We start from the raw sequence: 220,973 nt of genomic DNA on the forward strand, positions 1-220,973 counted from the left end.
TGAATACATTGTGGACGCATTGTGAATTGTGGGTATGAGTGAAACCTGGCTTTCAGAAACAACGTACTAACTGGTGCTACATGTAAAGGGTGCAGTACTTAGGCAGGAGATAAAATCAGGACTTCAAATGGTAACAATTTGTCATGTAGCAGTGAGTTCGAAGTTATCTGCTGTGGAAATGAAATACATGATGGCATGTTGTTACAGACCTAGTGAATCAGTTGCTAGTCCTGAAATGCACTGCCAATTCAACATGATGGGTATCAAACAAGTAATCATCATAATGAGGGCCTAATTATCTGAAGATTGATTGGGTGGCAGTGAAATCTTATGAGAAAAATGAATTCAAGATCAAGGAGTGTTAGACCTGATGTGTGGTAGAGGGAGTGGAATTGGAAGAATAAATAATTGTGGAATGGATGGACAATCTTATTATAAGTAAGCTAGAAGAGTTACAAATATTGTACAGAAAGCTATGCAATTCAGAAGAATAATTATTGAATGTGAACAACAGATGCAGAATTGCCCTTAACAAAATGGACACTCATTAGCTAAACAATTAACATCTGGTATATGTCACTTGGAGAGCTACCTCTATACTGAGTGAAGAAACCAAGCTGTATTAGGTACAAGAGAATAAACTGACCAGAGGGCAATAGAGGCTCATGGTGTATCAGAACATATGTAAGGGTGTTCAGCTGAACTGACTTTCCTTCCTGACTGTATGATTTGAGTCTCAATGCAGGGGAAGATTCCACAAGAGCAGAAACAACGTGTGATAATTCCAGTGCACAAGGGTGGTACAAAAACTGATGTAATTGAGTTATCAATATCTGGGAGTGGTGGTGAGATTTTGTAAAAGTTCATAAGAGCGCACATGTAGAGATGGGTTGACAGAGAATCTATACTTTGCAATGCACACCATGAGATTTTTTACGCAAAAGTTATGTTAAAGTAACTTGGTTGCTTTTGACAAGATATAGCATGGAAGATGGTTATATAAGTTGGAGGATATGGGATTGGATTATAAACTGTTAGCTTAAGAGGATGACTGACTGACAGATATCAAAAAGTAGTGAATAGCAGGTGTGAGTCTGCAAGATTTAAGGTGACTAGTGGTGTACCTAAGGGATGTCCTTGGTCCATTGTTATTCAACATTTACATTAAAAACTGGGAAGTATTTAGATATATATAGGAGAGACAGCTATTTGTTGATAATACAAGAGAGAGAGAAGGTAATTAGAGATGCAGCTGACAGACAGAATAATTTAAACAGGTTCAAACTGTGGCCATGTGGAAATGGCTGTCATTTCAATGTTAGTAAATGTCAAGTATGTACTTTGGTGCAATGAGATATCCAATGGCATATCATATTGGCAGAATTATGCTAGAAGAAACTGATCATGATTTTGGATTTTTAGTAGATATAAAGCTGAATTTCATGGGTCATATAGCAAAGCTTGCAAATACCACTCAGAGGATAATTGCAATACTGAAACGAAGGCCTCAACATGACCTCACCTGGGCTATTTATTGTGTGCATGGTTTCCTAAATTTCTAAGGAATTTTTCATTTTATGAAAGGTGGGGAGAAGAGACAAATAGAGCATCCATAGAAGTTGAGAAGGAATGCAGTCAAGAAAGGGATAAGATCTATCATTTAAGCTCTCATAGAGCTTAAATGGTAGCTTTGGAGGTGGTGAGTGCAGGTAGTATGAATGAATTTAAGAAGGTATGACAGCTGATTTGGTGATATGTGGCCTCCCTCAATGCATGCCTGATCACATTGAAGTGTCAAATAATATATAAAAATGCCTTAGATAATAGCTTAGAGAGTTGCATCATTTGCCTGTGAATTCCAGGTGACAGGCAGAAGCAATCTGTGACAAAAATGCTTCCCAGTAAAATGTAGTAATTATTAGCGTCATACATTTGTATTTACACTTAAATCTTCTTCTTGGCTTTGCATGTTAGGCAATTGTTTGCGGTAATGTTTTCAAGGGTTTAAAGTCTTCTGCCCATCTTCTCCTGGGGGTCTTCTTGTTTATCGGTGTCCCTTTGGTTTATATTTCCAGGCAATATTTGGCCATCTGTCCTCATTCATTCTTTCTTTGTGGTTTTTCCATTTCTTTCTATAGTTTGTGATATCTTCTGTTATGCTAATTATGGATAACTGTTTTCTTATTTCTTCATTTCTTATCTTGTCTATTCTTTTATAGCCTATGAGCGGTCTTAGGAACTTAGTTTCTACAGCTTCCAGTTGTCTTTTATCTTGTTCTGCTCTGGTCCATGTTTCACTGCCATATTTAGGCAATTGTTTTTATAACAAGGTGACGGCTGAACTGGATAAGGGAAATGGGTTTACAGTGATACTGCTGGACCTGGCAAAGGCATTTGACAGGATACCACATGGAATACTAATCCGTAAACTACAACATATGGGAATTGATATAGGGTTGGTGAGGTGGATAGGTGGTTGGTTGATGGAGAGATATCAAAGAGTAGTTTATTCAGGAGTAGAGTCCAAAAGACGGCCTGTGACTAGTGTTGTGCCGCAGGGTTCTGTTCTTGGACCACTGCTGTTTAATCTGTTCATTAACGATATAGGGAAGGATCTAAGTGGAACAATTCATTTGTTCGCTGATGATGCAAAGTTGGGTAGGGCAATAGTGAATGTAGAAGATGTCAAAGTCTTGCAGGATGACTTAGATAGATTGGAGTTCTAGGCTAAGGAGAATGGATGTCAATTTAATGTGACAAAATGTAAGGTTATGCATTTTGGGGTGAAAAGATTAGCAGCAATATACCACATTGGTGGAACTGTACTCCAAGAGATTGATGAGGCCAGGGACTTGGGAGTGTTGGTGGATAGGGAGATGAAGTTTAGGGGGCACACTGCAAAAGTAGCTAAATCAGCTCATCAACTCACTTGGTTGTTGAAAAATACCTTGACGAGCAGAGACAAGCAAGTTATTGTACCTCTGTACCGAACCTTGATAAGACCTCATCTCGACTACTGTGCCCAGATTTGGTCACCTCGGTTCCTTCTTGATGGGGAGGAGGTGGAGAGGATCCAGAGGCGAGTGACTAAGATGATAACAGGTCTATGGAATGAACCATATGAGAACAGGTTGAAGATTTGTGGGTTGCAGAAACTAGTTGATAGGCGGAGGAGGGGAGATATGATTGAGACATTCAAATTGCTAAAGGGATTCTATAGGATTAATTCAGAGGATATTTTTGAGATCAGGACTGGTGGTGGGAGAACTAGGGGACATCTATGGAAGCTGGGCAAGAGTGTGGTTAGCAGGGGTGTTAGAGCTGGGTTCTTTACTTTTAGAGTGGTAAATGAGTGGAATAAGCTGCCAGAGTCTGTTGTGGGTGCTATGACGGTGAACAAGTTCAAGACAAGGTATGATAGATACTGTGAGAATGTAATCGCATAGTTGTGTGGACATGATGTTTAGGGCCTCCCTCGATGAGTCTAAGGACTCCTGGAGTCGCCCGAAATAATAATAATAATAATAATAATATTTCAGAATTAGTTTGGCTATTATTTTTAATAGTTTTATTTGGGTTGTTCTAGACATCTGTTTGTTGAAGTATCTGTTTGAAGTTCCATCGACTGCTAGGAATTTTTGCTTTTTACGAGGGTTGTTTGATAAGTCCATGCAAAAATGAAGTAAACATAATTTTTTGGGAGCAAACATTTTTTATTTTTCAAAATGGTCTCCTTTGTGGTCATCTGTCCTCAAAGTTTGCAATGCACACCATGAGATTTTTTATGCAAAACTTATGTCAAAGTAACTTGGTTGCTTTTGACAAGATATAGCACGGAAGGTGGTTATATAAGTTGGAGGATATGGGATTGGATTATAAACTGTTAGCTTAAGAGGACGACTGACAGATATCAAAAAGTAGTGAATAGCAGGTGTGAGTCTGCAAGATTTCAGGTGACTAGTGGTGTACCTAAGGGATGTCCTTTGGTCCATTGGACTCTGATAATTGTTTTGCCCTTTTCCAAGAAGTCTATGAAGATTATGCCACAAGTATCCCGTCCATATAGTATGATTTGTCCAACTTTTCAAAACAGGCAGTTGTTTCGGCAATCACCTCGGGTTTGATGAAACTCTTTCCTGACATGAAAAAAAATGGCTGTTTGGAAACAGATAGTAGTCCGAGGGAGCCAAATCTGGACAGTAGGGGGGGGGGGATGGAAGGACTTCGTAGCGTAAATCGAAAATTTTGTGGTCACAATTGTAGAAGAGTGAATGAGTGCACTGTCATGGTGAAAAAGAATCTTCTTTTTCGCCAAGTGTGGTCATTTTTCTTTTATTTCATTATTTAAATGATCCCGTAAAGACGCATAATACACCCTAGTAATTGTTTTGCCCTTTTCCAAGAAGTCTATGAAGATTATGCCACGAGTATCCCAGAAGACGGTGGCCATAACCTTCCTGCTGAAGGAACGGTTTTCACTTTCTTTGGTGCAGATTCCCCTCTTGCACCCCATTGTTTTGACTGTTCCTTGGTCTCAGGCTGATAGTGATGAATCCAAGTTTCATCCACTGTTATGAAACAATGCAAAAATTTCTCTGGATTCCGTTGAAACAACTTCAAGCTGTCCTTGCAACAGTTCACAAGTTGATGCTTTTGATCCAGGTGAGCAAATGCTGAACCCATCTTGCGGATAGTTTTCTCATATTTCTCATATGTAAATGTTCATGTAAAATATTATGTACACAGTCATTTGAGGTGCCCACAGCCTTAGCAACTTCACTCTTCTATCATCCGACACCATATCATGGATTTTTTCAATAATTTCGGGAGTAGTGACCACAACAGGGCGTCCAGAAATGTTCAGAGTCACTTGTGCTCATATGGCCACTTCGAAAGTTATTAAACCACCTATAAACTGTTGTAATCAAAGGTGCAGACTCACCATAATGTTTATCAAGCTTAGCTTTGATTTCCTGAGCCGTTTTGCCTTTCAAAAGGCATGTTTATTTAATCACTACACAAAATTCTTTCTCATCCATTTTTCACAAATCACAGTACTTGATTGATTCAAATGAACACCAAACACAGAGAAATAGATGTGACTGAAACTTAGTGTGTGATCCTCCAACAGTTGCGAGCAACCTAAAAATAACCTCAATACGTTCTGGTGGCACCTTCTCTTAGACTTTGCACGGACTTGTCAAACAGCCCTCGTATATGCAATGTCGATTTCTCCATTGGGGCTTATGTAATTTCCTAGACATTTAAATTTGTTCAATTGTTCTATTACTTTGTTTATATCTTTTAATTTCTTTACCTTGAAATGCTATTGATTTCGTTTTATTTATTGAGATTTTCACGTCACACTGTTCTATTGTTTTGTTCAATACATGTAGATTTTTCTGTATTTCGTCTTCATTTTCAGGAAAAATAACTTGATCGTCAGCATACAAAAGGCTGGTTAATTCTTTATTTCCTATGAATTTGTTTTTCCTCCACTCTCTTGAAATTTTTTTCCAGATATTGAAAAGTATTGGTGATAATCCACTTTCTTGAATGAGACCTCTACTGGTTTTAATGTTTTTGGGTGTTTCATTATTAATTTTAATATAGTTTTTTCGAGATATTGAAAAGTATTGGTGATAATCCACTTTCTTGAATGAGACCTCTATTGGTTTTAATGTTTTTGGGTGTTTCATTATTAATTTTAATATAGCTTTCTTCCACTATATTTGCTATTGCTTTTGTGGTTTGAGGTGGAGCTTTCAATTCATACAGTACATATTGATTAATTTTGTTCTGTTGATTTGATTGTATGCTTCTCATAATCCAGGAAGGCCAAAAATGTTGGCAGGTTAAATTCTATTCTTTTTTCTATAATTTGTTTGAGTGTAAATGTGGGATCTGTGCAGGATCTTCCTTTCCTAAAGCCACATTGTCCTTCTCCAGTAATTTTCATGGCCCATAGTGTTAATTTACTTTTAATTATATCCAGATATATTTTATAGCATGTATTTAATAAGGATATTCCTCTGTAGTTTTGTCCGCACTGTTAGCCTAGTGGCTTTGCGCTTCGCAACCATATGACTGGGGAAGGAGTGTCCCAGGTTCGATTCCTGTCGAAGACGTGAGGAACTTGAGGATCTTCCTCAGGCATAGCCAAGTTAGCCGGTCTTGGGCACGGAGAGTAGGGTTGTTTTCCGCCAGTTTATCTGGCATTTTTCATCCCGCAAGCAGGCAAACCGGCCCCCGTGAACATACGCTTCTACAGCCAAAAATATATTCCCCCGCAGCAGCAGACTAGGCAACAGGTCAGCTGGGAGTGGTATGAACAAGAAGTCGCATCTAAGTAACACGCGGACCCTGCATAGGAAGCGGGAATAACATGTAGAGAAAGAAGAAGATTCCTCTGTAGTTTATACAATCTTTTCTGTTTCCTTTTTTGAATATGTTTGACTATTGCTGTCTTCCATTCTTGTGGGATGTTTTCTTCTTCCCATATTCTGTTTAGGAATTTAATTAATCGTAATTGAAATGATTTAGAGCTGTATTTGTATAGTTTTGAATTTATTCCATCTTCTCCTGTAGTTTTTCTATTTTTTAGTTTTTCCAATATTTTCTTTAGATCATTTAACTGTACTGGTTCTTCATTTGTTTCGTGACTCATTACTTGTTTTATTTCAATTTGATTATTGTTTAGAAGCTGGGTGTCGTGATTAGTCTATTCTTTTGTGGAGGGGCCTTCTAATTGTAGATTATCCTTTATTTCTTGAGTCAATTTTTTAATGATTTTATAGCTCTTTAGCTGAGGTCCATTTATGTCATGCTCTAATCTTGATACAAATTTTTCCCAGTCCTGTCTTCTGATTTTCCTAGTTTCTCTTCTTTTTGCTCTGATTCTTTCATATTCCATTTCATTTTCTATGGTTCTGTTGTTTAACCATTTAAGGTAAATCTTTTTTTCTTTCTTATTAAATATTCTATTTCTGGGTTCCAGGTTCTGTGTCCTATCCTTTTTCTTTGCAGTTTTGTTCCTATGGCTTCATATGCTGCTTTTTTTACTATTTGTTTAATGTTTTGCCATTCATTTTCTATATCTATATCTTCATTTATTTTCTTTGTATGATTTGTCTTTTTTGATATAGTTCTCTGATTCTCTCTGAAATTGCTCCAGCTTTTGTTTTTGTGTTGTTTCTATTTCTCTGGTTTGGGATCTTAATAGTACTGATTAATAAATAATGGTCTGAATCAATATTACATCCTCTGTATTATACTCTGCAATTTTTTACCATCTTCTTTAGTTTTTCACCCACTATTATATAGTCAATGATGCTTTTATATCCTCTGGCTTTCCATGTATATTTATGTATATCTTTATGTTTAAAGAAGCTACTGGTGATTTTCAATAAACTATTATAGGCCACAAATTCCCCGAGTTCTCTTCCACTGTTATTTTCTCCTTGATTACCTATTAAATCTTTAAATGTATTTGATCCAATTCTAGCATTGAAATAGCCTGCAATGATAATGCTTTGCAGTAAAATCTAGTAATTATTAGCATCATACATTCATATCTGCACTTAAATGTAACAGTTAAATTACACATGCAGTTGTTCATTATCCACATATTGTAAACAAGTTGTAGAAAGTCATCTGAATAGTATGAGGTATACTCAAAAATTTCTGGATGGCCTACTGCAGTTAGCACAACCTTCCTACACTACATGGAACTACAACAAAATCTTAGCTTAAATGTCCTCAACAAATGAATCTACAAAACCCCAGCATCAAGTTCTGCTAAGAACTGTCACAATACACCTTTGAGATGTTAGCACTAGCTCACTGTTTGCTCTCTGAAAGCAACACTTGATTGGTTTTTTCAGTTTCAGAAGCAAAGTGATGGTGATTGTTGAGGCTGCACTGATGAGCAAAATGGAACAATCAAGGAAGTGTTCTCTAAAAATAAACACATCACTAACTGTGTCAATTAGCTGATTGGGGAATCTTGTTTGAATGTATGCTAAAATATTTTGGCCAAGATCTAAACTGGTAGTGCTCACTCTGCTTTGTCCATTACCTATTTCTTCCACTTAAGCAAGGTGGCACTTGATAATTGTAGCTATGCTAAGAATTATATTTAAATGTCACTTCAAAAATGGAAGCATTTTTAATCATAAATCCAGTTATCAGTTTCAAAATATGGTAGTTATATTTGTAAAGCACAATTTTGCCCCCTTTAAAATTTGATATAAAGGGGGAGAAAATCAAAAGTAATGAACAAAGATGTTTCCAAAATACAATTGCAAGTTCTGTATACTCGCTAAATATGCAGTCTTCTATGATGAGTCTGAATTCCATGGAGATGCTTGAGGAATAACTGGTGAAAAACATGGACAATTTAGAATTAGTGTGTGACTAAGCAGTTTTTCAGGTGGTCATAACTACATCATCTGCATTTAAGTAAAACTCTGGCAATCAGATTGGGATAAAGTGTGGAAGTTGATGGTGCATGCACAGATTTTGAATCTGTGTGGTGCGAAGTTGAAATAAACAGGTTAGTATATCTGATAGGATGCTGTTATAGGCCAGGGAATGCAGAGAATACTGATTGTGAAATGTTTAGGCAAATTAGTTGGGGATGTAAAAAGAAGATGATCCTGATGGGAGACTTTAATTACAGGAATATAGACTTGGAAGGAGGAGATAGTGTATGGGAACAGGGAGAGCGAGTTTGTGGAATTTCTGAGAGATAAGTATCTTAAGCAGCACGTGACTGAAACAACTAGAGACTTTAATGTTTTGGATTTGGTGACAGCTTCACAAGATGTAGTTATTAATGAGGTGTTGATACTGCCGCCAGTTGGCGAGAGTGATCATGAGGTACTTGTTTGGGAAGTGATGAAACAAGAAAAAGGTCACTGCCAAAAATGGATGCAGGTGATTATAGGAAGCTCTGTAATCAGTTAGCATCAGTACGTTGGGTAGATAAGCTGAGTGGAAAAGATGCTGAAAATGCACGAAAACTCATAAGGCAGTATCTGACAAAAGCAACGTATGACTGCATACCGAGTGGGAGTGAAATGAACGAACAGTGAAATCAAGCAAGCTATGCTGGAAAAGGAAATGTTATGGAGGAGGTACAAGACAGTTGGTGGTGATCAGAGCCATGAAGAGTATAAGGTGCAGGCCAGAAAGGTGATGAGCATGAGAGGAGATTGGCTGGTCAGGCCAAGGTGAACTCTAGTGAACTTTTCCACTATGTGGAAAGTAAGAAGAATAATAATTATGACAGACTAACATTGGTGGATTGTCATCGCAGCCGACTAACAGCTGCAAAAGATATAGTGGAATTATTGAACAAGCACTTTATCAGTGTTCATACTGGTACAATATATATAAGAGAGGTAAGTATTAGGAGAAATGGAAGTGAAAGAAACAGAGGTGTATCAGATGTTGGTTGAGTTAGATATGAATAAGGCTGTGGGAATGGATGACATGTATGCTTAAGGAATATGCATGACAGTTGGTTATGCCCTTGACCTGGCTATTTATTGAAAGTCTTGCTGTGGGTAAGGTTCCTAAGGAGTGGAAAGAGGGCAAAATAGTACCACTCCACAAGCATGGTTCTAAGACAGAAGTCTCCAACTATAGGGCCAATCTGTATAACTGCATTTGTGGTCAGTCAATCTCTCCAAGGTGTTGGAGAGATTGATAAGGAATAGAATACAGAATTGGGTTGACGGACATGGCATTCTTTATGAAGGTCAGCATGGATTTGTAAAGAGTAGGTCCTGTTTCAGTAATTTATTTGCATTTTATGATAAGATGAAGAGTGTGTTATATAAGGAAGAATCATATACAGTAATATTCTTAGATTTTGCAAAAGCGTTTGATATCAAAGATGTGTTTGATAAGTTGGTACAAGCGGCAGGGGATGGGAACGATACCAGCAGGTTGTGTATGATGGAGCAGTGTCTCAAAAAAGAAGTGTGACCAGTTTGTAAATGATATATCATGTGGACTGACATCAGTTATTGGCTGATGATGCAAAGTTGGGAAGAATTATAAGTAGCACTGCTGATGTTGAATCCCTTCAGGAAGATTTCAGTAGACTTTTTACTTGGACAAAAGAGTGGGGTTATAGTTTAAATATCAATAAGCGCAAAGTGTTGCAGTTTGGAGTGCAGAAATATAAGGCTATGTACATATTGTTGGTGCCATACTGCAGGGAGTGATGGTTGACAGTAGACTGAAGTTTAGAGGGCATATTGCTAGAGTTGCAAAGGTTGCACGTCGTAGTGCTGCTATGATATAATAAGAAGTACTCTAACATGCAAGGATAAGGAAGTGGTTGTACCACTGGTCAAACCACACTTGGACTATTGTGCTCAGATTTGGTCACCTGGTTTTCAATGTGATGTGGAGACATTGGAGAGGATCCAGAGACGAGTGACTAAGACAATATCAGGAGTTTGGAATGCTGGCTATGGAGAGAGGTTGAAGAGATATGGATTGCAGAATTTTGTGGATAGGAGGAAGAGAGGTGTTTAAGTTAGTGAGAGGATTTTTATTAGATTAATCCAAAGGAGATTATAAAAAGAGTAGAAGGTGAGAGGGGAAGAACCAGAGGTCATCTGTGGAAGTTATGTAAAAGTGTGGTGAAGGCTGGAAGAGTAGATTTTTTACATGGAGAATTGTCAGTGAATGGAATGCATTACTAGAATGTGTGTTGTTAATGCAAGGAGTGTTAAGGACTTTAAGATTCTATATGATATATATGTTGTCAGTTGAATGAACCTCCCATGATGAGTCTGTAATAATAATAATAATACAAGGGATACAACTTACAGCACCAGCTTGAAATTTATTCCAAGAAATACAGCACAGACTATTTACAAATTTTCTGTAACTTCACAGAACTGGTGAATAACTGAAATAGATTATTTCTCAACTAGAATATAAACATCAAGAACATATATTTTAAATGTGAATTATATATATAAAAAAAATTTAATATGCAATTGTAATTTCCAAACTTAATTTATCAGATTTTTGTTTCTGAACTGGCAATACACATAGCTGTTAACAGCATTGTTGTTATCCTTTATATTTTATTTTAATTTTTTTTTTAAAAAGTAAAACATTTTAATATAATAACAAAACTCACAATGTGCATTAAAAGCTTATATTTCTTAGCATAAATAATAGGTATCTTAAGGAATGTTCATTCTTCTTAATATATTTACACATGCAATATTTTTAATTATGTACACTCATGGACCACTTTTCTTGACTGTTTTCCAGATTTGAAAAACAAGGTATGAATGGTGAATAAAAGTTCTTTTCATCAAGAAAAGTTTATGTACAATGTTAGTTCTCAAAATATACAGACTTGCTTGTTAGCCATCAATAATATATTTCATTTTAAACTTTTTAGGAGAATTTACACATACTACTTGAAATTATGCTTTTACTTTCTGTTTAAGCCATTTCAAATACTATTTTATGAAAATATTTTAAGTAAAATGAGGTTATGATTAACCTGACCTGATAGTCCATGTTTTAAATTTAGCGATTCTTCTCAGATGCTAGATAGGACAAACTACCTGCAGTTATTCAAGTTTGAATTACTGCAGGTATTATTATTAATGAACACCTCACTTAAGTGAGTTGTTAATTAGTAATAACCAAGTTTTGTATTGGTGTGCCATACCACCACCTTTATTAACACACAAATGTGGTATCATTTTAATTTCTAAATTTTCCTGCTGTCGATGAATGCATACTGGCACCTATTGTTTTACAAGACAAGTGCTGGTAATAACTGTCACTTTTTACTGAGTAAAGCACTGCAAGCCTAAGAAAAACAGAACATATGGATTTTAAAGTAGTGCAATACCAAGGCATCTTAGGCCGAAATTCAAATAAGCTTGGATCTGGCACAACAGCAATCTGCAAAAATTCACCTAAGGAAAAGTAGTCCATGAATTGGTCATTGCTGAAATATAAAATTATAGATTAACTCAATTTTGAAACCTCATAATACCAATTACTGATTCTCATAGTTCGTTAGTAAAGCACTATAAGTCTAATAAAAACAATATATAGACTTAAATAGCATGATACCAAGGCAATTAAACATAAGTCATATGCTTCATTTGTTATCATTCAGTTCTGAAAGATGATAGAAGAAACAGGTTGCTTACTCAGCTATAAAATGTTTTTTTTTTTTTTTTGAGTGAGTGAAAATAAATTATTTACCACTAAAGCTACTTTTACAAAACAAGGAAATAACTCCTTCCCCCAATACTGCATTCAGAGTACACATTTTCTTGGATTTTTTATTCAGCAACACAACAAAAACATAACTGAACATACTGCATATATTTTAAATTATTAATAACATCTGTATTTGCTGCAGCAAATAAAACAATTAAAAAATTTGACAAAATATTTTAATGTCATGCCCAGAAGTTCACAGCATTACTTTTAGGCTAATACTAGATAACATTTGAATATTAAAATATGCGTGATACCCATACTTATCTACACTGAAATGAGCATGATTCTTTCTAACTTGTGTTAAGCAATTCCTTACTTGATCTGAGCTCTTTATACTTCAGTGTCATTTGATGCTGCACAGTGAATATTTTCTTTATGTGCAATCAGTACGAACTTAAACAAAAAAATTGGTACAAATAAATATCACTGTAATCTGATCCACTCGATATAGGTTTACTTTATATTTTCAGTTTGACTAGTTAGAAATTAGCATATTTTTTTATCATCCATTTATTATTCTGATGGAAGATTAAAAAAAAAAAAGATGCTGTTTTGATTGTGATTAGATTTTGGAAAAAATAATTAAAATGAACTTATTTGCATAACCTGGTTACCATTTATAATACAGTAAAAAAGAATAATTAATAAGGGAAATACATGTACTATTATTTTTCTGGATTTTGCAAAGCATTTCCCAGGTGACATATGATTTCATATCTAAGTCACAACATAATAGGTTTAGATATCATGTTAGCAGATTGAATTGGCTGTCAGATAAATACCAGGAAGAGGAAGATTATAAGTTAGAAAACTTACACTCAGTGTAAACTTTTCGAGGATAATGGTGGTAGAGTATAATAAAGTTTAAACAATGCTTTGAGAGTATGCTCTAATAGTGGAAATTCTGTCCATCCTCCCACTTCTGAAGGAAGTGGGAGGATGGACAGAAATTTATTTAAAGTTCATTGGCTAACAGAGACAAGGAATGGAGTGGTTCCATCATGTAAGGATCTGCTCTGACAACATCTGGACCCAATCACCATGATTTGGAGGATGAAAAAAAAGTTGAAGGACAAAGGTGATATTAAGAACTGTGGAATGTTGACTATGAAGATAGATTTATAGCGTGTAATCTGCAGCATTCAATACACAGAAGGTGAATATGACTGAAACATTTAAGCTGTTGAGAGAAATTAGATGGATAAATATCTTTTCAAATGATATTTGTCCATCTAGGACTCTCACTGGAAGTTGCACAAAATGCATTGTCTGACAGGATGGCAAGAGAGTGAAGAAAATAAATAAGTTTAAAGAGACCCTAAATGTATCTTAACACAGGAATAATGGTAGAGATGGATTAATACAGGGGATGCCCTAAACTTAACTGCCTGCCTTGATATTTTTTCTCTGCAAGAAATATTGTTCAACTGACATACACTCTCACTGGGTCATGTTTTGCGACCATTTTGTATTTTGTAAAATGCTGAGGCATTCTATTTAACAATATTATTATTTCAGGCAACTCCAAGGAGTCGACAGACTCATCGAGAGAGGCCCTAACATCATGTTAAGAACAACTATTCGACATTCATATAGTATCTATCATACCTTGCCTTGAACTCATTCACAGTCATAGCACCCACAACAGACTCTGGCAGCTTATTCCACTCATTCACCACTCTCCAAGTAAAAAAACCTAGCTCTAACACCCTTGCCCAGCTTCCATGTATGGCCCCTAGTCCTCCCACCACCAGCCCTATTCTCAAAAATATCTTCTGAATTAATCTTATAGAAACTCTTCAGTAATTTGAATGTCTCAATCATATCACCCCTTTTCTGCTTATCAACAAATTTTTGCAACCCACAAATCTTCAACCTGTTCTCATAGGGTTCATTCCATAGACCTGCTGTCATCTTGGTCACTCGTCTCTGGATCTTCTCCAACTCCTCCCCATCAAGAAGAAACCCTGGCGCCCATATCTGGGTACAGTAGTCTAGATGGGGTCTTATCAAGGCTAAATATATATATTAACAATATAAACTATAGTGTGACCTCAACTTGCAGTATGCATGAGTCATATCCAGAAGTTTGCACAATCATATCTTTGTTTTCATGAACATGGAATTTTGGTTCCCAGTGTAGTATAAAGGAATTTAAAAAAAAAAAAAAAAAAAAGAGGATACTCTGCTTGCTACAGAAACAGACTGTCTGAAAGAAAAGCCTCTGCACAAAAAACAGTTGTAGTCATACTTTATCTCTTAAGTCTTTTTGAGCTGGTCTTTTGCCTCTTCATGGTCATTTGGTTTAAAATTTGTCTTCACACTATGCTGTAATGTTAAAATGAATTCACAGCTGCAAATAGTCTTAGTTTTAATATATATTGCATACATGCTTCCAAATGAAAGACAGCATATTATTATTAACTATAATCTGTTTTTTCAAATTTCCTTGCTCACAGTGGGCTAAAACTTTATGCTGTTTAGACAAAACGTTATCACACTATAAACATGAATTTATTATCAGTAGCAATATTAGAATTCTTCAAATCTTATATTACTCACACCTTCACAATACTTCCAATCAAGTCAATATTACAGAAAATGTCTTTAGTTTTCAGGTTTAAACCAAAAATTTAAAAGTAAGTAGGAATGTATTTTACACAGCTGTATATGAGAGGATTACAAGCAGAAATAATGGCAAATGATGGTTTCTGGATATCAGAATAGGATTTGTTGAAATTAACAGGAGTTCTGTTTTAACTTTAAGAAATTGCAAATGTATACAAAGAAAATGTTAATCTAGACAAAGAGAGCACTGCATATTTTCTCTACATAACTAATTATTTCCAGAGTATAAACACAATTTTCATATTCAAGGACATCAGCCCTACTAGTACATCTACAACCATTTGTAATTTGAGCCACAGAAAATATTTAAGTATTGTTGTAGACAATGTTCTGCTGACCAGGCTACTATCATTTCTCCTCTTTTTATTCAATTTGTGTAAAATGTAGACTGCTGATTGATATTTGATTTTTTTTTTTTTTTGTGCAGCTGATCAAGAAACATACCAACAGATTACTTACTTTTTGCTTTAGCTTCTTGCCCACAAACAGGTAAAGGGGAAAGTACATATTGTAGGATTGATATATGATAAAAGTTTGATCTTGTTTTTGTTGTCAATAGCAGTTATTTTAAAAACTATGTATATGTAAATTCAAGATGCCAAGAAATTATATTCTTGGTTTCATCCTTTATCTAAGTGTAAGCAAACAAAGTTTGCACATGAAATGACTTCACGACTGGGCTACTTGTGTATAGAGGCTGATGACTTCACATCAATTGCCTTAGTATCATATAATGCAGTGTACATCCTTATGGACATGTATAATGCTATGCATTACTGGAAGGGCCACTACCCAGACCAGTTTCAACCTTTATATTGAGGTCTCATCAGTGGGAGCCAGACCCAGCCAAAGAACTCCAATTTCTTAAAAGCATCTTTTACAAAATGGCTATAATGAACACACCGTCTTGAGACTTTTTATCAGGCAATGCATTCAGTGAACCTCCAGTGATTAAAAAAAAAAAAGTCAAAGGATTACTCTTTCGTATATTAACCTTATTTACTAAATTATAAAATAAGAAGAGTACTTACTCCTTTCATCAGGATAAGTTCACTACTTCGATCTGTTAAACCCAAACACAGTCCTCTGAAATATCCAGGAATTTATCCAGTGCGATGTTGCTGCAGGATGCCATATTATTGACACACAGCATCAAGGAGCATATTAAAATTATAGAATACTACAGAATTGAAGCCACAGCTCTTTTCACCTGTAGTATCATCAACTGCACACATAGCTTGACAGAAAGACACAAAGTTCTGTACCATGAATCCAAACTTTTACAATCTTTGGAAGTATTATCAGATCCTGTACACCTGAATGCCAAGCCTAGCATTAATTGAGAAGGTTTTCTAGCTATGGCCAGTCAAGAAAACAAACAAACAAGAGTATGTCAACATGCACAATGAATTCACAACACAATTTAAATCATCAGAATCCTATATAATTCCATGTTTGTTGTCACCATGCCAATTTTTTACTGTTTGTCTATTAATTCCTTCAACACACCTGAAAAACTGTTAAATTTTTAACAGTTTCCTATAAACTGGCATGGCAAAAAGCTGATCTGATTGTCATGAATATATTCATATTTCAGCTATGAATTTTCTGTTCCTATTGTAATGCAAGGTGTTAGAGTAGTTATACAGCCCTACTGCAAAAAAGAGCACAGGTCTTTGGAACTGATGATGCTGTTGCCTGATGTGCAAACATTTACTGCACTCAGGTTAAGTTTTGATGAAAACACTAAAACATACTGAGATACAAAATAACACATTTTATATTAGATTTCTATACTTATATATATTTATATATAAATGGGAAGTTAAAATAGATATAATTATCTAATATGTCTGTTTATATTCCTGATATATCTCCACCACTGGATCCTACCACTAAATATTACATTACCTCTTATTTGACTACATGAAGACCACAGGCAAAATTTAGACTTAAAATGCCTTATAATCCCTTAATTATTTTATCTAACAACCAACCTTTTATTTTGGTCCAAACAATTAGTGCAATCTAATACATGAAACTTTTTAATGTTCTAAGAACTGAACTCTGTGGGAAGGTATCTCGAAGCTTATCTAAGAATGCCAAGAATATTTATAACAGCTTTTTATCTTAAGATGAGTTAGTGAGTCTCATGCAGTGGTGGTAAGGTTTCCCCCCACTGCAACAAAATCACCCAGAAAAATACAGGCAGCCCATGGAAATAAAATCAAATGCTCTAGGTAGCAACAATGTAAATTGTTGCTGGCTTTAAGAAAGTTAATATATTACCAAGAATACTCGCCTTAATTTAAATCAAAAATACATGTTTCACTGCTTTTTTTTTTTTTTTTTTTTTCCTGTAACAGCATCATTAGGGGTGAACCAGCAATCAATGGAAAGAACACAATGTTCTGTTCCACTGAGAATAATATAAGATTTTTGAACTAAAATAGTAGCTTAAATGTGATTTATCTAGCACATATGCAGTTCACTGTTTTGAACAGCTTACAGGTTGTTCACATAGTAGAGATCTAATACACTGTAAGATCTGATAAGCAATTCACAAGCACTGAGACCCTTGTTTCATTTCAGACTGCTATGCAAGTGAACTACTTTGTGTACTACTTCAAGATGTCTAGTGAACTAGACATCTTGAAGCAGAAAGACAAGGGTAATTTTCAAGATACACCATCAAGATCATGGATTTTGGCAGACACATGACAGTAAGTACAACTTATTTCTTCATTTGTGACAAAGCAGTCTTCATTCTTGAATTTCAGAACTTTTTTTTTGTCTGACCTATGTACAACTTGCAAAAAAAAAAAACAGCAAATTGTATAGATGCCAGCTACTGTCAACAACAAACCATGATGTTGGAACAGTATTCCTGGTGTCTGTATATTGGCTGTGTTTATAATTATAATATTATAATTACTCCAATATGAGAGCCAAGTTTATTTAGATATAACAGGCCTCTGGGGTGAAATATAATATTGAACTATTAAAATTATGTTGCTATAGTGATAACATTATTTTGAATAATGAGTTATCTTCCTGCTGATGAATGAGAAACAGTCCCTCCTTTATAAGAAATTCTGTATGTGTTTTGGCATCGTTCTTTAAATGACTGCTCTATTTCTAATGAAAATGATAGTGCAAATGAAAACAATTAATATTTTAGCATTTATCCATTTTCATTTAAGTCTGTTTTCATAGTTTTGAATAAGACATTGGGAAATTGCATGATGACTATTGATCTGAAATCAATTGCTTCTGCATACAAGTAGCTAAATTAGGAAAATATTTCATAAGCAAATTTTTGTCTGAGTGCACTTCATCATATAAAGAAGAAAAAAAAAGAATATAATTTCAAGTATAATTTACTATCCTTCTTGGTACAAAAAACTTGCTACAACTTTAGCAATGAGTCAGCTTATACATCCACTATCATTTTCCAGCAGAGCTATATATATACATAAGACTAAATGCACACTACTGTTTTCTATTGAAAACAGACTTAGAAAAGAAGTTGGATAAACATCTACAACCATTAGTGTTTGAAGAATGATATTCTGAATTTTACTATTAAATCATATATATTATTAAATCATATATATTAAGCTAACTTTTTACATGTGAAGGAGTGCATATAAGAATTAAGAATAAAAAAAAAATTAGTAGAGTGCAAAAAATGTTTGAAATCCTTATTTTTTTTCATTATCAATCCTATAGTGTTATGGAGAAAGTAAGAATATGATGTACTCCTACTTTCCCCACATGACACAATGGGAGGGAGTAGGAATATGATGTGTTTCTTGAACAGCTTAGGTAGTAACTGAGGAGGAAGAGAAGATGGTTGTTTGACTAACTACAATAAAGCTTTCATAAAGCAAAATAACTTAAAAATTTGCTTTAATAACCATTTTCATTATCTTGCATTTTAAATTAAATAAAACATCAAAGAACCTCATTAGCATCTTAGTTGTGATATGGTAAGGTATTAACAAATGAGTATGAAATCTTAAGATACCGAGAATATAAATAAAATAATAAAACATGATTTTATTATATACACATTAGTGCACCAGTGAACACCAATATATAAATACACACATATATCACAATATATATTAATATATATATACAAAAAAAAAAAGTCTGTACATAATACTAAAGAAATACCATGTAATTATAATTTATATGAAAACTAGAAGTTTGCTTGATGATGCATGGGTTCCTATTGTTATAATTAAAATTTAATATTACAGTATTTCATAGTTCATTTCAGTTTAATAACAAGCTTAGTTAAACCTGTATTAGAATAGTCTGGAAAGAAAACAAACTTAATTTTAGAAAACTAGGACAAAAAATTTGCCATAATTCATTTCCCAGCAAAACCAACAAATAATTTAAACTATGAAACAGAAAAATATTACTTTAATTTTAAAAATAACATGATTATGGATAGTTGTAAATATTTTTATAAATATATACATGGATAGAAGACTCAAGTATATATATCTTTGCATGATTATAACAGTTTATTATGTATGTATGTGTGTATATTTTTTTATTTTTTGACTAAAAGCTCATGCAATTATAATCAGTGAATTATACATTTGTCTGACACTACATTTTCTCCATTCGGCACAGCAAAATTTCAAGATGCTCAAGTTATCTGTATTAAATCTCTTCTTTATATACAAAACTCACTTATGCTGAAATATTTTAACTATATTTATTGAAAAGCCATGCTATCAACATTATCAAAAACATAGTGCACATTTTGCTTAATTCCTCAAATTCTACTGTATATCATAATCCAGTAAGCCTGTTTTCTGAAGCCTAGATACATATATCATGGAAATCAGAAAATGGTCAACTGAAAATACCAAAGATAGAAGCTTGTCACAGAAATAATTTACCAATAATTATTAAATCAAATTTCAACTGCAGAACAAAAGTCCAGTCAACTTTATATGTGTATGGGTACATAGTAAAATCATATGCAATTTCTAATACTATTTACTAATGGGTATTTTGTTTAATGAGTCATTTATGCATGTATATATTTCATTTCAGATGATTTTGATTGTTATATCACAGCTAGATACAAATTGATATATTAGCCCCCATTTATGATTAAAAATGAAAAGTCTGAAGTCGTGAAATATGCTGGAATGCAGAAGAGTGACAAACATCAAATAACACTATAGTATACACCTTAACGCATTTACAGATAAAGCTCATGATGCATAGCACCATTCAAGGAAAGAGTTAACAAAGATCAGGAGCATCTTGGAAAGTTTTCTTAATGCGTAACAAAATGTTGGTGTGCCACTGATCTAAACGAGAAATGGAATCATAATCCTTAACTGCATCTGTGAAGCCATCGACATCCTGTTCTTCTAATTTTTCTACAAGTTTCTAGGGAAGAATAATTTTCACAAGAAAAGGTACAGTATTAATGAAATATTAAAATAACTAATATACACAGCTAACAAGCTATTTCTATCTGTATAGAAAGTGTGGCAAAAAAACAGTAATGTGGATGCATTAAAAAAAAAAGTATCACACCAGAGAAGCATAATATGTGACCCTAGCATTCCAACAACACAAACTAATTTTAAGTTGCTTGTTTGGTTCATCTATCACCATTAGAAACGAGAGAAGGAAATAACAGATCAACAACAAGTTTGTCCTGAGCACAAATATTTTGTGCTCAGGACAAACTTGATTCTTTATCAGAGATGATTCTTTAAGTGGATAACCCAAAACAACCAGCAGTGCATGCTAGTGAGTTAAATGCAAATCAGTGAGATCAGTAATTACCATAAACATAGTTAAGAAAAGAATGTGGGTGTTTTGTTCCACATTGTTTTAGGTGATGAGAAAACAGACTACTGAATGTTGACAAATTTATTCATGTAGCTGATAATGAGCCCAGTTTCTTACACAGCATCATTATTGGACGAGAGAGCTGGTGCAGTTTAATCTTTGAATACAGTACATATGATCCTCAGATGAAGTGCAAAATGGCAACCACAAAGCACACAAGATATCGCATATCAAACCATGCTGATCACATTCTTCAACCATAAAGAACTGTTACAAAGCAATTACCACTTAGAGGTAGTGAAATGTTTGTTGGCAGGAATCAAGTGCATCAAGCCAAATCCAGAACAGTCTGGCTGGCTACTATGTATAAAATGTATCTGCTCACAAAGCAATTAATATGCAGATATTTCTAACCCAAAAGCAGGTTGTTGCACAACTACTCGTCTTACTTCCTTGACTTCATCAGAATTTTTTCTACTTCTTGAGGTGAAACTAACTGAAAAGGACATAAATTTTGTAGCATTTGTGATAAAAGAACTAAACTCATCTATTTTGATGGTATTTAAGTTTTTCCCAAGCTTGTATGAATGTTATAATTAACATATTCAGTCCCTTAGAAGTTATTTTGAGGAATATGTATATGAAACTTTTGCCACCATCAATAATAATGTTCAAGGAAAAGAAACAGTAGCTATAGAATTATAATAAATATGAGAATAATCTTGAATGGCAAGTAATATCAAGTAGAGTGAGGAGGGTACAAAAGTCAATACAATTTTTTTGCAACTCCATCCGGTGATGTCAAGTATATTTATGGGAAGGGCTATGGTAGAATTGGGTGTTGGAAATGAATAGATTATGTTTGCAGAATTCAAGTAATTTTTCTCCTCTGTTCCGAATTTGCCCATGACACCTTTCATATCTGGTGAGGAGTTGAAATTTCCCATGACTATTAAGATATCTTTTTTTTTATTAGTTTTGTTTATAAGGTCTTGTAGTTTGAGATAGGAGACATCTATTTCTTCATCATGTGAATGGTCTGGTACATAGATTTGGATTATTTTTATGTATATCCCCTCTTCCTTAGCTTTCATTCTTGGTCTGTGTGGCTCAATGGCTGTGATGGAATTTATAAGGGTATTTTTTTACTAGCACGCCAACTCCTTCGATGTGGACATTGTCTCTTCCCGAGTAGAACAATCTTCCACTTTCTAAGTTCATAGCTCCTTCTCTTGGCCAATGTGTTTCTGCAAGACCAATTATATCCCATTTGATTTTTTCCAATTCCTTTTCCATTAGATCCAGCTTTCCTGTCTTATAAAGCATTCTTATATTGAGAGTTAGGAGGTAAAAACACTTTTTGGCTGACCACATTGCATATTTCCCAACTGCTTCCTGTACTCGAGAGGCAGTCACATCAGCTGCCCTGGACGTGGTGGCATTTTCTCTATTTGGATCCTCCAAGTTCATTTATATACAGAGTCTGTCAAAAAAAATGTATACACATTTCAGCAAAAGAAAAACCAGTATAAAAATTGTAATACTAAATTTACAGACATCAAGGGACGAATACAAGTTTTGACTTCTACAATTACGCGAGGTGCTCAAACGTTACCATCAGCGTCTAGACACATTATTATGGCGAACTACTGCTTGGACAACATTGGCCAGTGGGATTGCTGTGATGCCAGTTTCTTTCTGAAGGGTCACCCAGTCTAGCTGGTTTTCTACAATACACTACATCCTTCAGAGTTCCCCCAGAGGTAGAAATCCAAGGGTGTTAAATCAGAAGAATGTGGGGAAAGGGGATTCAAAATTGTTGGCCTGGTTGGCCGAGCGGTTAGCGTATCTGCTCTCCAGCCAAAAGGCCGCGGGTTCGAATGTTTGTGATTGTCTGTGAAAATACTAATGGTGGTGGGCAGTAGATGCCGTTGGAGTAGATGGTCGAGACAGAGAGCTGTAGAGTAGGTGCCCACCCTCGATGAGTCTTTGGACTCCCTGGAGGGATCAATAATTAATAATAATAATAAAATGGTCTTGCATTCCTCAAACAACTATCGTGCCTTGGCCATTTTGTTTGACTGTCCTACGAGTCATGTGTTGAGGCTAGCATTCATGTGAGTAATGACATCTTTTGAAAGAACATCATACTGCACATTGCTACCATAATTTCATCCAACTTCGAAAAAAGCCCATAGATGACATCTGTTCAAGTGTGTATACAGTTTTTTTTAATGGACACTGTATTTATATAAATGAACTTGGATTTATATCTAAGTTTTCTAAATCTGGAAAAGGCATATGCCAAGAAAAAGCTGTTCAAAATGCTTTTAATTATATGGCTTAAATGGGACATTATATCAAGCAATACATATTCTATATCTGATCTGTATTCAGCAGTTTGAATTGAAAGAGGTACAGGAAGATGGTTTGATGTTAAATCAGGTGTGAGACAGCGGTCTCCATTGCTGTTCATCATTTATATGGATAACATTATGAAGGGAAGTAGAATTAAATCTGATATCGAAATTGGAGATGTTAATTTCAGCTGTTTATGCAGATGATGTCATACTCTTAAATAAATCCAGTGCAGATCTCCAGAATTCTCTAAATAGAATAACAAATTTGGAATGAAAATCATCAAGAACACAGACTTCAACTGCATCATACAGGAGAATCTATAAAATAAGTACAACATTTCAGTTATTTAGGCATAACTTTTAGTGAAGATTGCAAATCAAATCTGGAAAGAAATACATCAGAATTAGCAAAGCTGAGATAGGTAGGAAGTCATCTGAATAACAGAGAAATTAGAACTCTAAACTAGCTATATGTAAGACAGTGTTCAAACAAATTTTAACATGTAGATCTGAGACCTGGGTTAGAACTAAAACACTTGTTCAAAATGGAGATCAAACAAATGGCAAAATCATATTAAAAAAAAGAGCATATTAGTACAGAACATGACGTTACCATTCATACGTGAGCAGAGCTATTCTCAGGTGATATTGTCACTTAAACAGAATGGGAGAGAGAAAAGGTTAGCAAAACTAGGTTTTTATGGTTCTAGGAAAAAGACCCAGAGGAAAACCAAAATCTAGGTGGACTGATACAGTAGGATGTCTTAGAAGACAAAAATAAAATATAAAATCTGATAATATTAGAGTCATGACAGATATTAATTTGGAGAAAAATTTTCAATAGGAAATAGTAATGATGTAACATTTACATGCAGTAGAGGGTGCAAAGCAGGATTTAATGATTTGTATGAAAATACTTTTTCTATCTATATCTTTTTAATTTCAATTCTATCTTGTTACTTTTTTTTTTTGCCACAGTGTGGATTATAAAAAAAAGTTTTTATCTTTGCTGTTTGAGATGGATATGATGCTTATATTATAAACAAGCAGAATGCTGCATTTAGCATTCTGACTGTTTGTGATGGTAATATTGGCAAAGCGGCATGTTGCCAACTATGCTTTTTGTGGCAGACCACATAACTATATCAATACACTGCAAACCCTAATTCTTAGAAATAATTTTATTAAAATGTTAAGCATGCGAAGAGTGAGCAACTAATTTTGATAGTCTTAAGACAACTTAAGACTATCAAACTAATAACTAAAGCAATGAATCATGTTTTATAATATAAGCATCATTTGAGCAGTATCTAATCCTATGATGTTACTATTGTAACATCATAGTATTAGATGGATGACAAGGGAGGAAAAAAAAAAAGAAAAAGGTACGTGAAATTGTGAAAAGGATTAACCCCCCAACCGGCCATGACATCTATAGACACCCAGCTAAATCTGGATACGATTCTGTAGTAACACCTATTGAATAATATGGATAAGAAGTGCAATTTGGTCTCGCTAGCGCAGTTAGCCTAGTGGCTGTGTGCTTCGCAAGCATATGCCTGGGGAAGGAGTGTCCTAGGCTTGATTCCTGTTGGTGATGTGAGGAGCTGAAGGATCTTCCTCAGCCATAGCCAAGTTAGCCAGTCTTGGCCGTGGACAGTAGGGTTTTCCCCCAGTTTAACCTGGGGTTTTTTATCCCGCAAAGCAGGCAAACTGGCCTTGAGAACTCAACACTACAGGACATAGGATACACCAGGACGTAGGGCTAACCACATTATCCTGTGAACGGTTTGAGGTCTGATGATTAATAAACCCTCGACATCGCAAGATAAAAGTGGGTAAAAAGGAAGATGAGATTTCATCCACCTCAGCAGGTAGGAAGGTTAAAGCTCTCAAAACAGAAGTATTAAATCACCAACTCTTTGCTTGCAAGCTATAGAGGCAACCAAGCTTCCTAAACCGTGGTGGGTTTCACGTGACATGTCCCATTATTACATATCCAGTTGCATAATTAATGAATGAACAAGGCTTGGCTAACAATGCATTTCAGTAGAATTTAGCCAACCAAAATATATTCTGTATTTGCTTAAAACAACACTTACTTTGTCAACTGAAATTTCATCCAGTTAATCCAGGTCTTCTCTTTTATATGAAATATTCTGAACATGATTGTGGAAAACTATTCTTCAAATTTTTGATCTACAAGCATGGTCTGAAAATTTATCAGCCTAACAATGAAAAAACGAATTTATAATTTCACAATTATTTTTATTTTTCAACATAATCTCCCTCAAGACTAATACATTTATTCCAGTGATGCTCCAGTACCATTATCCCGTCCCTGTAGTGGTTCTCAGTAACATCTGCAAAATACCCCTCTACAATCATCTCTTGATTCGTAGAAAAATACTGACCAGCGATGAAGGGTTTTAGTTTTGGAAAGAGATAGAAGTCAGAGGGAGCCAAATCTGGGGAATTGGGCAGATCCCTTGATTTTTCCATTGCCAAAACACCTTTGTGGGCAGGTGCATTGTCCTGATGAAAGATGATTTTTTTTTCTTCTGCAAACCAGGTCTTTTCTCACAATTTTTTTTTTTTTTGTCTAGTCTGTTAAAAGATTGGAATAATATTCCCCAGTTATTGTTTTACCCTTTTCAAGATGATTAATGAACAAAAAAGACTTTAGCATCCCAAAACACTGATGCCATGACCTTTCTGCTGATGGAACGACTTTGTCTTCTTTGGTGCTGAACAACCGGCTTCTGTCCACTGTTTGGATTCTGGTGTGTAATGGTGAATTCAAGTCTCATCCAGAGTAATAAATGGATGCACAAAATCAGTTTTATTCTTGTTAAAACACTCCAAGCTGTTCAGAGATTTTCATGCAAGTGCATTTTTGATCTGCTGTGCAGCACCCATCTTGTGCAAAGCTTTTTCATTTGTAATTCCTCATGCAAAATATATCCTACACATTCTTTTATAGTCTGTAGTCTCAGCCTATAGTCTGTATACCTAATGATAGTCTCAGCAAGTTCACGCACTTTGACTCGCTGGTCATCCAATACCATATCGTGGTATTGGATGATCGCGTTACACTTTTTGGACGTCCTTCACATGGATCATCTTCAAGGCTGGTACGACCACATTTAAACTCTGCAGCCCATTTCTTAATTGTCGAAAACGAACTAGAAGAGTGCCCATAAACTTTTATGAACTTTGAATGAATATCTTTTGACATTAAATCTTCTTTTACCAAGAATTTTATAACTGCACAATACTCAATTTTATCCATTTGAGGGATACAGACAACACTTTGCTTCAGACAGCTGTATAAAACAAAACTACTTGATAGAATGACTTGCAATTTCACATGGATGCTTATGACAGATGTAACAACTTAGAAAAAAAAAAACCTTGCCGATAGTGTTGCCATCTATGGTCGAGGCCGAGAACTTTTCAGACCACCCTCGTAGTTAAGATATTTTGATTGTATTTTCTACTTGGTCACAGTCTCCAACACAATCCAATTTACTATAGAAAAATAAAATAATAGACACTTTCATTGTATAAAGAAAATCAACTTTTCAGGCAGATACGCTGTCAGAAATGTTCCCATCATCCCTACTCACAACAATATGGTTCTACAAAAAAAAACAACAGCTAATAGAGCTATCAATATGTTCTCACTCGATATCCTTCAGCTGAATTCTAACTATATTTACCTGTTTCTTATCTAATGTTATAATTTCAAGAGAATTAAAAAAAATACTTAATCCTCCCTCCGGCCCAAAATCCTAACATAAAGATTTCAATAGGGGCACCTTGAATTAGAAGTTTAAAGAAATATAATTTCTGTTGCTTTCAAACTCCATATCAAGCTGGTTTCTTATCTACTTTCCAAAAGAAAAAATTTCCTCATACCGGCAAGTTGCCCTATTATGAGCAGACCTGCTAATATCCACCCATAATAGATTTACCAATGGCTATATAAAAGAAATACACCTGCCATCACATCATGAATGGTCAGATCTATCAAGATCATGCCACAGAGAGGGACAGGAAACACCCAGCAGTATGAATGAAACTTTTTTTTTTTTTTTTTACAGGAAACTACAATTATTAGACCTCCCCCTGAACAACTACAGTTTTCACAACTAGTATTCATAAACAGTTTTTCTATTTTCATTTTGTGTTGCCTGTGTAGTATACAGTTTTTCTGTATACTGCACTGCACTGTACTGTACTGTATGACAGATGAAATATTGGAACATAAATCAGAATTTAGTCTTTTCAAATAGCATTGCTGAAGTGAATGTTGTTATTTATTATACATAATAAACTATCCATATATTATTAATATATAATATAATACAGGGCTCCAAAGATACCACTTAAATCTACTGTTCAAAAAGAAAAATTTTACTCACCCATAGTATGAATTGTGGACAAATTTTGTGTGTTATGTTGTTAATTATGAACTATTTCATATCACTCACTCACACACAGAGAGAGAATCTTTTAATAGAATTTAAAACAGCCAAATTCAAATTATATGCAATAATTTGAATTTGGCTTTAATTTGGAAGATCTGACACTACTCCATTTTTTTTTGTCTCCCAGAATGTTACATGCTGCTTCTGTTCCACTGCCTGCAAACCAATTACTAGTCTTCCATGACAACAAGAACTTGTTTATTTCATCTCATCTATCAAAGTACACTGCATCTGAGCTTTGGAGAAGAATTATGTAAACAAATATATCCTCCAATTTTTATCTGTGCACCTTGCATAATGGATGCAGTATCTGTAGACATACCTAGAAGAAGACTCAATACTGGACTCTGATTTCCTTAACTAATTTTGGTTTAATGACAAATTTTTTCATGTCATTTTGATACTGTTTTACTACTGGGCTTATGAAGTTTGGTAAATGATTTATTGAATTTGGCTTTATAATATGTCGTATTAAAGAGGTGCTTTCGGTGTTCAGGAAATCCATCTTTCTTTGGAAAGATAGATTCTATGTCATAGCTTTTTTTTTTCTTTTTTTTTTTAATTGTGAAAACTGAAGGCCTCAAAAATCTTGCAGCAATTTGAAGTTTCTGTCAACAGTCCCAGGACACCTCCAAGGACTCATCACGGGATGGCTCTCCATTCTATTTTGTTCCCCAACCAACAACAATATTTGGTGTCTCTAAACTGCATATGTTCTCATGCCAATTTGCCTGTATGCAGGAGAAAAAAAACCAGCTATTTCCATATGAGATCAGATAACTCACCTTCAATTGAAAAAAGCTCATACAAAGATTCCTCTCATCATGACGAAAATGGAACTCAGGTCTTTTCCAATCAAAAGGTGCAATACTCTGTTTTTCTTCTAATTGCACTATGTAGGCACTTACATTTTTATACATTACAGAATGCAAGTTCATTTTCATAGCACAACCACTTGAATTCCTTCAGCCACCTGTCTTGAAACACTTGATTGTTTTTAGTTGACAACACAACAGAATTCTTTTCTCTAGTGGTTTTAATATTTTCTCATCACCTTCAGTTTTGCACTTCACAAAACTAAAAAAAAGTGCAGTCTGTATTTCCTTTCATTTATTGTCCCTAATGGAGGGTGAATTTATATACCTTATCCATAAAAATAACTGAATAGGAACAAAAAAAAAGTTTGCAAAAACAACAGAAAATGGTCAACACTAGCAAAAGCAGCAGACTAACTTTTCATGAGGTAATCTAAACAATGTGATTCAGTTCTCTGGCTCATCTTTGTAAGATAGTTGCAGTTTTTAAATAACAATATTAAAAAGCCTTTTCATCATGCATGCTCACATATATAATTATGCTATGGTAATTCATGTTGTGAATTGTGAACGTAAGCTTATGCCAATACTACATTACAATGGTTAAAGAAGATTTTTGGGGAATTACACCTGCCAGTGAAATAAATGAAAATTGTCTTGTTAAATAAAATTTTAAGGGTATCTGATTTTTTATAAAAAATTATGACTTGCAAGTTGCTATTATTATCCAGGGAGTCAGGGAGGCCACAAAGGACTACATTAGTTGTCATACTTGTTCTTGAATTCATTCATACTATTTGCACACACACAACATCCAATGGCAATCCATTCCAATCACATACTCATCTATGAGAGAGAAATCTAGTTCTCATTCCTTTTTGATGGCATTCTTTCTCTACTTCCAAGGAGAATGTGTCGTCCTTTCCCCACCCTCCATAGAATGAAAAATCCTGTATGACCCTTTCAGAAAATTTTAAGTCTCCATCATATCATCCCCTCTTTCTCCTGTTTGCTAGTGTCTGCAGTCTACAAATTCTCAATCTGTCTTCATAATCAGTATTCCACAATCCTGATATCATTTTAATACTCTCCTTTGCACTCTCTAATGTATCAGAATCACTGTGGAAACCAGGAGACCTGACCTGTGCACAACAATCCAAGTGAGGTCTTATCATGGCCTTGCAAAGAGGCAAAATGACTTCCTTATCCTTAAATAAAGATTTGTTTCAGCATTGCAGTTATCCTCTAAGTTGTATTTGCAATCTTTGTTATATGGCCCTTGAACTTCAACTTCCTATCTACTAAAGCCTCAGCCTGATCACTTTCTTCTAGCATAATCCCACCAAGATGATATTGGATATCTAATCAGCTGTATGTTGCTTGTCAAATCCTTCCCAATGTGATTAATGTACAGATTGAATAACAATGGACCAAGCACTGATCCTTGTGGTACACCACTGGTTACTTTAAATCTTGCAGATTCACATTCCCCATATATCACTTTTTGATATCTCTCAGTTAGTCAACCTCTTATCCATGGCAGTCCATATTCTCCAGTTTATGCAAGTCTTCCATGCTGCATTCTGTCAAAAGCCTTAGCAAAATCCAAAAGAATCCAACTATAATTGGATACATCAGTCTTTGCAACACCCTTATGCAATGGGATAACTGTGGAATCGTCCCTATTCTGAGACTCATATTATAGCCTGGTCAAAGGAATGCGAGTTGACCTGATATCCCATCAGTCTCTTTTACTAAATTCTGCTTCGGTTGGTGCAACAGCTCTAGTAACTCTTCCTCATACATAAGTTTCTTCATTCAATGAAGAGGGTGCAGTGAGTGCAATGTTGCATACATCCATGAAAGGTTGCTCAACCTATAGTACACTAGTACCATGGATTGGCAAGAAGGAACTTGTTCACATTTATCTTGAAAAGCTGTGGATTGTATTGCTTCGAAAACACATAAGATGGCATCAGTGGAAGGGATGAACGAAGAGGAGGAGAAATTTGTTCTGTGAGTTTGGAGTCACCCTGAAACCCTGTCTGGCACTAATCAAATCTAATGCTCTGATCTTGAGTTCCTTCTGTCACATGCTGCTTGATGAAGTTGTCTTGCAACAGCTCAATAAATTCAGTTTCATTCTTCTTATGAGATTTTACTGCTATCCAATCAATGGATAATTGAAGTCCCCTTTATGATTACTCGTTTTTACCCATCTTTATTTAATGATACATACATTTCCTTTGCCATTAGCAACCGATCCAGTATCTAAGAATACTCTACTATGTATTTAGTCTTGTTAGATTCCACCTAACACCAGATGATCTCAAACTCACTGCTACATGAAAAACTAACTAGTATTAGTCATAGATCTCAACACTCACTGGATTAAATTCATCCAATATAATTAGCAGCACATCCCATCCTCTCCTATCCTTACTAGAAATACTGCATCATTTACTTATTATTTTTATGGCTATTTAGCCTATTTTTATTTAGGAGTTCCCCTTTTTTATAATGTCATTGGCTTTTTATTCAAAATTTTAGGGCATTACTGATGTTTTATATAGACAGATATATGAAGAATATATAGGAGGAAAAATTCAGACATACCTTTGTAGGATGTTGCTGGCTGTCTTCTTATTCAGCAGCATCCTGGCGTGTGGCAATATACATTCATCTGCTATTAAAGGAAGTATGATTGAAAGGGAAGGGAGGGGTTGGAGAAATGTGGGAATGAACTTTTTGAAAAACCCAGGTTTTTTTTTTTTTTTTTTTATTATTAAAGGTGGGCAGAGAATACTTTGGGAGGGAGGTGAAAATAGAAATTTTTTGAGGAAGGGGAAGGATATGATGGGATAACATCAGGGGTGGGAGATGTTTTGAGTGTGTCATCTTTGGAGCTTGGGGGAAGTGGAGGCTATGTTATTTTTACTTAGAGGAGTAACATGGGAATTTTCCTAGAAATAATACCTATGTATCATTTACACTCGATACCAGTTAGTGTGTCTGCCTCTGATAACCTGGTCTTACTACTAATGCCTACAATCTGAGGTCCCAATCTCTACTCCTTTGTTTCTAATATTTCTAGCATTTGTGTACATACATATACGTTAGCTGCATGCTTTTTTGTATACTCTTGTCTGCAGTCTTTGAGACAGTTGGACAACCTGCAGATTTCCATTTTTATCTAGTGCCTTACTTATGCAGGTGTCTTTGCACATGATTGATAGGTCTGAAGCAGATGAACACAAAATCAAAATTATCATTATTATGATAATTCCCATCATTAACAAAGCTACATAATATTGTCATTCTTACACACAAATTCTCACCATCCTTCCCCATCATAATTTAGTCTCTCTGACTCTGTGTTAGGCCTCCTACCAATTAATAATGTTTCGACTCCTGATACCAAATGCATTCAAGTGTAGCCTGTCTCTCTTATACAAATCCATTCTTCCCTCAAACTCACTACACACATTAAAAAACTCTCATCATTCCTTGTTCACACAGCCTACACATTGAATCAGTGCCATCATAGCCTTCCTTCTTAATCATATCTAGGTACTATACTTAGGATTTTCACTTTCTTACTTGCTCTTTCACTTTTGCTTCTTCCAACAACCCTTTCACATTCTCTTTCTCATACACTGAACTTATGACTACTTAAGTAATTCATACCAACTAGAATTAAGATCTGTTTATCAGTTGCATGTGCATATATTTAATTTTTTCTATGGGAAAACTTGAAGTTAACCTGCTCATCAATGGCATGTTTTTCCTTTTACAATCAACATCACCAGTAGGTGATGTTGATTGTAAAACAAACGCACTGTAAAACGTTGATTTTTGTTACAAACTTACCTAATTCTGTGCTTCATTTTCTTATCCTCCCTATGTTCCTATAATGCCACTCAACTTTCTGCCATTCCCACATCATCTGTCTAATAATCTGCTTTACCTTCCGATTTTGGAGGTTAAATTATATTTCATATTATTTTCTGTTTCTTATGCATTTTTGGCACCATTTTACAGTGTATTTATTATTGAAATATATCAATAAAAATACATTATAAGAACACTAAATACTTTAAGAACATGAAAATCTATAATAATATACTATGAAATACTAATTTTCTAAGAAAGAAAACCACAATAAAACAGATAAAAATCGCTAATTTTATACAAGTACTAAATGCTTTGAACCCAATCGTCAATTAATCTGTGGATGCAGCATATTTTTTATTTTTAAGAGGCTTTATTTTATAACAGAAGGTAAGAGATAAGTAGTGCTACCTATTTTTGATAGATTGGAATTATTTCACATTTATGATCACTTTTTTTTTGCAAACTACCTTTTGGCAGGAACAATTTACAAAAGAATTAACTGAGAAAAAACTCTTCATTAACATCCATGATCAAATAACGCATAGTAAATGAGATGTTTTAAAATGGGGAGGGGGGGGATGTAAATTACTTGCAAGGAAAACAAGTCAATGCATTTAGAACAATGAAAATTCACATGCCACTTCTCTCTGATGACTCACCCATGGTGAAGAGATTTCTCGAGTCTAATAATATACAATAAGAAATGGTTTTATATTTATATAATAATATACAAATGGCTTCTGTTCTCTAGTTTTGCAGACCAAGCCGGCAGGGATGCTGAGGTATTGCCATTAGCAATGACTATCACAGATTGTCCACTTCCCTACCAGAATGCCTCCTGAGAACCTCTCCAATCTGCCAACACACTCGATCTCTTCTTAACAAGCTTCCCTTCCAAATATACTGTAGAAGTCAGTTCTCCTGTTGGTTACTCAGACCAACCTCAAAAATCTCCTTTACCATGGAAACTTTTATCTAACAGTTCCCAGTCTCTCATCCTTTGGCACTACAAGAATGTCAAATGAGATGACCTCTACCCCTCCTTCCCATGATCTGACTGCTGCTTTAATTCTCATGATCCAAGCACCTGCTCAGCCTGAATAACAGAAATCAAGGCCTTCATTCCTCATTCCACCCAGAATCCCCCAACCGCATTCAACTCAAAAAAAAGTGTGCCAACACAGTACCAGAAAAAAACTGCATACCATGAGTGCTCAAGACCAAAACTCCAGTTTCTCACTCTGCCTATATCGTAGCATGCAACAGCTGTAAAAGAGCTTTGGTCCCTTGCCAAGGTCATTGGGGTGTAACTTTTGTCCATCATGGGATGATCCATGTTTCCTCCACTTTCACATCCAGATGGTACCCTAACTACTTCATCCAAAGATAGGGCTAACTTACTAGCATCACTCTTCTCCAATTCCTGCATATTGATGACCAGAGAAATACCCCCCACCCACACAGTACTCACTCCATGTCATGCAAAATCTTCTGCCAGAAAGAAATTTGAAGAATCTTCTTAATAACTTGAACACAAATAATGCATCTGATGTTGATGACTCGCATCTCAAATCCTGTATCACCTCTACTGGCTACTACTCTACATTATGGAAAGAGGTTCACATCCAGTCCATTTCAAATCCAAAGAAAGGGGATAAAAGTCAGCCAATAAACTACTGCCCAATTACTTTCATTTCTGATCTTTCTAAAACTATGGAGAAGTTCATCAACATCCAACTTCTGCACCATCTGGAGACCCACCAACTAATCAGTGACCAACAATACAGATATTGCTACTCTTGAGCCACAGCTGATCACAGCCTTCACTGCCCATCTCTGGACTCAAGCAATGGAAAAATTTAGGGAAATTCACGTAGTTGCTCTCAACACCTCAAAAGCATTTGATCAGCTTTGACACAGGGACCTACCTCTAACTGAATTGCCAATTTTCTCACTGGTCAATCATTATGAGTCATGGTGGATGGTGTCCTTTCCTCAGATTTCTCCACCAATGCTGGAGTTTCACAGTAAACTCCATTCTTTCTTTTCATTTAACTTCAATACCTCATAACTCAGTCTTATCTGATATCTTGCAAGAAAGAGCTCACATCTCTTATTCCTAACCTTCAATGATCAGATCTCTCTCCTGAGATATGTTTATGCCTTTTATGGCATAAATATATCTCAACCATAGCTTCTGCAGCTGCCAAAATACTCTTGTGTACTTTTCTGCTCAAGACACTACTTCACACTTTTACAGCTGCTAATGCTATACAAATCCTAAATCTGCCTAACCATGGTGCTCACACCAAAACCCTCTCTAAGATTGCTGGATGCTATCTAAAGGAGAGCTCTGGATAGTTAATAATCCCTCTCCCAGACACATTCAGTTTCTGCCTTATTTCTATTTTATTTTACAGATACTTCGGTGGATAATACTCACTGAATTGCATGATCATTACTCCACTTTCCTCCAAAATTATAAGAACAAGAGCTGTTACTCACCAGCACCCATTTACAGTCCAGCTTGAAACTTGTTGAACCAACTTCTCTGCCTCTTCTTTCATGCCATATATTTCTGTTCTGTATAAAAGTCTTTTCTAAAGAATACAACCTTCGGCTGTTCATAAAAAAATGTGAACAGATTCCTCCTTTCTTATCTTCTTCTCCACAAGTGACACTGATATTGCAACCTTTTGTATGTGGGTCAAATATATAAAACGTATACGAAAAAAATTACTGCAAACCCAAAAAAAAAAAAAAAACTATCTTGTTAACAATTAAGCATTCATGGGATTTCCATCCTCAAAGGTTGTAAACCCATAGTACACTGGTATGGTGGATGGGCTAAGTTTTATTTTAATTATTATTTACATAATCTAGATAATCTGCTAGAGACCAAACATCAAACTCTTTTTTTTTTGCAAGCCTTGTTTATGTGTATATGTCTATTTTTCAGATACTTCCATGGATAATACTCACTGAATTGCATGATCATTACTCCACTTTCCTCCAAAATTATAAGAACAAGAGCTGTTACTCACCAGCACCCATTTACAGTCCAGCTTGAAACTTGTTGAACCAACTTCTCTGCCTCTTCTTTCATGCCATATATTTCTGTTCTGTATAAAAGTCTTTTCTAAAGAATACAACCTTCGGCTGTTCATAAAAAAATGTGAACAGATTCCTCCTTTCTTATCCTCTTCTCCACAAGTGACACTGATATTGCAACCTTTTGTATGTGGGTCAAATATATAAAACGTATACGAAAAAAATTACTGCAAACCCAAAAAAAAAAAAAAAACTATCTTGTTAACAATTAAGCATTCATGGGATTTCCATCCTCAAAGGTTGTAAACCCATAGTACACTGGTATGGTGGATGGGCTAAGTTTTATTTTAATTATTATTTACATAATCTAGATAATCTGCTAGAGACCAAACATCAAACTCTTTTTTTTTTGCAAGCCTTGTTTATGTGTATATGTCTATTTTTCAGATACTTCCATGGATAATACTCACTGAATTGCACTATCACTACTCCACTTTCCTCCAAAATTATAAGAACAAGAGCTGCTGCTAACCAGTACCCATTTACAGTCCAGCTTGAAACTTGTCAAACCAACTTCTCTGCCTCTTCTTTCATGCCACCAATAAGCAGGACAGTGAAATTCATCTCCCATCTAAAGTCATTCATATACTTCCATGCCCATGGCATAATTCAAACCTATAACCTGGTTAGAAAGCAGGTATGCTGACCACTCCGCCCACCAAGTGAGCAAAAAAAAAGGGCATATTAGTAGCCAATCAATTTATGCTGCAGGAGCCCAGTACACCTGGATATATGAATGCTGCAATTGTTGTATAAAGTAAGGCAATTTTTTAATATGCATCTCATATATTCAGTTCCCCTCCCCCCTATTATTTTTCTATACTGAATTTAAGTCTGGCCACTCTCGATATTTATCTCAATTATACTAAATTTCCCACTGTGATTTGCACGTACCGTACTGCAATGTCATTAATAAATACAAATAATCCTTGTATTTATAATTGTAATTTTTTTCCTGTAGTGCACAAATTAACACAGAATATCATTATTTGCATTCCACTGATGACAACCAACCCTGATTTGTAACTCTCACCACTAAACACACCTCAAATTCTTCAAAATTCATAGTCATTATTATTGTAAAATCAGTGGATTTTGAAGGAAGAAAAAAAGGGCAAATCTAGTAACAAAAATTACTAAAATAGCAAGCTGTGCACATTTTGTGCTTCACAAACATGAGGTTGTAAACCCATGTTATTTCAATTATAAAACCTATTTGGAAGAATTGTATGCTCTGCAGTAAATAATTTTAGCCAAGGATTATTTCTGAATACATACATGAGCCAAATTAATTTTGAAAACAATTACCTCCACAGTTCCTCTTGATATTAAACACATGCCTAGAAAGAAAACTGATACATAAAAAAATGACTACAAATAAACATGCTCCAATTATAAAGGCTGCATTCAAGCATAGCTATTTTTAATCTGATGCTTCAAAGTACACCTTTTTAGCCCCACACAACTATGTGCAGTAAAATAATTTGTCAAACATTTTGTGAGCATAAAGAGAACTATCATTAAATATGAGGAGCAATACAAAAGTAATGTCTCATATTTTTTTGTCTGTTTTGATTCAAGTGCAGCAGAAAGCTTCATATGTTATTGAGTGGAAGTAGTAGTCTTTCCTAAAGTGTGTGCAATTGGTTACATGAGTGCAGCACACAAGTAGTTCAATATGGCAAAGTCATCGTACTGATGTTGTGGGACAAAGATGGAGTCTTGCTTGTGGACTATTTGAAGAGATGCACCAGAATGGTTTGTGGAGACATTGTAGAAATTGGAAAATACATCTATAGCGACCAGAAACAAGAATGTGTTTTCCTTCTCCATGACAATGCGCTCTTGGAAGAATGCTCTCTGGAGACAACAAGGAGAGCAGATAAAATAAGCTATTTGAGCAAATAAGCTATTTGCTCCTACACTGAAGCAAAGATAAAGGCTGATGGGGTCAGCATACAGCATCTCACTCAACAATGGCAAAAGTATATAAAGAATAATCAAGACTTCATTGTGAAATATAAAGGATTAAATCCATATAAAAGACGTGTTAATCCATTATTAAATAAATTATATTTTCTGAGAAAAAAGACAGTCTTTGTATTGCCACTGTATATGACATTTATATTAATCACAAACATTATTTATATTTATCTTACATCAGAAAAATCCTTCGTGTCACAAGGAATCTTTGTAAGGGCTTTTAAACTTAAGGTATAGCTGGTTTCATAACACAGGTGGCAGGGCTTTTTGCCAACAGCCAAAGCTTGATTAATGCACCAACCTCAACAAGTTTTTGAGGAGGGAAAGAATGAGTAGGCTTCATAAGCTGGGAAAGATAATTTTTATTGCACTCAAAAGTTGTTTTTAACTACAAAATTCATACAAATTTGACATGCTGATAAACCTTAACTTGAAGTTGGGTTTTTCAATCTTTTGACTGACTAAAATTAATCTAGTATAAACTATAAAAACAATTTGATACTTTTTCTTTTACTTCTATAAGAATGCTGGTATTATAAATTCTATATTTCATATAAAATAAAATGTTAAAATGGATAAATGAAATATATGAAGAAGAAACAAGTGAGAAATAATTATCATATTTTTCTACATTTCTCATTGATGAATATACCTTCAATTTTTCACTTGGAAAACTTTTTTCTTCTTTTATTATCATATTCACTTGGTATACACTCTCAAAAGGAACATCAGATGTTATGATGGCCTACCACCACATTTCATGACTAGTTTTTATTATTACTGACACCTCCAGAGAGTCCAAAGACTCATCAAGGGAGGGCAACTACTCTACAACTCTGTCTCCACCCAATTCTACTGCCCACCACCACTAGTATTTTCACAGACAACCACAAACATCCATGCCCATGGTGAGATTCGAACCTGCAGCCTTTTGGCTGGAGAGCAGATACGCCAGCCACTCGACCAACCAGTTGTTGTGACTAATTTCATAACTTTCTTCCAGATTGGTCTATTATTTGTCAGTTCATGGATTTTATCAGTTGTTACATTTGATCTTCTGAAGTGATTGTAACTACATCAACTTACCTATATCTAAATCTTTCTCCCTCTACTGAGTGGTTTTCTTGTCATTTTTGCTTCCCATTTTAATTTTTCAACTTCCATAGTGGTTCAAGTGACACATCAAATGTCACTGGTACCTCATCCATATTTCTTATTTGTGATTATTGACATACTAATGAAAGCCCTAACTTTATTTTCATATTTATCCAGCATACATAGGTTATTTCTTTTCATAAACCTATAGTACCATGATGTCAAACCTGTAAATTCAACAATACTTCTGTCCAGTTAAAGGGAGATGGTAAATCCTGTTTTATTTTATAGCCGGGTACGAAACTCGGATTGAAATCCATCGAATCCATAGAGTTTCATGCCAAAAAAAAACTATCGGCGAGCTCAAGTGTACATAATCACTTGAGTAGTACGACACCGGGGCAACTCCATTAAAATAAAATAAAATGGAATTTACCATCTCCCTTTAACTTATGTCGCCGGTAAAAATAGCCTTTTGGCTTATTATTGTAGTAATACTTCTGTCTGTTGCCATTCGTTTTGATTGGCAAATAATTTTTGTAGCTATTGAAACACTAGATTTTCTGTTGTCTAATACCAATATTTTAATTCTTCCTCAAATTCTGGCCATTTTACAATTCCTTCAAGAGATTTTTTTTCAGTTGGCAGTGGCCCAAAATCCTATGCTGCTGCTCTATTACCATTTTCCTTTGCATATACAATGCTGTCAAGTTTGAAAGCAATATTATAGCAATATCTATGCTGCTTTTGAGCTATGGGTTAATAATAAAAATAATCTTGAACACTAGAATATCACTAATTCTATAGCACTTGAAAGACCATTGAACACGTGACTTGTCAATTGTTGTTTTGAAACTGGACTCATTAAGTTCCATTTCACTATACAGAACATATCCATTGTCTTCTTTAATTAGTTATAGCTATTTATATTTTAAATTTCTTATATATATATATTTAACTCAAAATCAAGTATGACAAACGGGACAGAGTAGAAGCATGAAATAACAAATTTTGACTGATCAAAATTCTGACTAAAATTTCAACCTTCAGTGTATATAAATAATTAATATAAATAAATAATACAAATTGCTATAACTAATTAAAGAAGACAATGGATAATGTTCTGTATAGTGAAATGGAACTTAATGAGTCCAGTTTCAAAACAACAATTGACATATAAGCTGCACCTGGGTTTTGAGACAAATTTTTACAAAAAAAAAAAGTGTCTTATATGCCAGCAAATACAGTACTTCAACTTACAAATTCTTGAATAACATTGACAGTGGCAAGCTTTTTTTTTTTTGGATATTTGTTTTAAATATGGTTTTACATTATAAACATGTTTTTCTGATGGGAGGAGTAATCTCCATTCTTGTGCTGTGTCTGCCAGTGATGATGAATACTAGTGATTTTAAGAAATATAGTTCTTCATGATAGATAATTAAGTTATTTAATTTATGCAAGAGTGAATTAAAAAGAATATGATTTCAGGTGTTATTTGTTTCCAAGTGAATTTCGTCCTCATTTTTTTTTTTTTTTTAAAGTATATTTTAATATTAAATGAACTAAAAATAAAATTTAAAACTATCAGCTGGCAGGTAAGCATCAATTTCAGATCCTAAAATAAGTTAAATTATCTGAAATAAATTAATTTCAGACTGGATCATTCTGCTACTATTAGAATTGAAGAACATCAAGATTATATAGAAGATTCTGAAGATTAAGGCCTTGCTTCTTGTGCCATCGACACCAAACACAGAGGTTCACTGGAACTAGACCAAGATGCTACACTACAGCAGGTTCAAATCTGGTTGTCTATTTTTTGAATTGTGTGAAGCCCTATGCCACCATCCTAATCTTAATCAGAAAGACTGTATGCCTATTTCAAAGTTCTCAGAAATGATTGTTGTTCATTTTTGATATTTTTATAATTAATTTTAAAAAAATGTCAATTCCCATGTCTCTGAACTCTAATAGCGTTTCTTCTTACAGGACAGCTGAGACCAAGACATATGATATTATAGGCATGCTGTATGACCTGTTCTTGTATTTAGAATTTAAATATTATGTTTTTCTGTCTTCTTCCTGAACAAAGCTCATGACATATTGAGCAAAATATATAGGAGTAATAAATTACGTTTTGTTTTCTCTTACATGTGGGAAGCCTTTATTCAAAAAATATAGTATATAAATACACTGCTTGACAAAATTAGAAAAACACTTAGAAAATGTAGTGCAAAACTTGTGCAGTTTATGAAAAGCAAGACAAAATTTGGTATGGTGGTGTACAACAGGTATAAGAATTACCAAAAAAAAGGTCACATATCAGTATGGTGCATGGATCCCCCTCTAATGGCTGAACAGGCCTGAGTGGTGAACCACACTTAATATAAGGGTTTCTATAAGATTCTGTATCAACAAATCCTTTCTTCTACCAGAGTAGACTTTAGTTTACCAAGCAACTGTGGAGGTAGTTGTTGGCATACCATACATGTTCAATTGAATTTAAGTCTGGTGATAGTGCTAGCCAGTACAGACACTGGGTATTTTTGTTTCAAGATACCCCCCCCCACACACACACACCACTTGAATGCTATGGGCAGTGGAGTGGCATGCGTGAAAAGAAAATGTGGGCCAACTGCACCCCTACAAAACTGCATATAATAGAGATGCCACAACTGCACCATAGTATCAAGAACAGATCCTTCAAACCCTATTAAAAAATATGAATTGAGTGGAGGGGGAGTGCTAGTAATGGATCATTATTCCACTCCCACAAGAACATTTCCTCCACTGTGTCTCTTACTCCAGATCAAATATGTGTTTGTAGATTCTAGATGTTATTTGTCAGGACTGCAAGTCACATGCTCATGGCACCAATTTCTCATTAACCACTACCTTCTTTGTATATAAACCATTTAAAATGAACCTTCTTAACACAGTCTGATTGGAAACGTTTTCACCTGTGGCTGCAGCAACCTTAAGAGATAATTGGTGACAGAATATCGCAGGGTTCATTCTTGCCATTACAACCAGGTAGTGGTTTGTTCTGGTTGAAGTAGCCCTTGAGTAATCTCAGTCAGCTCTTTGTGTAATGTTCCTGTCTCCTGAAACTGCATCCATCTACAGTGCCAAAATGAATGACACTTCGCGACACATTAAGCCAACATCTCAAATATATGACTTACCATTCAGAAGGTAATGGAGATGGCTAACTCACTGAGCAAACAAAATCAGGAATGAAATGATGTGGTTGCAACCCATTTTTATATATATACATATAGGCATGAGTAATTCGTATTATGAGTGAACCTGTTGAGTGGTAGACTAATTTCTATTGGATATTTGAAATATGCATGCAAAAATGAATTATATCAAATATTTGACCAGCGGCAGCTAGTGACAATAGAAACAGATGGGGCCAGGGGCCAAAAACAACTTAATTTTTTTATATTTATATAGTGGGTTCTATTATTGATTTATAGTTATTATTTCTATTACAATAATGTTTAGTCAGAATCCACTGACTAAACAATGCATCGAGCTATTAATTTTTTAAAATTGTTAGAACATAACATATATGGGCTCAACGTATTAATAACATGAAAACTCAAAAGATTTGCAGTTGCGGGCATAGCTCAACGGACTAGAGCATAAAAAAAAAAAAAAAAAAAAAAGCTCAACGGACTAGAGCAGTGAACCAGAAATCCAAAAATGCTGGTTCGACTCCAGCTGGCCGCCCTGCAAAATGTTTTCATTTTTCAAGTGTTAACACAAAAAAGTTATCATTTCTATTATTTATTTTATAAATCAATGCTGAAACTTCCGAGATACGTTTTTCCAATAAACTATCGATTTTGTTCATAGTTAAAATGTATTGTTTTATGGACGTAATAAAAATTTAAACTTTAAAGTAAATGATAGGCAATTTGGAATTTAGCCGACCAAATTGTAATTCTTATTGGCTTAAACCAAATTACAAAATGATGGTACAAAATTTCATGCAGGCTGGGGCATTGCCCGGTTAAACAAGGCCCCCGGCAAAAAGTCAGCTACTGGAACAAATCTGAAAAAACCGTCCAACTCAACATCACCAGAGTTAAAGATCGGTACTATCAACATAAGAAGCCTGAATGGCAAAGAAATGGAGCTAGCTGAGGAATTAGATAAGTACCAGATCGACATAATAGGGCTGAGTGAAACAAAAAAGACAAAAACTGGTGAGATCTTTCTGAGCAATAAATACAAAATGTTATATTCAGGCAATGACAATCAAGGAAAAAAAGCAGTAGCCATTGTATTCAACACTAAATACGAGGCTAATATTCTTGAATGGCATGCAGTCTCAAGTAGAGTGATGTGGGCAAATATCAGAATGGGGAACTGGACAATGAGACTTATTTGTGCCTATGGTCCCACAGAAGGTTCTACTAAGGTAGAAATGGAGGAATTTTTTTGAGGATTTAGATCTGACACAATGAAAAAGGAAAAGCTGGTCCTTGTTGGGGATTTAAATAGCAGAGTGGGAAATGATTGTCAGACATACTAAAATATATTGGGAAAATTTGGAGAAAAGAGCAAATGGCAAATATCTGTTGGATTTCTGCTCAGGACATGGACTGGTTATTACTAATACCATGTTCCAACATAAAAATGTGCACAAATTCACATGGAGAGAAGAGGCAAGAAATAAGAAAAGTCTCATTGACTATGTTATTGTTGATAGTGATGTTTTCTCCCTTGTGCAGGACACCAGAGTGTACAGAGGATTTGAAATCGGAAGTGATCACTATTTAGTCTTGAGCAGGATTGAATTTCATATTGAAAAGAATAACATGTAAGCAAGTTTTAAAGCGAATAAAAGTTGAGCAGCTCTCTAATGTGAACTGTAGACTAAAATACACAAAGATTATCGAAGAAAAAATGAATGAGTTTGAGAACAGGAACCAAACTTCAGAGATTCAATGGCAAGCCTTAAAGAAAACCCAGAGGAAGACCAAGATATAGGTGGATTGATACGGTACAAAGTGCCTTAGACGACAGAAATATAAGATGTGATAATATTAGGGGTCTTGACAAGTAACAGACTGATCTGGAGTATAATTGTAGATAGAAAGTTAGTAATGATGTAAATTTTTCATGTAGTACTATCATATCCTGTACACCCCTTGAGGGTACATGGCAGGAATTTGATGATGATGAAATAAATGATAACAAAAAACAACAATAATTAAACAGACTAAAAACAATAAAACAGATCAACAACTTAGTACAGCCAGAGACCATACTAAGTCGCATTATACAATATTGCCACAAAATACTACAGTAATTTTTTTTATTAAATAATAAAACATGTTGGAAATAGATCAAAAAATAATAATTACAAGAAACATACTTTTTAAAATTACAATTATTGGGCTAGTTATACAAATATAGGTGGGGCCTGGCCCCTATAGACGAGCTGCCCCTGTATTTGACACTAAAAATAAAATATTAATGAAAAACATTTTGTTCTGTTAATTATGTCAAGCAGTGTATATTATTATTATTTCTATATTCATTAACAGAGTTCACAGTCAAAAAGTAAAAAGAAACAACATAATGAAATCTTTGACTAGCAAAGGAGTCTAATTTGGGTCTTATCCAAAGGCCTAGGAATAGATAGACTAGATATGACTGTAAAATGTAGATGTTCATAAGAGTACCATTTTCTGGAGTTGAGATAGTGTTACATCTGGGAGGCCCAGCTTTTCCAGATGCTTTATAAGTACTTTTGGTATTGCTCCTAACACTCCTGATAATAGTGCTAGCCAGTACAGACACTGGGTGTCTTTGTTTCAAGATACCTCCCCCTAACACTTGAATGCTATGGGCAGTGGAGTGGCATGCATGAAAAGAAAATGTGGGCCAACTGCACCCCTACCAAATTGCATATAAGAGAGATATCATAACTGCACCATAAACTGGAACTGTAGTTGCTTTTTTTTTCAAAGTCGCTGAATTTCAATCTCTAGATGTCTATACTTGGTCAGTTTTTTATCCACTTTTTTCTTCTATTTTACTATCCCCCTGGTATTGCCACATGTTGTTCAACTACAGTAACATCTGGCATGTTACTGTAGTTGTAGTCCCATAATATCTTTGCATTTTCAACAACTTTTTCAACTGTGTGTTCCCAAGGGGTTTTGCTACTCAACCCTGCCTTTGTTTATATAGTTTATATGAACAACCTTGCTGCAAGAACTAATTTGATGTCCACTGTCTCTTCTTTATCTCTGCATACTCAGCAAATGTTATTGTTACTGATCTTTTTGATCTTCACCCTGATTGCATTCGTTTGTAGTGATTGTTCTTGAGCAGCAGGTATTAGACATTCTGTCTGATACCTGCCAATATATATGCCATTGGACATCTAAACACATCTGTACATAACTTTACATTTATCAATATTGAGTTAACAGCCATTTTCACATGAACACAATTCCAGCCTATTTAAATTATTCTGCAAATGCTGCATGTCAGATACATTCTGATTACCCTGCCTATCTTAACATCATCAGCAAACAGCTCTCTCCCTTCTTAAATCCTTCCCAGTGTTTATTGTAAAGATTGAATAACAATGGACCAAGGCCTGATCCCTGTGGTACACCATTGGTTTGGTCACTTTAAATCTTGCAGAATAACATCCCTTATACAACTCTTTCTGATGTCAGTCAGTCATCCTTTTATACAAACTAGTAGTTTATAATCCAGTCCCATATCCTCCAAGTTATGCTACAGTCTTCCATACTGAATCCTGTCAACAGCTTCAGGAAATCTAAACACAAGAAACTACTGAAACATGACCTTCTCTTAGTAAACCCATGCTGTTCTTTGCAAAGTATAGATTCTCTGGCAATTGATTTCTGTATTCGATCTCTTACCAACTTTCCAGAGGTGTCTTTTTATCACTTTTGTGCAGTGAGATTATCATACATTCTTTCCACTCCTGTGGAATCATCCCCTCAAATTATACAGCAAAGTTAAGGAAACAGCCAATTCAGCTGAATCTGCATATCATTTGCATTAATTAGAAAAATAAATCAGAGAAGGACTACTTCTGGAGTCCACCACAACACTATAATAACCCCCAAACTTAACCAAATCTGGCTGTAATCACATTGACAAAAATCTGGGAGACCAACGTTTTGAAACCTTCAGCAAGTATCCATCAACCCTACCCATAGAGGGCATCAGTTAGGATTGCAGGAGCATGTGTCTTTTACAATTAGCCTGTGTTTGCCTTCCTACTAGTGTACATGCATGCAGGTGTTCAATATATCTCTAAGTACCCATAGGACTATGCATATATCATAGTGCATATGATGCATCTTGACTTGACGTCCAGTCATTTCCTTCTGTGAACCTATGATGATTCTGGTTTAACCTAATAATTCTGCTTATGGAGATCCTCTCATGGATATTATTACAGCAATAATAAAGCTGTGAAGTTTGGAAGTCTGATTCGTTTTTTTCACGATCCTTCTTAAGTTTGAAAATCACATACATACTTCAAGAACAGGAAGTATAAGGGGGTGGGGGGGAAGCTAAATATATTTTTTAACTAGAATTACTATGTAATTTGAAAAGTGCATTAATTTTGTTGCAAACATATTTTATAAAACAATTATCAAATTATAAAAAATTATATAAAATTATCAAACCATTCATTCCATTCTCTTTACCTGTAATAACTTCCATTCCCTAGAATCCTGTAAAGAAGGGCATAGTTCTTCATATTTCTTTAAAGCATGCTAAAACAGAGAAAGAAAATATCCTTTTTATTAGCTATTTGTAAATGCACTTAAACAAGTATAAATATTGCATCAGTGTAAAGAATAAAGATACATTAATACTATTAGAACCAAGTCATAAGAGCTAACCTCTCTATGACTGAGTTCTGCCAAAAAACTGAAATTTAGTATGACGTAATGCTATCATCACAGAGCTCTCTATATAAAAAAGAATAAATACAGACAGAGCACAGTGAAAGGGGGGAGGTGGCAGACTACTTCTGGAGACATGTCATAGTAAAGAAAAGAGATATAGACAAAAGAGGACAGCGTAAAACAAGTAGCTTAATTGCAGGCATAAACTTCTTCTGTGGCTAATTGGTTCAAAAGACATATTTCGGTCATTACACCACATTTTTTATTATTCACTTATACAATATATTGAAATAATAGTTCCCAACAAGTTTCGTAAATCGTAGGATTTACATCTTCAGGGGTAAATAGCATAACTTAAAGTTTAAACAAGAGAAATTAATAAATACAAATCATAACCATCTGGCTATTCATAAACTCAAATAACAGAATGCAGATATAAAACGTTATTGACGTTGAACAATACTGGATGATGTCGCGTGTTCTTGTTCATATAGTCCGAGCTCAGATTGAGGTAGATTTTTTTATTAGAGCTGACCACAGCTCTGATGGAGAATTAAACCTTGATTTTTATTGCATTGGGTTGGGTTTTTTAGCATATTAGCAGCTTCTTTAAATTTTCTTATGTAGCTGTTGTTTTCTATGTATGACATCGTCGTTTTTTGCCAGCAGAGTACATACTGTCCAGTGGAAGTGGTATGGAAAGCAAGATCCGTTTTTTGTTCTCTTTTGTATTGTACATCTTTTTGATGTTCAGCCATGCGTATTTCTTCAGATCTTCCTGTCTGTCCTACGTAGCAAATCCCGCAAGAGCAATAGATTTTGTAGACTCCTGGTTTTTTTAAGAGGATTATGAAGTGGTTTTGGTGGATCTTGTATAAACAATACTTTTTTCACCTATCAAGACAGAATCTGGGAACAAAAAGGACTGGCCATGGGTTCATCATTATCACCGGTATTAGCAAACCTATTTATGGAAAAATTTGAAAACAACGCTTTTAAGAATTACCATAAAAAAACAAAAATATGGCTACGCTATGTAGACGATATTTTCATCACATGGAATGGAACAACAGATGAACTTATCAATTTTAAAGATTATCTCAACAATTTGCAGAACACCATAAAATTCACTTTAGAATAAGAAGAAAATAGAAAACTTCCTTTTCTAGATATTCTATTAGAAGTTAATGAAGAAAATAAACTTTCTTTCTCAGTATATATCTTTATATATATAACGTTATATATCTGCATTCTGTTATTTGAGTTTTATGAATAGCCAGACGGTTATGATTTGTATTTATTAATTTCTCTTGTTTTAACTTTAAGTTATACTATTTACCCCTGAAGATGTAAATCCTACGATTTACGAAACTTGTTGGGAACTATTATTTCAGTATATTGTATAACTGAATAATAAAAAATGTGGTGTAATCACCGAAATATATCTTTTAAAGTAGCTTAATGTAAAAGGAGGATGATAGACTAACCACATCCTTCCAGTATTCCTCAATAACAGTTGAAAACTTAAACCTGATTGAAGACAACACAAAAAGATTGTATAACAACAGAGGAGGAAAGTCCGAGAAGACTATTTTAGTGAATAATTCTTATGTCCAGAAGTGGTTGATGTAAACAAAACTTAATTACCTTTTTCTTTCATGTTTTAAATTAAAAATGCCAAAAAATCATTTTCTTATTTAATCCTTTATCCAAGTGTGAGCAAACAAAGTTCATGACTGAAGCATCTTCACAACTACATTACTTATATATTCAGGCTAATGACTTCATATCAATTGCATTATGGACAGGGCTGCTTTAAACTAGTTTAAACCTTTACTGAGATCTCATGCCAGACCCACAAAGAATGCAGAAATCATATATTATACATACAAAAGTAGCGAAGAGGTTTATCATCTTGTTGAAATTCTCTGAATTAGAGATAAATGGAGAAAATTTTTTCACTTGGTTACAAATTAAATTAATATTTCCAAGAAATTATATTTTGTTTAATACTTTATCCAAGTGAAAATAAAGTCTATATGTGAAGTATCTTCATGACTAGGCTACTTGTGTAATCATGTTACACTTTCACGCTCATCTGGAGCAATAGAATAATTATATCTTCTTCTCCGTAACCCTTTTTATAGCCACTTCTGACTATAGGTGTCTATCAATTCTCTCCATCTGTTTTTTATCCTTTCATATTGTTTAATTTCATGCTTGTTGGTGCCAAAGAGTTCCAAATGTTTTTCTTATATCATCTTACCATCTTCTTTCAGGTCTTCCAGCTGATCTTTTACCTTCATATGGCCACCACTCTCGTAAAACTTTTGTCCATCTATTATCCTTGAGTCTTACAATGTGTCCTGTCCATTTTTTCGAAGTATGTTTTCTCCAATATCTAAAAATTTTGTTTTAGCTCTTATTTCTTCAATTTTGATTTTATCTCTGAGTCTTATGTTTAGCAGACATCTTTCCATTCTTCTTTCTGTTTTTTGCATGTTATATGTTATTTCCTTTTTGATTGGCCAGGTTTCTGCTCTGTATGTCATAAGAAGCAATACACGTTGGTTGAACAGTCTTGCTCTGCTCTCAGTTTTATTTTGCTGTTTAAAAATCTCTTCAATTTTCCAAAAGCTGCCCGTCCCATTCTTCTTTTCACTTCTTTCATAACTCCTTGTTTCTTCATTGTTAACAATTTTCCTATATATACATACTCATCTACTATTTCAATTTCTTTACTGTTTACCTTAATGTTGTCTTTCATCATATCCTTTTCGGTTTTCTCAGAATTAATGTCTAATCCAATTTCTAGTGATTTGGTTATTAGATCTTTATCATTTCTTTTAAATCTTTCATATCATTTGCAATAATAAGAATATCATCAGCAAATCTTAGGTTATTAATTCCATTAATATTGACTCCTTTATTGGGCCATTCTAAATTACACATCATATGTGCCAGTGTTAATGTGAAGAGTTTGGGAGAAATGGTCCTTGATTTATGTGAAATTTTTTGCTTATTTCATTAAGATTGATATTAGATGTATTTCCATAATATATTTTATTATGTTGAAATAAAATACATTGAAGACAACATTATCTAAATCACTGAAGATAACAGGATCTAAATCAGCCACTTAAGTACAATTTTTAGTGATGATGATAAATCAGGTATGGAAATAGACAACAGAATTAGCAAAGTTGAGATGGCTGGATGATGATTTATAGTGTTTTATGGTGCAAGGATAGCAAAGATCATACTGTACCATATCCAAGGTAAAACAATCACAAACATCCATGACTGTAGCAGGATTCAAACCTGTAACCTGTTGGTTGGAGAGCAGATACACTAACCACTCAGCCAACCAGGCTGGAAGGGGGTGGGGATGATAGGAAGGTCACCTGAATAAATTTGTATGGAATAAGAGAGAAATCATGTTCAAAGTAATGATCTAAGAGTTCTGAGAAAGAATCGGAAAGTGAACAGATGACATCAATAGCAGAATCATTAAAAAAGGAGGATACTAATTTCAGGTATTGTCACTTAAACAGAATAAGTAAAGAAAGTTGGCAAAGTTAGTTTTTTTTTTTTTTTTTTGCCAGGATGGCAATCAAGGCAGTTGATACAGTATGAAATGCCTTAAAAGACTAATAACATTGTAGTGTTATAGGTCTTGTGACGTTTTGCGTGTGGGGTCATCATAAAAAATAAAAAAAAATAAAAATAAGACATTAATTTTGTAAAAAATTGTCATAATATATCGTGGTGTAGAGGATATCATACTATAATGATATCCTCTACACCACCTGAGGGTACACTTCAGGAACTTCATGATGAAGTCTGTAAAGGAAAGACAGGATTGAATCATATAAGGTGTAAGGGGATCTTACAGCACAGACAAGAGATTTTACAGTTCATGACAGGTTGGGAGACAGGGATCTGGGTTCTCACGGTGTGTAATGTATGTGTGAAATGGGCTATCTAGCAAATATTGAGTTCATCTGCACAGAATGTTTTCAAAGAAAGATATAGGTATTTAGACATTGTGCAACCTGCATGAGGGACTCCCTTCCTCGGCATCCTTGATTACCCAAAGGAGCCTGCAAAATATTAATAATATATTAAAAAAATAACACTCCATGGAATCTCGCAATATGGAATAAAACCCACTTTTGTTTTCTGGCATTCTAATAAGATTCTCTAGCACTTAAAGTACACAGTCACACTAATTGAGAAAGAATACAAAGCCCCATAAGCATGCACTTAAACTTGATTTAACCTGGAGGTTTAAATTAAATTGGACATCAAATTAAATAGACAACTCTGAAAATCTAGTAGTATTAATAACAATGGTAAACGAAGATAACTTTCTGTATAAGGTCATAAAATAAAGGTATACAACGACACTTAACTTTGTACATTTATGAAGTAATTACTAATGCATGCAAATATAAAACAATTTACCTGTGCATTTAGCAAATCCACACATAAATGACAGAGAGCAGCACAAAAGTAATATTCCTTGGCACTGTATTTCATTAAGGGACTTGCTAGTGATGATTCTCCTACCTAAAAATGAAATTGTAAAATATATTCAGATTGCATCAAAATTTTCCTGCTAAATAAATTATAACAACACTACAAGGAGTAACACATTTGTGATATAACAGATACTCCAAAATGTTATAACTACAGTACTTAAAATTCTACTTCAAACTAGTAAATTCAGGAATGGGAAACTCAGTAGAGTATGACGATTGTCAACTCCAATATTAGTTTTACTTTCAAACCTCACCCCTCATTATTCTTGTTTGCCTTTACTATGAAGAAAATTGACAATTTACATATGTTAAAATCAATTCTTGTAGCATCATAATTTGCATAGTGGAACAAAGATTAAATTAAAAAATCAATCCTTTTGATTTTCTTAGCATTTCCTTTTTGTTTCATGGTGTTCTGTTCTCTTGCAACTTGGTGTTTTGGTTCCAATTTCCTTTCTAAAGAAAATACTTCATTTGTAATTTTATATATATATACATCCTCCTTAATGGTATCTCCACTCCACCTTGACGTGATCAGGAGGCTTGCATGCACCAATGACTTCAAGAGCTATGCCAGCAGTAGCTAAGCTACTGGTAGGGCCTCCCTAGCTGGACAGGCTGAAAGGTAGGGGCAAGACTAAGAGAGATACTCTGGTCCTCCAGGTTGGGGAATTTTGCGTAAGGTTGATTACCTTACCAAGTAAAAAAATTTCTACAACTCAGACACATGAACTGGAAAATTCATCAGACCAAAACAATGGTAAATGACCAAGTAAGGATAAAGGTAACCGACTAGGAATCTCGGACATTTTAAAAGCAGCCACATGGAATGTACAAAGCATAACGACAAAGGAATGAGAATTAGTAAAACAACTGAAAACTAAAAATATTAATATAGCCATGATAACAGAAACAAAATAGAAACTAAAAGGAACAAAAGATATACATGGTTTTACTATGCTATATAGTGGAGTGGACCAATATATCGGACTTCTAGTGGTTTTGCCATCTTAATCGATAATAAATGGAAAAATAGAATATGGAAGTACAATTTTGTAAATAATTGGATTATAACAGTTAAATTAAAAACAAATAGAAGCTATTTAAATATCATAGGAGTATATGCACCTGAAGAAGGTAGGAAAGATGATTCCGAACAATTTTATGAGGAACTACAAAAACAGTTAAATAAATGTAATAAAAATGACTATATATCAATAGCAGGAGATCATAATGCAAGAGCTGGAAATAATCCAATCCCGAATATGTTAGGAAAATTTATGAGGAACTACAAAAACAGTTAAATAAATGTAATAAAAATGACTATATATCAATAGCAGGAGATCATAATGCAAGAGCTGGAAATAATCCAATCCCAAATATGTTAGGAAAATATAGAGAAATTTGTGTGATTAACAATGGTCAAGAACTTATTAGACTTCTGTACTTTAATTAATTTTAAAATAGCCAATACTTTTTTCAAAAAAAGAATATAAATAAATATACTTGGAAAGGCAGAGGAACAAGATCTATAACTGATTATATCATTACTAATCATAAACTGGCTCCAGGAGTGAGAGATTTATATGTTTACAGAGGAAGTGAAATTTTTTCGGATCATTGCCTAGTAGTCTCTAAAACAGAAATACTAGCAAAATGGAATGAGGAAGTAAATAAGAAAAAACAAAAATAGAACATGTATACAAAGTATATCTATTACAAGAAAAAAGCATTAAAATGCTATATCAATCATGATTAACAGATTACCTAAAAGAATCCCAAATCAGAAGAATGGAATACTTTAATAAAAGATCATCCAAAAAGCAGCCTCTGAAGTACTTAGAAAGAAAAAGAAAATTAAAAGTCTGGAACACAGATATAGAAAATGCAATAAAAGAAAAACAAATAGCATACAAATCACTCCTTCAAAAACAAACAACGGAAACATAAGAAATATACAAAAACAAAAGAAATATAGATAAAACCAGAAAGCTCACCAAGATTCTTGGGACAGATTTATTAATAAAATAGGAGAAAACATACATGGAAGACAAGACATAGCCTACAAAATATTAAGGAACTTAAACAATGAAGGAGGAGATACAGCACAAATGAACATCTTCTTTTCAGCCATTTTCTGTCCACTGCTGGACGAAGGCCTCCTCCAGTTCTTTCCACCTTTCTGTTCTTGGCAATGGTTGACCAACTTTCCCCAATAAACTCTGACAGTTCATCACTCCACCTTCTTTTAGGACATCCTCGGCTTCGTTTCCCCTCTTTAGGAATCCAGTTCATAAGTATGGTGGTCCATCGCTCATCTTCTCTTCTGGATAATTGTCCGGCTCATTTCCATTTTAGTCGCTTGTGGTGAAGAGTGATGTCCGTGATGCAAGTCTGGCTTCTTATCCAGGTGTTTCGTTCTTATCTTTTAATGTGATGCCTAGCATCAACCTCTCCATTTTTCTTTGAGTTGTTGTTAATTTATAGAAATATGGAGGATAATATTTACACCACAGATTCTTAAAATTAATAAATAACTGTTGCAGGAAATATTAGGTTCCATCAGATTAGTTAAAAGCTAAGGTTATATCTATATTTAAGAAAGGAGACAGAGATGATTGTGGAAATTTCAGAGGAATAAGTTTATTAAATACAGGTTACAAAATTTACAGTAAAATCTTGAATAAAAGACTTAGAAATATTGCAAACAAACTACTCTCAGAAGAACAAATGGCTTCAGACATGGAAGATCATGTATAGACAATATCCTGTGTGAAAACAAATTATTGAAAAAAAAAAGACAAATTTAATTTAGAGACTCATATGGACTTTATAGATTATGAGAAAGCTTTTGATAAAATATACAGAGAAAAACCTATGGAATATGATGACAAAACAAGGATATTTATTACACGTGGTACAAGCCATACAAAGTTTATATAAAGATACAAAAAGACAGAGTTAGGTAATAAATTAACAGAAGACATTGAAATAAATCAGGGTATCAGACAGGGATGTAGCTTATCTCCAACTCTATTCAATATACACATACATTAATCAGATTATTAAAATATGGAAACGCCAATAAAACAAGATATCCAGTTAATCACAAGAACTGTTATCAATACAATGCTTTATGCAGATGATCATATATTACAAGACAATGAAGGTGACCTTCAAAAATCAGTTTATGAATTAAACAAAATAAGCCAACAATACAACTTAAAAATCTCACAAAAGAAAACAAAAGCCATGGCATTTAAAGGTTGAGATCATGTTAGATCAAAAATAAAACAGATGACACACTTCAATTATTTAGGCTGTATAATAACATATCTAAAAGATAAAGATATAGATGAAAAAATAAAGAAATTTCAGAAAATCTGTGGAACAATTAAAAGGATACTGAATAAAAAAACAAGACAAGAAACTAAAATTTTACAAAGCAATGTTCACTCCCACTATCATATAGGTTCAGAAACATGAACTGTTAAAAAGAAATATGAAAGTAAAATACAAGCTGCAGAGATAAGATTTTTAAGATCAATTAAAGAATTAAAACAGAATGGGCAAGAAAAGATTAGCCAAACAAGTGTTCTCTGCCAGGTTGGCAGGAAAATGACCAACAGGAAGACCAAGATATACGTGGATTGACACGGTACAAAGTGTCTTAGACGATAGAAATATAAGATCTGATAATGTTGGAGTCTTGACAAGTAACAGACTGATTTGGAGGAAAATTGTAGATAGGAAGTTAGTAATAATGTAAATTTTTCATGTAGTGCTATCATATCTTATACACCCCTTGAGGATACATGGCAGGAATTTGATGATGATAAAAGGATGCAACAAAATTTGACCATATAATATTACGTAACACCTCCAAGGAGTCCAAAGACTCATTGAGGGAGGACACCCACTATACAACTCTGCCTCCACCACTCAATCCACCAAACCACATCATCTACACCGACGCCACTCACTGCCCACCACCACCACTATTATTTTCACAGACAATCAAAAACATCCACGCCCATGGCAGGACTTGAACCCGCAGCTTCTTTGGCTGGAGAGCAACATGCTAACCACTTGGCCAAGCACACCAGGCCGTATGTATTGTATGCAAAAATTAAATTCTTTACATACAGTAAAATCTACATCAGCAAAAATTATAAAAAAAATCCACACAATTAAATACATTAATCCTATGAATTTTCTTAAATTTTTGGTCAGCTCACTCAATTTTTTGCTATGACATACTGTAGAAGAATGTGAAGCTTCAGTCTAAATAAAAACATCCTAACCCACCCATGATTACTAATGTACTCTAGGTTTACATTTCATAGGGTGGGTGTCACATAAAAAAATTAAACAAAGATGTCCACTCCTTCCAACAATTGTTAATAGGCCCAATCACAATGCTTATTTTTACAGAAGAGAATCAAATAATTATTGTAAATTATAGTTGATTAAAAAAACTCTCTTATTTTAATCCTTCACCCAAGCATGTGGAAACAGAAGTATTTCAACACAACTAGGCTTGTATAGAGGCTGTTGACTTTCTGAGAAATTGCCTCAGTGTTTCATAATACATATTCTTTCAGATATGTATATCTGAAAGAATATACATATCTTTCAGTATATCTGAAATACTGAAAGATTTTCAGTATTTCAGATAATATAAATACTGAAAATATTTATATTTTCTATGTAATATACATATTGCATATGTATATTATGTAATATGTATATAATTACATAATATACATATGTATATTATATGTATATTAAAAATTTCTATGGATTATAACAATTCTTTCTCTCATGGTTGCATGGTGGTCTGCATCGATTGTGTAGAATTTATGGACACAAAAAAACACGTGTTAGAGCAATTATTTTACTTACATAAAAAAAAAATAACACTCAACATTTTGACCTCTATATCAAGGTCACCGTCATCATTATCAGGAATACATATATATGAACAAAACACAAGCTATGTAAGTAAGCTAAAGTATAACTGCTTTATTAAATGTTTACACTGATCTGACCTCTGGTGAATGAAAAAGAGAGGAAAAGTTAAAAAAAATAAATGAAATAAGTTCTGAAGAATAAAACAGCAATAAGAAAACAACAAACCTAGACGCCATGCCTAGAGGAGCAGCCCATCACAAACCAGTGAGGAGTAACCAACCACCAACGTGCATTGGCCATGTTATCAACATATCCAGTTGCAACCTCAATAATGGAGAACTCTCACTTCTGTAAAAAGGCTTGAACTACACCATCACACCAAGGTCAGTCAATAAATTAGACTGCATCCACCACATTGAAAGAGGTCTAAAATTTGCCCATGTCAGGCTGCTTAGAAGAGTAGCCAGCATACTGAGATCTATCGAGACTCATCCTCTGACTTAAATCTGATTTAAAAATAGACTTAAATATAGATGTATGGATCTGTATAATGTTCCATTTACCCCATATAATTGTAGTTTTGAGACGTGTTTCTCTGGGTGCCTTGTCATGTGTCTTTTTCCAGATCTACAAATCTTAAGTACAGATTCTTTTCATATTGCCATGATTTCTCAATTATTTATCCTAAAGAGAAAATCTGATCTTGACAGCCTCTATTTACAGGCTGTCAAGATGTTTACTGCAAAGTTTATTTCGAGTGACAGGTAAAAGAAGTTCAGTGATTTCAAATAGTTAGAACTGACAGATAAACTAATTGTTAAATAATTAATACATTAGTAAAGATTAATACATTAATAATTTCTTACTAGTAAGAAAGTACTAATACATTAATAATTAAATTATTTAATTATCAATGTATTAATATTTTCCTCCAGACAAACCCATAACTCTCTCTCTGGATGCTGGGTTGCAAGGGAGGATGCAAAGAATACAAAGTAGAACAGTTGAAGATATTAGTTATTACAGGAGTTGATTTGGACACCACAGCAGAATGAATCGGATACTGACATGGCTGCAGAAGGAATATGCAAAAGAGAGTGAGAGAGAGATTGCAATTGCTAACTTTCCTTATAATTCTTGATAATCTTTATATATTGAAGAGAATAAATTCCAGTTTTTTTCTCTTACTGTGTTCTTTCTCCATCTCCCAAAACAGCTAAATGCTTATTAACATTCTTTTCGCTCCTGCACATGCTCAGAAATACAGTAGAGCAACTTTTTGCTCCAGTCTACCAGAAAAATTTCTGGTTAAAGTTCTGTGCTAAAAATGATGATAAACTTCTTTTCATAGTGCAAGAAAGTTATTATTTTTAAATATCTAGAAACAAGCAGAATTAATAAGGGTTCTTCATTTCAATCTTTTATGCACTGCAATAAGTTCATTTAATCATTTTGTCAATGTGAATTACAACAACGGATTTGGCTTCTCTCCTAAGTGACAATATAACACATTTTTCCAACAATGTTTGTCTAGATAAAATCATTTCAAAATTTGGCAGCTCATACAAAATTGTAATTACACTAATGTCAAACTAAATAAATATGTTTTATATCTAAGCGAGCTGATAAACTTTAGCAGCCCAAGACAAAAATAACATCCCAAAATGTCTTGCTTGGTATGTTGCAAGTAATATACCTACTTTACGAATACTGCAACAATCAAGACACTATTGAAAGGAGTAGAATATGTACATTAATCATACCCAATGGGGAAAATAACCAACCTGAAGGTGATAACAAAAGGTGTTGGGATGAGTAGTATGTAAGTTCATCACATATAAAAAGGGGGAAGATAACAGAGCTGGAAGGTCACATCTTATGTAATTCATTAAAGTTAGAGAAAATATTTTCCTTTGCGTCTCTTAGTGCCAGTGTCAAGTCAATTTATTATTTCTTTAGTCTAACTTATTATAACATAGGTATCTCTACAGAGTTTAGACTCATTGTGGGAGATCCAAACAATCTGCAAAATATTTATCTCCTTAAACTCACTCACTCATTGACTGGCAAAACACTCACAACAGGCTCTGGCAATACATTCCATTTATTACCAACTCTCCAAGCATAAAATCTGGTCCTCACACTCTTGCTAACCTAACTCTTACTCAATTTCCAGGGATGAACCCACTTTGTTCTACCTCCTCTAGCCAAACGCTAAAATATTTCCTCCACATCAATCCTATAACATCTTTAATAACTTAAATGTTATTGTTCCCCTCTTTTCTGCATCGTAATCAACATGCAACCTACAAACCATCAGTCTACTGACATATGGAACATTCCACAGACCACTCACTATCTTGGTTATTCACCTCTGGATCTTCTCTGTAACTTCCCATCCCCAAGAAAGCCAGGTGACCAAACCTGAGCACAATGATTCAAATGAGGCCATATCAAGGTCTAATAAAGAGGAATGATAACTTATTTATTTTTGATTGTTAGTGGATTCTTCAATAACCATGAAATCATATGAGCTAACTTGGTCACCTTAGCCTTCTCCCCCCTCTCCCCAATCCTCTGCTTCAACCATTTCCATCAATGTGGGTACACGGCTTGTAATCTTTTCATCCCAAAACACATAACTTTACACTTTTTCACATTAATATGGAACCCATTATCTTTTGCCCAAGCTGTCAGTCTATTTAAATCATCCTGCAATTTAATATTACACTACCCAATTTCAGAAACACCCACAAACAAACTGAATATTTCTCTTCAAATCATTTCTTATATCATTGATGCACAAATTAAGTAGCACATTACTACTTGCCTGCTTTTTCCCGGATTCTCCTCCTCCTCCATATGAAACAAGTGTTTCAACACTTAACTAGAGGGGGCCAGAACAAGGGGTCATTCCCGGAAGTTGAATAAAGGCGTTGTTAGTAGGGGTGCGAGGACTAGATTTTTTGCTTGTGAATGAGCGGAATGGGTTGCCAGCGTCTTTGTCTGTTAACGGGTTCAAGGAGAGGTATGATAGATTGTGTGATAGTTTGTCTCCCCATGATGAGTCATCGGCCCACACAGAGGCACTCATGCAATAATAATAATATACTACTCTCTGGTATGCATCCATCAGACAACCTCATATCCTAATCACCAGTTTCATATCTATCCCTATTGGTTCCAGCTTGTGGTATTCTGTCAAATAAGGTTACAAAACTTTAGAATCATCACCATTCAGTCATCACTATTCTAAAAAGTTAGTATATTACCGAGGCATGACCTACCCCACAGAATACCCGCACACACACACACAAAGATTATCATATTTGTTATCTACCCACTCCTGAATTCTATATTTGACCAACTTTTCCAGTTCTTTAACCACAACTCCTAAGATACTGCATCGTCTATAATTTGCTACCACAGTCTTGATGCTTCCTTCCACTCCTCTGGACTTTTACCAGAGCTGAGAACAACCTAGTAAGACAATGCCAATTCATTTGCACATTTTTGTAATATAGAAGCTGCTAGCCTAGCTAATCCCACAGCTACATAAGTTATTGAGGTTCTACAATATCCTAAGTACTTCCAATTCATCAACTTCTATTCTCACATCAGTATCCTTTTATTAACAAAGATTATCATATTTGTTATCTACCCACTCCTGAATTCTATCTTTTCTGATTCTTTAATCACCACTCCTAAGATACTGAATTGTCTAGAATTTGCTACCACAGTCTTGGTGCCTCCTTTATGCAGTCAAACCATTTTGTCTCCTTCCACTCCTTTGGACTTTTACCAGAGCTGAGATACAAGTTAAACAACATAGTAAGACAATGCCAATTCCTTTGCACATTTTTGTAATATACAAGCTGCTAGCCCAGCTAATCCCACAGCCATATTTGAATTATTGAGGTTCTACAATATCCTAAGTACTTCCAATTCATCAACTTCTATTCTCACATCAGTATCCTCAAATTTGGATAACAGAACCTTGAAAAGTGGGCACTCAGTAATAATATGCTTTATTCCTAGCATAAGCATTTCTCAATGCAGCAAAAGATTTGTACAAAGTGGATTAAAAAAAAATATTTACATTTTATGAGACTTACTTGTTCATAGATAGAAATAGCTTTTTCATACTGTTCTAACTGGGCAGCATACTTTGCCACACTCAGCATACATTTGTTAGCAGAACTAAAAAAGAAAGAGAAAATGAAATACAAATGTAAAGTATTCTTAAAGATAAATAGAATTTAACACAGTGGAAAAACTTTTCATAACATGCACCTCATTAGTGCTATTTGAAATTAGAATAACTAGGTTTTACTGCTATTAATACAGTTTAGATTCTTTACATTTTTTTCTACCTGCTAGCAGCTTTATCAAGGTAAAATACATAAATACACTGAAAAATTAATCTATATACAAATGTTGTATACCAACTATTGATAATGGAACTATGAATAATTTCTGTTCACATATCACTATATATCATATCTATCTATCATTTGTTTCCTCCTTATGTTGCATACCAATTCTTGTTGGAATAGCTGAGACCCGAGGATATCATTAGGAATTTTGCTACTTTATGCAAAATTAAGCTTTGATTCTTGTTTATGGTTCCACACAAGTGAATAACCCCACTTAATCCTTTGAAATGAAATGCCAAGAAATCCTCTTTGAAAAAAAAAGGGAAAAAAAAAACATTAACTGGTTGGTTAATGTTGGATTTCTCCCCTCGACTCTCTCTATATGAGCAATATTCTGCTACAGTATACTCAATTTCATTACTTCAGCCAGTTCTGTCAATAAGCCATACAGTAATTTCAGAATATTCTATAAAGATTAACCTTCCCCTTTTCAAAAAACATTTTTGAAAAGGGGAAGGATCGTTTGGAGATTTCAGAATGATTTACAAGTTCTCATCTGGTTTGTAAGTAATTTCACATTGTTATTTTAAACCAAGAGGCAATTAAAGTGAAAATACAACCACATTATGATAGTGATAAAATTCTTGTTTTTAGCATATGTTTAAACTTTGTGAATTTTCTGTATATAAATGGTTTTTTTAGGATTAAGATTAACCATTAAAATGAATTGATTTTATTATATAATCATATCAAGTTCTTTTCTCTTTTTTGTTGTCGCTCAAAATGAATAATTGGAGATTTCAGAATGATTTACAAGTTCTCATCTGGTTTATAAGTAATTTCACATTGTTATTTTAAACCAAGAGGCAATTAAAGTGAAAATACAACCACGTTATGGTAGGGATAAAATTCTTGTTTTTAGCATATGTTCAAACTTTTAGGATTTTCTGTATATAAATGGTTTTTTTTAGGATTAAGATTAACCATTAAAATGAATTGATTTTATTATATAATCATATCAAGTTCTTTTCTCTTTTTTTGTTGTCGCTCAAAATGAATAATGCTAATTTTTTGCAGGGATAATGGAATAGAAGTTTTAAGTAAATATTTTTATAACTGATCAATATTTTTTAAGAACTGGGATGGAGGAAGAAACAAAGAGAGCAGCTGTATGAGTAAACTTCAGACAGAAGTATACAACTTCCTTGGTTTTTGTTAGTCATAGCATCTGAAATGATAATTGTTGTTGTTCTCAATACTGACAGCAAACTGATCATTTGGTGGTGTGTGTTGAGGAACAGAAGAAAATGATATAGCTTTTGTTCACTATATTTTGAAACAGTGAAAGTATCATCAACGTAGCTCCACCAAGAATGGACTAAAATACAGATGACTGTTCATTTTCTCCAAAAAATGTTTACAATGGGTGGAGATGATAAAAGTCCATTTAAAGCATATTGTTGGTTGTATGCTCTCTTCATTAGATTGTTCTTGTTGTTATTTGGGATTACGATCAAGGCAACTAAGGCTATGAGTCCAGTATCATGTCTGTTAAATGCACATGTTGTTCTGGCTGGTTTGCCTGTTGTGTGAGGCAAAAAACCCAAGTTTCCAGGACTTTACAAGATCGATGAAGACAATGTAAAATTGTCTTCATTCAAATATGTTCAGTGAAAAGATTTTCAGTGTGGCTAGCTTCTTTCACCAAAACATTGCCATATAAAGATATATCTAGACCACCTATGGCATCATTTCCCAAACTTTACATAGTTGTGTAACATTTTTCAGTATAACATGTGGTATACATACTACATATAACATATTAGGTGTATGCAGTTTGCTGAATTAAATAAGACTTGTAACTGTTTACTCTCACTATAGCAAACTTACAGGACCATAACAATAGTATGTTATAGAGGATTATTGTGCTTAGATTTGAAGGGGATAAATTAACCTTGAGGAGAGTGCAGAGGCTGATAACAAAAATGATATCAGGACATACAAATGTTAGTTATGAACTGAGGGCATATAAACTACAGAATTTGGTAGATAGAAAGCTAAATGGTGATGTGACTGAGATGTTTAGACTGCTGAGGGAAAGTTACAAGATTTTATCCCAACCATGAGAACAAGAGGAAGGAGCATGGACAAGGGGCCATCCCTGGAAGCAGTAAGCAAGAGGATGAGTAGTGGCTTTTTTGCATGGAGGATAGTTGGATTATGAAATGCATTGCCTGATAGAGTAGTGAGAGCATGAATAGTGAAGGAGTTTAAGGAGTGGTATCATAGACTTTATATTGTCTAAGATGGGCCCCTCTCATGATGTCTTGTGATTCCATGTAGTTTCAGAATAATAATAGTTTTGCTATAGTTGAATGGTGTTTACTATAGCGAACATCAACAATACAAACTAAAAGAAATTCACTTTCACTATTTAATCAATCATTCCATCTTATTTACTATGCATTTTTTTAATTTAAAAATTAATGTATTTCTTACTTAAAAATTTATATTTCTGTACTTCTCTTTAGTAAGAAAAACCAAAGATGAGAAGCTAGATTTACACTTATATGTAATTTCTTAATGCAAAAGGAATCTGCCTGCTTCCCAGTTACTTGTGAAAGTTCAATTAATGAATCCATTTCTGACATACTCCTTCAAACATTGCCCCCAAATGATGAATGACCATGCAGTCTTGACTTGGGAGACTGTAAAACATGAAGAATATTCTATCAAGAAAGGGTATTTGTAAAACTACAAGGCAGGTAATTATGACATGCTTAGGAAGCAGCTCAAATCTATACCATAGCATAAAACACTGCAGGGTAAGGATTTTAGTAGTGCATGGGATATAATTAAGGGTCATTTATAGGAAGCAGTATTAAATTGTATATCTAAGGTAAGGAGAGTTAATCAGATAGGATTTAGATGGATGAATAATATCATTAAGCATGAGCTGCAGAAGAAAAAAAATGCTGTAGAGGGTATATAAAGAGAAAGGTAACCAGCAAACACATGAACAGTACAAGGCTTAGGCAAGAAAGGCGACCAGCATGGCAAGGAAGGCAAAATTGGCTTATGAGAAGAATCTAGTCAAGCAGGCCAAAGGAAATCCCAGAGTTCTTTCATTATGTGGCAAATAAAAGGGAAAATTACTATGGAAGATTAATCTTAATGAATGTTGATTAGGTGACAGAAGCAAATAAAATAGTTGAGTTAATGAGTGACAACTTTGAAAAATATCATCATAATAAGGTTACTGCTTTAACCGTTTGTGATAAACACTAATGTGGGAAATAGAGGTGAATGAATTGGAGGCTCTCAGGATATTGCAGAATCTCAATGTAAATAGAGCTGTAGGATTAGATTAGATATCAGCTAGGGTTTTGCATGAATCTGCAAAGGAACTAGGAATGCCTTTGACTAGGCTGTTTAATTTAAGTCTCAGCTCTCATAGAGTTCCAAGGGAGTGGAAAGAGGACAAAATAGTTCCTTTGCATAAAGGAGGTTCTAAGACTGCATTAGCAAATTATAGACCAAAGAGTATCTCAGGCATGGTGGTAAAAGTACTAAAAAAATTGGTAATAAAGGGAATACAAGAATGGGTAGATAAAAATATGATACTGTATGAGGGTAAACATGGCTTGGTGAAGGGTCAGTCACACGTCAGTAATTTACTAACTTTCTATAAGAGAGTAATGGCTGAGTTGGATGGAGGAAATGGCTATGCGATGATTTTGCTGGATTTTTCATAGCCATTTGACAGAATACCACATGGAACTCTTATGTAAAATGGAACAAATGGGGATGAATATGATACCAATAAGAGAGAGGATGGCCACTGGAAAGATATCAAAAAGTGGAATACGAAAACAGGTGACTAGCGGTCTGCCACAAAGTTCAGTGCTGGGACCATTGCTGTTTAATTTGTACATAAATGATATACGAAATAAACTGAAAGGAAATATTCAGTTGTTTGCTGATGATGCCAAATTAGGTAGAGTAATAGTTAATCAAGGCAATGTGGAGAGCTTCCATGATGATTACTTAAATAGGCTGTCAGTATGGGCAAAAGATAATGGTGTCAGTTTAATGTCGAGGAATGTAAAGTTATGCATTTTGGAATAAAGAGATTACAAGCCATGTATCATACTGATGGCACTGTACTCAAGGAAATAAATGAATCTAGAGATTTAGGGGTGGTGGTGGTAGACAGAGAGTTAAAGTTTATAGGACATATTGCTAAGGTAGCCCATAAGATTACTTGGCTATTGAAGAATACATTAACAAGTAGATAAGGAAGTTGTTATTCCTCTTTATAAGGCCTTTATATGCCCATATCTGGATTACTGTGCTCAAGTCTGGTCCCCTGGGTTGTCTTAGGGCTGAGGAAGTGGTGGAGAGGATTCAGAGGTGAATGACAAAGATGGTGAGTGGCCTGTGGAATGTACTTATGAAGATAGATTGAAGGTGCGTGGATTGCAGAAGCTGATTGATAGGAGATAATAGAGGGGATATGATAGAAACATTTAAGTTACTTAAAGGGTTTCATAGGATAGATGTAGGAGAAATGTTTCAGCACTTGGCTAGAAGGACCAGAACAAGGGGGTCATCCCTGGAAGTTGAATAAAGGTGTGTTCAGTAGGGGTGTGAGGACTAGATGTTTTGCTTGGAGAGTGGTGAATAAGTGGAGTGGGTTGCCAGAGTTAGTTGTGAGTTCTTTGTCTGTTAATGGGTTTAAAGAGAGATATATTGTGTGAATAGATTGGGTCTCCCACGTTGAGTCTTCAGACTCCATGCAAGTGCTTGTATAATAATAATCTTATTAAGCATGCCTTTGCCAATTGTTACTATTTTAAGTTGAGTAACTGATAACATTTCTTTTGTTTCATTAATATTCTTTTCTTCCTTTGATAAAAATAGATTAGGTGTATCTATTAAATCACTTCTTTCAGAGTCAGAAATTTTTCTGGTGTAAACACTGTTTTATCTTGGATGATATTTCATTAGTTTGTCTTGTTACTGTTCATTGCAAAACGCTTGTTTCCACTGCAGCTAGAATACTGTTGTTTCTCTTGTGATGTAGTATATGTGTTCACTAAATCAGAAGTGATCACTAAATTACAGTCACTTCCAATTTAATCCAAAAAATAATCCTATAAAATATCATGGAAAGCTAAAAAAAATTTGGCACATGTGTACTTTACAAACATCAGGCTTGCCATTTAACCTCCCAAACGGCCAGGATGTCTATAGACGTCCAGCTAAATCTGGATATGATTCAGCCCACCTGTTTAAAGAACCGGGATAAGAAGTGCAATTCGACCGTCATGTCCATTAGAAGGTGTGATAAACCCTCACGCTGAAGAGAATGATTAACCGATTATCTACGTTCGCTCACACTCTCAGTTGCCTATAACAAGAAACGCACATCCTTGTTCTATGCTGGGTAACTGGATTTTAGTTATATAGGATAGACTAAAAATAGAGAAATTATTTATATTTTTGTTTTCTCTTTTTATTGTACAATACAATTTTAATGTCTGGACAAAATAAAGGTCTTGCATAATTTCTTCACTTAAACATTGCCTTACCTTGGAGAACCAATTTCATTTTTAATTTTTTTTGCGCTAATTTTTTTCTAATCGCTTACAGACAAAACATTTTTCTTTGTTCTCGAAGAAATTAATTCATGATAATTATTTGAAATATTCTTTTAAAAAAAGAAAAGAAAACCGGCTGCCGACATTCCAGATTATATGATTTCTATTTTTGTACAAAACCATCGAAATCAAATAATACTTCACAGATTTCTTTTATGACACGCTGGAGCAACTTTGCTTTATACAGAATAACATGAAATTCTTTAATCATATCACTACATTTTTTCTTTATATTATATATATAGTAATCTACTGTTCTTTGTATTTTCACTTTCTTGGTTTCCCTGTATAATTGGTCATTACAAAATGAAATTAACAGTTATTATTTAAATTTATATGTAGATATTTTCTGCATAATTCAGATATTTTATTCTCCAATTTTTAAAGTAAGCGATACATTTGCTTATTTTTATCATTCAAAATATGCATATCAAATGCATCAAATGTGAAATTTCATTTCCTTTCACAATAGAATTGAACTTTATTTCGCCTCTGATAGTTTAACCCCCCCCCCCCCGCCGTTGCATCACTATTACACGCCCTAAAACTGTTATGAAACATAGGTACAGTGTTTTTATTTAATTCATTATTTTTCTCTAGTAATTGTTCCACATAACTTTAATTTTTCAATACTGAAACTATGTGGTGATTATTATAAATTAGCAAATTATAAATCAGAAAATATACATATTATTTCCTGATTATTATAAATCAGGAAATTGTGTGATATTCGGTAACAGGCAAAATTAATATTTAAAATCACTGTCATCCTTCAAATGCAATATCAGAATAAAGAAAGTGGAAAACCAAACAAGAAATTTCTGCCTGTAAAATATTCAGATATTGCTTGAGGATCTTTAGTGTGCTGCACGTTCTATTGTTCTGTTTCTCAGTGGGCGGTTAGTAATCTCCGTTAGCTTAAAGCTGGGCAGAAAGGAATAATCAGTAAGTATACCCAAGACACAATTCATTTACGAGATGGCAAGCAGCAACAGCAGTAGCAGTGACACTCAGGGTAAGAAAAGAAAACTTCGTGGGATGCAGAATAGTTGGAGCCTTCGCATTTCGAGCAGCTCTTGTTCTACCGATGAGGAGAGAAATCTTTCTAGCTCTGAAGATAGTGATTTTGCTTGTACTTTAGATATGTCTTTGTGCAGAAAATGGGTGATCGCCATTGAACGTCCACCAGCTTGTCCATGGTTTCCCTTCATAGGTAAGCCAGGAATTACTGAAGACTTTGACTCCAGCAACATTTAAGCTCTTTCCGTCTATTTTTAGATGATGATATTCTTTCCTTCATAGTGGAACAGACTAACCTTTATGCTTGCCAACAACATCAGCAAGTTGAGTACAGTCCGCATTCTCGCAGTAAACTTTGGAGCCCAATAGATATCAACATGCTCCTTACATTTATAGCACTCTTGATTGTATAAGGTATCGTGAAAAAGCCCGCTCTCGAAATGTATTGGTCTACAGACTGGATTCTGAACACGGCAATGTTTCATGATGTTATGACTGAAAAACAATTCAGTCTCATCATGAAGTATTTGCATTTTCAGAATAACGAGGAATACGATCAGGCAACACATCTTTGCCCAGTCCTCAACAAAATTTATGACTTTCTGATGAAAATCCGTCAGAAAGGTAGTTCACTCTACATTCCTGAGAGAGACTTGAGTATCGATGAAAGCCTTATGCCATTCAAAGGTAGACTGAAATGTAAGCAGTATATTCCCAAAAAGAAAGCAAAGTATGGAGTAAAATTTTTTATGCTTTGCGAATCGGAAAGTGGATATCTTTGGGATTTCAAACCTTATACGGGAAAGCAAACTGTAATCGAGCATGATAAATATTTGGATCTCCCCTTGTCGATGCGTGCAGTAATGCAGTTACTAGACTCTTTACTGGGGAAAGGTTACTGCATTACAATGGATAATTACTACATGTGTCCTGAACTCGCTGATTTGCTTTTACAGCATCGTTATGGTACTGTAAATGCAAAAAGGCGAGACATGCCTCCAGATCTGGCTTCAGGAAAGCTATCGAAGGGGGAAATCCGAGCTTATCAGCAAGGGAAAGTCTTTGCACTACGTTGGAAAGACAAAAAAGATGTTTTTCTGCTGTCTTCCCTGCACAATCCATTAACGGAATCCGTGGAGAAGCATAGTTTGAAGAAAGAAAAACCCATTGCTGTGTGTGTGCCTACAACGACACTATGGGTGGAGTCAACAGGTGCGATCAGCAGCTATCATTCTACTCTGTAATGAGGAAACAGCAACAGCATAAAAAATATTACAAAAAAGTGTTTGGACATATATTGGATTTTGTTATTTGGAACAGTTTCCTCCTGCACAAGAAAAAATGCTTGTCTACCATAACATATCTAGAATACAGAATAGAAATTGCGAAAGCATTGCTGTATGCACATGCGCCTTCATCAGCAAGCAGAAAAACAGGCAATCCTGCCAGACATCTGAGGTTGAACGCTGCTAACTCCAACCATTATCCTGAAAATCTACCACCAACGGCTAATAAAAAAAAAAAAAACCTGCACGCAAATGTTATGTATGTAATAAAAAAAAATATCAGAAAGGAAACAAAAATCTGGTGCCCTGAGTGTAAAACTGCTTTGTGTGTTTACCCTTGCTTCAAGGTGTTCCACATTGTTCAAGAATTTTAAATTCTGAACAGTATGAAATAAAAAATGTTTATTTTCAGGGCCATCAAAACAGTCCTTTTCAGGACTACAAATACTGATAGAGGGATACCTGAATGTACTGTTTCCTTTTCATCTTGAATCACTACTAAAATATCATTGAATATAAATTTTTGATACCAAAAAGACTCACAACCGGAAACTGAGTAATGCAATTTAGCATTTTAACATTTTTTTTTTATTTTGTCTTTATGATCATTTCTAAAACTAAAATGTGATGATCCATATAATGCTATTTGGCTAGAAACGAAAGCAAAAGGACATTTATTTCAATAAATATTATTTAAAAATATAAATATTTGACATAATATTTTCAAAGCAAACATTTGAAAATGCTGAAATTCAAAAAAAATTGTTTCTATATTATAAGTAAAGTGAAAGAACAATCAGTGCAACTCTTCCGGTGCACTGATTTGTAGAATAAAATACACCAAATTTACTATCACTAAATAGATTCATTGCAAAGGCTGATTGATCGGTGGTTATTTCAGGATTGAATTTTTCGCATATATGAAATTCGTTTTTTCAATTTTTGGGAAGAGACACAATAAATCATTTTAGAGGCAAAAAAGGTCAAATAACTTAGGACAGTAAATGAAATTCTAAGCAACACAATAGATGTAAAGACAGGGGACACAAAGGTCACTCAGCAACAGTTAATCCACTAATGGCTATAGAATAGCCGTAACGAGGTTAACGGTGGAGGAAGGTAATGGCATGATAAAAGGCAGAATGCCGATGAAGTTTTGATCCATGAAAAAAGCTAGGGAGAGCTGACTATTTCATCCACACCAGCCAGTTGGGAGGTTAAAAAGGTTGCCCACTCAGGCTTAAGAGTATCAAGACTAACATTTTAAAAATATTTATATTCAAACTGTTTAGCCATAAAAGTTGAAAGTTAATATTTCCAAATATTTTATAAAATATTAACACAAATGACAAAACTTGTTTATAATTAACTACAGTGGGTGTCTGCTTGGTTTGATTAATTGAGACAAAAAAAAATGTCACAGTTAATAAATTTCATGATCTGTCAATAATGGAGATCAATTTTTTTTTCTTTTATTCCACAAAAATTATCTAAATTTTTGCTATTATGTTATTGATGGTGTTTTAATAAATCTGTACCAAAAAAAAAAAAAAAAAGTGTTTATAACCTTTCTTTGATTCTCGTAGACAGGCTTATGAATTTCTAAATAACTTAGGGAATTGAAACAACGTAGATCCGAATATAAATTAAATTATATTTTAATAGATATTCCCAATATTTCGGCAATGTCACATTGCCATTTTCTAAAGGAACTTACAAAAAGGCAGGTGCACATAGGCAAAAACAATACGGTAACTGAGAATGAAGATTTGAAGCTATCGTTCTCCTAGAAGTCCTGATGGTGCCCTCTGGAGGGCTAAGTAGGCGTTCTTGGCCGTTGGGCTGAAGGTCTGCTGATGTATGCCTCCCAAATTTGGGGCAGTCGCATACAAGCAAATTTGTTGAGGTTTGGAGAGTTTCTTAGGGCAGAGGCTGATTCCATAAATAATCTTTCGAATTTATATTTGCTCCGGTGTATTACTGTTGCTTTCTTCCACTGTATTCTGTGGCGAGTATCCAGAGCATGGTCTGCAAGACCAGAATGGCTATACTTGTAAAACCGGATGTAGTCCTTGTGTTCAGAAATTCTGATATTCGCTGTCCTGCCTGTTTGGCCAAAGTACGACAGTTTACAACTGCAAGGGACCTGGTAGGGGAAGTGGTTGGTCTTTGGTAGAGCGGATAAGGGATGCCAATTTTCTGTAAGGCCTGTAACGGGAGGTGAGGTCAGGTTTTTTTAGAATTTTGGTAATTTTTTCTGAGATGCCTCGGATGTAGGGAATGGTGATGGATTTAGAGTAATCTTTTTTGTGGAGGGGGGCTGTGGTTTGTAGGTTTTAATATTTTTTGGTGGGGGGGGGGTAGCCATTGGCTGAGAAAGTGTTGAGGATGTGATTTAGTTCAGTGTTAAGGGCTATGTCGTTAGAACAGATTAGTTTAGCCCTGTTGTATAGTGTTTTTACCACTCCATATTGTTGTGGGGGGGGGGATTGTTGGTGGATGTATCTGCCTGTATGGGTGGGTTTTCTGTAAACTGAGAAAACCAAAGTTCCATCAGGCTGGCAGGTGACTAGTGTGTCTAGGAAAGGGAGGCAGTTGTTTTCCTCTTTTTCCAGGGTGAACTTGATTCTGGCGTGTTGGTTGTTTAAGTGTGTAAGGAAGGAGAGGAGTGTTTCAGAGCCATGTGGCCAAATAGCAAACACATCATCAACGTAGCGAAGCCATATGGTTGGTTTTTGCGGGGCAGAGGCTAAGGCTTTCTCCTCAAAGGTCTCCATAAAGAAATTGGCCAAGGGTGGTGAGAGTGGTGAGCCCATGGCTGTCCCCTCTATTTGTTTGTAGAATTTTCCCTGCCAAACGAAATAGCCTGAGTTCATTGTGAACTGAAATAGGGCTGAGATATCGGGAGAAAATTTAGCTTGGATTAGCTCTAAAGTTTCCTTGAGTGGGACATTTGTGAATAAGGAGGTGACGTCGAAGCTGACCATTATGTCAGTATGTTGGAGTGTAAGGTTTTCTATGTGCTGGCTTTGAAGTGGGCTGAGTTTTTTATGTGTGATGGTGTGTTGCCAGTATAGTGTGTGAGCTCTTTGGCCAAATGTTTAGCTAATTTGTATGTGGGGGAATCAATGCCATCACTATGGGACGTAATGGCACATTTTCTTTATGTATTTTTGGGAGTCCGTAAATACGGGGGGGTATAGAGTTAAACGGTTTTAATCTGTTGGTAACTTCTACAGGCCAAGAAGTGACTTTCTTAAGGAGCCTGTGAAGTTTTCTAATTTGTGAGTTGGTGGGATTGTAATTGATAGGGAGGTAAGTAGCCCGATCTAATAGAAGAGCATTCAGCTTACCTTTGTAGTCCTTTTGGTTAAGTACTACAGTTGCATTTCCTTTATCCGCTTTGTGATAACTAATTCTTTATTATTTCTCAATTCTTGTAGGGCTTTAAATTCCTTGTTGGATATATTGGTTTTGGGTGGTTTTGCTATGGAAAGGACACAAGCTACATCCAGTCTTACACTGTTGGCAATTTGATGTGGAAGGTGGCAGATTCCTCTTTCAATCTGGATCATAATATCCTCAACTTGGTATTTTTCTGGGAGCAATGGCGAAGTTGTGGCCACGTGAAAGCACGTTGAGAGCTTCAGGCTTCAGGGTGACTGAAGAAAGGTTGATTACGGTGTTGGTAGCAACTTTTGGATTGACGGTAGAATTCTTTTTTAATTTATCGAATTTCTTCATCTGTCGGCCTCGTATCTTTTCAAACTCTTTGTCTGCAGCGGTACACGAGATGTCATGTAAAATTGACCACAGTTCTTGATTCAAAGTGCACGAAAGTTCATCTTCGAGGGTACGAATAGCTTCGTTAATTTCGGCTAAGCCTAACCGCGTGGCGGTGATTTGTTCGCGAAGTAACGCATATCTAGCGCGGTTGTATATACGGAGCGCTTTTTGCGACACAATCCCTTGCAGTTGTAAACTGTCGTACTTTGGCCAAACAGCGAATATCAGAATTTCTGAACACAAGGACTACATCCGGTTTTACAAGTATAGCCATTCTGGTCTTGCAGACCATGCTCTGGATACTCGCCACAGAATACGGTGGAAGAAAGCAACAATAATACACCGGAGCAAACATAAATTCGAAAGATTATTTATGGAATCAGCCTCTGCCCCAAGAAACTCTCCAAACCTCAACAAATTTGGTTGTATGCGACTGCCCCAAATTTGGGAGGCATACATCAGCAGACCTTCAGCCCAACGGCCAAGAACGCCTACTTAGCCCTCCAGAGGGCACCATCGGGACTTCTAGGAGAATGATAGCTTCAAATCTTCATTCTCAGTTACTGTATTGTTTTTGCCTGTGTGCACCTGCCTTTTTGTAAGTTCCTTTAGAAAATGGCAATGTGACATTGCCGAAATATCGGGAATATCTATTAAAATATAATTTAATTTATATTCAGATCTACGTTGTTTCAATTCCCTAAGTTATTTAGAAAAGAAAAAAAAAACTTTCTTTGAAGAAGATATGTTAAACAAATGTAAATTACAATAAAAAAAAAAAAGAAAAATTTACCTCAAAACTCCAAATAATTAACACTAAAACACAACATTAATTCAGGGAAAAGAAGGAGTAACTATAGTATTCAACACTAAACATGATTCTAATCATGAATGGCTGGCAATATCAAGTAGAGTGATGGGGCAAATATCAGAATGGGAAACTGGACAATGAGACTTATTTGTGCCTATGGTCACACAGAAGGTTCAACTAAGAAGGAAGTGGTGGAATTTTTTGAGGCTTGAGAAAAAGCAACTGACACAATGAAAAAGGAAAAGTTTGTCCTTGTTGGGGCTCTAAATAGCAGAGTAGGAAATGATTCTCAGACATACAAAAATATTTTGGGAACATTTGGAGAAAAGAGCAAAGCTAATAATAATGGCAAACAGCTGTCAGATTTTTGCTCAAAACATGGAGTGGTTATTACTAACACAATGTTCCAACATAAAAATGTGCATAAATTCACATGGAGAGAAGAGACAAGGAATAAGAAAGTCTCACTGACTATGTTATTGTTGATGGGAATGTTTTCTCGCTGGTGCAGAACACTAGAGTGTACTGAGGATTTGAAATTGGAAGATGATCATTTATTCTTCAGCAGGATAAAATTGAATTTCACATTGAAAAGAAGAACAGGTAAGAAAGTTTTAAAGCAAATAAAAGTTTAGCAGTTCTCAGGTGTTAATTGTAGACTAAATTACACAAACATTATTCAAGAAAAAATGAAAGGGTTTGAGAACAGGAACCAAACCCTTGGGGATTCAGTGAGAGGCATGTGGTGAGGTTGTCTACAAGGATAGAAAAATCAGAACTCCATGATGAACACAGAAAGTTAGAGATTGTAAAGGAAAAGAAGAATGTATATAGAAAGTTCCTAGTGAATAAGTTAGCTTGTGCTCTTAGAGAATACAGAGACAAATGTAAGAAAGCTAAACACTGTGTAAAACTAGCTAAACAAAAGTCATGGGAAGACTTTGGGAAAGAACATAGAAAAACCCTGAAATGTGGAAAGGCAGCAGGAGTAGATGATATTCAACAAAGTATGGAGGTATAAAGGTTTTGCAGTGACTGCACTGCAGAAGGCCTGGACAGGGGACGAAGTCCAGATGATTGGAGTAGATCTCTCACAGTACTCATATACAAAAAGGGAAATAAAACTGAATGTGAGAATAACAGAAGTATTTCCCTACTGAGTGTTCCTGGTAAGATTTTTGCGCAAGTATACTCGAGAAATGGTTGAGAAGGATTATAGAAGGGAAGCTTGGGAAAGAACAAGCTGGATTCAGGCCAAATAGAGGCTGTCAGGATCAGATCTTCACTTTAAGAAAAACAGTTGAGAAATCATGGGAATATAATAAAGATCTTGTAGACCTGCAAAATGCATATGACATGGTACCAAAAGAAAAGATATTCAAAGTGCTACAGTTATATGGTGTCAGTGGAGCATTATATTAAGCAATACTTAGCCTTTGTGTTGTAAGTCAGCAGTTAGAATTGAAGGAAGTACAGGAAGATGGTTTGATATTAAATCTGGTGTCAGACTAGGATGTACATTATCCCCTCTGTTATTTATTATCTATATGGATCACATTATGAAGGAAAGTGGTATTAAACCTGATATCAAAATTGGAGATGTTAATCTCAGCTCTTTACTTTATACAGATGATGTCATACTTTTAAATAAATCCACTACAAGTCTGCATTATTCCTGACTAAATTGAATAACTGTCGTAATAAAAATTTGGTATGAAAATAGCAATAACAAGACAAAGACAATGAAAATAGGCAGAAACATTGAAAATATCAACTGCATTGTGAATGGAGAACATACTGAACAAGTAAAACATTGCAGCTAATTGGTCACAATTTTTAGTGAAGATGGTAAATTAAATATGGAAATAGACAACAGAATCAACAAAGCTGGTATGGTAGGCAGTCAACTGAATAAATTTATATGGAATAAGAGAGAAATTAGCCAAATTATGGATATGAGAGCTGGGTCAGAATTAAAACACTTGACCAAAGACTAGAGACTGCAGAGATGAGAGTCCTGAGAAAGATTAGAGGGGTGAACAGATGGCATCAGTGGCAATATTATATTAAAAATGAGGATATTAGGAAAGAACTTAATATTGTTAGCATCCAGGAATGTGTTAGCAGAGCTAATCTCAGGTGGTATGGTCACTTAAACAGAATGGGTGAGGAAAGATTAGCAAAACAAGTGTTGTCTGCCAGGTTGGTAGGAAAATGACACAGAGAAAGACCAAGATATAGATGGATTGATACAGTAAAAATTGCGTTAGACGACAGAAATATAAGATCTGATAATGTTGGAGTCTTGACAGATAACATATTGATTTGGAGGAAAATTGGTCATAAGAAGTTAATTATTACTAACTATTATAATAACAAAATTAACTCACATAAATTATTCTTTATTTGTAGAATTTTCACCTGAGTATCATAGGCATCATAAGTACAAGGTTAATTAAACAATAACTGTTATATTCACGAAGCGCCACCTAAGTAGCTAAGGTTAAATTTTCTAAATTTATTTATTTATTTTTAATTATTAAATAATTATTTAATTATTATAATAAAATTTATATATATATATGTGTTAATATATATATAAATATTTTTATAAAGAATTGAATGACTAGAACAGAGATTTAAGTAAAAAGGTTTTAATATAAAATAACGACTAGTTTCGGCTTAACAACCTTCATCAGGTGAGATTATAAAAGAAAGAAAAAACACTAAAACACTGAAGCTTAAATAAACTATGAACATCATAGAGAGTCTCTATACATGATTGACACTAAATTGTTGCGGTTGTATTTAAAGCTGTTCTTTTGTTAGTTGTATTGTTGGGAAAGTGCATGCTAGTAGCATCTTGTGAACGCCAGTACATGATTACAGCTGAATGACAATCTGGGAGGTCGTAGCTCAAGTTATTGTTTAGATGAACAGGATTGAAGATGATTTCTCTAGATTCCACGATTTTTCTCTCTAGTTCATCATTGCAACGGAAGGTGTTAGTAGATTTTTCCCAGCAGACTTTGGTTTTCATCATTAGGATTAGCCGAGAAAAGGATACGACTAGATAATGCGCTGGCTCGCTGTCTCTTGTAAGTAATGTCCCTCATGTGTTCCTCCATACGCAATTTGACAGATTTGTCTGTCTGTCCAAAATAAGGAATATCACAATCACACAATATTTTATATACACCAGGGTATTTGAGTTGATGATGACAAGGTTTCGAGTGGCTTATTAAGAAACGGATCTTTGGAAGTGGAGTGAATAAGGTTCTGATATTGTATTTTCTTAGAACTTTTGCTAATTTATGTGAAATGGTACTTATGTAAGGAATAGATATATTGCCTTTGAATCTATTTGTTTCTTCTGAGTGATGTCTAGGAGGATTAAGAAGGAATTTTTCAATGATTCTCTTGGAATATCCATTAACTTCGAAAGAAGTTTTCAGATGGTTTATTTCTGTAAGAAGCTCATTTGGGTCATCCAGAAGAGAACGGGCTCTATGTCCCAAGGTGGAAATTATTCCAAGTTTATAAGCAGGGAAGTGATGGAACTGACTATGCAGATATCTGTTGGTATGTGTGAGCTTTCTATATATCGATATTTTGAGTTTACCAGAAGAGCGAGTCAGTTTGACATCAAGAAAAGGCAAGGAATTATCCGTTTCAAGCTCAGCAGTAAACTTAATACTTTGATGTCGGCTATTGAGATGTTCGAGGAAAACCATAAGGGAATCGTGTCCGTGGCTCCATATAACGAAGACATCATCTACATAGTGTTTCCAAACTTTAGGTGTTAAAATAAAGAAAGAGATAGCTTTGGTTTCAAAATCCTCTAAGTAAATATTTGCAAGTACAGTGGATAAAGGATTATCCATAGCCAGTCCATGATTTTGTTTGTATATATTATCTTGAAATTTGAAGTAACCGGACCTGATGCAATGTGTAAGTAAGGCTAACATTTTTTTGGATAACTTGTCCTTGAGTAATGTTAGGACTTCATCTGTTGGAACATTAGTGAACAAAGAAATTATGTCCAAGCTAGCCATGATGTCATCTTCATTAACTGTAATATCCTTGATGTATGTAACAAATTCTGTAGTGTTCTTGATAAAGGATGGTGACTTGCCTGAAAAACTTTTTAGGTATTTGGCAAGATATTTTGAAAGGTTGTATCGGAGAACTGATACCTTCAACAATTGGGTGTAACAGGGTGTTCTCTTTATGGATTTTAGGAACACCATATATGCGAGGAATTAACGGATGGAGAGAGCGTAGAGATAAGCAAACGTTTCAGGATAATTCAGTTTGTTGTTTTTAATAAGTTGTTTGTATGATTTTGAAGTTCACGAGTTGGATCTATCTCAAGTATTGAGTAGGTATCATTATGTAGTAATTCAAGCATTTTATTCTGGTAATCTTCAGAGTTGAGGATGACTGTTACATTGCCTTTATCTGCAGGAAGGATTATTATATCTCTGTTGTTTTTTAAACTTTTTCTCAGATGAAGTCCTAACATTACTCAAGGACAAGTTATCCAAAAAAATGTTAGCCTTGCTTACACATTGCATCAGGTCCTGTTACTTCAAATTTCAAGATAATATATACAAACAAAATCATGGACTGGAGCCATGGACATGATTCCCTTATGGTTTTCCTCGAACATCTCAATAGCCAATAATCAAAGTATTAAGTTTACTGCTGAGCTTGAAACAAATAATTCCTTGCCTTTTCTTGATGTCAAACTGACTTGCTCTTCTGGTAAACTCAAAATATCGATATATAGAAAGCTCACACGTACTAACAGATATCTGCATAGTCAGTCACATCACTTCCCTCCTCATAAACTTGGAACAATTTCCACCTTGGGACATAGAGCCCGTTCTCTTCTGGATGACCCAAATGAACTTCTTACAGAAATAAACTATCTGAAAACTTCTTTCGAAGTTAATGGATATTCCAAGAGAATCATTGAAAAATTCCTTCTTAATTCTCCTAGACATCACTCAGAAGAAACAAATAGATTCAAAAGGCAATATATCTATTCCTTACATAAGTACCATTTCACATAAATTAGCAAAAGTTCTAAGAAAATACAATATCAGAACGTTATTCACTCCACTTCCAAAGATCCGTTTCTTAATAAGCCACCCGAAACCTTGTCATCATCAACTCAAATACCCTGGTGTATATAAAATATTGTGTGATTGTGATATTCCTTATTTTGGACAGACAGACAAATCTGTTGAACTGCGTATGGAAGAACACATGAGGGATATTACTTACAAGAGACAGCGAGCTAGCGCATTATCTAGTCATATCCTTTTCTCGGCTAATCCTAATGATGAAAACTAAAGTCACAAAGTCTGCTGGGAAAAATCTACTAACATCTTCTGTTGCAATGATGAACTAGAGAGAAAAATCGTGGAATCTAGAGAAATCATCTTCAATCCTGTTCATCTAAATAATAACTTAAGCTACGACCTCTCAGATTGTCATTCAGCTGTAATCATGTACTGGCGTTCACGAGATGCTACTAGCATGCACTTTCCCAACAATACAACTAATGAAAGAACAGATTTAAATACAACTGCAACGATTTAGTGTCAATCATGTATAGAGACTCTCTATGATGTTCATAGTTTATTTAAGCTGCAGTGTTTTTTCTTTCTATAATCTCACCTGATGAAAGCTGTTAAGCCGAAACTAGCCGTGTTTTTATATTAAACCTTTTTACTTAAATCTCGGTTCTAGTCATTCAATTCTTTATAAAAATGTGTATGTTAACCAAGTTAATGATCATTCTTTCATATATAATTATATATATATATGTGTATACAATTATATGTTAGGAAAGATTTGCTGGTTTATAAAGTACTATCTCCCACAAGGGGGAAAGACATACACCATCGGATGTGTTTAGGTTAGGGGAGTGAAGTAATGTTTCACATCTTTCTTTGTATTGCCGTTCCATTAGGAACTGGCTTTTGTGAATGACTTTTGTCTTCTTCCACTTAACTCTATGTCTGGTGTTGATGGCATGTTCTGCAATTCCAGACTGTTCGGGTTCAAGGTACTGGATATACGACTGGTGTTCTTCTAACCGTACCTGAGATCTTCCTGTTTGTCCGAAATATGATAATCCACACGAGCAGGGAATCTGGTAGACACCTGGATAGCTGAGATGTGGGAGCTTGTCCTTTGGAGATATTAGGAATGTGGAGATTTTTCTGATGGGTCGTAAAGATAACACAGATATTTAGTGGTTTTAGCACCTTAGCTATGCGTTCACTAACCCCGTGTACATAGGGGATAGGTATACGTGTAGGTTCTTCTGTACTTGAAGAGGATGCTGGAGCACGACCACTTAAAACTCTTTTTATGAAGGACTTCTTATAGCCATTGGATATGAAGGAGAAATTAATATACTGTAATTCTTTTTGTAAAAGTTCTTCTGAAGAACAAAAGGAGTTGGCTCTATGAACTAGTGTTTTTATAGTACCTACCTTTTGGCTGGGATGGTGATGTGATTCAGCGTGGATGTACTGGCCTGTACGAGTCTCTTTCCTATAGACTGTGAATTGTAGATAACCATCTGGTTGGCGAAGAATCAAGAGGTCTAGAAAGGCTAACTGCTTATTTACTTCTGCTTGTAGGGTGAACTGGATCCTTGGATGAAGTGCATTAATTTTTGAGAGAAACTGTTGTAGTTCTTCTGAGGTGCCCTTCCATATGGCAAAAATGTCATCCAAATGTCATCTGAACCAAATGTTAGTCAGTAATGGGTAATCCAATATCTCCTGCTATTGCCAACTACTTCATGGAGCATTTCGAATATATATATATATATATATACGATATATATATATATATATATATATATATATATATAAATAAATTATTTTAATTATAATGAATAATTAAATAATTAAATTTAAATAATTAAAAATAAATAATAATAATTAAATAAATTAAGGAAATTTAACATGTTCACTGCCAACTACGAGTATACTCGTAGTTGGTAAACCAGCTACACAAGCCAGCTACGAGTATACTCGTATGATGCTTACCGCCGGCAACGAGATTACCGTACTGACCTTGAAGAAGTGAAAATGCTTGGCTTGTGGAGCTAGCATCAAAACTGTGTATTCTCATAGATGGTTTATGCTCTGCACAAGCCAACTACGAATATACTCGTATGATGCTTTCCGCCGGCAACGAGATTACCATACTGACCTTGAAGAAGTGAAATTGCTCAGCGTACGGGAACAGACTATGCTGAAGTAGCATGGCAGCGAATGTGTTAACCTTAACTACTTAGGTGGCGCTTTGTGAATATAGTAGTTATTGTTTAATTAGCCTTGTACCTGTACTGATGATGCCTGTGATAGTCAGGTGAAAATTCTACGAATAAAGAATAATTTATGTGAGTTAATTCCGTTATTATAATAGTTAGTAATATGTCTACTCACGGTATTTACTTACTGAAAGTTAGTTATGCAAGTTCTTCATGTAGTACTATCAAAATATCGTGTACACCCCCTGAAGGTATGTGTCAGGAATTTGATGATGTTAACATTAATTGTACTAATAAAAACACTTGAAAATTGTTACAAAAAAAAAAAAAAAAAAGATAAGCATGGAAACCACTCATATTCACTTTTTTTTTTTTGTTGTTACTTCACACAACTAAGCAAACAATTCACTAATACATAAAATCATAGCGAATCACTATAATCAGCAAGTTTGCTTTTAATAATAAAAATCATTTATCCCACAATGTGCATATCTGTATACTCGTGACTTCCACCTGTTGACGTATAATCAAAGAACATTTTCTTGTATCTCTTTTTCACTATGGTGCACGTGTCCACATGATACATCTTACTATTTGCCATAAGATGAAACACAAACTGAAGATTGTTCTTCCTTTCTGAGTAACTTTGGAAAAAAACAAACTTAACTAATAAAAGTAGAGGCAAAATTTGTGCGTTTGTTAGAAATACACTGAGGGTTGAGTGGACATTCTATTTACTATCTGTTTTATGAAGTGACATCTTGCAGATTCAAAACTTGACTTCCAAGTACCCACTAGTTGCTAAAAGCTGGTATGTAATTTCACTTCATTGGGAAAAATAAATAAATAAATAAACTCAGAAAATCAGTCATGTAGATGTGACTAAGATATTTTATGTATTCCAAAAGAAAATTCATGGTAATATAGACATCACGGTATTTGAACATGCTATATTACTTTGACATTCAGATTAATGTTTCATTAATTCTTTGGGAAATATAAGGACTCCAATTCTTATATGAAACATTCATGAATACTAATAATTTCAATAACAATCATGTTTTACTTCATATTTTTAGTATTCCAATTTACATATTTAATATTTTCATTTTTCCAATAAATATTCCTAGTTCTAATAATAGTTTGACCTAATAATAGTGTACCCAGAAATGACACAGTGAATCTACTTATAAATCTTTTCTAAATGGACACTGTATTCTATTCAACCACTGCATGGAAAACACTTTTTTCATATTTCAAGACAAATATTGGGAACAAAAAAAAGGACTTGCCATGGATTCTTCCCTTTCTCCAGCTCTAGCCAGCCTGTTTATGGAAAATTTCAAAACTAATTCATTAAAAACTTATCAGAAGAAACCAAAAGTTTGGTTAGGTTACATCAATGATATTTTCGTCATTTGGTCGGGAACGGTGGATGAGCTAACTGCTTTCAAAGATAATCTGAACAACTTGCATCCCAATATGAAATTCGCTATTGAACTAGAACAGCACAAAAAATTACCTATCCTTGTGAAAGTAAATCAAGAAGAAAAAAGGTTACCATATACAGAAAAAAAGCCACAATGGGAAGATTTTTAAATAACTCTTCACAGCACCATCCACTGCAAAAGACAGGCATAATTAAAACTTTATGAGACATAGCATACAATATATCAAGCATGCCAATTAAAAAGAACGAAGAACTGCACTATCCGAAACAGAACCTCGCACTTAATGGTTTCGAACCAAAGCTGATCAGAAAAATTCTTAATACATCTCCTTCAACTCTCTCACTTAAACAAGATTTCAAGAATGCAATCAAGCTGCCTTACATCAAAAATTTCAGTGACAAAGTGGCTGCATTGCTCCACAAGTACAACATAAAAGTGGCCTTGTTGAAAGTTTATTTTTCACTTGGTTAGAGTATAATAAATTTAGTTTAATCCTTTATCCAAGTGTGAGCAAACAAAGTTTGCACCTGAAAGTATCTTCAGGACTGGGGTAAGGTGGTACAACACCAGGACACTCCTTGCAAAGGTGGAGCAAGCTACCAATATCCTATCTCAGTATCTCCAATAATGCAAAACACATCTCCTTGCGGATATGTCTAATGTTATGCATTAAGGGAAAGGCCACAACCCAGACTAGTTTCGACCTTTATTGAGGTCTCTTCAGTGGGAGCCAGGCCCAAGTGGAGATATCGGGCAGAAGCATTAGCAGGTCATCTCTACCTATAGGAGTTGTCAAATGGTGTGCCACCCATTTTTAATAAATTACTCTGGATTTAGAGAAAGATGTTGAAAGTTTATTTTTCACTTGGTTAGAGTATAATAAATTTAGTTTAATCCTTTATCCAAGTGTGAGCAAACAAAGTTTGCACCTGAAAGTATCTTCAGGACTTGGGCCTGGCTCCCACTGAAGAGACCTCAATAAAGGTCGAAACTAGTCTGGGTTGTGGCCTTTCCCTTAATGCATAACATTAGACATATCCACAAGATGTGTTTTGCATTATGGGAGATACTGAGATAAGATGTTGGTAGCTTCCTCCACCTTTGCAAGGAGTGTCTTGGTGTTGTACCACCTTACCCCAGTCCTGAAGATACTTTCAGGTGCAAACTTTGTTTGCTCTCACTTATAAAAGTGGCCTTTTTTACCTTTACAAAAAATATCAACATTCCTACATCCACCAAAACCTCCACATCACCCCCATGAAAAACAAGGCATCCATGAGATTCATTGCTCTTGTGACATTTGTTATGTAGGCCAGACAGAAAGGTCAGGAGAGATCTGCATGTCTGAACACTTAAAAGATGTCAAAAAAAGAAGCGAGCATAAATCAGGCCTGGCATTCCACACAACCACTACTGGCCATCAAGTACTCTGGCAACAAACAAAAATGTCATATATTGATAGTAACTGTTTCACAACAAGAAAATTTAAGGAAGCCTCATAAATGCTTAGAATCACTACACAATGCAATAAAAATCAAGGCATAATTTTACATCAAGTATGGTCTGCTCTCATCAAAAATTTAACTGCAATGGACCAAGGATATAGCATACATGATATGATACACGCATAAACCATGGTGTGCCACCCTTTTTTAATAAATTACTCTGGATTTAGAGAAAGATGTTGAAAGTTTATTTTTCACTTGGTTAGAGTATAATAAATTTAGTTTAATCCTTTATCCAAGTGTGAGCAAACAAAGTTTGCACCTGAAAGTATCTTCAGGACTTGGGCCTGGCTCCCACTGAAGAGACCTCAATAAAGGTCGAAACTAGTCTGGGTTGTGGCCTTTCCCTTAATGCATAACATTAGACATATCCACAAGGAGATGTGTTTTGCATTATGGGAGATACTGAGATAAGATGTTGGTAGCTTCCTCCACCTTTGCAAGGAGCATGATAGCAACAACTAGAAATGTTCCGACATGCATACAGTAATGAATTTATCAAAAACATCTAATATGTGTAATTAATTGTTAGGCTTTTGTGGTGTAAAACTTTTATGTATCACTATCCCTGATGATGTAAGTCTTACAATGCACGAAACTTGTTGGGTTTTAATTGTTTATTTTTAATAAATTCCTTATATTACAATGTGGTCTCAATACTGAAAACTTCCTACAGAACTGCTTAACACAGAAACCCATGTACAACAGAAAGGTGATTACAATCTCATGAGCAGTATAAAGCATAGGTCAGACCAGAGGTATAGCCTGTAAGATGAAGAAGGCAAAATCAGAATAAGAGAAAAAAATTGCTGAGTGAGATAATTTCATTAAAAAAGGAAGCAGTTTGAAAACAAGAACCAAACCCTGGAGTCTCATCAGCAAACTGAAGAAAACATGGATTCATCTAGAGAGGCATGGGGTGAAGTTGTACTCAGGGATAAAAAATAAGAATGCCATGGCAGACACAGAAAATTAAAGAAATAATCCTGGAAAACAGAAAACATACTAAAAGCTTCTTGCAAATAAGTAATCCAAACTAAAATTAATTGTGCTCTAAGATATGCAAAACTTTTTTGTGTTAATGTTATGAGATTCAGCCACAGGATATTGCCCATGGTTGCATTTCTTTACTCTTTTCAGACGATTGTTTGAGAGCCTCAGGAAAATAAGTCAAGTATGGGTTGTTTAAAATATCACTATTCTTGACATACAGCCAATATTATTGTTAAAAAAGTGTATATAATGCAATAAAAATGGTGAATGTAAAAAGCAACTTAATAATATATGGTGCTTACAGGATCCTAAGGTCCATGATCTATCTGGATTGGCTTTTGTAACCATAATTTTAGGATAAAGTGGTTAGCCTTATACCTAAATATATATTTTTATGTATAAGTACATGTTCTCTTTTCTCATCTTACTTTACCTTCCATATTTTATTTTGTTTCTGTTGCATGCTTGCATTAATATCCCATTATCCCATGTGTGTGAAGCCTGAATGGTCTGTTATGTCCCAAGTTATTTGGCTTCTTTGAAACCTAATTAATGCTCTGAGGGTGTATTATATAATACACTACACAGATATTACTATCTGTGTAGTGTATTATCGCTATTATTAGAGCTCTTATGACCAGTCTGTTTTGCAAGATGAAAATATCAAGTTTCTGGGAAGGAGAACCTTGTCACCTCTGTATGAAATTAGCTTACCCTGAACTGAAAAGCCCTGATGAAGTTTATTTGCATCCTAGGCAGGATCTGAACCTAGTTCTCTCCACCTAGAGATACAAAACTAAGAAATAAAAAATTTTAAAAAATTATAAGTTTTAATAAGTTAGAGAATTTATCTGAATACAGATAAATATTCTGAAGTTCTTGAGATGTATCAAATTTAGAACTTTGTATTCAAGAAATACAAGTTATAATCCTAATTCTGATATCATGTTAGCATGACATCCACTTTCCAACCAACAGGCTGTGGATTGAAATCCACATTTATGATTGCATTTAAGGTAGGAGATGAATTTCATCATCCAGTGTGAAACTACTAACCCACTTACTGGAAGCCTAAAATAGGACCTTCAGTAAATGGAAGTCCCACTTACTAAAGCTTGAAGATATTCAATGTTTGGTCTCCAGATCAAGGTTTCTAGATTATGCAAAAATACAAAAAATATATACATAAAATTAATGAGAAAAAACAAAACTCATCCACCCCCTGTAAATGAAGCCAGAAGGTGTGACTCCTTGCATATGGAAATATGACCTGCATAACTTCAACCTTGTATCACTTCTGGCCAGCGATGAGACTACAATAAAGGTCAAAACTGGTCTTTAATATCCTATCATGTGCTTTGCATGATAGGATATTAAAGCAACTGATGAGAAGTCATTAACCTCCATATACAAGTAGCCCAAGCATGAAGTCACTGCACACACACAAATTTTGTTTGCTTACACTTGGATAAAGGATTAAACCTAGAATACGATGGTGGTCTGAAAAGTTCTCGGCCTAACAATGAAAAAACAAATTCATAATTTCAGAATTATTTTTATATTTCAACATAATCTCCCTTATGACTAATACATTTATTCCAGCGACGCTCTGGCGCCATTATCCCATCCCTATAGTGGTTCTCAGTAAGATCTGCAAAATACCCTTCTACAGTTGTAATCACCTTTTGATTCTAAGAAAAACACTGACCAGCGAGGAAGGATTTTAGTTTTGGGAAGAGACAGAAGTCAGAGGGAGCCAAATCTGGGGAATAGGACGAATGTTCCAACAATTCATAGTGCAGATCCCTTAATTTTCCCATTGCCAAAACACCTTTGTGGGCAGGTGCATTATCCTGATGAAAGATGATTTTTTTTCTTCTGCAAACCGGGTCTTTTCTCATGAATTTTTTTGTCTAGTCTAGTTAAAAGATCAGAATAATATTCCCCAGTTATTGTTTTGCCTTTTTCAAGATAATTAATAAACAAAATGCCTTTAGCATCCCAAAAAAACCGATGCTATGACCTTTCCTGCTGATGGAACGAACTTTGTCTTCTTTGGCACTGAACAACCGGCTTCTGTCCACTGTTTTGACTGCTGTTTGGATTCTGATGTGTAATGGTGAATCCGAGTCTCATCCATAGTAATAAATCGATGCACAAAATCAGTTTTATTCTTGTTAAAACGCTCCAAGCACTGTTCAGAGATTTTCATGCAAGTGCGTTTCTGATCTGCTGTGAACAAGTGCAGCACCCATCTTGCACAAAGCTTTTTCATATGCAATTCTTCATGCAAAATATATCCTACACATTCTTTTGAAATGCCTCTAGTCTCAGCAATTTCACGCACTTTGACTCGCCGGTCATCCAATACCATATTGTGCACTTGATCAATGATTTCTGGTGTTGTTACACTTTTTGGACGTCCTTCACCTGGATCATCTTCAAGGTTGGTATGGCCAAGTTTAAACTCAGCAGCCCATTTCTTTCTTAACCTCCCAACCGGCCGGTGTGGATTAAATATTCAACTCTTCCTAGCTTTTTTCATGGATCAAAACTTCCTCGGCATTCTACCTTTTATCATGCCATTACCTTCCTCCGCCGTTAATCTCGTTACGGCTATTCTATAGCATTAGTGGATTAACTGTTGCTGAGTGACCTTTGGCTCCCCTCCCCCTGTCTTTACGTCTGTTGTGTTGCTTAGAATGTCATTTACTGTCCTAAGTTAGTTGACCTTTCTTGCCTCTAAAATGATTTATTGTGTCTCTTCCCAAAAATTGAAACCAATTTCACATATGCGAAAAAAAAATCAATCCTGAAATGCCCACTGATCAGCTTTTGCAATGAATCTATTTACTGATAGTGAATTTGGTTTATTTTATTCTACAAATCAGTGCACCGGAAGAGATGCACTGATTGTTCTTTCACTTTACGTATAATAATTGAATAATTTTTTTTCGAATTTTAAAATTTTCAAATGTTTGCTTTGAAAATATTATGTCAAATATTTATATTTTTAAATAATATTTATTGAAATAAATATGTCCTTTTTCTTTCGTTTCTAGCGAAATAGCATTATATGGATCATCACATTTCAGATTTAGAAACGATTTTTTGTTATTCATAAAGACAAAAAAAAAATGTTAAAATGCTAAATTGCCTTACTCGGTTTCCGATTGTGTCTTTTTGGTATCAAAAATTTATATCCAATGATATTTTAGCAGTGATTCTTCCCCTTCGTCATTTATTTATTTATTTGTATTATGCATATTACGATAATATCTAGTGCATAACTTCGTAGATATGTTGAAAATATAATGTGAAAAATATCATATACGGAATGATTCAACATTTTTGCTCATTTTGAAGATTTTCTAATGCTTTCCCCCACTCCTTATTCTCTCCTGGAACTGAATTGCATACCTACTCTAAATTTCTATACAGGTTTGAAAGCTTTTCTAGACAGCATTCAAAATCAATTACTTCATTTTACCATTTTGACAAAATATATACGGCAATCAGATTGTATCGTGAAGCTTTTAAATCTGTTGTATTTATTTGCAATCTAAAACCAGCTGTTCTACTGCCCGCTGAAATTATGTGAAATTTTAGAAATGATATGCTATATTTTCACCATGCAAAATTGTTTATATGCATACCACACAAAAGAAAGTTCAGTAGTATTATTTGTGTTTGTTTTTCTTTTAAAAAAATCTAAATATTACTTCTTCTGCCGCTGGAAGCTATTTCTGAAATAATCTACGTCTTATAAATACTTGGTAATTCTACAAATCAGTGCACCGGAAGAGTTGCACTGATTGATCTTTCACTTTACGTATAATAATTGAATATTTTTTTTTTCGAATTTCAGAATTTTCAAATGTTTGCTTTGAAAATATTATGTCAAATATTTATATTTTTAAACAATATTTATTGAAATAAATATGTCCCTTTTCTTTCGTTTCTAGCGAAATAGCATTATATGGATCATCTCATTTCAGTTTTAGAAACCATTTTTTGTTATTCATAAAGACAAAAAAAAAAAAAATGTTAAATTGCTACATTGCATTACTCGGTTTCCGATTGTGTGTCTTTTTGGTATCAAAAATTTATATCCAATGATATTTTAGCAGTGATTCTTCGCCTTCGTCATTTATTTATTTATTTATTTGTATTATGCATATTACGATAATATCTAGTGCACATCCTCGTAGATATGTTGAAAATATAATGGGAAAAATATCATATACGGAATGATTCAAAATTCTTTTTCATTTTGAAGATTTTCTAATGCTTCCCCCCCCCTCCTTATCCTCTCCTAGAACTCACAGGTTTGAAAGCTTTTCTAGACAGCATTCAAAATCAATTACTTCATTTTACCATTTTGACAAAAGATATATGGCAATCAGATTGTATTGTGAAACTTCTAATTCTGTTCTATTTATTTGCAATGTAAAACCAGCTGTTCTACTGCCCGCTGAAATTATGTGAAATTTTAGAAATAATATGCTATATTTTCACCATGCAAAATTGTTTATATGCATACCACACAAAAGAAAGTTCGGTAGTATTATTTTTGTTTGTTTTTCTTTAAAAAAATCTAAATATTACTTCTGCTGCTGGAAGCTATTTCTGAAGTAATCTACGTCTTATAAATACTTGGTATATATCCTCTTAGCTGGAGGAAAAGCTGAAGGCTTATTGCTCTCAATGCTATTGAGAAAGAAAGGGGAGAACACTAAAGTCGCACTAAATTGCCTCAAGCTGTAGTGCAGAATACACCAAGAATGTCTTGTTTTCTTTTCGATTGTTGATTACCGATATCCTAACAGAAATGCTGACATTTCGTTTACATGCTTATACATTATTTATGCCAAAATAATTTCTTAATTTATAATAATCAATTTCACTTTTATTATCAAAAAATTATAGATTATTTCATACAATTATCTTGAAAAAGAGGATTTGAATTATTTTAAAAGAAAAGGTGCATATGCGTTTCATAATCTTCTTTTTTTTTGGGGGGGGGGGAGTATATACCTAATCAATCTGCGGATATTTCAGATAATTTATTTCATAAATCGTTCGTAAGACAACTGTTACAAACGTAAATCACTTGGGGAACATACCCATTCGTTTTAGTGTAAAATAGTAGCAAAGGTTCAGTTACTTTAGATATCTAATCTAGAAGAAAATGTTATGTCTGCTGAGATTAGTATCTTACGTGAATATTTTTTCTGACATGATTTCTCTATTCGTTATAATGTAACCAATTTCCAGATTTTTTCCCTCCTACAGACTTCATGTTTATGCAGTGATTTCTTCTTTGTACTACAAGAAAAAAAATCAGATAATAGGAGAAAAATATGTAGTATTTTCTTTTCCACTGGCTGAATTTACAATGTTCTTTCTTTGTGTTTTGAAGAGAAAGTGCAAATGACTTTTTTCTTACTATTTTTGCCATTATAACATCTCATATAATTATAAGAGTGACATTTTACTGTTTTTCTCCCACACGAGAAACAGAAATAAGGTAGTAATAATATTGTTGATTCTGCCAAACTCCATTGTAGCAGAAATTTTTATTACAAAACTTTGTAATATATATATATATATATATATATATATATATCAAACAAGAAATTTGGAACCCATATCACATCAATGTTGAGTGTTGGCAAGGTGAAAATGTTCCCGTTAATATTTATATATTTCATTTATTAACTAGGGGGCTATATCCCCCCTGTGTTCCGGTATGGTAGGCCAGTTCTCCTTCAATTGTGATAACTCGAAAGGGGGTCCCGCCCCTGAATTTTGAAGACTCGACACTCACGGTAGCCCCTGACTTTCAAAACGTTTCGAAAAACATGACATAAAAAGGCTTATCATTTTATATATATATATATATATATATATATTAGGGTAACCAAGTTATTTTATAAACTTGGTTATTTTTACCAAGTTTATAAAATAACGACTTTCCCTCGCAGCTAAGCTCAGATTTCTCCCTTCGATAGCTTTCCTGAAGCCAGATCTGGAGGCATATCTCGCCTTTCCAGTTATTTTGAAATTTATAACCAAGTTTATAAAATAACTTGGTTATCCTAATATACAATATCCCCAAGTTTAAAAAAAAAAAAAATTATTACATCTATCTATCTATATATCTATATATATATATAGGGTAGATTTTATTTCATTATTTTTTATTGTTTTGGTGAAATACTTTACCTGGAATACTCTTTCCAGTTCCTCTTATATTTTATTCCTTTGAAAATATCATTCTGTGTCATAAAAAGAACTTAAAAATTAGCCTTCAAGATGAAAAAAGAAACAGTACATTCGGGTATCCCTCTATCAATATTTGTAGTCCTGAAAAGGACTGTTTTGATGGCCTTGAAAACTAACATTCTTTATTTCATACTGTTCAGAATTTAAAATTCTTGAACAGTGTGGAACATCTTGAAGCAAGGGTAAACACACAAAGCAGTTTTACACTCAGGGCACCAGATTTTTGTTTCCTTTCTGATATTTTTTTTATTACATACATAGCATTTGCGTGCAGGTTTTTTTTTATTAGCCGTTGGTGGTAGATTTTCCGGATAATGGTTGGAGTTAGCAGCGTTCAACCTCAGATGTCTGGCAGGATTTCCTGTTTTTCTGCTTGCTGAAGAAGGCGTATGTGCATGCAGCAATGCTTTCGCAATTTCTATTCTGTATTCTAGATATGTTATGGTAGACAAACATTTTTTCTTGTGCAGGAGGAAACTGTTCCAAATAACAAAATCTAATAGATGTCCAAACACTTTTTTGTAATATTTTTTATGCTGTTTCCTCATTACAGAGTAGAATGATAGCTGCTGATCGCACCTGTCGACTCCACCCATAGTGTCGTTGTATGCACACACAGCAATAGGTTTTTCTTTCTTCAAACCATGCTTCTCCACGGATTCCGTTGATGGATTGTGCAGGGAAAACAGCAGAAAAACATCTCTTTTGTCTTTCCAACGTAGTGCAAAGACTTTCCCTCGCTGATAAGCTCGGATTTCCCCCTTCGATAGCTTTCCTGGAGCCAGATCTGGAGGCATATCTCGCCTTTTTGCATTTACAGTACCATAACTATCTGTACGATGCTGTAAAAGCAAATCAGCGAGTTCAGGACACATATAATAATTATCCATTATAATGCAGTAACCTTTCCCCAGTAAAGGGTCTAGTAACTGCATTACTGCACGCATCGACAAGGGGAGATCCGAATATTTATCATGCTCGATTACAGTTTGCTTTCCCGTATAAGGTTTGAAATCCCAAAGATATCCACTTTCGGATTCGCAAAGCATAAAAAATTTTACTCCATACTTCGCTTTCTTTTTGGGAATATACTGCTTACATTTCAGTCTACCTTTGAATGGCATAAGGCTTTCATCGATACTCAAGTCTCTCTCAGGAATGTAGAGTGATCTACATTTCTGACGGATTTTCATCAGAAAATCATAAATTTTGTTGAGGACTGGGCAAGGATGTGTTGCCTGATCGTATTCCTCGTTATTCTGAAAATGCAAATACTTCATGATGAGACTGAACTGTTTTTCAGTCATAACATCACGAAACATTGGCGTGTTCAGAATCCAGTCTGTAGACCAATACATTTCGAGAGCGGGCTTTTTCACGATACCTTGCACAATCAAGAGTGCTATAAATGTAAGGAGCATGTTGATATCTATTGGGCTCCAAAGTTTACTGCGAGAATGCGGACTGTACTCAACTTGCTGATGTTGTTGGCAAGCATAAAGGTTAGTCTGTTCCACTATGAAGGAAAGAATATCATCGTCTAAAAATAGACGGAAAGAACTTAAAATATTACTGGAGTCAAAGTCTTCAGTAATTCCTGGCTTACCTATGAAGGGAAACCGTGGACAAGCTGGTGTACGTTCAGTGGCGATCACCCATTTTCTGCACGAAGACATATCTAAAGTACAGGCAGAATCGCTATCTTCAGAGCTAGAAAGATTTCTCTCCTCATCAGTAGAACAAGAGCTGCTCGAAAGGCGAAGGCTCCAACTTTTCTGCATCCCACGAAGTTTTCTTTTCTTACCATGAGTGTCACTGCTACTGCTGCTGCTGCTTGCCATCTTGTAAATGAATTGTGTCTTGAATATACTTACTAATTATTCTTTTCTGCCCAGTAGTTCCTTTCTGCCCAGCTCAAAGCTAATGGAGATTACTAACCCCCCAGTGAGAAACAGAACAATAGAACATGCAGCACACTAAAGAGCCTCAAGCAATATCTGAATATTTTACAGGCAGAAATTTCTTGTTTGGTTTTTCACTTTATTCTGATAATGCATTTGAAGGATGACAGTGCTTTCAAATATTAATTTACCTATATCCGAATATCACATAATTTCCTGATTTATAATAATGAGGAAATAATATGTATATTTTCTGATTTATAATTTGCTAATTTATAATAATCACCACATAGTTTCAGTATTGAAAAATTAAAGTTATGTGGAACAATTACTAGAGAAAAATAACGAATTAAATAAAAACTGTACCTATGTTTCATAACAGTTTTCGGGTGCGTGATAGTGATACAACGGGTGGGGGGGAAGTTAAACTATCAGAGGCGAAATAAAGTTCAATTCTATTGTGAAAGGAAGTGAAATTTCACATTTGATCTACATATTTTGAATGATAAAAATAAGCAAATATATCACTTACTTTAAAAATTGGAGAATAAAATATCTGAATTATGCAGAAAATATTAATCATAACTGTTAATTGCATTTTGTAATGACCAATTCTACAAGGAAACCAAGATTGTGTACAAAGAACAATAAATTACTATACAACATGAAGAAAAAATTTAGGGTTATGATTAAACAATTTCATGTTATTCTCTATAAAGCAAAGTTGCTCCAGCATGTCCTAAAGAAAATCTGTGAAGTATTATTCGCTTTCGATGGTTTAGTGCAAAAATAAAAATAATATAAACTGGAACGTCGGCAGCCGGTTTTATTTTCTTTTTTTTATTAAAGAATATTTCAAATAATTATCGTGAATTAATTTCTTCGAGAACAAAGAAAAATCATTTGACTAGTAAGCGATTAGAAAAAAATTAGCGCAAAAAAATTAAAAAATTAAATTGGTTCTCCAAGGTAAGGCAATATTTAAGTGAAGAAATTATGCAAGATCTTTATTTTGCCCAGACATTAAAATTGTATTGTAGAATAAAAGGAGAAAACAAAAATATAAATAATTTCTCTATTTTATTCTATCCTATATAACTAAAATCCAGTTATACAGCATGGAAAAAGGAAGTGCGTTTGTTGTTATAGGCAACTGCAGCTACGAACGCGAGATAATCCGATTAACCGTTCTCTTCAGCGTGAGGGATTATCACACTTTCTAATGGACATGACAGTCAAATTGCACTTCTTATCCAGGTTCTTTCAACAGGTGGGCTGAATCTTATCCAGATTTAGTTGGACGTCTATAGACGTCCTAGCCGGTAGGAAGGTTAATCGTCAAAAATGAAGGAGAAGAGTGCCCATAAACTTTTATGAACTTTGAATGAATTTCTTTTGGTGTTAAACCTTTTTTTACAAAGAATTTTATAACTGCATGATACTCAATTTTACTCGTTTCAAGGAATACAGACAACACTTTTGCTTCAGACAGCTGTATAAAACATGAAATTGATAGAATGACTTGCAATTTCATATTGATGCTTATGACAGTTGTACACCAACTTAGAAAAAAAATCTTGCCGATAGTGTTGCCATCCATGGTTGAGGCCAAGAAATTTTCAGACCACCCTTGTATAATTTCTTGGCATCTTTAATTTATAGTTTAACGAAGTGAAAAAACATTTAACATGCTTATTTATCAACCATTAAAGAAATATTCAGGAAACAGAAAACAATGGGGTAGAGTGAGTCAGATGATACAAAATAGTATCACTGAGAAATAACTATAAGGTTTCTCTCAATTAATCAGTCTGGTTCAACTTATTGGATGCCTCATGAATGACAGTGATTGATCTAAATTCTGACATAGACCACTTTCATTCTACATCCAAGATGTCAAGCTATTTTTTTTTTTTTAAACAATGTTGCAGACGAAGAAAACTGCCTTCATTCTGTCAAAAAAACAGCAACTGCAATGGCTAAACAGAAATGAATTTGGTCAAAAAACTTAGAATCTAAAAATCACTTCTATCTAGGTCACCCTGATTTAGCCAAATGATTGATCATATGTAAAAACATAATTACCTGTTTGATTCTTCTCCTCTAAAGTAATCAGCAGCTTGCTCATAATGTGTCATTGCCTAAAAATGCAAATATAAGCCAAATCAGCAGTAAAAATGTGCATATTAATATATTTGAAAAATAAACTTTTTACATAAATTCTGTAAAATATTTTAAATATCATTAATGAAATAAAGCATTGAGTAAAAATAACCTTTCATATGAATATGAAGCATACATAATGCACAAATTGCACAATACCCTGTGTTTAAATGCTAAGGTATTAAAATTTTAAATGTTAAATACTAGCCAGTCAAATACAGGTCACAGAAGCAGTATGAACATTAAATTAATAATAATTAAGGAGCATGAGTCGATCCCTCAAGAAGTATGTCATCCAGATGGGGTGCAATGTGAATAGCCATATTGTCAATGTTATGGAACAGGAAATGAAAGCAAGTTTTTTATCCCCAGGACCAGAGCATAGTACTGAAGTCAATTAAACTGCTTGCAGAAGAATAACTGTTTATTTGGTTAATAAACAAAGACCATAAAAACATAATGACTTATATTGCATAATGTTTTTAAATAATTTTATTAAGTATCAAAGCAATAGCTATTGAAATTCTGAAAACGTTTTGAATAACCTTAGTAGTTTTAAGCTTTCACAAAAGTGAAAGACCTGTGAATAAGACACATCTGACTAGTTCCAAAAAGTTCAAATCTGTCAACATTATTCTCACCACCAATAGCTCATCTGAAATGGTTACCCTTAATCAGTCCTGAGACAATGCAACTATTCATGTGTTCCTTCCCATATGATTTTTTTCAAGAGTGATAAAACTTGGAGTACAATAATAGATCTTTCAGTGTCAATATGTCTATTAAATAACCATGATTCTTGACTATATATAATTTGCAAGCTTTTGAGCAAACAATTTTAACTGCCTTACTCTGCAAAAGATGACAAATAATTATTTCATGGTAGAAAAGCATTTATGAATGGATATATCGGTTGCTGGATGGGAAGAACATCGACAGTGCATGGGCAGCATTTAAAAAATATTTAAATGATGCAATATTAGAATGTGTCACGAGAGTTCAAAGAATAAATCGGGTACAAGTCAAATGGATGTGTAATCTTATAAAACTAAAAGTCTGAGTATGAAAAGAAAACTGGCTTTGCAAGATAAAGACAACACCAAAGAATTCTATCATTATGCTGCAAGTAAAAGAAAGAATGAATATGAAAGAATAACTCTACTCAATGCAGATGATTTGAGGGTGACAGATGCAGAAGAGGTTGTTCGAATAACGAGTGCCCATTTTGCTAAAAGAACCTGGTGTATGAAACATTGAGCTCACTGGATGAAGAAACTAAGGTGTATGAGGAGGAGGTATTATAGTTGTTGCACAAACTCAATAAGAATTCAGTAATCAGACAGATAGGATATCAGCACGGATGCTAAAAAAAAAAAAGTGTGCTGCTAAACTGGCTATTCCTTAAACCTGATTATATAATCTGAACATCAGAACAGTAAAGATTTCCTCAGGAGTGGTGAAGATTCTGGAAATATTGCTTAGGACATATTCAGAAATGGATTGACAGTGAATCTCTACATTGCAATAAACAGCATTGGTTTACTAAAGGGAAGGTTATGTTTCAGCAACTTGCTCACATTCTATAATAATGTTACAAATGAGCTAGACAAATAGAATAAATACACCATGATACTTCTGGATTTTGCAAAGGCTTTTGACAGAATACAGAATGGAAGACTTGTATAAACTGGAGAATATGGGATTGGATTTTAAACTCTTAGCATGGATAAGAGGATGGCTGACTGACATATATCAAAAAGTTGAATGTGGGGGATGTGAGTCTGCAAGATTTAACCACTGGTGTACCACAAGGATCTGTCTTTGGTCCACTGTTATTCAATCTGTGCATTAATGAGATTGGGAAGGATTTAACATGCAACTGTTTGCTGATGATGCAAAGATAGGTAGGTAGGGTAATCAGGAATGCAGTTGATATGCAGTACTTGTAGAATGATTTGAATAGCCTGGAATTACGGACATGGGAAGTTGAATGTCAGTTCAATGTCTGTAAATGTTAAACATTAAACTTCTAGTTTAATCCCACCATATTATATTGATGGGATTAAACTAAAAGAAGCTGATCAGGCTATTGTTTGTGAAGAGTTAGTAAATAGGAAGTTGAAGTGCAGAGTTGCAAATACAACTCAAAAGATAATTGCAATGGTGAAACAAACTTAGACATGTAAAGAATAGAATGTCATTTGCCTCTTTACAATGCTTTAATAAGATCCTCCTCACTTGGACACGTGCAGGTCTGGTCTTCTGGTTTCCGTTGTGATTCTGATACAGTGGAGAGAGTGCAAAAGAGTTAAAAATGATATGGAATACTGATTATGATGACAGATTGAGAATTTATAAACTACAGATACCTGCAAACAGGAGAAAGAGGGGTGATATGATCGAGAATTACAAACTTCTGAAAGGATCATATAGGATTTCAGTTGATGGAATTTTTTATTTTATGGAGGGTAGGTAAAGGATGAGAGAGAGAGAGAGAGCATCCTAGGAATCCGAGAATGAAAGCTGCCAAGAATTGGGTGAGATCTAGATTTTTCTCTCATAGAGTGGTGCGTGATTGGAATGGACTGCCACTGGATGTGTGTGCAAGCAGTGTGAATGAATTCAAAAATAAGTATGACACCTGGTGCACGTGGTATGTGGCCGCTCTCGATGAGTCCCTGACTCCCTGGAAGTCTCTCTCTTAATAATATTATATAACATGTACTACTCACTTATCTTGTTCGTGCCCTGTAGCACATAAAGTGGATGATCCATCTTTTCCTATTAATCCTGTATTTTGGAAATATTCTGCCTCTCACAACCAACCATCTTTCTTTCTTTTCCTGGTTTAATTCTTTGCCTAGTTAGTTTAATTTAGGCCTTACGTTTTTTTTCTCAACCATTCATTCTCAGTATGCATGGTTATTTCCATACGTCTTATTTCAGAAGCAGTACTCTTTTTTGCTGTGCTGTTTATATAACTCATCATCTGTTGCATAGTATGGCCAAAATATTTATTATATATAATATTTCACACAAACACTATTTGGCTTCTTATTTCTTCATCAATTTCCACATCTCTGATTCATATAACAATTGCCATTAAATATTTTTATTTTGACCTATTTATCATTATCATTTTCCTGATAGGTAACCCCAAGAGGTGTTCAGGTTACTATGACAGCACTACATGATTAACTTTCTTCTTCCTTTTCCCCTCTTTTACCTTGCGGTGTCGAGGTTTTTTTTATTCATTTAACTGCAACCATACACAAGGATAATGTAGTTAGCTCTATGCCTCCCGGTGTATTCTATGTCTGTAGACGCATTGAGTTCAAGGCCAGTTTGCCTGCTTGCAGAATGAAAAATCCTAGATAAACTGGGGAGAAAAACCCTGCACTCCACACTCAAGACTGGTTAACTTGGTTATGTCTGAGAAAGATCCTAAGCTCCTCATGTCAGCGATGAGAATCGAACCCAGGAGACTCCTTTCCCAGGCATATGGTTGCGAAGTGCATCACCACTCGCACTGATTAAGTTTACATTATTATTAATATCTCATCAACTTTCCCTCCAAATGAGTCTATCACTTCTGAGAACACCAATATTGTTATATCTAACATGTCATGCTTTTAAGGCACTTCTGACTGAATCAATGCACCAAGACCTTGGTCTTGCTCTGGGTCTCATTCCTGCCATCTTGGCATCAACCACTTGTTTTGCTAACTTTTCCTCATCCATTCTATTTAAGTGGCCATACCACTTTAAATTAGCTCTGCTAACACATTCTTGAATAATAATATGTCACGTTCCTTTCTAATATCTTCATTTTTAATATGATTCTACCAATGATGCCATTGGTTCACTCTCCTAATTTTTCTCAGAAACCTATATCTGTGGTCTCTAGCCTTTGGTCAAGTGTTTTATTTCTAACCCAGCTCTCAGATCCATAAGTTAAAATGGGTTTGAACACTGTCTTGTATATACCTTTAGTGTTCTGACTCATTTCTATCTTATTCCATATAAATTTATTCAGTTCCTATTTGACTTCCTATTATACTGGCTTTGTTAATCTTTTGTCTGTTTCCATATTTAATTTACCATCTTCACTAAAAATTGTGCCCAAGTAGTTGAAATGTTTTACTTGTTCTGTAGGTCCTCCATTCACGATGCAGTTGATATTTTCAATTTTTCTGCCTATTTTCATTGTCTTTGTCTTGTTATTGCTGATTTTCATACCAAATTTATTATAACAGTTATTCAATTTAGTCAGGGAATAATGCAGACTTGTAGTGGATTTATTTAAAAGTATAACATCATCTGCATAAAGTAAAGAGCTGAGATTAACATCTCCAATTTTGATATCTGGTTTAATACTGCTTTCCTCCATAATGCGATCCATATAGATAATGAATAACAGAGGGGGATAATGTACATACTTGCATGACACCAGTTTTCACATCAAACCATTTTCCAGTACTTCCTTCAATTCTAACTGCTGACTTACAACTCAAATAAAGACAAAGTATTGCTTGCCCATTGATCATGTGAGTGTAGTTTTGAATAGCATTTCTCTTGGCACCTTGTCATATGCATTTTGCAGGTCTACCTTAAATACAAATCTTTATTATATTCCTATGATTTCTCAACAATTTTTCTTAAAGTGAAAATCTGATCCTGACAGCCTCTATTTGGCCTGAATCCAGCTTATTCTTTCACCAAGCTTCCCTTCTATAATCTTTGTCAACCATATCTCACTTGCATAAATCTTACCAGGAACACTCAGTAGGGAAATACTTCTGTAATTCTCACATTCAGTTTTATTACCCTTTTTGTATATGGGTACTGTAAGAGATCTACTCCAATCATCTGGAATTCTTCCCTCTGTCCAGGCCTTCTAAACAGTGCAGTGCCGCCACTGTAACACTTTTATACCTCCATACTTGAGCATTTCTGGTCAAATATCATCTACTCTTGCTGCCTTTCCACATTTCAGGGTTTTGATGGCAAGTATGAATATGTATTCCTGATTGCATGCCTGTTCAGTGTTTTTTACCACTGTGTTGCCACTGATTGTTTCATTGAGCCATTCATTGAAGTAATTACTCCATACATCAAGGATATCTTTTTCTCTAGTTTTCATGTCACCTTTATCATCTCTAATTCCTTTTACAGCACTCTTTCCTTTATTTCTAAACTTTTTCAACAGCCTTCAGAATATTTTGCCACCTTCCTAATATTCATTTTCCATGTTCTTGCCAAAGTTTTCCCATGACTTTTGTTTAGTTAATTTTACACAGTGTTTAGCTTTCTTACATTTGTCTCTGTATTCTCTAAGAGCACAAGCTGACTTATTTGCTAGGAACTTTCTATATGCTTTCTTCTTTTCCTTCACTGCCTCTAACTTCCTGTGTTCACCATGGAGTTCTGATTTTTCTATCCTTGTAGACAACCTCACACCATGCCTCTCTGGATGAATTAATCAATGTTTTCTTCAGGGCTTGCCACTGAATCCGCAAGGTTTGGTTCCTGTTCTCAAACACTTTCATTTTTTCTTGAATAATGTTTGTGTAATTTAGTCTACAGTTACATCTGAGAGCTGCTCAACTTTTATATGCTTTAAATCTTTCTTACATGTTCTTCTTTTCAACGTGAAATTCAATTTTATCCTGCTCAAGAATAAATGGTGATCACTTCCAATTTCAAATTCTCTCTCTCTACACTCGTGTTCTGCACCAGCGAGAAAACATTAATATCAACAATAACATAGTCAATGAGATTTTTCTTATTCCTTGCCTTATTTCTTATTTATGCACATTTTTATGTTGGAACACTGTGTTAGTAATAACCAGTCCATGTCCTAAGCAAAAATTCGACAGAATTTTTGTTCAGGACATGGACTTTTTGCTCTTTTCTCCAAATTTTCTCATGGCACACAAAAATATTTTTGTATGTCTGACAATCATTTCCCACTCTGCTATTTAGATCCCCAACAAGGACCAACTTTTCCTTTTGCACTGTGTCAGTTGCTTTTTCTCAAGCCTCAAAAAAAATTCCACCACTTCCATCTTAGTTGAACCTTCTGTGGGACCATAAGCACAAATAAGTCTCATTGTCCAATTCCCCATTCTGATATTTGCCCACATCACTCTACTTGATATTGCCTGCCATTCAAGATTAGCCTCATATTTAATGTTGAATACTATAGCTATTCCTTCTTTTCCCTGATTGTTATTGCCTGATTATAAGATTTTGCATTTATTGCTTAGAAAGATCTCACCAGTTTTTATCTTATTTTGTTTCAGTCACCTCTGTTATGTCGATCTGGTACTTATCCAATTCCTCAGCCAGCTCTATTTCTTTGCCATTCATTCAGGCTTTTTATATTGATAGTACCGATCTTGAACTCTGGTGATGTTGAGTTGGAGTGTGTTTCAGGATTTGTTCCAGTAGCTGACTTTTTGCTATTCGCCCCGGTTCACTGGCGAAAACAACGGGGGCCCTTGCTTAACCGGGCAATGCCCCAACCAGTATGAAATTCTGTCATGTTGTACTATTGTTATATTTGTGGTTTAAGCCAATAAGAATACAATTTGGTCAGCTTAATCCCAAATTGCCAGCCTATCCTCATTTGTTCAGTATCCAAGATACCTAACAGAGTGCACCACAATTATGGACATTAGGTCAGAAGCCCTGGTCAGTTCTCTGCATTCCTTTAAAGGCTATGTGGAGGTCTCCTCTCAGTTATACAGCTTTGACCCTTAAGTATCCCGAGTAGATTTTTTACATGGAGAATTGTCAGTGAATGGAATTGACTGACATTGCTACAATATGTTGTTAATGCAGGGAGTGTTAAGAATTTTAAGATATGTTGTCAGTTGAATGCACCTCCATGATGAGTCTGCCAACTCCATGGAGGAGTAATAATAATATGAAGAAAGATTGTTTTGTGAACTGCAACTCAGAGTCAAAAATTGAATAGGTTGAAATATGGGGATATTTTCTCAGGGAACACATACTAAGGAACATAATTTTCGAAGTTTATTCGAGTGGTTGACTTCTCTCAGTAAAGATTTGCTCTGGTTATATTTGGAAAACATTTTATTGAAGAGAAATCAACTGCTCGAATAAACTTCTGGAAAGTATTGTAGTAGACAAGGATTCAGAATTAGTTTAACGTAATTGTCATTCCTTGTCATCTATGCTTAGGTACAATAGTTTTTATTGGAAATGGTTTTATGTACTCAGATGCAATAGCTTTACTTACCATTAATTTCTTACTTTTTTATATACTGTTAATGGTCATAAATGACCATCAGAAGCATTTTGCACTTACCGATTCTGTTTGTGTTCAAGGCAACAGTGCTAAATAAGCTATGCTTCTTTGTATCAGATTTTATACTAATTCAAGATATTCTGACTGCAAGATACAGAGATTGTCTAAGATCCACATACAAAATATACTAATGCACCCAACTGAGAATGAACTGATTTACCCACCAACCTACAAAGTATCGATAAAGAGCGCTTTGATATTGAGAGAGAGACTGTTGTTCAAAATCAGAATACCGGTCTTCTTGAACAAAGTTTATTTAGAAGAAAGAAAAATGGCACTATAACCTAAGTTTAATTAGATAAAATTGAAAGAAATAGTTGATAATTTTCATGCTAATAACATGTATTTCAACAAATGATTTCAATTATTTGCTTCCTTTACTCATCAATGGTATTTTTTTTTTCTTTACAGATTAAAAAAAAAATCATATTACAGTATGACAGTTTATCTCATTCTGTCCTGCCATTAACAACAACATATAATTATATGATAAAAGGTCTAGATATATGAAAATATAGCACATACATTTAGTTTTATATGCCTGTCTGCCTACAGTTACCCATGGAAGGAGCCATGCATCTACCAGCTATAAGCATGAATTAGTTCATTTATGAATTCTCTGAATGTGAATGACTATAACACCTCACAATGGAAGTGTGTATACGAATGTAGTGCATTTTTTTTTTTTAATTACTCCATCACATTCTGAGTGGTTAAATTCTGAACTTCAAAATAAAATAAAAACATATGAAATAGAGTACAACTCAAACTTTCAAACAGATTCATATCTCAGGATATCACATTCACATCTTATCTTTGAAATTAAACCATTAACTCATTAAATCCATTAAGAGACTAAGCTCTCACAAATCTTATAACCAAAATAATAATCTTTAATTGACAAATAACACAGATATATACAAGCGAATTAACTAAGTGCCAGTGTTCTTTAAGAAAAGTGCTTTAACGTATATAACTTCCTTTCACTCATATAAACCAAACAGTTATTATCCTATACAGAAAAGAAAAAAAAACTTCTGGAATCCAGTCTCTTGCTTCCTAAAACATTAATTCCTTCTTGAATTCAGACAAAAGAAAGACTAACAGAGAAACTGCTCTCTGTACAACAGTAATACAAGTCAGTCAAACTCTTCTTGCCCTCTTAAAATCACAGAACACTGAAGAAAACATTGTTTTCATCCAAACCAGTTGAAAACTTCGTTCACTTTCTATATGAAGCAACAAAAAACTCCACTGAATAACTAAAAACATATCAACAGTTTCTTCTCTTTAAAATGAATTAACTTTATATGTATATGAAAGCTTCAACATACGAATTCCCGATGATTAAAGTAGAGCTCTCATAGTACCCATATATAAAAAGGGAAATAAAACTGAATGTGAGAATTACAGAGGCATTTCCCTACTGAGTGTTCCTGGCAAGATTTATGCAAGCATACTTGAGAAAAGGTTGAGAAGAATTGTGGAAGAACAAGCTGGATTCAGGCCAAATAGAGGCTGTCAGGATCAGATCTTCACTTTATGAGAAATAGTTGAGAAATCATGGGAATATAACAAAGATCTGTATTTAAGTTTTGTCGATCTGGAAAAGGCATATGACAAGGTGCCAAGAGAGAAGCTATTCAATACGCTACAGTTATATGGTGTCAATAGGACATTATATCAAGCAATACTTAGTCTTTATTTGAAATGTAAGTTGGCAGTTAGAATTGAAGGAAGTACAGGAAGATGGTTTAATGTTAAATCTGGTGTGAGACAAGGATGTACATTATCCCCTCTGTTATTCATTATCTATATGGATCACATTATGAAGGAAAGTGGTATTAAAAATGATATCAGAATTGGAGATCTTAATGTTGTCAGCTCTTTGGTTTATGCGGACAATGTTATACTTCTAAATAAATCTGCTACAAGTCTGCAAAATTCCCTGATTAAATTGAATAACTGTTGTAATAGATATGGTATGAAGGTCAGCAATAAAAAGACAAAGACAATGAAAATAGGTGGAATCGTTGAAAATGTCAACTGCTTTGTGAACGGAGAACCTGTGGAACAAGTAAAACATTTCAGCTACTTGGGCATGATTTTTAGTGAAGATGGTAAATTAAATATGGAAATAGACAACAGAATCAACAAAGCTGGTATGGTAGGAAGTCAACTGAATAAATTTATATGGAATAAGAAAGAAATTAATCAGAACACTAAATTAGCTGTATACTAGACAGTGTTCAAACCAGTTTTAATTTATGGATCTGAGAGCTGGGTCAGAAGTAAAACACTTGACCAAAGACTAGAGACTGCAGATATGAGAGTCCTGAGAAAGATTAGAGGCATGAACAGATGACATAAATGGCAATACCATATTAAAAACGAGGATATTAGGAAAGAACTTGACATTGTCAGCATCCAGGAATGCGTTAGTAGAGCTAATCTCAGGTGGAATGGTCACTTAAACAGAATGGGTGAGGAAAGATTAGCAAAACAAGTGTTCTCTGCCAGGTTGGCAGGAAAACGACCTAGAGAAAGACTAAGATATAGGTGGATTGATACTGCACAAAGTGCCTTAGACGATAGAAATATAAGATCTGATGTTGGAGTCTTGACAAGTAACAGACTGATTTGGAGGAAAATTGTAAATAGGAAGTTAATGATGTAAATTTTTCATGTAGTACTATCATATCCTCTACACCCCTTGAAGGTACATGCCAGGAATTTGATGATGATGATGAGCTTCAAGATACTTCATTGCATAAAATCACTTAAAACCATATCAGCAGTTTATCACTTTAGAACAACTTTGTTCTGAAGTGATAAACTGTTGATATAATTTTCAGAAACTTTCTATATGAAAGCTTCTGAAGAAATAATTAAAGCATATCAACTTTTTTCAAATCACTTATCAGATTGAGAATCCTAAATAAAATAAAACTTACTGGGCATTTCTTTATGAAATGGAGTGAAATAAAATTTTTTTCAGCTTTGCATTTTTTTTCAATTTTTTTCAGCAGTCCTAGCTCACCTCCTCGTGGTGCACCCTGGATAACGCTAAACAGCTAGAGCGACTTGGCAATCAGACTATCTTCTCGATCTCCTGGTTACAGCACACATGAACTCAAACACACGAATTAACTCTCTTAAGGGCAAGATGACTAGGAATGTTGGACCTGTTGTCAAAATTTGTCAAATTAACATTGAGGGTATATGTAGAGCAAAATGTGAATACCTCTCAAAGATTTTATATGACAACAATGTCGATGTTGTTCTTATTCAAGAGACTCACTGCAAGGATGAGGATCAGCTCCACCACGGACTGAATTCCTGGTTACGTTATCATTGGAGCCACTTACCATCAGGCACATCGCCTTGCCACCTATGTACGTAGTACCCTAGAAAATTCCCACCTCATTACAACCAGAATTGTTGGCGGCGTGCATCTGATAACAACTATGATAGGGAACATAACCATTACCAACGTGTATAAACCCCCTGCCTTCTTGTGGCCCCACAAGTTCTACCAGTGCACAACCACCCTGCGATGCATATAGGTGACTTTAACAGCCACCACACTATGGAAATATGCTTCCAACAATGAATGCAGAGAGACATTCACTGAATGGACAGAAATTCACAACATGCACCTAATTTTCGATGCAAAAAATAGATCTTCCTTCAGGTCAGCAGCTTGGAACAGGGAGTACAACCCCGACCTTTGCTTTGTCACTCAAGACAACAATGGACAACCATTAACTACATCGAGAAGAGTTCTCTCCAGCTTTCCCCGAAGCCAACATAGACCAATTATATTAGAGGTAGGTCTGCAGGTACCCCTTGTCAGATCCATCCACCGTCCCTGCTGGAACTTCCAGAAAGCCGACTGGGATACATTTGCTGCCTGTCTTGACAAATATGTCCGTTGGATCCCTCCAACAAACAGTAATTACAAGAGATTCATGAGAGCTGTCTTAGCTGTAGGTAAAAACACCACGCCAAGAGGCTTTTGGAAGGAGTATATCCCTGGATGGGACGATGATAGTAATAAATTGCATCAAGAATGTCTAGAGTGTGGCGATCCTGACATTGCAGAACTCATTCACAGCCTTGACACCAGCCGACAGAAGAAATGGACTGAAACAGTAGAAAAGCATGGAGCCTTCTAAGAAAACTAGGTAGTGGTACCCTGACTGCACGAGAACAATCTGCTATTTCTCCTAACCAATATGCATCACATATTGTCAACATGTCAAGATATACCACCAAGGATAAACAACACACTCTTCAAATAAAAAGAGAACTTACATATTTGAAAAATAACAGACCATCAGACACTCTATATTCACGACCCTTCACTCTTGAAGATATTAACACTGCTCTAATGGATATGAAACCAAGCAAGGCTCCAGGTTTTGATGGAATTCATCCTGATTTTCTGTTGAAAAGGCCAAAAAGCTCGACAGTGGTTGGCTTGCGTTTTCTCTGACATCCTCCAGACTGGTAGACTTCCAAAAGAGTTTAAGAGGACAAAAATAATCCCCATCTTAAAACCAAAAAAACCCAACAACAAACCAGGAAACTACCAACCAATCGCCCTGCTTAGCACCTGTTATAAGCTCCTAGAAAGGCTCATCCTTAATAGAATTGTCCCTAAGATAATAGAACAAGTTCCAGTGGAACAGGCTAGATTCAGACATAAGCTGCTGTGATCAGGTTCTGTCACTCACCACACACATATAGAGGCAGGCTACCAACAATGCTGGAAAACAGCAGTAGCTTTTGTAGATCTTACTGCAGCTTATGATACAGCCTGGAGGCATGGCACAGTCTGCAAGTTGCTCCGTGCAGTCCCATGCAGAACACTAGCAAAACTAATCAATAACATGCTAAGCAACCGCCTGTTCCAAGTGTGTATGGACGAGAACAAAAGTAAACAAAGAACACTGCATAATGGACTACCCCAAGGGTCAGTTTTGGCTCCCCTCTTTTTTAACTTATACATTGCAGATTTGCCTAATACAGCCTCCAAGAAGTTTTGCTACGCTGATGACATTGCTCTAGCCACCAGACACACCAATTTTACTACAATGGAAGATACACTAACAAATGACCTTGCAATAATAGATGAATACTTCAGCAAATGGAGATTATGCCCAAATCCTAGCAAAACAGAAGTTTCATGCCTCCACCTGAACAATAAACAGGCTAACAAAGAACTCATGGTCTACTTCAACCACAAACTGCTACGCTACAACAGATTCCCAAAATATCTGGGCGTCACTCTGGATAGAACACTATCTTTTAAGCCACATCTCATTAACACAGCATCCAAGCTAAAAACAAAAAACAATATACTGCAAAAACTATGTGGAACAACTTGGGGTGCCTCAGTAACAACACTTCGCTGCACTGCTCTTGGCCTCATTTACTTTACAGCTGAATACTGCTCACCAGTGCCCATGTGTATTTGGTTGATGCCCAGCTTAACACCACTATGCACCTTATTTCTGGAACTGTAAAATCAACCCCAACCTACTGGCTCCCAGTGCTAAGCAACATCCCGCCTCCACACATCCACAGATCCAACTTTCTTCTACATGAATACAGCAAAATCATGGAAATCCAAATTCTTCCAATCCATGAAGACATCCCACCCCTAGAAATAAACAGGCTAAAGTCAAGGCACCCTCCAATCTTAACAGCAAAAAACTTGCAGAGACAAGTTCAACATGAAGGAGAAGTGGAAAGAGCCCTGGTGTAAAACACTTCAACAGGGATCTTCCGGGTTTTGACCTACCTCGGAAAACTTGGTCTGTCCTTAACCGAATCTGCACCAATCATGGCAGATGTGCAGACCACCTTTACAAATGGGGGGCATGATTGCCTCACCCAGGTACGACTGTGGATCACCCCACCAGACAATTAATCATATTACAGCGGAATGTGTCCAACGTGCATACAGTGGAAACCTGTCAGACTTCATCCATGCTACACCAAGTGCAGTTGACTGGATAATCAACCTAGACATTCAGTTGTAGCCTACTCTTGATTCTTGAGTGTCTCTTTTATGACTGTATTATGTCTTATTATTGTACATATGTCTATTACTATATCCATATATATTAAGGATTAATGTAATGTAACTTTTCATGTGTGAGCCATACATTAAATAATAAATAAATAAAATAATTTTTCAGCTTTAACTGAAATAATGACAACAAAAACTTAATTGTCCTCCATTTCCTTATCTTTTAATACAAGGATATTCTCTTTCTAATGCTTCTAAATTATGTTCCATTTTCTATATTGAAGATACAATTTCCACAGTGTTTCTCTTGCTGTGTTTTTTCCTTCTTCCTGAACAGCTGAATGCCTAGCAATATTCAAAATGTTCTTTTCAGTTCTGTGCATGCTCAGAAATATACAGTAGCTAAACTTCTGCTCTAGTCCAACATTATAAGCTGCCTTTACTGTTTTCAGTGCTGTGATTGAAATGACAATAGAGTTCTTTTCATAGTGCAAGAAAGTTACCTAACTATAATTTCATAATTAAACAGTTAGAATTTATAACAGTTCTTCATTTTACAATTTTTTACATTGTAAAATGAAGAACTTACAGAGGTAAGTTCATTTAATTATTCATGCAGCATATATTACAGCAGTAACTTTGGCCTTTTTTTAAGTGTCTATATAATTCGTAAACAGTGTTTATCTAGATACAGCACAAACATTTCAACACTTGACAGCTAATACAAAATTATAATTAACTTCTAACAACTAAATAAATAAATTTATTTCACTTCTATGCAAAACTTCAGTAGCCAAAGATAATATTGAAAAATGTCTTGCTTACAACATACAAAAAATAAACATACGTTTAACTAACAATTTTTGTAACTTCTTAACCTTAATTCAACTTTCATATTTTGAATTTGTGGGATATCTGAATTTTAATACAGATATCCTACAGAAGTAACTGGTTGCTCATACTTCTCATCTGGGTAGCTCAATTCTATTATAAACAGACATTCATGTTTTGGTTAATGACTACATACATCATAGATGGTAGGAAATTTAAAGCATTGGGCAACAATGGATCTCTTGAGGTATTTGATGGACCCAAACTAGGGAAGAAGCCTGGAAATCATCCTGAAACACTGCTGTGAGGTTTTTGAGCAAAATCAAAGCAGAAAAATTATAAAGTGATCAACGTATAAGAAATTACCATGAGATGGGAACCAGAATGTCACTGAAGATTCACTTCCTTCATTTTCATTTGGACTTTCTGAAAAATCTAGTGAGTGATCAGCAGGATGAATGGTTCTGCCGTTCATCCTGCTGATCATAGTAAATGAGCTATATTCCAGGGAAAATATAATATCAGCATGATGATAAACATAGTTTTGGTTTCTTCAAAGAGATGTCTTAAATAGTGCTTACAAGAGGAAACAAAGTGCTTAAAGTAATTTATGAATTTAAATATTTTTCCTTATTGAAAATATAGTAAAATAAGCAACTATTTGAATTTTTGCTACTTATGTCCATTTTACCAAATATTTTTTGACCTAATTGAAAATTTTGATTTTATTTTTATAAATTTTATTGATGAACCAAGAGTTAGTGAAACTCGTGGTTTGGTATACTTGTAGCAGAAAAAGTTCCATTTTAAAAGTCTGTACCCTAAAATACATAGATTCCACTTGTTTTGACCACAGTTACATCCTTATTAACCAGTGCTATACTTCAAAATACATATTTTGAAATATAAGCACTAGTTAATAAGTTGAAAGTATGCAGAGTGGCTGGTGAGTGAAATACATTGCCTGACATTGTGTTGAATGCAAATACATTGAATGAGTTTAAAGCACGGTTTGATGGGCTGTGTAATAGTGTGTGCCTCCCACGATGAGTCTTTTGACTCCATGGAGATAAGGTAATAATAATCATTATTTATAAATAGATAAAATAAATAATAATTAGAAAAAAAAAATCTTACTTTCTCAATATCAGCAACTTCATTTTCATAGATTTCAGCAATGGTCATATGATGTTTAGCAGCAATGGTAAACCGACCCTGGAAAACAAATTTGAAGTAATTTCCACAACTAAATTTTTGTATTTCAGATAATTATATTTACATCACTTACACTAAAATGCAACTAACTGCAGTGCATATTTCAAGGTTTCCTTGTTCTTTTATTATTATATGCCAGCAAAGGTTGGTTGATTGGTAGAGCCTCTGCTACTAATGGCTTAAGCAAGTTTGAGCGCGATTAGTAGTTGGACGGGGATCAATCGTTCAATGCTGTTCGCACACTCCCTCGATGAGTCTTTGGACTCCCTGGAGGTGTCACATAATAATAATAATAATAATAATATTTAGTATACATTATTAAGCAAAAATACCACTAAGTACATCATATAAAGTTGCCCTGTAAATCTGCTCCAAAATGGGCCAGATTTATATTATACTATACAAGATACTTGATAAGGAAAGATCGATGGAAAACAATAAAGAAAACTTGGTATTTCTTGTCAAGTATATTGTGTACTTTTGATGGGCTGAATGGAATAATTCCTCACTAATACAAATACTAAATTTTAAACTATTTTTATCAGGCATATAGCCCTTTGTAATATGACTTAATTGTAACATGTGGTTACCTTATAATTTTTTTTATTCTCTTTGAAGAATTATACTTGGCTAGTCGCATTCAAAACATGCATTACAAAATAAATAACTACTATGCATTGGAATTTATTTACATGCATGGAAGTGATATATAAAATCATAACACATATCTATAAAATTAACATAAATATATAAATTAGAAGAATGAGATAACAAATCAGCATCCAATGAATCCAGTGTACATTACCAAATTCAAAACCTTCAATAAAACTATTATAAAAAATTATATAGAAATATATAGAATTATTATAAAAAATTACAATTAAAACATACAGCCTTTAGGATATTATGCACTTAATTTGGAGTGCCCTTACATAAACAGATATGTAAGTAGAGAATTATAGGATTCTAAACAATATTTACAATCCTATAACTCATTCATGCCAACCCATGTAGTTCATTAAGTTGCAACAGTTCAGCAAAAAAAAAAACACCAATGGACAAAAACAGATTCTTCATAGATAATCCACATCGAATCTAAAAAATACTGCCTTTTTCCAGAAAGATGTTTCTGAAAAGAGATATTTTTCATGTAGATTAAAACATAATATGATCACTAAATTTTGACCTATTACCTCACCACTGAGGTTCAATTTCTTTCAATTATTAAAGATCCAGTATACTATGTCAGTTCTTTTACTATGAGTTAGAAACTAACAGAGACAGGACCAATGGGCAGTCTAGTGGTTGAATCTTCTTATCCAGGATTTGGCATTTGCCAATTCTGGCTACACTGGTCTTTCTTGCTTTTTCTATTTCTTTCTCTATTCCTTGATCTTTACATTTATGTTGTAAATACCCAGCTCTCTTGTAATGTCTTCATTTTTTATATGGTCTAATCTCGTGCAATATTTAATTTTTCTTAAAAATCTTATTTCTGCTGCCTGTATTTTACTTTGACGTTTCTTTTTGACGGTTCATATTTCTGAACCATATAATAAAGTGAGAGTGGCAATTACTTTGTAAAATTTAAGTTGGGTTTCTCATGTTGTTTCTTTTATTCAGTCCTTTTAATTGTACTTTTTTTTTTAATTTGATTTTCTGAAATTTGTTGATGCAATCTAAATAAACTGTATCACCTGTTCTATTATTTTATCTTTATGCCTATTTTTGATCTAATATGATCTCAACCTTTAAATGCCATGACTTCTGTTTTCTTTTGTGAAACTTTTAAATTATATTGTTCATCATCATCAAATTCCTGCATGTACCCTCAACAGGATATGATAGTACTACATGAAAAATTTACATCGTTACTTACTTCCTATCTACAATTTTCCTCCAAATCAGTCTGTTACTTGTCAAGACTACAACATTATCAAATCTTATATTTCTATCATCTAAGGCACATTTTACCATATCAATCCACCTATATCTTGGTCTTCCTCTAGGTCATTTTTCCTGCCAACCTGACAGAGAATGCTTGTTTTCTAATCTTTCCTCACCCATTCTGTTTAAGTGATCATACCAGCTGAGATTAGCTCTGCTAACGCATTCCTGGATGATATTCTTGTTTTTAATATGATATTGCCATTGATGCCATCTGTTCACGCCTCTAATCTTTCTCAGGACTCTCATATCTTTAGTCTCTAGTCTTTGGTCAAGTGTTTTACTCCTGACCCAGCTCCATAAGTTAAAACTGCTTTGAACACTGTCCTGTATACAGCTAATTTAGTGTTGCGACTAATTTCTCTCTTATTCCATATGAACTTATTCAATTGACTTCCTACCATACCAGCTTTGCTGATTCTGTTGTCTATTTCTATATTTAATTTACCATCTTCACTTAAAATCGTGCCTAAGTAGCTGAAAAATGTTTTACTTGTTCCACAGGTTCTCCATTCACAACACAGTTGACATTTTCTATGACTCTGCCTATTTTCATTGTGTTTGTCTTTTAATTGCTGACCTTCATACCATATCTATTACAACAGTTATTACTTCCTTCAATTCTAACTGGTCAAATATCTATTCCTGCTGCCTTTCCACATTTCAAACCTTTGATGGCTTTTTTTCTACTTCAAGTATGGATATGTATTCCTGACTGCATGACAGCACAGTTTTACAACTGTGCTGTCATCACTGCTTGTTTCATTTAGCAGTTTTTCAAAGTAATTACTCTATACTTCAAGGATATCTTTTTCTCCCATTTTCATGTCACCTTTATCATCTCTAACTCCTTTTACAGCACTCTTTCCTCCTTTCCTAAGCTTCTTCAACAACCTCCAGAATATTTTGCCACCTTCTTGATATTTATTTTCTATGTTCTTGCCAAAGTCCTCCTATGACTTTTGCATATCTAATTTTACACAGCATTTAGCTTTCTTACATTTGTCTCTGTATTCTCTAAGAGCAGAAGCTGACTTATTTGCCAGGAACTTCTGATATGCTTTCTTCTTTTGCTTCACTGCCTCTTTAACTTCGTGTGTCCACCATGGAGTTCTCATTTTTCTATCCTTGCAGACAACCTCACCACATGCCTCTCTGGCTGAATCAATCAGGGTTTTCTTCAAGGCTTGCCACTGAATCTCCAAGGTTTGGTTCTTGTTCTCAAACTCTTTAATTTTTTCTTCAATAATCTTTGTATATTTTAGTCTACAATTCGCATCTGAGAGCTGCTCAACTTTTATTCGCCTTAAAACTTTCTTATATGTTATTCTTTTCAATATGAAATTCAATTTTATCCTGCTCAAGACTAAATAGTGATCATTTCCAATTTCAAATCCTCTGTACACTCTGGTGTCCTGCACCAGGGAGAAAACATCACTATCAACAATAACATAGTCAATGAGACTTTTCTTATTTCTTGCCTCTTCTCTCCATGTGAATTTGTGCACATTTTTATGTTGGAACATGATGTTAGTAATAACCAGCACATGTCCTGAGCAGAAATCCAAAAGATATTTGCCACTATTATTAGCTTTGCTCTTTTCTCCAAATTTTCCCAAAATATTTTTGTATGTCTGACAATCATTTCCTACTCTGCTATTTAGATCCCCAACAAGGACCAACTTTTCCTTTTTCATTGTGTCAGTTGCTTTTTCTAAAGCCTCAAAAAATTCCTCCACTTCTACCTTAGTAGAACCTTCCGTGGGACCATAGGCACAAATAAGTCTCATTGTTCAGTTCCCCATTCTCCTATTTGCCCACATTACTCTACTTGAGACTGCCTGCCATTCAAGAATATTAGCTTCATATTTTGTGTTGAATACTATGGCTACTCCTGCTTTTCCTTGATTGTCATTGCCTGAATATAACATTTTGTATTTATTACTCAGAAAGATCTCACCAATTTTTGTCTTTTTTGTTTCAATCACACCTATATTATGTCGATCTGGTACTTATCTAATTCCTCGGCTAGCTCCATTTCTTTGCCATTCCGGCTTCTTATGTTGATAGTACCGATCTTTAACTCTGGTGATGTTGAGTTGGGGTGTTTTCAGATGTGTCTGTGGTGGTTGAGCCACCACAGAGTGGATGCGCTGTTCCTACACAAACCACAAATGCTCAACTGGATTGATGTCTGGGGATTTGGAGGCTAGGGCAATATCTGGAAGCCTTCTGCACATTCTGCGAGCCATTTTCGCACAATCAGGGCAATGTAGCATGGTGCATTATCCTGCTGAAAGAAGGCACAACCAGAGGGGAAACCATTGCCATGAATGGATGTACCTGGTCTACAATGATATTCAGGCAGGTGGGACATTATAGTTTCCTGCACATGAATGACTGAATCCAGGGTTTCCCAGCAGAACACTACCTCCATTCCCACGGTGCATCCTGGTGCCAACACTTTTCCAAGTAAACAACACACACACACCTATCTGGCTGTCCACATGGTGCAACAGGAAACGAGATTCATTGCACAGACAATCTTCTTCCACTCATGCCAAGTCCAGTTTTGATGCTTTGTGCCCATCTGAGATGCTTTCAATAGTGAATCGAGGTTAACATGGGTACTTGGATGGGCCTGTGGCTACGTAGCCCCATTTTCAGCAGGGCTCTATGTACTGTGTGTTGTGATACATTATACCCATCACCAGCATTCAACTGTTGCGTTCATATATCTCTGATATTGATATATCGAGGCAATTTATTTAACTTTATCCTTTCCTACTTCAGCCACTATATCAAATTCTATCGCATGTACCTCTTTGTTAAGTAGGTTGTGCCATTGTTATGTGATCTTCATTAACATTAATCTTATGTCTCGCTTCTCTTATACCTTTTCTTATGCAATTTAACCTTTTAAGGGCCACCAGAAATTACCTGTTCCCCAAATTCCATGAGTTATCCTGGTCACTCAGGCAAAATTTATTTTTTATCTGCGCCAGCCTGGGCCTTAAGGTTAGAGACAAACTCAGCCTTTAGGGTAATCATAGAATATCAGGTGCCACTAATAATGCTAATTGAATTCTTAGAAGCCTTGGGTTCTCTGGCTTATTTTATTTTATTTGTTTGCAGTCGTGCCCTACTACTTTTAATTGGGGTATTCCTGCACACACACACACACACACACGATCACAGGTTCGAAGTTTTATGAAGGGTCAGGGTCAGTCATCATGATCAGAAACACATGTAAGGAATCAAAATATTTATTAAACTTCTACCATTCATTCACTCTCACTCTTAAAACCATTATGCATTGACTTCAAAATGTTAGCAAATTCATTAACTCGACATATAATACATTCTTAATTACAGCTCAACTGGACATTAAGGCATTTTAGCACATTTATAATCTCTCTCGGATTAATTACGACAGAATCTCTATTTAACTGAAAGTTCTTAAAGTTCATTTCATAAGCATAGTCATTTACATAAATCTTAGTTTTTCACTCTTTCTTCAATTTTTACAAATTTTAGGTTGCATTCTCTTAACACTGTTAGTCAATTCTCAAAAGGGGCTAGAACAAGTGAGAGTACTTATCTATTCTTTATCGGTTTTCTTCCATCCTTCCTTCTTTGTTTCGATTCTGGTTGTCTCGATCTTATCACCACGTGGGTTACACGTGCTCGCCTGAGCTGGGTGCTGTCTCTCTGCTAAGGTTTTACGTCGATGACCTGCTCATTATGGCCCACGGTTGATCTTGCCAAAATCTGCTGCGGTGTCATGCGGGATCCTATTGTAAGTCAGCCCTCAAAAATGAGAGCTGAACTGCGATGAACTCTTGGAGCAGACGAAGAGAAATCCAGGAACAAGAAAAAACGGGGGTGATTTACTTCCGTGTTGCAAGTTTTATTCGCTCCCCTAGAGCGCCACCTTCCAAGTTTAAATTTCTCTTATCGTCTCACCCATTGGTCTCAGGCTGGGTGACTTCACTGATCAACATACGGGACTTCTTGTTTCCGGGAACGTATGCGTCATGATGTCTTCTTAGATGTGATGCCCACGAGTGCTTACGCTACTCTTATAGTATCAGGGCGATCTTTGCCATATGTTGCTGAATAATACGCATTCTTTCATTTATAATATTTCACTAATGATTTCTTTCATATCTGCCCATTTTTCTGACTTACATTCATGCTAGACATATAGATACATTAATTTAAATTCACATAATTCACATTTATCAATCAAGATGTTGTTACAAAAAAAAAACATAGTTACACTGCGCTAAAAGATAAGCATGCATATATATTTTTTGTTAATTGTTAGATTCTGGAATGGTGACGTCATGTAAAATTTGAAGTCGCCTATTTCAGATCTAACACAACTTACCGGCAAGTTGTGCCACAGTGATCCTTCTGTTGGCTCATACCATCTGAGACAGCCTTCACTGACCTGGAGCATCGATGAGTCATGGTCAGCCCACATCTCGCCAGTAGTTTTGGTTTTTCCCTCCATGGACTATTTTCTGAAGGTACTCATCATGGCTGACCGTGAGCACTCCCACAAGCCTTACAGTCTTAGAAATACTCGGACCTAATCATCTGGCCATCACAATTTGGCCTTTGTCAAACTTGCTTAAATCTGCTGCCTTTCCAATCTGATAAATGGGAATTTTGGACTATTCTTCCTGCAGGCATGTAATGAGGGCCTGGACTGTTGTAGGCAAATGTCACTTGACCTCACATGATGCTCCAGTTCATCCCACAGATGTTCAATAGGGTTGAGACCAGTCAAGTGTGGTGATGTTCATGTCCACAAACCACACAGTTACAGCAGCAGTACTTTTAAAGTTTTGTATTTATACCATCTAATTCAGTTGATTTTCTATTTTTTGATATCTTTATTGCTTCTTTTAGTTCTTCCAATCTAAGTGGTTCTATAACAGTAATAAAGTGATTTCTTCATTGTTATTTTCTATTAATAAATTTCAGTCATACTACAAATTCTTATAATGTTCTATCCATTGTTTTTCTTGTATTATGTTGATTTGTGCTTTATCTCTTTCTTAGTTGTTTAAGTTCCTTAATATTTTATAGGCTATGTTTTGATTAACACGTTCATTGCCAAGCTGAAAATTGGAATTTTGTGTGGTGGCCACATTTTTTTTTACTTGATAGCGACGTCCACGCGATAACGCGTGATCGACCACCGGCGAGACCTTGCATCACGCGATATCGCATGCTTGGCAGTGAACATGTGAGTGAATCTATCCAAAGAATCTTTGTGAGCTTTCTTTACTATGGTTTTAGCTATATTTCTTTTGTTTTTATATTTCTTCTGTTTCCTTTGTTTTTGAAGTAATAATCTGCATGCTACTTGTTTTTCTTTCATTGCATTTTCTATATCTGTGTTACAAATCTTTGATCGTCTGCAGTGCATGTTCCATTATTTTTTAATAAGAGGATTTTCATGAAGTGGGCCCATTTTTGGCATATCTTCAGGAATGAATCCGTAATGATTTTTCTCTTTTATCTATTTAAAGAAGACAACTAGCAAGTAATATCTTTCAGGAATGTAGTAGTTCCGAGAAGGCAGGATTGACATCCTTGTCACTGTCCCGACACTTTCTTTACAATTTTCTTCTCAGTATAAGAGGGTTTAGCAGATGTTGTTGCTATTGTTGTGTTATACTGCCTCTTTGCATCCTGTTATGTGATACATTGCTCTGTTTTCAACTTTTGTAACTTCTTTTCATCCTTCTACCTTTGTATGCTTGGAAGTATGCTGAGTAGTATCCCTTACAGAGCATTTGGTGTTTTGCTCTTAGTCTTTATTCTCATGTTCTTTACAGCCACAGATGGCAGTTTGAGAATAACCATATTTCTGACATTTAAAGTACTCTGGGGGGGGGGGGATATAGAGCCACTATGGACAGTTGAGAAATCTTGCTTTGACAGATGTTAGTGGTTTTTGTTTGTTGAAGGCAAGGATGATATTTCTGGTGTGAACTAGATGCCCATCCCTATCAGGATTCTTCTTATGGCTGTCATTCCTTGGTCGTTGAGTTCAGAACATATGTCTTCATTGAAAACATCAAAGAGGTCACACTAGGATATACACCTCTGTTTGAAGTTTTTGTGAAAAAGAAGTAGAGGTAACCATAATCAGTATTCTCCCTGAAAGATGTTGCATAGACCAATTTTTCTGATTTTGCTACTGTAGCTGCTTCAAAATAAGGATATCTCCTGAATGCAGTTTCTTTACAGATTTTGGTGATTCTGCCCACCCTTTTGGATGAAGAGGGGGTGACATTTATCCAACTAGATGTTCACCTGTTGAGTGCATGATTAAAAACAGTGGTGTATTTATAACAGCTTATAATGTTCTTTGTTTCTTACTTTGACTCTGTTGAAGATATAATGTGGTTTCTGAACTTTGAGGGAAGTGTTCATTCTCAGGAGTTTAGTTCAGTGACAGATCTTCGCACCCACCCACTACGGAGCCACAAATGGATGGCTACTCTCTGCCAAGCAATGGCTGTGCTCAAGAGTGAAAAGCTAAGGCTATCCCCAGACACTAGACAAGCACCACAGAAAGCCTCAGCTCTGTCCACAGACCATGGGAAAAGAAACTTTATGCAACTCTCTCAAACCTTGCAGTCAAGCCCACTAGCTAATGATCCTGCTTAGGCCATCCAGGACTGCCTGTCTTGCCAAAGCAGACGCCAAAATAGTGTAAGACTACAAGGATCCTCTTTCTGGATATCCATGGATCACACCACATGGTAAACATGACAGCAAAACATTGGATCCCAGTGATAGTAGTCTGGAAGGCAGGATAATAATAAAGACTCACGACAAGTAGAGTGAAGAGTATGTGAGGAAAAGCTAGAAAAAGAATCAGAACAAAAAGGGCCGGTACCAACACATGGAGGTAAGTGCAAAGAGAACAAGTTAGTTCTGCTAATAAAAAGAGGTGCCAAGAAAGATGTAGCAAATTATAGACTGATCAGTATCTCAGAATGGGCAGTTAGGTATTGGAAGAGTTGGTTAAGGACAGAATTCAAAAATGGGTTAATAGAAATGTGATGCCCTATGGGGGGGGGGGGCAGCATGGCCATATGCAGAGTTGATCTTTCTTTAGTAATTTATTCACTTTCTATAATAAGTTACGGCCAAGTTGGATAAAAACAATGGCTACACCAAGATAGTCCTTGAAATGATACAGCATAGAAATTTACTATGTTATGAAAATAGTGCCAACGAGGAAATGAATATGAAGCTGGTGTCAAAGATTTCGACAGAGTTAACAGACATCAAGGAATAGTATATGTTAAGGAGAATGCAGGTTAACAGTGTGGTTTGTACATGGGAATAACTTGATGGAGAATAACCAGTTGTCTGTTTGATTATGCTAAACTTAGGATCCTGCAGGATGATTTAAATAGAGTAATGCAGTAAGTAATAAGATAATTGTTTCATTTATGTGGCCATTAATGGACTAGTGATGCACAATATATATATAGCCTCTCCAAGTGAAGTCAATCTCCAGCTCCTTGGTATTTTTTTTCATATGTTGCTCCTACCCATAAAAGGTTGTAATCCTATAGTACATTATACTGTGGGTAGGCTTAGGATATTTTTTATTTTATAACTTTTTTTTTGTTTGTTTTTGTCTTTTAATTTATTTTTTTTTACGTAATCCAGAAACCCTGCTCTGAAGATTAAACATGGAATTTTTTCAAGTCACTTCAAGCCTCTGGGTAAGTGGTCTCACACAGGACAATGAAATTCATTTCCCATCTAACACAATCACAAACATCCATGACCAATTAGGATTTGAATCTACAGCATGGTGATTGGAGAGCAGATATACTAACTACTCAAGTCAATCAGGCTGGTACAGTTAGTTTCCATAAATGGAACTGTGGCAAGTCAAGTGCTGTCACCTTATAAGTATATCTTCCCTAGGTGGAGGAAATGCCAACTAGATCTTCAGGTGTTGTGAGTTTCATTGCCCAGTAAAACACCACCACTCCCTATATACTAAAGCACAACGTAGCTGCCATGTTACATCTTCAGAGTACCATGCTTAGTTTCTGTATCCCCCCTTCTACTCACAGGTAGTAAAGGTGATGGCCTTGCTGGATATACTCAATGTGTTATTATTAATAAATCAGAAAGGGAGCACCTCCTCCATTTGAGGATACAACTGTAGTGAAGCATTTTCTGTCAGCTGCTAGATAATACATGAGACCAAATCTAATAGCACCAAATGCAGATGCATCCAAATTATCTGGTGAATAATACTAAAGCAGCTTACTCGGCCAGGTTGTGCCTAAAAGACATTCTGTGTACAGCAGCTGCGTGGGGCCTAGGGCCCTGTGTGGGGTTATGTGCAGGAAAAGCTCATTTAACACGATTAATTAATCCATCAATTAATGTGCACTAAGTGAAATTGATTCAAGCGAATACAATAAACAATAGGAATTATAATTGATCCATCAGTTAACGTAAATTTTTTTAAAAAATTATAAGCTATATTTTAGAGGATAAAATCATCAAAGTTAATAATAACCAACTGCTTAAATTTTTATTTAATGTCTGAACATTTGATTGAGCTACTTTTTCTCAAAAAAATTAAGTAAAGATGTTTGAATAGGGCTGGACTTTTTCATCATCATCTTCTTCAATACAACTCGATTTTTAAAATGAGCTGTACCGTTGATTGAAGATTGTAACCAAAAAATAATACCTCTTAGTACAAGGAATATTCAGGCAAAAGCTCTGAATATTTTTACATAATTGAAAGAGACATTCTTTTTTGGTTGCAATCCTCAATCCACAGTGATAGAAGACAATCCATCTCAATCATTAAATTACTTCTATTTCGGGTAATCTGCATGTTTATAGAAAGAGTAGCAACTTTTCCTTGTTCTTTGTATTCTTTGCTCTTATTTAATATAGTCTGAACTGCAGACTCGCTGTATCCCAGATCTCGCACAATCATTGTATTACTAGCACCACTTTCATATCTCTTAATGGCTTCCAGCTTTTCCTTTAACATAATTACTTTTCCCTCGCTTTTTTATCACTGTCACTTTCTTTACCAGTTCTCTTTTCCATATCAGGGGTTGAATTGCCAGCCTGGTTGGCCAAGTGGTTAGCGCATCCGCTCTCCAGCAGAAAGGCTGCAGGTTCGAATCCCGCTGTGGGCATGGATGTTTGTGATTGTCTGTGAAAATACTAGCAGTGGGTGGTAGATGGCATTGGTGTAGATGATGATGGTAGTTGCAATTCGTTGTAGTCGGTGGATTGAGTGGTGGAGTTGTAGAGTAGATGCTTCCCTCAATGAGTTTTTGGACTACCTGGAGGTGTCATGTAATAATAATAATAATATAATAAAGCCTTATAGGTATCTAAAAGCAAAATGAAGGAAAAGTGATTGAGCAAGAGGACAGCGTTTGCATGTGCAATGATAGTTTTGGTCAACTGCTGAGTGTCATGGCCACTCACTGCAGATTGGCAACAAAAAATTTCGCATAATATAAAAAAAAAATGAGTTAACTGATTAATCACCAGCTTAAAGCAGAAAATAGTATCATTTCACTCAATTGCACTAACTGATTATCGCGCATATCGAATTCATGTTAAGCAAGGTTTTCCTGCACACAAATTCCTCACTCGTTGAAAATTTCTGGAATAAACTACATAGACACAGGAATGAAATAACTATATTTTTGATAATTAATTTTAATAACTAAGTTGTTTTAGATTGATAATTACCAGGTTTTTAACTTTTGGAAAAGGCATATGACAAGGTGCCAAGAGAGAAGCTATTCAATACGCTGCAGTTATATGGTGTCAATGGGGCATTATATCAAGCAATACTTAGTCTTTATTTGAGTTGTGAGTCAGCAGTTAGAATTGAAGGAAGTACAGGAAGATGGTTTAATGTTAAATCTGGTGTGAGACAAGGATGTACATTATCCCCTCTGTTATTCATTATCTATATGGATCACATTATGAAGGAATGTGGTATTAAACCTGATATCAAAATTGGAGATGTTAATGTCAGCTCTTTGCTTTATGCGGATGATGTTATACTTCTAAATAAATCCGCTACAAGTCTGCAAGATTCTCTGACTAAATTGAATAGCTGTTGTAATAGATATGGTATGAAGGTCAGCAATAAAAAGACAAAGACAATGAAAATAGGCAGAATCATTGAAAATGTCAACTGTGTTGTGAATGGAGAACCTGTGGAACAAGTAAAACATTTCAGCTACTTAGGCACAATTTTTACTGAAGATGGTAAACTAAATATAGAAATAGACAACAGAATCAGCAAAGCTGGTATCGTGGGAAGTCAATTGAATAAATTCCTATGGAATAAGAAAGAAATTAGTCGGAACACTAAATTAGCTGTATACAAGACTGTGTTCAAACCAATTTTAACTTATGGATCTGAGAGCTGGGTCAGAAGTAAAACACTTGACCAAAGACTAGAGACTGCAGATATGAGAGTCCTGAGAAAGATTAGAGGCGTGAACAGATGGCATCAATGGCATATATCATATTAAAAATGAGGATATTAGGAAAGAACTTGACATTGTCAGCATCCAGGAATGCGTTAGCAGAGCTAATCTCAGATGGTATGGTCACTTAAATAGAATGGGAGAGGAAAGATTAGCAAAACAAGTGTTCTCTGCCAGGTTGGCAGGAAAACGACCCAGAGGAAGACCAAGATATAGGTGGATTGATACGGTACAAAGTGCCTTAGACGATAGAAATATAAGATCTGATAATGTTGGAGTCTTGACAAGTAACGGACAGATTTGGAGGAAAATTGTAGATAGGAAGTTAGTAATGATGTAATTTTTTCATGTAGTACTGTCATATCCTGTACACCCCTTGAGGGTATATGGCAGGAATTTGATGATGATGATGGAGGTTTTTAACTTATATACAACTATTTATTTATGCTAAATGTTTATATTAGAATGGCTTAATATAAAATGAAAGCTTAGGAAAGACCAAAAAATTCAATAAAAGGAAAAAACTGAAGATCTGGGATGATACAATCAAAGAAATAATCAAAACGAAAAAAGATGCCTATCATAAATGGTTAAGCAGTAAAAGATTAGAAGATGAAATAGAATATAAAAGAATAAGAGCCATAGCTAAAAGAGAAGTCAGAAAAAGACAGAGAATCATGAAACAAATTTGTTTCTAATTTAGAACATGATTTATATAAATAAGACCCAACGTATAAAGGATTTTGAAACACTTAAATGCAGATACCAAAGAAAACAAAATTAAAACACCGAATTGAAAATAGAGGAATTTCCAAATTACTACACAGAATTGTGGACAGATAAATATTTAAAAAAAGACAACTGGCAAACAATTAATAAAAATGAAAAGGAAATAACTAAAGAAGAATTAGAAATCAGCCTGAAAGAAACAAGAAACAGAAAATCACCTGTAGAAGATAAGCTAGGTTCAGAACTATATAAATAAGCAGGAACAAAATTCAAAGAAAGACTCTTATTATTTTTAAATAAAATTTATTCAACTGGTATCCCCCAAATAGAATGGAAAAAAGCAATTGTGATTCCTATCTTTAAAAAAGGTAACAGAGATGACCCTAAAAACTATAGAGGTATCAGTATACTAAATTCCTGTTACAAAAGATATAGCAGAATCTTAAATAGCAACCTAATGAAATATTCTGAAAACTTTATTTTAGAAGTAGAGAATGGATTTAGAAAAGGACAATCATGTATAGACCCGGCCTTTTGCCTAAAATTAATAATAGAAAAAAGAAGAGAATACAATTCAGAAACACATATTGCATTTATTGACTTTGAAAAAGCATTTGACAAAGTTAAAAGAAACATTATTTAACATATTAAAAGAAAGACAAATATCAAATAATATCCTAAAAGTTATCACAAGTATATATGAAAATAATCAAATACAAATAAGATTAAATCATGAGCTATCATATATGAGAGAGATAAACCAAGGGGTCCGACAGGGATATCCCCTCTCAGCAACTCTTTTTAATATCTACTTAAATGAAATAATAATAAAATGGAATAAAAATTTACATCAAGGAATTAAACTTTCTTCTACAGTGAACTTAAACACTCTCCTTTTTGCCGACAACCAAATAATAATTACAAATTCTGAAGATAACTTACAGAAAGCTATTTTAGATCTAAATGAGATAGCCAAAGATTATGGCATGATAATATCAACAGAAAAATCAAAAACTATGGCTTTTAAAGGACAAGATCCAGCAAGAACTAAAATAGTAATAGATAACAAGATCTTAGAACAGGTGAATTCATTTAACTACCTAGGATGTATGATCACATATGAAAATGAAAAAGATATAAACGTAAAAATTGCAAAATATTTAAAAATAACAGGTGTAATTAATTCTATATTTAAACCAAACCTAGTTCAAAAACAAACCAGATTAAAAGTATACAATACATTAGCCCTACCAGTCTTAATGTATGGAAGCGAAATCTGGACAATAAAACAAAAAGACAAAGATTAATAACAGCAGAAATGAAGTTTATGAGAAAAACTGCAAAGTATACTCTATTTGATCACAAAAGAAACGAAGAAATTATGACAGAATTAAACCAAGAACCAGTAATAGAAAAAATTAAAAAATATAAACATAAATGGATGGAACACGTTCAAAGAATGAAAACAGAAAGATTACCAAAACAAGCTTTACAGTACAAGCCATTAGGAAAAAGAAAACAAGGACGTCCTCTTAAATGATTCATTGATGACTTCTACGGCTGGAATAGGCCATGCTAGGCCTAAATCCTTGATATGCATGATGATGATGATGATGAAATGTTTATGACATGTTTAGCTGTCTATATGGCTAACAGCATCATCAGGAGGTTGCTTAACATAAATAAAAAACAACAAAAAAGAAACATTTTCCAACAGGTTAATTTCTATAAATTGAAAACACTGGATTGATAATTTAATCATGAGTATCAACCCACGTTTCGGTTGTAAATTAAGTATTTACAACTGCGCATTTCACTAGCTCAAGACAGCATTATCAAAGGCATTTTTAAGATACACATGCGACACAGTCTAGAATTACAATAGCTTAGTAAGGTGACAGTAGTGCTCTCTAATGGCGATGTTTTGCAGTTACAGCTGATGGGCAGATAGGGCACAGTGCATAATTCACCGTCATTTCAAGTAGCTTTGTTTTACCACTGATGAAATGGTCTTCATTCAAGGCATGTTATACTAGTCTGCTTTTTGGCTGTTCAAATATTTTTATGTTCTTTTCTTCTTATCATGGTGGTCAATCCTGTTTGTCCAGAATACTGAATAATATATTAATAAGGTATACTACAGACACTTGGGAATGAGAGAGATGATTCTTGTGGTCTTTGTCTGAGAAAATTGGAGACTTTATCCAGAGGTTTGTAAACTGTCCTGATTTTGTGTTGTTTCAAGAGCAAGCTCAATTTATCTGTTGTACCTTCAATATAAAGTAAGAATATGGTGTGTGTGTGTGTGTGTAGTCAGGGTTGGGGGAAGAGTGTTCTTTTTTAGAAGTTTAGTGAGGGTTTTTTTTTTTGTTGTAACCATTCTGTTCAAAAAGTGCAAGTAGAGTTTCTTGTTCCAGATTGCATTGCCCATCTCAATTACGAAACTTGTTCTGCCCTGGAGGGGCTAAAGCCTTGAGTATCCCAATTTTTTTTTGAACAGGATAGTGATGTAAAGTGACATGCTAGTATCTGCCTCCATATATGGCTTCCAGATGGGTCCTTCACATGTTCAGTCTACCAGTAGTGTGCGCACGCACGTGCATAACAATGTGCTTATTAGGCTTTGGTCCTGAATTAATTTTTTTATAGCGAACAAGTTTACTATAGTGAGGGTTGACTATAATAAAAGCAACATCTTTATGCACCTGCCATCTAAAAGATATAACCCCAGATATTATTACAATCAGTTTCAATTTTGATTATGCATGTTTGCACCTTTCATGTAATCAGAAACTCATTAATATTAATGAGTTACATTACTAAATATATCAGATTAAAGAATTTCAATATGATTGGATCAAGATTGTTGTTAAATAACATTCACAAGCAAACACATATAAAAATCTTGTACAGTAATCAAAAACAATAAATGAAAAATACTAAACTTATACTTACCATATCAGTATATATTTCAATAGACTTTAAAAAACAGTTTACTGCCTCTATGGGGAGGAAAAAGAAAATTAAGTGATAAATTAAATCTGAAATACTGTACAAAAAAATAAATAAATATATAAAAATAAAATAATCAAATAATGAGATCACTGATCTGAACACGACTAAGTGTCTAGATGTATTAATAAAAATTTAGCTCTTTTATTTTGCGACAACATTTTAGAAAATTAGCTAGATACTTAGTAATGAACCTACAGAACAGGTAATATTAATACCTTTTAATTCAGGCACATTTTTAACCAAAAAATGTTGATATGCATTTCTGTAATTCTTCTGTTAGTTCTACCACTTTTCCACCATATAGTGCAGATATGGTGGAAAAGTGGTAAGTGCAGATAGGCACTGTCTTATGCAGACAGTGTAATATTTGTACAGAACAATAGTGAGAAACATATTTGTACAGTTTAAGGAAATCATTTAGCCTCTTTACAAGGCTTTGATATTGGTGCTATTTTTCTAGAAAAAAAAGGTGCTGGAACTCACATCTTGTTAAGCTTTTCATTAAAGAAAATGATATTCAAATCTTAATTTAAATGAAATATAAAGCAGCTGTTGCTGTCACGGAGTCGCATAAATGAATTAAATATAATTTATCTTCAGCATTTTTTTATTTTAGACATCATCATATGTAAAATTAAACAAACAAATTAAAATATACAACCAAAGACCAAATATAAAAGTAAAAGTAAATTTGTAAAAACATTATATAATTTAAGAAAAGTTAATAGTGTTTTCCAAAGTTTTGTCCAATTCCCGTCAAACAAACTGTCTTGACTCCTTTCTTTGCTCTTAATATCTCAGGCTGAATGTCGTCCTCGAAGTAACCACAGATCAACATACTTTGAAGGATTGAAAAGTCTTAAAGGTGGTCCAACGAGTTTGATGAATAACAGTTCCGAAACTGTTTTAGTCTTCAACGAAACTCTTGTTGGGGTGATAATTAAATTCATCTGCGAAAATCCGCATTCTCATTCACTTCATGAAATGGGAATGGTATTCAGAGCATGTACAAGGATGTACAATAACCCCTCTGTTATTCATTATCTATACGGATCATATTATGAAGGAGAGTGGTATTAAAAATGATATCAGAATTGGTGATGTTAATGTCAGCTCTGTGCTTTATGCAGACGATGTTATACTTCTAAATAAATCCGCTATAAGTTTGCAAGATTCCCTGACTAAATTGAATAACTGTTGCAATAGATATGGTATGAAGGTCAGCAATAAAAAGACAAAGATAATGAAAATAGGTAGAATCATTGAAAATGTCAACTGCGTTGTGAACGGGGTACCTGTTGGAACAAGTAAAACATTTCAGCTACTTAGAACAATTTTTAGTGAAGATGGCAAATTAAATATGGAAATAGACAACAGAATCAACAAAGCCGGTATGGTAGGAAGTCAATTGAATAAATTCATATGGAATAAGAGAGAAATTAGTCAGAACACTAAATTAGCTGTATATAAGACAGTGTTCAAACCAGTTTTAACTTATGGATCTGAGAGCTGGGTCAGAAGTAAAACACTTAACCAAAGACCGCAGATATGAGAGTCCTGAGAAAGATTAGAGGTGTGAACAGATGGCATCAATGGCAATATCATATTAAAAACGAGGATATTAGGAAAGAACTTGTCATTGTCAGCATCCAGGAATGCATTAGCAGAGCTAATCTCAGGTGGTATGGTCACTTAAACAGAATGGGTGAGGAAAGATTAGCAAAACAAGTGTTCGCTTTCAGGTTGGCAGGAAAACGACCCAGAGGAAGGCCAAGATATAGGTGGATTGATACAGTACAAAGTGCCTTAGACGATAGAAATATAAGATCTAAATATTGGAGTCTTATCAAGTAACAGACTGATTTCGAGGAAAATTGTAGATAGGAAGTTAGTAATGATGTAAATTTTTCATGTAGTGCTATCATATCCTGTACACCCCTTGAGGATACATGTCAGGAATTTGATGATGATAGGAGGATTATTTTTTGGAGCTTTTTCGTGAAGTAAAACTCCACGAAAGTGCAGATTGCGTACAGCAGCTGCAGCACATCTATAATAGGTTCCAAAATGCTGTCTTCTTTTTTCAAAAACTTGTACAAGTGCATTTATTTTTGATTTGCCTTGTGAAGGTTCATGTCACTGTCTTGCAGGTCCAAACTTAATTCAGACAATTCTTGGAGAGCATCACACATCAATCCTAGATCCAATAAAAAGTCTGTAGATAAGCCATCATAAATACATTTATCATTTTTATCTCTCCTAGGATCATGCATCGCATCTTCAAAATGATGCACTAGAGATTCAAAATTATTCCACAAAGCCAAAACTGAACGGAAACCAGATTGACACCCATCGAGTACTTAAAATTCTTCCAATTTTCAGCAGCTCAACCTCTAGTGATTCTGCACATAAATGCAACTCTCTACTGTTTTTTGGCAAAGCATGGTATAGGACAAAGTTTATCAATAAATGATTTGAATCTATTGATTCCTGAAATTTCCTTTACAGCATCACTTACTGATAATTCTAGTCTGTGATTAGCACAATGCCAAACTATAATAGAAGGAAATTTTTCTGACAGCAATTTTTTCACGCCACTTTTGCACCCTAACATTACAGCAGCGCCATTGCATGATAGAGAAACTAAATATTTTTTTAAATAATCTTCTGTCATCCCATAATAGTTAAGACATTAAAGTAAGGAATCAAATACACTTTTTGCAGTTATGTTTTCAAGTTCAATCAAGTCCAAAAATTAATTTATCACTGAATTAATGCCAACAACTTCGATACAGCATCGAATATACACTATGAGAGTGGTTTTATTGGTTGTTGCTTCATCAATTATCAATGAAATTATATTTTTGGATTGAACGATTTCTTTAAACACTTTTTTTCTCATTTCTTCACTTACATAATTCACAATATTAATACATGCATTTGTTGAATGAAGAATACGACCCATTTCAATTCCGTTCAGTTCTTGCAGATCAACTTCACTTTCAAAATTATGGAATGAATAGTTTTCCTTTGCTACTTTATATGCTGTTCAAAAAATTTTTGCAGTTATTTCTTTTTCACAAGATAATGATTTTAAAGAAACCTTTTCAAGGGTCTTTTTTTGGCTTCAGAAACAATTTTTAATGCTGCTTTGTGTGTAGCAGATTCTCTGTGATCGAACATTTTTTTTTTGAAGTGAGCTCATCTGTAGCTTCCTATCTTTGCCAGAATATGTAATCTCATTGTTGGCCCATTCTTTGGAAATTTTCATTCCCATCTTTCTTTCAATTCCAAGAGTTTTAACTTTTCTGCAAGACATACAGCAAAGTTTCTTTTTGCAAATATGCATCCATTTATTTTCAAGCAAAAATCATTTCTTTGATCTGATGTCCAGAAATTCAGCCAGTCATTTTCAGTTTGGCCTTGCTCCTCATAGATTAGCTTGAGATGATTCAAAAACATCAACTGGCACCATTATTTCCATATTTTTTGACATCGTGTCTGTTATTATTCTGGGCTTTTTATTAATGGGACCGGTGGTTGAAAAGTAATTGGAAATCTTTTTCATTTTCAAACGTGGGGTCAGACTTTTACTCTAAAAAGTAAAAAAAAAAAAAAAAAAAAAAGCTAAAAGGATATGAAAATAATGACATTAAATTTACGTCAATTCAATAAAGATATTTTTTAGATAAACAAGTGTTTTACTGAAAATCTTTCGCATGTTGTCAATCATACGTCCATACAGCCACAAACGTAGATGCTAATGGTGTGCGCATGCGTGTTATGCATGCACGAACATTATTTCAAAAATTACTTTTGAAAAATTGAAAAAACTGTAAAAAAAAAAAAAAATAAAATAAAAAATAGGCGCCGGAATGCTGTTCCGGTGCGTTACGCCAGAAAAAAAGCACTGCTTGATGTTACCATACTTGGACTACTACATGCATATTTGGTTTCCTAGATTTGCAAGGGATAAAGAAGCTGTAGAAAAGGATGCATAAAAAATAACAAAGATGATGTTGGGATTAGGGAATGTAGATTGTGAGGACAAATTGATAATATGTGGACTTCGGATACTGGTAAATAAGAGAAAGAATTGAAATATGATAGAGGTCTATAAACTTCTGAATAGGTGTTACATATAATCAAATGATGAAATTTTTTGTTATATGGAAGGTGGAAAGGAGACAAGGGAACACCTATGGATTTATGTGCTGTTAAGAAAAGAGTGAGAGCTAGATTATTCTCTCACAGAGCAATGAATGAGTGGGTGGGACAATTTGCCTGTTGAAGTAATGAGTGCATCCAACGTGAACGAGTTTAAGAGAAGGTACATCTGGTGTGGGTGATCTATGGCCTCCCTTGATGAGTCTGACTCCCTGGAGGTCTCTAATAATAATAATAATAATAAAAAAACTAAAGAAATTATAGAAACTTAGTCAGCTAATCATATGATTGTCCTTGTTTGACCTGTTTCAAAAAGAATATAATAAACACCAATTGAAACTTAGAACTTTTATCATATTTGAATGTATTTGCAATTGTAGAAGTTATGTCACAGTTGTTAAAGTATTATAATACAGATTTAGATATGAAGTTCTTATTAAAAAATATAACTCAGTACTAATTTGGCTCATTATTAACCAAGTACACCTATCATACAGCTGCTTTTTTTTTTAAAAAAAAACACTATTTTGGAATTATTAGAGTTAAAGCTACATGACTGACTGGGTCTTCTGGGAATGTTTAATCTATAATTACTCACCATACATCCTGTTACCAGGTATTCAACTGTTGAATCAAATCACCCACCCATCCATCCTCTTGTATCCACTATTCAAGTGGCTATCTAGTAAGAAGTTGCACTAAGAGTAACTGCAGTCTGGACATTGAGTCAGAAGGCCCAGTCAGTTCAGCATTTTTACAGTTAAGTAATTTGTGGCTTCTTTTCACTGTATTTGTTTCCAGAAAAAGATATTCAAATTTTTGGCTGTTATGGAAGAGCATGAACTCTCTCCTGATCAACTCCATGATACTTGTCCAAAGCACTAGCTGAGAGATGATTTTCTTGTTTGCAAATGGTGACGTCATTACAGCACCCTATTTTCGAGTATTTTATATGACCAGGTAATCTGACTTAAGTATGAGATGTTGCAACTACATCTGAAATCATAAACACTAGGGTATCTATAACAAGTAGCGAGTCTTCAGTTAACAAAATGTGGATTTGTTAATCATACTGATGTCATATATCTCTATAGTATTGCTGCAATGTGTTGAAAGACTTCCTTCTGTGCAGAGCAAGAAAACTGCACCTTTGTATCTTGCATTGCTGTCTTCATGACACTCAGGGTGAGGAAGGAAACGAAAATTTTCTCTGTTTTTGCTGTAGCTATTGCACAAGAATCCCCTTATGCAAGGAAATTTATCATTCACATTCATGTGCAGGTTTCAATGTTGCTGTATTTATTGCCATCAATTTCAATTATTCCAAGAACAAGATAGTCAAGGAGAACCCTAAGGCAAGATCAAAAACTTGCTCAATTTATACGAAATCAGTGATTGTCACACAATGAGAGAATAGGATCACAGTGTTCTCAGAAAATCCAGTTTTTTCTTCAATATGGAATTTCATGCTGACTGGATACAATGATGTTAGAAAACACATATGTTTTATATGTGAATAACTGAATCTCCTGAGTTCTTTATGAAAGAATGTGGTAGCTAGGTATCTGGATATGGTATATGATGCAATGTGTTGAAAGACTTCCTTCTGTGCAGAGCAGTGTTACTTATTTCTCTGGGAATTGTTACCCTCTTTGTAAATTTTACTGTGCATATTTACTATACTCTAACCTACTGGCTATGGATTCAAATCTCCCTATGAGCATTGATCACTGGGAATGACTTTAGGTGCTATGAATTTCTTTGCTCCCACATTAGATGCTTGTAGTGGCTTTAAAAGGTTCCATGTTTGGTCTCTAAAGTTGGATTATCTAATCCTCACTCAGTGCTAATAGTAATATACTATTATTATTATTTTGTGACACCTCCAAAGATGGTGATGGTGTCATCAAGGGATGGCACCTACTCTACAATTCTCCATCATCTACCAGAGCTTTCCAAACTGTGGACCGCAGCCCCCTTGGGGAGCCGAAGGTTTTGATGAGGGGGACCGTGAAATAATGAAAACAAATTGAAAATGTTTTAAGACTAAGTAGATTTTATATCTTAAAAGAAAAGCATTTAATTTTTATTATTTATTTCTTTTATGTTATTTTTTATATTTTAATGAAAAAAAAAATCACACATTGGTGCAGGTTCACAAATTTTGCTTCCTGCGTATTTCGCCATTAGTGAATATTAGTAAATATATGCTTATTCATATAAGTTTCATTTCAAAGCAGAAATCTAAGAATTGCATTTTCAAATATTTCACCTAATACTGACTTTTTGTGTAGCAGTATAGAAACACATCCATCACACACATTAAATTATTATTAAACTTCTTTTATGTTTTTAATTCTTTCTGTATTACTAATCATTTTACGCTTAATATGCTTATATTGTAAATGTACCATAACAATATATCTATCTATATAAAAATATGAGGTAATGTGGCATGTCAAATGTGTATGTAAGATGCTAAAAATGTCATATTTGCATTTGATTTTTGCAATATTCACTGTGTTTTGTATTAAATATAAATACAATAAATATTATAATAATATATGTCTATATTACAATTTTTTTTCAAGGGGGGGCTGTGAAATATTTTAATTTTTCCAAAGGGGGACTTCTGACATCCAAAAGTTTTGGAAGCACTGATCTACACCAATGCCATCTACTGCTCACCACCACCACAAGTATTTTTTGTCTGTAAATTACGTGTGTTCTAAAGGACAATTTGTCTGTGCAGGATGAAAAACCAGTTTCTGGGAGAAAAAAAAAATCCTGCTACAAGTATACTTGTAAGGTTGTAAACTATAAGTTTACAACTTTTTGTGGATGGAATCCACATAAAAAAATGGGGGGGGGTTGGTTGTTAAATCAGTGTTTCGCATAGCATCTTTACTGTAAGGTCTAGCAATTCAGCATTTCATTCTTCTTTTAGTTGTCATCTGATATGCCATATGTTTTTTCTGCTTAATGTTCAGCACTGGTGCAGAGACAGAAAAGAAAGTTGTCACAGTCTTTATACAATTCTCATTAGCTCTGGTATATGGTAAATTATGAAAAACTGAACTGCTAGTTCATTATGAGAACTTCAGAAATAGCTGGATAATGGAAAATCCTTTTACAAGAACAGAAGAAATTAGCTGAGTAAGCTCGTGCAATGACTATTTTTTTTTTTCCAGGTAACTCTAAATTATGTCTCTGCTTTTTATCAATGACCAAATGTAATTTTAATATCAGTTTCTGTTTTGAGATTGTGTTAAATTTGCCTAATTTGGCATCAAGGCCCATGCACCATGTTCTAGGACAGAGAAAGACTACATGCAGAGCTGAATCAGGGAAACAGATAAAGACCAATGTATGTGAATGCCAACTTGCTTCAGTTAAGTGGAAGTGAACCCCAAAAAATGGAATTACAATGAAATTCTCTTCCATCCCTGCCCCAAATGTTGCAAAAACAACAACACATGATGCAGAAGCATAATTCCCCCAACTCACATAGAAAGGATCTCTCACCACACTGCAGAAGTAATTCAGAAATGTATTTCCAAACAGTGTACAAACCCACCAACTTATATAATCCTAGCTGTGTCTGCGTTCACCATCTAAGTTAAAAACACCCTGGAGTTTACGAGTAATAACTTGCAACACCTACTTTGGTCAGAGGGACTGTTTAACAATCAAACTAAACAACTTAGTCATTACTAACACCATATTCCAACAAAAAGCAGTGCACAAATTCACATGGAAAAAAGTAATAAGAAAAACTCTCACTGACTCTGTTAGTGATATCTACATGCTGGTTTAGGAAAGGAAGTATATAGAGGATTTGAAATCTGAGGACAGATTTATTAATAAAATAGAAGACATACATGGAAGACAAAACATAGCATATAAAATATCGAGGAAATTAAACAATGAAAAGATACAGCAGAAATCAACATAATACAAGAGAAACAATGCATAGAACATTATAAGAATGTATGGTATGACCCAAATTTAATAACAGAAAACAATAATGAAGAAATCAGTACTGATGTAGAACCAATTACATTAGAAGAACTAAAAAAAAAAGCAATAAAGCATCATAAATAGAAAATCAACTAGATTAAATGGCATAAATACAGAACTTTGGAAAGATGGTGGAGAATATTTACATCACAGATTTTTAAAATTAACAAATAACTGTTGGAGGAAATGTGAGGTTCCATCAGATTGGTCAAAAGCTAAGGTTATTTAAGAAAGGAGACAAAGAGGATTGTGAATATTACTGAGGAATCAGTCTATTAAATACAAGTTAAAAATTTAAAGTAAAATCCTGAATAAGACTTCAAAATATTGCAAACAATTTACTCTTAAAGCAATCAAATGGTTTCAGACATAGAAGATCATGTATAGACAATATTTGTGTTAAAACCAATTATTGAAAAAAGGATGAGAATTTAATTTAGAGACTCATCTTGTCTTTAGAAATCATGAGAAAGTTTTTGATAAAATACACACAGAAAAATTACATAATATAATCAAAAAAATAAGGATATCCATTATATATGGTACAAGGAATACAAAGTTTATATAAGGATACAAAAATACAATTACAGTTAGGTAATAAATTAACAGAAAAATTTAAATTAATCAAGGTGTTAGACAGGGATGTGGTTTATCTCTAACTCTATTCACTATACATATATATTTGATTAAAGTTTATAAGGCAGAACATAAGAATAAGTGATAACATTTATTTACTTAGTAACAGGATGTTTGATCCCAGTTGTACAGGATTTCTTCAGGTGTAAATAAACAAACTGGTAGACAAAACAGTAAGGACTAACCAAGGTGACTACTGTTATGCAGTTTTTTGTTCTGAACGTTCTGTGCGTTTACGCATTCGTGTGAATATTCTTGATTAATGAAGGCTAGGATGTATTCAGACAAGTTAATCTTCTTCTTCTTCTACTACGCGTTATTCCCGCTTCCCATGCAGGGTCCGCGTGTTACTTTAGATGCGACTTCTTGTTAGTACTACTCCCAACCGACCCGTCGCCTGGTCTGCCGCTGGGGAGGGGGATATATTTTTGACTGTACAGGCGTATGTTCATAGGGCCGGTTTGCCTGTTTGCGGGATGAAAAACGCCAGATAAACTGGCGGAAAAAACCCTACTGACCGCGCCCAAGACCGGCTAACTTGGCTATGCCTGAGGAAGATCCTCAAATTCCTCACGTCTACAACGGGAATCGAACTTGGGACACTCCTTCCCCAGGCATATGGTTGCGAAGCGCAAAGCCACTAGGCTAACCGCGCGGTTATTCAGACAAGTTAATACTTTGGATAATATTTAAATGTTTAGGATCTAATGTTTTATTTCCAAAGATTCCCATATTTTTCTTTCTGTTATATCACAGCAACGGTGTAATAATAGTTTTGATTATTTCCCATAAAACTCGATGTCTAATTTGCAAAGTGTCCTGTGGGTCAGCTGAGGTGAGCACGTGTTATGACAAAGCTGAGGCTTCATTTCTAAGGTATTCATAAAGCATTATAATATCTTGAACGTGCTTTTCTGTCTGTCCATAGTAAGAAGACCGGCAATCGCACCATAGCCGATAAACACAGATATTGAAGTGGGCTATGTCGAAGTTTTGCAGATCTTAGTAGTGATCTCATCCGAGTCTTCTGACTCCATGGAGACACTATTATAATAATAATAATGCAATTTAAAACTTTCACAAAAGAAAAGTCATGGCATTTAAAGTTCAAGATCATGTGAGATCAAAAATAGGCATATAAAATAAAATAGAACAAGTGACAGTTTAATTATTTAGGCTGCATAATAACATATCTAAAAGATAAAGATATAAATGAAAAAATAAAGAAACCTCAGAAATCTGTGGAACAATTAAAAGGACACTGAATAAAAAAACAAGATGAGAAATTCAATTAAAATTTTATACAGCAATGGCCACTCCCACTGTTCAACATGGACTTTTAAAAAGAATGATAAAAGTAAAATACAAGCTACAGAAATAGAATTTTTAAAAGCAACTAGATATTTACAATGTAAATGAAAAGACCAAGAAATATAGAGAGAAACTAGAAAGAGCATCAATTTGGGATGGAAAGATATTGGCTATCAAAACAGGTGAATAAATATAGTCTAAAGGGAAAGAGAGAGGAAGACCACCTGCAAGATGAAAACACACCAGTGAAGCTGGAACAGGCAAATGACAACCCTTGAAGAGAATAAGAAGAAATCAGAAGTGATCACCACTTGTTTTGAGCAGAATAAAATTGAATATCATATTGAAAGAATAGATTTGAAAATTAAGATGCATATAGAAGACATTAGAATTAAAAGTAAATAAATACAGTTACCACTTACATTAATTTATTATTTATTTTTTGCAGAATTTTTGACTATGTTTCGTAGCTATTTTCAATATGGTGTTGATATGGTTTCACTTTTCACAAACCTCTGACTCAATGCAAACAAATTACTACATATTGATTTTCCTCCTGATATTGGAAATTATTACTGTTATTAATTCAGGATACTTCGGTTGTCAAAACAAATTGTATAAGCAGATAGAAGAAACAGCTATGGAATCTCCTATTTCCCCTATTCCAGCCAATTATTTCATGGAATGCTTTGTGAACAACATGAATGAATTTTAACCTGTAACTTGCCCACTGCTTGGGTAAAGGCCTCTCCCACTGCAGAAGAGTTGGGTGTACTTCTCCCATAGTGACCCACTCCATCTTGGGAGAGTGGGTCTGGATGAATGTAAGAAAGTGAAAGCAGTCACAAACATCCATGCCCTAAGCAGAATTCAAACTCGCAGCCTCTTGGCTGGAGAGCAGCAGATACACTACTTGCATCTTGCACTGGCCAACTAGGCTAGTGGGAACAACATATTCTCAACATTTTTTAACCTAAACCATCCATTTGGTACAGATATATTTTTGCTGTATGGAACTCTTGTTTGTGCGATCTCCATGAATTTGTGAAAATTAATTCACTAAACCCAAGAATTAAATTTACACTGGAAGTAGAAGATAACTGTCTTCTTTTCTGGATGCCCTCATTCTGCATCAACCTAATGGCAGTCTGAAGTTCTCTATATACAGAAAAACAACTCATATTGGCAAATACATTAATGCTGCTTCAAATCATCACTTGTCAGAAATACAGTGTGATTAAATCTTTGGTTGACAGAGCTCAAATTTTGTTCAAATGATTCTCATTTAAATAATGAACTGCATTATCAGAGCTACCTTCATCTCCAATGGTTATAATGCAAAAACAATTGATAAAATTAATAATTATGGCCTTCATCTTAATCCTCCTCAATCTAGAATTTCTGTTTCATATGTTAAAAGACAATCACAGAAAATTGCAGGACTTCACCAGATTGACCAACAAGTCTCTTTCAATCCAGTTCATAAATTAAATACCGTCCTTGTCTCTCCAAAATACAAAATCCTCCTCTCTTTTAGCATGGAATTGACAGAATCCCTTGTTTTTGCAGCTTGCATTATTAAGGACAGAGTAGTCATTCTGCTTAGATTTGTCTTGAGGAACATCGAGAATATATATTATTATTATTTGACACCTCCAGGGATTCCAAGGTCTCATCGAGGGAGGGCACCTGCTCTACAATTCTGTCTCCACCATTCAATCATCAACTGACCACAACTACACCAACGGCATCTACTGTCGACCACCACTGGTATTTCCATAGACAATCACAAACATCCATGCCCACGGCAGGATTTGAACCAGCAGCCTTTTGGCTGGAGAGCGGATACGATATCCACTCAGCCAACCAGGCTGGATGAGCCATTTTGCTTCAAGAGCCTGATAAATCTGGTTTAACTAGTCAGGCCCTGTCTACTAACCATAGAATTCATTGGAATAGCTAAAAGAATAATAATAGAATAGTGGGGTGTTGTTATACACCTGGTGGATTTTCTGCTAGTGATGAAGAAATACATCACCAAATAGAGACGATGAGTATGAAAAGAGTAATCATAATGGAAGACTTTAATTATCCAAACATTGATTGGGTAGCAGTAAAATCTCATGAGAAGAATGAAACCAAATTTATTGAGCAGTTGCGAGACAACTTCTTCAAACAGCATGTGACAGAAGGAACTCTAGCTCAAAGAGTATTAGATATGATTATAGTATCAGACGGTATTTCAGTTAAAGAAGTAACTATTCTGCCTCTGGTTAGTGACAGTGATTATGTAGAACTCACTTGGGAAGTGTCTAAGTTTATGAATGTTCATTCAAAAAAGGTTACATACTGAAATACAAAGCAGGAAATTATGACCATCTGAGGAGTATACCGAGTTCAGTGCAATGCATCGGAAAGAATATTGACAGTGCATGGGAAAAATTTAAAAAAACACTTAAATAATGCAATATCAGAATGTGTCCCACGAGTTCTAAGAATAAATAGGTTAGGAGTCAAATGGATATGTAATCTTATTAAGCAACAGATTCATACCAAAAGGATGATTGGAAGGAATGCCATGTGCACAAGGATAATGTCCATTATGAAAAGTATAAGCAGCAGACTAGAAGGATCACAACTGTTGTACAGAAAGCTAATTCTGAGTATGAAAAGAAACTAGCTCTGCAAGCTAAAGACAACCTACAAGAATTCTATTGATATGCTGAAAGTAAAAGAAAGAATGAACATGAAAGAATAACTCTACTGATTGCAGATGACGTGAAGGTGACAGATGCAGAAGAGGTTTGTTCATCTAATGAGTGCCCATTTTGCTAAAAGCTATCAACCTGGTGTACGCAACAGGTTGATAGCTGTTGCAGAGGTTGCTATATCTTCACTGGATGAAGAAAATCAGGTGTATGAAGAAGAGGTATTAGAGCTGTTGCACAAATTGAATAAGAATTCAGCAATAGGAACTGATGGAATATCAGCAAGGGTATTAAAAGATTGTTCAGTTGAACTGGCTATTCCTTTGACAAGGCTATATAATTTGAGTCTCAGAACAGGGAAGATTCCACAGGAGTGGAAAGAATGTATAGTAATCCCATTGCACAAGGGAGGTGCAAAGACTGATGTATCCAACTATTAAACAATTACCATGTCAGAAGTGGTGGTGGTGAAGACTTGGTAAAAATTGATCGGGACTCACATTTAGAAATGGGTTGACAGTGAATCTTTGCTTTGCAATGAACAACATGGGTTTACATGGGAAGGTCATGTTTTTGCAACTTGCTCACATTCTTTAATAATATTACCATTTAACTAGATAAGGAGAATGGATACACCATGATACTTTTGGATTTTGCTAAGGCTTTTCACAGAATACAGCATGGAAGATTGTCGCATAAATTGGAGAATGTGGGTTTGAATTATAAAATATTAACATGGATAAGAGGATGGCTAACTGACACATATCAAAAATTGGTATACAGAGGATGTGAGCCTGCAAGATTTAGGATTACCAGTGGTGTACCACAAGGATCAGTCCTCTAGTCCACTGTTATTCAATCAGTGCATTAATGATATTGGGAGGAATTTGACATGTAACATATAGCAATTTGCTGATGATGCAAAGACAGGTAGGGAAATCAGAAATGCTGCTGATATGCAGTACTCATAGAATACTTTCAACAGGCTGGAATTGTGGGCATGGGAAAATGAATATCAGTAAATGTAAAGTGATGCACTTTGACATGATTAGATATCCAATGTCTTATTATATTGTTGTGATTATGCTAGAAGAAACTGATCAGGCTACAGAATCGTGGAGTGTTAGTAGATAGCGAGTTGAAGTTCAGGGGCCATGTAGCAAAGATTGCAAATAAAACTCAAAAGATAACTGCAATGCTGAAACCAACTTTCACATGTAAAGATAAGGATGTCATTTTGCCTCTTTACAAAGTCTTAATAACCTTCATTTGGACTATTGTGAACATATCTGGTTGCCTGGTTTCCATTCTGATTTTGATACAGCAGAGACAGTGTTAAAAAAATAACATCAGGATTGTGGAATACTGATTATGAAGACAGATTGAGAATTTGTAGACTGAAGACACTAGGAAACAGGAAAAAGAGGAGTGATATGATTGAGGCTTACTAACTTCTTACAGGGTCAATACAGGATTTCAGTTGATAGAATGTTTCATTCTCTGGAGGGTGAGAAAAGGACAAGAGGTCCTTTTCCCACCCTCCTTGACGCTGAGAATGGATTCTGTTATGAAAGGGGTGAGGGCTAAATTTTTTTCTCATAGAGTGGTACGTGATTAGAATGGACAGCCATTGGATGTTGTGTGTGCAAGCACTGTGAATGAATTCAAGAACAAGTATGATAGCTGGTGTGTGTAGTACGTGGACTCCCTCAATGAGCCCTTGACTCCCTGGAGGCCTCACTTAATAATTAAAGTAGAGATGCAAGAGGGAAATAATGCCAGTGGTTTTGAAGCAGTATGGTGTGAATAGAATGAAATACTTGGTTAGATGTTGTTATAGACCTGGTAATGTGGATGGTAGTGACTATGAAATGTATAATCAAATTAGCCATGCAAATAAGAAAAGGGTGATCATTATGGGCGATTTTAATTATGGCAATATAGACTGAGATGATGAGATGGCAACTGAAAGTAAAGAAAATGAGTTTCTTGAGTTTTTCAGGGACAACTACCTCAGACAGTATGTAACAGAGGGCACACGAGGATTGAGGGTCTTGGATTTGATCATCTCATCAGAGGATGTAATTATAAATGATGTCCAATCACCCACCAATTAATGAGAGTGACCATGAAGTAATTACCTGGGTGATTGCCAGCAGTGTGAGGACCTCTGTGAGAAAAGGGTATATGTGGAACTACAAGGGGGCAGATGATTATAAAGAGCTCAGGAGACAGTTTGCAGGTGTAGCATAAATTGGAGCATAATTAGCTGGAAAAGGGATCAATGCGACTTGGGGGATTTTCAAGAACTAGCTAGTAGAAGCAATGTCTAAATGTATTCCAAGGGAAAAAATATTAAATAAAGTAGGTGTGAAATGAATGAATAAAGAGATTAAACATGCAATACAGAGAAAAAGGGGATAATGGCAGCATAAGAGAAGTGGTCATAACCAATTTCATGTAAGGGTAGCAAAAGTGAGGTATGAGCAGCAGTTAGCTAATAAAGTCAAAAGGAATCATAGGGAGTTCTTTCGATATGTAGCCAGCAAAAGAAAGAATGATTATGGAAAGATGACATTAGAGAAAATGGTATAAGGACAGCTGTTGTGGAAGATATAGTGAAGATACTTAATGAGCAGTTCATAAAGTTCTTTCAATCCTGTGAATGTGATTTCATGGAGAGATTGAGAGCAGTTGATGATGGGGAGGAGAGACTGACTGTAAGTGAGCAAGAGTTGTATGGAGAGTTGAGCAAACTAGATGTTAATAAGGCTGTGGGACTTGATAATATATCACTGCGTATTCTGAAGGAATGTGCCAAGGAGTTGGCACTTGCCTTGACAAATTTTTTTTAACATGAGTCTTGCAATGGGTCAAGTTCCTAAGGAGTGGAGGGAGGGCAAGATTGTGCCGCTTCATAAGGGAGGTGATAGAACTCAAGCATCAAATTATAGGCCTATCTGTGTGTCAGGTGTTGTGGTTAAGTTGTTGGATTAGCTTGTGAGAACTAGGATCCAGAATTCAGTTGACAACAATGGTATTATCTTTGATGGACAGCATGGATTTGCTAAAGGGAGGTCATATTTTAGTAATCTACTTACTTGTTACAATAAGGTGGCTGCTTCCTTGGACAGAGGAGGATATACAATAATATACTTAGATTTTGCAAAGGCTTTTGATAGATTACCACATGATAAGTTCATAGTCAAACTAGAGCGAATGGGGTTGGATATTAGATTAGTGCATTGGATCAGAGATTGGCTATCTGATAGGCATCAGCAAGTTGTGTATGGAGGAGCAATATCCCAGAAAAGGAAAGGAAAGTCACTAGTGGTGTATCTCAATGGTCTGTTTTAGGGCTATTACTGTTTAACTTATATATAAATGATATTGGCAAAAATTTAGATGGAGATATTCACTTATTGCAGATGATGCAAAGTTGAGAAACTATCAAGAGTAGAGAAGATGGTGTGGCCATGCAAGAAGACTTGAATAAATTGAGTGATTGGGAATGTGGATGAGAGTTCAATATTGCAAAATGTAGAGTTTTAAAATTTGGGAAACAAAGAAGGGATGCAGAATTTATGCTTGGTGGAGATATATTATTGGAGGCGGAGGAAATAGGAGAAATCTTGGGGTGATAATGGATAAGGAGCTGAAATTTATGGGACACTTGCCAAAATTGTGACAACAACCTAAAGACTTCTGGAAATGATGCAGAGGACACTGACTCGAAGTAGGGAGATTCTTGTTCCATCCTATAAGGCTTTGATTAGGCCACACATGAACTACTGTGCCCAGATTTGGTCACCTGGTTTTCGAAGAGGTTCTACAGAAAACAGTGGGAGATCAGGGGAGAACCAGAGATCATCACTGAAAACTGTATAAAGAGGGTGTTAGCAGGAGAGTGAGAAGCAGGTTTTTTGCATGTAGAGTTGTGAATGATTGGGATGCCTTGTCTGAGAGTGTGTTTAAAGTGTGGTATGATGAGCTGTGTGTTGATAAAAAACCTCCTAGAGCCTTCATGGGGGGTCTTGGGGTAATAATAATAATACTGAATTACTACACAAAAGTTATTTTCTTCTGGAAAGATTATATAAAGAACACTGAAATACACACATTCACAATAATAACCTCAACAAAAGACAACTGCCTTTAACTTTCTCAGGTTTGGGAAATTAACCTAAATAATGCTCCCCACTCATTTGTTTCATGTAATTAATTATTTTTTAAAAAAATTGTATTTTATTTCATTCCTTGAATTCCAATAAATCGATATAATTATCCTCCTGCATTTCTCTTTTCTTCTGTATTGAAATACATGACTTGAAAATGTAATGACTATAAAATATTCTGTAAAATAAATAATAAATTAACGCAAGTGGCATACATAATCAAAGCATAAGAAAGGTCTTTAAAAATAATATAAGTTAAGCATCTTTCAGACACAAACTAGAGACTCAAATACACACTGAAGAAAATGAAAAGTTTTGATCACAAGAACCAAATTTTAGAAATTTGCTGGCAGACCCTGAAGAAAACACTGATTTTGTGTCAGAGAAGCACATAGTGAGGATGTCTACATAGATGTAAAAATAAGTTCTCCATTGTGGATTCAGGAAGTAAAAGAGGGAGTCAAAGAAAAGAAAGCATATCTTAAGCATCTGGTAATAAGTCAGTATGCACTCTGAGAGAAAGAAAAAAAAAATTGTAAGAGAGCAAAGCAATGTATAAAATTAGCAAAACAAAAGTGATTTACAAGAATTTGGTAAAATAAATATCAGTGAGGAGAAAAAATATTCTGGAGGCAATTGAAAAAATTGAAGTGAGGGAAAGAGTACTATAAAAGGAATCAAATCATAAAGGTGATATGAAAACTGAAGACATTCAAAACGGTTTTAAATTACTTTAAAAGATTGCTATATGAATCAAGCAGTTACAGCATAGTGATAGAAAACATTCCCGAGGAATGCAATCAGAAGTACATATCAACATCTGAGGTAGAAGATCAATGAAAAACCTGATATGTAGAAAGTCAGCTGGAGTAGATGGCATTCGACCTGGCATGCTCTATGGAGGTATGCAAGTTTTAGTGACTGCAACTGAATCAAGAGGTGATTGTAGCTGTAGATGGGTATTTTGCAGATCTTACCGAGAACCAATACAAGGATGGAATAATGGTGCTGGAGCATCGCTGGAATAAATGTATTAGTCTTAAGGCAGATTATGTTGAAAACGAAAAATAATTTTGAAATTACAAATTTGTTTTTTCATTATTAGGATGAGAACTTTTCAGACCACCTTCATATATTTTTTTTTTAGAGAATAAATTTTAAATGACTTTAAACCGAGATAAAATATTAAATTTTAATGATACAACTAGTTTCAGCCTTTTACAGCCTTCTTCAGGTATCCACTAAAAGGTAGAACACAGCAATAAAAAATTGAAGTTAAAAAAAAAACTGAGAATTACAGGCAAAAAATGCAATACATAATTGACACAAAAACATTGTATTTTTCAAGTCGTTCTATTTAACGTGCTATTGTTTGTTGTATGCGTGCTTGCAGGTTCTCGTGAGCGCCAGTATTGAACAACAGCAGTATGGGTATCAGGGATATTATAACTCAAATTGCTGTTCAAATGATCAGGATTAAGGAGGATTTCTCTGGACTCCACAATTTTTCTTTCAAACTCATCACTACAGCAAAAAATGTTTTTGGATTTATTCCAGCAAACTGAGTGACTCTGTAGATCGTCATGAGGGTTATTAGAGAAAAGAACATGACTGGATAGCGCAGATGCTTGTGATCTTTTATAGGAGATGTCTCTCTTATGCTCCTCAAATATACAGTTCAACAGATTTCTTAGTCTGCCCAAAATAAGGAATATTACAGTCACACCATAACTTGTAAACACCTGGATATTTCAGGTTATGATGAATAGGCTTCGGATAGCTTATAAGAGAACGGACTTTAGGGAGTGTAGTGAAAAACGTCCTGATGTTGTATTTTTTAAGGACTTAGCCAATTTATTGGAGACTGAACTAATGTAAGGTATTCAGATGCTACCTAGTTTCTGTAGTACACTGCCTAGGCGGATCCAGAAGAAATTTCTTAATTGTTTTTTCAGAATATCCATTTTGTTTAAAGATAAGAGAAAGTTGTTCAATTTCTTTTTGGAGTTCATCTGGTTCATTTAAAAGTTATCGTGCTCTGTGTCCTAAGGTAGAAATAGTTCCGAGCTTTTGTGGTGGAAAGTGATGAGATTGACAGTGCAGATATCTCTTAGTATGAGTTGGTTTTCGGTATATAGAGATTTTAAATCTATCAGAGTATCGTATAAGAATTACATCCAGGAAAGGAAGGCAGTTATTTCGTTCTAGTTTGGCATTGAATTTTATATTAAGATGCTGGTTGTTAAGATGTTCAAGAAAATCCATGAGAGATGTGTGTCCGTGACTCCATATAATGAAAATGTCGTCAACATAACAACTCCAAAGTTTCGGCTTAAATGAGAAGGACGATATGGCTTTCGTTTCAAAATCTTCCAGGAAAATGTTTGCTAGAACTGGGGATAAAGGGTTGCCCATTGCTAGGCCTTGGTTTTGTTTGTATATAACTTATCAGATATAAGTCCCTATATCTGAAGTTGCAAGATTGAATACAATGCTTTAGTAAAACAAATATCTTTATAGACAATTTGTCCGTAAGTAATGTTAATACCTCCTCAGTAGTGACGTTAGTAAATAATGAGATAATATCAAAACTTCTATGATATCATTTTCACTGATTGAAAATGATATCATAGCAAGTATAAAATGATATCACTACAGTAAAAAATCAATTTCACTGATTTTTCGCTGTAGTGATGAGTTTGAAAGAAAAATCGTGGAGTCCAGAGAAATCCTCTTTAATCCTGAACATTTGAACAGCAATTCGAGTTATAACATCCCTGATAGCTAGACTGCAGTTGTTCAATACTGGCGCTCACGAGAACCTGCAAGCATGCATACAACAAACAATACCACGTTAGATAGAATGACTTGAAAAATACAACGTTTTTGTGTCAATTATGTATTGCATTTTTTGACTGTAATTCTCAATTTTTTTGTAACTTCAATTTTTTATTACTGTGTTCTACCTTTAGTGGATACCTGAAGAAGGCTGTAAAAGGCTGAAACTAGTTATATCATTATCATTAAAATTTAATATTTTATCTCGGTTTAAAGTCATTTAAAATTTATTCTCTAAAATGTATCATTACAACCGAGTAGAAGATCAAGAATACATCTATAGCCTAAATGACGAGGCATCTCTTACTGACATCAAAAGAAGTTATAAAAAAACATTGAAGAAAATAGGACTGAGAATCAATAGGTTGGTTTTCCTAAAATGTTGTAAATTCAATCAAGTTTTTCCTAATTTCATTTCGTTTCAAGAAACAATTACAACAGAACGTGCTAAAAGAAATTATCGTAAAGCAAAGTTAGATCTCAGTGAAAGAATCTCAGATACAAAATGTTGTCTTGCCCATTTGTTCAACGTAAAAAGGTCTTTACTCAAAAACTTGTAGAGGTTATGAATAATGATAATTTTAATGATTTTATCTTTAACAGTGAAGCACAAGCTACATGGATACAAAATAAGAATAAGCTTAATCTTATCAAGAAGTTTGATACTCTTAAGAGAGTACAAAACACATCTTTTCCTACTAAAGCCTATATCAATCATTTGTGTAAACAAAAGCCTAATCGCTTGTTCCTGTATATCGAGCCTTGATAAGACCCCATCTAGACTACTGTGTCCAGATATGGGCGCCAGGATTTCTCCTTGATGGGAAGGTGGAGAGGATCCAGAGACGAGTGACCAAGATGATAGCAGGTCTGTGGAATGAATCTTATGAGAACAGCTTGAAGATTTGTGGGTTGCAAAAATTGGTTGATAGGCAGAAAAGGGGTGATATGATTGAGACATTCAAATTACTGAAGGGTTTCCATAGGATTAATCCAGAAGATATTTTTGAGAATAGGATTGGTGGTGGAGGACTAGGGGCCCATACATGGAAGCTGGGCAAGAGTGTGGTTAGTAGGGGTGTTAGAACTAGGTTTTTTACTTGGAGAGTGGTGAATGAGTGGAATAAGCTGCCAGAATCTGTTGTGGGTGCTATGACCATGAATGAGATCAAGGCAAGTTATGATAGATACTGTGTGAATGTCGAATAGTTGCTCTTGATGTGATGTTTGGGCCTCCCTCGATGAGTCTGTCGACTCCATGGAGTAACCCGGGATAATAATAATAATCCTGACAAAGTTGTAGTAAACAATTCGTCACATGTTTTAACAGTTGCTGAAAAAAGATATTCTAAGCAAAGGTCTAAATTTCATTCCATCGCCTAAGTTTATTCCAAAAGAATCTCTACTTACTAAAATAGAAAAAGCCAGTTCACTTATTCCTAATCATTTGACAAAACTTCTCCATATTGAACCCATCTTCATTATCAATAATGCCAAACCTCCAAGAGATAATCTTTCTCCTGCAGAAAGACAGGCCTTAAAGAATCTTAAAAAGAATAAAAACATTATTTTACCTGCAGATAAAGGCAATGCCACAGTCATCCTCAATTCTGAAGATTACCACAATAAAATGCTCCAATTCCTTGAAGACAACATTACATATTCAATTCTTCAGGATGATCCAACAAGGGAACTACAAAACCGCACAAACATTCTGTTAAAGACTACATTTGAACTTCCTCACAATATGTGCCTTTCTTTATGTTCTCTTCACCCTCTTACTCCACGCATTTATGGAGTTCCGAAGATACACAAAGAAAACACCCCTCTTTGCCCAATTGTGGAAGGAATTGATGGTCCTACTTATAAGCTTTCGAAACATCTTGCAGAATACCTCAAGTGTTTCTCTAATAAATCTTCATCGTTCATCAAAAACACCACAGATTTCGTTTCTCATATCAAAAATATTTCAATCAGTGAAAATGATATCATAGCAAGTTTTGACATTATCTCATTATTTACTAACATCCCTACTGAGGAGGTATTAACATTACTTAAGGACAAATTGTCTAAAAAAGATATTTGCTTTACTAAAGTATTGTATTCAATCTGGCTACTTCAGATATAGGGACTCCATTTACAAATAAAACCAAGGCCTAGCAATGGGCAACCCTTTATCCCCAGTTCTAGCAAACATTTTCCTGGAAGATTTTGAAACAAAAGCCATATTGTTCTTCTCATTTAAGCCGAAACTTTGGAGATGTTAAGTTGACAACATTTTCATTATATGGAGTCACGGACACACATCTCTCATGGATTTTCTTGAACATCTTCACAACCAGCATCCTAATATAAAATTCAATGCCGAACTAGAACGAAATAACTGCCTTCCTTCCTGGATGTAATTCTTATACGATACATACTGTGATAGATTTAAAATCTCTATATACCGAAAACCAACTCATACTAAGAGATATCTGCACTGTCAATCTCATCACTTTCCACCACAAAAACTCGGAACTATTTCTACCTTAGGACACAGAGCACGATCTCTTTTAAATGAACCAGATGAACTCCAAAAAGAAATTGAACAACTTTCTCTTATCTTTAAACAAAATGGATATTCTGAAAAAACAATTAAGAAATTTCTTCTGGATCCGCCTAGGCAGTGTACTACAGAAACTAGGTAGCATCTCAATACCTTACATTAGTTCAGTCTCCAATAAATTGGCTAAAGTCCTTAAAAAATACAACATCAGGACTTTTTTCACTACACTCCCTAAAGTCCGTTCTCTTATAAGCCATCCGAAGCCTATACATCATAACCTGAAATATCCAGGTGTTTACAAGTTATGGTGTGACTGTAATATTCCTTATTTTGGACAGACTAAGAAATCTGTTGAACTGCATATTGAGGAGCATAAGAGAGACATCTCCTATAAAAGATCACATGCATCTGTGCTATCCAGTCATGTTGTTTTCTCTAATAACCCTCATGATGATCTACAGAGTCACTCAGTTTGCTGGGATAAATCCAAAAACATTTTTCGCTGTAGTGATGAGTTTGAAAGAAAAATTGTGGAAGCCAGAGAAATCCTCCTTAATCCTGAACATTTGAACAGCAATTTGAGTTATAACATCCCTGATAGCTAGACTGCAAGCACGCATACAACAAACAATAGCACGTTAGATAGAATGACTTGAAAAATACAACATTTTTGTGTCAATTATGTGTTGCATTTTTTGACTGTAATTCTCAGTTTTATATAACTTCGATTTTTTATTATTGTATTCTACCTTTAGTGGATACCCGAAGAAGGCTGTAAAAGGCTGAAACTAGTTGTATCATTAAAAATTATTTTATCTCAGTTTAAAGTCATTTAAAATTTATTCTCTAAAATGTATCAACTGAGTAGAAGATCAAGAATACATATATATATATATATATATATATATATATATATATATATATATTTTTTTTTTTTCCCCAGGATATCAGGAAAAGACTCAGAGGAAGAACAAGATCCTTAAGTGGATCGATACATAAGTGCCTTAGAAGACCAAAATATAAGATCTGACTATATTAAATCTTGACAGATAACAGATTAATTTGAAGGAAAATTGTCAACGGGAAGTTAGTAATGATGTAAATTTTTCATACATTACTATCATATCCTACACACTCCCCCCTCCACTGAGCAATATTCTCTCTACTCTTTTTTTTTTCTTAACTGTGCAGACCTGCTACAGATCTGAGTAGAAAATTTTTATGCAACCTGACGACTTCATGACACTTCAAATGTTTTTTTGTAATATACATACAGAGCCCTATTACATAAATTCAGGTTTCTGCCAATAGATGACTACTTAAGCAATCACTCCAGTCAATTATTGCTTTCTCATCTGTTTGAAAATAGGGAAAGCCACATATTTCATTCCTAATGAGGCCCTCCAGCCAGCCAGCCAGCCAGCCAAGATCATATGATCTAACTGGACCAATCCAATGGCAGTTGATAAACCAATTAAAACATGTAGAAGCAGGAAAGGAAAGAAAAAACACCAGGTAATTAGTGACTTAGAATCAGCAGTGTTTTTAGAAGAAAATTTCAGCTGCACAGCAACAATTCAGTATGTGTGTGAGAGAGAGAGTGAGCATCTCAGTCACTGTGTGGTCCCACATCCAGGGAGCTTAGAGGGAACATTGTCCCCGAGGTTACAGTACATATCAGAAATTTGATGATGAAATATTACTTCATGTTATTCAGAGATGATTATACTCCAGATATTAATTTGCTGTCAAAGTTGAATTTCTATTTTCTGAATATAAAATAATTAAAATGCCACAGACCAGGGTCACAAATTTCAGTTAGAACTATAGACTGAAAGTTCTAAGAAATCATGATACTTTGAAATTCATGATTGGTGCTGCTCTTTTTCTGTTTTCAGAAATCCTTTAAGGACATGATGAATACAGAGACAAATGTAAGAAGGCTAAACACTTTGTAAAACTAGCTAAACAAAAGTCATGGGAGGACTTTGGCAAGAACATAGAAAATAAATATCAAGAAAATAAATATCAAGAAGGTAAGATATTCTGAAGGTTGTTGAAGAAGCTTAGAAATGGAGGACAGATTGCTGTAAAAGGAGTTAGAGATGATAAAGGTGACAGGAAAACAGGAGAAAAAGATATCCTTGAAGTATTGAGTAATTACTTCAAAGAATTGCTAAATGAAACAAGCAGTGATAGTACAGTGGTAAAAAACACTCAACAGGCAAAGTCAGGAATACATATCCATACTCTATAGTAGAAAAAGCCATCCAAAGCTGAAATGTGGAAAGGCAGCAGGAGTAGATGATATTCGACCAGAAATGCTGAAGTATGGTGGTATAAAAGTCTTACAGTGGCTGCTCTGTATAGTTCAGAAGGCCTGGACAGAGGGGCAAATTCCCGATGATTGGAGTGGAGCTATCATAGTACCCATATATAAAAAGGGAAATAAAACTGAATGTGAGAATTACAGAGGTATTTCCCTACTGAGTGTTCCTGGTAAGATTTATGCCGGTATACTTGAGAAACGGTTGAGAAGAATTGTGGAAGAAAAGCTTGGTGAAGAACAAGCTGGATTCAGGCCAAATAGAGGCTGTCAGGATCAGATCTTCACCTTACGACAAATAGTGGAGAAATCATGGGAATATAACAAAGATCTGTATTTAAGTTTTCTAGATCTTGAAAAGACATATCACAAGGTGCCAAGAGAGAAGTTATTCAATATGCTAAAGTTATATGGTGTCAATGGGGCATTATATCGAGTAATACTTAGTCTGTATTTGAGTTGTAAGTCAGCAGTTAGAATTGAAGGAAGTACAGGAAGATGGTTTAATGTTAAATCTGGTGTGAGACAAGGATGTACATTATCCCCTCTGTTATTCATCATCTATATGGATCACATTATGAAGGAAAGTGGTATTAAACATGATATCAAAATCGGAGATGTTAATGTTAGCTCTTTGCTTTATGCGGACGTTATACTTCTAAATAAATCCGCTACAAGTCTGCAAAATTCCCTGACTAAATTGAATAACTGTTGTAATAGATATGGTAACAAGGTCAGCAATAAAAAGACAAAGACAATGAAAATAGGCAGAATCATTGAAAAAGTCAACTGCGTTGTGAATGGAGAACCTGTGGAACAAGTAAAACATTTCAGCTACTTAGGCACGATTTTAAGTGAAGATGGTAAATTAAATATAGAAATAGACAACAGAATCAGCAAAGCTGGTATGGTAGGAAGTCAATTGAATAAATTCATATGGAATAAGAGAGAAATTAATTGGAACACTAAATTAGCTGTATACAAGACAGTGTTCACTCTAATTTTAACTTGTGGATATGAGAGCTTGGTCAGAAGTAAAACACTAACCAAAGACTAGTAACCGCAGATATGAGAGTTCTGAGAAAGATTAGAGGCATGAACAGACGGATCACTGGCAAAATCATATTAAAAACGAGGATATTAGGAAAGAACCTGATATTGTCAGCATCCAGGAATGCGTTAGCAGAGCTCATCTCAGTGACCATACGGTTACTTAAACAGAATGGGTGAGGAAAGATTAGCAAAACAAGTATTCTCTGTCAGGTTGGCAGGAAAATGACCTAGAGGAAGACCAAGATATAGGTGGATTGATACGGTAAAATGTGCCTTAGATGATAGAAATATAAGATTTGATAATGTTGGAGTCTTGACAAGTAACAGACTGATTTGGAGGAAAATTGTAGATAGGAAGTAAGTAACGATGTAAATTTTTTCATTTAGTACTATCATATCCTGTACATCCCCTTGAGGGTAGATGGCAGGAATTTGATGATGACGAAATTCGAAAATCTAAACAGACAGGAGTTTTACAGTTTTGAAGTTATTTCTTTTTTAATGTTGTGCCCATACACAAGAGATTGGTTGATCAACCTAGTACATTAGTACCATATATAGATAGCAGGTTGGGAAAGGAGAACATTTTTGTTTACTATAGGTATTGTTTCTGGGAAAATTCCCATGCTAATCCTCTTAAACACTATTATTATTATGGCTATTATAGCCTGTTTTTGTTTAGGAGTGTTCCTTATTTTAAATACATTGGCTATTTTCACTCAAAAAATTTATATACATTTTAGGGCATTATGGGTGAGTATTGAAGGCAATTATAGCAGAATAAAGGGGAAGGAAAAATTTTGTACATACCCCATTTTGATACTAGGATATCTTCAAATTCCATGTTTCTGCTCAAGGTTGTTTATAGCAAGGTGGAAGGCGCATGGATAGGGTGTTTTGAAGCGGGAAGAATAAATTGGAAAACCAGGTTTATTTTAATAATATATATATAAATATACATGTATATTATTGTGTTTAAGGGCACTTTTATTTTGGGTGGGGGGTTACTTATGGGAAAACTGGGGCAGGGGAGAACGTTAACGAGGTACGAACCGTTTCGGTCAACTGATCATAATCGGAACATTTGTGGAATGAGTGTAGGGCTATGTTATGACTGCAAGTTGAATCTGCCAAATAAGGGCATTTGTTGTCGCAAAATGGCCGGAGGCGTGGCCTGATTTGTAAGTTGTGGATCGTCCAACATTCGGAAATTAGGTAGGTTCGGTGGACATTGATCGAGTTTTCATCGCATTTTATGGCAATTGTTTCAGATATTCTAAGCATTGTTTCATTGTCTTGTTGTCTATGATTATTGCCTTGTCGATTTGCAGGATATGTTTCAGTTCAAGGGCGTGAGCTGCAATTTCCGTCTTCCCTGTACTCTGTATTTTCTTTTTATTTTTGATGTTGTGATGTTTTTTTTGTGTTTAGATGTTTAGGAATGGGGATGTTGCAATCCCGGAAGTGCTCTTGTAGTCTAGTCCATAAAGATCTAATGGTAGAGCCAGTGTAGGTGATGTCACAGTTTTTTTGACAAGAAATTTGTAGACTATGTTGTGGTGTTCGAATATTTCTTTGTGTGCAAGAGATTTAGTGGGTTTTAGGAGATTTGTTAATTTTTGGTTCGTGGTGAATACTAGCTTATAGTCCGTGTGTTTGAAAATGTATTTGTGGGCTTTGTATGTGTTTTGGATGTATGGCAATTTGATGGCCATACATGTAGGGAAGTCTGTTTTGTTGTATTGTTGTTATGATAGGTTTTTGCCATACTGTTCACGTAATTTATTAGATGTGTGGGATAGTTGCAATTTCTAAAAAACCTGTGTTAAATACTTTAATTCCATGTTAAGATAATTACTGTTGGTTGAGAATTTGTAAACATTGATAAATTGTGATAGGATGACTGATTTTTAATCCCCGACCTCATGAAACAAATCAACAGCACCCTCCACACCTTAAAAAGTCAAAACAAAATAGACAAAACCACAATGCGACACACACAATCCCCTGCACTACACGCACCCCCTATATGTTCTGGAACATCAAAACCACAAACATATCAAACCATTTTGATGAGTTTGACAACAAACTCATCAAACCATTACTTACGTCTAACTGTATGATTAAAAATACGGACAACCTATTCTAGAAAATAAATAACATTACTTTATCCCGTGATGACATCCTCACTTCACTAGATGCAACTTCATTATACACTAACGTGGACGTCTCCAGAACATTAGACATTGTACACACACTACTCACAGAGGACCACACCCTACACACAAGCACAAAAATTAACACCAAATGACATCATTAATCAGACTCACAATATCCGCCAACTTCTTTAAGTTCAACAACTCTATATATATATTCAAATTTTTGGTCTCCCGATGGGCCAAAACATCAGTGGACAACTAGCAGAATTATTCCTGGCACACATAAAATCACTCCTGACCCCCCCCCCCCCCCCCGGCATCTCCTTTTATGGCAGATACGTAGACAATATTCTATGCATTGGTAAAACCTCAACACATCACCGCTTCACAAACATCCCTCAACAATTATAGCAACAGACTAAAATTCACCATGGAAACAGAACAAATCCATCAATCCATCAATTTCTTAAACCTGACATTAATCAGAACCAACAACAAAATAGTTACAAAGATATTCCACAAACCCACACATATCGGAAACTACCTCCATTTCAATTCATACCACCTATATTCCGTTAAAAAATCAGTCATCATATCACAATTTATCAATGCTTACAAATTCTCAACAGACAGCAATTATCTTAACACAGAATTAAAGTATTTAACACAAGTTTTTAAAAATCATAACTATCCCGCACATCTAATGAATTACGCGAACAGTACAGCAAAAACCCGTCATAACAATACAACCAAAACAGACTCCCTTACACGTATGGTCATCAAATTGCCATACATCCAAAACACATTTTCAAACACACGGACTATAAGCTAGTATTCACCACGAACCAAAAATTAGCAACTCTCCTAAAACCTACTAAATCTCTCACACACAAAGAAATATTCAAACACCACAACGTAGTCTACAAATTTCTTGTCAAAAAAACTGTGACATCACCTACACTGGCTCTACCATTAGATCTTTATGGACTAGACTACAAGAGCACTTCCGGGATTGCAACATCCCCATTCCTAAACATCTAAACACAAAAAAACATCACAACATCAAAAATAAAAAGAAAATACAGAGTACAGGGAAGACGGAAATTGCAGCTCACGCCCTTGAACTGAAACATATCCTGCAAATCGACAAGGCCATAATCATAGACAAACAAGACAATGAAACAATGCTTAGAATATCTGAAACAATTGCCAAAAAATGCAATGAAACTCGATCAACGTCCACCGAACCTACCTAATTTCCGAATGTTGGACGATCCACAACTTACAAATCAGGCCATGCTTCCGGCCATTTAGCCACAACAAATGCCATAATTTGGCAGATTCAACTTGCAGTCATGACATAGCCCTACACTCATTCCGAAAATGCTTTGATGATGGTCAGTCGACCGAAATGGTTCGCACCCCGTTAACGTTCTCCCCTGCCCCAGTTTTCCCATAAGTAACCCCCCTCCCCCAAAAAAAAGCGCCCTTAAACACAATAATATACACGTATATTTATATATATATTATTAAAATAAACCCGGGTTTCCAATTTATTCTTCCCACATCAAAACACCCACCCACCACGTGCCCCTCCCCCTTGCTATAAACAACTTTCAGCAGGAACACGGAATTTGAAGAGAGCCTAGTATCAAAACAAGGTATGTACAAAATTTTTCCTCCCCTTTATTCTACTATAATTGCCTTCAATACTCACCCGTAATGCACTAAAATATATATATAAATTTTTTCAGTAAAAATAGCCAATGTATTTAAAATAAGGGACACTCCTAAATAAAAACAAGCTATAATAGCCGTAATAATAATTTTTGTTTACGTTTGATTTGAAAGACTGTATATTGCATTCCTTGGGAAATGCAACAGGGAGTATGCAACTGCTGTACCGTGGAACAGTACAGCAGTTGCAGGGGAAAAAAAAAAAATTGTTCTGTTTGTTTCAAGGTGCACTGTGAACGGATGTTGAGCAGCAGCTGCACATGAATTATGGAATTATGGATGTTATTTCAGATGAGCATTTCCCATGGAAATATTTGTAGAATATACATATTGCAGAAACCAAATGTCTGTGCAAAAGTGGAGAGAGTGAGTTAGTGAGAGATGGGTCATTAATAAGTCTAATTGCTCTCCTCTGTATTAAGTTAAGCATTTTTAGGGGCCCCACCCCATATGTGAGAGCAGTATTCAACAGCTACGCAGATTTATATAATGCAGTGTTTCTCAACGTGGGGCATACAGCCCACAGGGGGACAATTTGAAAATGTACATGTACATATTTATACATATTTATATTATACTTTTTCAGAACTTGGCTGACTATTATGCTAGAGGCGGAGCATCAAAATCTTTGAGACATTAAGGTGGGGCATCAAGATCTTTGAGATGGGGCATGATCCAAAAGATGTTGAGAAACACTGGTATAATGTTAACGGCTGTTCAGGGGTGAAGCAACATCTTAAGCAAAAGAGAAATCCTAGTTTTTTGATGTCAGGATAATTCCAAGAAGAGAAATATCCAATTATCTGGAAATATGGGTATCATCAAAAAGAATACTGGGAAACAATGGTTCTTTTTTTATGAGAAATAAGATAGAACTGGGTTTTATCAGCATTGAAATTGATGAGGTTATCTGAACCCCATTGGAGGATGACTCTGAGATCAGAACTGAGGGCGGTGATGGTTGATGTTCTGCAGGTTCAGGTGAGTTGTGTAGAGTAAGGTTTATCATATGAAAGGGAGGAGTGCAATGTGCTGTCATCTGCAAAACTGTGTATTAGGTTGGAGGTCAACTGAAGTAGGTTACTGATATACAGTAGGAAAAGGAAAAGAGAGGACAGAACCTTGTGGAACCCCAGCATTAATTAAACGGTGAGAGGATAAAGAGCCATCCACCATCACACAGAGTGTGTGTCCAGACAGTGTAGGAATTTGGAATTGATGATTTTTTTCTTACTTTAGACAGGACTGAGGGAAGTGAGAAGGGGCAGTAGCTGGACGGTAGTGATTTGTCGCTCTTCTTGGGAATGGGTTGAATATAGGCCAGTTTCTGGATTGTGGGATAGGTATCAGTGGAGTAAGAGAGTATATATAGGTGACATAGGATAAAAGTCATTTCTGGTGCACCAACTTTCAGGACAATTGAAGAAATGCCATCAGGGCCAGGAGACTATTTTGTGTCTAATTTGGACAGTATTTTTCTGATCTCTTCCTGGTAAAAGGATACAGGAGGCATTGTAAGTTGGGCATCTGGAATGGTTAGGGAGCATTTACCATCATCAGTTATGCATGCATTGGAAGGGTTAGCCAGAAGATTGGCTTTTCTGTGACTGATGATGCAATAGAGCCATCTGGGTATGACACGGGTGGGAACAGTGTTGGGTAGAAGTTATGGCCAATTGCTTTGGCAAGAGACCAAAAGGCTCGGCTACCATTTGGACAGGCTACTAGTTTCTTGCTCTTTTGAAATTTGTTTTGGAAGCATCGATTGCCTTTTTTTTTTTTTTTTCATCGATTTTAGACTTCAGTATAAGCTCTAAAGGAGGATGGGGTTCTTGTTACAGGATGTTTGGTTTTTCATTTGAACAGCCTTGGCACATCTTGCAGAGAACCACAGTTTAGTTAGGGAATGGAAGTTCAGATTAGTGTGGGGAATGTATGTTTCCATACCGGTGAGGATTACTTTGGTGATAAGTTCGATGCATATGTTTAGGTTGGAAGGCCAGAAGCAATAGTCCAACCACGGGATGTGGTGTAGAAGTTGCAGAGGCTGTCCCACTTGGCACTGTTATAATGCCAAACTACTCTTGTATGGGAGTGACTGTGTAAGCGTTGTTGCATTGGGGAAGAGATGAACACTAGATTGTGGTCAGAATTACCTGGGGGGGGGGGGGGGGGGGAACTACTTTCACCATGCATTTTGAAGGGTCATTAGTGAGGAGGAGATCGAGGGTGTTTGGGAAGTGGTTCAGGTTATCTGGTTGGCATCTGAACAAGTTGTGTAAGGTCGGCGATGGCAAATGTTTCACCATCTCTGCAATATCTGCACAACTGGAGGACGAAAGGCAGCCGGTGTTGTGGACATTAAAATCCTCTAGGAGGATAATTTTTCCGTTGGGAAAGTGGGATTAGAGAAAATCAATTTTTAAGGAGAGGAAATTAAAGAGCTCAGAATGGTTGGTTGCATTGGAGGGAACGATAGAAACAGCAAATGAATATGACTGAGTGGGGAAGCAATATTTTCAACCAAAGAAGGTCAAAGTTGGGCAATTCTAGGTTAGATGTTCTCTGGCAAGGTATGTCAGAGTGTCAGAGCAGATGCCACCCTTGGGTCAATAGGAGTTAAAGAGTGTGTAGTTTGGAAGGTTGAGATGAATAGTGCTGGGGGGAGGTGAGATGTCAGTTTCTGCCAAAAAGAGTAGGTGGGGTTTGGTAGACTGAAGGTGGTAGTGGACACTATTAAGGTTGGAGTTTATTCCACGGATGTTGTTGAAGTGGATATGCAAGGTTCTGTAAGGCATATATTTGACCGCAAGGGTCTTGCACATTTCGTATGCAGTGCCTGCATACTGGTTTCCATGGTGGCTACTAGCGGCATCACTTGAATTTTTTCACCAATTTAACTTGCTTGTAGTTGATGATCCAACTGGTGTCTTCATTTTGATGTTTTTCTTCAAGTTCTCTTCGAAGATGGCATCCTTGTTCCCTCTGTGCAAATGTTAAGTCTGGTCAAACATGTATTTGTGATTGGAGACAAGTGTCTTTGAACTTGTTGTTGATCGCTGTTATTAATTTAGATGTGCTTGTCGGAGTATGATGAAAATTAAAAATACTTCCTGATGAATAATGTTTTATCTAAACAAAAACTACATAAATGAAATTATGGGTGACATATATTGTTAAAAATTTCATTTTTAATGAACAGATAATTTTATGTGTACTGACATATTGCAACAAAACAGTAGATATCACTTGTTTATTTCTATTGTCATTGTTTTAAGATCAGTAGTCATCATATTAACTCTTAAGCAAAAGTATTATGAAAAGTCACCAACTACTCTTATTACAAGGAATCACTCACTGGGACCAAAATTTTATCCGATTCTAATAAACTTTGTTCTAAGCAGAATATTATCACTCCATCATTTTCATTATACAGAGATATTAACTAGGACATGGTTTGCTAAATTTGAAGCATTAAATTCAATTAATGAAAGAGCTGGAGCAACTATAGCAAAAACTGCCAAAAAAAAAAAAAAAAGTTTCTTCTCCTTCTGCAGTAACACCTCTACAGGTTGCATTCAATCAATTTTAAACAAATATAGAATTAAGTTGTTTTGTACATTGTTTGAGGTTGGGTTAGTGTGAGAACTTCAGCCTAATTTAATGAAATTCACTTCTCTCTTCTGCAAACTGGCAACATCACTAACATCCCTGCTTTTTACACCCGGGAAACATGCTTTTTGTCACTTGCTCATTAAGTATACCTCTTATCATATTTGCAGTTTCTTGCACTTTTATACTTTCCAAATTCACATTTCCTTTCATTCTCTGACCTGACATGCCACACAATAATTGTTTTTCCAGTCGCTCTAGTTTCCATTTTACCCTGTGAAGAATGCAACATAAATGTGCTATTTCACTCCTTACACTTCATCAACCACTTCTTTCATACACTCATTCTGAGCACTATCATTCACTACTACTGCATTTGCTAGACAATTTTCCTATCTTTTCTTAAATCACTAGCATTCATCAATTCATTTTCATGCTTTCTACCTACTAGAAAGAGAGTACTCAAGGTTTGAGAGCACTAGATCTGGTCATAGCATCAGATTACTTAGCGGCAACCAATGTAGCCAAATTGCTTTCACTTGGGGAAAGTGATCATGTGGCATGCAGAATGTTCTGTTAAGAAGGGATATATGTGGAATTACATAGTGCCGATAATGACAAACTGATGAGTCAGCTTAGAGCAGTCATGGCATAATAATTTGGAGTGGGGAAGGGATGTTGCCACTGCATGGGAAATGGTCAAAGGGCATTTGAAGAGAGCAGCATCATCACTGTATACTCAGAGTCAGAAGAATAAATAACTGAGTTAGATGGCTGAATAGTATCATTAAGCATGAGATGAAAGGGGGGGGGAAGTGGAGGGAATATAAAAGAAAGGGGATCAGAAAACCCATCAGCAATACAAAGCACACAGACAAGAAGGGAGACCAATATGGAGGAAGATCAAAGCTAATTATGAGAGGAAGTTGATGAAGCAAAAAGAAATCTTAGAGTTCTTTCACTATGTAACAAGTAAAAGGAAAACTGTTTGTTGAAGGATGACTTCAGCAAGTGCTATTGGTAGATTGGTAACAGAAGCAACAAAATGGTTGATTTACTTAGTGATTATTTAGCAAGGGTGTACATCCTGATGGATATATCTCAGTGCCAGATATGACATTGATTGATGGGAAATCAGCAGTAGATGAATTAGAGATACAGTAAAACATCAATTATCTGTAGTAATGGGGAGCTAGAGCCCAGATGATCAAAAAACAGTTAATCCAAATTATGTTTTATTGGGTTAAATACCTAAAAAAAATAAATTTAAAAAAACTATAAAAGCATAAGATAAACATGCTTGTAATATGTAAATATAAAACTGAACATTTTTAAAAATATTTAGATAGTCTTCATGTTGGAGGTTTAATGGAATATTATTAGCAATGAGAAAGGATTAAAACTAATTTTAATACTTCCAATATTTCATCTCAGTCACAGAGACATCTTCAGGGATTACAAATAACCTTTTGTAACAACACACACAAAAACAATATAATGATAAGTAAAACAAGTGAGTGAAACTCAAGTCCTATCTAGGTGGTGTGCCTCTATGGGTGTTTGCAGGTGGCCTAGGATGTACAGGGATCTCTGATAATTAATGTTTCCCAAATTTTGAGAAGTTTTATGCAACCGTATTTGTTAAAATTAGGTCAATTCCTGTGCAGATGCAGATTCAAAAACCAGTCTTTCTTTTTTTGAATTTACTATGGTAAATTAAAAAAATTACTGAATTTTATTGAACACCATGGTGGAGCATGGCGGTTTTTTCTCAGGAGATCCTGTGGGTTATATCTAAAACATGGTCTGCAAGGCCACATTGACCATAATCCTGATTGCAGATGTATGACTTGTGTTCTTCTAACCAGGTGGTGCTGATCTGCCTGTCTGTCTGAAGTAAGCCAGCTTACAGGAACAAGATACTCTATACAGTGATTCAGAACTCTTGGGCCAAACTTTAAGGAGGGATAGAACACACCTAAACAAGCACTTTTTGTCATATAATGCATGGTCCGAACTCGAGCGGTGAGGCGCTAGGGGTTAGCAACTACTGTGTCAGGAAATGAAACAAGAATGACAGAGGAGATTTGAAACAATTGCAGAAATTACTTAGCATAAATTAAAGAATTTTACTGAACAAATTACAGAAACTGCTGAAAAGAGCGACCGCCAACATTAATGCAGGCTTCACACCTTCGATGTAGTGATTGGCGTACATTGACAAAAACACCAGGCATTTCTCGTACAGCAGCAGAGGCAATAAAAATCCTGGCAATAAGGTCCTCATTGGAATCGATAGGGCTACCGTAGATCAGTATTTTCATATGGTCCTATAGGAAAAAGTCCAGACATGAGAGATCGGGCGATTAAGGTGGCCAAGCGATGGGACCACCCCAACCAATCCATCGTCCTGGAAATATTGCATCCAAGGCGTTCCGCACATCCACGCTGAAATGGGGTGGTGCTTCGTCGTGTTGGAACCACACACGTGTTTGAATGTTTGCTGGAACAGGGTTCAGTAATTCTGGCAAAACCTCTTGTAAAAAAAATACGAGCTATGTTCTCCCATTCAGTCGTGCTGGCAGAAGGTATGGACCAATCAAATGATCATGTAGGATTCCAGCTGAAATATTTATGGAGAAACGCCACTGATACGAATGTGGATGTGTGGCGTGCGGATTTCTGCTCACCAACACATGATAATTGTGGGTATTAAAAATGTCCTCACGTGTAAAAGTGCATTCGTCAGTGAATAAGACATGTGCATCAAAGTCCGGCTGCACTGCAGTCTGCTGCAGGAATCACTGTGCAAAATCCACGAGGTCGGTAATCTGCAGGTGTCAAGGCGTGCACACTCTGTGCATGATGGAGTGTAATAGTTCGTCTCGTAGAACTCGCAGGACCGTCGATTAGGGCACACGTATGGCATGGGAAATAGCTTGCGTGCTACATTCGGGACGATCTGCAACTCTACGTTTGAATTTCCTCTGTAACACATGGCGTCCACACACTCCTTGCACACCCTGTATCCTGCATGCCACTGACAAAGAAGCCCATTTTGCACAGATACTGGTGCAATCGCTGAAAGGTTTTATGATCAGGCACGTGTCTGGTCGGAAAGCACTCTCGGTACAGTCTTTGGGCTTCCCTCGCATTCCCGTCTGCAGCTCCATAAACGAAATGCATGTCAGCCTTCTCCTGATTTGTGAAAGAATCCATCCTTTTTGCACTCCACAGTAGAAATAACGAAGATTGCAAAAACCAGCGCTTATAAGTGTTCAATGGAAATCACCCTCTAGCGCTTCAGTGTGTATGACGAAAAGTGCTTGGTTAGGTGTGTTCTATCACCTAATGTTTGGCCCAAGAGTTCTTAATCACCCTGTATACTCTAGGCACTGAAGTATACAGAGTACCTTGTTCCTGTAAACTGGCTTACTTCGGACAGACAGGCAGATCAGCAACCATCCGGTTAGAAGAACACAAGTCATACATCTGCAATCACAACTATGTTGAATCTGGCCTTGCAGACCATGTTTTGGATACAACCACAGGATATCCTGGAAAAAAAATACCATGCTCCACCATAGTAAATTCAAAAAAGAAAGACTGTTTTGTGAATCTGCATCTGCACTCAGGAATCAACCTAATTTAAACAAATACCATTGCATAAAACTTCCTAAAATTTGGGAAACATTAATTATGAGAGATCCTAGGCCACCTGCAAATGCTCATAGAGGGCACACCACCTAGATAGGACTTTAGTTTCACTCACTTGTTTTACTTATCACTGTATTGTTTTTGTGCATGTTGCTACAAAAAGTCATTTGCAATCCCTGAAGATGTCTCTGTGACTGAGACGAAATATTGGAAGCATTAAAATTAGTTTTAATCCTTTCTCAATGCTGATAATATTCCATTAAACCTGCAACATGAATTCTTCACAACACTTAAGCCTCAACACACGAATTTAGATAGTCTGTAATTTTGTTTGTTTTCTTTGTAGCATTACTTTTTTATTTTATGGATGTGTAAGAAAAATAAACATCTTGACTTTCCACGAAAGGTTAAGTAATGTTTCTGCAGCTGTTAGGGCTTCATTACAACTTACTTTGCAAGCTGGTTGTATTTCCTCATCATTTCAAGAGAAACACTTGATCGTATCATTGCTGCCAGTTCTTGAACAGTTTAGATTAAGTCATTGTCAGTCATTTTTTTGTATCCTTGTTAATATTTTCCTTGTTTAAGTCCTTGCACCCATCAATATTTTGAATTGATTTTAAAATATCATGGTCGATTTCTGTACTATTATTTGAGTCTTCCACTTCCAAATTATTTTCAGTGATCACAAAGTTATTGGGCAATATTTTTTGAATAATTTTCAATTGTTTCACTTTTAACTTCTGACTAGGCTGTAGAAATGTTTTATGTATTACAAGAACATTTTCGCTTTTAACTTCTGACCAGGCTGTAGAAATGTTTTATGTATTACAAGAACATTTTCGCTTTTAACTTCTGACCAGGCTGTAGAAATGTTTTATGTATTACAAGAACATTTTCGCTTTTAACTTCTGACCAGGCTGTAGAAATGTTTTATGTATTACAAGAACATTTTCGCTTTTAACTTCTGACCAGGCTGTAGAAATGTTTTATGTATTACAAGAACATTTTCGCTTTTAACTTCTGACCAGGCTGTAGAAATGTTTTATGTATTACAAGAACATTTTCGCTTTTAACTTCTGACCAGGCTGTAGAAATGTTTTATGTATTACAAGAACATTTTCGCTTTTAACTTCTGACCAGGCTGTAGAAATGTTTTATGTATTACAAGAACATTTTTGCTTTTAACTTCTGACTAGGCTGTAGAAATGTTTTATGTATTACAAGAACATTTTTGCTTTTAACTTCTGACTAGGCTGTAGAAATGTTTTATGTATTACAAGAACATGCAAGAGAATTAGCACTTCCTTTGATCAAGCTATTTAATTTAAACCTTGGTTATGGGAATGTGCCAATGAAGTGGAAAGAGGGCAAAATAGTTCCAGTACATTAAGAAGCTCCAGGGCATAAGTAGCAAAGTACAGCACAGTCAGTATTTCAGAAGTGGTGGTTAAGGTATTGGAGAAGTTGATAAAAGACAGAATTCAGAACTGGATGGAAAGGAATATGATACTTATAAGGGGCCACATGGTTTTGTGAAGGATAGGTCTTGCCTTAGTAATTTGCATACTTTTTTATAACAAAATGAGAACTTATATGTTAAAAGGAAATGGCTACTCTCAGTGATATTTATGGACTCTGCTAAAATATTTGACATGATTTTGAATGGAACTCTGTTGCATAAATTGGAGCAAATGGAGATGGATAAAGCTGGTGATTTGAATAAGAAGGTCAAGATGGATAGATATCAAAGAGTGATGTATGAGAGGAGTTATGCAGCTGAGAAGATGGGCAACTAGTGCTGTATCACATGGCTTAGTACTTGGTCTCTGCTGGTTAATTTGTATATCAATAATATAGGAAGAGACAAGATTCAGCTGTTTGCTGATGATGCACAGATCCTGACGGATAACAAACAGACCGACAGTACAGGTAAAGGTAAATGGTTACCAGTTGAATGTAGCAAAGTGTAAGGTTTTCACATTGGGATGAAGAGATCACAAGCTGTGTATTATACTGATAGAATTGCAAGAAACTGATGAGGCCAGGAATTTGGGAGTGATTGTAGACAAGGTGTTAAAGTTAAGAGGGCATATTGCAAAGGTGACCAAAACAGCCCATCAAATTATGTGGCTGTTGAACGGGATTACAAGCATGGATAGGAAGATCATTGTTCCTCTTTGTAAGGCTACATTTGGAGTACTGCATGCTAGGATCGACCCAAGGAATTTTTCCACCCCGTGCAATAGCATATTTTGCTTCCCCTTCCCCCTAAAAAAATCTTTTAATGATGTCTTAAAAGCCATGATGTTAAGCAGGACTTCAACATATCTGATCATAAATTCTAAATAGTAGCATTAACTAATGAAAATTCATAAGTTAATGAAAGATGATCATAAACTTTTTTTTTTTTTTTTTTTTTTTTTTTTTACAGGAAGAGAGACAATTAACCCTTTAACGGTGGAATTTTGTTCTGAAAATGTGCATCTGCATGGGTAATTAATATCAAGAGAACACAAGTATACCCATCAAACACAGAGTAAATGCACCTGCCTGGTGTAAATTTTAATTAAATTATAACAAAGTGGCAATTATTAAAAGTTAGTTTATTTGAAAAATCAATAATTTTATTGCTCCAAAATTCATTAATATCAGAAATGCTCTCAACACAACCTAAAAACATTGTTTTTATAATATATTACTATTAACTTACATGCAAGTAATGCTCATCACATCATGTAGAATGAATAACTGCTAAATCATAAACACATAATATGATAAATATAATTTTTTTTTTTAGATTTTAGAATACATGTCATGTCTTAACATAAGTTAATTTACATTTTCACTGTTAAAATGTAAACCTACTGTTTAAAACGAAACTTTTCTTGCTTTCATATCGCAAACATCATTGAAAGTGTAGTCTAAGGAAATTCCTAATTGGTTAAATGAGATTTCAGCTCAGGTCAAGGTCAACAATGAAATCGGAAATAAATGCAAGATAGAAGATGTTCTGCTATTGTCACGTCGTCTGATATTAACGCTGACATTGTAATATTAAACGCAACATAATTCTACATTATTTTAAATGATTATGATTTTTAAAAAACATACAGTGCAATGAAGTTTTATTATGTAAAAAGTTAACTAATGACATCCTGAAGAACGATTTCAACAGAGAAGGAATAAATTTCATGATTTATTTTTCATATAGTTAAGGCCAATTTTGCCACCCACAAAAACTTGCTGCCCCATGCAAATGCATGTGTTGCACCATCGGTAGAGCTAGCATTGCTGTATGTAAATATAGTCACCTGGAATGCATGGGAATAAAGAAATGGTGGAGGGGATCCAGAAGTAAGTGATCGAGACTGTGGCAAGTCTATGGAATGCGCCCTATGAGAACAGACTGAAGATCTGTGGGCTTCAAAAATTAAGAGAAAATAAGCAAATATGAGGGGACGTGATCAAAGCATATAAGTTATTAAAGGAGTTTTATAGAATTGACACTGAAGACATTTTTCAGTACATAGCAAGATGGGAAAGAACAAGGGCTTCTCTCCCCTTGGAAATTGTATGATGAGTGCTTAGTGAAGGTATTAAGACGAGATTGATTTTTTTATCTTGGAGAGTGGAGAATAAATGGAGGTCTAACAGAAAAGTCATCATCATCATGCCTATCAAGAATTTAGGCCTAGAGTAGAATGTTCGGGCCTTAGAAGTCATCATTGAATCCTTTTAAGAGGACGTCCTGGTTTTCTTTTTCCTAATGGCTTGTGCTTTAAGGCTTGTTTTGGTAATCTTTCTGTTTTCATTCTTTGAACATGTTCCATCCATTTATGTTTATATTTTTTAATTTTTTTCTATTACTGATTCCTGGTTTAATTCTTTCATAATTTCTTCATTTCTTTTCTGATCAAATAGAGTATACCATGCTGTTTTCCTCATAAACTTCATTTCAGCTGTTATTAATCTTTGTCTTTTTGTTTTATTATCCAGATTTCACTTCAATAGATTAGGACTGGTAGGGCTAATGTATTGTATACTTTTAGTCTGGTTTGTTTTTGAACTAGGTTTGGTTTAAATATACAGTTAATTACACCTGTTATTTTTAAATATTTTGCAATTTTTAGGTTTATATCTTTTTCATTTTCATATGTAATCATACAACCTAGGTAGTTAAATGAATTCACCTGTTCTGAAATCTTGTTATCTATTACTATTTTAGTTCTCACCGGATCTTGTCCTTTAACGGCCATAGTTTTTGATTTTTCTGTTGATATTATCATACCATATTCTTTGGCTATCTCATTTAGATTTAAAATAGCTTTCTGTAAGTTATCTTCAGAATTCGTAATTATTATTTGGCCATTGGCAAAAAGGAGAGTGTTTAAGTTCACAGTAGGAGAAAGTTTAATACCTTGATGGAAAATTTTATTCCCTTTAAGTAAATATTAAAAAGAGTTGCTGAGAAGGGAAATCTCTGTCTGACTCCTTGGTTTATCTCTCTCTAATATATGATAGCTCATGATTTAATCTTATTTGTATTTGATTATTTTCATACATACTTATGATAGCTTTTAGGATATTATCTGGTATTTGTCTTTCTTTTAATATGTTAAATAAAATGCTTCTTTTAACTTTGTCAAATGCTTTTTTCAAAGTCAATAAATGTAATAAATTTCTAAATTTTATTCTCTTCTTTTCTTCATGATTAATTTTAGGCAAAAGGCTGGGTCTATAAATGATCATCCTTTTCTAAATCCATTCTGTACTTCTAAAATAAAGTTTTCAGAATATTTTATTAGTTTGTTATTTAATAAAATTCTGCTATATATTTTGTAACAGTAATTTAGTATACTTATACCTCTACAGTTTTTATGGTCATCTCTACTACCTTTTTTAAAGATAGGAATCACAATTGCTTTTATCCATTCTATTAGGGGGTTACCAGTTGAATAGGTTTTATTTAAAAATAATAGGAGTCTTTCTTTGAACCTTGTTCCTGCATATTTATATACAGGGTGTTCGGGATAAATTTGATATTTTTATAATTAATTATATTTTTCCGTAAGTTACATGTATTAACACACACTTCTCTTCATTTAAAAGTTTGGACCCTTCTTCATTCACATACAAGATGTCAGAAAGGATGGATAGCTGGAACCCACCTGAATCATGGAAGAGAATAACTTGTATCATGATGATTCGTGCCCGCCATCAAAATAAGGATATTACGACTGCTGCCCAATGCTCCCTGAATACAGTAAAAACAATCAGGCATGAACTAGAGACTTGCAATGGTGACTACGAGGATGTAGCAAGAAGAAAGATCCCTAGCAGACGATCTGATTGCGTTCGTACAGCAGAATTCCTCGCAAATCTGCAGGAACAGGTGTTGAAGAACCCTGGCATTGGAATTCGGGCTTTGTTCGTGGAGTTGCTAACTGTAGTCAAGCCCTGGATAACAAGGGTAGGCAATGGTAGGCCGTATGTATGGCAGCAGGATTCGGCCCCTTGCCACACCTCTGGGAAAAGTCAAAAATGGTTGTCTGAAAATTTCTACGACTTCACCAGTCCAAATGTTTGGCCTCCAAACTCCCCAGACCTTAACCCCATGGATTATTTTGTATGGGGCGCAGTTGAAAAAGACACCAATCGCACTTCCAGTAATACAAAAGCCCAGTTAATGGATAAAATTAAAACAGTTTTTGCGGCCCTTCCCAGGGAGACTGTAGCATCAGCTTGTTCGAGGTTCCGAAGCAGAATTGAAGCTGTGATCAATGCTAATGGTGGTTATTTTGAGTAAATCTTGTTGATAGTATTGTAATTAACTCTGCCTGTAATGTTTTTTTGTCAATTCATTAAATTTAATAGATACAAAGAAGATTTTCTTTTTCCTTACGAAACTGTCAAATTTATCCCGAACACCCTGTATATAGTTCTGAACCTAGCTTATCTTCTCCAGGTGATTTTCCTTTTCTTGTTTCTTTCAGGATGATTTCTAATTCTTCTTTTGTTATTTTCTTTTCATTTTCATTAAATGTTTTGCAGTTATCTGTTTTTAAAATATTTATCTGTCCACAATTCTGTATAGAAATTTAGAAATTCTTCTAATTTCAATTCGGTTTAATTTTATGTTTTTAAGTATCTGTATTTAAGTGTTTCAAAATCTTATATACATTGGGTCTTATTTTATATAAATCATTTTCTAAATTAGAAACAAATTTGTTTCATGATTCTGTCTTTTCCTGACTTCTCTTTTAGCTATGACTCTCATTCTTTTATATTCTATTTCATCTTCTAATCTTTACTGCTTAACCATTTATTATAGGCATCTTTTTTCTTTGTGATTATTTCTTTGATTGTATCATCCCATATCTTCGGTTTTTCCCTTTTATTGAATTTTTTGGTCTTTCCTAAGCTTTCATTTGCTGCTGCATTTAGAATCGTTTTTATATTAAGCCATTCTATTTCTTTTTCTTCAATTTGTTTTATTTTATCTAAATATTGGTTAATTCTTTGTTCATATAGTCATTATATATTTGTGTCATTTAATAAGCTAGTTTTTTAAAACAAATGTTTTAAATTTTCTTTCTGTTCTTATCTGTAGCCATTTAGGTAGTAATCTTAATTTTATTTTAACGAAAAAGTGGTCACTACTTATTTCATATCCTCTGTGAACTCTAACATCTAAAGAGAACTTTGATGTCTTTTCATTTAAGATAAAATAATCTAATATTGATTTCCATACTCTTGCTGCCCAAATATATTTATGTATGTCTTTATGCTTATAGAAAGAATTCAATATTTTTAGGTTATTATAAACTACGAAGTCATCAATTTTTTACCATTCCTGTTTAGAGTATGTTCTGCATATATTCCTATTATTATTAATTTTCGGATTTCCAATTCTTGCATTTAAGTCTCCTGCTAATATTACATAATCATTTTTATTTATTTTATTATATATATTTTGTAACTGATTATAAAATTCAATATTATCCTGTTTCTCTTCTTTCTTCTGTGGCATATAAATCGATTATTGTTAAATAATCTCTATTTTTATTCTAGCTTCTATTATTCTTTCATTCCATAATTTATAATATTTTAACTGTTTTAAAAGGGAGTTATGAATCCAAATCATAACTCCTACTTGTGCTCTTTGGTCTCTGTCATCTCCACTATATATTACATTAAAATTTTCTGTTCTCATGGTTCCTTTTAATTTCTTTTTTGTTTCAGTGATTACTGCTATTTGAAAATATTTTTCATTTAATATTTGGTCTAATTCTACTTCTGAATATGCTATTCCTCTTACATTCCAGTTTGCCATATGTATTATATTTTGTCATTTCCATTTTCGTTTTACCTTTTCCATTCCAGGGTCGTTTTCCATAGATTCATTCCGATTACCTTTTTCTGTCAGCTTAAAAATAGAATAATGTTCTCCATGTCAGATGACTAGTCTGGCAATGGATAGTCCATTGGTAGGGCTGCTACAATAAGGCTTCTGAACTAGCCTTCTTCCAAATTTAAACCCATAGGAGAAATAGGGTATATTGAAGTGGAAAGAGTAGATCATTGTAGGATAGAATAGAATTATGGTAGAGGTTTATAGAGGGGGACATAGATATCAGGTCAGAAATGGAACGACCCCATGGCCCTTGAATACTCTAATAGCATAAGGTCATAAAATAATTCTTTCATAAAAAGTCATAAAAAAATCAGAGTAGAATTATGGTAGAGTTTTATAGAGGGGACATAGATATACGGCCAGAAATGGAAAGATCCAATGGCCCTCAAGTACTCTAATAGTATAAGTGTCATAAAATAAGAAGAGTGCTGATAAGGCCTTATAAGAAGATTAAAGTGAATGGATCTTCCTCAAAGTAGAGGACAGATCCAGCTAGGAGACCATGGGAGTGCCACTTCCCTTACAATCAAGATGATTGGCCCTGTTGGTCCACGAGTCCTTATTCAGTATATTCAGACCACCCCACCACACACACACACACATATATACAGTGGTGCTTCGTAGTTCGAACACTTCTAACTTCGAATGTTCCAGAGTTTGCAAATGCTTGAGAACGCAAGAAATTTGATTCGCAGTTTGAACCGAGTTTCTAAGTTCGAACTATAGTCCAAGAACTCAGAGCCGTATAGCATTAGACAGTTTCAGCACGCCATTGGGTATGCTTCTCCTCCACTAATTTCCCTCACTCACTTCCCCGTGCCTGCGCAGTGTGTGTCTGTCTCAGTCTGCTGTGAATTATCCCTTACTTTACACAGCTTAGTCATTGCGCAATACGTTTGTGTAGAGAATTTTTAACTGTTTTTGGCATTTTTTTTTTATTACCCATGACATCTAAGAATGTAGAAGGAACAAAACCTAAAGGAAAAGTTGTAGTATCGACAATTGAGATGAAAAAAGAAATTATCATGAAAGATGAAAGGGCACATGTTTGAAGGATCTGGCGACGATGTTTAAAACGTGAAAGTCAATGATAAGTAGCATTCTTAAGAATAAGGAAGCAATAAAAGCAGCAAACATGGCTAAAGGTGCGACAACTTGACCTCCAGAAGATCACGTTATTGAAGAGATGGAAAAACTCCTTTTAGTGTGGATAAACGAGAAGCGATTAAGTGGTGACGTTATTACTGAGAGAATTATTTGTGAGAAAGCCAAACATCTGCATAGTGAACTTAAGAAATTCACATCTGAGAGCAGTACTGAAAACGGGGAGTTTAAAGAAAGTAGAGGCTGGTTCGATAAATTCATAAAAATAAATTTTTAAAAACCTTTAAGGAGTACGTGAATAGTGAGGGATTTGTATCTCAACAGGTTTTTAATTGCGATGAAACAGGTATTTTTTGGAAAAAAATGCCCAAAAGGACCTATATCACAAAAGAAGAAAAGACAGCACCAGGATATAAATCTATGAAAGATAGAATTACTTTGCTTTGTGGTAATGCTAGTGAGACTGTAAGATAAAGCCTTTGCTCATTTACCATTCTGAAAATCCACACGTTTTTAAAAAGAAAAAGGTCATAAAGAGCAAATTCAGTGTTATGTGGAGGGGCCAACACGAAAGCATGGCTTACCAGAGAGTTTTTCACTGAGAGGATTTATCAAGAATTTGCTCCCACTATAAAAGCTTATCTTACTGAAAAAAATCTACCATTAAAAGCTCTTCTAGTTATGGACAATGCTCCTGCTCATTCCCCAAATTTAGAGGAGGATTTAGTTGGTGAATTCAGTTTCATCAGGATAAAGTTTTTGCTGCCCAATACCACTTCTATCATATAACCCATGGACCAGCAAGTGATTTCAAACTTCAAAAAACTGTATATTAAGGCCATGTTTCAAAAGTGCTTTGAAATAACCAATGGCACAGAACTGACTCTTAAAGAATTTTGGAAAGAGCATTACAACATTCTTCATTGCGTAAGGATCGTCGATAAGGCATGGAAAGAAGTTTCTATTAAAACAATGATTTCTGCTTGGAAAAAACTCTAGCCAGATTGTATTTCAGTCAGTGAAGTAATAAGCTGTGAAGAAGAGTCTGTTGTAAATGAAATTGTGTCTTTGTGTAAAGCTATGGAATTAGAGGTGAGTGATGAGGATGTAGAGGAGTTAATAGATGATTATAAAACCGAACTCTGCACAGAAGAACTTCAACATCTTCACGATCAACAACAAAAAGAAGTGGAAAAAGAAATTTTATGGAAGAGAAGGATGCATTTCCAATGCTGACCTTCAAGAATTGTTCTCTGTTTGGGTTAGAACACAAGCTACTCTGGAAAAATGGCACCCTAATAAGACAGTAGTGACCAGGAATATGAACTTATTCGATGACAACGTGATGGGTTATTTTAAAAACATCACAGAAAATCATCAGCACCAAACAACGTTAGACTGATTCTTCTCTGCAGAAAAAAGAGAACATGAATCAGTATTCTCAACTCCAGCTAAGAAGCAGAAAGAAGACGCTGAACAACGGGAGCATTATTTTGATCTTTGTGATTTTTATATTAAAAAAACATTCTTCACTGTTATTTTCATGTTGTAATAATTAAAATTAATAAAAAAATATAAAATTATTGAAATCTTTTGGATATGGGAACGGATTATTTCGCTTTCCATTATTTCTTATGTAAAATCTTCATTCGGACTTCGAATGATTCATAGTTCGAACGGGTTTCTGGAAAGAATTAAATACGAATTACAAGACACCACTGTAAATATATATGTGGTGGGCTCCCCTATTCGCCACCTAGGAGACGCATTCTCTAGAGGTTACAGGGTGCCCCGAAAGCTAACAGAAAAGTAATAAGACAAAATTCGTGTAAAATCATGTATTCGATTAACTGTCTGATACATTGTGGTACCGTCTAAGTAACTCCACCTCAACTCGAAATGCACATGTTCCAACATTCCTTCCATATAACAGGATTGTAAGCCTTCTTCTGTTATGGCATGTATTGCCCCTGTCATGGCACTTTGGATGTTTTCTACAATTTCAAAATGGGTACCTTTCATCATCTTCTTGAGCTTGAATAAAAGAAAAAAAAGTCACATGGAGACAAGTTGGGTGAGTACAGTGGCTGTTCCAACAATGGAATGCATTTTTTGTCTAAATATTAACAAATTGACAGTACAGAATGAGAAGGCACATAAGTTATGCAAGATCTAATCATTCACAATCTCTGAATGCACACAACACATTTTCCTAACTGTTGAAGGATTTCTTAGTAGTAGATTTGATTGACAGTTGCTCCAGGAAGTACTAATTCTCAGTGGACCAATGCTATGGTTAACTGAGGAATTTGGCATGGTCTGATCTTCCAACAACATTTGTGCCAGTTAAGGACTTTACTATGTAAATAAAGAATCACTACCATACGGAAGGACTACACAGAGAAAAATGGCCAGATCACTGTTTAGTATCATCCTTAAATACAGAAAGTGAAATAATTGAGTTAAAGCTTAAAACCTTCTAATGACTGTTATAACAAGAGGCATCATGACAAACCATAAAAAGATCCAAGTGACAATGGGTAGGAAATAGTGGAAGAAGCAGTACTCAAAAACGGATGAAAATAATATCAGCATGATATCCCAGAGAGCAATGGGGGGCTACAGAAAGTCCAACAAAGAGAAAAGTAGAGGAATTCTGTACAGCAGTGAGCAGACAATGACTGATAAAGAATGGCAAAGAATGCACAACAGGCTCCTTTCTCAGCATATATAATACCATGCAAACAGTGAACTTGACTATTCCCCAGACCAGTTTTGACAGTAAGTGTAGTCTCATCAGCAGTAGCTAAATCTGTGAAGATTACTGATAGAACAAACTCAGTGATAGAAACCACTCTGCCACTTACAAACAAAAATATGAAAACAACTGTGCTATCTTACGATAGGTTTGGGCATTGATAGATGGCAATTTCTCCAACTTCTCTTGTCTTGATCGAATTTCTCATCTTATAGCTTACAAAGTTTGTAATGTCTGTAATCCATGTCTTCCTCTAGGTCACAATCCTTTCAAGCGAAAGGATTGTGACCTAGAGGACCACCTGTACATACTCTAGTCTCTCTGGATTCATTCTAACTATGTGAAAAACCAATTCTAACCATGGATAATATCAAACTGTTGGTTTGATATTATCCATACCTATGTGTGATCTATTAAGTTCATATTTAATTTGTTCATTAGTTTTCAATTTTGCTCAATTTATTTCATTAATTTTGCAGAGAAATTTCATTTCAAAGCATAGCAGTTTTCTTTCACTATCTTTTATAATTGTGTAAAAAAGTTTATTTTTCACTTGGTTAGACTACAATAAATTTAGTTTAATCCTTTATCCAAGTGTGTGCAAACAAAGTTTGTGCCTGAAAGTCTCTTCAGGACTGGGGTAAAGTGGTACAACACCGGGCAACTCCTTGCAAAGGTGGAGCAAGATACCAACACTCCTATCTCAGTATCTCCCATAATGCAAAACACATCTCCTTGCAGATATGTATAATGTTATGCATTAAGGGAAGGGCCATGACCCAGACTAGTTTCGCCCTTCATTGAGGTCTCTTCAGTGGGAGCCAGGCCCAAGTGGAGATACCAAGGCAGAAGCATTAGCAAGGTCATCTCCTCCTATAGGGGCTGCCAAACGGAGTGCCACCTTTTTATTAAATTACTCTGGATTTAGAGAAAGATGTTAAAAGTTTATTTTTCACTTGGTTAGACTATAATAAATTTAGTTTAATCCTTTATCCAAGTGTGTGCAAACAAATTTTGCGCCTGAAAGTATCTTCAGGAGTGGGGTAAAGTGGTACAACACCAGGCAACTCCTTGCAAAGATGGAGCAAGCTACCAACACCCCTATCTCAGTATAGCCGATAATGCAAAACACATCTCCTTGCGGATATGTATAATGTTATGCATTAAGGGAAGGGCCACGACCCAGACTAGTTTCGCCCTTCATTGAGGTCTCTTCAGTGGGAGCCAGGCCCAAGTGGAGATACCAAGGCAGAAGCATTAGCAAGGTCATCTCCTCCTATAGGGGCTGCCAAACGGAGTGCCACCTTTTTATTAAATTACTCTGGATTTAGAGAAAGATGTTAAAAGTTTATTTTTCACTTGGTTAGACTATAATAAATTTAGTTTAATCCTTTATCCAAGTGTGTGCAAACAAATTTTGCGCCTGAAAGTATCTTCAGGAGTGGGGTAAAGTGGTACAACACCAGGCAACTCCTTGCAAAGATGGAGCAAGCTACCAACACCCCTATCTCAGTATAGCCGATAATGCAAAACACATCTCCTTGCGGATATGTATAATGTTATGCATTAAGGGAAGGGCCACTACCCAGACTAGTTTCGACCTTTATTGAAGTCTCTTCAGTGGGAGCCAGGCCCAAGTGGAGATACCAAGGCAGAAGCATAGGAGGAGATGGCCTTGCTAATGCTTCTGCCTTGGTATCTCCACTTTGGCCTGGCTCTCACTGAAGAGACCTCAATAAAGGTCGAAACTAGTCTGGGTAGTGGCCCTTTCCTTAATGCATAACATTATACATATCCGCAAGGAGATGAGTTTTGCATTATGGGAAATACTGAGATAGGAGTGTTGGTAGCTTGCTCCACCTTTGCAGGGAGTTGCTTGGTGTTGTACCACTTTACCCCAGTCCTGAAGATACTTTCAGGTGCAAACTTTGTTTGCACACACTTGGATAAAGGATTAAACTAAATTTATTATATAATTGTGTAATTGTTCATGTTTCTTGTCTTATTCTATAAAGGGCAGAATAATGATGATTAATCATACAATTTTAGTTTCCAATAGTTATTAATTTCCTTTTTTTTTATTTTTTTTAAATGTAATTTAGTCATCACTGGTTTTCCAAAAGGTGTGCCAAGGAACGTTCCTAACCTCAACAAATTTGGGTGCATGAAACTACCCCAAATTTGGGAGACTTACATTTTGAGAACTTCAGCCCAACTGCCAAGTCAACCAAATTATCCCACCAGAGGGCACCATTAGGACTTTAGGAACAATATTAGTTTCTTCCTCATTTGCTTTTGTTAGTGCCTGCGTGCACATACCATATCTTTATGTTCCTGAAGATGGCAACGTGACGTTGCCGAAATATAGAAGTTACTTATTAAAGTTACCTTTAATTAATATACTTTATATGCGTTGTTAATTCCGTAAACTAATTACCAGTTATGTATGACCAATGTATAAGCTTTGCTACTAGAACAAATCCATAAACAATTTTGTAAGAGCTAAAAGTAAGAAATTTCATTATGTCCAAATGGCAATCATGTCTTCTGGTCTCTTGATGAAGCAGCTGGCCATAACTTTTGTTCAACTCTCTACTCCCACTATTACACCCACTTGACTATTGTATTAATTACCCACAGAAAACAACCAATCTCCTGACTTTATACTTTTCCTCAAACGCATGTATAGTTGATCTTGATAAATGTTCTCCAATCAATCTAGATACTCATATTCAATGCCACTCTGACCTTTTTACAAAAAGAGATCAGAAGACTTTTCCAAATTAGATAACGAAAAAACCTTCTAGTCCTGATGACACTTCAACAGTTCTGAAGGTTTGCACTCCAGAGCTGACTTCTGCTCTTTTGCTTTTTTATGCTCTCTTATCCACTGGTATTTATTTGACAGCTTGGAAATTTGTCTACACAACCCTTCTTAAATCTTACCATCAAACTGTCCAATTTCATTCACCTTAATCCTCTCTAAAGCTATGGAGGAAAGTAAATAAATAATGACTAAGTATGAATTTATTACTTACATGAGACTTTATTCAACAGTTTTTGCTCTATTATCCAGAAAATCTTCAGTATGGCTATCAAATTAAACAGTTAGAATGGAAAACTAGAACACAGAATAGCATGGTTTAAAATACATTAACGTCCTAACTGTACCAAAAAGACTTGACTACAGAATGCACCGAGAACTATTTCTAATAATGTAGCAGTCATAAATTCAGACTATCATTTCTGTTCAGATTCAGATGATGAAGTTAGGTGTGTTTACGCAACTCTTTGTGTAATATGTTTCATATGATAACAATAAGGTCCAGAATCAACCTATGTTATTCTAAATTCTCATCCCCAAACCATTCTTCAATGGGAGTTTAGGTATCAATTTCAAGATGAACGTTTTTTCACCTGGTTATACTATAAATTAAAGATGCCAAGAAATTGTATTCTTGATTTCATCCAGTCCATGCGGTTAGCCTGGTGGTTGTGTGCTTCGCACCCATATACCTGGGAAAGCAGTGCCCTAGGTTCGATTCATGTCGGTGACGTGAGAAGCTGAAGGATCTTCCTCAGCCATAGCTAAGTCAGACAGTCTTGGAGTAGACAGAAGGGTTTTTTTACCCAGTTTATCCTGGGGTTTTTCATCCCACAAAGCAGGCAAACCGGCCTTGAGAACTCAACACTACAGACATAGGATATACCAGGGGTAGGGCTGACCACCTTATCCTGTGAACAGTTTGAGGTCCGATGATTAATAAACTCTCAACACCGCAAAGTAAAAGAGGGTAAAAGGAAAATGAGATGAGCTTTCATCCTTTATCCAAGTGTCAGCAAACAAAGTTTGCACATGATGTCACTTCATGATTGGGCTACTTGTACATAGAGGCTAATGACTTCACATCAATTGCCTTAGTATCCCATAATGCAATGCAAATATCTTTGCAGACATGTATAATACTATGCATTATGGGAAGGACCACTACCCATACTGGTTTCGACCTTTATAAGTCATATTTCCATATACAAGTAGCCAAAAGGTCTCGCACGTGAACTGACTTTACATGCCAACTTTGTTTGCTTACACTTGGATAAAGGATGAAACCAAGAATATAATTTCTTGGTATCTTTAATTTATAGTATAACCAGGTGAAAATAACTTTCAACTTCTATCTCTAATCCAGAGCATTTTAGTAAATAAGCGTGACACCTTTTGGCTACTTTTATATGGAAGTATGACTTTTGCATTATTTCAATCTTGGTATCATTTGTGGATCTGGCTCCTACTGATGAGACCTCAATAAAGATCTCATCAGTAGGAGCCAGAATTGTGTTTTACTCTGTCTCAACAAAGACAGAGTAAAACCCAAGTAATGATCAGCTTGCCTGAATCAAGAGACAAGTGGATGATACTAATGCAAACAAGTCAGCCTTCTGACTGGAGGCTGAATCATGCAGGGAAAAGAGAGAGAGAGAGAGACAATGATGGACAGACAGCATAAGCTGACATTGCTCTTTTAAAACCAAAAATTAAAGAAATATGTATAATATACGAAGGCTGTTCAATAAGTAATGACTAATTTTACTGTCGCGAAACCACTCATCACAATATTAATTTCTGTGGAATAAAGAAATGTTGCCGTCTGTATTAACAAAAGAGGTTGATAGATGGTGTATACGGGCTGATGTGCCAGAGTGTCACGTGACTAAATGCAAGCTTGTTTCGGCACGCCTACGACCGCGACCACTCGTCGAAATGGAAGCGTCCTTGGAACAGCGTTATGCGATTAAATTTTGTGTGCGTTTGCAAAAATTGGCATCAGATACTTTTAACATGATGCGCGAAGCTTTCCACAATGAAGCAATGTCGAGGGAAAGTGTTTTTCGCTGGCATATAACTTTTAAGGAAGGAAGGCAAAATGTGGAAGATCTTGAACATGAGGGAAGACCTTTAACGTCCATCACAAAAACAATGATCAACACAGCAGCGATTATCATCAAGGAGAATCGCAGAATGTACAGTACATCAGCTGCATGTTGTCCTGAATATTTCTGTGGGAAGTGTTCACTCAATCATGGCTGAACATTTGGGACTGAAACGTGTTTGCGCCTGACGGATTCCCAAACCCTTGACACTGGAGCAAATGCAGCATCAAGTGGATGTGTGCACAGAATGGAAAGAAAGACTGGAACAAGAAGGCGACAACTTCTTAAACCGCATCATTACAGCAGATGAAGCTTGGTTGTATCACTATGACCCTACAATGAAACAACAAAGCAGTGAATGAAAGCATCCGTCTTCGTCTACCCCCCAAGAAAGCAAAAACTGTAAAATCGGTTGGTAAAGTTATGATCATAATGTTTTTTGACTACGAAGGCATTGTTTACCAACACGCTGTAGAACCTGGGCGGCTCATACTATGCAGATGTTTTACAGACAATGGTATAGCACGTCAAAAGGAAGCGTCCATTGCAGAGGAATGGCTTCTTATTGCACCACGATAATGCAAGGCCACATATTGTTGGTTGTGTAGTGGACGTTTTGCAGAAGAACAATGTAGATATCCTACCACACCCTCCATACAGTCCTGATCTAGCACTGTGCGATTTCTGGCTGTTTCCTCAGCTCAAGAAACCACTAAGAGGCCGCCAATTCGAAAGCAACAAAGCATGTGTAAAAGCTGGTGAGGCGGTTTTGAAAGAACTCTCAAAAAACGGACTTTCACATGTGTTTAAGAAGTGGATGCAATGTTGGGACAAATGCATTGCGTCTCACAGTAGTTATTTCGAAAAAGACCTTATTATAACTTATTGAACAGCCTCTGTACAATATATCTTTAAACAGATGTTTAGTTAAGAGTTATGAAATTTGTGCAGGTAACAGCTCATTTTGTGTTTGAAAAGTTAATTCTTTATCCCTATGGCAAAATATTAAGTTATGAAATTTGTGTAGGTAACAGCTCATTTTGTTTTTGAAATGTTAATTCTTTATCCCTATGGCAAAAAATTTTAAACTGTTGTCTACTGTTAACCATGACCTTACTACTGAAAAAGAGAGCCAAAAGGCTTCACTGCAGGAATGCAAAATTATTCAAATTAAGTGGATATTGAATCCAACATTATTTCATAGCCGAATATAGAGACTATAAAAGTTCTGGCGGATACAAGCTACACCAACCTTTCATGATGGGCAACTCGTAGTAAAGGAGGAGCAAGCTCCAATCACTGTCCTTAGTATTTTCCCATAATGTAAAACACATCTCCTAGGAGATGTATGATGTTATACATTATGGGAGTGGGAGGTCACTACCCAGACCGGTTTCGACCTTTTTTTGAGGTCTCGTTACAGGGAGCTAGACCAAGAATACTCAGGATGAAGTAATACAGAACTTGTACTTTACGATACAAGTTGCTAAAAAAAAAAGGTGTCACATTACAAAAGGCACCAAAAATTATTGAAAAAGAGAGCCAAAAGGCTTCATTTTGGCAATGCAAAATTATTCAAATTAAGTGGATATTGAATCCAACATTATTTTATAGCCGAATATAGAAACTACAATGTATGAAACTACAAGAGTTTCATACATCTCCTAGGAGATGTGTTTTACATTATGGGAAAATACTAAGGACAGTGATCGGAGCAAGCTCCACCTTTACTACGAGTTGCCAGTCATGAAAGGTTGGCATACGCTTGTATTCGCCGAAACTTTTATAGTCTCTAAATTCGGCATGAAACTCTTGTGGTTTCTATATTCGGCTATGAAATAATGTTGGATTCAATATCCACTTAATTTGAATAATTTTGCATTGCCGAAGTGAAGCCTATTGGCTCTCTTTTTCAGTAATTTTTGGTGCCTTTTGTAATGCAACACCTTTTTTTTTAGCAACTCGTATCGTAAAGTACAAGTTCTGTATCACTTCATCCTGAGTATTTTTCATCTAGCTCCCACTGACGAGACCTCAAAAAAGGTCGAAACCGGTCTGGGTAGTGACCTCCCCCCCATAATGCATAACATCATTCTTCTCCTAGATGTGTATTACATTATGGGAAAATACTAAGGACAGTGATCGGAGCTTGCTCTGCCTTTACTACGAGTTGCCCATCATGAAAGGTTGGCGTACGCTTGTATCTGCCGAAACTTTTATGGTCTCTATATTCGGCATGAAACTCTTGTAGTTTCTATATCCAGCTATGAAATAATGTTGGATTCAATATCCACTTAATTTGAATGACCTTACTACCTTTCCTAATGAACATAAAGTATTTTAAATAATAATTTTGATATGTACAGAGTAAAAGCAATAAAGAAATTTCTTCTGTGAATGTATCTTTGAATTGAACTGTAAAATTCTCTATATTTTCTTCTAGCAAAATTAGTTGCTTGCTAGAGGAGTACATAACAGTTGTTATGGAAAGTTATGAGTAATATAGTATTGCACTACTAGAATAGAAAACGCCTTTTAAATTCTTTGGGCTATATTTACTTCAGTTAAAATAATTTTAGTAATCATAAATCATGAATTAGACAATCATTCGTCTAATTCATTATAACATATGAACCAAATGCCACTTGATCAAAAATAAAAAGTATAATACTTCAGGCATAAACTTTGTTTGCTTACACTTGGATAAAGGATTAAACCAAATATATAATTGTTATCATAGCCAAGTGAAAAAACTTCCAGAAAAGTATTTCAATCTGATATCACTTCCACCTACAAAAGGTTGTTTGTAAAACCGATAGTACATTTGTACTATCGGTTTTACAAACAAACCCTGCTAAAGAGATCAAACGTGGGATTTTTCCAAGCCACTTCAGGCCTCCAATCAGGACAGTGGTCTCAAACTGGACAATGAAATTCATCTCCTACTTAAAAACAAAAATCCATGCTCAATGGTAGTGGGATTCAAATCTGTGACCTGTTAGTTGGAAATCAGATATACTAACCACTCAGCCAACTAAGCCATCAAAAATAAGAGTATAAAATTAAACAAAAAAACACACAGAATAATAGGAAAATACTAAGAAATGTAAAATTTCATTATCAAGTACTATAAATATATTACAATTGGATTCAAAATTAACTGAAATGTAGGCACTGTGCAGACAATGGATCTGCTTCTTCTATGGTTAGCCATGCTAGACAATAAATCAATTTAGATGGCATGCATGTCAGGATAAGTTTAGAACGGGTCATACTTCTTGTCAAGAAATTAAAGAAAATTGCAAGAATTTAAATAAATAAAACTATTTCCTGAAAAAAAAAAAAAAAAGTCACAGTGATACCAAAACCGACTGTTGTTTACAGCAGAAAGGGATCTGAAGTGATTCTTGTTGCATGGAAAGAGATGGGATGGCAAAGGTAAAGTAAATTATGCTATACAAGAATTATGTATAAATACATAATATATATATATATGTGTGCGTGTGTGTGTATAACATACTTCCTTCTGGACATGTTTATGCATTACAGGAAGAGTCCCTACCTAAAGCAATTTTGATGTTTATTGAGATCTCACAACTGCAAGCTAGCCCCATGAAGATATTGATCATGGACATCACACTTCTAAAAGGAAGTGTGATGTGCATTATGTAATACTAGGACAATGTGATTTAAAATTATCTATATCTATATATGAGTAGCTTAGTTCTCAAGTGTAAATTTAATGAAGAAAACACACATCTAGATATGATTACTAACTAAATTTTATTTACTAATAAATTACTATGTCAACATCTTGGTCACAAAGGCATCATCATGGGTACAAAGAACATAACTAATCCCATGCACACAGGCAGGAAGGCAACACAGAGCAACAGAGGTAGAATCCTCCTAACTGATGCCTTCTATGAGTGCAGTGAAGGCCTCAAAACGACAGTCTTCCATATTCTAGGTAAAGTGAGGGAGCTGAATCTGTTCAGATTTGGAGAGAATGCTGGTCGTTGATTCCCAGATACTAGAATTCATCACAGATCTACATTTGTCCATACACATATATCATATATATGTTTATAATCTATCTATCTATGTGTGTGTCCCACAAAATGTGCTCAAAGAATACTAGTGATATCCTGAAGACATATTTCAAATGTTTCAATTCAAAATGCAAGCTAATGTTCTTACCATGTGGATCTGCTTTTTTATAACAATTACCAGCATCAACATAGCAAGAAGCTGCATCATGGCGGCTCTCACTCTTTAAATGCAAAGTAGCAGCTTCACAAAATGCACTTCCTGCGGCTGTAAAGAAAACAAAAAGTTAAAAGATAGGATGTCAGATAAATTAATTTAACTGTAAAGCTGAAACTTTTTAATGTGCAGAACAAAAAAAAGGTTAGAAAAGGAGGTTGTTTTGAAAGTTATTAAACAGAGCTAGATAAAGTACTCTAAAAATGTACTTCAAATCACAAAGTACAGCAAACCCTCGATTTAATGGACAAAATTTCCGGTCCGCATGTCACATGTGAAAATTAACACCCGGTTAATTTTAAAATGCTTTTAACCAAGATTTGCTTATAATTAAATTAAAAGGTTATTTTTTGTTATTACAGTGCTAATACTGATAAAATTGTAGTATAATGTTAAAGATATTTTTATTTTAAAAAATTCGTGATTTAACAGACACCCCTTAGCCCCTATTAGTCTGTTAAATCGAGAGTTTACTGTACTGATTTTCTAAATTACTTTAAATACAGTTAACTCTCACTGCATCAAGCTTGTAAGAACACAGGAATAGTTTGTTATAGTGGATGGTTGACTATACTTAATTTCTTTTAATACAGCACTGTACTTTTTTGGAATTCAGCTGGGACTTCAATAGTTTGTTATAATAGTAGTTATTATAGTGACAAACAACTGCGCCCTATTTCTAATCTCCTATGTTAATGAAAATGTTAAAAATATTCCTTGAGTATACCAGGTGCTGGTTTTCAAAAGTTCTTTTTTAACCAAGCTCATTACAGCAAAATGTGTACCACATACAGCTCAATACAAAACATCTTCAGTCCTGATGCACATTTGTCACTGGACTACTATTCAATTCCCTAACCCCTCTCTCTCATCCTCACATGATATTATCACCCTTTCAAAATCTATAGCCATCTTCTAATTTCAAAAATAACAGTCTACATTGGCAAAATGCAGACAGTTTCGTAGATGCAGAAACATACATAAAACAAAAGTTAAACTAGAATTTTGAAGGCAGTCTCTGATTTTTTTAAGAAACAGAATTACAAACTGAAATACAGTATTGATCAAAATTAATAGTTTATATCCTTGTAAGAAATCAATAAGGAAAGAATATCATAAACCTTATTATCCCATTGCACAACAGTGGGTTCATTTGATCTTCATGACTATGACAGCATTTACTTTGGGTGGATTAGCTGGTTGGTCGTTTAAGATTATGCAAAGATATCAATGCCAGTGTATTATATCTGTAAACTGAATTTGTTCTCTGACAAGTCTGAATGTTTTGTCAGTTGAAATATGAGACCAGCTGCCTCATCTTTAGTAAAGAAACCCTTACAAATGTTCAGCAACAGGTCTTTCTAACCAAAGGACTTGGTTAGAAAGACCTGTTGTTACTTGGAATGGGAAGATAATGGTTATTTCAGTTATTTCAGTTGTCTCCTCTCTCCAGAACTATGACTACATTAAGTCAATAAACATCCCAATCATCCAGGGAGCCCTCTGAAAAATTAGCAAGAAAAGTTAAATCTCCAAACCACATTCAGACCTTATATGACACTGGCAATTCTTATTCACCCAAATATAGACACACTCCATTACATTTTTTTTAATGATAATGCTAACCATGAATGATTGCCAAACTCTGCTTTCAAACTTTGGAAGTTACAAATATGAAACTGATTTTAACAAACCATTTCAGGAGAGGAAGAAAAAAAAATTGTAGTAATCTTGTAACATAATTTATCACTTAAAGATACTTCCATTTGTGCCACAATAAAACTCAAACTTACTGTGACAGCCTGTAGGTTGAAAAACAGATGCTATCAGCTAGAAACACAGAACTCAGTTGCCCTGGTGTATATAAAATCCCTTTCTCTTACAAACTGGAATATTTCAGCAGGATGAAAGAATAGTTTACATTAAAAGCAAAACATTTAGCATCTCTAGTGTAGCTGCTCTGGTTCAAGCTGAAAACCATTACTTCCTGTTACCACAACTACGGGAAGAAACTCTGCTACTACACAAAAGCAGATAAGTCAGAAAGGCTAGGCTCTTCTTGGAACCTGCCTCAGCTTTAAAAAAAAAAAAAAAAAAAACAGTTGCCTCCAACTTCCAACAGCTTATGAGATAAAGAAACATAAACATAAATAATATAAATAAACAGAAATTAATACTGAATAGAAATATTCCCGTTTTTTGACCACGTTTATTAGAGAACTGTTTTTAAAAAAACTAAACAAGTAATAAAAATTAACATAACCCGACAAGTTTCATTAGTCGCAAGACCAACGTCTTCAGGGGTAAAGAGAACTAACAGTTTAAAGCACAAACTATAAGAAATTAAGAAAAACAAGTTCATTTGTTGATATTATAAACATCAAAAAAGTTCATTAAAAAAAAACCGAATAACAGATCTATACAACCGTTAATGCGTGTTAGTTGGAGACATGATGATGATGATGAAAAAGTTCATTAAAAAAAAACCGAATAACAGATCTATACAACTGTTAATGCATGTTAGTTGGAGACAATGCTATTTGTTGTCGCATTCTGTGGTTCACGCTCACTCTGTCCGAGGTCTGAAGTGGGTAAATTTTTAATAAACTATGACCAAACTTGATTTAAAATCAAACCTTGGTTTTTTGTTGCATTGCGTAGGAATTTTAATCATATTTGCTGCCTCTTTGTATTTTCTTGTGAAACAATTCTTATCAATATAGGACATGTTTGTTCTATCCCAGAGTACATCATGATCGGTAGAAGCTGTGTGATATGCTAAGCCAGATTTATGTTCTCTCATCTTTTGTACATCCTTTTGATGTTTGCTCCTGTGGATTTCCCCTGATCTCCCTGTCTGGCCCACGTAGCAGATGCCACAGGAACAATGAATATTATAAATCCCCTGGTTTTTTAATTGGGTGATGTGGGGGTTTTGGAGGTGAAGAGATCTTGATATTTTTTCAAGTTGCAGGAAAGTCACCTACAAAAAACTGAATTCGCAGTCCTTAATAAACTCAAATCAGATAAAAACATAGTCATAATAAAAGCAGACAAAGGCAATGCAACAATCTTGGCATAGGAAGAACACGTTTTTTTATGCAATGTTTGTACAGCTGTACAATGTCCGGTGGAAAGATATTCTCAGTGATTTTGAACTCAGAAGATTATAACAACAAAATGAAAAGCCTCCTTGAAGATTCCAATACCTACACAGCATTAGACAGAGACCCCCACTTGGTGAACTCACAACAAAACTAATGATCTTATCAAGTATATACCTAACTGGTCTGAGGAACTAAAAAGGAATTTACAATCAAAACACCCACTAGTGCCTAGAATATATGGAGTTCCTAAAATTCATAAAAAAGATATACCACTAAGACTGATAGTGGACAGAAGGGATTCTCCTACCTCAGATCTGGCATACCATCTTACAAACTCGATTTTTGTTGAACTCTGAATGGTCTTGTGACTTCGTTTCAAGAGATCATACAGATTTCAACAAGCCACTTAGCATATTAAATTGTTTATAGTAGTAAATACTTGCATTTTGGTAAAAATTCAGATAATATAGTTTCTAAAGTGTAAAATATTAAAGTAAATGAAATATAACATTCAGAAAGAATCAGTTTAGAAAATTATAGATATGCATGACAGTTTTGGAAGTATATTGTATTATTTAGAAGTTTTTTTTATGAAATTATAAATCAGGATTCAGTATTGTAAAGTGTAACTAGATTTTGCTTAAATATTCCACTGGTCTAAATGTAAGAATGGGTCCAAAGGTTTGGTATGTATTAGTGTAAGCGCCTGAGGCTGTGTGATACTAGGAGCAGGTGTGCTTAACAACAGTCACGTGATTTCCTGCTGCAGAAAAAAGTGCTAACATCATTCAGAGTACGAGACTAACATAGTGCCGCACGAGGTGTTTCAGGAGAGGATGGGGGGCGCTATGTGAAGTGGAATATAAGGAATTGTAGGAGGAGGAACAGGGCTTTTTTTCCGGGATCTCGTGGTCAAGAAGAGAAAGTCCAGGTAGCTGGTTCCAGGCTGAACGGTGGGAGAGGATGCATGGCTGCGGGAGATTTGAATCGGGCAGTTCCCAAATCTATGGACGGAGTTTCCAGCGTGACGCAGCCACCGTTTTCATTATAAGCGGGTGCTGAGTTGTCGATGTTCCCGTGAAGTCCTCAGATAACGAATATAGCCAAAGTGCGTAATGAGGATAGCCACATTGCAGATAAATAACGATGCACGTTGTCCAGAACAAAGAAGCAAGCCTCAGGTTCTTTCACGATAGTATCAGAGCCAGCAGACCCATTCAAAGCTATGTGAAGGTAATGTAAAAGTTTCATTATTAATGTTTTGGAAGCCTGTGAGTGAATGAAGAAATTGTAATAAAAGAGACTAGATAAGGCAAAACTATATAGACTGGTGACTTTCAAGGAATTGTTCTATTAGGCTTAAGCCTGAATTCAAAGTTGTAGAGGAGTCTCATAAAATGCAGAGACAGAAAGTGTTATGTGTGAAATGTATCAGATGACATAAGTATAGGCAGTTTGCCAAAATGAGATTTTATTTGTTCTGGGATAACCTTGAACGAAACTAGCTTCTTTATTTGATATTAATGTAGGATTGCAATCTTTAGCAGTGTGAGATTTTTGTAATTAATTAATGTGTATCCGTGTTGTAAAATAAACAAGTATTCTTTTTCTAAATCGAGTCTTGCCTGATTAAGAGTGTCAACTCACCGCTCTAAAATACGTATTTGTCACGGGAGGGCAGAGTTAAAGTGAAATATTTTGGCCACAACTGACCAGGAGAGTTAACGGATACTTACAAATCTGGATTATTGGAAGTATCTCCCCGAGTAGTATAATTTATTATCATAGGGCATAAGCTGGCACAGTCATTAAACTAAATAAATGTGTTTATGCTTGAAAAGGAGATAGAGCCAAAATCCAGGTTGGTACATAGAGTAATTGGTTTGTGAAGTTGAAATGTGCGTAATTAAGTTAATTTACATAAATAACGATGCAACATTTTACCACACATAGGAAAAACAACATCATTCATTAAGAACAGCAAAGACTTCAGAGAGAAAGTAAAAGATTTACACATAGATCCTTCAGGCATATTAGTGAGTTTAGATGTTGTCAGCCTTTTCACAAAGATTCCAAGAAATGAAACAGCAAACATCCTAGAGAATCTCTTTCCACTGGACATTGTAACAGCTCTACAAACATTGCATAAAAAACATGTTCTTTCTGTACCAAGACAAACTCTGGAAACAAAAAGGACTAGCAATGGGTTCACCCCTCTCACCAGCTCTAGCAAACCACTACATGGAAAATTTTGAAAATAATGCTTTACAAAACTGGAATATAAAACCAAAAATATGGCTCTGCTATGTGGATGATATCTTCATCATTTGGCCAGGAACAGCACTAGAACTGACTACATTTAAAGACCATCTTAATAACTTACATCTAAACATAAAATTCACTCTGGAACTGGAAGCAAATAAAAAAACTTCCTTTCCTAGACATCCTTATAGAAATAAATGAAAGAAAAAACAGGTTATCATTCTCCATCTACAGAAAACCAACAAACACAGGAGGATTTCTTCATGCTACCTCACACCACCACCACCACCCCAAGCAAAAAATAGACCTAATAAAAACTGTAAGGGATAAAGCATACAACATCCCCAGTACAGAAGAAAAATGGAAAGAAGAAATACAATATTTAACACAGATCCTTCAACTGAATAGTTACACAACTAAGATAATTAAGAAAATTCTCAATACAGCACCTACAAAAAACTTAAATAAACAAGACTTCAAGAATGCAGTCACCCTTCCGTATATCAAGAATGTAACAGATAAATTATCCAAATTACTCTACAAGTACAACATAAAAGTGACTTTTCTGCCACTTGAAAAAATATCAAGATCTCTTCACCCTCTGAAACCTCCACATTACCCAATGAAAAAAACCAGAGGTTTATAATATTCATTGTTCCTGTGGCATCTGCTACGTGGGTCCGACAGGGAAATCTGCATGAGCGAACATCAAAAGGACATACAAAAGAAAAGAGAGAAAATAAATCTGGCTTAGCATATCACACAGCTTCTACCGGTCATGTTGTACTCTGGGATAGAACAAACATATATTGATAAGAATTGTTTCATTAGAAAATTCAAAGAGGCAGCAAATATGATTAAAATTCCTATGCAATGCAATGCAACAAAAACCAAGGTTTGATTTTAAATCAAGTTTGGTCATCGTTTATTAAAAATTTACTCACTCAGATCTCAGACAGAGCAAGCGCGAACCATAGAATGCGACAACAAATAGCACTGTCTCCAACTAACACGCATTAAATTTTGTATAGATCTGTTATTCGGTTTTTTTTAACGAACTTTTTTGATGTTCATAATACCAACAAATGAACTTGTTTTTCGCAATTTCTTATAGTTTGTGCTTTAAACTGTTAGTTCTCTTTACCCCTGAAGATGTTGGTCTTATGACTAATGAAACTTGTCGGGTTATTTTTTAGTACTTGTTTAGTTTTTTAAAAACAGTTCTCTAATAAACATGTGGTCATAAAACCAGAATATTTCTATTGAACTTCTTAACCACAGAAACCTATGCATGAATACTGTCCAATCACTGCTGCGAGACCCATCAACACTTCTGCGCATGGCAGAAGAAGACGAATCCATTCCACTAATATGGTAATGATCAATGATGAGTGTTTATTATTATGCGTTTGAAAATAAGCTTTTCTTTTATGAAAATTCTAGTTTTTATATTTTACTTGTACGACAGTTGGAAAATTTTACGCATAAAGTATGTGATTTCAAGTGTTGGTGACGAATTCGTACATATCCTTATTCCCTTCAACATGAATTGACTCTTCTTGCCACTGTGCCAGCCAGGGTTCTTGCATGTGTGGTTGGACAGTAGCTATGATTATATCCTAAATTCCAATAATTAAGACTTGAAGATACAATTGTTTCTTTGCCAGTTTCAGTTGCTGTGCTTGCCTGTATATGCCAATCTTTTGCAACAATTTTGTAAATTTGTAAAAATTTAGTTTATTATTCTGAAGATGTCAACTTCTCTCTACTAAGTCACAAAATAAATTGAAATCAGACAACAAATATCTATATGCTGGAGATGACATAAGACAAAAAAGAAAAACAAAAAAAAGCTAAGTCTAATGTAACACAGTAGTGTAACATCAACATGGAAACCAAAGTTATAGACTATCATATTAAAAGCCATAGGACATATGTATAAACAAAAGGCCTGTACTGGCAGAAATGAATAACACATTACCTGCCATTGGTTATAACTACTTCAGTGTGATGGGGAAGACTTTTTACTAATTTCTGGTAAAAGAAGTTGGTGATATTATACTATAATCCCTTAACCACCCTACTTGTGAGGTGGATGAAACAGTGAGACCAAATTGCACTTCTTATCCATGTTATTCAATGGGTGTTAAGAGAATCATATCCAGATTTAGCTGGGCATCTATAGACATCATGGTTGGTTGGGGGGGGGGGGGGGATTAAGGCATTAAAAGGAATATAGTGTGTAGCGTGCTCATTCCACAGGAAAAATTTGCATTTGCTCTTAAGCTTATGGACTGCAGCTCTTCATATATCATAGAAGCATTTATGGAATTGCTTTTGGCTATTTGCATCTCAAAATACAGATTCCCTATGATGTGACAGAGGATATAACTAGCCTTCTCATATAATCAGCTCCTTTTTAACTACAATGTCAGGCATTTTAAAGTAGCTGAAACTCTAATCAAGATTTGAAAAAAAATTCAAAAGTGATGATCTTTTAAATATACTGCTCAAAAAAATTAGGGGATATGGATGTTTGTGATTGTCTGTGGAAATACCAGTGGTGGTGGTCGGCAGTAGCTGCCATTGGTGTAGTTGTGGTCAGTTGGTGGATTGAGTTGTATAGCAGGTACTCTCCCTCAACGAGTCCTTGGAGGTGTAAAATAATAATAATAATAATAAATAAATAACAATAATTGTTTATAATTAACAGAAACAACAGATTTTACATACAAGATATGAGTCAGGGGATAGAGTAGTCATAGTACAGTAGATATAATAAAGTTGATAAATATACAAAAAAAAAAAAAAAAAAAAAAAAAAAAAAAAAAAAAAAAAAAAAAAGAAGAAGAAGAATTGTTTATAATGAAGAGAAATAACACTTTTGTTAAGGAACACAATTATTACAGTTTAAGTTAGGGCAATGGAATAGTACTTAAGCACTTTTTGAATAAGTGCTCAAATTTGAAATGGCAGCCATTCTATCATGTCAACTCAGTACTACACCAAACCAGACTTTTTTTTATAAAATAGAGAATAGGAATGATGTTCCTGCAGTTATTTTTCAATGGAAAATCTTGTTTGTCCAAAGTATAAGAAAAGACAATCACAAAATAAATCCTGGCAAATGTCACTAATGTTCCATGTGTTGAGGCTTAAGTGCTGGGAGGACATTATGTTGGAGGTTTAATAGAATATTTACAGCACTAGAAAAGGATTAAAAACTAATATTAATGCTTCCAATATTTCGTCTCAGTCACTGAGACATCTTCAGGGATTACAAAAAAACTCTTGTAATACACACTCAAATACAACACAATACTAAATGAAACGGGGGTGACTCTAAGTCCAATCTAGGTTTGCACCCTCTATGGGTATTTGTAGGTGGCCTAGGATGTAAAGTGGGACCTCTGATAATTAATGTTACCCAAATTTTGGGAAGTTTTATGCAACTGTATTTATTTAAATTTGGTTGATTTCAGAGTGCCGCTGCAGATTCTAAAAACAGTCTTTCTTTTTGGCATTTACTATGATGGAGCATGGTGGTTTTTCTTCAGGAGATCCTGCGAGTTGTATCCAAAACATGGTCTGAAAGGCCAGATTGACCATAGTTGTGATTGCAGATGTATGATTTGTGTTCTTCTAAATGGATGGTTGCTGATTACCTGTCTCTCTGAAGTAATCCAGCTTGCAGGAACAGAGTACTTTATATACTCTAGGCACTCAGAGAGGAGGGAGCTGATCTTTAGTAGAACGGATAAAGGTAACAAGTTTAGCAAGATCACTAATGTTCCACTGAAATCCTTAACTATTGTGCCAAGCATTTCCTGTAGACATAATTATATTATTTAATTTTTTTCATGCATCCAGGCTACTTTAAATGTAAAAACAAAATTTACAAGCAGATTAAAAGTAATACCATGGAGATTCTGCTCTCCGTCCTTAGCAAATTATTACCTGGAACATTTCTAGAAGACTCTTTGTTCATCTCCATACAACTTCAATGATCATTCTGAGTATGCTATGTGGACGACATCCTCACTATATTGCCACATCCTGAAGCTGCTCTACCCTCCTTCATTCCTAACCAAAATTAACAGCTCATACCTACATATTAAACTCATGGTGGAAGGGACAGGATGCTAACTTTCTTGGATGCCCTTCTCTCTCTTGTTCTCCATGTGATATACTGACAGCTTCAGTATATTGCAAACCACCTTTCAGCAGCACACATCTGCTCCAACCCCTATGACCTTAAACTAGAACTTGATACTATTCAAAGAATTATGCAGAAGAATTTCTTCTGCTGCATAATTCTTCAACCCAAAGAAGATCTAGCATATCATAGGAATATCAAAGTTCTTACAAACATGCATGTATCATAGACACATACAAGCCCATTTCTAAGAACTTGGATCCTGTATGTAAAGTTCCCAATCCTCTACGCTGCTGGCATCTCTGAATCAATTTCAAGGATCACTAAAAAAAAAAAATATATATATATATAACTTGATGAGTATTTCTTTCCTGTCAATAAACGCTTCTCCATGTTACTTTACACAGAGCATAGGAATATCAAAGTTCTTACAAACCATGCATGTATCATAGACGCATACAAGCTCATTTCTAAGAACTTGGATCCTGTATGTAAAGTTCCCAATCCTCTATGCTGCTGGAATCTCTGAATCAATTTCAAGGAATCACTAAAAAAAAAAAATAAATATATATATATATATATATATATATATATATATAACTTGATGAGTATTTCTTTCCTGTCAACAAACTCTTTTCCATGTTACTTTACACTGAGGATAAAGTTTCCTACCCCCATCCATCCATCCATCTATCCCTTCCAAGTGATTACCAGGTTCCTTTTAATTATTTTCTTACATACTGTGGATAACCAAGATCCTCTACTCAGAAGTGTGAAAAACATCAGTCCTATCCTCGACACAGATTCGACAGAACATAGAATCTTCTGGTCAAAGACCCATCTTTCACATGGATGCTGTTAAAACTTTGAGCACTTATTCAAAAGGGGGAGTGCTGAAGTGCTACTTTACTGCCTCAACATCTTTTTATATATCTATCCCAACCCTGAAAGGCAGAAGACGTATAGCAAACAGATGCCATGTGACAGAGGAGTCAGGAATACAGTAAACTGTTGATATTCTTGAATTGTTGAAGATTGTAGTCCTTGGAAATGCTTTGAGGGAGACTGTTCCACAGAATTGAGGTCGAAGGAATGAAGATGACTGGGAGCAGTAAGGTCAATGAATATGCAGTTCACATGTAAAAGGATGATGAGTAGCTGCAGTATGAGTTCCTGTAGATCTAGCCGAAATATGAGACTAGTGCGAATGGCCATGGAAATATTTATAGAAGAGACACAATGCAGAAATTGCTCTTCTATGGGATAAGTAGCTGAAGAGAGTCTGTAAGAAAAATGTCATGCACCAGACTTCCCTTTTCTGAACAGCAACAAGTTTTAGGAAGGTCTTAGGTGCACTACCCCTTATATGACAGTAGTGTTCCAATGTTGGTCAGATTTGGGATTTGTACAAAGTAAGTTAACTGTTGGCAGAGAAGTACCGTCTTGACTGGAAAAGGAGGCTACGTTTTTTGGAAGCTCTTGATGCTATAGAAGTGATCTGATTGTGGCAGGAAAGGTTTTGAGTAACAGTCCGAGAAGAGAGATTTGGTCTTGACTGTTGAGTTCAGCATTATTAAAAGTGGAGAAGATCTGAGATCTTTTTTTTTTTTTTTATGGGAAACAAACAAAACTGCATTTTGGAAGCACTGAAGTGCACTAGGGTGCTTTATTCCCACTCATGGATACTGTGAAGATCGGTGTTCAGGGCACTTATTATAGATGATCTTGATCACAGCAGGGCCTGTTATATGAACAGGATGAGTGGAGTGTGCTATCATCAGCAAAACTATGAATAGGGTTTGCAGTTAATGAGACCAGGTCATTTAGCAGCCTATTTTAAAGTTGGTGTGAATAACTACCAGGAATTAATATATAAAATAAAAATAAGTTAAACTTACTACAAATAATAGTAGTTAAAATATTTTCTATACTATCTCTTTGAATTGTTAGAGAAGAAAATACATGCATAAAAGACTACTCCTTCAATTTACCTAGACAGGGTTTTCAAACCTAAAACACATTCTTAATCTCAATATATTTGGGAAAAAGTCTTTTTTAAACTATCACTCCAACAGCCAAAATGCCCAATCAAGCCCACTAAGGGGTACAAGTTAAGCGTTGCCCTGTTTTTACATGTTAGTCTCTTACTCATGTATCTTTACTATGTATAAATCTTTGATGCCAAAGTTAAACTGGCAATTTTACAAAATACTGGGAATAGTAATTAAATTATTTTCATTTGTATTATCATCTCATTCCTTAAAGTACTAATATGAATAACAATCAATGTATAAACCTAAATACACACACACACACACACACACACCTCCAAAAAGAAAAAACCGAACTTTTCGAAAATAGAAGAAACTAGTGGCACCACCTGTTATATCTTTTTGTTGTCGAAAGCAACAACCTTCATTAATGTTGTGTCAACTGTTTATGATATTTGTTTCATTAGAAGTCACGTTATAGTGCCAAGAGTGACAGTGTGTTTTGATGAACAGTCGGATGTCATGATATTCATGCCGTACGTGATGAACTCTTGCTATCAATCGCGGAATGAATTCTTTGTGGATAATGCCCTTGGAATCACAGAAACAAATCAGTATCTTTACTTTTGACTTCTCCAAGCGACTTTTTTTCGGATGCCCCTCTTCTGGTGGTCTCCACTCAGCACTCTGGTGCTTTGTTTCGGGCTCATACTCAAAACACCACGTTTCGTCACCAGTAATGATCGTTTCAAGGAAGTTCGAATCCTTGTAGTGTTCAATTGCATACATCTTTTGGTCGTCGGTCAACTTGTGGGGAACAAATCGCGAATTCAATTTACAAAGGCCCAAACTCTCGGTCAAAATGTTGTGCACAGTTGATTTTGGAATCCTCAATTCACCTTCAATCAATCTCTCACGGACGTTTTCGGGTTTTCTTTGATGAAATCACCCACTTTTTGGATGTTAACTTCACCCAGTCCAGTTTTTGGACGGCCCAGCTTTTCGTCATCCTCAAGCACCTCACAACTACTTTGAAATCGCTTAAACCACTCGTAAACTTGAGTATAGGATAAGCATTCATCACCGTATGCTTTTTGAAGCATTTGATGCGTTTAAGTAAAACTTTTACCAAGTTTAACACACAAGTCAATCGCAACTCTCTGTTCGAAACTCATTTTCTGACCGTTCGTCAAATCACACTGTAACACTTGGCACTATAACTCAGCTTCTAATGAAACAAATGTCATAAACAGTTGACACAACACTAAGGAAGGTTGCCACTTTCAACAACAAAAAGATACAACAGGTCGTGCCACTAGTTTCTTCTATTTTCTAAAAGTTCAGTTTCTTTTTTGGACAGAGGGTGTATATGATGCAACCTACAAAAAATTATTTTTCTAAATCTATAGTACTTTTTTTTTTTTTTTGTACCATGGGTGGGCTAAGAATTTTATTTATTTTTTATATTTTATCAATTTTTATCTTGTTCATTTATTTTATTTTTTTAAATAGTCTGGATGCCCTGCTCTAGATATCAAACAAAGAACTTTTTCAAGCCACTTCAGGTGCCTCCAAATAGCAGGGCAGTAGGCTCACACCATGCAATGACATTCTTCTTCAGACCTAAAGACAATCACAAACAGCTATGCCCTACAGTGGGATTCGAACTCACAGCCTGTTGGTTGGAAAGCAGGCACGCTAACCACTCAGCCAACCAGACTGGCGACTATACTACAGCACTACTTACATGCATAATAATCAGAAATTCAGAACAGATGAAGAACCATAGTATATTACACTGAATAATATTTAAACAAATAAACTGAGACTAGTTAGTGACAGTGCATATTATTATAATGAAAAATTTTTTTCCAGTTGCTAATATATTAACTTACCACTCCATTTCTTTGCCATCTTAAACATATTGGCAGCACGGGTATACATCTCACAAGCTTCATCAATTTTTGATGATGATCTAAAAATAAATAATATGCATATAAATAAATAAGGAATTTTACAGCTGAAATCTATATCATCATCACAGACCACTAAGAACTGTAAGACTCATTGTAGGAGGATGACCAAGTAGATAATCTCTCTATCCTGAAAACATGACTTACAACTTACAAGCATATTTGCCATAAGTATCGAAAGTCATTCATCTTAGAATGCATGAAAGAACTTCTTTTCATACATATTATGTTGAATGCATAATAATTCAAGTCATTGCCTGGACTAATAAGATGTCAGAAGAAACAGGGTAACTATTGCAAAGAAATGAAATCAACATTCCCAAAGCTAGTTGTTTTGCCTCTAACTAAAATAAACGTGCCTTTCATTTTGCTCGACATTATAAGAAAAAATTCCACATTTACGTCATTTAGTTAAAATTGTAGCTATAAATATTACTACAAATAACAGTAGTTAAAAATATTTTACTATCATACTATCATGCTTTATGAATTCAAGTAATGCTGTTAACGCTGAAAAAAAAAAAAGTTTTGAATGCACGCAAGTGCCAGCAATGGTTCCAAAAATTTCAACAAGGGGAACTTTAGCTTGAAAGACTCCCCTCACCCCAGGGGTATAGCTGGGGGGGGGGGGGGGCAGCCCACCCTGGGAAGCACTTTGCATTTAAGAAATCTTGCCATACTATCTATAGAACAGCAACTGCATGATGAAATAGACTTCGACAATGTCATCAACGATTTTGCTAACGGAAAAGCAAGAAAAATAACATTTTTGAATGCTTGAATTAAAGTTTTACTTCAAAAATAAACATAGTGTTTTAATTTATTTCCATCTATGTCATTTTGACTTCTTGTACTATTTTTGGTGTGTATTGAGAGAGGCAGCAAACTCAGGGACCGCCCCCAGGCGGCAAAAGCTCTAGCTATGGACTGCCTCACCTTGTCTCTCTCTCGATAATGATATGCCGGAAGCTACTACTGCAAGAGATGCCAATGCAACTGTTGAAGATTTTGCAAAAGTTCTTAATTCATTGTCATCGACCAGCCATCAGCATATGCAAGAACTTGGAATAGTGTCTACGATCAGTAAGTGGGCTCCACACAAATTAACGAACAACAATCAAAGAGAGTGCATCAACATCTGCACTGCTCTTCATTCTCAAGAAGTTCAATATTTTTGAGTCGTGCAGTCACTGTGATATCACCGCGGATACTTTAAAAGAATGCTAAGTGCCAAAAGCAGTGGGTTCGTTCATTCAGGGGAACAGGCTAAACCTCAACCAAAACAAGACATTCACCATCATGAGGTTATGTTAAGCATATGTAATATTATATGTAATATTATACACTTGGAACTCTTGGCACAAAACCAAACAATCACAGCTGAAATATACTGTGAACAACTCAATCAACTGAATGAAAAACTGAAAGAAAAAAGATATTCTCTGGTCAATCAAAAGAATGTTGTTGTTGTTCACCATGATAATGCATGTCCTCATATTGCAGGAATCGCCAAGATTGGGAAAAGAACTCGGCTGGGAAAAGCTTCAACATCCTCCGTATTCTCCTAATCATGCACCTTCATATTATCACTTATTTCAAAGTTTGCAACATTTAATTAATGAAAAAAATAATACAATACATTAGAGGCACAGAAACTGAGCCTATGCGACTTCTTTGCCTCCAAACTTCCTGAATTCTACAGAAATGGCATTGTGAAGCATTCACAACATTGGGAGAGCATTACTGATTCAAATGGGGAGAATATATTATTATTATTATTTGACACTTCCAGGGAGCCAAAGACTCATCGAGGGAGGACACCTGCTCTACAACTCCGTCTCCATCATTCAATCACCAACTGACTGCAACTACACTAACGCCATCTACTGCTGACCACCGCAGATATTTCCACAGACAATCACAAACATCCACGCCCATGGCGGGATTCGAACCCACAGCCTTTTGGCTGGAGAGCGAATACGCTATCCACTCGGCCAACCAGGCAGACTTATATACTTAATTAAATTAGCAGGTGATTTATCTTTTATATCCTTTCAAACTTAATGCTATAAATGACATTACTTTTGGGATGACCTGATATTATACTAACCAAATTCTACTTTACACAGATCAATTTAAAGAATGTAGATAGGAATTTTGGCAGTTATTCATCTTGGGTATAGTAGTAATCAAAGCAACACTAAATATACAACATTATACAACTCTCCTTCTCCACCACTCAATCCACCAACTACAACGAACCGAAACTACCTTCATCATCTACACCAACGTCATCCAGGGCCGTGCCAACCCAAGGGTGCACAGCACCCGGGCAGCAAGAAACAAATATCAAATATTTATTTTATGTAGCTAATATCTAATTTGGATTATACAATGCAGCATAATCATTAATAGTAATAATATTCATTTCTTGGTATATCCTACATCGTAAAATTTAACTAATATAATAATAAGGGGCAGCAGATAAAAGTTTGCACCCGGGCAGCAAATACCTTTGGTGTGTTCCTGACGTCATCTACTGCTGACCACCACCACTAGTATTTTTTACAGACAATCACAAACATCCATGCTCAGAGCAGGATTCGAACCTGCAGCCTTTTGGCTGGAGAGCACATATGCTAACCACTCAGCCAACCAGGCTGGCTGAAATACATTGACTGAAATTTGTCAACAGGTTTGGAAGAAAATATAGACTGAAAAACATCAGTATTCATCCCAATCCCCAAAAAATCAAATGTCAGAGATTGTGAGAATTATACAACCATTACTTTAATTTCACATGCAAGTAAAATTATGCTGAAAGTGAGCCAACAAAGGTTGGAGCCATATGTGAACAGAGAAATGCCACAAGAACAGGCAGGCTTTAGGAGAGGTAGAAGAACTAGAGACCAAATAGCAAAAATGAGATGGATTATGAAAAGAACAAGAGAATTTCAGAAGGAAATATTCACCTGTTTTATTGATTATAAGAAAGCTTTCGATTATGTGGACTGTAATAGATCAATGGAGTTTGTATGTGGATTGTGTGAATTAATGCGGATTGTAATGAGACCTAATTCTCTTGATAAGAGAGCTGTATGACAACCAAGAAGCTTCATTAAAAACGTTCATATGAGTGTCGTTCGATAAGTCCATGCAAAGTCTAAGAGATGGTACCACCAGTACATAGAGGTTATTTTTAGTTGCTGTGAACTGCTGGAGGATCACACACTAAGTTTCAGTCAGATAGATCTATTACTCTGTGTTTGGCGATCATTTGAATCTATCAGTTACCGTGATTTATGAAAAATGGATGAAAAAGAATTTCATGATTAAACATTCTTTTTTGAAAGGCGAAACGGCTCAGAAAACCAAATCGAAGCTTGATAAACATTATGGTGAGTCTGCACCTTTGATCATAATGGTTTATAAGTGGTTTAGTTTAGTAACTTTCGAAGTGGCCATATGAGCACAAGTGACACTGAACGTTCTGCATGCCCTGTTGAGGTCACTACTCCAGAAATTATTGAAAAAATCCATGATATGGTGATGGATGATTGAAGAGTGAAGGTGTGTGAAATTGCTAAGGCTGTGGGCATCTCAAATGACTGCGTACATAATATTTTACATAAACATTTACATGTGAGAAAACTATCTGCAAGATGGGTGCAGTGTTTGCTCGCACTGGATCAAAAGCATCAATGTGTGAACTGTTGCAAGGACAGCTTGAAGCTGTTTCAACGGAATCCAGAGGAATTTTTGCATCATTTCACAACAGTGGATTCATCACTACCAGCCTAAAACCAAGGAACAGTCAAAACAATGAGTTGCAAGCAGGGAATCTGCACCAAAGAAAGCAAAAACTGTTCCTTCAGCAGGAAAGGTTATGGCCACCATCTTCTGGGATGTTCATGGTATAATCTTCATAGACTTCTTGGAAAAGGGCAAAACAATTACCGGAATGTATTATACGTCTTTGCTGGATCGCTTAAATAATGAAATAAAGGAAAAATGACCACACTTGGCGAAAAAAGAAGGTTCTTTTTTGCACCAGCTCACTCTTCTGCAATTATGACCACAAAATTGTTCGATTTAAGCTACAAAGATCTTTTTTTGTTCCCCTTACTCTCCAGATTTGGCTCCCTTGGACTACTATCTGTTTCCAAACATGAAAAAATGGTTGGGTGGCAGGAAAGAAACTTTCATTAAATGATGAGGCGATTGCTGAAACATCTGCCTATTTTGAAGAGTTGAACAAATCATCCTATATGGGCAGGATCAAAAAAATCGAGCATTGTTGGACAAAGTGTATAGGCCTCAAAGGAGACTATGTTGAAAAATAAAAAATGCTTGTCCCAAAAAAACTGTTTTCTTAATTTTTGCACGGACTTATCGAACAACCCTCATATAGTGTTTGAATGGAAAAATGGGTGTGGAAGAGTTGTATACTGTCGCACTACCTTTTTAATATTTATAACAAATAAGTTATGAAAATGGCTGATTTAGACAAAGATCCAGCTGGAATTAAGATTGATGGCAGAGAAATGAATAATTTAAGATATGCAGATAATACAACCCTCATAGCAGAAACTAAGGAAGATCTGGAGTGGTTGATTCTATTGGTTAAGGGGGAAAATAACAAAACTGGGCTTAATTTAAACATCAGCAAAACAAAAGTGATGGCTTCTGGCAATTTAAATGAATTTATAATAAAGGAAGATAACACAGAAATCACTGAAAGAAATATTTATGATTTACTGGGGAAGAATAAGAAATGATGGTAAATGTGAAGATGAAATTAAAAGACCAGTCATTGGAAAAAAAGTGATGCTAAACCTGACAAAAATTATGAATGACAGAGGTACACAGAGATGAGTAAGGCCACGAAAGTTAGAATTGCAAAAGCAATGGTATTTCCATTAGTGATGTATGGATGTGAAAACTCGTTATTAAGAAGACAGACAGAAAGCAAATTGATTCACTTGAATTTATGGGTGTGGAAGAGACTACTAAGAATCCCATGGACTACAAGAATGACCAATAAGAAGATTTTAGAGAATATAAAGATAGAATGCTCCTTGGAGGCAATGATCGCTAAACAGAAGTTGATATACTTTGGTTATATTATGTGTGCTGATGAATCATTGGAAAAGGCAGTTATGTTGGGGAAGATTGATGGAATGAGAAGAAGAGGAAGACCACAAAAGAATTGGATGGACAACATGAAAGAATTTACCAACTTGAACTCTCAGTTTCTTAAAGAAAGGACAAGAGGTCGAGTGGGATGGAGAGCCTTTGTTCACAGGATCATCAAGAGTTAAAAACGTCTGGACTGCACATAACATCAGCTATGAAGCTAATACCACTGGTGAGTGGAATCCAATTGCCTGAATGAGTTTAAAGTGTAGTTTAATGAGCTGTGCATATGTGTACCAGTGGGACTTTTTAAAGGCTTTTTCAACTCTACTGAGGTTTGAAGTTAATAACAACAGTTAAATCTCTCTTGTTTTAAGTATTTTAGTTAATATTCCTATTTTCCGATCCTTGGGCATTTCTTTTCCCAAATTTGATCAAACTGATGATAATAATAATGTAGCAGTAATTTCAATGACTGTTATTAGTACTTCTGTAATGATATTATCAAGACAAAAGCTTTTCAAGTGGCTTTTCTATTTTTGTTGGTGGATTTATGTTTAAGTTCATCTGTAATAACATCTTGTCTATTTTTGTTCAGTGCTATCCTTTTCAGAAAGACTCAAATTACTGAAAATATTCAATTAAAATATTTTTAGTTTTTGTTCTGTATTAACCAGAAGTTTACATTCTTTTTTTTTTTTATTAACCCTCCCTACCAGCACTAGTGTATTTTCACATTAATGCTCTGATGTGAAACAAATGTTACCAAACTATACAGTTTCAGTAATATAAATAGAAGGTGCAAGTCATCAATTATGTCCATTAAGAGGAGTAATAATAATACTTCACTCAGAAGAGCATTTAACTGGAATAACTTGCATCTGCTGCCATGTCTGAGTCAGTGCTACTGCAAGTCCAAAAATATGCAGTTCCTCACAGTATCAGGTAGCTCTAATTTTAAAGTTATTAAACATACTTTTTTTTTAATTTATTTTAAAGAAATAAATATGGTTTGTTGTTAATACATCCATCAGTTCATTGCACATCAACAGATGGCATATGATTACTCAGATGCTCGGTGATGTGCCACACCAGTCCTTGTCATGTACTGTTAAGCTTTTCTGGAGGCTTCAACTCTCTGAAGATCAGTCACTCCAAACACACCAATCATTCAACTCATTGATGGTCTACCCTTTCCTCTTTTTCTAGGAACTTTACCTTCTATTACTGTTCTGAGAAGTCCTCCTTCCATCCTTTCAACATGTCCAAAGTATTTCAACTTTCTTCTGTCAATATCTCTAAGGTTCCTTCAAGTTCTACTGATCCTTTCCAGCACCCATCCATTTGTCTGCCTTTCAGTAAATAATATCCTCAACACCCTTCTGTAACACCACATCTCAAAAGCAGCTATCCTTTTCCTGTCAGACTTCTATAGGTTCCAAGTCTCATATCCATAAGTCGCTGTTGGAAAAACAGCTGCATCCAAAATTCTCAGCTTTGTTTCAATGGAGACAGGTCCACCCTTCCAGATTTTTGACCAGTCTCTGACTGTTTTTTAGCCATTCTTAATATTCTTCTGATGTCTTCTAAACAGCAATTCTTCACATTAATAATGGTTCTGAGGTACCTGATTTCCTCAATTCTTTCTCAATTAAGGTACACTTGTTTCTCAGGAGTTTCCTTGTCTGTATTTCCTTCAAGAACCATTTTTTTGTCTTGCTAGGATTGAGCTGAAGTCCTCTGTTCTTACTGATCTTGTTAACTTTGTCAAGAATTTGTTCTAGTTCTTCCTTGTCATTATAGCAGAGTACTATATCATCAGTATACCTCAGATCACTGATCAATCTACCACATATCCTAACTCCTGTCTTGAGTTCATCCAATGCTACATGTATGATGTCCTCAGCATAGATTATTACTATTATGTGACACCTTCAGGGAGTCCAAAGACTCATCGAGGGAGGGCACCTACTCTACAACTCTCCATCTCCACCATCCAACTACAATGAAGCAGCAACTACACCAACTATCACCCACCATCACCACCAGTATTTTCACAGACAATCACAAACATCCATGCCCATGGCAGGATTCGAACCACAGACTTTTGGCTGGAGAGCGAATGCAAAAACTACTCTGCCAACCAAGCCAGCAACTAAACAAGTCAGGAGAAAGTAGACATTCTCGCATAACTCTCTTTCCAACCTGAAGACAATCAGTTAATCCAACACCTGCTCTTACCGTGGCTCTTCTTGTTCCTGTACAAGTTAGCTATCAGCCTGATAGTGTGTTGAGGAAAACCCTCTGTTTTCCCACAACACTGTCACTGTACACAGTCAAAAGTTTATGAAACACATTACCATAGGGAGTCTAAATTTTTATACTTTTCTATGATCTGTCTAAGGCAAAGGATATGATCTCTGGTACCCTTACCTTTCCTAAAACCTGCTTGTTCCTCAGGCTTCTCTGCCTTGACTTTGGCCTCAATCCTATTTAGAATGATCTTTAACAAAATCTTGCTTGCATGAGATATTAAACTAAGAGTTCTATAATTCTTGGAATCTTTCATATCTCCCTTCTTATGTAGTAGTATGAAAACTGACTTCTTCCAGAGTCTAGGTCACGATCCTGTCTCCCATATCCTTATAATCAATCTATGAAACACTCTAATCCCTTCATCCCCTTGTAACCTTAATTAACTCTGCTGGGATTCCATCTACATTTGAAGCCTTATTGCTATTAAGTCGTTTAACTGCTCTTTCAACCTCAGATCTAAGTGGAGAAGGTTCCAAATTGAAATTTTGCTGGTGAGAGGGTGCCTTCATTTCTTTATTCTCACAGTATTCTCATCTGTTTTTGATTTCCAGTTCTTCTATTAGTATTGCTCCATTCCTGTCTTTGATGACATTCAATTTGGGCTTAAACTTGTGTTTTAGGCCACTAAATAAATAAAACATCAAAAAATATTAGACTTATAGATAAACTGACCATAGATTTTTAATTCGTATGTATGTTCGTACAATATTGCCTACCAGTTTCGCTAGTAACTGACTAGCTTTATCAAGGCTTGCACAGTACAAAAAATTGATAAATGCAAAAAAGGTTTAAGAATACAAAAAACATTAGTACCTGTTAGGTAGCTAAGGTAACATATTTGCATGACATGTCAGGTACTAATGTTTTTTGTATTCTTAAACCTTTTTTGCATTTATCAATTTTTTGTACTGTGCAAGCCTTGAAAAAACTAGTCAGTTACTAGCGAAACTGGTAGGAAATATTGTATGAACATATGTATGAATTAAAAATCTATGGTCAGTTTATCTATAAGTCTTATATTTTTTAACATTTTACGACCAAAAATATGTATAATTTAAACAAAACATCCTTTTATAATTGTGATTTCTCATTTGGAACTATTTCTTTACATTTATCAGTACAAAACTTTTCCTTGTCTGTCTTGCCTGATGGCTCTTCTGGTTTCTCTGTGTAATCTCTTATATTCTTCAGTACCTGTATCTCTTTGTTTTTCCAACTGCCTTCTTGGTTCCAACCGAGATACTTCTAGGCTGTATCCTTATTATAATCTTTACTCCTTCCGAAAGCATTACTGGTGATTTTTCCTCACTAGTCTCCAAAAAATCATCCAATCGAGTTGACGTTTCCTCTATGAATCCACTACCAACATCCAGTCTAGTGGGATGTGCCTGACTTGGATGGTTTCAGAGTCAGTCTTACTTTGGCTCTTACCAGCTGATGGTCTGTATCATAGTCTGCTCCAGGGCAAGTATGCACATCAGAGATGCTTGTCTTCCACTGTTGGAGAGCCAGAACATAATCAATCTGGCATTTTGACCAATCAATTTAGATGTCCAAGTATTGGTCCCTCGTGGGTGCTTCTTGAAGCAGTTTTGGAAATAACTAATTTGCCAGCATGGGCAAAATTCCAACAGTCATTCAAGATGGGTGCTGCATTCACCCAGACCAAACATGCCACACTCAGACATAACTCTCTTACTCTTTCCCACTTTTGCATTAAAGTACCCTAATATGTTAAGTATATTTCTCCTTGGTAGGCAGTCCAGAACAATAGGTAAGTTTGCATAGAATTCCTCACTTTCTTCATTAGGCCTATCTGTGTAGGGTGTGCATAAACTATAATTGACACTTTGGTGGGATAAGCCTTAAGTCTAATGCAAAGTATCCTGTTATTAATGGAATTATAACCAAGAAGGATTCTTGCCTGAACTGTCTTCAGTATCATAGCTACCTTATGATGCTTTGAGTCACCTCTTGAATACAAAACTAGCTTACCATCCTGTCTTTTGAAGTGACCTTCTCCATTCCATCTGATCCCTGTAATTCCCAGGATGTCAATTTTATACCTCTCCATCTCTTTACAGACAATATCAATCAAGAGTACTCATCTATACACCCAGAACATTCCATGTGCCTTTGTAAAATTCCCCCTCTAAGATTAATCCTATACCTTTTGTATTCCTCATTCACAATATCACTAACTTTTGTTAGAGACTGTAATATACTTCTCAAACAGGACCCTATGCCTAAGCCCTGAATGCAACTCTGATTATTCTGCATGACCACCAATGCAGCATAAGATGTATTATAAGGCACAATTATATTAGCATTCTCGAGTGAAATCCATGCACTAAAAAAGTGGTAGGATTGAAGAGTCCTTTTCCAAATATCCAGGAAGTTTAATTCCCCAATTCATCCCAAGATGGCCAGGTAGGTTGGGACTTCTGCCTACTAGGTGAGACAGACTTTGATGTATGGTCCAACATCAGGTAGCTTGGGTTTGCCACTCCCATACTCACTAATCTTCAGAACATGGCTGTTTCCATTTTTTTTCAATCATTGAAGAAAATGGCTATTCAATGATATGGGAAATTGTAATCATTTACTGATTACACATAAATAATGTATCCGCCTGGAAAAAAAGAATATCAAAATCAAGTTGATTTTTTTAAACAATGCTTTGCCAAGTGTATATTTTTTGTTCTTGAAGAGAAACCTATATCAGCTGGTGTAAGTCATGAAGGAAGGCATACATCACTTACACCAGCTGATATACCTACTCTAAAACTCATTTACACTAAACGTACTCACTTGCCACTGGAAATCCCATCATACCAAAGTACATCACTTGACAATTACTAACACTGACCTGACAGCTATTATCATTTGTTAACTGCTTCAGCTTATTCAAATCATTCTGTAAGTGATGTACATCAGTAGCACCATCCCTGATTGCTCTTCCTAGCTTTGCATCATCAAAAACAAATGAACATCTTTTGTCAGGGCCTTTCCAATATCATTAATGTACAGATTGAACAATGGTCCAAGGACTGATCCCTGGGATATATTGGTTACAGGTATCAGAAAACCACTTTCTGATACCTGTCATTAGATACCCATTTATCCAAGTCAGTAACATGTATTCCAACCCCATATTCTTTGGTTTATGTAGTATCCAATCTAACTATCCAAGGCCCAATATTATCATGTTGTACCCATTCCCCTTCATCCAACTCAGCCATAACATTATAAAATACAAGCAAAATGCTCAGACATGATCTCCTTTTGATAACCCCATTGTGTAAAGTATGGCTTGTCTATCAATCTATTTCTGTATGCAAGTTCTTACCAACTTCACTACAATCTTCACACCCACCACAGATATACTGACAGGTCAGCATTTATCAGTCTTTGCACAACTCTAATGCAATGGGATTACATTCTTTCCATTCTGTGATATCTTTCCTGAGCTGAGATTCAAATTATACAAACATGTCAAGAGTGTAACAAGTTCAGCTAAACATTTGGCATATGTGCCAATATTCCATATGTCCCTATGGCCAAATTCTTATTCAGGTTATGCAGCAGCTCTAGGACCTCCTAATGCACCTGTATCTCTTCATCCAATGTGGTGTTAGCTTCTGACAGTATTACCACTACATTGGTGCACTATGCTAATACATAGTGCACCAATGTAGTTAATACTGTGCACTATGTTAATACACCAGGCTGATAGATCTTAATGAAATGAGCACTCATTATATAAGCAACTGCATCTTCACTTCTGATATGAGCATCAATTCCTCATTCAGTAAAGTTATTGTTTCTTTTACTTGCATCATAACAAAATTCTTTTGAGTTGTCTTTAGCCTGCAAAGCCAATTTTTTTTCAAACTACAACTTAACTTTCTGCACAACTAACTTTTTGGGCCTGCATTTCATATAAAACATCACCTCCTGTGAATTATTATTATTATTATTTTACAGCATCTCCATGGAGTCCAGAGACTCATCACGGAAGAGCCAAATTAACCATTAAAAACATAAATCCTATCGTGCCTCATTGAATCCATTCACCATCAGGGAACGCACAACCAATTCTGGCAATCAATTCCTCTCACTCACCAGTCTCCATGCAGATGCCCCCCAGGTCAGGAAGACCCTCCACAGTAAATCACACCTGAAAACATCGATGCAGTGCATGCCATGATCTTTTTGATAGACAAATACCAGCCAGAAACATTGCACACACTCTGGGGATATCCAGGGAATGAGTTGGAGTCATTATCCACCAACATTGCAGAAGCGCTCTCAGCAAAGTAGGTCCCCAAATGCTTGAATGCCAATCAAAAGAGAGAGAGTGTGCTGTCATCTAAAGGAATTTTGGGTCATTTTTGAGAAACCAGGTGCAAATTTTTTGGCTCATATTGTGACTGTTGATGAAACATTGCCAGAGACCGAACAACAGTCAGTGGAAAGGAGTGACAAAAGTTTTCCATGGCCAAAGAAGTTACGAAACCAAAAGTCAGCAGGGAAAATTCTTGTCATTGTCTTTTAGGATATGGATGATGTAATCTTTACCGAGTACCTCCAAAAAGATGAAACTGTTACAGCAGCAGTTTATTCAACAGCTCTGAAGGAAGTGAAAGAGGTTTTGAAAGAAAAATGCCATGGCAAACTGAGCAGAGACATTATTTCTGAAGGACAATGCACCTGTTCACACTGCTCATGAAACCCAACAGACAATACACAACTTGGGCTTTCAATATCTGCCTCACCCACCCTATTTGCAAGACCTGATCTGACTAGTTCCTATTCCCAAATTTAAAGAAACTTGAAAAGAACAATATTTACTGCAGATGAAGTCATATCTGCAGCTGAGGACTGGTTTGTGCAACAAGGCAAAGACTTTTTTTCTCAGAGGATTGCAAATGAAGCAACAGCGTTGTAACAAGTGTATAACACTTCATGGGGAATATATAGAATAATGTGTAAGTTACATGGTTCTAACGCAATTCCTTCATGGTGATTATTACTTTTCAGCACACTCTTATACAGCCATCCAAGCCCAATCTGTTATTCATTATCAAATCTCAACTGGCATACTCTTACTACAGTTAACTGAATCTTTCAACTGTACATGTTGCAAGTATGTCTTCTGTAAGAAGGATAACCTTTGGCATGACATATCATGCCAAAGATTATCATGACCTGGATCTCCTTTATATTTTCTGCTTTGGTTTCTTTGCTAAAATAAGAGAAGGTTTCCTTGCTTTATTTTGTTGCCTTTTTCTAATGCTGATCTTTTTTGATGATCTCTCTCTAAAAGTTGATCATATTCAGTCTAATCATCCAAACAGTATGATAATTTTCCTTCAAAATTTTCACAATTCTGACTGCTCTCCTTCTCTACCTTCACAGACCAAGCTGAAAGATATGCTGAATTGGTTGCTATCAGTAATGATCTAATGTAAATTGTTAACCAACCTACCAGAATTTCAGATACTCCCAACATCCTGGACATCTTAATAACTAGTTCTCCTTCCGAATACAAAGCTGACAGCTCTCCTCTTGGCAACACTGATAATGTTATTCATTTTCTTTTCCAAAAGATCTTCCTCTCAGCCATTTATCATATGTGCTAAAATGGTATCAGTTAGGATGACCAAGATTTTTATGCCTCTTTTCTATGGTTCAATTATTCTTCTGCTTTCCTGATCTCAGCACCTGTTCTGATCTATTAACTAAAATAAAAGCCTTTATTCCCCATTGCATTCAAAATCCTCTATCCTCATTCAAGCCTTGGTTTTCCAAAAATGTACCAAAGCTGTCCAGGTTAAAAATGCTGAACATTCCAGCCTCTCACCAAGTTTACACTATATTATTCTATAAATGTGATCAATAAGAATGCTAAACCAGATTTTGCACTGGGCTCAATGCAAAAATTTTTCTCATGTTCAACTGGCAGTCAGGCCTTCTGATCTCTTGCCATAGCTGTTACACAAAACTTCAGTTCCACTATGTTTCCACGTCTCATCTTGATCAAACAATAGCAACATTTCCTAAAGATAAAACAGAACAGATCTCTTGGCATCAGCCTTCTCCTTCAACAGCCTGTTCAGACAACCAAGGCAAATTTTCCTCTACTATTCTTATCTTTTGTCAGAAAGTGTTCCATAGCTTTGATACTCAGAAGTGTTCCATAGCTTTGATACTCAGAAGTCTTCCAAGCCAGATGGCATTCCTCCAGCTATACCAAGAGTTGCCTTCACAGCCTTCTTTCCAAGTTGCTATCTTATATATCTCTCTCTCTTCTACCGTTCATGACTGGACTGCCAGGTTCCATCTAGCTGTTCAATGCATGTCATGGTGGATGGTTGCATCTCATCTGATCTTTCCATCAGTGCCAAAGTAACCAAGGCTCTGTGCTTTCACCTAACTCTTTCTTCAATACATTAACAATCTTCTCTCACTAATGTCCAATCCTTTTCCTAGCCTTGCTGATGACACTAGACTCCATTTCTCTTCACCTTTCATAAAGTGTTGTAATACTTAAGCTTCAAGATCTTCTATGGCCAATACCTTAAGCAATGATCTTCCAGGACATTTTGAAGGGTAGTGAAAATTTACTAAATTTTAATGCTACCAAAAACAATCCCATCCTTTCAAGAAAAAAGACCACGGTCACTTTTGATGTTCTCCAAACTAAGATCAGTTTTGCTTTTTGTGGTTGACTTTCACATCTAACCTATCCTCGCACAAATATATATCACATGCATAGCCTCTTCAGTCTCCAAATATTTTGGAGACTGAAGAGGTTATATTTTGTTACATTATATTTTGGCTGTAGACATTTTTCAGGAAGATATTGCTGATAACTTTTAATTAATCTTTAAGTGCTTGTTCAATGGAGCAAATCTTCAAAACTCTGTTTTTTAGTGTTAATGACACCTAGTTTTTGTGTTGGGTGGTGGTAAGAGTTTATGTGTATTTTTGTGTATATTGGCCAGTATGTGTAGGCTTCCAGTAAAAAGTGAAGGAAAGACTGCCAGAAGGTAGATTATGTGACATCTAGAAAAAGGGCAGAGACATCAAAATCAACTAATAAATCACCTTTTTCCAGTTTGAAATCTTTAATTTTGTTTACAAGTGTTGTGTACTTTCAATATAGGAGAGGGGAATGACCAACCGACTGCTTGAGTGTTGATGCTAGTTTCCTGACTAGATGATAATTCCTGTTTATACCTTCAACTATCCCTCAAGGGTTCACTTTAGTGAGTACTGATGCTGGACCATGCCTTATTTCATGTAATATATATCTGTTATATTATCTGTAGACTGGTGGTCCCTACTCTTCTTTCTTTCTTTCCTTTCTGCGCCCCCTCCCCAATCTTTCCTATATTACTTTTCTTCATCTCTTGCAGTTTGTTTAGCCTTACTTAGTAGGCTAAACAAACACAGAAGACAATAGCAAACCACTTCTATATACATTTTGCCAAGAAACTCTTATGAACAGAGGCTGAAATTTTGCTGTAAAATGGGACTCCTAGGTCAGAAGTCACTAAAATGGGAAACAGCAACGACGAACTTCCAATGAAGTTAACAAGGATGATGAAGCTGGATCAAAGCAGTCTGGAAGTTCAATTTCTGATAGAGTTAATCTCAGAGGAAGACACCTCCGTTTTATCGATTAATATAAAACAGGAACATGGACTATAAGAAGTATTTATCAAATAAAACTGAAACTGTTAACGAAAGAAATAAAAAGAACTCAAGTTAAGATGTTTGGAATCAATGAACGGAGATGGACAGGAATGGGTCACTTTGATGATTTCGTGATGGACATGAAATTTTTTTAATTATTATTATCTAAGAACTTCAGGGAGTCAAGGACTCATCGAGAGAGGCTATGAATCGCCCAAACCAGCTGTCATACCTTCCCTTAAATTCATTCACACTAGATGCACTCACTATGCCTAAAGGCAAACTATTCCACTCACTCACTGCTCTCTGGGAGATAAACCTAGCTCTTACCCCTTTCTTGACTGCGAATAAATTTAACTTCCATAGATGCCCTGTGTTCTCTCCCCCACCTTCTATATAATGAAAAATTTCATCTTGATATTCTATAACACCCATTCAAAAGTTTATAGACCTCTATCACATCACGCCTCTTTCTCCTCTTAACCAGAGTCTGCAATCCACATACTCACAATCTGTCCCCATAATCTGGAAATCTTTCTAACTCTTCTTTGCACCATTTCCACAGCTTCTTTATCCCCTTGGAACCCAGGAGACCAAATCTGCACACAATAATCCAGGTGTGGTCTTATCAAATCCTTATATAAAGAGGCAAAATGATTTCCAGTAAACAGTGAAGGAAAGACTACCAGAAGGTAGATTATGTGACAAGTATATCTAGAAAAGGGCAGAGACGTCAAAACTGACTAATAAATCACCTTTTTCCAGTTTGATGCCTTTAATTTTGTTTAGAAGTGTTGTGTATTTTTAATATACTCACTGCAAATAAATTTAACTTCTATAGATGCCCCGTGTTCTCTCCCCACCTTCCATATAATGAAAAATTTCATCTTGATATTCTATAACACCCATTCAAAAGTTTATAGACCTCTATCACACCCACTGTATATCCTTACATGTCAAGGTTTGCTTCAACAATGCAATTATTCTCCAAGTTGTATGTGCAACTTTTGCTATGTGACCTTTGAACTTCAAATTTCTATCCAGCAACATGCCAAGATCCCTTGCCTCCTCAATTTCTTGTAGCATAACCCCACTAATATAATATGTCACTGGAATACCAATCATGCCAAAGTGCATAACTTGACACTTACTAAATTAAACTGACAGCCATTTTCCTTTGCCCAAATTTCCAGCCTATTCAAATCATTTTGTAAGTGCTGAGTATCAGTAGTATTCCTGATTGCCCTGCCTATCTTCAAATCATGCAAACAATTGCACATCTGATGTTAGACCATGCCTGATTGAACAATAATGGCCCAAGGAATGAACCCTGAGGCACACCATAGTCACCTTAAATCTGGCAGATTCACACCTGCTGTATACCAATTTTTGATATCTGTCTGTCAACCATCCCCTGATCCAAGTCAAGAGTTTATATTCCAATCCCATATTTTGCAAGTTTATTTTTCACTTGGTTAGAGTATAATAAAATTAGTTTAATCCTTTATCCAAGTGTGAGCAAACAAAGTTTGCACCTGAAAGTATCTTCAGGACTGGGGTAAGGTGGTACAACACCAGGGCAACTCGTTGCAAAGGTGGAGCAAGCTACCAACACTCCTATCTCAGATATTTTGCAGTTTATGCAACAGCTTTTCGTGTGGTATCCTATCAAATGCCTTAAAAAAATCCAACATTACCATAGTATATCCATTCCCTTCATCCAACTCAGCCATAATACTGTTATAAAATATGGGCAAATTGCTAAAACATGACCTTCCTTTAGTAAACCCATGCTGCTCCTTGCAGAGTATAGCTTGCTTGTCTACCCATTTCTGTATGAGAGTTATCAACTTCTCTGAAATCTTCACTACCACACCAGAGATACTGATAGGTGGGGAGTTAGACACATCAGTTTTTGCAACACCCTTGTACAATAGAACTATCATACATTTCTTCCATTCGTGTAGTATCATTCCTGAGCTGAAACTCAAGTTATACAAATATTGTGAAAGGCGTAGCCAATTCGGCTGAACATTCCTTTATCAAATGGACAGATATTCCATCTCTCCCTATAGACAAATTCTTATCCAGATTATGCAACTGCTCTTCATGAACCTCTAACTCCTCATCCAATGTAGCACTGTGCGGCATGTTACATACACCTGGTTGATATATCTTAAAAATGTCAGCACGCATTAACTGAACAATCTCATTAGCTTCCGACACTCAAGTACCATCTGCATTCAATAAAATTATTCTTTCACATTCATTCTTTCTTTCGCTTGTGGCATAATGATAAAATTCTTTTGGACTACCTTTAGCTTGCATAGCCAATTTCTTTTCATACTCTGATTTAGCTTTCTGCACAATACTTGTTACTTTTCTGGCCTGAGCTTTATATATTTCATAACTCCTCACACTCTTATTTTCATGATATTCTTTCGGCATCATCTTCTTTTTGTGGATCTGGACATGAAAACCTTCGAAGAAATAAGGTAGCATTCAAAAGAAGAGAATACAGAAAATACATTTTGGGTTACAACCAAGTGTCCGATAGAATAATTCTAATCAGAATAAAGGCATACCCAGGGAATGTTACACTCATACAGGCGTATGCACCCACTATAGATTCAAGTGAAGATGAAGGTAGAAAAATTTTACAGCAGATTGCAACAAGTAGTATACATTACTGATAAAACAGACTTTCTTTTGATATTAGGTGATTGGAATGTAAAAGTGGGTGAAAAAAAAAAAAAAAAAAACGAGGCATCACTGGAAAATCTGGTTTAGAGTGAGGAATAAAGCAGTAGAAAGGATGTTGGAGTTTTGTGTTCGAAACAGTTGCTTTACTGCAAACACTTGCTTCCAACAACTAATAGAAGACTGTACACATAGACTTCACCTAATGGAAAATACAGAAATCAGATCATATTGTTGCCAGCAGAAGTTAGAGGAATGCTATGCAAGTAGTGAAAACACTATCTGGAGCAGATCATGAATTATTGATAGGTGAAGTTAAATTGAAATTAAGGATTAATAAGAAACAAAATCAGATTTGACTTAGATCCTATAAATGAAGCATTTAAAGTAAAATTTGGAAAGAAATTAAAAAGTCTGGACAAGACAGGAAGAAAATTAGAACTATGGGAAAAAACAAATATACAGTCACAGAAGCAGCAAAGAAGACTCTTAATAAAGAACAAGAAAGAAGGATTGTAAATGGCTGTCAGAAGAAGCTATTCAAATAGCACAGGAAAGAAGAAAATGAAACTTTGGAGAAACAAAGAAACAGACAACTGAGTGCAGATTTCCAAACACAGGCTAGGAAAGATAAGGAAAAACATCTAAACAAAAGGTGCAAGGAAATTGAAAAAAAGCAATTGTATGGGTAGAACAAGAAATCTGTTTAGAAAAATAAATGATGTTACAGAGAAGTTTATCCCTAGATTAGAAGTTGTAAAAAGTAATTTGGGTAAATGTGTGATGGAAGAAAAAGCAGTGAAAAAAAGATGGACAGAGTATGTAGAGGATTTGTACAAGAAAGATAATATTAAAAGGCAAGAATTTGTTGAGGAACCCATGATAATGAAGAGAGAAGTGATATCAGTAATGGAACAGCTGCCAAAAGGAAAAGCTCCTAGAGCTCTTGGTGTCAAATGGAATTATTGAGAGAACCTGCAGATGAAGTAGTGAATATATTGACTGAAATTTGTCAACAGGTTAGAAAATATACTGGCCTACAGATTGGAAAACATCAGTTTTCATCCCCAATCCCCCCCCCCCCCCCCAAATGCCAGAGATTGTAAGAATCACAGAACCATCACTTTAATTTCGCATGCAAGTAAAGTTATGCTGAAAGTGATCTAACAAAGGCTGGAGCCATATGTCTGAATAGAGAAATGCCACAAGATCAGGAAGGCTTTAGGAGAGGTAGAGGAATGAAAAACCAAATGGCAAACATGACATGGATTATGGAAAGAACAAGAGAATTCAGAAGAAAGCATTCATCTGTTTTATTGATTATAAGAAAGCTTTTGATTGTGCAGGTCACAACAGACAGTGGACTGTAATGAGATAAATGGCAATGTTGCTGAATGTGTGGTGGAGATACTTAATGAGCAGTTCATAAAGGTCTTTCAATCTTGTGAATGCAACTTCATGGAGAGATTGAGAGCAGTAGATGATGGTGAGGAGAGATTGACTGTAAGTGAGCAAGAGGTGTATGGGGAATTGAGTAAACTAGATGTTAATAAGGCTGTGGGACTTGATAATATATCACCACGTATTCTGAAGGAATGTGCCAAGGAGTTAACACCTGTCTTGACATATTTTTTTAATACGAGTCTTGCACTCAGTCAAGTCCCTAAGGAGTGGAAGGAGAGCAAGATTGTGCCACTTCATAAAGGAGGTGATCGAACTCAAGCATCCAACTATAGGCTTATCTGTGTGTCAGGTGTTGTGGTTAAGTTGTTGGAGAAGCTTGTGACAACTAGGATCCAGAGTTGGGTTGACAACAATGGTATTATCTTTGATGGACAGCATGGATTTGCTAAAGGCAGGTCATGTTTTAGTAATCTACTTACTTATTACAATAACGTGACTGCTTCCTTAGACAGAGGAGAAGGATACACAGTAATATATAATATTTAGATTTCGCAAAGGCTTTTGATAGAGTACCTCATGATAAATTGATAGTCAAACTAGAGCAGATGGGGTTCGATATTAGATTAGTGCATTGGATTGGAGACTGGCTATCTGATAGGTATCAACAAGTTGTGTATGGGGGAGCGATATCCAGGAAAGTCACTAGTGGGGTGCCTCAGGGGTCTGTTTTGGGATCATTACTGTTTAACTTGTATATTAATGATATAGGTGAAGATTTGGATGGAGATATTCAGTTGTTTGCATGATGATGCAAGTTGGGACAAACCATGAAGAGTAGTGAAGATGTTGTGGCCTTACAAGAAGACTTGAATAAATTGAGTGATTGGGCATGGAAATGAGGATGCAAGTTCAATGTTGCAAAATGTAAGGTTTTAAATTTTGAAAAACAAAGAGGGGATGCAGAATTTATACTTGGTGAGGATATATTGTTGGAGGTAGAAGAAATAAGAGATCTGGGGGGTGATAGTGGATAAGGATCAGAAATTTAGAGGACACATAGCCAAAACTGGAGATTCTGTTTTTGAGTCTTTGACTCCATGAGATCTTGGGGTAATAATAATAATACCTGAACATCTAATTCTCTTATCAAGAGAATTAGATGTTAAAAAATAAGAAAGCTATATGACAACTAAAATGTTACAGTAAAAACAGTCTTTGGAGAAACAGACAGTGTTTGAGTGGAAAAAGGGGTGCGGCAGGGTTGTATATTGTCACCCTACTTTTTAAACATTTATAATGAATGTTATGAAAATGGCTGATTTAGACAAAGATCCAGCTGGAATTAAGATTGCTGGCAGAAAAATAAATAATTTAAGATATGCAGATGATATAACCCTCACAGCAGAAACTAAGGAAGATCTGGAGTGGTTGATTCTATTGGTTAAGGAGGAAAGTAAGAAATCCAGGCTTAATTTAAACATCAGCAAAACAAAAGTGATAGCTTCTGGCAATTTAAATGAATTTACAATAGAGGGAGATAAAATAGAAAAAGAGGGAATAAAACAGAAATTGTTGAAAGACTTACTGGGGAAGAATCGGAAATAATGGTAAATGTGAAGATGAAATTAAAAGGATAGTAATGGGGGGAAAAAGCAGTGTTAAACCTGAAAAAATTATGAAATATAGAGGTGTTAGTAAGGTAACGAAAGTTAGAATTGTCAAAGGAATGGTATTTCTAGAAGTGATGTAGTAGTAATAAAGCAAATTGATTCATTTGAATTATAGGTGTGAAGGAGACTATTAAGAATCTCATGGACTGCAAGAATCACCAATAAGATTCTAGAGAATATAAAGACAGAATGCTCTTTGGAGGCAATGATTGCAAAACAGAAGATGACGTACTATGGACATATTATGTGAACTGATGAATCATTGGAAAAGGCAGTTAAATTGGGAAGATTTAGGGAATGAGAAGAGGAAGACCACAAAGGAGTTGGATGGCAAAATAAAAGAATTTACCAACTTCAACTTACTGAAAGTAAGGACAAAAGGCTGAGTAGGATGGAGAGCCCTTGTTCACAAGATCACCAAGAGTTGAAAACAACTGGATGGTACATAACAAGAACAACATACCTTGAACTATCAGCTGATTGGTACGTTCTGCTTGTTAGTAGTCAGTTTTGACATCTCTGCCCTTTTCACAAATGTCCCAATTTCTCCAACATAAGAAATTCCTACCATATATCACAGCAAACTCTGCACGTATACTACATGCTGGATATTTTGTGTGGCAAAACACTTTCTACCTATAAAAAGAAAGCACAACCATGACCTCACCATTTCTCCCTATACACAAACCAATTGCTAATTTTTATATGGAAGGTTTTGAGCAACTTACTTTAGATTACTTCATCACAATTTAAGAGTTTGTTAAAGCACTCTCTCTCTCTCTCCACCTGTATTTCACCTCTTTTGACTAATGTTTGTCCATTGCTAATGTTGATTACTGAAGTTTTTATATTTCATATGTGGGCCTGTTTTGGGGTTTAATTTCATGAAAAAATTGTCTAGTGTTATTTATTGGTATCTCTGGATTTTATCTGTTTATGTAAAATTTTTTTTTCTGTTATCTGATTATTTTATTAGCTTCTTTGCTACTCTCTTTGTATCTCTGAGCAGCATGAATATCAGTTGGGTAATTAAGCCAAATACTTTATCTTTTTTCTTTACTATCAGTTCTCATTCTTCATTAAATCATTTTTATGTTGTATTTTACTTTGAATTCCAGTTGAGTTTTCTGCTACTACTTATATGCTATCCTTGATACAATTCCAGATGTTTCCAATATTTATTCTCTTCTAGCTACATATTTTTCAATTTCTTTTAATCTACACTAATTTGCTTCTCCATTCTGTTTTAATCAGTTTATTAATATAGTATTACAGTTTATTTACATGTACTGAAAAATATTTACTGTTTATTTTAACCTTAAGAATAGTACCAATTAGAAAATGGTCACTATCATAAGCAGCCCTTCTGAAGCTCTCGATATTCAGAATGCAATTCCTGTCTCTTACTGATTACAACATGGTCTATTTGATTGAATTTATGGCCATCAAATTTCCATGTTTGTTTGTGTATATTCTTCCTTATAAACAGTGCTGCTTATTATTAAATTTCTGGATGCAGCAAATTAATTAATCTTTCTCCATTAATACATTATTTCAATTGAATTGCTTGCTCATACTTCACTGCATCCTGGAGATGGCAAATCCCTACTGTTAGTATCTTGTTTTACCTTATGCTATTGATGTTCAACTGGAATGAAATCCAATCAATGAACACACTTCAGGTAAGGTAAAGCAATCCATATGGTCTCTGAACCATGTTTTAGAAATGGTTCATGTCTTGTAACATGATACATTAGACTGAGAGAAGTAATTAATACAAGACAGATAAAATATGAACATTTTTCATGTGATTTAAAACAATGTTCATGGAGACTGGTATTGTTATGCTGCTGCACTGGTATCAGGACACTTAATATGTGCCAAAAAACATCTTTACACCATGTTGTACTATCCTCTACAATGAATTCAGTCATTCCCATTGCTCACTATACTCTGGATTTTTCAGTCTCTCTCTCTCTCTCTCTCTCTCTCTTCCTCCTCAGTTGTCTATTGCCAATGTTCCTATGTCTGCTGTAGTAGCAGTTACTCTTTTCCGGCTGATAGAAGTAAACGTCGGTGTAGCTGTCTCCTGCTGTATCTTAGCCCTGAGAGACTCATTATCTTGGATCAGCATATACTGCACCACCACAGAACTCAAGACATGCTGTTGCATATTACTGAACTGAATGGCCAGCACATACTGTCCTTCTGTATCTACAGATGAAAAATCTGTAGCTTCTGTTAGTAATGAATGGAGACCGCGTATAAATCAAATAACATTAATTAATTAAATGACAACCTGTGCTTCGCTGATGAAATGACTTCAGGAACGACTATTCCTTTCATCTAACATTGCTGCAATCATGTAGACATCAATAGCTAATCATTTTAGAAATATACTTCATGCCATGCCTTCTGCGCCGAAGATAACGTTTTTACACATTCGCTGAGCGTAAGCCTGAAGAAACGCGCTCTCTTACAATTCAGTAACTATTATTTGCGGGTAGGGGAGGCTCCGGATTTCGTTACCTTTCACCGAAATGCTCTCAAGAAAAAGTTTTGTATCATTCTTCATGCAATATTATTATTCACTTAACAATGAATTAATTATTTGCTTACCGAAAAAGTGAACCCAAAAAGCCCTGGGATCCTTTAAGCTTTTTTTCAGCATCAGCAATCAGCTGCATTGCTTTTTGCTCGTTATCAGCCATTGCAGTATAATCCCTGTTCCAAGAAAATTGCTAGATTTGCAGGAACTGACAGTAGTAACTATTACTTAAAACTGTTTGTTATTTTAAATATCACCTCCTCGTGAACTATGCGTCACTAAGACTGCAGACAACGGATTTCGCCCTCTAGCGGATTAAACCCAATACTATCTCTCTATGGTAACGTGTTAAATTTATCATAACGGGAATAGACCATATTGGTCTGTTCCGGTCTCATTATCCATCCAATATCTTTTTTTGAGGTCTACCGTGCCCTCTCTTTCCAATTGGCTTATATTTTAGTATTTGCTTAGGATGTCGGGTGTTGACCATTCGG

At 35.2% G+C, this 220,973-nt stretch overlaps 1 protein-coding gene across 2 annotated transcripts; it reads right to left on the reverse strand.

Moving 5' to 3' along the window:
- Positions 1-10,838: 10,838 nt before the first annotated feature.
- LOC150101396 (alpha-soluble NSF attachment protein-like) lies at positions 10,839-220,718 on the reverse strand. 2 transcript variants are annotated; one of them, XM_090400554.1, is made up of 10 exons: positions 220,548-220,718; positions 196,921-197,000; positions 183,444-183,560; positions 126,026-126,072; positions 109,776-109,853; positions 94,354-94,409; positions 60,001-60,085; positions 50,895-50,999; positions 46,224-46,292; positions 10,839-11,998 (listed from the first exon to the last, which is right to left on the reverse strand). In XM_090400554.1, the coding sequence occupies exons 1-10, from the start codon at positions 220,637-220,639 to the stop codon at positions 11,993-11,995; spliced, it is 735 nt and encodes a 244-aa protein (XP_090256680.1). In that variant the 5' UTR covers positions 220,640-220,718; the 3' UTR covers positions 10,839-11,992. The 2 variants fall into 2 exon arrangements, with proteins under 2 accessions (XP_090256680.1, XP_090256679.1); XM_090400553.1 differs by lacking the exon at positions 10,839-11,998 and adding an exon at positions 19,077-20,337.
- Positions 220,719-220,973: the final 255 nt, after the last annotated feature.

This window comes from Typopeltis vanoorti, chromosome 11 (genome assembly GCF_054136105.1).
Source record: "Typopeltis vanoorti isolate ZY-2024b chromosome 11, IOZ_Tvanoo_1.0, whole genome shotgun sequence".
Taxonomy (NCBI): Eukaryota; Metazoa; Arthropoda; class Arachnida; order Uropygi; family Thelyphonidae; genus Typopeltis; species Typopeltis vanoorti.

Coding starts and splice junctions, on each gene's coding strand:
- LOC150101396 (XM_090400553.1), bottom strand. CDS start 220,639: ATGGCTGATAACGAGCAAAAAGCAATGCAGCTGATTGCTGATGCTGAA. Junction 183,561..196,920: donor GATGGCAAAGAAATGGAGTG/GTAAGTTAATAT, acceptor TTTTCTTTACAG/CCGCAGGAAGTGCATTTTGT. Junction 94,410..109,775: donor AAGTTGCTGATATTGAGAAA/GTAAGATTTTTT, acceptor TTGCATTTTTAG/GCAATGACACATTATGAGCA.